General features: G+C 37.4%; 5 protein-coding genes across 7 annotated transcripts; 3 read left to right on the forward strand and 2 right to left on the reverse strand.

The window, feature by feature from the left end:
* Nucleotides 1-3,327: 3,327 nt before the first annotated feature.
* On the forward strand, nucleotides 3,328-74,476 carry LOC130914449 (lamin-A-like). 2 transcript variants are annotated; one of them, XM_057833638.1, is made up of 13 exons: nucleotides 3,328-3,593; nucleotides 14,714-15,075; nucleotides 42,105-42,261; nucleotides 45,417-45,542; nucleotides 45,611-45,781; nucleotides 45,857-45,982; nucleotides 48,205-48,425; nucleotides 55,565-55,850; nucleotides 56,107-56,214; nucleotides 57,892-58,011; nucleotides 62,776-62,832; nucleotides 65,612-65,785; nucleotides 70,848-74,476. In XM_057833638.1, the coding sequence occupies exons 2-13, from the start codon at nucleotides 14,741-14,743 to the stop codon at nucleotides 70,881-70,883; spliced, it is 1,917 nt and encodes a 638-aa protein (XP_057689621.1). In that variant the 5' UTR covers nucleotides 3,328-3,593; nucleotides 14,714-14,740; the 3' UTR covers nucleotides 70,884-74,476. The 2 variants fall into 2 exon arrangements, with proteins under 2 accessions (XP_057689621.1, XP_057689623.1); XM_057833640.1 differs by lacking the exon at nucleotides 3,328-3,593 and adding an exon at nucleotides 10,588-11,383.
* A 163-nt stretch (nucleotides 74,477-74,639) lies between these two features.
* pear1 (platelet endothelial aggregation receptor 1) lies at nucleotides 74,640-125,524 on the reverse strand. Of its 2 annotated transcripts, XM_057833636.1 has the most exons (23): nucleotides 125,493-125,524; nucleotides 116,135-116,236; nucleotides 112,015-112,116; nucleotides 111,625-111,725; nucleotides 108,323-108,415; nucleotides 97,482-97,728; nucleotides 97,309-97,411; nucleotides 97,087-97,223; nucleotides 95,228-95,440; nucleotides 93,612-93,786; nucleotides 93,397-93,517; nucleotides 93,167-93,330; nucleotides 92,904-93,006; nucleotides 90,599-90,751; nucleotides 90,403-90,534; nucleotides 87,918-88,049; nucleotides 87,724-87,840; nucleotides 86,345-86,560; nucleotides 84,018-84,118; nucleotides 83,831-83,960; nucleotides 80,336-80,398; nucleotides 78,291-78,506; nucleotides 74,641-77,369 (listed from the first exon to the last, which is right to left on the reverse strand). In XM_057833636.1, exons 1-23 carry the CDS (start codon nucleotides 125,519-125,521, stop codon nucleotides 77,212-77,214), a joined length of 3,108 nt encoding a protein of 1,035 aa, XP_057689619.1. In that variant the 5' UTR covers nucleotides 125,522-125,524; the 3' UTR covers nucleotides 74,641-77,211. The 2 variants fall into 2 exon arrangements, with proteins under 2 accessions (XP_057689620.1, XP_057689619.1); XM_057833637.1 differs by lacking the exon at nucleotides 80,336-80,398 and having other exon boundaries at nucleotides 74,640-77,369.
* A 38,665-nt stretch (nucleotides 125,525-164,189) lies between these two features.
* On the forward strand, nucleotides 164,190-177,797 carry gpatch4 (G patch domain containing 4). Its single transcript, XM_057835482.1, has 8 exons — nucleotides 164,190-164,269; nucleotides 164,468-164,546; nucleotides 166,969-167,042; nucleotides 167,228-167,320; nucleotides 172,373-172,498; nucleotides 172,568-172,668; nucleotides 173,307-173,357; nucleotides 177,214-177,797. The coding sequence occupies exons 2-8, from the start codon at nucleotides 164,468-164,470 to the stop codon at nucleotides 177,593-177,595; spliced, it is 906 nt and encodes a 301-aa protein (XP_057691465.1). The 5' UTR covers nucleotides 164,190-164,269; the 3' UTR covers nucleotides 177,596-177,797.
* Nucleotides 177,798-187,571: 9,774 nt separating this feature from the next.
* LOC130915274 (C-type lectin domain family 9 member A) lies at nucleotides 187,572-209,866 on the reverse strand. Its single transcript, XM_057835201.1, has 8 exons — nucleotides 209,722-209,866; nucleotides 204,163-204,225; nucleotides 203,991-204,071; nucleotides 199,622-199,732; nucleotides 199,379-199,561; nucleotides 194,176-194,345; nucleotides 188,532-188,653; nucleotides 187,572-188,460 (listed from the first exon to the last, which is right to left on the reverse strand). Exons 1-8 carry the CDS (start codon nucleotides 209,765-209,767, stop codon nucleotides 188,298-188,300), a joined length of 939 nt encoding a protein of 312 aa, XP_057691184.1. The 5' UTR covers nucleotides 209,768-209,866; the 3' UTR covers nucleotides 187,572-188,297.
* A 6,029-nt stretch (nucleotides 209,867-215,895) lies between these two features.
* Nucleotides 215,896-234,093, forward strand: LOC130915481 (tetraspanin-13-like). Its single transcript, XM_057835554.1, has 6 exons — nucleotides 215,896-216,062; nucleotides 224,027-224,194; nucleotides 227,487-227,567; nucleotides 227,633-227,746; nucleotides 233,703-233,822; nucleotides 233,923-234,093. The coding sequence occupies exons 1-6, from the start codon at nucleotides 216,000-216,002 to the stop codon at nucleotides 233,995-233,997; spliced, it is 621 nt and encodes a 206-aa protein (XP_057691537.1). The 5' UTR covers nucleotides 215,896-215,999; the 3' UTR covers nucleotides 233,998-234,093.
* The last annotated feature ends 7,474 nt before the right edge of the window (nucleotides 234,094-241,567 follow it).

Consider the following 241,567-nt stretch of genomic DNA (forward strand, 5'->3'; position numbering starts at 1 on the left):
GAATTGAGGCTGTAATTGCTGCAAAAGGCAGAGTTTTTGTTGATTTTTTTTTAAAGGTGTTTCCATTATGTTGTCCAACCCCTGTGTATATACTCGTATATATGGAGGAAAACACTCAGGTGGTGATATGGTGGCTGAGTGGTTAGCACAGTCTGCCTCACAGTTCTGAGATCAAGGGTTCAATCCTGGGCTTCGGCCTTCCTGTGTGGAGTTTGCATGTTCTCCCCGTCCCTGCGTGGGTTTTCTCCGGGAACTCCGGTTTCCTCCCACTTCCCCAAAACATCCATGATTGAAAAAACATCCATGATTGAACACTCTAAATTGAATGAATGAATGAAATTTAATTGTCATCATCATCGGTATCATTGACAATCATTGACAATTACAAAATGTGGTATGATTTGCCCGAAGGAACCGAAGAAGAAGACAAAGGCGGACGGGAGGATATTGTCCCTAGGTATGAGTGTGAGCGTGAATGGTTGTATGTCTCCTTGTGCCCTGCGATTGGCTGGCAACCAGTGCCTACTGCCCGTAGTTATGTTGCTAGGATAGGCCCCAGCACCTCCGCGACCCTCGTGAGGAAAAAGCGGAAAGGAAAATGAAGGAATGAACACTCAGGTGATTTGAAGTTCCGCTCTGAGACCCCGAAATTTCAAAATTGTCTGATATGCATGTGTGATACATCATTGGAAAACTCTAAAATCTCAATTTTCCGGGGGAGGAAACATTTTGAACAGAAGGGCATTAAAAAAAAATTTTTTTTTTTTGAACAGCAAAACCCTATCTGGAGGTGAGAGCGTAAAAGAGCAGAATTAAAGACGCCATGACTTTAATGAGATATTATCGCGTACTTACTAGAGGTGGGAATCTTTGGGCACCTAACGATTCGATTACGATTATGATTCAGAGGCTACGATTCCATTATGAATTGATTATTGATGACACCCCCCCTGCTATTAGCTGCTTTTACTGTTTTGTACATTAGTTACAAAAACTGTAAGAAAAAAAAAAAAGCCTCGCAGGCTTAAATAAACGACTATTTCAGTATCAAGTTAACAGTTAAAAACAATAAAAAATATACTCAAATCCCCATTCTGTATCAGCAGCTTTAAACTACATTCAATTCATTTAATGTTGTGAATCAAGCGTTAAAGTTGTTAAAATTGCTCCCGTTATTCCATAATTTCCCTTTTGTCTACTTTCGACATGTGAAAGTTTTAAAACTATTTGAAAGATAGATTCAAGTCAATATTTTACCGATTTAGGAGTATTTTAGCTAAAAAGTTAATTAGGTTCGTTTGGAAGGTTCGCTACAACTCCTTGCAGGGAAGTCTACTGCTTTAAGATGGCGGCCGTCTACTAACGCTCGCATCTAGCTTTCTGTCCATGTGCTGCTATCGCCATATAGTCCTATATAAATATGATATCTACCGTAACATTATGTGGACGTACTTTGTTGCAGCTGTCGGCAGCAGTCAGGTATGTTGTTGTTTTTTTATCTCGCGGCATGAGTTGAGCTAGAGCCGTGAGTTGAGGATTGGCATTATCCGAGGGGCCGGGTAATGACAAGCATGATGTCTAGCTACTCTCACGCCGTTCCTCATTGTGTCCCGAAGACCCCGCGGCGCGCTGAGTGTGTTTTACTTCCGCTTTACTTGACATATTTCAATAATCGGAATTTGGATGTTTGTGAATCGTTCTCGAATCTTCCACGGCCGAATCGCGAATAATCTAAGAATCGGAAATTTCGCACACCTCTAGTAGTTACCTTGTTTCGATCCAAAAACTCCATGTAGCATGTATCACTGAGTGTCAAGACACAGCTGTGAATGGCCACAGCTGGATTTTTGGGGGATTTTATGGGTGAAACATGGTCATATAACAAGGGACAGGGTGCAGAAATCACAGACATTAAGGAGTGGTAGAGATTTCCTTTTTTTATATATTTACGATTTCAAAACGTTTTTTTTAATTTTTCTTTGTTTGGATCGATTATCATCTAATATATTGGGGAAAATGCGACAGTAAAAAAAAAAAATACAATGATGCGATAGTTAGGAGGTAGACATTCTTGACATTCTAGACACTCTTTTTACAGAAACCATTTTTTTCATTGTGACGTCATTTGTTTAAAATTTGTTAGACATCAATTAATGATTCTAAGCTAAAAATGTCAGACATTTTGATTAGTAAACATAATTAATACCTTTGTTTTATGGCTGGGTTGAAACTAAAGGTGTGCTGTGCTTTCTGCGGGGAGATTATGTTTTCTTTATCAACTTCATATAAATTCAAATATTAGGGCTGTCAAAATTATCCCGTTAGCAGGTGGTAATTAATTTTTTAAATTAATCACGTTAAGATATTTGACGCAATTAACGCACATATCCCGCTCAAACAGATTAAAATGACAGCAGTGTAATGTCCGCTTGTTACTTGCTTTTGGGTTTTTGGCGCCCTCTGCTGGCGCTTGGGTCCACATGATTTTATGGGGTTCAGCACAATGAGTGAGCATGGTGTAATTATTGACATCAACAATGGTGAGCTACTAGTTTATTTTTTGATTGAAAATTTTACACATTTTTATAAAATGAAAACATTAAGAGGGGTTTTAAGATAAAATTTCTATAACTTGTACTAACATTTATCTTTTAAGAACAACAAGTCTTTCTATCCATGGATCGCTTTAAGAGAAGGTTAATAATGTTAATGCCATCTTGTTGATTTATTGTCTTAATAAACAAATACAGTACTTATGTACCGTATGTTGAATGTATATATCCGTCTTGTGTCTTATCTTTCTATTCCAACAATAATTTACAGAAATATATGGCATGTTTTATAGATGGTTTGAATTGCGATTAATTACAATTAATTAATTGTTAAGCTGTAATTAACTCGATTCAAAATTTTAATCATTTGACAGCCCTGAATTCAATATATTCCATGTGATTAAAATGAGGTAGTTAGGTGGCAGCAATGAGGGTCTTACCCATGGACCCAACTAGAGGATGTTATTATTAGGGCTGTCAAACGATTAAAATTTTTAATGTTCATGTTGTAATGTTAATGTTTTAAAGTTGCTCGTGTTTTATCTCTACCGTCCCTTGAAATTAATCTTATGATTTTTTTTTTTTTGCACTGGCTTTTTAAGAGTTGCATTGAGTTAGCATATAAAACAGAATTGAATTCCTTTAGTGAAATAATCAGGGAAATAGAATTTTTTTTGGATTTTTTATTTAATTTATATGAAGGAACGTTCCCGAAAGTCTATAAAACGAGCAGGTGTGTCCCTGATTGCCAATGACGTCCGCCAGGTGGCGCTGTGTAATTAAAGGCGAGCCCACTCAGTCACGCTAGTGTGCTATCTCTCGGCGTGTCCGATCTTTTTTTTCTTTTCTTTTTGCTGTCAGCGTTGCACTAAAGCAGCCATTTTTTGTCTTTCTGTCAGTCTCGGTCGGATTTGTCCCCGCCGTCGTGTTATGTGAGCGTGCAGACGGCGTGGGTGTTGTCCGCGTGCGTGGAAGCCATACGCGGCGTGTGTGCGTGTGTGGCGGCGACAACCGGCCCACGGAAGCTTCTAGAAAAGTCAGGTAAGGTTTGTCACTTTTGGACTGAAAGGAGTCGATGGGGGAATTTTCTAGTGTTGACAGCTGTTGAAATTAGCATTGTTTTTAGTTGGGGTGACGTCATGAACTCTGCGACCTCATGTGTGCGCACTTTTAGTGTCGAGGAGTTGTAAGGGGGCTGCTTCGTCGCTGAGGGGCGCTAGAACACAGGCAAATAAACTCACGGCAGAAGGAATAAACTCAATGAGAAGAATATGAATCGAAAAAGTCCAAAAGGTGATAAATTAAATTTTATTGAATTAAACTGATCTAATAAATGCATTAAAATTTTTGAATAAAACAAATCCATATAAATAAAGTTTTGACTAAACGCTAAGGTGATATATCATTTTACTTTAGAACTTTTTTTAATCTACTGACATTTATAAAGTGTTCTCAAAAAAAGTAAAGCAAAACCAAAGATTATAAACCCTATTTATTAAAAGAAATGCATTTAAAGTATTCAAAAAAAACCTTTTGAGAGACTATAACTAAATTTAACTGAGCGGCTCTGACAATGAATAAATGCTAAGGTGATTTTAAAAAAGTACTAAACTAAAACAATTTAATATCCATCAAAATCATTTTGATAAAATTGAATGAACAAAAAAGTCTAAAATAAAACCAAAGATATTAATTAGGTGAAATATGAAACGAAGAACTTAAACAATTACCAACAAAAGATGATAAATGAACTTTATTGAATTAAAAAAAAAAAACTGATTTATAATGGATGCATTAAAAGTGTTTAAATATTGTCCTTAATCCAGTATTTTTTTCAAAATTTAAATGCCTAGTTGATTTTAAGTCTCAAACTAAAATATTTATATTTTCTAAATAAAAGAATAAAAATACATAAATAAAATAAAATACAAAATGATTTCAAATCCACTGAAATGATTTTATAAAACTGAATTTCTTAAAAAATCTGAAGTAAAACAGATTAATTTTCCTGATCAAAAACTGTTATTTAAAAAAAAAAAAAAAAAAAAAAAGACGTTAATGTTTGTTATGAGTGACATTAACCTGATTATAATAAAAAAAAAAAGAAGTTTTTAAAAACATTTTTTTGGGGGGCCAAATAAATTGTCCTAAATGCATTAAAAATATTCACATCCACTGAAAGTAAAATATATTTAAGAAAAATTGTAACTGTAAAAAATGTAAAAAGAAAAAAAAAATTTAAATTAATCGATTTAAAAAAAAAAAAAAAAAAAATGTTGCTCACGAATAAATGAAATTCTAATGAAAAAATGAAACAAAAAAAAATTGTGTTTATTTTTTGGAAGTGACAATAACGGTATTAATAATTCAATCGAATGAAAAAAAGAATTGTCCTAAAATTAATCCAATGAAAGAATTCCACTACATTTACAAATATGACTACATGAATCCACCCAACGCTTTAATAAAATCTAAATTAACTCTAATACTAATCAGATAATCATTGCCAACCTCCCAGTTCAAATTGATTGGACATCTATCGCCGTCAATGGCATCCAATGGGCTAGTGATGACCATATAGTGAACTATCCCTGACTCGAGGTTTGGAGTGAATCAACTTTTGTTCCAAGTGCAAAAAAAAAAATAAAAGCCAAAACATAAGCGTTAAGTCAGGTTGTCAAACTGGAAAATGCTTTTTCGTTCACTCGTACTTCTTTAAACACACATTTCCTTTTCAAGCTGACATTCCTGCGAGTGTAAGTGAGTCACGGACCGGCGACACACCTTTGCCGTTGCGAGCCCGCCCGCCCGCTTGGAATGTTACAAGCCCGACTTGTGTTTGCATTTCGCCTTGTTTGACTTGTTACGTCGTGCTTACTCCACACTACAATCTCATGTTAAATGGAGAAAGTGTCAGAAATGATAGATAGTGATCACCTTTGCACTGTTTATATTCGGGATGGACCAATTGGAGTTTGGAACTAGCTGCAATCGGACAAAACCCATGAATAGAAGTATAAGTAAAAATCTCAAGGAGCTGAACCTGAAGTTGGACATTTGGAGTTCATTTCAAGACTAGTTCTAAATAAAAGTAAAAGGGGAGGAGAAAAAGAAATGGCCCCTGGCACCAGTTGGACCCATCATCACGAAATGTGGTAGACGTGTCAATCAAAGCCAGACACACCAAAGAGTCTCAAGGACCCATGCCTAAAATTGAATATTTTGGTTTGTAGCAACCGTTTCGGGTGAATTTTAAGGCTCATTAAAAAAATGGTAAAAGAAAAAAAATTGGCCCCTAACAACAGTTTGACCCATCATGTTGAAAACTTGATGGACATGTCCATCGTTACCAAACACACAAGAAAGTCTCAAAGACCCATGCCAAAAATGGAATAATATGGTTTGTTGCAGCCATCTTGGGTGAATTTTAAGGCTCAAATTTTGGAAAGTTAAGCACAAAAAAAAAACATGAGCCCCCGGCACCAGTTGGACCCATCATCTTGAAACTTGGTGTACATGTGCATCATTACCAGACACAAAAAAATGTGTCAAGGACCCATGCCCAAAATTGAATATTTTGGTTTGTAGCAGCCATTCTGTGTGAACTGTAAGACTCATACTAAAAAAAAAATTTTTTAAAAAGAAAATGAAAAAAATTAGCCCCTAGCACCATTTTGACCCATCATCATGAAACTTGGTGGACGTGTCCATCATTACCAGACATACAAAAAAAGTCTCAAGGACCCATGCCCAAAATTTACTATTATGTTTGTAGCAGCCATTTTGTGGAAATTGTAAGGCTGAAATTAAAAAAAGTACAAGGAAAAAAAATAGCCCCTAAGACCAGTTTGACCCATCATCTTGAAACTTGGTGGACATGTCCATCACTTCCGGACAAACAAAAAAGTCTCAGGGGCCGATGCCCAAAATTAAATATTTTGGTTAGTAGCAGCAGTTTTGTGTAAATTTTAAGGTTCATTCAAAAATAATGGTTAAAGAAAAAAAAAAAAGGCCCCTAACACCAGTTTGACCCATCATCTTGAAACTTGGTGGACATGTCCATCATTACCAGAGACACAAAAAAGTCTCAGGGACCCATGCCCAAAATTGAATGATATGGTTTGTAGCAGCCGTCTTTTGTGAATTTTAAGGCTCATACTAAAAAAAAATGATAAAAGAAAAAAAGTTAGCCCTGAGCACCAACTTGACACATCATCATGAAACTTGGTGTACATGTGCATCATTACCAGACACGCAAAAAAGTCTCAAGGACCCATGCCCAAAATTGAATATTTTGGTCTGTAGCAGCAGCCATTTTGTGTTAAAAAATGCTAAAAGGAAAAATTAGCCCATGCACCAGTTCGACCCATCATCATGAAACTTGGTGGACATGTCCATCATTACCAGACACAAAAAATAGCCTCAAGGACCCATGCCCAAAATGTAATATTTTGTTTGTAGCAGCCATTTTGTGTGAATTTTAAGGTTCATTCAAAAATAATGGTTAAAGAAAAAAAAAATTGGCCCCTAGCACCAGTTTGACCCATCATCATGAAACTTGGTGGACATGTCCATCATTACCAGACACACAATAAAGGTCTCAAGGACCCATGCCCAAAATTTAATATTTTGGTTTGTAGGAGCCAATATGTGTGAATTGTAAGGCTCACACTAAAAAAATAGAAAATGAAAAAAAAAATAGCCCCTAAGACCAGTTTGACCCATCATCTTGAAACTTGGTGGACATGTCCATCACTACCGGACAAACAAAAAAGTCTCAAGGGCCGATGCCCAAAATTAAATATTTTGGTTAGTAGCAGCCATTTTGTGTGAATTTTAAGGTTCATTCAAAAATAATGGTTAAAGAAAAAAGAATTGGCCCCTAGCACCAGTTTGACCCATCATCATGAAACTTGGTGGACATGTCCATTATTACCAGACAGACAAAAAAGGTCACAAGGACCCATGCCCAAAATTAAATATTTTGGTTAGTAGCAGCCATTTTGTGTGAATTTTAAGGTTCATTAAAAAATAATGGTTAAAGAAAAAAAATTGGCCCCTCGCACCAGTTTGACCCATCATCTTGAAACTTGGTGGACATGTCCATCATTACTAGACACACTAAAAAGTCTCAAGGACCCATGCCCAAAATTGAATAATATGGTTTGTAGCAGCCATTTTGGGTGAATTTTACGGCTCATACTAAAAAAAATGGTAAAAGAAAAAAAGTTAGCCCCTAGCACCAGTTTGACCCATCATCATGAAACTTGGTGGACATGTCCATTATTGCCAGACACACAAAAAGGTCACAAGGACCCATGCCCAAAATTAAATATTTTGGATAGTAGCAGCCATTTTGTGTGAATTTTAAGGTTCATTAAAAAATAATGGTTAAAGGAAAAAAATTGGCCCCTCGCACCAGTTTGACCCATCATCTTGAAACTTGGTGGACATGTCCATCATTACTAGACACACTAAAAAGTCTCAAGGACCCATGCCCAAAATTGAATAATATGGTTTGTAGCAGCCATTTTGGGTGAATTTTACGGCTCATACTAAAAAAAATGGTAAAAGAAAAAAATTAGCCCCTTGCACCATTTGACCCATCATCATGAAACTTGGTGGACGTGTCCATCATTACCAGACACACAAAAAAAGTCTCAAGGACCCATGCCCAAAATTTGATATTTTGTTTGAGGCAGCCATTTCGTGTGAATTGTAAGGCTGAAAAAAAAGTACAAGAAAAAAATTAGCCCCTAAGACTAGTTTGACTCATCATCTTGAAACTTGGTGGACATTTCCATCACTACCAGACAAACAAAAAAGTCTCAAGGGCCCATGCCCAAAATTGAATATTTTGGTTAGTAGCAGCCATTTTGTGTGAATTTTAAGCCTCATTGAAAAATAATGCTTAAAGAAAAAAAAATTGGCGCCTAGCGCCAGTTTGACCCATCATCTTGAAACTTGGTGGACATGTCCATCATTACCAGAGACACAAAAAAGTCTCAAGGACCCATGCCCAAAATTGAATATTTGGTTTATAGCAGCCATTTTGCATGAATTTTAAGGCTCGTACTAAAAAAAAAAAAAGCGGGTCAAATAAAAATATTAGCCCCTTGCACCAGTTCTACCCATCATCATGAAACTGTGGTCATGTCCTTAATTACTAGACACACAAAAAGTCTCAAGGACCCATACCTAAAATTGAATATTTTGGTTTTTATAGGCGATTTGGGTTGAATTTGAATGCTCATACTTTGGACAGACATGAAAAAACATGTTTGTTAACATGTGACTCGGTGGAAAACCAAACTAGGAGGAAAATTTTGGAGGCGGTTGTGTAAAATGGTGACTGCTGCTTTCCAGCAGGCCTGCCACCGCCTGACCAAAGCGGGATGCGTCGTCTTAGTCCGTTTTTAAACGCATGCACATTTCTACACGTTTCCTTCATGAACTCCACCCAGACAAGAAAAACTATAAAAGGAAATCCAGCATCTCCTCAATGAGATCTTTTGAAGATGTCACACGTAACTATGGATTTACAATGGGACTTTCGCAGATTACCGGATTTTGGTTTTCATTCTCGGGTTCGATGGACCACTGCAACCTCCTTTACGGGGAGACTGTTGATAGGAACTTCATCATGAACACGTGAGGTCTTTATTGTACTTTAAATTATAACAATTCAGATCAGATTGGTATAGAAATAATTAGTGCTGTAACCATTAATCGATTAACTCGAGTAATTTGATTGGGAAAAAAGCTTCAAATCAAATTTTGCTGCTTCGAGTGTTCTTTTAATTAGTGACATTGTTATTTGGGACTGGGACTTGCACTGCCACTGACAACAGTGAATATGCCATAACTCATCTAATATGGCTGAATCTAGCTGCTCCCTGTTAAGACCAACTTAAAGTATATTTTTGTTTGAGCTAATATGTTTGTTTATGCATTCGTTATTTAGTTTAGAAGTATATTCAGCAATTTTTGTGGGAATATGTGTTTGAACGTTTAACTAAGAGCTTTTTAAAAAAGAAAAAGTTGGCATTTTGTAGCATTTAAGCTACAGGACTTTTGCTTTTCAATTTAGCCAATTTTTCTTTTGTTGCACTTCAATCCTCATTTTTTTATACTGTTTGAGGCTAAGCGCAGGTATTTTAATTTCGTTTTAAATGCTTTTAATCTTTTTTAAAATGCGATCTTAGCAAGTCAATATAAATATTATTGCAAGCAACACTTGTTTGTTACGTTTTACATCTAAAATTTATTCTGCAAGCCATTAAATGTTTTTAATTCGATCACTTGATTATTTTGATTAAGTAACTAATCAATAGATTAATGGATTATTTAAATAATCGATAGCTGCAGCCCTATAAATAATTATTCTTTACTTTGTGGTAAAAGCGGCCTTAATACATATCCCTGAGGTACACCAACAAAAAAAATACATCCTAAATTTAAAAATACAAATTTAAGAATCAAAATATTTTATATACACACACCCATATATATATATATATATATATATATGTATATATTAGAGCTGTCAAGCGATTAAAATTTTAATTACAGCTTAAAAATTATAATTAATCCCAATTCAAACCATCTATAAAATATGCCATATTTTTCTGTAAATTATTGTTGGAATGGAAAGATAAGACACAAGATGGATATATACATTCAACATACGGTACATAAGTATTGTATTTGTTTATTGTAACAATAAATCAACAAGATGGCATTAACATTATTAACATTCTGTTAAAGCGATCCATGGATAGAAAGACTTGTAGTTCTTAAAAGATAAGTGTTAGTACAAGTTATATAAATTTTATATTAAAACCCCTCTTAATGTTTTCGTTTTAATAAAATTTGTAAAATTTTCAATCAAAAAATAAACTAGTAGCCCGCCAATGTTGATGTCAATAATTACGCAATGGCCCTGGGTGCTGAAGCCCATAAAATCAGTCGCACCCAAGCACCAGCAGAGGGCGACAAAACTCCCAAAAACACAAGTAACAAGTGGACATTGCACTTTGCTGTCATTTTAATCTGTTTGAGCGGGCATGGGCGTTAATTGCGTCAAATATTTTACCGTGATTAATTTAAAAAATTAATTATCGCCCGTTAACGCGATAATTTTGACAGCCTAAATAAATATATGAATATTTTTTTAAATAAAAAAAAATAGGAATTTACTGATATTTTATATGAATTTGATCTTTTTATGAATGTTTTTAGGATTGAGGAATTACTTATTTTTAGCAGTATTTTTTTCAATTAAATTTTCTATATAAGGTAGTTTTGTACTTTGATTGAAGGGCAACCTTTTCGGGGTGTACCCCGCCTTCTGGCCGTGATGAGCTGGGATAGGCTCTGGCACCCCCGCGACCCTCGTGAGGATAAGTGCTATGGAAGATGAATGAATGTTTATGTACGTTTGTTAAATGTAAATTCATTCGTCGTATTATTGTTTTTAATTTTTTTTAATATGAGTCTCTTCATACTGCAGATAGGTTCGCGTTAACGCTTACTCGTCAGTGTCATCATGTCTACTGAGGTCAGTGTGTCTATCTGTATTTGTGTGTGTGTGTGTTCTGTCAGATAAAGCTCAACAGCTGCACCGCAAATACACACACACACTGTAGGCCGACTCCTCCTAGTCGCCTCCCTCCTTCCCTCGTAACCCGGAAAGCCGTCCATGCACTTTTCCAGGCGTGGACACACGCACTCGCGTAAGCAGCAAGCGAGGCCTTTCGCTCTTGTGTTTTCTTTTCCTTCACGACGCAGTCGTCCGGCAAGCTTCTGCCTCCGTTTGCTAGACCTAAGAGGTAAGCTCTGTGCTTTTTTGTTGTTGTTTTTTTTGTATTGGTCTTTTCCAATAGGAATTTGGAAGTGTTCATGAGCAACTTTTAGATTGGGAAGTTGAAGAGCCTGAATGAGCACTTTGTGTGAGCGCTTTGAGCTAATCATGAGCACTTTTCCATGCTGAGTGAGCGTGGAGAGCGGGAGTGTGGGCGTGGGTGCACGTGTCGCTTAGGCGGGTTAGGAGGACGTTGGGCTCGGGTGGGTGGGTGGCAGGCAGGCAAACGTTTGGACACCCACTTTGCTTGCCACTGAGAGTAAAAAGTGCACAAGTGCCTCGATTTTTCTCTATTTTTTCTCCAATGGCAAAAATATATATGATATATATTAGGGCTGTCAGACGATTAAAATTTTTAATCGATTTAATCACAGCTTAAAAATTAATTAATCGTAATTAATCGCAATTCAAACCATCTCTAAAATATCCCATATTTTTCTGTAAATTATTGTTGGAATGGAAAGATAAGACAGGACGGATATATACATTCAACATAGTGTACATAAGTACTGTATTTGTTTATTATAACAATAAATCCACAAGATGGCATTAACATTATTAACATTCGTTCTGTGAAATGGATCCATGGATAGAAAGACTTGTAATTCTTAAAGGATAAATGTGACTTTGTATATTGTGACTAAATATTGCCATCTAGTGTATTTGTTGAGCTTTCAGTAAATGATACTGTAGCGATTTAACTTCTGCCCAAATGCATGATGGGTGCAACCATGCATTGCTTTGTTGAAACATGGTTGCAACCATGACTGTGTGTGGTTCCTGCAAATGCTATATCATCTCTGCGTTGTGTGCAATACATGGTGTTAAGAAAGATACTTTTACCATTCTTCCCCACGTCGATTCCCACTCTATTTATATTTATTGTGTGACAGATGTCAATTAAAAGCACGGCTACCCTGACTGCTTGTATCTACTCCACTCACTTGATGCTGTCTTTTGTCACTGTATATAAGTAAAACAGCGCCATTGTAGGCTGTTAGCAGTAATGCGTGAGTGGGTTGGTCCGCGCATGCGTTAATTGCATTGAATATTTTAACGTGATTAATTTAAAAAATTATCGCCCGTTAACGTGATAAATTTGACATCCCTATTTATATATACGGTAAAAAATGTATATGTATATAAATATACCTGTAAATTACGACTGCATTAACAATCCTATTAGCTCAAACCAAAGCTTGCAACCTTATGATGGTGTCATGTCATTCATAAGTCTTATGGCGCCACTGTCAAATAAAGTGTTACCAAATACCATAAGTAGCAATTAATGAAACAACTGGAACAGTAACTGAAGAAATAGTACAGAACATGAATTTTGATTCTTATTTACAACTGCACGGCTGCAATGCATATTAGGAGGCATGTTGGACAACAAAAGTGTTGACAGCAGGTGGCAGCAGAGGTTGACTGTCTCCCCCAAGGGAGCAATGATGGCCAAATGAAGCTTCTTGAAGCAAAGAAGCTTTGCAGCCAATTGGTTCATTTGTTCTTTTGACAGCTGTATGATGCCACTGTCAAATAAAGTGTTACCGGCTAATATCTTGTGGTGTAAATATCCCATAATACAGTGAGGCTTATAGTCCATTGTAGACAAATGTCATTTTTGTGTCAAATTTGGTGGGTGGCGGCTTATTGTCATGTGCGCTTTATAGTGCGAAAATTATGGTAGTTATTTTGTAGCACTACTTAAAAGGGTAAATTCCGACTTGCACTGAAATTCGGGTTACGTCGCTAGTAGAGGAATGGAACTCGTTCGTAACCCGGGGACAAATTTTATTTATTTATTTTTTTTTTTTTTAAAACATAAAATGCCAATTGAAAATTGCACGTAGGCCACACTTTTTTTTTCTCCAAAATGTCAATTTTTTAAACTTATTTAAAAAAAAAAAAAAATTGCTTTTTTTTTTTTTGTTTTGTTTTGTTTTGTTTTTTTGTTCATGGCAAAATACACATGAGCCACACGAATACTACACTATAACGTCAAATAGTGGGCCCCGAAATATTGTTCCGAGGGACTCGGTTGGCCCGCGAGTCGCAAGTTTAAGACCCTGCATTACTATTATTTTTTTAAATTGGCAATTTACAAGATGAACCATAGACTTCATTATATACTGACAGGACACGGGGCGCTGACACTGCTCCATGCCTTTGGGTAGGGGGCCTGCCCACACCTAGCATCAAGAGGAGTTATTCTCACACACACACGTAACATCTAACACTGGATTTATGTTGTAAAAGTGCCAAAGCTGTACCGCATACAAACAGGAAGTATTGTCTCAGGAGTGATTTGTTCGGGGATTCAAGCTAATATATTTTTCGTACCATGCGTGCATTTTGAAACGGGGAAAAAAAATCAATGAGAGAAATTGGCCGCTACAGCATTGGCGTCCTACATCGCAAATAAAATAAATGCCAACTGCGCGTTTTTTGCTTTTAATCAAAAATGGAGACTGTTTTACGTCCATATCTATAACGAATTCAGGGATTTAAGGATTTATTCATAAGAATTTTCATCGTAAAAAGCACTTTGTGGTGCTAAGGTGGCCGCCACATTGGCTAAAAGACTAGCATCACATTTGACATATTTACGGAAAATGAATGCTAACTGCTCGTTTTTGCTTTTAACCAAGAATCGAGACTGTTTTACATTCATATCTAAAAGAAATCAGAGTTTCAAGCATTTATTCACAAGAATTTTCTACGTAAAAAGCTCTTTATCTGTGTTTCCACTCGGTCAGATTTGACGGAGATAGGTCCCCTATTAATCGGGCCTGCGCCCCGTGTCCCGTCAATATATTATGAAGTCTATGAATAAAATACTTTTCTATCAGATTTCAGGAAATTGAACAAATAGACCAAAAGAAACAATTGCAGTATGACATTTTTTAACTCATTGACTGCAATAGACGTCATATACATTTTGACTACATATAATGTATATTTGTCAAGAAACAAATTCATGATGACTCTTCATATCCTTCATATGTTTAGTTATTTATTTTTTAATAATCATGTTGAACTGTGCCCGACGGGAAGGTTGCCTGTTCCTGTGCTAGCGAGTCAGGAAAGGCGTCCCGCCTTCCTCGCTGGAATAATAACCGTAGTAAAAAGTATGAATAACAGCCTCGTTCAATTAGACCCTGAGGCTTGTGGAAAGTTTTCACTTCACAAAAAAAAAAAAAGAAAAGAAAAAGTCTCCAATGTCCATGTAACACAAAGCGTTTGTCTACTCTTTCGCTACTTGGCAACTACCGTTTTAACGTGCCGTCCTTTGCAGCGATTCGAAGCCCTCGCCGCCATTGCCATGGAAATGCCAGGCCAGAGACGCAGCGGGCGCAGCGCCGCCTCGCCGACCCGCATCACCCGCCTTCAAGAGAAGGAGGACTTGTGCAACCTGAACGACCGCCTGGCCGTCTACATCGACAAGGTGCGCTCGCTGGAGTCCGAGAACGCCGGCCTGCGTCTGCGCATCACAGAGTCCGAGTCGCTGGTCAGCCGGGACCTCAGCGGCATCAAGGCGACCTACGAGGCCGAGCTGGCAGACGCTCGCAAGACCCTCGACCAGGTGGCCAAGGAGCGCGCCCGCTTGCAGCTGGAGCTCGGGAAAGTCAAGGAGGAGTACAAGGAGCTCAAAGCCAGGTAAGATTCCTTCTATTGGAGGTCTTTTTAAGTCATATAAAGTTCTTTGAAAATTCAGCCCCCGTAGACCGTTTCACTTACCAACATGGAATTTGGTAAGCAGGTCAATCGCAAGTATACGCACAAAAAAGTCTCAGGAAGGCATGCTCTAAAACGCACAGGAGGCAGCCATTTTGATATGAAGCGGACATCTTTTGATGGATTTATTGTGCCCTCAGTTTTTTGTTTTGTTTTTTAAAAATTCAGCCCCCGAAGACAATTTGACGTAGCAACATAAAATTTGGCAAGCATGCCAAGCACAAGTAGCCCCACAAAAAAGTCTCAGGAAGGCATGCTCTAAAACGCACAGGAGGCAGCCATTTTGATATGAAGCAGACATCTTTTGATGGCTTTATCATGCCCTCAGTTTTTTTTTGTTTTTGGAAAATTCAGCCCCGAAGACGGTTTGACGTAATGGCATGGAATTTGGTAGGCGTGTCAATCACAAGTAGACGCACAAAAAAGTCTCAGGAAGGCATGCCCTAAAAACACACAGGAAGTTAGCAACTTTTGGGTAAAGCGAGCATTGATTTAAGTTAAAAGTCAGATATTTTGGTTTGAAGCTGACATCGTTTAATGGGTTTATTGTGCCCTCAAAATTTGTTGAAAAATTCAGCCCCCGGAGACTATTTGACTTAGCAACGTAAAATTTTATAGGCGTGCCAATCACAAGTAGACCCACAAAAAAGTCACTGGAAGGCTTGCCCCAAAACGCACAGGAAGTTAGCCACTTTTGTTTGAAGCAGACATCATTTGATAGCTTTATCATGCCTTCAAAGCTTAATGTAAAATTCAGCCGCCAGAGACCATTAAACTTGGCAACAAGAAATTTGGTAGGTGTGTCAATCACAAATAGACCCACAAAAACGTCTCAGAAAGCCATGCCATAAAACGCACAGGAAGTCAGCCATTTTGGTATGAATCGCACATTGTTTGATGGCTTTATCGTGGCCTCAGTTGATTTGTTCTTATAAAAAAATCAGCCCCTAAAGACGGTTTGATGTAACAGCATGGAATTTGGTAGGAATGTCAGACAAAGATAGACCCACAAAAAAGTCTCAGGAAGGCTTGCCCAAAAATGCACAAAAAAAGATACCCAGTTTTGTTTGAAGCAGACATTGTTTGATGGCTTAATTGCACCCTCAGTTTTTTTATTTTTAAAACAATTAAGCCCCCAAAGACTGTTTGACATAACGGCATGGAATTTGGTAGGTGTGTCAATAACAAGTAAACCCACAAAAAAGTCTCAGGAAGGCATGCCCAAAAAAACACAGGACGTTAGCTACTTTTGGGTAAACCGAGCATTGATTCAAGTTGCAAGTCAGCTATTTTTGTCCGAAAATTTGATGGCTTTATCTTGCCTTCAAAGTTTAATGAAAAATTCAGTCCCCACAGACGTTTTAACTTAGCAGCAAGAAATTTGGTAGACATATCAATCGTAAGTAGACCCACAAAAAAGTCTCAGGAAGGCATGCCCAAAAATGCACAGGTAGTCAACCATTTTGGTTTGAATTGGACATTGTTTGATGGAATTATCAGGCCATCCAAGAATCTTCTACGATTCAGCCCCTGAAGAGGGTTTTACTTAGCAACATGAAGTGTTGTAGGTGTGTCAGTCAAAAGTACACCCACAAAAAAGTCTGATGAAGGCATACCCAAAAATGCTCAGGAAGTCAGCCATTTTGGTTTGAATTGGACATTGTTTGATGGAATTATCAGGCCCTCCCAGATTCTTTTAAAATTCAGCCCCTGAAGATGGTTTTACTTGGCAGCATGAAATTTGGTAGGCATGTCAATCACAAGTAAACCCACAAAAAAGTCTCAGGAAAGCATGCCCAAAAACGCACAGGAAGTTAGCTACTTTTGGGTGAAGCGAGCATTGATTCAAGTTGCAAGTCAGATCTTTTTATCCAAAGATTTGTTGGCTTTATCGTACCTTCAAAGTTTAATGTAAAATTCAGCCCCCAGAGACGGTTTAACTTAGCAACAAGAAATTTGGTAGTCGTGTCAATCAGAAGTAGACCCACAAAAAAGTCTCAGGAAGGCATACCCAAAAATGCAAAGGACGTTGGCCATTTTGGTTTGAATTGGACATTGTTTGATGAAATTATCAGCCCCTCCAAGATTCTTTTAAAATTCAGCCCCTGATGATGATTTCACTTAGCAACATGAAATTTGGTAGGTGTGTCAGTCAAAGGTAGACCCACAAAAAAGTCTCATAAAGGCATACCCAGAAATGCACAGGAAGTCAGCTATTTTGGTTTGAATTGGACATTGTTTGATGGAATTACGCATCAGGCCATCCAACATTCTTTTTAAATTCAGCCATTGAAGATGGTTTTACTTAGCAACATGAAATTTGGAAGGTGTGTCAGTCAAAGTAGACCCACAAAAAAGTCTCATGGAGGCATACCCAAAAATGCACAGGAAGTCAGCCATTTTGGGTTCAATTGGACAATGTTTGATGGAATTATCAGGCCCTCCCAGATTGTTTTAAAATTCAGCCCCTTAACATGGTTTTACTGAGCAACATGAAATTTGGTAGGTGTGTCAGTCAAAGGTAGACCCACAAAAAGTCTCATGAAGGCATACCCAAAAATGCACAGGAGGTCAGCCGTTTTGGTTTGAATTGGACATTGTTTGGTTGAATTATCAGGCCCTCCAAGATTCTTTTTAAATTCAGCCCCTGAAGATGGTTTTACTTAGCAAAGTGACATTTGGAAGGTGTGTCAATTGCAAGTAGACCCACAAAAAAGTCTGATGAAGGCATACCCAAAAATGCACAGGAAGTCAGCCGTTTTGGTTTGAATTGGACATTGTTTGATTGAATTACTGTATCAGGCCCTCCCACATTCTTTTAAAATTCAGCCCCTGAAGATGGTTTTACTTAGCAATATGAAATTTGGTAGGCAATTGCAAGTAGACCCACGAAAAATTCTCAAGAACTGATACTCAGAAACACATAGGAAATCAGGCAGGTTTGATGAAGTAATAGTGCCCAGTTTGTTGTACAATTGAGCCCACTAAGACAGTTTTACTTAGTAGTATTTGATTTGGTAGACTTGTCGAAAATAGTAGAGACCAAGTAGATCTTAGGTAGCCAAGCCCAAAACCCCAAAGGAAGTCGGCTATTTTTGTGTAAAGCGAGCACTGATTTATGCCAAAAATTCATCCCCCAAAGCAAGTTTTACTTGTAAGTTTTGAAATCTTTTTAAGGATCTACTCATGATCGACAAATTTGGTGTTCAGTCTTGCTGCCGCTATCTACATATGTAATAATGTTCAAGCTGATAAATATGTGGAGGCCTGCCAGCGGCGTGCACAAAGTCGTCAAACAAACGTCTCCTTAGTGTCTGATTGTGGCGTTGGCATCCCAGCAATGTCTCGGAGCACTTCAGACCTGTGTGGAAGGAAGGTGGAGGTCCTAACGGGAAACAGCGGCTAAACATAGTACAGCAGACTCTCACGTGCATTTTTAGCAGCTAGCGTGGTCTTTGTATACGGCCACCAAGTGATAGTTATCAGTCTTGTGATGGGCGGCGGCCTGGAATCGCCCCGTTTGTCCGGGCCGGGCCTCGGGCTGCTTTGTGTTCGGTCGTCATGGCAACCGGGAAGCCTCGGCAGTCCCTCGTGACTCCGCGCTGACTCACTGGGGCTGATCTGACTGGCCCGGTTTGGAATGAGTGAATTGGGAAGTGCGTGCGAGTTCCCGTGAATCGAAGGAGTTAATGTTGAACTAGTACACGGAACACGTGCGCAATTCGGATCCCTTCGGGCACGAGATCGAGCTGTCACAGACAAACGGTTCCTCATTGAACGTTGTTTAATATGGAAATAAAGGGGGAAGAGGTGGGCTTAATCTTTTACAACTCTGTGCATGATGGCAATTTTCTCTCTGTATAATTTTAATACACTCTGTTAATATTTTTAACAAATTTAAATAATGTCCTTTAAATTTGAATTTGATTCTGTAGATTTTTTTTTTTTTTTTGTACTCATGTTTTTTTACATGGACTTAAAGAAATTATTATTACATCATTGAAATTTAATTTAGTTTAATTTCTCTCATAAGAATAATTGAGAAATGTTTATTTACTACAGACATTTAAGCATTCTTATTGAATTTGATTAAAAATAGTTGCAGACAACTTGCTTTTAATTAACCATTAGAATTCTTTCAAATAAAAAAATGTAGACACAGTGTATATATATATATATATTTTTTTTTGACAATTTACTCAGGTCTGTTACATTGATCAATCATTAATCAAAATATAATTTAAATTTCAGTTAAAGAATTATTTTACAATATTTACTACATGTACTTTAAAATGAAAAATACTATTTTTATTGACTTTTTTTTTATTCATTACATTGACTTTTAAACAAAAAAATCAAATGTATTTTATTTAAAAATGTAAATATCATTTATTCATGTCTATAATGACGTATAATTGACTTTTAATCAAGATGTGTAATTTGAATGGTATTTAAGTTGAAATCAAATCAAATGATGATGATAATTAAAAAAAAAATCTTGCACAAAATCTGCTTGTTTACTATGATTTAAGGAAAATACTATGATTTAAATGGAATTTTTTTTTTTTTTTTTTTTTTTTTTTTTTTTAAGCATAGTCATACAGTAATTGTATATTTATTACATGTTAGGAAATATATACTAAGGCTTGACAAATTTGGGTTTGCATTATAAATGTGTTATTATGGCTGCATATTAATACTTTGACTGTAGTAGTACCAGCTGACTGACATTTTTTTGAAACTATAAACACGCCACCTTCTTGATAATGATATAAGTCAACTGATCTCCACACAAGGACTTACCTGCTCTGCCACGCCCGTTCTCGTCTAGGCGTCGGTTTTAGGGCGCGGCTGCACGTCAACAAGATTTAAGAACAAGCTGACAAGCTTGAGCACTTTCAGTCAATACTTCTGCTGTGAATCTCAATTATTTTCATTTTCTCACTAGTAGACATCCAATCCATTCAAATTTGGACATATAGCTCCATCAATGGCAGACAAATTTATTTTTATATATTGCAATGGTGTCTTAGGGCTGTCAAACGATTAAAATTTTTAATCGAGTTAATTACAGCTTACAAATTAATCGTAATTAATCGCAATTCAAACCATCTATAAAATATGCCATATTTTTCTGTAAATTATTGTTGGAATGGAAAGAAGACACAAGATGGATACATACATTCAACATACGGTACATACAGTAAGTACTGTATTTGTTAATTATAACAATAAATCAACAAGATGGCATTAACATTATTAACATTCTGTTGAAGCGATCCATGGATAGAAAGACTTGTAGTTCTTAACAGATAAATGTTAATACAAGTTATAGAAATTTTATATTAAAGCCCCTTTTAATGTTTTTGTTTTAATAAAATTTGTAAAATTTTCAATCAAAAAATAAACTAGTAGCCCGCCATTGTTGATGTCACACAATGCTCGTGGGTGCTGAAGCCCATAAAATCAGTCGCACCCAAGAGCCAGCAGAGGGCAGCAAAACTCCAAAAAACACAAGTAACAAGTTGGCATTGCACTGTGTTGTCATTTTAATCTGTTTGAGGGGGGCATGTGCATTATTTGCGTGAAATATTTTAACGTGATTAATTTAAAAAAATTAATTACCGCCCGTTTACGTGATAATTTTGACAGCCCTACTTAAAATCAATGAGGCTTGAACACTACATTAACCATTTCATGCATGAATTGTGTTTTTTTTTTTTTTTTTCTTATATATTTTTATCCATCCTCAAACTTGCGGCCCAGGGGACAAATGCAGACTATTTTGTTGCGGCTCCCATTTGTATTATTAGTGTTGTGTAGCATACCGTATTTTCCGCGCTATAAGGCGCACCTGAAAGACAGTACGCCTTATAATCCTTATATATAGGTCAATATTGTTTAATCATGGCATGACATTCCCTTTAGTGCAGCACCATCTAGTGGATATATGACGTAATCCCAACCACTACAACTACTACTACTACTACTACTGCTGCGTCTTATAATGCAATGTGCCCTATACTAGTATATAAAAAAAGTTTTAAAATAGGCCATTCATTGAAGGTACGCCTTATGCTAGTAGTACGGAAAATATGGTTTTTAGAATTAATTACAAATTAAAGTCATTGAAAGATCCATTTTGGGGAGAATAAAAAAAAACATCAATTTAAATAATAATTAAAAAATAATTTTGAGGAAAAAAAATTGCTGATTAAAAAAAGCCTTGAGTAATAAAAATATGAACTATTCAAAATGTAATTGAAAAAATAAAAACAACGAATTAGTACATTAAAAAATTCAAATAAGTGTGGCTCGTGTGTATTTTGCTGTGCAATTTTATTCATTTGTTTTGTGACTCTCTTGTGACGTCACATAACTTTAGCTGCCATTGACTGCAATAGACGTCCAATCCTTTGCCGTCAATCAGTGTTGTCAACACCAATATCCCTCCTCTTTTACGGACTACTACAATACACACTCTGTGACCTTGGTTGGCACTGAATGGGTTAAGCTAATGCTAACTTCTGAATAGATGTCCATTGTAGTGACCACTGTCCCTGAAAGGGTTAAATTAACCATCTTTTAATGCTTTGTGTAATTAGTTTGCTTGGTTCCAGCTCTTACTACTGGCGATATCACATGACTACTAGCTCATAGCAAACCCGGCGTGCTAAAAGATGAGCTACCTTCAGCAACCGTTGCTTGCTAGCTATTTCATCTCTCTGTAAGTTGTACTGTTCTTTTGTTTCATATACATGAGCACTGCGTTCCACATATATTTTGTTTGTGTACATCTATGCGAAAAACGCTGTGGAAAAACTTTTAGTAAACTGGATTTTTTGGATACCAAAACTTTCTCCAGGTACCACTGTACAAGGAAAAATGGAACATATTACACCAGTCATGAAGTCACTATATGTTGAGTTAAAGGATTGGACATCTATTGCCATCAGTGGCACTGAAACGTGATCACTGGCTTGCAGGATGAATGAGGTTTTTGTCCGCAGAGGTTGGCAGGATAGTTTACATTGTGTGTGCATGTGCGAGTTTATAGAAGTTTCCATGGAAGCTCTGCTAACGCCGCCTTCTGTGAGTCATTGTAAATCATTGTAAGATGGCGAGCGAATGAATAGTCCCGCTGGGTAAGAGCCATTTTGTGTGGCTTCTTATGTAAGAGCGTTTTTATTTGAACCATCTGAATGTTCGGAGGTTGGCGGAACTCGCAAAAACTCTGACAAGAGTAGACGAAATATTCGTGACTCATTCATTAGTTCTGTTGTTTGTTATAATGATAATTCTTACAGCAAAACTTTTTTTAGAACAATATACAAGCGTATAGGGCAACTGCTGAATTTGCACAAAAGAGCAACGAATGGAATTTTCTCATGGCGTGCTATGAAAGTGTTTTCAAAATGGAGGATTAACCCTTTATCATAGACTTCATGATGATATTGGCAGGGCCGATTAATAGGGGGCCTGTATTGTTGGCGTGGCCGTCAAAGCTGACCGAGTGGAATGACAAAGAGCTTTTTTCGTTGAAAATTCTTGTGAATAAATGCTTACATTTGAATTCTTTATAGATATGGACGTAAAACACTCTCCATTCCTGGTTAAAAGCTAAAAAACAACAACAAAAAACAGTGCCGTTAGCATTTATTTTACATAAATATGTCGAAATACGACGTGGCGGCCGCCTTATGTAAACAGAGCTTTTCCAGTGAAAATACTTGTGCATAATTGCTTAAATCCTTCAATTATTTATATGTATAGACGTGAAACGGTCATGATTCTTGGTTAAAAGCAATTAACCCAAAAAAAATAACAAAAACGTGCATTTAGCATTTATTTTGCGTAAATATGTCGAAGAATGATCCTAGTCTGTTTGTCAATGTGGCGGCCGCCTTGTGTAAACAGAGCTTTTCTGGCAAAAAAAATTGTGAATAAATGCTTAAATCCCTGAATTCTTTATAGATATGAACGTAAAACAGTCTCGATTCTTTGTTAAAAGAGCAAAAAACCGGGCAGTTAGCATTTATTTTACATAAATATGTCGAAGAATGATGCTAGTCTGTTAGTCAATGTAGTGGCCGCCTTATGTAAACAGCTTTTCCGGTGAAAATTCTTGTGAATAAATGCTTGAATCCCTGAATTCTTTATAGATATGGACGTAAAACAGTCTCGATTCTTGGTTAGAAGCAAAAAAAAAAAAAACTGTGCCGTTAGCATTTATTTTACAAACAGTAAATATGTCGAAATACGATGCTAGTCTGTTAGTCAATGTGGGGGCCGCCTTACAACAAAGAGCTTTATACGTTGAAAATTCTTGTGAATAAATGCTTACATTTGAATTCTTGATACGTTGATGTTAGTCAATGTAGTGGCCGCCTTATGTAAACAGCTTTTCCGGTGAAAATTCTTGTGAATAAATGCTTGAATCCCTGAATTCTTTATAGATATGGACGTAAAACAGTCTCAATTCTTGGTTAAAAGCAAAAAAAAAAAAAAAAAAAAGTGCTGTTAGCATTTATTTTACATAAATATGTCGAAATACGACGTGGCGGCCGCCTTATGTAAACACAGCTTTTCCAGTGAAAACACATGTGCATACATGCTTAAATCCTTGAATTGTTTATAGATATGGACGTAAAACAGTCTCGATTCTCGGTTAAAAGCAAATAAAAAAAGAAAACGTACAGTTAGCATTTATTTTACGTAAATATATCGAAGAATGATCCTAGTCTGTTTGTCAATGTGGTGGCCGCCTTGTGTAAACAGAGCTTTTCTGGCAAAAATTCTTGTGAATAAATGCTTAAATTCCTAAATTCTTTATAGATACGAACGTAAAACAGTCCAGATTCTTTGTTAAAAGAGCAGAAAACTGGGCAGTTAGCATTGATTTTACATAAATATGTTGAAGAATGATGCTAGTCTGTTAGTCAATGTAGTGGCCGCCTTATGTAAACAGCTTTTCTGGTGAAAATTCTTGTGAATAAGTGCTTGAATCCCTGAATTCTTTATAGAAATGGACGTAAAACAGTCTCGATTCTTGGTTAGAAGCAAAAAAAAAAAACCTTGCAGTTAGCATTTATTTTGCGTAAATACTGTATGTCGAAGTACGATGCTAGTATGTTAGTCAATGTGGTGGCAGCATACAACAAAGGGCTTTATACGTTGGAAATTCTTGTGAATAAATGCTTAAATCCCAAAATTCTTTATAGATATGAATGTAAAAAAAGTCTCGATTCTTACTTAAAAGAGCAAAAAAAACGGGCAGTTTGCATTTATTTTACGTAAATATGTTGAAGAATGATGTTAGTCTGTTAGACAATGTGGCCTTACAACAATTTTCTGTTGAAAATTCTTGTGAATAAATGCTTTAATCCCTGAATTCTTTATAAATCTGAACGTAAAACAGTCTCGATTCTTGGTTAAAAGCAAAGAAACCGTGCAGTTAGCATTTATTTTACGTCAATGTGTCGAACACGATGGTTGTCCGTTAGTCAGTGTGGCAGCAGCGTTAAAACAAAGAGCTTTTTACGTTGAAAATTTTTATGAATAAATGCTTAAATCCCCGAATTCTTGATAGATATGGACGTAAAACTGTCTCGATTCGTTGTTAAAAGAGCAAAATACCGGGCAGTTAGCATTTTTTTACATGAATGTCAAACACGATGCTAGTCCGTTAGTCAATGTGGCAGCAGCCTTAATACAGCTTTTTACATTGAATATTCTTGTTAATAAATGCTTAATTCCCCGAATTCTTTATGGATATGAACGCAAAACAATTTCGATTCTTTGTTAAAAGAGCAAAAAAATGGGCAGTTTGCATTTATTTTACGTAACTTGTATCGTGCCAAAGAATGATGCTAGCCTCTTAGACAATGTGGTGGCAGCCTTACAACAAAGAGCTTTTTACATTGAAAATGCTTGTGAGAAACCGAAAATTTTAATAATGACCTTGAATCCTCGAACAAATCACTCCTGTGACAATCCTTCCTGTTTGTACAGCTCGCGTACTTTTTCAACCTAAATCCGGCGTTCGATCGCTGCAAGTGACTGACTGCTAAAGATAAAGCGGAGTGTGGGATGGCCCCCTACTTTAAGGCGTGGTGCAGTGAAGGTGGAATCTGACCTGTCAATATCATTATGAAGTCTATGCCTTTATTGAACATTTTTGATAATTAAAAAAAACACACAAAAAAACAAACGAAAAGTTAACATATAAATGACATATTAAAATTTGGCCCGCGGGGTTGTTGTACCTGATAGACAAGTTGCTCATTAATACTGTACATCGTGTTAATACACCGTTTAAAGGACTTTAAAGACATATTTTCCAGTATTTCCAGTATCTTCTCCAGAGCTGTTTTGGCAGCCCCTTTTAATTTTCGTATTAGTCTTAGTCTTTTGGACGAAAATGCCTCTTAGTCTAGTTTTACTCGACAAAATCTAATACAAATTTTGCCTAGTTTTAGTCGACAGTTCGTCATAATGTTTTCGTCTGTGAAATTCAAAAGTTTTAGTCCAAAAATAAAGGTTTTAACTATTTCAAATGGACATAAAAAGACGAGCACATATTGTAGCTCTTTTGTAGCTTTACAAACGAAAATATTTTTAGTAGGGCTGTCAAACAATTAAAATTTTAAATCGAGTTAATTACAGCTTAAAAATTAATTGTAATTAATCGCATTTCAAACCATCCATAAAATATGCCATATTTTTCTGTAAATTATTGTTGTAATGGAAAGATAAGACACAAGACGGATATATACAGTACATTCAACATACGGTACATAAGTACTAGAGGTGGGAATCTTTGGGCACCTAACGATTCGATTACGATTCAGACGCTACGATTCGATTATAAATCGATTATTGATGGCATCCCCCCCACCCCCGGCTATTAGCTGCTTTTAATGTTTTGTACATTAGTTACAAAAACTGTTAAAAAAAAAAAAAAGCCTCGCAGGCTTAAATAAACTATTTCAGTATCAAGTTAACAGTTAAAAACAATAAATAAAATACTCAAGTCCCCATTCTGTATCAGCAGCTTTAAACTAAATTCAATAAATTTAATGTTGTGAATCAACCGTTAAAGTTGTTAAAAGTGCTCCCGTTATTCCATAATTTCCCTTTTGTCTACTTTCGACATGTGAAAGTTTTAAAACTATTTTAAAGATAGATTCAAGTCAATATTTTACCGATTTAGGAGTATTTTAGATAAAAAATTAATTTGGTTCACGACAACAGCCTTGCAGGGAAATCTACTGCTTTAAGATGGCGGCCGATTACTTACCCCGCGTCTAGCTTTCTGTACATGTGCTGCTAACGCCACCGAGTCTATTTTGCATTTAGTCCTATATAAATATGAACTCTACCGTACCGTTACGTAGACGTACTTTGTAGCAGCTGTTGGCAGCAGACAGGTATGTTGTTGTTGTTTTTTTTTTTTTGATCTCACGGCATTAGTTAGCTAGAGCCGTGAGTTGAGCATTGGCATTACCCGAGGGGCCAGGAAATAACAAGCATGATATTTAGCTACTCTTGCTCTGTTCCTCATTGCGTCCTGAAGACCGCGCAGCGCGCTGAGTGTATTTTACTTCCGCTTTACTTGACATATTTCAATAATTGGAATTTGGATGTTCACGGCCGAATCACGAATAATCTAAGAATAGGACATTCCGCAGACCTCTAATGAGTACTGTATTTGTTTATTATAACAATAAATAAACAAGATGGCATTAACATTATTAGCACGCTCTTAAAGCGATCCATGTATAGAAAGACTTGTAGTTCTTAAAAGATAAATATTAGGACAAGTTATAGAAATCTCATTTTAAAACCCCTCTTAATGTTTTCGTTTTATTAAAATTTGTAAAATTTTCAATCAAAAAATAAACTAGTAGCTCGCCATTGTTGATGTCAATAATTACACCATGCTCACTCAAGGTACTAACCCATAAAAGCAGTTGGACCCGAGCGCCAGCAGAGGGCGCCAAACAACAAAAAACAAGTAACAAGCGGACATTACACTGCTGTCATTTTATTGTGTTTGAGCGGGGGAGGTGCGTTAATTGCGTCAAATATTTTAACGTGATTAATTTAAAAAATTAATTACTTCCCGTTAATTTTGACAGCCCTAAAATAATATAAAATGGGCCGGTCTAAGGCATGAAATTCCCGGGCTGAAAATGAGTCCTACTCCAGCCCTGGGGGGGAACCGTAGGTTTTTTCCAAATTCTGTATACAACTTGTATCCCCCTTTCCATCCTGGAATTCTTTTATATGTAAATTATGTGATTTGGTCAAAAATTGTAGGACAAGTTTCGATTTTAATTTTATTTTATCTTCGATTTTTTTGTTTTTTTAATTATTTTTTTGTTCGAATATTCTGCGTTTATGGGCGAACGGAAAATTTTTCGGGATTGCTCGAAAAGGTCCTGTGTCGCGCGTAAATTCCGGTCGTTTTGATAGTTGAATGGTGGCGGTCGGTCAAATAGTTTTGTCTCCGTGGCGCGGCGAAGAAACGCCATTCAAAACAAAAAAAAGAATTTTACTATATGGGCCTTTGCGAGCTATAATGGCTAAAATATGACAAGAAAAATAAGTATTTTTGTCCAAAAGACTAAGACAAAAATGCTGCCAAAAACAACACTGCCTGATAAAAATATTTTTTATGACCAAGTTTAATGACGTGTAAAATCCTGATTTAATTCCACTTTGGACCTGACGGACAATTGCAGGAAAGCCTCGTTAAACACCCCAGTTTTTTTGTTTTCCTGTGTCGCAAAACCATTTATTCAAAAACATCTCCTACTGATGAAGAGAGGAAAAAGACAAAACTGTGTTAATGACAGCGTGCAACAAGTCAGGACTTGTGACTTGTTGGCGCACAAAGGCGCCTCTTTCTCTCTTAACACACTCGGCGTCCATGTTTGCATACAAATGCTAAAGTTGACAGAGTTTGACAGCCTAAACAAAAGGCGTCTTGTCACTTTTTCCACATTAGAGGCGGGACTTGACAACTGAACGTTGATTGGACTGAAAAATAAAGAAAAAATCTATAGCATATTTGGAGAACCCTTATTATTTTTGGGACTGGGACTAACTGGAAAATCCCCCCCACACGGACACGCACATGCTAACCAGATGTGTGTGTGTGTGTTTGCAAGATGAATAGCTGATAGCTCCGCCCCCCTTTCATCCAGTTGTAGTACCGTGCATGACAGCTGCTGGCGAAGAACAAAATGACTCTGTGCCGATTCGGTCCAGCTGTCTGAACATGAGGTGTCGGCTGCTTGGGTGCCTTTGACTCTTCACTAGTTTGGCTGCCATTGACAGCGATAGAAGTCCAAATCATTTGCAGCGGGAGGGGTGGCAGCCAGTGGATTGGCTGGCACTGAAACATGTCATCCCATTGTTAAAGTATATACAATGAACATTAATAACAATTGTTTATTAGATATCTCAAAAGGTGATACCTGAAAAGATGGATTAAAAAATTGTGAAAAGTAAATTCAAAGCACTCAGGACAGTTGGTAGTTTCATCTTTTTTCTTAGTAAATAAAATGCAAAATAAGAATAATATATTTTTTAATTTGTATTTTATTTTTTTTATTTATTTTTTATTTCTTATTGTCATATTTTCTTCAAATAAAAACAAGAAAAATCAAATACCAAGGGGCAGTAAATTAATCTTGGTAAAAGAAAATATGTGTGGGGGGGAAACACATTTTAAATAAAACTGATAAAAATCTAACGAGACAACCACATGTATTTTGACCATATTTGATTGAAAAAAAAACCAAAAAAAAACACACCAATGGCAGTAAATTAATCTTGGCAAGAAAATGTGTGTGTGTGTGTGTGGGGGGGGGACACAATCTATAAGTAAAAATCCGATGAGACAACTACATTTAGTTTTACCATATTTTATTTGAATACAAAAAAAAACACCAATGGCAGTAAATTCCATTTAATCCTTTTTGTTTTTGAATTAAAAAAATTTATAAATACAAAATAATTAAATAAAAAAAAAAAGACAGTATAAATCCAACGAGCCAACTACTGTACATTTAATTTTATCATATTTTATTTAAATAAAAACAAAAAACAATGGCAGTAAATTCCATTTGATCCTTTTTCTTTTTGAATTAAAAAAAATATAAATACAAAATCATTAAAAAAAAAAAACATAGTAAAAATCCAACAAGCCAACTACTGTACATTTAATTTTATCATATTTTATTTAAATACACACAAAAAAAACAATTGCAGTAAATTCCATTTAATCCTTTTTATTTTTGAATTAAAAAAAAAAAAAACACTTAAAAAAAATCCAAATGAGAAAAGTACATTTGATCATTTTATTTAAATACAAAAAAAGTGAAAAATTAAACACAAAGGGCAGTAAATGGTTATTCCAGGCAGACATGAATAAAAATTGACACACAAAAATAAAGAAACAATCAAGCAGTAAATTAAGTTTACTCTGTTATTATGATTATTATTTAGAAAATTTGATCATTAGTTTAAAAAAATAAAATTAAGGACTAAAAATAAAAAAACAACAGCAATAAATGTATCCCATTCCAAATGGATTGGACAACTAGCAAAGTAAATTCGGTTTTCTTAATAGATTGGTCACCAGCATGCAACTCTGACAATAGGTTACCGTACTGTACTCTATGTGTGTGTCCTTTGATGTCATGTTCTATTTAGAACATGAATAGTGTGTGGGAGTTATTCCCGTAGGCAAGACTGCCTGTTTATATCATCTAAGGCTGATTTGTGTAATGAGAGGGCCTCTGTATAAATAATGTGGAATGTAGCGTTTACATCCTTTTCCATCTAGCTGCAGAGGAAATAACTCGCTGGGGCCCCCTGGAAACTTGCACTTAAAAATACATTTTAAAAAAAACACAAAATTGCACAAAAAATTGAATTTAATAAAAACTGGGAAAACAAAACCCCCAAAAATTCCCCACAAAAAAACGAAAACCTAAAATCATGAATGGAAAAAAAAAAAAAAAAAACGGACTCCACCCCTCACAAAAAGCCCCCCAAAAATGAAAAACTGTTGATTAAAAAAAATAGGGAGAAAAAAAATCACAAAAATAATAAAAAAATATATATATATACAAAAAAGGGTTACATTCTTTTTTTTTTTTTTTTTTTTTTTTAAACCCAAAACCCGTGAATAAAATAAACACAAAAAGCAACCAAAAACCCCCACAAAAACGTGAAAACAACCCCCCCAAAAGTTTTTTTTTCAAATTCAGCTTGATAGAAATGTCAATAACTCTCTAAAGTTTTTTTTTTTTTTTTTTCATAGTATTTGACTCATTGGCTGTCATAGACAGTAATAGATGTCCAATTTATTTTAACCGGGAATGGCCAATGAACAAACACGACCTCCTCCAAAAATCACCCACTAGTGCACCCTGGAAAGTTGCCCAGAAAAATAACAATATCACAAAAAATTGCAAAAAAATAGAAAAGTTTTTGTCAAATTCTGCTCATTGGAGATGTCTATAACAATCTAAAGTACTTTTTTTCATAGTATTTTAACACATTGGCTGCTTTTGACTGTGCTAAAAGTGCATTTCATTTTGTCTTTGACCTGTCGAATACAAACCTCCTCCAAAAATCGCTCTCAGGAAACTTATGCAGAAAAATAAAAATACCACAAATAAAATTGTGAAAAACAGTGGGGAGAAAAAAAACCCTCCCAAAAATGTGAAAAACACAATAAACAAAATTTCTGTCAAATTCTGCAAATTGGAAACAATTCAAAGTTGGGCTGAAGCTACAGAACATTTTAGTAGTCGATTAATCTATCGAGTTAGTTCGAATAATCGAGTCATTGGATTAGGAACATTTAATGCGTTGCAGGATAAGTTTTAGGAGATGTAAAACAAAGGATTGCTAAGATTACACTTGCAAAAGAGCATTAAATGCGAACACAAAATAAAATTCCGGAGTTTCTTCAAACGATGCAGAATTGCACTTTCATTTAAAAATAAAAATACCTAAGCTTAGCCTCAAACGGTAGAAAAATAGATAAATAAATGAGGATAGTATGTCACTCACTCACTGTATGTACAACATAGCAATTAACTAACTTGCTTAGCAAAAGTCCACTATCTTAAATGCTATAAAATGCTAACTTTTTTGACAACACTCCTAACAAATCATTCAAACACATATTCCCACAAAAAAATGGCTGGATATACCTATAAACTAAATTACGAATGCATTAAAAAAAAAAAAAACATATTAGCTCCAAAAAAACTTACCTTAACAGGGAGCAGCTGGATTCAGCCTTGTTAAATTAGTTACGTCATATTCACTGTTCCCACTAGAGGGCAGTATATCCACCAGAATCAATAAAACAAAATGCAAACACTTTCAAAGCCATTACAATGCCACTCTAATTAAACGAATATTCAAAGTAGGGCCGCGGCTATCGATTATTTTAGTAGTCTTATTAATCGATTCGCTACTTAGTTTAAATAATCGAGTAATCAGATAAGGACCATAAAAAATTTAAAATACCTTGGCTGAGCCTCAAACGGTATAAAAAAAAATATATATATGAATGATGATCTAGGTACAACAAAAGAACAATTGGCTAACTTGCATAGCAAAAGTCCGCTAGCTTAAATCCTATAAATGCAAGCTTTTTTTTTTTTTTTTTTTTTTTTTTTTTTTTTTTTGGTGGTTCAAAAACATAATCCCACAAAAAATAGTTGAATATATCTATCTAACTAAATTACAAATGCATTAAAAAACATATTGGCTCAAACGAAAACTTAGCTTATGTTGGTCCTTAACAGGGAGCAGCTGGATTCAGCCATGACAAGTTAGCTACGTCATATTCACTGTTGCCACTAGGGGGCAGTGTATCCACCAGAATCAATGAAATGAAATGCAAACACTTTCAAAACCATTACAATGCAACTCTAATTAAACGAATATTCGAAGTAGGGCCGCAGCTATCGATTATTTTAGTAGTCGATTAATCGATAAACTAGTTAGTTCGAATAATCGAGAAATCAGATAAGGACCATAAAAAAATAATAAAATACGTTAGCTGAGTCTCAAACGGTATTTAAAAAAAAAAAAAATGAAAGCGGATCTAAGTACAACAAAAGAACAATTGGCTAACTTGCATAGCAAAAGACAGCTAGCTTAAATGCTATAAAATGCTAACTTTTTTTCCAACACTCTTGCCATGCAAGACCAGTTATTTCATATTCACTGTTGTCACTAGAGGGCACTGTATCCACCCAAATGAATACAAGTAAGTGCAACACTTTCAAAAGAACATTTGGCTAACTTGTATAGCAAAAGTCTGCTAGCTTAAATGCTAACATTTACAATGTTCTTAACAAATTGTTCAAACACACATTCCCACAAAAAAACTGCTAAATATTCCTATAAACTCGGGCTGTCAAAATTATCGCGTTAACGGGTGGTAATTAATTTTTTAAATTAATCACGTTAAAATATTTGACGCGATTAACGCTCATGCCCCACTCAGACAGATTTAAATGACGGTAGAGTGAAATGCCCACATGTTAATTGTGTTTTGTGGAGTTTTGCCGCCCTCTGCTGGTGCTTAGGTGCGACTGATTTTATAGGCTTCAGCACCCACGAGCATTGTGTAAGTAATTATTGACATCCACAATGGCGGGCTACTAGTTTATTTTTTTATTGAAAATTTTACTAATTTTATTAAAACGAAAACATTAAGAGGGGTTTTAATATGAAATTTCTATAACTTGTACTAACATTAATCTTTTAAGAACTAAAAGTCTTACTATCCATGGATCGCTTTAACAGAATGTTAATGCAATCTTGTTGATTTTTTGTTATAATAAACAAATACAGTCCGTATGTACCGTATGTTGAATGTATATATCCATCATGTCTTATCTTTCCATTCCAACAATAATTTACTGAAAAATATGGCATATTTTATAGATGGGTTAATTGCGATTAATTATGATTAATTTTTAAGCTGTAATTAACTCTATTAAAAATTTTAATCGTTTGACAGCCCTACTATAAACTAATCGAATGCATTAAAAAATATTAGTGCGAACAAAAACTTACCTTAAGTTGGTCTTACTAGGGAGCAGCTGGATTCAGCCCTGTTAAATTAGCTATGTCTTATTCACTGTTGCCACTAGAGGGCATTGTATCCACCAGAATCAAAACTAAATTAAACACTTTCAAAACAAACCGTTACAACGCCACTCTAAACGAATACTCGAAGAAGCAAAATTTGATCCGATGTTTTTTTTCTAATCGAGTTAATCGTTGCAACACTACTCTAAAGTAGTTTTCTTTCACAATATTTGACTCATTGGGGCCCATTGACAGCGCTAGACGTCCAATTCATTCATCACTACGAGGATCTTCATCCACTCCTCCCGTTCAAAATGAATTGTTTGTCTAGCGAAGTCAATGGCACTGAAAGATGATCATTCACAACCAGTCCTCCCCGCTTAACAGAATTGGACGGCTCTTCCTAGCAAAAGCAGTGAAGGAGTTAACATGCGCAGCACGTAGCATCAAACTGAAATGGTTTTCATCGTGAAAAAAATGTCCTTCCATTGCTTCTTCTGTGTAACCTGAGCTTTAAGAGGTCAGAAGAGGTGCATTGTGGGAGAGCATGAGCAGAAAGAGGGGAAAGAAGAAAGGAGGAGGAGGAGGAATGCGCTGGCTCTCCTCCCGTACTCGGCGATGACTCACAGGCGGCTATCTTTGTCTGTCGCGCCAGACGCAAAAAAAAAAAAAAAACACAACTTCCTGCTTCTCCTTTCGCCCGCTTCTACTAGTTTGCTTTCCCGTTGCCACGGCAACCTTGGCTTCGTCGCCAGGCCCGCTAGCAAACTAACACACAAGCACTAGGGGCAGTAAATTTGATCTTTTCTCTTGGTAACAAAAAAATACAAAATATGAGTCATAAAAATCCAACGTACCATCCCTACCATATCTTATCATTACCATAGTTTGTAATATGACGTTTTTAGAAATAAATCAACTAGATATTTTACTGTAAATCAAAAATTGGGGAGCTCAAACCGTTGATGTCATCACAGCATTGTGCTATTTTAAGCTAGCTTTGGTAAATGTCCTTCATTACCGTATTTGCATACCTTTCATGAATATCGCCCACTTACTGTTAGCATTTTGATGCACTCGAGTCTTGTGTTAGATGAATTTTTAATATGTGTAAAACAGTTTTACCCTGCACCATTTCTGGATTTGTTAACCCCAGATTGTACAGTGGTATGAAAAGATATCTGAATTTTTGGGAATTTCTCATATTTCTGCACAAAATCACCATCAAATGTGATCTGATCTTTGTCAAAATCCAACAGATGTAAAAACAGTGTCTTGCTTTAACGAAAACCACCTAAACATTTATAGGTTTTCATACGTTAATGAGGATAGCATTCAAACAATGACAGAAGGGGTGAAAAATAAGTACGTGAACCCTCTGCCAAAGGCAGACATGTCCAAAGTCCGGCCCGGGGGCCAAATGTGGCCCTTGGTCAAATTTCATACGGCCCCCAGACTCTGTCATAAAATCAATAACGTCTGGCCCGCACACAGACTTAATAAATTGGTCAGCAGTACTGCTACCAGCATATGAAGTAGCTTACACACTAGATGCTGCTCCTCATTTACCCACCAAAAGGCAGCAGCACTCTAAGCAATATTACCCCGGGTGACCCCTTTATTCCCAATTTTCTAAAATGGCGACAATCAACAAAAAAAAGAAAGTTGACTGCGACGGCCGACGCTTCAAGGATAGGTGGAAATTGGACTATTTCTTCATTAAAAGACGCAACAACTGTGTCTGCCTCATTTGCAAAGAGACAGTCGCTGTTTTTAAAGAGTTCATTATGAGGCGATATTACCAAACAAGACACGCTGACATGTATGACAAGATTACAGAGAAGATACGTTGCGAGAAATTCAAGCAACTTGAAGCTAGTTTAATTTTACAGCTGCAGTATTTCAAAAGAGCCCGAGAGTGGAATGAGAACGCCACAAAGGCTATTTGCGACATTGTTGAAATTATTAATTAAAAAAAAAATAATAAAGAAAATGTGACACACGGAATGGCTTGCTAAAATTTGCCTAAATATATTGTTGTACGTAAAGGACGTCAGCCAAAGTCGGCCCCCCACATTTTTACCACACCAATTCTGGCCCCCTTTGCAAAAAGTTTGGACACCCCTGGCCAAAGGAGACAGAAGGGGTGAAAAATAAGTACGTGAACCCTCTGCCAAAGGAGACTCAAAGAGCAATTGAAACTAATTTTTACCAAACATTTTAAGTCAGGTGTGTGCCCAATCACTGATGAGTGGTTAAAACTGCCCTGCTCACTATAAAACACACACCTGGAAAGAATTGTCTTGACGAGAAGCATTGTCTGATTTGTATCATGGCTCGGTCGAAAGAGCTGTCTAAAGACCTGCGATCAAGGATTGTTTATTTGTATAAAGCTGGGAAAGGATACAAAACCATCTCTAAAAGTTTGGATGTTCATCAGTCGACAGTCATAGAAATTGTCTACAAATAGAAAGCATTTGGCACTGTTGCTTCTCTCCGAAGGAGTGGCCACCCACTAAGAGTTCAGCACAGAATATTCAGAGAGGTAAAAAAAAAAAAAAGAACCCTAAAATGTCTGCTAAAGACTTACAGAAATCACTGGCACAATCCAATATCTACAGTGCTGCTCGAAAGTTTGTGAACCCCACAGCGATGGTCAGATTTTTTGTAAAAAAAACTAAAATAACCTTATTAAATGTTAAGTTATACCCAAATCCACAATACTGACATTCCAAATAATGGACTGAAACAAAAGAAATAGTTATATTGTCATTCTTTATTTAACAAAAGTGGTTGATTTAAGAAAAACTCAGATATCATGTGTGCAAAAGTATGTGAACCCCTTCAGTTAATAGGATATTGCACCTCCTTTTGCAGAGATTACCTCAACCAAACGGTTTCTGTAGTGACTAATCAGCCTCTCACATCTACTTTGGGGGATTTTTGCCCATTCTTCCTTGCAGAACGCAGTCAGTTGAGAGAGGTTTGATGGGCGTCTGGCATGAACTGCTCGCTTCAGGTCCCGCCACAGCATTTCAATGGGATTTAGGTCAGGCCAGTCCAGAACACGAATCTTCTTCTTTTTCAGCCATTCCTTGGTTGTATTGCTGGAATGCTTTGGATCATTATTATGTTGCATGATCCACCTTCTGCCAAGCTTTAACTTCAAAACAGATGGCGTCAGGTTATGTTCTAGGATTTGACAATATTCCTCAGAATTCATGATTCCCTGGACTATGTGGAGTTGTCCAGGTCCTGAGGATGAAAAGCAAGCCCAGATCTTGACATTCCCACCTCCATGCTTCACTGTTGGGAGAAGGTTCTTTTGGTGGTATGCAGTGTTGACTTTTCGCCAGACATGGCGGTTTTGGTTGTGACCAAACAGTTCAATTTTGCACCTACATCAGTTGATGAAAACTCTTTTTAATTTAGTCTCGACAACACAACTGTTAAAAAAACAAAAAAAAACTACTGAATTGATTGATTAGGAAATCAGGTTGAAATAATAGAAAATTCCAAAATGTTGAGGGGGTTCACAAACTTTTGAGCAGCACTGTATGTGCACACATCAACTATATTTAAAAGTATGGCCAAGAATGGTGTTCATGGGAGGATTCCACAAAGGAAGCCACTGCTGTCTAAAAAAAAAAAACAAAAAAAACAAACAAACATTGTTGCTCGTTTAAAGTTCGCAAAAAGGCACTTGGTTACTCCACAGCAGTTTTAGCTGATGAAACCAAAGTTGAATTGTTAGGGAGTAACACACAACGCCATGTGCTGAGGAAAAATGAACAGCTCACCAACACACCTCATCCCCACCGTGAAGCATGGTGGATGGTGCATTATGATTTGGGGCAGTTTTGCTACCTCAGGGCCTGGACAACTTGCAGTCATTAATGGAAGTATTAATTCAACATTTTTGCAGGAAAACCTGAGGCCGTCTGCCAGACAGTTGAAGCTAAAAAGAGGATGGATGTTCCAACTAGACAATGATCTAAAACACAGAATTAAATCAACATCAGAAGAACAAAATACACGTTCCGGAGTGGCCAAGTCAAAGTCCAGACTTGAACCCCATTTAGATGTTGTGGCATGACCAAAAGACAGCGATTCATGCCAGACATCCCAGTAATCTGACCGAACTACAGCAGTTTTGTAGAGAAGAATGGGCCAAGATTAGTCCTGATCGATGTGTCTGACTGATCTTCAGCTACAGAAAGCATCTGGTTGAATTTATTGCTGCCAAGGGGGGCACAAAATATTAAATGTGATGGTTCACTTACTTATTCTCCCCCTCCCTCCGTGCGATTTTTTGCATATTATCCTCATTAAAATATGAAAACCTATAAATGTTTGGGTGGTTTTAGTCAAAGCAGAAACTTTTTTTTTCATCTGTGTGATTTTGACAAAGATCAGAACACATTTGATGGTGACTTTATGCAGAAATTCCAAAAGGTTCAGATACTTTTTTTTTACCAGTCTCCATGGCAGTCCTTTGTCAAGGATAAAGTGTACTTTGTTTTGTCTTAATATTTTATTGATCTAAGAAGATGGTATAGATACTGTACATGTATATGGCGGAAAACACTCAGGTGACTTGAAGTCCCGCTCCGAGACCCCCAATTTGGCCAAATTTAAAAATTGTCCGATATGCATGTGTGATACATCATTGGAAAGCTTAAAATCTCAATTTTATGGGGGAAGAAAAATTTTGAACAGGAGGGCATTTTAAGAAAAAAGAAATTAATTAATAAACAGCAAATCCCTAACTGGAGGCGAGAGCACGCGAGAGCAGAATTAAAGACGCCACGATTTAACGAGATATTTTTCAGTATTTACCTCTTTTTGATCCAAAAACTCCATGTAGCATGTATCACCGAGTGTCAAGACAGCTGTGAATGGCCACAGCCAGATTTTTGGGAGATTTTATTAGTGAAACATGGTTATATACCAAGGGTCGCGATGTAGAAATCGCAGACAATAAGGAGTGGTTGAGATTTTTTTTTCATATAGTTACCCTTTTAAACGTTATTTTTCAGTTTTTCTTTGTTTGGATCGATTATTTATCTAACATATCGGGGGAAAATGCGAAAAAACAAAAAAAAAATACAATTAAGCGATAGTTATGAGGTAGAAATCCGTGACTTTTTACAGACGCCAAATTTTATCATTGTGACGTAATTTTTTAAAAAAGTTTAAAATATGCGAGTGAATAATTTTTTTAAGTCGTTTTCTTTTTTTAAACTGAATATTAGACATCAATTAATGATTCTAATTTACCTTCTTTTTATGGCTAGGTTGAAACAAAAGCGGTTGCGCCACGTCCGTAAACGGGGGTTTTCAGGGTAAAACTGACAAATTAAAAATAGTTCGGGGGCTTAATGCGCCATGAATCTGCTATGGCAGCATATTGACATATTGTTCTATCGAACACAACAGTTGTTTTGGCTTAAAATGCAGCAGTTTCATTTAAAAAGGAGTGCAAGAGCAGAAACTGCTTTTTCAGTCTTGTCTGTGTTTTCCGCCATATATATATTTTTTCTTTTTAAAAAAAAAAAAGTACAAATATGTATACCTGTGAAACAAACAATCAGAAATTCATTTTTCACACTAAACTAATTCTCCCCGTATCGCCATGAGCCAGAAATAAAACTGAGACGACTATAGAAACGAGTCACGCCTAATTCAATTTGCTCCGAGCGGATGCTCTTCATTGTCTTATTAGCGCGACTTCAACAAAGAGTCTGCATGTAGCCAGCTGCTATAGAAGCTAACCACGCTAACAGAGCTGGCACAAATCAACTCCATTCTACAAGAATTACAGATTCAATTACTGGCCTTGGTGTTTGATTTTTATTTCTTTGTTACATACAGTCATGTGAAAAATTATGACACTCCATTAAATATCCAGTTCTTTAATAGGAAATGTTCACATATCAATGTCTGATCTTTTTTCTTTATCTCTGAAAAAGAAAGTGATTTAATAGAAGGTAAACAACAAAAATGAACATTGTTTTACTCATTAAACCAAATATCTCAACAAAAACGCATATTCTAACCGAGGAAAAAGTTAGGACACCCTACCACCTAATAGCTAGTGTTAGCCCCTTTGGCTGAAATGACTTCAGTGAGACGCTTTTTGTTGCCATCTACCAGTCTTTGACAACGGTCTGAAGAAAGCTTGCACCGCTCAACACAGAGTACTTTTAACAGTGACTGACTGTTGAAGTGAGTGAAAACACCATGGTTAGATCAAATGAGCTGTCTGAGGCCTTCAGAAAGAAGATTGTAGACGCTTAAGAGTCTGGTAAAGGATTTCAGAAGAATATAAAATTAGCCTTTCCACTCTCTGGAAAATTGTCTGCAAGTGGAGGACATTCAAAACAACTACCGCCAACATGCCCAGGTCTGGCCGTACAAGCAAGTTCACCCCGAGAACAGACCGCATGATGCTAAAAGAAGTCTCCAAAATAGCCTAAAATGTCATCACGGGACATACAGCAGGCTATTGCTACTGTTGATGTGAAAGTGCATGCCTCTACAATCAGAGACTTCACAAGTTTAACCTTCATGGGAGGTGTGCAAGGAGGCTCTCCAAGAAGAAGATGAAGGCCAGACTGAAGTTAGCCAGAGTGAATGTAAACTAAGACCAGGACTTCTGGTATAATGTTCTTTGGACAGATTAAAATTGAATTAGTCGGACACTAGAACAGAGGACATGTTTGGCGTAAACCCAATTCAGCATTCCAGGAAAAGAACCTCATACTAACTGTGAAACATGGAGGTGGAAGTGTCATGGTTTGGGGATGCTTTGCTGCGGCAGGACCTGGCCAGCCCAACATTACAATGACCCAAACACACCAGTAAATCCACCAAGTGCTGGCTGAAATGGAGAGTCCTGAAATGGCCGAGTCAAAGCCCAGATCTTAATCTCATTGAGATGCTGTGGGGCAGTGTTGCGTTAGTAACTCAGTTACCTGAATGTAAAAGTAATTAGTTACTTGGCAAAGTAACTGGTGATAATTTTTTTTTTCTTCTTAAAAAAAAAAAAAATAAATAATAGGTCACCCAATGTGAAGTTTAAAGGGGTTTTGGGGCAATTGGCCCTAGCCCAATTCTTTACCCTAAACTTAACTAGACACTGGGGTATGCTGATATTGCGATAACTAGATAGTAACCTTTGCTATGTGTGGAAGTCATTTAATGTTCTGAATCAACCGTTAAAGTTGTTAAAATTGCTCCCGTTATTGCATTAGTTCCCTTCTGTCTACTTTCGACATGTGAAAATTTGAACTGTTTCATCCTTTAAAGATGGACTCAAGTCAAGATTTTGCCGATTTAGGAGCATTTTAGATTAAAGATTACTTAGGTTCGCTAGGACGGTTCTCTACAACTTTCCTAAGAGGTCTACTGCTTTAAGATGGCGGCTGTTTACAAACGCATCTAGTTCTTTAGATATGTTGCTAATGCCACTGTCTGTCATTTGCATCTACTTATACAATATGATTTCGACAGTAGCATTATGTGGGCGTAGTTTGTAGGTTATCGGCTACAGTCAGGTATTATTGGAGCCACCTAGCATCGCGTTTGCAACGGCGTCCCCACTCTTGCTCTGCTCTCGCGTCTCCGTGAGACCGTCTCTGATTTTTCTCGCGTCAACCAACATAGTAACGCAGAGTAACGCACGCCTTTCCCGCCTCAGTAACGGTAACGGCATTGCCAAGATGAGAAAAGTAATTGATGAGATTACTCACTGCTGAAAAAAATTACGCCGCTGGTAACGCCGTTATATTCTAACGCCATTATTAACAACACTGCTGTGGGGTGACTTGAAACCGGCTGTACATGCAGGAAATCCCTTAAACATCTCTCAGCTGAAAGTATTCTGCGTTGACGATTGAGGCAAATTTCCTTCAGACCGATGTCAAAGACTGGCAGATAGCTACAAAAAGCGTCTCACTGAAGTTATTTCAGCCAAAGGAGGTAACACTAGCTATTAGGTGGTAGGGTGTCCTAACTTTTTCCTCAGTTAGAATATGCATTTTTGTTGATATATTTGGTTTAATGAGTAAAACAATGTTCATTTTTGTTGTTTACCTGCAATTAAATCACTTTCTTTTCCAGGGATGAAGAAAAAAACAAGATCAGACATTATATGAGAACATTTCTTAATAAAGAAATGAATATTTAATGGGGTGTCCTAATTTTTTTACATGACTGTATATATTAGTAGTACGACGCTATGGTATTGTTTGCATCTTAGTTTTTGGGACAGTTTTAATTCAGGTTTGGTACGTGTTTTTTGCTTGTAAGGAGAACCATTTGTTCGCCCCTAAAAGCAAAAATTGGATTGTGCAGTAACAGTTTTAACACTACAGGTAGTCCCCGGTTTAAAAAATGAGTTTCGTTCCTGCGCTGGCGATGTAACCCGGATTTCTGCGCAAGTCTGCATCGACGGAGGTGCTGCGATTGACGTCATCACTCGAAATTAATATCTCAGTATCCTAATTTTTACTGCACAAACGAGCACAACTCTAGCACAAACGAATGGCACCATAGCGGTTCCGTTCCGCAGTACATTGGGGGACCTGTGTGATGTCATCACTACAAATTATAACCAATAATAGCAACAAAACCGTTGCAGCACAAACAAAAAAAATTACAAACAATTGACAACATTTTAATCAAAATGGGGGTCTGGTTGACCTCAGACTGACCTAGAAAAGAATTGTAAATTGGGTTAGTAATGATCCTGAGTCAATTTCCCAGGAGCGAACCTTATATTTTGTCCCATTTCTCTCTGCTACTGGCAGGAACAGCAAGAAGGAGTCTGACCTGGATGCGGCTTTGGTGCGCCTCCGTGACCTGGAGGCGCTGCTCAACTCCAAAGACGCAGCCCTCAGTACGGCCCTGAGCGAGAAGCGAAATCTCGAGGTCGAGATCAAGGAGCTCAAGGCTCAGTTGGCCAAGGTAAGTCGCAATCATGTCACTTCACTCAAAATAGCAGCTTCTCCATGTTTCCGGGTCAAATCGTAGAGCACCCCAACAGACAAAACGTGATTCAGAATATGAAAAAATCATTGCTTATTTAAATGTGATTGCCATCATTAGCATCACGAAAGAGCGACGAACGACGCAGAATTGCACTTTTATTCAAAAATAAATGAAAATACCTGATTTTAGCTTCAAACTGTGCATAAAAATAATCGTAAATGAAGATCTAAGTACTGTATAACACAAGAATAATTGGCTAACTTAAATAGCAAAAGTCCTCTTGCTTAAATGCTATAAAATGCTAACGTTTACAATGTTCTTAACAAATCGTTCAAACACATATTCCCACACACAAAAAAAAACTGCTAAATATGCCTATAAACTAAATTATGAATGCATTAAAAAAACATTAACTCAAACAAAAACTTTATGTTGGTCTTAACAGGGAGCAGCCGGATTCAGCCGTGTAAGATGAGTTATGTCACATTCACTGTTGCCACTCGAGGGCAGTGTATCGATCCAAATCAATAAAAGTAAATGCAACACTTTCAAAAGAACAATTAGCTAACTTGCATGGCAAAAATCCACTAGCTTGAATACTATAAAATGCTAACTTTGTTTTTTACAATGGTCTTTTAAAAAATCATTCAAATGCATATTCCTACAAAAAAACAAAAAAAAAACCCTAAATAAACCTTTAAACTAAATTATGAATGCACAAATAATCATATAAGCTCAAACAAAAACTTACAACCTTATGTTGGTCTTAACAGGGAACAGCTGGATTCGGCCATGTAGGACGAGTTATGTCATATTCACTGTTGTCACTAGAGGGGACTGTGTCCACCCAAATGAATAAAAGTAAATACAACACTTTCAAAAGAACAATTGGCTAACTTGCATAGCAAAAGTCGGCTAGCTTAAATGCTATAAAATGCTAAAGTTTACAATGTTCTTAACAGATTGTTCAAACACATATTCCCACAAAAAAAACAACTGCTAAATATACCTATAAAATAAATTAAAAAATGCATAAAATAACTTATTCGCTCAAACAAAAGCTTACCTTAAGTTGGTCTTAACAGGGAGCAGCTGGACATGTTGTCATATTCACAGTTGCCACTAGAGGGCAGTGTATCTACCCAAATCAATAAAACTATGCAAACACATTAAAAAAACCAATTACAACGTCATTGTAATTAAAGGAATCCTCGAAGAAGCAAAATTTGATTGTTTTTTTTTTCTAATCGATTTACTCTAGTTAATTGATTAATCGTTGAAGCACTAGTCTATTACAAGATTTAATTTAAAATAAAAAATATGAATTTGAAAAAATATATATCCAGATTAAAAATAGATAGATAAATAATAAAAATGAAATTTCACGCATAAATTATGGCACATGTTGAAATTTTTCAATTTTTCAAGCTTTATTACGTAAATGTGTCATTTATTAAAGAAAACATTTGGAAGGAAATTAAACTGTAGTACGGGGGGGGGGGGGGGGGGGGGAGCTGTGTGATGGCACCGTCTAGTGGCATGTTTAGGAAATGCTTGTTTTGCGTGAACCATGTGATAGCAAAACATATTTTGGGCACAAATCCATCCAAAAAAAAGGCGTAATAGTGAAATCAGTTCCTAATTGGTCTTCCTTTTCGGCTGCCTTAGGCCCGCGCACATAAAAAAAAAAAAAATATCCAGAAGATTGTCACCTCCCAGAATGAACTGTAGATTTCTGTTAGCATACTATACATCGTCGCCATAAGCGGATTTTAAGGGGGGCAGGGCGCCAGCCCCACCCCCTGGTGGCCGAAAAGTGCCATTGCATGTAATTGACTTTCCTATATTTATATATATATATATATATATAAAAGTTGTAAAGCAATAAAACTGCAACAAAAATGAATGAAATGAACAAAAAAATATATTTTTATAATGGGTCAAAATTATTTTTCGAACAAATCATATGACGAGCAACTTAGACGGTATTTTGCTTTGCATGTAATTTTCAACCCAAAAAATAAGGGAGGGCAATTTTATTTTTCAAATGTTTTTTTTCTTTGATTGAACTTAACTTACTCAACTTATTTTGGGGATTAAATGATTCAGACACAGATGTCCTACCCATAATATGGCCCAGAGACAAAAAGGATATCTTCAAACAAAGAAAACATTTTTAATGAAATGCAAATTTTTCAATCTCAAATATTTTTTCGCATTCAAAAACTTTTTCCGTGATTGAATTTTTTCTTATTTTGACTAAGTGATTTTTCTTTTTGAAAATAATATATATTTTAAGCAACTTATTTTTTTGATTAAATAATAGAGAAAAATGTCCTAGCCAAAATGTGCCCCAAACACAAATCAACATTGCTTCAATCAATAAAAAAAAAAAGAAAAAAATCAAAGAAAAATAACTTTCGCATGCATTTTTTTGTTTTTTGAGATGACTTTTTTTATTTTTTTTGATTGAAGCTTTTTTTTGGTTTAAAATATATTTTGATTGAAGCAATTTTGTTTTTTTGATTGAAGCGACTTTTTTTTTGGTTAAAATATATATTTTGATTGAAACAATTCTTCTTTTTTTTATTTTATTTTTATTGAAGCAACTATTTTTTTTGAAGACTCAAATCTACCTCCATATGGCTCCACCCAGGGGATACACTTTTTGACTGGGGTAACTACATTGGCACGACACCGGCAGGCGTACCATATTCAATGGATGACGATCTTGGCAAAAAGTATTGCCTAAGCAGTCTGATTTAGAATTCCCCTCAAGAATGATGAGAAACCAAAAACGCTCATTGTCAACTTATTATAAATATTCTTGTAAGTTAATTTTTTTGCTGACGCTGCATTTCGGAGTCATCATCATGTTGTGCCCCCTCTGCCCCAAAAGTCAAACTCCGTCTATGATCGGCGCACTATTTTGTTATTGCCGTGTGAGCGTTCCGTCATTTTGTCAACGGGTATTAGCTAGTTAGCGCTAGAACGATAGACATGATCATCAGTTGTGGTTGTGACATCACACCCATAATTGCTGAAAAAAAAAAAGTAGGCGTTCCTGCGCAACTTCAAGTAGATCGGACATCTATCGCCATTTTTAACCGCGCTCGTTCGCTCCCTCCCAGTTGGACGGCGCCCTGGCCGACGCCCGTCGCCAACTCCAGGACGAGATGCTCCGCCGCGTGGACGCCGAGAACCGCCTGCAGACGGTGAAGGAGGAGCTGGAGTTCCAGAAGAACATCTACAACGAGGTGCCGACTTTTCGCCGTCCTCTCTTTCACGCCTCCTCGCTTTCCCTGAGCAAATCGTTTTCTCGCAGGAAATCCGCGAGTCCAAGCGGCGTCACGAGTCGCGCATGGTGGAAATCGACAGCGGGCGGCAGCAGGAGTTTGAGAGCAAGCTGGCCGAGGCGCTGGCCGACCTGCGGGCTCAGCACGAGGAGCAGGTGGGGCTCTACAAGGCCGAGCTGGAGAAGACGTACAACTCCAAGGTAAACGGCGCCGCCCGCTGGCCGAGGTCGGAAACGAAATGAGGTGTTTAATCGGGTTTCGAATTTTGAAATCAGCTGGAGAACGCGCGTCAGTCGGCTGACAGGAACAGCCACTTGGTGGGCGCCGCGCACGAGGAGCTCCAGCAGACGCGCATCCGGGTGGAAGGCTTGTCGGCGCAACTCAGCCAGCTGCAGAAACAGGTGAAATGAATCAAAACTAGTATCGGTACCAATACGACACATTATCGGTATCGGGGAGTACAAAAGAAATGACCCTGCGCGATATATACTTTTTTAGCTAAGCTAGTTATGACTTCATTTGAATGTCAATGCATTGATTTGATGAGAACGTCGCCCCTACCAGCATGGCCGCCCTGAGGCAGTTTTGCTACGGGCAATTTGCATGCGTCTACCATGCATTGAAATGAGTTTCACTAGTAATGGACGAACGAACATTCATCCGCTGCCACCCCTCCCATTTCAAACGGATTGGACGTTTAGCGCTGTCAAACGCAGCCAATGAGTTCGCTATAAAAAAATTCTGCCATGTAGGACGAGTTATGTCATATTCACTGTTGTCATTAGAGGGCACTGTGTCCACCCAAATGAATAAAAGTAAATGCAACACTTTCAAAAGAACAATTGGCTATCTTACATAGCAAAAGTCCGCTAGCTTAAATGCTATAAAATGCTAAAGTTTACAATGTTCTTAACGGATTGTTCAAGCACATATTCCCACAAAAAACTGCTAAATATACCTATAAAATAGATTACAAAATGCATAAAAAACATTAGCTCAAACAAAAACTTACCTTAAGTTGGTCTTAACAGGAAGCAGCTGGACATGTTGTCATATTCTTTGTTGCCACTAGAGGGCAGTGTGTCCACCCAAATGAATAAAAGTAAATGCAACACTTTCAAAAGAACAATTGGCTAACTTACATAGCAAGAGTCCGCTAGCTTGAATGCTATAAAATGCTAAAGTTTACAATGTTGTTAACGGATTGTTCAAACACATATTCCCACAAAAAAAACTGCTAAATATACCTATAAAATGGATTACAAAATGCATAAAAAACTTATTGGCGCAAACAAAAACTTACCTTAAGTTGGTCTTAACAGGGAGCAGCTGGATATGTCATATTCACTGTTGCCTCTAGAGGGCAGTGTGTCCACCCAAATGAATAAAAGTAAATGCAACACTTCAAAAGAACAATTGGCTAACTTGCATAGCAAATGTCTGCTAGCTTAAATGCTATAAAATGCTAAAGTTTACAATGTTCTTAACGGATTGTTCAAACACATATTCCCACAAAAAACTGCTAAATATACTTATAAAATAAATTACAAAATGCATGTTGCCACTGTGTCCACCCAAATGAGTAAAAGTAAATCCAACACTTCAAAAGAAGAATTGGCTAACTTGCATAGCAAAAGTCCGCTAGCTTAAATGCTATAAAATGCTAAAGTTTACAATGTTCTTAACGGATTGTTCAAACACATATTCCCACAAAAAAACTGCTAAGTATACCTATAAAATAAATTACAAAATGCATAAAAAAACTTATTAGCTCAAACAAAAACTTACTTTAATTTGGTCTTAACAGGGAGCAGCTGGATAAGTTGTTATATTCACTGTTGCCACTAGAGGGCAGTGTGTCTACCCAAACCAATAAAACTATGCAAACACATTAAAAAAAAAAACATTACCAATGTCATTGTAATTAAAGGAATCCTGGAAGAAGCAATATTTGATTGTTTTTTTTTCTAATCGATTTACTATAGTAAATTGATTAATCGTTTCAGCACTAGTCTGTTACAAGATTTAAGTTAAAATAAAAAAATATGAATTTGAAAAAATAAAGAATATGAATTTGAAAAAATAGATATCCAGATTAAAAATGGATACAAAAATAAATAGTAAAAATGAAATTTCGTGCATAAATTATGTCACATGTTGAAATTTTTCAATTTTTACCCCCACCAGGATTAAGTTTTATTACATAAATGTGTCATTTATTAAAGAAAACATTTGGAAGGAAATTAAACTGTGGTACGGGGGGAAAAAAAAAAAGCTGTGTGATGGCACCGTCTAGTGGCATGTTTAGGAAATGCTTATTTTGTGTGAACTCAATGTGATGGCAAAGCATATTTTGGCCACAAATCCATCCAAAAAAAGGCTTAATAATGAAATCAGTACGAAATCGGCTGCCTTAGCCCCGCCCACAACAACAACAACAACAAAAAATATATATATATCCAGAAGATTGTCACCTCCCAGAATGAACTGCAGATTTCTGTAGTTTGCCAGGGCGCCGTCCTACTGGGAGGGAGCGAACGAGTGCGGTTAAAAATGGCGATAGATGTCCGATCTACTTGAAGTTGCGCAGGAGATATTTACGCTGGTGTTTTTTCTTGGCTAGCTGTCCTCGAGCGAGGCTAAAGTGCGCGAGATGGAGGAGATGCTGAGCCGGGAGCGCGACACCATGCGACGGCGGCTGGAGGAAAAGGACCGCGACATGGCCGCCATGCAGGCACGCCTGCAGCAGCAGCTGGACGAGTACCAGGAGCTCTTGGACATCAAGCTCACCCTGGACATGGAGATCAACGCCTACAGGAAGCTGCTGGAGGGCGAGGAGGAGAGGTCAGAATATTATATAATATAATATTATACTAGTCCTTCTCAAAAAAAATTAGCATATTGTGATAAAGGTCATTATTTTCTGTAATGTACTGTTAACCCTTTAAGGTCTGGGCCTATTTTGTCTGATTTTGCATGCCTTTGAAGTTGCCTTTATATTTCAAAGAAAGAATTGTTTACGATGGCCTGGTTTGGTCCCTTTTTTTGTGACACCTTGAACTTCATGTCCAAACTGTTGTTTCCTTCACTGACCAATTATAAATCATCATTTTGGGCCCAAAAAGACCAAAAATTCCAAAATCGTTTTGTAAAAATTTTTAATATTGATGTGCAATTGACAACCAAACATGCGTAACGAACCGTTTTGAAACTTTGTAATATTTATTCAACATGTTAGGATGAATATTCAACCCAAAAAATTTAGAATAAATAGTCTTATATTTGACAATTCAACATAAACAACAGGTATAGCCATAGGCGTTTTTTGCCTATATATATGCTCTAGTCAAAACAGGTTATATACAGCAGACCAAACAGTGAAGAACAGTGAAAAAATATATACCATCTAACACAAAAATTGTTTAGAGGCCATCTCTTAATGAGTTTAGGTATTGCGGCCCATCACCTGATGAAAACTACGTACACACAATCAAGCTTCTTGAAAACACATTTATATACACAAATTGAGAAGACTGATTGTGGGACAAAAAAAAAATATAACATTGGGGAAAAAAGTATTTTCAAAAATATTTACAATAAACAAGGTAAATTTTTTTCAGGCATGCCACTCCGAAAAGCAGTTTCGTCCTGGAATTAGACACAGGGCTGCATCACACAGCCCACACTTCCATGGGGTGTCGGTCCTCTTTCCACCCTTCCATTTTCATTTCACTTTACTTTCATTGTCACTATAAATGTACATGAAAAAAGTCAGTATTTATGAAAATAATAAAGTATAAAATAAAAATATATACAGCAATAAATAATAATGGAAATCTATATGTTTGACAATAGAAAGAATACCATAGCTGAATATGTGCTACATCCCTAATCTTCATATAGAAAGAATAACGCCACAAATTATAAATTTCTGCCTGGGATACACACAGTGCACGTACGACTTTGATCTGATATGCACATTTTATTATTATATACACAAACACACACTTATATTGCATCAAAATTAATTTTGTCTTGCAATATCAAAAGAAACTTTCAAAAAACTTTTTCAGCATTAAAAAAAAAAAAGTGAGTTGGCTTACCTCTGCTCGTCGATGGCGTCACCCACGTGTTCAAATCCGTCACTATCTTCACTCGAGGACTCTTCTGAAGAAGACGATGATGACGAATTTGGACCATCCTCTTCCTCAAGTTGATCAAAAAGCACAATTGCTTGCGCAAAACTTAGTTTTCCGTTCATTCTCAAAGTCACACAAAGTCGCTGCTCGATCCAAACGGGCGTCGCTCGCCACCTCGCTGCTTCAGAACACTCCTCCCTCTCATTCGGTGGAACCTCGCACGGCAGTTATATTTATTAAAAAAAAACGCATTTTGTGCTTCCACTGTGACTTCGAAAGGGTTCGTTTGATTTGTGTTTTTTTCATGGAGCTTCCGTTTTGAAAAAGGACAAGAAATGATGGAAATATAGACATAAACAAATGATCCATGCAGCGTTTTAATGTTTTTTTGAGAGGACAATAAAACTATAAAACTTAAATGACAATATCTCACGTTTTAGTTGGTCGATTGACTTCAAATAATAACGAGAGTAAACCGCAACTTCCGCACTTTAAAACGAGACCAACCAAAGGCATGTGGGTGACGTAATTAAAACGTGAGGGCGCTTCAAAGACGACGTGCGCTGAGGACGCGCCGGCGCGTCCTTCGACTCTCAAGGGTTAAACATTAGACTTTCATATATTTTAGATTCATTACACACAACTAACGTAGTTCAAGCCTTTTATTGTTTTAATTAGGGCTGCAACTATGGAATATTTTAGTAATCGAGTAATTGACTGAAAATTCTATCGAGTAATCGGATAATACATTTTTTTAGGCAAAGAGCAATTATAAATATACATGGGTAAAAAAGACATTTAATCCAATATTGAACCATTTTCAGTCAATTAATGTCTTTATTTTCAATGTACATTGTTGATAATGGCCAACAATTGCATCTCAGATGTGACTAGAAAAAAAAATTCACTGCTTTCACTCAAAAGATCTTAAAAAAAAAAAAAAAAAAAAAAAATCTTACCTAAAAATTAAACAATTTTTTTTTTTTAACGTTAACGTGTGGTAATTAATCACGTTAAAATATTTGACGCAATTAACGCACATGCCCCGCACAAACAGATTAAAATGACAGCACAGTGCCACTTGTTACTTGTGTTTTTTGGAATTTTGTAGCCCTCTGCTAGCGCTTGGGTGCGACTGATTTTATGGGTTTAAGCATTGTGTAATTATTGACATCAACAATGGCGGGCTACTAGTTTATTTTTTGATTGAAAATTTTACAAATTTTTTTAAAACAAAAACATTAAGAGGGGTTTTAATATAAAATGTCTATAACTTCTACTAACATTTATCTTTTAAGAACTACAAGTCTTTCTATCCATGGATCGCTTTAAGAGAATGTTAATAATGTTATTGCCATCTTGTTGATTTATTGTTATAATAAACAAATACAGTACCCATGTACCGTATGTTGAATGTATATATCCATCTTGTCTTATCTTTCCATTCCAACAATAATTAACAGAAAAATATGGCATATTTTATAGATGGTTTGAATTGTGATTAATTACGATTTATTAATTTTTAAGCTGTAATTAACTTGATTAAGAATTTTAATCTTTTGACAGCCCTAGCTTTCACTCAGAAGATCTTATAAAAAAAAAAAAAAAAAAAAAACATATTTCTTACCTTAAAATGTAATTACGCTTGATAACACACATCACTTGAAAGCTACGTGTTTTTCCCCACGTGTTTCAATTTAATTTCCATTTGTGTCAAGCTATTTTTAAGTTCTAGTTAAGTTTTAAGTTAGTCTAAACTGTAAGTACTGATAGGATTTTGAGTTTTTGCCATGTTCAAAATAAATGTATGATACCTGCTGTATTGGAGCACATTAGGGACCAGTGCTACTTGGTGTTTTATTCAACAGGGACTACTGAGCTAAAACTGACAGTTAGCTTTATTATGTTTTAATTTTACACCCTCATCACTCTACGGCGCTGTGTTTTTACAGATTAAATAAAGCCTGTATGTAAGACACGTAAGCCACGCATCAATAGTGGTCATAATGAATAGAAACCTAGCCCTCCGAAGGGCCAAAGTTACGTGAGCGAGTGACAGTAACGTTATATTTATTAGGGATGAGAAGTCTACTGCTTAAAGATGGCGGCTGTTTACTAACGCTGCCCAGACGCGGCCGAGTCTGTCATTTCGCAACTAGTCCTAAATGCGTGCGATATCTATTAGACGCATCGGACACTACCTGCTACCACACTAGCATCATGCGGGCGTAGTTTTTAGTAACTACGGCGTAGTTTGTAACGGCTGTCGGCTGCAGTAAGTTTTTTATTTTATTATTTTTTTTAATTGCTTCTTCCTCTACGTCAGCACGTTGTCCCGCATTAAAAGTAGTCCGGGCAAAACGTGATGCTTAGAGCTGGCAAAATTAAATGATTCCTCGAGGTGAATAAAATTACTCGTATCAGTTTTTAAACTCGAGTTTAGGGCTGCAGCCATCGATTATTTTAGTAGTCGATTAATCGATGAACTAGTTAGTTCGAATAATCGAGTAATCGGATAAGAAACATGAAAAATTAAAATACCTGAGCTGAGCTCAAAAAAATAAATAAACAAGGATCTATTTACAACAAAAGAACAATTGGCTAGCTTAAATGCTATAAAATGCTACGTTTTTTTTTTTTTTTTTTTTTTTTACAAAGCTCGTGACAAATGGTTCAGACACATATTCCTAATATTCCTACAAAAAACGGCTAAATATACCTATAAACTAAATGACAAATTCATTTAAAAAACATTAGCTCAAACAAAAACTTGCTTATGTTGGTCTTAACATGGAGCAGCTTGATTCAGCCATGTTAAAAGAGGCAGACTGGAGGGCAGTGTATCCACCCAAATCAATAAAACTAAATACAAACACTTTCAAAATTAACCATTACATTGCCACTTTAATTAAAACGAATACTCAAAGCAGCAAAATTTAATTCGAATATTTTTTTCTAATCGAATACTCGAGTTAATCGATTAATCGTTGCACAACTACTGGAGTTACTCGAGTTACTCGAGTATTCGTTTCAGCTCTCGTTTTAATATTGATGATTTGGGAAAAAAAGTCAAGAACAACCAGAAATCCCTATCTCAAAAACGTAGCATATCATGAAAAGGTACTCTAAAGAAGCTACTAACCTAATCATCTGAATCAACGAATTAACTCAAAACCTCTGCGAAAGATTCCTGAGGCTTTTAAAAACTCCCAGCCTGGTTCATTACTCAAAACCGCAATGATGGGCAAGACTGCCGACCTGACTGCTTTCCAGATGGCCATCATTGACACCCTCAAGCAAACCAACCAAAAAAACCAAAAATCCCTATCTCAAAAAATTAGCATATTTCATCCGACCAATACGAAAAAGTGTTTTTAATACAAAAAAAAAAAAATCAACCTTCAATTAATTATATCAGCTATGCACTCAATACTTGGTCGGGAATCCTTTGGCAGAAATGACTGCTTCAATACGGCATGGAGGCAATCAGCCTGTGGCACTGCTGAGGTGTTATGGATGCCTTGATAGCGGCCTTAAGCTCATCCACAGTGTTGGGTCTGGTGTCTCTCAACTTCCTCTTCACAATATCCCACGGATTCTCTATAGGGTTCAGGTCAGGAGAGTTGGCAGGGCACAGTAATGCCGTGGTCAGTAAACCATTTACCAGTGATTTTGGCACTGTGAGCAGGTGCTAGGTCGTGCTGAACAATGAAATCCTCTCCATAAAGCTTTTCAACAGATGGAAGCATGAAGTTCTCCAAAATCTTAAGATAACTAGCTGCATTCAAGTTCAAGTTCAGCTTTATTGTCAAAAATGCATGTACGGGGTACTTGACACTGGACTTGAAGCATTTTGGCATTTCCTTCTCCCCAGTTTTCCTCCAAACTCTGGCACCTTGATTTCCCAATGACACGCAAAATTTACTTTCATCTGAAAAAAGTACTTTGGACCACTGAGCAACAGTCCAGTGCTGCTCCTCTGTAGCCCAGGTCAGGCGCTTCTGCCATTTCCAGCGCACGCCTGTGCACGGTGGCTCTGGATGTTTCTACTCCAGACTCAGTCCACTGTTTCTGCAGGTCTGGAATCGGCCCTTCTCCACAATCTTTCTCAGGGTGCGGTCACCTCTTCTGATTGTGCAGCGTTTCCTGCCACACTTTTTCCTTCCCACTGAGGCGCCTTGATACAGCATTCTGGAAACTGCCTATTCCATCAGAAATTTCTTTCTGTGTCTTAGCCTCTTGCTTGAGGGTGTCAATGATGGCCTTCTGGACAGCAGTCAGGTCGGCAGTCTTGCCTATGATAGCGGTTTTGAGTAATGAACCAGGCTGGGAGTTTTTAAAAGCCTCAGGAATCTTTCGCAGAGGTTTTGCGTTAATTCGTTGATTCAGATGATTAGGTTAGAAGCTTCTTTAGAATACATTTTCATGATATGCTTATTTTTTGAGATAAGGATTTTTGGTTTTTCTTGATTTTTTTTCTTGATTTTTTTTTTTTTTTTTTTTTTTTTTTTTTTGCGCCAAAGTCATTAATATTAAAAAATAAAAGGCTTGAACTACTTCAGTTGTGTGTAATGAATCTAAACTATATGAAACTCTGTTTATCAATACATTACAGAAAATAATTAACTTTATCAAGATATGCTAATTTTTTTAGAAGGACTAGTACATTATACATTTAGCATTTAAAAAAAATATATCATTTAGCATTAAAAATCATTGTTTTTTTTTTGAAATGATATAAAAAAATCAAAATTTTCCAATAATTAAAAAAATATATTTTTGTAATATTGTAATTGTGATGTATTTCATTTAAAAAAGATGAAAACGGACATTTGACACATCCAAATTCTGCACTCAAAAAAAATATATAGCTCCTTTCCAATATATATAAAATAACTTTTTTCTACTACGTAAAACACATTTCAGTATTAAAAAATAAAAAATAACTTGTAGATAGAAATTGACATTCTATACATTCTGCATAAAAAACTTCATAGTTATTTTGAAATGTGTTTTTAAAAAAATACATCATTTCATTTACATGCAATATTCTATGTGCAATACTACTTACGTGCAATATTAATGTACAATATTCAATGCCTGGACTTTCAACTGCTGCTACTTCACTTCTATTCACACATATTCTATGTGCAATACTATTTCCATGCAATATTAACGTGCGATATTCCAATGCCTTCACTGGCAACTGCTGCTACTTCGATTATTTGCACTGCCTGAACATAGGATCTATGCATCCATGATTGAAATTTGACCTCAACGTATTTTCTAAGTGGGTGAACTTGCAAAATCACAAGGGCTACAAATACTTCACTGTTTATTTAAAAACTTTATTTTTTATTTTTTTTATAACGCAATAATTAGATTTTTTCCCCCCTGAAAGAAACCACATTGTTATTTAATTTAATTAATTTGTAATTGTGACATATTTCTTAAGAAAATAATTGTCATTTTCAAATAAGTCCATTTGTCAATAATAAACTAAAATAATTAAAAATCATCAGCGATCTGCAAAGTTCAAAATCATAGAGTAGATTTTTAAATTTTCAATTTATTATAGTTCCTTAAAAATGTAGTTTTACCTAACAAATCTATTTTCCTCCCCCCAAAAAAACCTAAATTTTAATCATTTTGCAGGGTATTTTCCCCCAAATTTTGACATATTTTCAAACAATATATTGTACACATACAAATCAAGTATTTTTAAATGAAAGTCCATTTTGAATTTTAAAAAAAACTCTCACAAGCTGATTCTTCCCTTCTTGTGAATCTTCTATAAAAAGTTTGATTGTAAACACAGAGAAGAACAGCGCCCTCTTCCCTCAGGTTGCAGCTGTCCCCGAGCCCCACGCCGGGCCGCATGGCGGTGACGCGCACGTCGGGCTCGTCGCACGGCCACTCACGGCTCCTCCTCACCTCCTCCTCGACCGGCCGCTCGTCCTCCAAAAAGCGGCGTCTGAACGACGACGAAAGCGATACGTCCAGCGTGACGGCGGGCGGCACCGTCACCAAGACGCGCGTGGTCCAGCACGCCGCCGCCAGTGGCCGCGTCACCGTGGACGAGGTGGACCAGGACGGCAAGTACGTCAGGCTCAGCAACAAGAGCGACGAGGTGAGCCAGGGGTGTCCAATTTATTTAACGTTCATGCAAAAATGACTTTTTCTATAGACAGCGGTCTCAAACTTGTGGCCCATGGGAAAAAAAAATTCAGTTTTGCCTGAACATATTTTGCAATGGGCTATTAAAAACTATCCATCCATTATCTTCCGCTTAATCCAGGGTCGGGTTGCGGGGTCAGCAGCTTTAGCAGCGTTGCCCAGATTTATGGCAGAGTAAATGTAACATGTTACTACCAATCTCTGCTCAGGACCAATCGCTGGCCGGCTGGCAGTTGAAAAGACAAGTGGGCAGCGGCACCCCCATCATCTACAAGTTCCCCCACAAGTTCACCCTCAAGGCTGGAGCCACAGTCACTGTAAGAGGCGCAAAAACATGTACAGTGGGGCAAATAAGTACTTAGTCAACCAACAATTGTGCAAGTTCTCCCACTTGAAAAGATTAGAGAGGCCTGTAATTGTCAACATGGGTAAACCTCAACCATGAGAAACAATGTGGAAAAAAAACCAACAGAAAATCACATTGTTTGATTTTTAAAGAATTTATTTGCAAATCATGGTGGAAAATAAGTATTTGGTCACCTACAAACAAGCAAGATTTCTGGCTGTCAAAGAGGTCTAACTTCTTCTAACGGGGTCTAACGAGGCTCCACTCGTTACCTGTATTAATGGCACCTGTTTTAACTCATTATCGGTAAAAAAGACACCTGTCCACAACCTCAGTCAGTCACACTCCAAACTCCACTATGGCCAAGACCAAAGAGCTGTCGAAGGACACCAGAGACAAAATCGTAGACCAGCACCAGGCGGGGAAGACTCAATCTGCAATAGGTAAAACGCTTGGTGTAAAGAAATCAACTGTGGGAGCAATTATTAGTAAAGGAAAGACATACTAGACCACTGATAATCTCCCTCGACTTGGGGCTCCATCAATATCTCACCCAGTGGCGTCAAAATGATAACAAGAACGGTGAGCAAAAATCCCAGAACCACACGGGGGGACCTAGTGAATGACCTACAGAGAGCTGGGACCACAGTAACAAAGGCTACTAGCAGTAAAACAATGCGCCGCCAAGGACTCAAATCCTGCTCTGCCAGACGTGTCCCCCTGCTGAAGAAAATACACGTCCAGGCCCGTCTGCGATTCGCTAGAGAGCATTTGGATGATCCAGAGGAGGACTGGGAGAATGTGTTACGTTCAGATGAAACCAAAATAGAGCTTTTTGGTAGAAACACAGGTTCTCGTGTTTGGAGGAGAAAGAATACTGAATTGCATCCGAAGAACACCATACCCACTGTGAAGCATAGCGGTGGAAATATCATGCTTTGGGGCTGTTTTTCTGCAAAGGGACCAGGACGACTGATCTGTGTAAAGGAAAGAATGAATGGGGCCATGTATCGAGAAATTTTGAGTGAAAATCTCTTTCCGTCAGCAAGGGAATTGAAGATGAGACGTGGCTGGGTCTTTCAGCATGACAATGATCCCAAACACACAGCCGGGGCAACAAAGGAGTGGCTTCGTAAGAAGCATTTCATGGTTCTGGAGTGGCCTAGCCAGTCTCCAGATCTCAACTCCATAGAAAATCTGTGGAGGGAGTTGAAAGTCCGTGTTGCTCAACAACAGCCCCCCAAAAAATCACTGCTCTAGAGGAGATCTGCATGGAGGAATGGGCCAAAATACCAGCAACAGTGTCTGAAAAGCTTGTGAAGAGTTAAAGAAAACGTTTGGCCTCCGTTATTGCCAACAAAGGCTACATAACAAAGTAGTGAGATGAACTTTTGGTATTGACCTAATACTTATTTTCCACCATGATTTGCAAATAAATTCTTTAAAAATCAAACAATGTGATTTTCTGTTTTTTTTTTTTCCACATTCTGTCTCTCATGGTTGAGGTTTACCCATGTTGACAATTACAGGCCTCTCTAATATTTTCAAGTGGGAGAACTTTTAGTGTTTGATTAAATACTTATTTGCCCCACTGTATATACTGTATATATATTTTTTCTCTGGCGTGTGAACTGTAACTTTTGTTAAGGTGTGGGCAGCGTCAGGTGGCGGAAGCCACACCCCCCCGACTGACCTAGTGTGGAAGGGTCAGGACTCGTGGGGAACCGGCGACCTCCTCAACACCGTCCTCATCAGTGCCGCCGGAGAGGTCAGAAAAGAAAAAATTCCGCCTCAATTTTTGCATTTTTCTTAATGTCCTTTTTTTTTCAGCGCGAGTCAATGGTACCATTAAAACATGCTAATAAAAAACAACATATGCACACATGAAAATCATGGATGACCCTTGCAATTAATAGTGTTGGCTATGTTTTCAGGATAAAGTTATTAATCCTTACCATTGCATGCCAATATTTGCGGTATGAACAGCAACATTTGTAATCCAGAAGATCTGCAGAGGAGCAGCGCGGAGTGATATCACATCAGCTTTTATCACCCCTGATTTTTTTATGTTGTAGCCAGTAACCAGTTTATATTGTTCCTCGTTCTTCAGAGGGAATTTGTGGAAACTTTGCCCATTTCTTCTGTCTGTTTCCACATCCTCAAAATGCACATTTCGCCATGTTGCTGGCTGTCGGTCAACTCGGCAGACTAATGCTGCATTCAAGGAAGGTGGGAAGTCAGAGTTTCCAACCTCTGATCTGGAAAACATCATTAGTACGTGTTTCCCGAAATTTCCAGGTTCGCGGTGAATCAGTAACAGGCACACTTTTGCTCAATAGACGATGCTTATTGATTAGAAAATGCAGAATAAATGAGATTCATTGATTACAATCCCACAAGAGCAAGCAACAAGTATCAAAAACAAGCATAACAAATGTCAACAATGACGCTAGATTTGAGTTTGTCAACCCCAGAATCCCCGCGCTAGGTTACAGCACAACCAAGTGTCCCCTAGCCAGGCATGAAAATCTCTTCACCTTTCGGCGAAATTCGCCGTTTTGAAGTCAAAAAGGGCGACCTATGTGAATTGCGTAGATCCGAGGAGAAATTCTTTTTGGGAGGAGGGGGGGGGGGTCGGGAGGTTTTATTTAATTATTATTATTATTATCATCATGTGATTAACTTAGTACGTAAACTGAGCACTTAAGAACACAGTCAGCAAATCCTTCTAGATGCTTCGCTGACGAAAACCAATCATCGGTCCAAGCTGCGTTCCATTATTCCAAACGCGCGCACTCCTTACTGTACATGGAGTGCTCGGAGAGCCTTTGGTTGCATTGCAAAGCTGCGGAAAAAAAAGCAGGCCTTATCCACACCGGGGCAGACCAGAGCGCAGCATACACACTTGCCTGTATTTGCCAGCAGATTGAATTTGGTGAGTAATGGTTTCAATCGTTTTCACATTTTGCGATATAAAAAAGTTACTGCCATTCGTTGCAGCTTGCGTTGAACACTGCCAGAGGTAGCCAAATCTCCCATGAAAAAAAATAGCTCCCGTTAAATTGGCGTAAAGCTTGTGTATTTAGCGGTAATATAAACGAAGAAACACACTGTTGAGTCAAATTAAGCGGCAAGGGGGCGCCTCACATCGCTCCCGTCGTCCGCCGGAGACGCGTTATTTTCGGCTTGGATTTGAGCTGACGGCCGGTGTCGGCACAACAGCGGCCCGACGAGTGGTGGGAATGAGTCCTTAAAGCTTTTCAGAAATACAGGGATCCCTCGTTTTTCGCGGTTAATGGGGACCAGAACCCGCCCCCATCTTTTTTGGGTGTGTGTTCAATGTATTCAGATTTTACATTGGGAAAAAAGATACATATATAAGACATGTTTTTTCACTTTTTTCACTAAAGTATCATTTATAAATGGTTTTCAAGGAGGCCCAAACGCAAAACAACATTACTTCAATGGAAAAATTTGTTTCAATCAAGAAAAATAGTTTTCAAATGCTTTTTTTGTCTCAAATTTATTTTGCAATCAAAAACAATTTTTTTTATTGAAGTGACTTTTTTGGGATTAAAAGTATAACTGTATTTTGATTGAAGCAACTTTGTTTTTGATAGAAGTAACTTTGTTTTTTGATTGAATAAGAAAAACATAAATCTACCTCCATCGTTATTGAGAGAGAAAGAAATTAAAGCTTTAAAACTAAAAGCCACCGGGGAGTCAGTTTTTTTTTTTTTTTTTTTTTTTAAATATTTATATTTCATTACATAGACATGCCTCGTAGGGAAAGGATATTGAGGGATAAAAAAAGGAGTTGGATGAGGCTGCTAAAGGCAGTGGATACCTCATCAGCTGGGTGAATAGCAGACCTGGTAAGAACAGGTTTGCAAGGATAGTCGGGTATTAAATACAATTATAAACACAATTACAATGTTATTTTTCTATAAGATTTTATGTCATTGCTTTATTAATCATTAGGTGCTAGAGTTGTTAAGTATGGATAATAATGAAATAATAGTTTTGAGAAAACTGTGCTGTTGGTGGCTCAGTGACCATCTGATGTGATGTGTTCTCAGATGAACAAGTTGAGGAAGGAAGTTTTGATGCAGAGGTTGAAGGAAGAAAAGAGGCAGACTGACTGAGTCACAGCCAGAAAGTGTGGATGACAGTTTTGATTTCTATTCACTGTTGCCCCCTCCCAATTAAAGTATGTCACAGTCGCAGCCAATTATTATCTAAAGCTGGTTAAAATTGAAGTTATGTTGTTTTAAGGTGTATTAAATACTTGTTCATGTGCCCCTTTTGATCTACGAGCACCCGCCCCTCCACCGGTCTCTGCACGGCCCTGCTGAAACACAGTGTGGGTCGACAGAGCTCAATATTTTGTTGGGGTGTACAGTGTACTGGAACATATTTCCTCCACACCCTTCTCACCTTTTTAACCCCTGACCCATTTTCATGCCTGCTAGCAATGAAAATCGCTTACCGTGACTAATGAGTGGGAAGCCAGCAACACTCCGGCAGAGCGGCAAAGGAAGTCCGCCAGGGGTCACGTACGGATCGCCTGGCTTTGTTCCTAAACAACGATGGCACCTGCCTCGATCTTTTGTTTCCTGGCTGTTACGTCAAAGCCGCATTCGGCTGTTTCCAGGCTACATTCGGAAATGTTTGTAATTTTCGATCTATTTTCTATAATTGCTCATGAATGTGATTTATTTTTTTGTTAACTTTAATAATATTTGTTATCTTGCCACATAACTGTTCTATTGATATCTCACCGCCCCTTAGTAATAAAATTCTCTTTAAAATGGCAAAACCCTAACTGGAGGTGAGAGCACACGAGAGCATAATTAAAGACTGCATGATTTTAACGAGATATTATCGCGTACTTACCTCTTTTCAATCCAAAAACTCAATGTAGCATGTATCACCGAACGTCAAGACATTGCTGTGAATGGCCACAGCTGGATTTTGGAGGGATTTCATGGGTGAAACATGGTCATATTATAACAAGGGTCACGATGCAGAAATCGCAGACATCAAGCAGTGCTCGAGATTTTCATTTTTATATATTAACCCTTTTAAATGTTTTTTTTTTGTTTTTTGTTTTTCAATGTTTGAATCGATTATTTAACATCTAACATGTCGGGGAAACTTTTTTTTTTTTCACTTCTGATTAAAGAATGTGGAGGCGAGATACTGAGAATAAAAGGCATCATATGCATAAAGTTAACATAAAAATGTTGGTATGTAACACAATTTATTATATTTAGCCATGAAGCCTAGGACCTAGGCTTTATGATTTAAGCATCTAATGTATCTAATACATCAATATCATCCCACAATAAACAAAAAGATAATGGACAGCATGCTAGTCAGTTAGCCTGCTGTGTCCATAATTCTCGCACTAGCGTTCGACTGCAATGTATGTCTTTTTGTGGCTTTCCGGTAACTGGAGGTGAGAGCATGAGAGAAAATGATTAAAGACAGCATGATTTTAACAAGATATTATCATGTTCTTGTTTCGATCCAAAAACTCCATGTAGCATGTATCACTGAGTGTCAAGGCATGGCTGTGAATGGCCACAGCTGGACTTTGTGGGGATTGTATGTGTAAAACAAGGTAATATAACAAGGGTCGCAATGCAGAATTCACAGACAACAAGGAGTTCAGATTCTTTTTCAAATATTTACCCTTTTGAATGTTTTTTTTTTTTCAATTTTTCTTTGAATCGATTATTTATCATCTAACATATCGGAGAAAATGCAACAGTAATAAAAATACAATCAAGCGATAGTTATGAGGTAGATATCCATGACTTTTTTACAGGCGCCATTTTTTTCATTGTGTTGTAATTTGTTTAAAAGTTTTTTTCTATTTTCAAATGAAACATTAGACATCAATTAATGATTCTAAGCTAAAAATGACAGGATAATATTTCTTTTTATGGCTAGCTTGAAACAAAAATGGTTGCGCGACGTCTGTAAACGGTTTCCAGGGTAAAACGAACAAATTAAAAATAGTTCAGGGGCTTCATGCGCCATGAATCTGCTATGGCAGCATATAGACATATTGTTCTATCAAACACAACAGTTTTTTTTGGCTTAGAATACAGCAGTTTATTTTCAAGAGGAGTGCAAGAACAGAAACTACTTTTTCAGTCTTGTCTGTGTTTTGAATTTACAGTATTTGACTATGTTGGATCTGTTCGTAGATCTGTATCTTTTTTTTTTTTTATTGGCATGCTATAATGGTGCCATTGACTCACGCTAGCTTAGCCACTCCTGAGCCCTGAAACTAACAAATAACCAAAGATTAAGCCTAATGTCAAAAATCCTTAACTTCCGCTTTAGTCTGGTCTTAATTTTTTTCCTCTTATAAAATACAACATTTCTGCCATTTTTGTCTGTTCTAAAAATTCCCCCTTTTTCCTTATAATGTGATTTATTTTTATTTTTATTTTTTTAAATAAAATTGACCATGAAGTATGAAACGACTAAAGGCTGCAATAACTTTTGTGTCCACCAGGAAATGGCGAGCAGAAAAGTGACGCGCACCCTCTTCCAAGAGGACGAAGACGACATGGTAAGGTTAATAGATGATAATAAACTCATAATTAAAAACTTTCACTGAAAATTGAATTTGTCACTGCGAAAGAGCAAATTTGCTGACGCCCTAACACGTCAAATGGATTGGACATCTATTGACGTCAGTGGCAGCCAATGAGTTAATTCGAACATTTATTTCATATTTTTTTTAAAAATATATATGTACAAATGTATTTCATTACCGTAATTTTCAGGCTATAAGCTGCTACTTTTTTCCCCTCATTTTGAATCCTGCGGTTTATAGTCCAGTGCGGCTAATTTGTTGATTTATTTGGGTTAATAGGTAACACTTTAGTTGACAGCAGCATAATAAGACCGTCATAATTGTGACATGACACTATCATGGGCATTACTGAATACTTATGACAGGTGTCATTCAGTGTCATCCGGAAAATTATGTCACCAACTCCCTTTATGTCCAGCTTGGATCTTTTACATCCATTCAAAAAAGATAATTTGCCATATGACACTAAAAGACATCTGTTATAAGCATTCATTATTGCTCATGACAGTGTCATGTAATAATTATGACAGTCTTATGACACCACTGTCATATAAGGTATTACCAAATAGCATAAAACTAGCAATTAATGAAACAACTGGAACAATAAGTAAAGAAATAATGAGCACAGAACATGAATTTTGATCGTTATTTACATCCGTAGTAGTGCAATGCATTCTAGGAAGCATGTTGGACGACAACAATGTTGACTGCAGGTGGCATCAGAGGTTTACTGTCTCCCCCAAGGGAGCAGGGATGGCCAAATGAAACTTCTTGAAGCAATAAAGTGGTTCATTTGGTCTTATGTCAGTCTTTTGATGCTGCTGTCTAATCAAGTGTTGACGGTTAATCTTTTCAGGTAAATGTTTTAATACAGTGAGGACCGCTGCGGCTTATAATCCAGTGCGGCTTATCTATGAACAAATGCCGTTATCGTGTCAAATTTGGTGGTTGGCGGCTTATAGTCCGAAAATTACGGTACTTGAACTCTTTGGCTGCCATAGAAAGCAATAATATCAAAATGTATGAATAAACTCACACCTCGGAAACTTTACTGCGAATTGAAATGAGTTTGTTGCGAGTAGACGTCCAATTTATTTGATGTAGGATGGGTGGCAGCGAAAGAGTGAATATTCACTCACTGCCACCTTCACACTTCAAATGGATTGGACATCTTCTGAAATCAATGGCAGCCAATCATTACACTTCATTTAAACAAAAAAAAGAAAAAAAGATATTTTAAAATATATGTATGTACATATACGTATATACTGTACTGTATATATACTGTGTATATATACAGTATATATATATATATATATATATATAAATTAGGGCTGTCAAAATTATCGCGTTAACGGCAGTAATTCATTTTTTAAATTAATCACGTTAAAATATTTGACGCAATTAACGCAAATGGCCCGCTCAGATTAAAATGACAGAAGTGTAATGTCTGCTTCTTACATTTATTTTTTGTTATTTGGCGCCCTCTGCTGGCGCTTGGGTCCAAATGATTTTATGGGTTTGGGGAGTGAGCATGGTGTAAAGACATCAACAATGGCGAGCTACTAGTTTATTTTTTGATTGAAAATTTTACAAATTTTAATAAAATGAAAACATTAAGAGGGGTTTTAATATAAAATTTATATAACTTGTGCTAACATTTATCTTTTAAGAACTACAAGCCTTTCTATCCATGGATCGCTTTAACATAACAGAATGTTGATATGTTAATGCCATCTGGTTGATTTATTGTTATAATAAACCAATACAATACTTATGTACCGTATGTTGAATGTATATATCCGTCCTGTGTCTTATCTTTCCATTCCAACAATAATTTACAAAAAATATGGCATATTTTATAGATGGTTTAAATTGCGATTAATTACGATTAATTTTTAAGCTGTAATTAACTCGACTAAAAATTTTAATCGTTTGACAGCCCTAATATAAATAAATAGCTTTATCTCTTTGGCTTCTATGGACGGCAATAAAGTAAAAATATATGAATAAACTTACACTTCAGAAACTTTCACTGCTAATTGAGAGGCGTTTGTCGCTAGTAGACGTCCAATTCATTTTAAGTGGGAGGCCTGACAGCGAATGATCAGCTGCCAGCCTTCCATTGGACGTCGACCAGTGACACTCATTTCAATTTAAGACAGAAGCATGAAAATTGCCCCTACCAACATGGCCTTAGAGTGGCAGCCATGTTGGTAGGGGCAAAGTCAATGTATTGACATTCAAGTGAAGTTATTACTAGCTTATTACTTGAAAACATTATTTTATCAATGTTAACCTTTTAAACATTGGCTTCCATTGACGTTAGATGTCCAATCCATTCGAAGAGGGAGGGGTGGCAGCGAATGAATGAATGTTCATTCACTGCTAACCCTCCCACTTAAAATTGGTTGGACGTCTAGTGATACTCATTTCAGTTGACTGCAAAAAGAACACCAATCGCCTCTACCAACATGGTCTCTCAGGGCTGCCATATTGGTAGAGGCGGCAATCCCTTCAAAGTCGATGATTTTACATTCAAATGAACGTCAAATCTTCTGCAATTTACTTTGTGACTGTCATTGACGGCGCTATACATCCAATCCATTTGAAGTGGAAGGGCTGGCCTTCCTCCCACTTCAAATGGATTGGACGTCAACGAGTGATAAACTCATTCAGAGGGATGAAAACAGCCACACGACGTCATCAATGGCACAGTCTTGCTCACGATGTTGCCCCGAACCTTCCGCAGGGAGCCCACAGCACCAGCGGCGAAAACGAGTACAACCTGCGCAGCCGCACGGTCATCTGCGACTCGTGCGGCCAGACGTCGGACCGCGGCTCCTCCCACGGCGGTCATGGCGGCGGCTTAGCCGAAGGCCTCGTGGGACATTCCTTTTTCATGCCTCAAGACCAGCCCAGACAGGTCACTCTCACACACACAAACAACACATTTTTGCATGCAGGTTTTGATTTTAGATGTTTGAAATGTCATATTTTATACATATTGAATATTACACATATTAAGACTATTCCCGCTGAAATTTTTTCACACAAGATGTCGAATTATTATTATTTTTTATAGGGCTTGTCAAAATTATCGCGTTAACGGGTGTTAATTAAATTTTTTAATTAATCACGTTAAAATATTTGATGCATTTAACACACATGCCCCGCTCAAACAGATTAAAATGACAGGAAAGTGTCATTTCCCCTCGTTACTTGTGTTTTTCCACCCTCTGCTGGCGCTTGGGTGCGACTGATTTTATGGGTTTTGGAACCATGAGCATTGTGTGATTATTAACATCAACAATGGCGAGCTACTAGTTTATTTTTTGATTGAAAATTTTACAAACTTTTTTAAAACGAAAACATTAAGAGGGGTTTTAATATAAAATTTCTATAACTTGTACTAACATTTACCTTTTAAGAACTACAAGTCTTTCTATCCATGGATCGCTTTAACAGAATATTAGTAATGTTAATGCCATCTTGTTGATTTATTGTTATAATAAACAAATACATTACTTATGTACAGTATGTTGAATGTATATATCCATCTTGTCTTATCTTTCCATTCCAACAATAATTTACAGAAAAATATGGCATATTTTATAGATGGTTTGAATTGCGATTAATTACGATTAATTAATTTTTAAGCTGTGATTAACTCGATTAAAAATTTTAATCGTTTGACAGCCCTAATGTTTTGTCTAAAGCTAAACGTGAGCAATTAGTAGTCATTAGCGCCCTCTGTAGGGATAGTGTGGAACTGCATGAGAAAAAATATGCTCTCCTTTTCCCAAAAGTCTTTAACAGGATAAGTTTTTTTCATTTCTTTTTAAGGTTTTCTTTAACTTTGGGGGGGAAAAAACCTATTTTATTTATGACTTCCATATCACTTCCTAATTTAAAACGAAATCAATTCAATTTTCAATTCAATTTTATTTGTATAGCCCTCAATCACAACAGGCAACATGATACACAATTAGAAATGAAGCAACAAAGATGAATAGATACAGTTCAAGTCCTGGGTATCCCCTATCCTTAAGACCCTCCATGCCGGCAAGGAAAAACTCCAGAGTCAATTGGGAGAAAAATGAGAAACCTTGGGGAGTACCACAGTCAGGAGAGATCCACTCCCAGGACGGATAGACAGGAACCCCAGAACTGCTAATGGGAATTAGCAAGCGAAGTTATAGTCTGTAAATATACAGTGGAGTAAAGGAGCAAGAACAGGTCCCTCTAGTCAGATGAGACGGGGGTAGCAGCGAGGACGTCTATCCAGCCAGGGGTCCGGACAGTCAGGAGGCTGCAGCTGAAAAATAGCGAATAGGGAAAGGGGACACCGGGTGACTAGTGATGAAGAGACTAGACAACTAGATATTAACATTGGAAAACAGAAATAAAGTAAGACAAGTGGTAGGTAGAGTAAGAAAAGGAGATAGAACTCAGCGGCTGTACTGCCCCCAGCATTATAGCTTCTAGTGCAGCTTAGACTAAACTGTGAGTCTACTCAGACTTCAACTAGCCTAACCATAAGCTTTGTCGAATAGGAACGTTTTTAATCTAATCTTAAATGTGCAGACTGTCTCGGCTTCTTTAATACTAGCTGGAAGCTGATTCCATAAAACAGGGGCTTGGTGGCTAAAGGCTCTAGCTCCGACAGTACTTTTAGAAACCCTGGGAACTACCAGTAGACCTGCATTCTGAGATCGGAGTGTTCTGTTGGGGCGGTATGGAACCAGAGCGTCGGGAGATAAGATGGCCCCAACCCATTAATGGTCTTAAATGTAAGAAGGAGTATTTTAAATTTAATTCTAAACTCGACTGGAAGCCAGTGAAGTGCCTGGAGCACAGGGGTGATGTGTTCTCTTCTATTGGTTCCTGTTAAAAGTCTTGCTGCTGCGTTTTGGACTAGCTGAAGACCTTTTAGAGAGCTTTTAGGACAAGCTGCAAGTAGGGAGTTACAGTAATCCAATCTCGATGTAACGAACGCGTGAATGAATTTTTCTGCATCGCTTTTAGATAAAATATTTCTAATTTTGGCGATGTTGCGCAGGTGAAAGAAAGCCGTTCTACAGGTTTGTTTAATGTGTGCTTTAAACGATAAGTCAGGGTCAAATAAAACTCCTAGGTTTTTAACTGTGGCGCTGGAGGCTACACTTACATTGTCCAGAGTGACTATCTGGGCAGCTAAAGAGTCTCTCACACTTTTCGGGCCTATTATAAGGACTTCTGTCTTTTCAAGGTTAAGTAGAAGATAGTTAGTGCTCATCCAGGTATTTATATCTCGGACGCAGGCGCTTAGTTTTTCTACTTGCCTGACCTGTTCAGGTTTAATTGATAAATACAGTTGTGTGTCGTCAGCGTAACAATGAAAGTTAATGCTATGTTTTCTGATGATATTACCTAGAGGAAGCATATACAGCGTAAACAAGATGGGCCCGAGGACCGATCCTTGTGGCACACCATAACTAACTCTAGAGTACGATGATGATTGCTGGTTTACACTGACAAACTATTAGATAAATATGATTTAAACCAGCAGAGGGCTGCTCCTCTAATGCCTATGTCACATTCTAATCTGGTCGATTGTGTCAAAGGCTGCACTCAGATCCAACAGAACCAGGATCGAGACTAATCCAACGTCAGCGGCAAGTAACAAGTCATTAGTTACTTTAACTAATGCGGTTTCAGTGCTATGATGAGCTCGAAAGCCAGACTGGAAATGTTCAAATAAAATCAACAGGAAGTGCCCCAAAAATGTCCCCAAATCAACCGGTAGTGACCCGATATCAATAGAAAGTAACCCTAAAATGCTCCAAATCAACAATATGTGACCTGATATTGACAGGAAGTGACCCCAAAGTGCCCAAAATCAACAGGAAGTGACCTGATATCAACAGGAAGTGACCGTGAAATGGCCCCAAATCAACCGGAATGACACGATATCAACCAGAAGTTGCCTGATATCAATAGGAAGTGAACGTGAAATGGCGCTAAATCAACAGGAAGTGGCCTGATAACAACAGGGAGTGACCCAGAAATAGCCCCAAATTGACCGGAAGTGACCTGATATAGGCAGGAAGTGATTGTAAAATAGCACCAAATCAAAAGGAAGTTACCAATATAAGCCAGAAGTTGTCCGATATTGACAGGAAGGGAACCCAAAATGCCCCAAATCAACAGGCTATGACCTGATATCAACAGGAAGTGAGCGTTAAATGTCCCCAAATCGACTGGAAGTGACCTGATATCAACAGAAAGTGACCCCAAAATGTCCCCAAATCGACAGGATGTGACAGTGAAATGGCCCCAAATCAACTGGAGTGACCCGATAGCAACCAGAAGTTGCCCGATATAGATAGGAAGTGAACATGAAATGGCCCCAAATCAACAGGAAGTGACCGAGAAATGTCCACAAATCGACCGGAAGTCACCAAATATCAACCCAAAGTGACCTGATATCAACAGAAAGCGATCGTCAAATAGCACCAAATCAACCGGAAGTGACCCAATACCAACCAGAAGTTGCCCAATTGCGACAGGAAGTGACCTCAAAATGCCCCAAATTAACCGGACGTGAGCTGATATCAACAGAAAGTGACTGTGAAAAGGCGCCAAATTGACCTGAAGTGACCTAATATCAACAGGAAGTGACCCGATATCAACCAGAAGTTGCCTGATATCGACAGAAAGTGACCGTGGAATGGCCCAAAATCGACAGGAAGTGACCTGATATCAACCAGAAGTTGCCTGATATCAACAGGAAGTGACCGTGAAATGGCCCCAAATCGACAGGAAGTGACCCGATATCAACCAGAAGTTTCCTGATATTGACAGGAAGTGACTTGATATCAACAGGAAGTGACCCAGAAATGCCCACAAATCGACCGAATGCGACCCGATATCAACCACAAATTGTCCGATATCGACAGGAAGTGACCGTAAAATGGCCCCAAATCGACAGGAAGTGACCCGATATCAACCAGAAGTTGCCTGACATTGACAGGAATTGACTTGATATCAACAGGAAGTGACCCAGAAATGCCCACAAATCGACCGGATGCGACCCGATATCAACCACAAATTGTCCGATATCGACAGGAAGTGACCCCGAAATTCCCCAAGTCAACAGGAAGTGACCGTGAAATGGCCCCAAATCAATAGAAAGTGACCTATTATCAACTGTAAGTGACACAGAAATGCCCCCGAATTGACCGGAAGTGTTCTGTTAACAGAAGGAAATGACCCGATACCAACAGAAATTGACCCCAAACTGACCGGAAATGACCCAATATCAATAGTGAGTTACACCGAAATACCACCAAAGAAAACGGGAAGTAACTTAAGTGTTTACCTACCACAACAAAGCTACCATCCCAATTTATCTTGAAATTGCATTCTGTAGTTTAAAAAAATGCATTTCTCTTTAGAAAATGTTATTAAAAAAAAAAAAAAAAAAAAAAAACATGTATATATATATATTTCTTTTTTAACAAAAACAATTGTGGGTTTTATTTTGAAATCCATACTTACGTAACAACCACCGAGACTGGATTTTAGTGTAAATTTTTTGTAAAACCTTCAACTTTGACACAAAATTTGGAAGAAAAAAAACTTTTTTCATACCATTTTTCTTTTCAAATATTTTTTCTTAGATGCAAGAAACCCCAAATTTTACAGTTACTATTTAGTTCTGCCTGTTTAATTTTGGTGCAATTCCACGTTTAACCACTACAGTAGAAGCTGTTTATTATTTTGAAATCCGTACTTCAGTAAATCAACAGACGGAATTTTACTTTGTGTAAAATTTATTGAAAAGCGTTGACACTAACTGCAAATTATTGACATGCTGAATTTTTACATAATTAAAATAATTAACGTACAATTTGTTGCACAATGCAGTTCTGCCTGTTTATTTCTAATGTAATTCCACTTTCAACCACTGGGTAGCAGCAACTGTTTTCTTTTCTCCCCTTTAGAATCGTGTCAACCCCGAGAACTGTGTTGTCATGTAAAGGCAGATTTGGCGCCACCTCCTGTCACCGCTTGGATGTTTTTGTTTTTTTTCCCGAACTTGCTTGTGTGTAATCCACTTCTGGTATGCTAGCCCTTGCTGCTAACGCTTAAGCGCACTTACTCGGGTTCACGTTGAACTCATTGCCAGCCATTGACGACGATAGACGTCAATGGCAGCCAATGAATTGATGCTGTCAAAGGTCAACACGCACTGATGGTGAGCCCTGTCCCCTATGCACGCAGACATATGCACATGAAAATGAGTCAAAAGTTTATCATTCATCAAGCAAAAAATTTGGGCTACAAGCCTTTCATGTTACAAAAATATGAAAAGTACAAAATTTCGAGGATTTGCTGAAAGTGAATGTTTTTGTTCTTTTTTCAAATCCCGGAACATTCCATACATGCTAGCATGCTAGCCTATGTCGTATTTCAACTTTTCAGGAAGGAGACAAAACAACTGCGTCGTTTCCGAACATTTTCAAACAAATGCACTCATTTATTTTTAAATTTTTCAGGAAAGCTTCATATTCGATAAAATACAAGAAAATAATGGGAAAATGAGAAAAGGTCAAGTGTTTTTCCTTTTTTTTCTATACACGCTAGATAGTATGGTAAAAAAAAATCGTATCAGTTGCCTAATATCGCAACTTTAGCATGACTGTTTGATTAAAAATGTCATGAATAGCTTTGCATGCGCTAACAATGCTAATTTTCATCAGCTTGTCCATTGTTAGCATAATATTATGAACTAAAATGCATTTAAAAACGGCAATAAATTGTCCTAATCATTAGGAAAAGGGTCAAATTTCACAAAATACAATAAAATTTTTAAAAAGTGACAGCCATTTTCTTTCATTTTCAGGGAACTTCCCATACATGCTAGCTAGTATTGTAGCTTTTGTCGTAATTCCAACTTTTTCGGAAACAAAAACAAAAACAATTAACAAAATTAATAATAATAATAATAATAATATTTAATTAAAAATGTCCTGATGCTTAATATCTTTGTATTCCATAACGTTGATGCTAATTTCATCAGCTTGTCCATTGTTAGCATAAATCATAACATGTGTTTATAAACTGCAATAAGTTAAAAAGGTTCAAAGACGACAAAATACAACAAAATAGCAAAAGGTAACTTTTTTTTTAATGGAACTTCGAATACATGCTAGCTAGACATGCTAACATGCTATTTCAACGTTTTGGGAAACAAGAAAAAAAACATTTAAATGGATTGCCTAATATCGTAACTTAATTGAAAATGTCCTGAATAGCTTGTATTCCATAATATCGATGCCAATTTTCATCAGCTTGTCAATTGCTAACATAAAATTTGTTTTAAAGCGGCTATAAATTGTCCTTTTTCAGAATTTTTTTCAGAAAAGGTTCAAAGACGACAAAATACAAGAATAATAAGTAACATTTTGGTTTTCTTTCATGGAACTTTCCATACATGCTAGCTGTACATGCTAACATGCGATTTAAACATTTTGGGAAACAAGGAAAAAAAACTTTGTATTCCATAATATTGATTCAAATTTTCATCAGCCTGTCGATTGCTAGCATAACATGGTATAAAATGCATTTAAAAGCGGCCATAAGTTGTGGAAAAGGTTCAAAGACGACAAAATGAAAAAAGGAGACATTTTTTTAAATAGGACTTCCAATACATGCTAGCCATACATGCTAACATGCTATTACAACTTTTTTTTTTTTTTTAACTATTTAAAAAATAATAAAAATCAAATGTATTGCCTAATATTGTAACTTAAACCAATTTAAAATGTCCTGAATAGCTTTGTAATCGCTAACATTGATGCTAATTATCATCTGCTTATTGTTGGCATAACATCATTAAATGAAATGTGTTTAAAGGTGCCAATAAATTGTCTTAAAACCGAAAAACTTCATATAGGACATAGGCTAACAATGTGCACTTACTTTTCTAAAAGTGCCGCTAAAGATTTATCCTTTGTTTTTAGCATTAGGCTAACTTGGACAATCCTCTGTTTTTCCCAATTTAGTTAAAGTATTTGTCTATTTCGCAGGATTGCAGATTATTAGTCATTGTGCTTTTGTGTACCTTTCAAACATGCTAGCATGTCGTATTTAAACTTTTTCGGATACATTAAAAAAAACCAATTAACAAAAAAAAACAACACATATTAGCCTGTTGTCATAACTTTCAAACTCGGTGTGACACTATTTGATTCAAAATGCATCGCGAACTATCCTTGAATTCGTTAACATTGATGCTAATTTCCATTGGCTTGTCCAAACGTTATTGGCAACAATTCAAGAATTGAAATGTTCAAACGCCGTAATGGTCTTTTTTTTTAACCATTTTTCAAAAAGGATTTAAATACGACAACCATGCTAGTAGGCTAACAAAACGTGCTTTGATTTCTTAAAGCGAAGCTAAAAGTTTGTGTTTTAGCAGCTGGCTATTGAACCATTTAGTTGCAGTCAAACGCTTGTCTAATTTCCCCGGATTGGAAATTATTTTCACCCATTTTTTTTTCTACTTTGGCCTAAGATATGAATTGATGTGTGTCTTTTTTTGTGCTTTATCATGCAACATTGTACTGTAATCCAGCCAATTGTTAGCCAAAGAAAGCCAAGCCTGGCGCTTATTAAAAAATACTTGATGTTTTTTTTTTTTGGTAGTATTTTGCTCCAAAAAGGTGCCTTCTTTCCAGTCATATCCAAAGATTTGTAATCGACACACGAATGCTTGCTGTTTTGAGATTTCCTGTCTTGATGAAAGCCATATTAGTCCATGCTGGAATATTTTTGTGCTTCTTTTCCAAATAAAATTGAGAAAAATATTCTTCCTTGTCTCATTCATGTATTACCTTTTATTGACAAATATACTGATTTCTTGTAGGCACTGTTTGCATTATTCTAACACACTATAATCAATCAGGAAATAGTATCTTTTCTCGTATTTACCGATCGACTGTTTTGTATTACTCTAACACACGCAATATAAAATAAATAGCACTTATACCATAGTTTAAGAAAAACAAGCAGAATATATTTGCTATAGGGCATAAGAGATATATGACGCCTTCTTAGGAGCAAGATTGACCCTGACAAGCCCACGTCTGCACCACCAACTCTCGCAATCAGTTCTTCCGGACAGTCCAGAACAAATGGCGGGACGTCCTGTCCCAACACAAGGAACACCGGAGATTGCCCGATATCCAACTGATAACATAACTGATAAGACTCCAAGAGCCCCTTTGACGCCGAGGTGGCAAAATCCACAAACCTCGTTGCCCTGACAACAGTAACTCCCGAATCCCCTGTCCAATCCACAAACAGACAATAATCCCAAACACACCCTTCTTCCTGCCCACGAACCACCTGACGAGAGCCTTCAACAAGGTTTAACTAAGCGTTGTCATTTTTCTCGGAAAACTTTTATTGAGGTGTGATATGGCGACTTTGGAGCGAGTCTGCCTCCTCGCCTGAGTCAGTTTTGTTTTGCCTTGCCATTTGATCGCTGTTGACCTGAATAAATTGTCAACTTGTTTTCAGTGAGCTTTCTTTTAACCTTTCAAAATGGAGCCAGTATGAAGAGTTTAGACTAAGGTGAATGAGCCGAGTTTGGCCTTTTGGCCGGGATGTTGAGGTCCCGCCAGCCCGTGTCTTGGAGCTGTGCCGGTCCGGCGGTTTAGCTTGCTTAGAATGTGAGCCATAAAAATCTTAATGAATTTGAATTTGATGATAAAATGATCATATTTTTATACATTTTTGCCTGATAATTCTGAATGAAGCCCTTTTTTTTTTTTGTCCAATGTGACATTTATTTTGCATGTGAAGAAAATGTGAAATGGCTTTTTTTTTTTTATTTACAAATATACAAAAAGTAAAGAAAAATGGTTACATCTTGAAAAAATGCAAACACGTACAACAAGACAAAAATATGGAACATTTGTAGTAAATTGACAGCGCAATTCGTTGGGAGTTGCATCTGGAAAAATGCAAATCTAGCTATAATATTTGGCACTGCAGAGCAAACGACAGTTACAAAGTCAGCACATTTACAAAATATTTTTTGTAAATATTTTACAGATGGTAGCTACTTTCTTAAAATAGTGCAGTACATTTTTTTTTCTAATATATAAACAAAGCTATTATTAAAAAATTATTGCATTACTTTTTATCTTTTTAACTTGACATCTACATTTTTGTAGTCCAAATATGAAATAGAAACGCACATTACCCCGGTTATACTTTTCTAAACATAAAATAACGTTGACCCTCACACTTTTATTGTAACATTTTTGAAGTGTAGGTTTAGCTTTTGAAACATTTTTTAAACCTTTGAAGAAAATTTAAACATTTAAATAAAAATGGAAAATCCCCCAAAAATTGGCAATTCTGAAAGTACAAAACACTCATTTAAAAAAATCTGACTGGCAGAAAGTAAACTATTTAAAATAAAAACAAACATATATATAGATACATTCAGAATTTTAAAAAAATGTTGATTTAAATGAAAAGCGTGTCACTGTACTCGTTTAATAAAGTAACTTTTCATAAAACTGCTTTGAAAATATTATTTTCTTGTCATTTTTATTCTACAGCGCCCCTAAAGGGACATCGACAGAAATAAAATTAAACTATCTGGTGCGCACCAGATTGTTTCTAGTAGTGGGCACAAGAAAAAATCTGGTGAACATTAGCATTATTTAGCATTTAAGCAAGCGGACTTTTGCAATGCAAGTTAGCCAATTTTTGTAAACATTAGCATTAAGATTAAGATTGCAGACTTTTGCTAGCCTACGCAGGTTAGCCAATTGCAACAATGCAACAATTGGCTAACTAGCATAGCAAAGTCCGCTAGTTTAATTGCTAAATAATGCTAATCTTTACCAGATAGTTTCTGGTGCGCATCAGATTGCTTAAATTTATTTTTATTTCTGACGATGGCGCCGTAGAATAACGTAATGTTTTTTTTTTTTAAATTAAGCCAATTTAACTCATAGTCAGCAATCCGATTAGACTATGGAGGCTGGCAGCGATCGCTTTTTGTACTAAAGTGCGTCATTTCAAAACTAACGGTGTATTAGGGCCAAACAAAAAAAATAAAGCACTACGAAATTGGTCATTATATTACTTGACGTAAACTATGGATGCAGTACGGTAAATGTAGCTAAATTAGCTGCTTTGTACTTTACGTACCGCTACGTTTAAATCCGCAATATTGAAAGCATCTCTTATTTTAGAATGTCTTTCGTAATGAGGCAATAATCCTTCATCTTTCAGCTCAACTGTATCATAGTAGGATTTATACTAATACTTGGTCAGAGCTCCAAGATATGTGAAGTACATAGCAGCTAAATTAGCTGCACTGTATCAATACATGTTACGACTTTAAACCTGTAACACGACTTTTTTCTTTTTCCATTACTACGACTCTAATCTCGTAATAATACATTTTTTCACGTACTAGTACTACAACCACAACTTTTTTTTTTTATTCTCGTAATATTACGATGTTATTACTTGCTAAATACGTTTTTCTTGCACTAATACTACATCTTTAACGTTGTACTAATGCAACTTTTCTTCTCCCAAAACTACTTTATTCTTGTATTAAGACTTTAATACTTATTACTTACTTTCTTGTACGTAAACTTGTAATGTTACTTTATCCTATTGCTTTTCTCGTACTAATACTACAACTTTAACCGTGTGCTAAAACTATTCTTGTAATACTTTTTTTTAATTAATAATAATAATTAATGTATTACTTTTTCGTAATAATACTTTAATCTTGTACTAAAACTATATAACTTTATTGTCATATTACTTTATCTTTGTACTTTATATTCTCGTACCAATACTAGAACTTTAAGCTTGTACTAATACTTTTTTTTTCTACTAAAACTACTATTACTAAACTATATTCTAGTGATATTACTTTATACTCATACTATTACTACGACTTAAGCTTGTAATCCTATGACTTTTTTTTCCCCTAGTTAAATTTAATTAAAACTACATACTAGTACGAGGTATAACTTTTTTGTTCTTGTACTATTATAATGACTTTATTCTCGTACTAACACTACGACTTTAATTTCGTAGTCTTATATTTTTTCTTTGTTTGCCGCTAATACTCCGTAGTACAAAACTGAAGAAAATCAAACAAACAAAAATACCCAAAAGCCATGCTTCAAACCCTGGCGAAGTCCGTCCATCAAGTCTTAATTTTTTGGGAGCGCCTCGGCGTGGGCGGCGTCACCTTAAACGCCATCGCAGTCCAACAGAGGGCGTACGGCTTGCTTTGGTAGCTCTCAAGGGCGGCGGTCAGTGTGGCGAGGCGTCGGGCGTAGGTAGGGGAGGAGGAGAGGGGGGCCGGCGCAGGGGCGGTAGGTCGTAGTGGCCCGGGATGTGGCTGTTGACTGGCAGGTCGTAGTGGCCGTGGGAGTCCTCTTGTGGGGCGTGGCCTACTGAATGTTGACGCTCTGCAAACAATACCACACCTTGACTCAATAAATAAATCATAACACTCTGTGCTGTTCTATTTATTGTTTCGATTGTAATATTTCTTTAGAATTTTGTTTTAACATTTTTTAAAATTGAAAGTGTATTAATTTTCATCTTATGAATTCAAAAATAACATTGTACAATTGGTCCTGGGTTTTATTTGTTAAAATAAAAAGAATTGAAAATTAAAAATTAACATAAAAAATTGATTTTTTTTTTACCTTGTAAAAAATTTCAAAAATGAATCAGTGCTTAGTTTTCACGTTTGAAAAATTTCTAATCTTTAAAAAAGTTTTTGATTAATCTGAATTTAATATATTTTTCATCAAAAAAAGCATTTACATTGTAAAATATGAGCTTTAAACAAACGTACGGAGTCCCTGAAGAGACATCGAAAGAAAGAAATTTAAGCAATCTGGTGCACACCAGAAACAATGTGGTAAACATTATCATTGTATAGCATTTAAGCTAGCAGACTTTTGCTATGCAAGTTAGCCAATTGTTCTTTGAAGTAAGCGCAACTAAATCCTGTTTTATCACTTTTAGTGCTCCGAAACAGCATAGCATGAGCAATATTTAGTATAATATATATTCTATATATATATATATATATATATATATATATATCTTATCTAGCATAACAAGAAACAATCTGGTTTGCACCAGATTGCTTAAACTTTATTTCTCTCGATGTCCCTTTAGTGGCTCTGTACAAATGATATCAAAACTTTTTCTAATTCGTTTCTCGATAAAATGTATAGTTTAAGCATTTTTAGTATGAAATATTAGCAAAATATACATTTCTTTGTTTTCAGAATAAAGAAAATCCCAGATCTTTCAGGAATTTTTAACAAAAAAAAAAATTAGTTTTAGGAAGTGTTGCTTTTTGTGTGACTGACGTCTTCGTAGTGAGGCGGTGTTAAAGGGCGGAGGCGGCGGTGGCGGAGCGCCCTGGGTGTAGGCCCGCTCCCGAGGTCGGGGGACGGCCGACTTCATCTCCATGTAGCTGCTCTCCGGGGGGCCGAAGGGGGGGCCCGGTAAGTCCTTGATGGTGGCGTAGGGGTTCTCGCTGTTGAGGGAACCGCTGCTGCCCGCCAACGCCAACTCATTCACTTCTGCGGAAACGCAAACAAGTCACATTTAAAAAAAAAAAAAAAATTCTATTGCCGTTATAGTCAGAATGAATGCTTTCAAAATTGAAGTTTGCAAATTGAATGTCAAAATGTGATAACTGTCATGTAAAAAAGTAATGCTTTTATGTAAAAACGTGAGTTGTAGAAACGTGATAATTATCATGTAAAAATGTGATATGTGGGAACAATATTATGTAAAAATGTATGTAAAAATGTGATACTACGATGTCAAAATGTACTAATTTAGTGACATGTGAAAATGTGATAATTATCATGTAAAAACGTGATGTTTCATTTAAAAATGTGATACTATCATTTAAAAATGAGATAATTATCATGTAAAAACGTGCTAATGTGAAAACGTAAAAATGTGATAATTATGCAAAAAACGTGATAACTATCATATAAAAACATACGATAATGTAAAAATGTGAACATGACAACTATGACAAAAAGTGATATCGTGAAAACGTGCTAATGTAACATGTAAAAACATGTATCGTTTAAATGATACTATCATGTAAAAAATGTGACATGTAGAAACGTGAAAATTATCATGTAAAAATGTGATATGTGGGAACATTATTATGTAAAAATGTACTAATGTAGAGACGTGAAAATGTGATAATTATTATGTAAAGACGTGATGTTTCATTTAAAAACGAGATAATTATGTAAAAATGTGATAGTTATCACGTTTTTGCATAATTATCATATAAAAACATACTATAACGTAAAAATATATTATGTGAACATGACAATTATGACAAAAAGTGATATCGTGAAAACATGCTAATGTAACATGTAAAAACAGGATATGTATCGTTTAAATGATACTATCATGTAAAAAATGTGACATGCAGAAACGTGAAAACTATGTAAAAATGTGATCCTACCATGTGAAAATGTGATAATTATCATGTAAAGATGTGATGTTTCATTTTAAAATGAGAATTCTCATGTAAAAACATGATATGTGAAAACGTGCTAATGTAAAAACAGGTAAAAATGTGATAATCATACAAAAACATACTCTAATGTAAAAATGTAAGTGAACATGACAATTATGACAAAAAGTGATATCGTGAAAACGTGCTAATGGAACATGTAAAAACATGTAATGTACCGTTTAAATGATACTATCCTGTAAAAAGCGTGACATGTATAAACGTGATAATTATCACGTAAAAATGTGATATGTGGGAACATTATTTAAAAACGTACTAATGTAAAGACATGAGAATGTGATAATTATGTAAAGACGTGATGTTTCATTTAAAAGTTGATACTATCATGTGAAAATGAGATAATTATGTAAAAAGTAATAATTATGTAGTATGTGAGAACGTGCTAATGTAAAAACACTAAAAAATAAGATAATTGTCATGTAAAAATATGTAAAAATGTGCTAATGTAAAAATGTGATAATTATGTAAAAACGTGATACTATCTTGTAAAAATCTGATATGTAAGAACATAATTATTATGTAAACAATTATGTAACAACATGATAAAATGTGCTAAAGTAATAACATATGTAAAAATTTGACAATTGCCATGTAAAAACGTGATAAGTATCGTTTGAAAAAGTGATACAATCATGTGAAAATGTGATATGTGAAAACATAATTATCATGTAAAAACTGTCTTTTTTTGAACATCTATAATATTATATATTATTATATAAAATCTACATTATTTGGCCTTTTTTGTCCTATTTCATTTTTCAGTACCACTGTATACCTCTAGAGAGCGTCTCAGTGTGCCATGCATTGGAAGAGCTTGTAAAGAAAAAGATGAGCGCGACTAACCTTTGTTGAAATATTTTCCGAGGCTGGCGCTGTAGCTGTAGCTGCGATCAATCCCGAACGCTCCTGCCAACAATTCGTTTTATTAGCCATACAAAAAAAAAAAAAGAAGACACTTTTATTATTTGGTGTTCAACGAGTCTTTTCGAATCTGCTCGGAGGAAATAAAACTTGTTTTATAGCCAATCAAAAGAAGACTTGGCAGCTCAAAAAGATAGCCGTTGATTCATGTCCGGCACACGAATGCAATCCATCAAAATCGAGATTTCAAGGCATTAAACAAACAAAAAAGCTTGTCAGCAATTTTATTTTTATATTTTTACATGAGTATTGCCTTTTTGTGAAGTCCAAATAGTAACTACTGTATAATAAAGCCCATGCAAGGCCGGCCCAGCCTATCTGCAGGCTATGCAGCTGCTTTGGGCCCCTGATCACTAGGGGGCCCCCTATCTGGCAACCTCCTTTTATACGTTGTTGATAGAGCATTGTGAATAATGTGGCGCGTATTGCTGTTTATCTATGCAAACATCCATTTTCTTATTAAAATTTGGCAACCTGGGGAGTGACGTTGAACCTGCTTTGCGATGATTGGTGCTCAAACTTGCTTGGAAAATGGAAAGAATTTAGCCTTCTGGAGCAGAGAAACAAAGAAGAAGAAACTCGGAGAAGAAAAGAAACAACAGTATCAAGGTAATAGAACATGTTGTTGTTGTTGTTGTTGTGCAAGGCACTCCGACTTGAACGTTGTTGTCAGATGAGCTTGTCAATATGTCGTACTGGTAATTGCCATTAGCCGCAGGGCGAAAGCCTGGAGCGGATCAAGTAAAGCCGAGCAAGTTGTCACCTGTCGGCAACGACAAATGTATGGCGTCCGCCGATTGTAGTAAAAAGAAATATTGGCATAATATGCATTTGATATGGCGGGCCAAAAATATGGGCCCCTTGGCATTATTTTGCTTAGGGCCGCCAAATGGCCTGGGCCCTGGCCCTGAGTCCATGTTTTCATGTTACAACTTAAGATGTGAACCATGCATGAAACTTAACATATCACATTTTACTGTGATAAATTCAACATTTTTGATGTGATAAATCTATTAATGAAATATATATATATATATATATTAGGGCTGTCAAAATTATCGCGTTAACGCGCGGTAATTAATTTTTTAAATTAATCACGTTAAAATATTTGACGCAATTAACGCACATGTCCGGCTCAGACAGTATTCTGCCTTTTGGTAAGTTTTACAGCAAGGTTTTTTGTGCTGTCTAACAGCGAACTCTTGTGGTCGCTTTGCGACATGGTTTATTGCTTTCTTGCCAGTTCAATATGGCTGCACGACGTCTCGGGCTGACGCCTACATTGTAATGTTGTGCTTATATGATCCTTGGACAAGATTTGTCCGTAAGTATGGTTGTTGTAAAGAATGTACATATTATGTTAGTAAGCGAAATGTTCTATTTTTTTGTATGAGACGCTTTTTGTTTATGTTTAGTGAACCTGTATAGCGTGCTAAGCTAACGTTGTTGCTAATGCAATGCTTGTGTACTTTTTTTTTGTAGTTTTACGACGGTCTAAAGAGGACAATGGTTTGAGGCCATTTTATTAATAAATCAGATGAAAAAAGGAAGAAGTCTGATTATTAAGGCGTCGTTCACTAGCTGTCTAGCTTTGGAAAAAGTACACGCTTCGGAGTGAGGACAGCATAGACAGATTTAAAGGACAGTAGAGTGAAATGCCCACTACAGTCCTTATGTACCGTATGTTGAATGTATAAATCCATCTTGTGTCTTATCTTTCCATTCCAACAAATTATTTTACAGAATATATATATATATATATAATTTACAGAAAAATATGGCATATTTTATAGATGGTTTGAATTGCGATTAATTGCGATTAATTTCGATTAATTAATTTTTAAGCTGTAATTAACTCGTTTAAAAATTTTAATCGTTTGACAGCCCTAATATATATATTAAATACGTGATTAACTTCAACTAAAAAAAAATTGCAGGTAAAATGCTTTTAAAAAAGAATATTAATTTAAAAAAACACCTGGATATCGCTAGCCCAAAAATGGTATCGGTGCAACACTACAAAAAAAAACCAAAAAAAAAACTGTACCAACAGTTTAGTTATCTGTACCCACATATTACTAAAATTTTGTTATCTGTACCCACAGATTACTAACCCCCCATGCCCCCACCCCCCAAAAAATCAACTAAAGGTAAAGAAACTACGAAGACAAAAAAAACTTTTTCACAAGAAAAAACTTTTTCATAGCTAATGCGTACCCACAGATTACTAAACCATACGTTTAGTAATCTGTACCCACAAATATTACCAGCCTCAAGCCCCCCGCCCCGCACAAAAAATCAACTAAAGGTAAAGAAAAAAGTACGGTGCCCCCCCCCCCCCCCCAGGTGCCAGTGTAGAAAAAAAACATACCTAATGTGTACCCACAGATTACTAAACTGTATCGACAGTTTAGCAATCTGTACCCACAAATTACACAAATTTAGTCATCTGTCCCCACATATTACCCCCCCCCCAACAAAATCAACTAAAGGTAAAGAATGAACTACGGTGCCCCCCCACTAAGTGCCAGTGTAGAAAACAACATAGCTAATGTGTACTCACAGATCAGTTTAGTAATCTGTACCCACATATTACAAAAATTTAGTCATCTATACCCACAGATTACTAACCCCCCACCCCCCCCAAAAAATCAACTAAAGGTAAAGAAACTACGAAGACAAAAACGCAAACTACGCAAGAAAAAACTTTTTTACAGCTAATGTGTACCCACAGATTACTAAACCATACGTTTAGTAATCTGTACCCACAAATATTACTAGCCCCAAGCCCCCCACAAAAAAAGAAATCAACTAAAGGTAAAGAATAAAACTACGGTGCCCCCCCCCCAGTGCCAGTGTAGAAAAAAACAACAACAGTTTAGTAATCACATTACTAAACTGTACCAACAGTTTAGTAATCTGTACCCACATATTACTAAACGTTTAGTAATCTGTACCCACATATTAGTAAAATTTAGTCATCTGTACCCAGAGATTACTAACCTATTAAAAAAAAAACTAAAGGTAAAGAATAAACTACGGAGCCCCCTGGGTGCCAGGGTAGATTTTTTTTATTTTTTATTGCTAATCTGTACCCACAGATTACTAAATTGTACCCACAGTTGGGTAATCTGGACCCACAGATCTACAATATCAACTACTCACCGCCTTCAAGTCAGTATTTCGTAGATGCACCTTCAATCTGCCATCACACCAGTGAGTGTGTGAATATGTCACAATTAGTCTTGTACCTCTGCCCACTGTGGGTACAGATTACTAAAGTGTGGGTATGGATTACCCATGAAAAACATTTTTTTTTCTCCCCTGACAACCGGGAGGCTCGTCTAACTCCAAGGAAAAATGTCAAAAATTAAAAGAAAAAACAGAGACCAGAAAAAATAGTTTTTCCTCTCTCACCTGCTTCCTTATTGCGAGCGTGCTGATGTTTCCAGTCGGCAGGCAGCGTGGCGTTGCTCTCCACGCCGAACAGACCGCGTCGCTCGCGCTCACAGTTTTTCATGCTGCAGAACAGCTGCTTGTTGGTGTTCTGAAACAAAATGACAACAGTTTAGTAAGGGGGAAAAAGGAGCAGAGCCAAGCTCACCTTGTGGTTATTGGGAAGGTGAGGCAGTGGAGGACGGTTGTCCCGCAGTGTATGGTAGCTCGGGTTGGAGTAGTAGTGCTGGTAACCAGGGGGAGACGTGTCTGGAAACAGCAACAAACTCAGAAATCCACTTTTTGGGAGGTTTTTAAATTCTCCGTTGCTTGGAACGTGTTTTTCTTTTCGGAATTAATTATACTATATATATATATAAATATTTTAAATTTACCGGATAATCCCGCCCTTCATATATACATTTCTTCCCATACTGTACATGCATACAACACATATAAAACGACATAAATTTTATTATAAAAATCTAACAAAATTCAGGGATGTTTAAAAAAAGCAAATTAATCATACATAACGTGTTAAAGTCACACCCTTCATATACAGTTGTTTACAGTAACCCCCCCCCCACAAATATATACATTCTTATATGTAAAATGACATAAAATGTTTTAAAAAATCAACATTTAAAAAAAGTTATTTTTCTTTTATTAACTTATTATTTATTTATTATACAATTATATTTAAACAAATGTTTTTTCAACAAAATTTTGTTAAGAATTTCTTTTAAATAAAGTCTGATTTTTAAAAAGTATATTTAAAAAAATATGTTCCAGGTTTTGGTGACAGATTTAGACATATTACTACAGTCCATCATTTTTTTTTTTTTTTGGGGGGGGCAGCAGCATCTTTAGTTTTTGATAAGATAGAATATTAAAAAAATGTGTTTTTCACTATTGTTTGTTACCATGATATTTTAAAAAAATATATTTAAAAAAAAAAGGAAAATAAAAATAATAAAAAAAGAAATACAGTACATCTTTGTTTTTGCTGTTTTGGGGACATTATTGTAAAAAATTTTACAATCCATATTTTTTGGGGGGCAGAATAAAAAAAAAGGTCAGAAAATGCAGTTTTTCCATTCAAAATGACTTAAAAAATAATAAAATAAAAACAATAAATATGCTATAGAATACGTGTGTTTACTTTTTTTTTTTTTTTTTTAATTTAAAAAAATGTTAAGAAAATGCTTGCAGTATTCAAGTCAGAATTCCCTGAAAAAAAAAAAAAAATCTTTCTTTGGAGGGGGGGGTTAGATTTAAATTTAAAATTTAGATTTTGCTCCTTTCTAGATGATTATATACTCAGTATATACATACATATAGTATGTATTTTTTTAGGGCTGTCAAAATTATCGCGTTAACGCGCGGTAATTAATTTTTTAAAATTAATCACGTTAAAATATTTGACGCAATTAACGCACATGTCCCGCTCAGAAAGTATTCTGCCTTTTGGTAAATTGTCCAGCAAGGCTTTTTGTGCTGTCCAACAGCGAACTCTTGTGGTCGCTTTCCGACATGGTTTATTGTTTTCTTGCCAGTTCATTATGGCTGCACGACGTCTCGGCCTGATAATGTTGTGCTTATATGATCCTTGGACAAGATTTGTCCGTAAGTACGGTTTTTGTAAAGAATGTACATATTATGTTAGTTAGCGAAATGTTATATTTTTTGTATGAGACGCTTTTTGTTTATGTTTAGTGAACCTGTATAGCGTGCTAAGCTAACGTTGTTGCTAATGCAATGCTTGTGTACTTTTATTTTGTAGTTTTACGACGGTCTAAAGAGGACAATGGTTTGAGGCCATTTTATTAATAAATCAGATGAAAAAGGAAGAAGTCTAATTATTAAGGCGTCGTTCACTAGCTGTCTAGATTTGGAAAAAGTAGACGCTTCGGAGTGAGGACAGCATAGACAGATTTAAATGACAGTAGAGTGAAATGCCCACTACAGTCCTTATGTACCGTATGTTGAATGTATATATCCATCTTGTGTCTTATCTTTCCATTCCAACAATTTATTTTACAGAATATATATATAATTTACAGAAAAATATGGCATATTTTATAGATGGTTTGAATTGCGATTAATTGCGATTAATTACGATTAATTAATTTTTAAGCTGTAATTAACTCGATTAAAATTTTTAATCGTTTGACAGCCCTAATTTTTTAAATATACATAACATTTAAAAAAATGAAAATTAATAAAATATGTTTTTTTTAATTGTTCAGGAAATGTTGTTTTCCAGTAAAACTTCCTTTTTTAAAAATAAATTTTAAAAGTACTTTTTTTTTTGTTTTTAAAGCAAAAGTATATTTTTCATGCTGGTTAACAATGACTGACCTATCAATTTATTCTTCTCCTCACGTTACTCCTTTTTAGTAAGAATATTTGAAGATTTTAGAAAATCTTTTCAGGTGATGTATACAGTATTTTTTTTTTTTTTTTTAAAGGCAAAAATGATAGTGAAATGTTTACCCGGCACGGCGTAGTCGGAGTTGACGGTGCGTCCGGCGGAGAAGGAGACGGCTGGCGCGTTGTTGTGCTTGAGCTTCTGCTGGCGTCGGTAAAGAAGCAGCAGCGCCAGCAGCAGTGCCACCAGGAGGACCAGCGCCACCACGCCGCTGATGGCCGCCCAGGACTCGCGCTCGCCCGGGGGCAGAGGCACCATCACGCTGCCCGGCTCTGACCGCTCTGACCAAACCAGCAAAAGAAAAAAAGAAAAAATTCAATGCCGATTCAACACTTCAGTTTTGATCTTTTGACTTTTTCAACTTCATCTCATTTGAGGAATAAAATATTTACAAAAAATAGAATGAAATTCCAGGATGACAAAAAACAAAACAATTAAATACCTGAAGAGAAAATACAATTCAGGGGTAAAAAAACTGACTAAATTTAGATCTGAATTCATGATTTTTTATATTTTGTATAACACTCTATGTAATTAAATTCCAGGATGAAAACAACTGAAGGTAAAAATACAATTCAGGGAAAAAGAAAAACTGGCCAAATTTGGACTAAAATTCAAGATTAAAAAAAATCTTTAAACAATAATATATATACAGTATATTGTAAATATATATAGAAACAGAATAAAATTCCAGGATGAATACCAGAGGGGAAAAAACACACAATTTAAAGCAAAAAAAAAAAAAAAAAAACTGACCTAATTTACTCATTAAAACAAGGTTTTTTTTTGTTTTTTGTTTTTTTGGAGGGGTGTGTGTGTGAATTAAATAATTTAATAAATAATAATAAAAAATAATAATAAAAAGACAGTTAAAAACATTAATTAGAAATATAAAATATTATATTTATTACAATTAAAAATATACAATTTTAAAAAATATAAAATTTTAACAATAATATTAAAAATCATTTTCAATAAAATTGAAATGTTTTAATTGACCATGTTACATTTTTACTAAAACAATTAAAAGATTTTAAAAATGTATATCAAAAACAATATAATAACAAAATGCAGGAAAAATGACCCAAAAAAACAATTTTATATTTTTATATAAATTTTTAAAAATACTCAAACAAGAATGAAACAAATACAAATGTTTAAAAATCCTTACACAAATTGATCGGGAAAAAAAATTACTACCAAAAAAAAACAAATAATAATTATTAGTAAGGATTTAAAAAAAAAAAAAAAAAAAAAAAAACGCCACCCCAAGAAGGCAATTCTACATATTTGATTCAAATCATTTTAATTACTCAAAATTTTTAAACTACAGTATATGTCTGTCCTGACATGTACGTTGTAAATTCATTGATTTGTAACATTGAAAGAGCTCTGCATTCTCTCCAGGTTTGGAATAACGCTACATAACAATAACTGGGTGTACCTTGTTGACAATCGGCATTGTCACACAGGCATTCTCCTGTGACGCGGTCGCACACGCCGTTAGCGGGACACGAGCAAGTCTGCGTGCAGAAGGAGCCGAAACGTCCCGCGCTGCAAGCTAAAAGCCAAGAAAAATGTATTGTTTTTTCAAAGAATTGACTACATTGGCCATAAAATTGAAGAGCGGGAGCTGACGTATGGAGCAGTCGCTAGCCGTCCATCCGGCGAGACACTGGCACTGGCCGTCGCGGTGGTCGCACGTAGCGTTGTTGGCGCAGCGCGGGCACACTTCACCGCAGCCCTTTCCGTAGTAACCCGAAGGGCAAACTGCAACAAAAAAATGTCAATAATTACCGTATATACTAGGGTTGTTCCGGTCATGTTTTTTTGCTCCCGATCCGATCCCGATCGTTTTAGTTTGAGTATCTGCTGATCCCGATATTTCCCAATCCGATTGCTTTTTTTTCACTCCCGATTCAATTCCAATCATTCCCGATATTTTTTCCCGATCATATACATTTTGGCAATGCATTAAGAAAAAAATGAATAAAACTTGGACGAATATATACATTCAACATACAGTACATAAGTACTGTATTTGTTTATTGTGACAATAAATCCTCAAGATGGCATTTACATTATTAACATTCTTTCTGTGAGAGGGATCCACGGATAGAAAGACTTGTAACTTTGTATATTGTGACTAAATATTGCCATCTAGTGTATTTGTTAAGCTTTCAGTAAATGATACTGTAGCCATGCCCAAATGCATGATGGGAAGTGGAACCATGACTGTGCGTAGTGCTACCAATTGATATATCTTCTCTATGTTGGGAAATAATTAGTGGTGGGACTCGATTAAAATTTTTAATCGAGTTAATTACAGGGTCTGTAATTAATTAATTGAAATTAATCGCATTCTAATTGAAAACCATATATTGACAAAACAAATCGTGTTCTCAATAAAAAAGCCTTTTTGATCTTAACAACAAATTTATTACTGTTAATATGTAATGTCATCAGTATACAATTGGTCAAAGTGCTAATACAGCTATTCAGGTTTAAAGTGTTTCAGGCACCCGGATTATTTATGTTCTTTGAAAACATTTTTCTTTAGATAGTTACTGTTTTTTAACTGTATACATAACTACTTTTCAGTAGTTACAAGATAAAACTATGAGGCATAAAATATTGCCAAATATTTTCTTTCAAATAGTGAAATGTAAACACTGATAATTAAACTGCAAGAAAATAACAAAGTGCAACACTTCAACATTAAGTTATTCAACAATCCGTACCAATTGTTGTGACTTTTCGTTCAATCTCCCAGGACTCAGCTACCGAAAAAAAACTGGTCTGCACAGATTACTGTTTAGCGTCTGTCGTTGGCTTTTTGCACAGTCAGGACGAAAGACGCCAAATGCCATTCATTGTTGACGACTTGTATTGTATGTGCGGTCACTCCGTAATAGTTAGAATTGCTCAAGAAAGTCCAGTGGTCCCGTGTCAAACCAACATACTCGACAGACTTCAATCGGTCTTCTTTGGTCTGCTTTTCGTCATCGAATAGCAGCTTGCACAAGCGCCGGCCGAGGCAGCCCGCCGGGTGCAACCGTGACCGCCAAGCCGACCGCGCCGGGACCCTTGCCGCCGCTGCGCCCTGGTTAAAGGGCGGGCGGGAAGAGGGGGACGAGGAAGGCCCGCGGCCGCGTCGGCAGCTTGCACAAAACAATGCTCTTGTCCATTGTCCCATCAGGATGCGTTTTATAAGGGAAAACTAGCCCCTAACTGTCCAAATAAAATGTCGCCTCCCATCACTGCTGCTGTTAGCGTTTGTTTGTGTGCGTCAGATTTACCGGTGTACCAGAAACACATGATTAGGAAGCTTCCGCATGCGGACAAATGGAACTGAAACAATTAATTGCGTTAAAATTTTTAACGCGTTAAAAGCTTTATAATTAATTAATCGAAATTAATGCGTTAAAGTCCCAGCCTTAGAAATAATATAAGGTGTTAAGAAAAAAATCACTTGCGTCCTTGCTTCCCCACATTGATATTTCTAATCGTAGGGAGAGGGATTGTAAGGCTTTAGCCAATTAGAAAAAGGCTCCAAAGACTGCCAAAACTCACTCTACTTATTTTACACTGCCTTTTATCTCTCTATATAGATAAAACGGCGCCATTACAGATTGAGCGTGACAATGCGTGGGTGGGTCGTGCAGCGCATGCATTAATTGCGTTGAATATTTTAACGTGATACATTTTTTAAAAAATTCATTACCGCCGTTATCGGGATAAATTTGATAACCCTACCTTAAGCCTAAACTAAAGATTCTGGATGAGTGTAACATATTATGTTTGTAACGTTAAATACAATTAGAAAACAATTTAATTAAAAAGTATATGCAGTATATATTAAAAAAAAGGCATGGCCAATATTTTTTTGCCGATTCCGATACTTTGAAAATGACGTGATCGGACCCGATCGATCGGGGGATATCTCTAGTATATACTCATGTATAAGTCGCACCTCTTATTTGTGGTTTTAAAAAAGTATCACACAGATTGGACGTCTATTTATCGTTAATAGGACTGAAACATGATCATTCACTGCCAGCCCTACTATTTCAAACGGACTGGAGTGGTCTTTTTTGCCGACTACAAAAAATATCGCGCCCACCTTGGTGGCAGTCGTCGCCGGTGTAGCCCGGGAGACAGTCGCACTCCCCGGTCACGTGGTGGCAACGATACGACTGGCCGCAGGACGGGCAAGACAGGCCGCACTGCTCGCCGAAAGTCCCCGGCCTGCATTCTGAGGAGGCGGAAAAGGCGGGTCGGTCGTGGACTCGCGCGGCCGTCGGACGTCGGCGACTCACTGTTCTGACAGGTGACTCCCCAGAACCCCGGGCGGCACACGCACGCCCCCGTTTCCCGCAGGCAGGTGTCGCTGTTGGGGCAATGCTTGAAGCACGTCTGGTTGCAGTGGCGCCCCCACAGACCCTCCGAGCACGGTTCGCTGCAGCGCGGGCCTGGTAGGTTACAAGAACAGGAAGTTCCACCGAAATGAACAGGAAGTTGCCCCAAAATAAATAGAGTGTTCCCCCAAAACAAAATAAAATGCACTAAAATGAACAGGAAGCCTCTCCTCTAATTAAAAAAAGACCTACACATATTCAGATTTTGTATGCAAAATATTTCAGATGTTAAAATACAAATTAATTTACAAAAATTGAAAAGTAAGAGTATTCCAAATATTTATGTTAAAAATGTTTGTTTTACATTTACACTCATTTAAATCAGATGGGCTGGCACTCACTCACTCACTCACTCACTCACTCACTCACTCACTCACTCACTCACTCACTCACTCACTCACTCACTCACTCACTCACTCACTCACTCGTTAATTTTGGGGCATTTCCTGCTGATTTTAGGTAACTTCCTATTGATTTTAAGTCATTTTCTGTTTATTTTGGGACACATCTGTAAATTTGATCACTCACTCAGTCACTCACTCGCTCGTGATTTTTGGGGCACAATCTGTTGAGTTTGAGTCACTTTCTGTTTATTTGGGGATACTTTATTAGTCGTTTCCTGTTGATTTTGTCTCTCACTGGTTCACTGTCTCACTCACTCACTCACTCACTCACTCACTCACTCACTCACTCGTATTATTTGTGGCAATACCTATTGAGTTTGAGTCACTTTGGGTCACTTCCTGTTAATTTAGTCTCTCACTTAATCACTCACTCACTCACTCACTCACTCACTCACTCACTCACTCACTCACTCACTCACTCACTCACTCACTCACTTGTTAATTTTGAGGCACTTCCTGCTGATTTTGGGTGATTTTAAGTCATTTTCTGTTTATTTTGGGACACTTCTGGGAATTTAATCACTCACTCACTCGTGAATTTTGGGGCACAATCTATTGAGTTTGAGTAATTTCCTGTTTATTTTGGGATACTTTATTGATTACTTCCTGTTGATTTTGTCTCTCACTAACTCACTCACTCATTCATTAATCTTGGGGCCCTTCCTGCCGATTTTGGGTGACTTCCTATTGATTTTTTTGTCGCGTTCTGTTTATTTTGGGACACTTATTGGTCACTTCTAGTTAATTTTGTCTCTCATTCATTCAATGCCTCACTCACTCAGTCATTTATTAATCTTGGAGCACTTCCTGCTGATTTTGGGTGACTTCCTGTTGATTTTAAGTCACTTTCTGTTTATTTTGGACACTTCTGTGAATTTTATCACTCACTCGCTCATTGATTGTTCTGCACTATCTATTGAGTTTGAATCACTTTCTGTTTATTTTAGAACACTTATTGGTCGCTTCCTGTTAATTTTTCTCTCACTCGTTCACTCACTTGCTCGTTAATTTTGGGGCACTTCCTGTTGATTTGGGTGACTTCCTATTGATTTTGAGTCACTTTCAGTTTATTTTGGGCCACTTCTGTGAATTTTATCACTCGCTCACTCACTCACTCACTTGTAAATTTTGGGGTACTACCTATTAAGTTTGAGTCAGTTTTTGTTTATTTTGGGACACTGTTGGTCACTTCCTTTTAATTTTGTTCCTCATTCGTTTACTCCCTCATTCATTCACGCACTCACTCATTAATTTTGGGGCCCTTCCTGCTGATTTTGGGTGACTTCCTATTGATATTAATTCACTTTCTGTTTATTTTGGGACACTTCTATTACCTTATTAACTCACTCACTCGTTAACTTTAGGGCACTACTTAATATTATTTACATGCACTTTACTATGTACAATACTTACTAAATGCAATACTCAATGCCTTCACTTTCAACTCCCTATTAACACATATTCTATGTGCAATACTTATTCAAGTGCAATATTAATCTGCAATATTCAATGCCTTCACTGTCAACTGCTGCTACTTCAAAAAATTTGCTGCTAATTGACTTTAATTATTTGCACTGCCTGAACATAGAACTACCTCGTACATGTTTAATATTTATCTAGATTTTATACTTTATGCTTGCAAGTCAGTTTCGAGATTTTTTTTTTACTTGTCCTGCACTGTAAAGGGAGATGCTTCACAATTTCATTGTACAACCTTATAATGACAAAAGGGACAAGGGCTATTCTATTCTATTCTATTCTTATTGGTCACTTCCTGTTAATTTTGTAAGTCGCACACTTACCCGACCAGCCTGGCATGCAGCGGCACTCTCCCGTGGTCGCATGGCAGCCGTCGGCGTGGACGCAGTCGCATCTCTTCAGGCAGCCCGGACCGAACGAGCCCATCTGCGGGAACCCCGAGCGAGTTGCGCTTAGCAAACATTCAAGTAAAGCCACACTGGCCTCTGCTGGTTTTGGAGGGGCACTGCACCTCCTGCCCCACTGATGCATAGGCACGGGAGACTTTGCCTTTTCTTATCTAATGATGAAAACTGTTCACGCTCACCGGGCACGACTGGTCGCAGCGCACTCCCCGCCAGCCGGCGGCGCAGACGCAGGACCCGTCGGCGGGATGGCACTTTGCGCCGTTGGCGCACTGACACGTGCCGTTACAGCCGCGGCCCCACGTTCCTTCAGCGCACGGGACCGAGCAATCGGGTCCCCGCCAGCCTGAAACAACACAAAAAATGAATTTTGATTGGCGAAATGATAGGCGCACGTGCAGAGAAACCTCACCTTCTTTGCAGAAACAGACACCGTCAACCGGCGAGCAATCCACAAAGTTCTTGCAGGAGCATTCCAGTGAGCAGTTCTTGCCGTAAGTGCCGCTTTTGCACGGTGTTTCGCAGTGAACACCCTAGAATTTTTTTTATAAAGACGAGTTATTCTCAAAGCTGTACAAGGGCTCCCTCTAGCGGATGACTGAAATTTTGAGATTTTTAAAGCCCGACCGTGTATCCGGGGGCACACTGACAGAGTCCGGTGGCGCCGTGGCAGACGCCGCCGTTGACGCAGAGGCATGGCTCCAGGCAGCCGTGGCCGTAGAAACCGTGGGCACAGGTCTCGTTGCAGTGAAGCCCCGCCCAGCCCGCCTGGCACGTACACTCGCCCTTCATCGGGTGGCAGCTGCGCACACACACATAAACCACAGGCAGTCAGTCGCGAGAACAGTTGTCGCGTCATCCATTGGCTGTTTTACGGATTAAAAAAAAAAAAAAAAAAAAAAAAAATTCATATTGCATTATTGCATTTAAGATTAAAATATTTTTCATAATTATGTTATCATTATGAATTTTTTTATTATGATAAACATATCTGTAATTTTTTTTAAGGTCTAATTTCAAATAAAAATATACAAATAAAAAATAAAAATAAAAAAGTAAATTATTGTGTACTGTTTTTCTGAGGTAAAAAAAAAAAAAAAAGTTTGAATTTGATTTCATTTTATTTTTAATTGTTACCAAACTTAAATACTCTCCTGGGTTAATCATACATTTTTTTATTTAATGTATTTTAGTAGGAGGATTTAAAATTACATATTTCTATTGTATTAGTATTAATTTAACAATAAAATAGTGTTCATCGGAGTGAAGAAACTAGTTTTTAAATTAAAAGTTTATTTAAAAATATTTTTTTTAATTTAATCAATTTATTGTATTTTTGTCTGATATTTTTACTTTCATTATTTTTATTATTATTATTTTTGAGTATTTTTTAAAATTAATTTTATTTCATTTTTTTTACAGTTAATTACCAGATATGCATATTTCTTGGTATTTAAAAAAAATCCTTTTTTTTCCGACAGAAATTAAATAAATGTATTATATACATATGCATTATTATTATTGTATTAAATTTAATACCTCATGTATTCTAGTTTTTTAATAGTTTTTAAGTCGATTTGATCAATTAATTGTATTTTTTTTAATTATATTTTTACTTTCTGTATTGATTTTTATTTTATTATTATTTATCATTTATTTTTTGATTACTTTTACTGTTAATTACCAGATATACATATTTCCTGGTTTTAAAAAAAAATGTACGTAAATGTATTCTATCTATCCATCCATCCATATATCTTGGTATTTTTAAAAAATCCCCTTTTTTCCGACAGAAATTAAATAAATGTATTATATACATATGCATTATTATTATTGTATTAAATTTAAGACCTCACGTATTCTAGTTTTTTCATAGTTTTTAAGTCGATTTGATCAATAGTTTTTTGTTTTTTTAAAAAATATTTTTACTTTTTGTATTAATTTTTATTTTATTATTATTTGTAATTTATTTTTTGATTACTTTTACTATTAATTACCAGATATACATATTTCCTGCTTTAAAAAAAAAAAGTATGTAATGTAAATGTGTAAATGTATTCCATCTATCCATCCATCCATCCATATATATATATATTATTGTACAAATTTTAAGACTTCAAAGGTAAAAAAATAAACATGAACAAAAGAAACGGCACATTTTGAAACTCTTGTTCTAAATAGGAAACCTGAAAGGAGAATATACAGTATAGTAGTCATATACATCGGTTGAACCATGGGCTCACCTGAGCGTGTTGGAGCTGTGGCAGAGGCAGGCGCGCTCACAGTGCATGCCGTATTTCCCGCGTGGGCACATCCTATTCTTGCAGCTGGGCCCGCTGAAGCCCGGTTCGCACAGGCAACCACCGTCGATGTTGTAGCAACGGGCGCCGTTGGCGCAGTCGCACACGCCTTGGCAGTCTTCGCCGTAAGAGCCGACCGCGCACTCCTCGTTACACCTGAGCCACCAACAACAGAGCAAGAAATATGTTTGTAATATGAAACAAAGCATATGATTGACATTTTGGGGTCACGAGGTCAAGGGTCATAGATGTAAGCAAAGGAATTTCACGATAACTCAGAATCAAAAATGTATTGGGATTATACTCAAACCAGGAGGAGATGTTTGTAATTTGCGCCCGAAGAGGTCATTCAATTTTGGGGTCATGAGGTCAAAGGTCACAGAGGTTAGATTTTTTTTTTTGCCATGAATCAAGAACAAATAAAGGTATTATTATCAAATGTCCAGGATACATTCGTAATATTAAACGGAAGACTTGTTTACATTTTTGGGGTCATTAGGTCAGATGTCTTAGAGGTCAGAAAAGGAATTTCATGATAACTCGAACTCAAAAATGTATGAAGGGATTATACTCAAAACAGGAGGAAATGTTTGTAATGTGTGACAGAAGAGGTCATTCAATTTTGAGATCATGAGGTCAAAGAGGTCAGATTTTTTTTTAATTTGGCTATAAATCATGAACAAATAAAGGTATTATCAAACATGCAGGATAGTGATATGTGACGGAAGAGGTCATTCAATTTTGGGGTCATGAGGTCAAAGGTCAGAGAATTCAGATGTTTTTTTTTTGCCATAAATCAAGAACAAATAAAGGTATTATTGTCAAACTTGAAGGATTTGTTTGACATATGAAACTGAAGATGCGTTTACATTTTGGGGCCTTTAGGTAACAGGTCATGGAGGTCAGAAAATGAATTTCATGATAACTAACTAAAAAATGTATGAAGGGATTATAATCAAGGTGAGAGAAGATGTTTGTAATTTGAGACGGAAGAGGTCATTCAATTTTGGGATCATGTGGTCAAAGGTCACAGAGGTCAGATTTCTTTTGGCCATAAATCAAGGACAAGTAAAGGCATTATTATCAAACCTGCAGGATATGATTGTAACATGAAATGGAAGATTTGTTTACATTATGGGATCATGAAGTCAAAGGTCACAGAGGTCAGAATTTTGGGGGGGGGGCATAAATTGAGAAAGAATAAAGGGATTATTATCAAACTTGCAGGATATGTTTGTAATATGAAATAGAAGATGTGTTTACATTTTGAGGTCATGAGGTCAAAGGTCACATTGGTTGGAAAAGAAATTTTGCAAAAACTCAAAACAAATAAAGGGAGGGATTATTATGAAACTTGCAGGATATGCTTGTAATATAAAACTGAATAGGTGATTCATATTTTTTGATAATTGAAAACAAATATATTTTTTTAAATGATAAAATTCTCTAAAATGAACAAGAAATGAGCCAAAATGTCGCAAAATATCTAGCAAGTGTCCCAAAATCAACAGGTACTGACATATAAATACCCTAAACCTCCAGGGAAGTGACCCAAAATTGACTCATAGCTGGCCATTGACAATTATAGACGTCCAATTCATTGAAACTAGAAGGAGTGGCTACATTCATGTACCTTTTTATACATATTTATCTTATCCAAAACAGCATATACCAATTTTTACGGGAATCTCAAAGGATTGATTCTCGATCCCAGACTCCGCCTCGTAACAAGTGACCTCTGTAACAACTTATCTCCGTTACGGGCTGTGATTGGTTGACTTGAGCTTCTTAAAACTCATCACCTGGCGCCAGTGAAGCCATGCGCACATTTGCATTGCCCAGTCTCGGGGTGACATTTTCCACGATTGTGGCAAACGCACTCCTCGGCGCAGTTGGGCCCGTAGCGGCCCTCGAGACAGCGCTCCGTACATACCGAACCCTTTAAAAAAATAAAAAATAAAAAAAAAGTACGATTAAAATATTTCAGTCTTGTTTCTATCTTTTTGTTAACACGTCTTTCTTACCGTCCATCCAGGAGGGCAAGCGCAGACGCCTTTGCCCCGGCAGATGCCGCCATTTTGACAAGGACACCTTGCCGGGCATTTTCTTGAACATGACTTCTCGCAACTAAATAAATCAATAGATCAATGAAATTCAAAAATTTTAAAAATCAAATGGTCCCAAGGAGCGTACTCACAAGGTTCCGGTGAATCCGTCTCGACAGAAGCACTCGCCGCTAGCCGGGTCGCAAGATCCGCCAACCCCGCAGCGGCACTTCTGCAGGCAGCCCGTCCCAAAGGTTCCGGCGGGACACGGCTCCTCGCAGCGGCGGCCCGTAAAACCGGGCGGACACCGGCACGTGCCTTTGACCGGGTCGCACTGCGCGCCGTTCTGGCACTGGCAACGCTGGCCGCAGCCCGGTCCCCAGCGCTGGTTCTCGCAAGCTGAAAAACATACAACAAAAATAAATAACATGGATGTTATACATAGTATGTACTGTATGTTGTGTGCCATTCCATTATGACTGGGAAGACTATTTTGTTGAGGTAAAATGTTTGTTTTTTTAAGAACAGATCCTAAAATTGTATTAATTGTATTTTAAAGTAATTAAATAATTTAATGGACAGAACATCACTTGCTTCTATGATATCTGGCGCCATCTAGTGTTGTGAATGGGGAGAGTAGCTGAGATCTGTCATGACAGAACATCGCTTCAATGATATCTGAGGCCATCTAGCGTCCTGAATGGGTATAATGTTTAGACCGCGAATATAAGACGACCCCCTCTTTTTCAGTGTTATTTCAATGCAAAAAACACCGTCTAATATTCGGGCCAATACGGTAATACCAGATATGTTGTTTTTACTCACTTCCTCGTAAGTCCAATGGTCCCACAGTAGTAGGGCTTATTTTGGCCGATATCCGCGGTAAACGGGAACCTTTTGAAACCCAAAAAGGCTCACATGCCTCTCCCTTGTGCAGCTAAAAAAGCCTGCAGCCGTTTGGCTGGCGTGATGCGAAAAATAAACAAATTAATTGGCAAAATCAGCTGAATCTGGAGTCCATCTGCAAGCTATGAAGCAATGACGTATTGTGAGACGCTGACCCAGGTGACGTCACATTCGCATTCGTCCTAAACCCGAGACTGAAGCCGGAAGTCACTCATTTTCATGGCGCGGGATTCAAAAATTTAATATATAAAACGATCGCTTCCACACACATTTAAGCGGTCCATTTCATTCAGGAGCATAAAACACCATGTGAAATTTGAATTAAACATGCTTTTTGGTGTCATACGCACTTTAAATCACGCACTTTAAGTTTTTTGGAAAATGTTGCTGTTTTTCACTGTTTTTTTGTCTAAAACAATGAAAATGTTTCACTGCCGTTGATGGTGACGGACGTCCAATCCATTTGTACGGGGAGGTCTGGCAACGATCGTTCAATTACTGCCAGACCTCCCTGTCCAAACTGATTCTGAAAAATCTAACGAGTCACCTTCCAGTCAGAGAGGCTGCAATTTACAGTAACACTTAAGACTTGACGATGACGTCACGGATAAAAAATGATGACTGTCAAAAAAGCGGTACTGTATTTTCACCGCAAATAAATGAAGAACAGAACACTCGCACCATTTGTGGGGTTTTTTCCACCCCTCCCCCGCCCCCAACTCCTGTCATCCAAAAATCGGGGGGTGTCGTCTTACCCACCCACAAAATCGTCCGCTTTCACACAGAGTTCGGGTTTCTCAGAAAGTTCTATCGCTCGTTGACGTTGACCCCCGTTATTTTAAAAACATGAACGCTCATTTTTTTCATAGAGGGTCCCGACGGAGTTCCGAGCAGATCCAAATTTGGCCCGTGTTTACGATGTCGTCGGATCGGCGGAGGGGGGGGATTCGGCTCTGTCGTGTTGAGTAATGAGAAATTCAGATGGTGGAGAGCATTGTGTTTACACAGGCCCTCTGCTGCAGATTTACCGACGGGGCTCCGCTCGCTGGAAAATAACATGAAGGCAGGCGTGCAATTTACGCGCTGACTCTCGCAAACGGCAATAAAGTTCATCCCGACCTTGCTCCCAACGCTCCTAAAATTCATCAAAACAAAATAATGCTACTAAAAAGCAGGAGCGCGTATGGTAGGGTGACCAAACGTCCTCTTTTGCCCGGACAAGTTCTACTTTCACGTAGTATCCTCGTCGTCCAGGCGGGTTTTATAAATACAGTGCCTTGCAAAAGTATTCGGCCCCCTTGAATCTTGCAACCTTTCGCCACATTTCAGGCTTCAAACATAAAGATATGAAATGTAATTTTTTTGTCAAGAATCAACAACAAGTGGGACACAATCGTGAAGTGAAACAACATTTATTGGATAATTTAAACTTTTTTTAACAAATAAAAAACTGAAAAGTGGGGCGTGCAATATTATTCGGCCCCTTTACTTTCAGTGCAGCAAACTCACTCCAGAAGTTCAATGAGGATCTCTGAATGATCCAACGTTGTCCTAAATGACCGATGATGATAAATAGAATCCACCTGTGTGTAATCAAGTCTCCGTATAAATGCACCTGCTCTGTGATAGTCTCAGGGTTCTGTTTAAAGTGCAGAGAGCATTATGAAAACCAAGGAACACACCAGGCAGGTCCGAGATACTGTTGTGGAGAAGTTTAAAGACGGATTTGGATACAAAAAGATTTCCCAAGCTTTAAACATCTCAAGGAGCACTGTGCAAGCCATCATATTGAAATGGAAGGAGCATCAGACCACTGCAAATCTACCAAGACCCGGCCGTCCTTCCAAACTTTCTTCTCAAACAAGGAGAAAACTGATCAGAGATGCAGCCAAGAGGCCCATGATCACTCTGGATGAACTGCAGAGATCTACAGCTGAGGTGGGAGAGTCTGTCCATAGGACAACAATCAGTCGTACACTGCACAAATCTGGCCTTTATGGAAGAGTGGCAAGAAGAAAGCCATTTCTCAAAGATATCCATAAAAAGTCTCGTTTAAAGTTTGCCACAAGCCACCTGGGAGACACACCAAACATGTGGAAGAAGGTGCTCTGGTCAGATGAAACCAAAATTGAACTTTTTGGCCACAATGCAAAACGATATGTTTGGCGTAAAAGCAACACAGCTCATCACCCTGAACACACCACCCCCACTGTCAAACATGGTGGTGGCAGCATCATGGTTTGGGCCTGCTTTTCTTCAGCAGGGACAGGGAAGATGGTTAAAATTGACGGGAAGATGGATGCAGCCAAATACAAGAACATTCTGGAAGAAAACCTGTCGGTATCTGCACAAGACCTGAGACTGGGACGGCGATTTATCTTTCAACAGGACTGATCCAAAACATAAAGCCAAATCTACAATGGAATGGTTCAAAAATAAACGTATCCAGGTGTTAGAATGGCCAAGTCAAAGTCCAGACCTGAATCCAATGGAGAATCTGTGGAAAAAGCTGAAGACACTCTCCATCCAACCTCACTGAGCTCGAGCTGTTTTGCAAGGAAGAATGGGCAAGAATGTCAGTCTCTCGATGTGCAAAACTGATAGAAACATACCCCAAGCGACTTGCGGCTGTAATTGGAGCAAAAGGTGGCGCTACAAAGTATTAACGCAAGGGGGCCGAATAATATTGCACGCCCCACTTTTCAGTTTTTTATGTGTTTAAAAAGTTTAAATTATCCAATAAATTTTGTTCCACTTCACGATTGTGTCCCACTTGTTGTTGATTCTTGACAAAAAATTAAAATTTTATATCTTTATGTTTGAAGCCTGAAATGTGGCGAAAGGTTGCAAGGTTCAAGGGGGCCGAATACTTTTGCAAGGCACTGTACATAAAAATGTCTGGTTTTTATGATTTTTCACAGGACCAATTTGAAGAGAATCCCTCCGGCCGCTGGGTGGCAGCAGTTGACATGGCTCCTACTCGAAGGGAGGGAAGGAGTCGTTCTTCTTGTTTTTGTTGGAAGTTTACCCCTATCATGAGGCATTACCGCCAACTACTGGGTTGACAATTTGGCCACAACGCCTGCCCAGTTGTTAAGTTTTTAACGATAAATACGTAAATAATGGCAACTGTTGACTTCTGTCGGAGCTTTGACTGTAAAATCCCATTTAGTGTCGCATCGTTGCACTGCCGATGATTGTAAACTTTTCTAGCAAAGTTTGATTTTTGCCCCAGCTAGCTATCAGTAAGCTACCATGCTAGGCATTATGGGAAACATAGTTTTGAACTGCTACGTTTGGAAACATGCTGGTTGAATAGTTTGTCAGCTTACTTCGGTTATTGTTTGTGTGCAATCTAGAACATTAAATGAGAATATCAATTGAATGGGAATAACAATTTGTCAAGGACAATTGTTGTGATAGTAATTTATAAAAATGTTTAGTTGGCTCATAGCCTACTGTGTGTATGTGTATTGACTGGACTACATTTTCATGGGTCTGCATTTTATATATATATATATATATAATTTATATATATAATATTTTAGTCATTATTATTTATTTTTTTATTTTCAAACTGCATTTTCCCATCCAGACTGAGGGGGCACACTTTAAATATATTAAAGTGATATAGACATCTTTGAGTGAACTTTGAGTAAAATTCAAGTATCTTGAGGTTGGGCTGAGTGTCCTCTTTTTTGGAAATCAAAATATGGTCACCCTAGCGTATGGTAAAACCCACTCGATTCCCAAACGGAATCCTACAGAAAGCCTCGTCTGCTCAACAAGTGTTGTTTTTTGGCAGCCTCATCTCGGTTTTTGCACGAAAAATATTTAATCGTCTTAGTCATATTTTAGTCTTTTCAAAATGGATTAGTTTTCATCTAGTTTTCCTCAACAAATGCTCAAAACGTTTTCGTCCTTATCGTTTTCACACACGATGACGTTAACTAAAATATTTCATTGACAGACTTTTTTTTTTGGTGACGATAACGAGCCAAAATGTGCCTTGAGAGACCAAAAAGGAACAAAACGAATGCCACTTTTAATCTGATGGGACAAGAACAAGACTAAACTGTCCCGCATATACTTAGCACGCATGCTAGAGAACATAACATGCTTAAAAACACACTTATGCAGTTAGATATGACTGATTTTTATTGCTAAAAATGAACCTTCATGTACAATATATTTGCTTTTACCAAAACCTTACTACATGTCACTAACGGAATCCCTCAGGGATCAATGATAGCACCCATGGTAAAACAAAATATGCCAAAAAAAAACTTATGCAGTAAGATATGACTGATTTTTTTGCTAAAACAAAATATGCCTAAAAACAAAAAACAAACCTGGATATACAATATATTTACTTTTACAAAAATCGTGGTATGTGCAGCTAACAGTGTCTCTCAGAGATCAATGTTAGCACCCATGCTAGAATATAATATGCCTAAAAACATTCTTACGCCGTTAGGTACGTCTGATTTTTAGTTAAAAGTCATCCTATATGTACAAAATATTTCCTTTTACCAAAACCTTACTACGTGTAGCTAACGGAATCCCTCGGGGATCAATTTTAGCACTAATGCTAAAATATCATATGCCTAAAAACACACTTATGCAGTTAGATATTTCTGACTTTTTTTGTTTTTGTTTTTTTTATTGTTGTTGCTAAAAACGAACCCATATGCACAATATATTTGCTTTTACCAAAACTTTACTACATGTAAGTAACAGTGTCTCTCAGAGATCAGTGTTAGCACCCATGCTAGGATATACATAATATGCCTAAAAACATACATACGCCGTTCAGGACAACTTTTTTTTTTTTTTACTAAAAATGAACCAATATGTACAATATATATCCCTCAGGGATAATGTTAGCACCCATGCTAAAACATAAAATGCCTAAAAACACACTTACGCCATTAGATACAACTGCTTTTTTACTAAAAATGAAACAACATGCATAATATATTTGCTTTTTCCAAAACCATACTACATGTAGCTAACGACACCCCTCAGGGATCAATGTTAGCACCTATGCTAGAACATAACACACCGAGAAACACACTTACATAGTCAGAGTTGACTTATTTTTGCTAAAAAAAAAAAAAAAAAGTACATACTGCATATGTACAATATATTTGCTTTTACCAAAACAGGGCTACGTGTAGCCAACGGTGTACCTCATGGATCTATGTTAGCACCCATGCTAGTACATAATATGCCTAAAAACCCACTTATGCAGTAAGATATGACTGTTTTTTTGTTTTGTTTTGTTTTTTTGCTAAAATTGAACCTACGTGTACAATATATTTGCTTTTCCCAAAACCGTGCTATGTGTAGCTAACAGCATCCCTCAGGGATCAATGTTAACACTAACGCCAGAACATGATATGCCTAAAAACACACTTCTGCAGCTAGATAGATAGATATATATATATATTTTTTTTTTTGTTAAAAACGAACCTACATTTACAATATATTTGCATTTTCTAAAACCATGCTTTGTGTAGCTAACGTTGTCCCTCAGGGATCAAGGTTAGCGCCCATGCTAGACGATAACACTCCTAAAAACACATACAGTTAGATAAGACTTATTTCTGCAAAAAAGGAACATATATGTACAATATATTTGCTTTTACCAAAACCGTGCTACGTGTAGCTAACTGTGTGCCTCATGGATCAATGTTAGCACCCATGCTAGAATATAATAAGCCTAAAAACACACTTACGCTATTAGATAACACAGATTTTTTTTTTGCGAAAGACGAACCTACATGTACAATATATCCGCATTTTCCAAAACCGAGCTATGTGTAGCTAACGGTGTACCTCATGGATCAATGTTAGCACCCATGCTGGAACATAACACTCCTAAAAACACACTTACATAGTTAGATATGACTTTTTTTGCTAAATTTTGCTAAAAAGACAACATACATGTACAATACATTTGCTTTTACCAAAACCATGCTTCATGTAGCTAACGGTGTACCTCATGGATCAATATTAGTACCCATGCAAGAACATAATATCCATGCAAACCATTTATGCAGACATTTTTCTCTGGTTTTGACGACGTCAGAAGCTTTGACAGATTGATCTTTAAACCCCGAAATGAAAATAAAAAAAGTCCCAACCATTAATAGCTTACACAAGATTCATCATTTTTCCACCAACGTTGCTAACCCGATCCACATTTTCCCGTAATCTCTCTAGCACAAACATCCAAACCACATATTTTGAGGGACGGGACTTCAAAAAGCTACGCTCGCGTCGTTCCCAATGAGATTCAAACTCACTGGCTGCCATTGACGGTGACAGACGTCCAATCAAGTGGGGTTCAATTGTGCTTTTGCTGTGGATTTGAATGAGTTTATCACTAGTAGACGTCCAATCCGTTTGAACTGGGAGGCTGGCAGCGAATGAAGGGTACGGAGAGAGTGTAAGGCGAGCTGGAGAAAGTGCAAGAAGGCATGTGGGCTCATTTTTTCCGTTTCCTGGCCGTCCAGGCGCAGCGACTGCTACCCGTTAAAGCTAATTCGCGGGGAAAAACAATAATAGTGAGGCGTACTTTTGACCCAAATGAAGCAGGCAGTGGAAAGATGGGCGCCTGCCGAGCGCCGGCCAATGAGATGCAGATCTGCTTTCACTCTTGATTAAAGAAAAACAACTGGGCTGTGTTTTGGTGACGCGCAGAGCGAAAAAATGTGTGGATCAGAGGCGGACGTACTGTTTGTACGTCACAAACGTTGAAAGGCCAATTTGGATAAAGTTCACGAATTTGAAATACTATGTATTTATTGTTTTTCTCTCAAAATAATTATTTATTGAAAATGTATAGTACATTGCTCTCCACTTCAATTTTTAGGTTATTATACAGCCCTGCATTTGTAAATGTAAAATTAAATTTTTTGTATTTATAGATGAATATAATTTTACATTATTATTCTATTGCATGTTGCTATAATAAATATATTGCTGTTATTTGATTGTCATTTGTCCTATTATATAATTATCATTGTATTACATTCTAAATCTTATTTAAAATAAATATATTATTATGTTCTATTATTGTATTTTATTTTTTGTTATAATTTTTAGAATTATTATAATATAATATGATCTATTAATATATATTTTATTTGTATTATATTATTTTAATATTTTCTATTTTTACATTTGATTTATAATAAATATACACTCTAATTATTATTATTATTAATATTTACATTTCATCTATAATTATTAGGTTTAGATTAAGGGGTATTATAAATCATTAGTTTATTATTGCTTTTATTTATTCATAACTATTATGTATTTTAATCAATTTTTGGGGGTTTGGGTTTTATTTTTAAACGTTTTGTTGTATTATTTTATTCTATTTTCTTTGTATTTAATTGTTTTTATTGCATGATATTTTATTGTACTATTTTTAAAATATATATATTATTATAAATATTACAATACGTTAATTTCTAAATATGTTGTTGTTGTTTTTTTGTTTTCGATCAGGAGATATCATTCATTATTAATTTAAAATAAATGTATATTATTATGTATTGCAAACATATTATGTTCTATTATTATATTTTATTATGTATTGTTACTTTTTAAATGATTACGAATGAATTAATATTATAAATTAAGATATATTTTATTTGTAAGATATTATTTTAATATTCTATCTTCTTTTTTTTTACATTTGACTTAATAATAAATATACATTTCAATTATTATTATTATTATTAGTATTTATATTTCATCTATAAATATTAGGTTGAGATCAGGGGATATTATTAATCATTAATTTATATATTTTTTAATTAATTGGTAATTAGGGATTAGGTATTTAAAAAGTTTTTGTTGTATTATTTTATTATATTTTGTTTGTATTTCCTTTTTTATTGCATTATATTTTATTGTACTATTGTTTTTTTATTATAAATATTAATTTATAAATGTGTTATTGTTTTTTTGTTGTTTTTTTTTTGGTCAGGGGATATCATTCATCATTAATTTGCATTTTAATTGATTTATAATTATTATTTTTAATTTCTAACATTAATATATAGAATAGAATATAATAGAATAGAATAGAATAGAATAGCATAGAATAGAATAGAATATTTGTCGCAGCAACTCCCTTTCAGTGGATTGCACAATGCACATATTATTCTCCATTGGCGTCCCTCAGGGCTCCCTGTTTGGTCCATAAATAATATTTCTAACATTAATATAGAATAGAATAGACTTTATTTGTCGCAGCAACTCCCTTTCAGTTCCTTGCACAATGCACATATTATTCTCCTTTGGTGTCCCTCAGGGATCCCTGTTTAGTCCCATTTTGGAACATCAATATACCAGAGAGGCCATCATTAATACAGACCCAAAAACACCAGGATAGATGTCAACAGTTTCTTTGCTAAAGCCATCTCAACCCTGAACTGCCATATGTTATACAACATCATCCACTGTCCAATATTCATTTACATGCAAAAAGTGCAATTCTTACTTATAGAGATGTCCCGATCGATCGGCATCCCGATCGATTGGGTCCGATCATGTCATTTTCAAAGTATCGGAATCGGCAAAAAAAAATCGGACATGCCTTTTTTTACTATATATATTTTTTTAATTAAATCATTTTCTAATTGTATTTAACGTTACAGACATAATATGTTACACTCATCCAGAGTCTTTAGTTTAGGCTTAAGGTAGGGTTATCAAATTTATCCCGTTAACGGCAGTAATTAATTTTTTTTTTAATTATCACGTTTAACGCAATTAATGCATGCGCTGCACGACCCACTCACGCATTGTCGCGTTCAATCTGTAATGGCACCATTTTACCTATATATAGAGCTAAAAGGCAGCGTAAAATGAGTAGAGTGAATTTTGGCAGCCTTTGGAGCCTTTTTTTAATTGGCTAAAGCCTTATAATCCCTCTCCCTATGATTAGAAATATCACGGGAAACAATGTGGGGAAGAAAGGTAGTAATTGATCTTTTTCTTAACACCCTATGTTATTTCCCAACGCAGAGAAGATATATCAATTGGTACCACCACGCACAGTCATGGTTGCACTTCCCATCATGCATTTGGGCAGAACAGTTGAATGGCTACAGTATTATTTACTGAAAGCTCAACAAAGACACTAGATGGCAATATTTAGTCACAATATACAAAGTCACATTTATCCTTTAAGAATTACAAGTCTTTCTATCCGTGGATCCCTCTCACAGAAAGAATGTTAATAATGTAAATGCCATCTTGAGGATTTATTGTCATAATAAACAAATACAGTACTTATGTACTGTATGTTGAATGTATATATTCATCCGAGTTTTATTCATTTTTTTCTTAATGCATTGCCAAATATATATGATCGGGAAAAATTATCAGGAATGATTGGAATTAAATCGGGAGCGAAAAAAAAAGCATTTGGATCGGGAAAAATCGGGATCGGCAGATACTCAAACTAAAACGATCGGGATCTGATCGGGAGCAAAAAAACATGATCGGAACAACCCTACTTACTTACGTGCAATATTAATGTGCAACATTCAATGCCTTCTCTGTCAAACTACTGCTACTTGACTTTGATTATTTGCACTGCCTGAACATAGGACTCATACACATTTTATATTTATATATTATTTAGATTCATACTTGCAAGTTACTTTGAGATTTGAACTAATGAAAATAAAGGGCTTTTCTATTCTATTCTAGTTCTTGATTATTTTTTTTTTTCTTTCCGGAAAGAGACTGTAGCTATAACTACCGTATTGTATTTTTTTCCCAGTACATCATATTAAAAATAAACTAGTTTTAGCAGCAGTCTCCAAATTTTGGGCCTGCATTTTGGGGGTCAAACTGTATAAATAATTTTCTATATGCATAATATTCATGAAGCGCATGTAAGAGAAAAACTACTTGTCTACAGACTTTCCATTGGAATGACGCCGAGTCCTCTGAATGGCCCCGAGCCACCGCGGGGACATCATTCCTCGTTGTGTCTAATGTCGAATGTTTGCGTGTGCTGTCAGTCATATTTGTCTTTTTTACTTTTCCATACCGCTAGAGCAGTCGTCTCCTCGCCAGCCCCCCTCGCACTGACAACGGTCCGGAGCCACGCAGCGGCCGTGGACGCACTCCTTGGTGCAGCGAGCTGTGGACACACACAAAAAAAGATAATGGCATGTTTATTGAAGGGGAAAAGGAAGTTTCCTTGTTTGGAAAGAAAGGCACCGTTAGATGTCTTGACCAGAGATACTACAATTACAGCAGGCGTGTTACAGAGTATGAAAGGCTTCCTGTGAGGCAAGGTACTACTTTTTCTGCCCGTGTTTGATCACGCGTGGTTTGACTTTATTTAGAAAAGTCAGCACGGGGGCAACGTGCGCTATCATTACGCGCGGAGATAAAAATAGGAATCGTACTTTAAAACGGACTCGGCTATTTGTGGTATTTTCAGAATGGAATCTGTGATGGGGAAAGTAGAAAACATTAGGATTGTTAAGAGCAGTGTTAGCATTATAATAGTAGTTAGAGTTGTTATGTAGTAAACATATACTGTAGCTGTAGCTGTGTTATAATTGGATAATAGTAGTAGTAGTTGTTGTCTTTGAATTATATTGGACAGAGCCCTCCTAGTGCCAAGGTAGAATCAAGTATTTTTCATTGGTAATCTGTACCCACAGTTTACTAACCTACGGGTAGAGATTAGTAAACTGTGGGTACCCAAGTCATCTGTGCCCACAGTTTAGTAATCTGTACCCACAGTTTAGTAATCTATGGGTGGAAATGAGCAAACTATGGGTACCCATTTCTAATCAGTGTCCACAGTTTAGTAGTCTATAACCACAGTTTATTCATCTGCACCCACAGTTTCGTAATCTTTACCACAGTTTAGTAATCTTCGTGCAGAAAATAATAAAATATGGGTACTCATTTCTAATCTGTGCCCAGAGTTTAGTAGTCTGTAAGCACAGTTCAGTAAACTGTGCCCACTGTTTAATAATCTGTGGCCACAGTTTAGTAATCTATGGGTATAAATAAGTAAACTATGGGTACCCATTTCTAATCTGTGCCCACAGATTAGTAGAATGTAACCACAGTTTAGTAATCTGTGGCCACAGTTTAGTAATCTATGGGTAGAAATTTGTAAACTATGGGTACCCATTTCTAAACTGTGCCCATAGTTTAGTAATCGATGGGTAGAAATTAGTAAACCAATTGTACAGAGTTTTAATATGTGCCCACAGTTTAGCAATCTGTAACCAAGGTTTACTAATCTGTGCCCTCAATTCAGTCATTTGTTTCCACAGTGTACTAATCTATGGGTAGGAATGGGTAAACTAAGTGTACCCATTACTAATTTGTGCCCACTGTTTAGTAATGTACGGGTAGAGATTGGTAAAAGTGGGTACCTATTACTAATCTGTGTCCACAGTTTTTTAATCTGTAGCAACAATTTGGTCATCTGTGGGCGCATATTAGTAAAAGTGGGTACCTATTACTAATCTGTGCCCACAGTTTATTAATCTGTAGCCACACTTTAGTAATCTGAGGGTGCAAATTAGTAATCTGTGGGGACCCATTACTAATCTGTGCCCACAGGTTAGTATACTGTGGATGCAGATCAGTAAACTGTGGGCACACATTACTAATTTGTGCCCACAGTTTAGTGATCTGTAGCTTCAATTTACAAATCTGTACCCAGTTTAGTAATTTGTTGGTGCAGATTAGTAAACTGTAGGTACAGTTTACTAATTAATAATTAGGACAAACAAAAAGACGCATTTGGAAAAAAAAAAAAAGAAATAATAAAATGTTTAAAATGATAAATAAATAAAATTGGTTAATAATCGAATCGACGTGTGTGTGTGGTGGGGAGTATTTCTTTTTTTTTTGTTTATAATTTTTTTTTTATGCTTTTGATTTTATCAAGAATATACATTTTCTCTTCTGTTGGAATACAAAATCCACCCCCCAAAAAAATTGTACCAAAAAGTAAAAAAGATTTAAAAAAAAAAAAAAATACAATTAAAAAAAATATATATATATCATTTTGAATCCTGCGGCTTATAGTCCAGTGCGGCTTATTTGTTGACTTATTTGGGTTAACAGGTAACACTTTATTTGACAGCGGCATCATAAGACTGTCATAAGAACATCATAATTATGACATGACACTATCATGGGCATTACTGAATGCTTATGACAGATGTCAATATGTGTCATGTGGCATATTATTTCACTAACTCCATTTATGTCCAACTCAGATCTTTTACGGCCATTCAAAAGTGAGATAATTTGCTGGATGACACTAACCGACCTCTATTATAAGCATTCATTAATGCTTATGACATTGTCATGTAATAATTATGACTGTCATATGACAGTATTATGGTACCACTATCCAAGAAAATGTTACCAAATACCATAACTAGCAATTAATGAAACAACTGTAACAGTAACTGAAGAAATAATAATAATAATAAAAACAGAACATGATTGTTATTTACATCTCTAACACCGCAATGCATGCTAGGAGGAATGTTGGATGACAACAGTGTTGAAAGCAGGAGGCAGCAGATGTTGACTGTCTCCCCCAAGGGAGCAGTGATGGCCAAATGAAGCATTTAGAAACAATAAGGCTTTGCACCCAATTGGTTCAAAGCTTAATGGTGGTTCATTTGGTCTGATGACAGTCTTATGTTGCCATTGTCAAACGAAGTTATACCAGTTAATATCTTTTGGTGTAAATATCCCATAATACAATGAGGACAACTGCAGCTTATAGTCCTGTGCGGCTTATCTATGAACAAATGCCGTTTTCATGTAAAATTTGGTGGGTGGGGGCTTATAGTCAGGTGCGCCTTATAGTCCAGAAATTACGGTATATACACTGTATATATATAAATGTTTAAGAAATTTACAGACAGACAGATACATAGATATAAAGCATAGGCAGTGTTTAAGAGGGACTTGGGGTTGGGGGTACCCATAAAGGTAAATCCTAACCTGTAAAGGTGCAAAGGGGGAGTGGCTGGGCGGGGGGAGGGTCAAACTGAAAGCTAAGATAATGTGCGGACCTGTAATATAGTGTTAAAATATCTCTGTAACCACCCCTACTCTGGAGGGGCCCACAAAAATTTTTCCATTGGCACCTGCCCCCCACCCATCCACACACACACTACATGATCGGCCGTTTATGCAGGGGGCCAAGAATAATTGGCAACTAGCAACTCCAACCCCCTCCCCCATCGGATGGCCCACTCAGGGGGCCCGTTTTCACTCATCGCACCCGGACCCTGTTCACATTTGTTCCGCCACTGTTATAAATAATAAATAGATAATATTATTTAGACTTACGAACACATTTGTCACGGCTCTCGTAGTATCCCGGGCAGCACTGATAGCGTTTGCGGTAGTCCGTCTTGACGGCCTGCCTGTAGGCCGTCTTGTAGGTGATCCTACAGAAAGTACGGCCGAACATAAACAGGAAATGATGTCATTCACAAGCACTGACTTTCATTTACAATCTAGGCTCTTAATATTTGTTTCAAGAAATTGTAGTATTCCCATTCACTTCTTTTCGGAGTACCTAATGTGACGTTAGATTTTTCATCCAATCGGATTTCAGACAGTATGCGTTGCCGTGTCGCTATAATCTGCTTTAAAAGTGGCCCAAATGTTTTTACCTTCCCTTTGACTTGAAAGCAGACATTTGAGATATGAGCGCTCTATGCTTTGTATTTTTACCTGTGTCTGGGGCATCTGTAGTTAGTCCGAGGGTCCGAGCATGGCTCGTCGGTCACGCGGTCGTAAGGGTGCGAGTACGATTCCTTGACGGAGGTAGTGAAGCTAAACAGCAAAACACAATGGGTCAGAAATCACTTTATGGCGCCATTGACAGCGATAGATGTCCAGTTCATTTTGACTGGGAGTGGGGTATGATTGTAAAAATGAATAAATAAAATTTAAAAAATTAAGAAATAATAGGTCAAAAAAAAAAAAAAAGACTAACACTCACCCATGCATTAAAACTTATTTCAGAAGTGTACACTTGCACAGTTTTAGCAGTTTTAACCCTTTCTAAACCGGATGTCTCCCCGTTAATAGCAGTGAATTGGTTGAATTTGCTTAACCCCCCCCCCCCCCCCCCCACACACACACACACACACACACACACACAAAATTAAATGGACAGAGTATTATGGCCACAAAAAAAGAAAGAAAAAAATAGGTCTATGAGAGTAAAGTCGGAATATTGCGAGAATAAATTACATTACAAGAACAAAGTCCTACCAGGAAAAATTTGCTCAATTTGCTTACGTAACAAAGAAAAAAAAACTAAGTAATATGTTTACAAAGAGAAAGAAAAAAAAATAGGACTATGAGAAAAAAAAGTTGTAATATTACGAGATTAAATTCCGATGTCCAACCTATTCGAGTAAAAGTAATCTAATTACGCCTTGAGTTGATCAAATACTCATACAAACCACCTAAAATCTATGAAATCTACTGTGGTACTTCTTAAAACTAATCTAAATACTTTTGATGTACTCAAATGCTTCATAAGATGGCGTCCATACTCTTAAATCTACTGAAATACTTCCTTAAAGTAAACTTAATACTCTTACTTGCACTTACAGTAGATACTTATTAAGAATGAAAAATACTCATAAATCAACTCAAGTCCTTCCTTAATGTAATCTTAATACTTTTACTTGTACTTAAATACTAAAAAAAAAAAAAAATTGTAATAAAAAATAAAAAACCCTCAGAAATCTAGAAATACTTCCTTAAACTAATCTAAATACTCCCTTATGTACCAAAATGCTCCATAGAATGGCCTACATACTCCTAAATCTACTGAAATACTTCCTGGAAGTAATCTTATTACTCATACTCGTACTTAAATATTTACTAAGAATGAAAAATATTCACAAATCCATTGAAATACTTCCAAAAACCAATCTAAATATTCCTTGATGTACTCAAATGTGCCATAAAAGGGCCTACATACACTTAAATCTGTTGAAATACTTCCCAAAGTAATCTTAATACTTTTACTTGTACTTAAAGACTAAGAATTAGGAAAAAAAAAAAAAAAAAACACAAATCTAAAAATACTTCCTAAAATTAATCCAAATACTCTCTTATGTACTAAAATGCTCCGTAAAATGGCCTACATACTCTTAAATCTACTGAAATACTTTATAAAAGTAATCTTACTACTCTTAAGTCGGAGTAGACTCAAAGTTTAGTCTAAGCTGCACTAGAAGCTATAAAGCTGGGGGAAGTACAGCCACTGAGTTCTTTCTTTTTCTCACTTTACCTACCACTTATCTTACTTTATTTCTATTTTACAATGTTAATATCTAGTGGTTTAGTCTCTTCATCACTAGTCACCCAGTGTCCCCTTTCCCCCCTCCCCTCTGGGGAGGGGCTATTTTTCAGCTGTAGCCTCCTGACTGTCCGGACCCCAAGCTGGATGGACGTCCTCGTGGCTACCCCTGTCTCATCTGGCTAGATGGACCCCTTCTTGTTCCTTTACTCCACTGCATCTTTACGGACTGTAACTTCGCCTGCTAATTCCCATTAGCGGTCCTGGGGTTCCTGTCTATCCGTCCTGGGAGTGGATCTCTCCTGACTGTGGTACTCCCCAGGTTTCTCATTTTTCTCCCGAAGACTGGAGTTTTTGGAGTTTTTCCTTGCCGACATGGAGGGTCTAAGGATGGGGGATACCCAGGACTTGAATTTATTTATTCATCTTTGTTGCTTCATTTGCTGTTTCTGATTGTGTATCATATTGCCTCTGCAAAGCCCTTTGAGACATCATTGTTGTGATCTAGGGCTATACAAATAAAACTGAATTGAACTGAATCTTACCCGTACTAATATACTTACTAAGAATGAAAAATGCTCACAAATCAACTGAAATACTTTCTAAAAGTAATCTAAATGATCTCTAATATACTCAAATGCTTTATAGAATGACCTACATGCTGAAATACTTCCTAAAAGTAATCTTATTACTCATACTCGTACTTAATTTTTAATAATTTTTAATATTTACTAAGAATGAAAAATACTCACAAATCCACTGAAATACTTCCAAAAACCAATCTAAATATTCCTTGATGTACTCAAATGTGCCGTAAAATGGCCTACATACACTTAAATCTATTGAAATACTTCCCAAAGTAATCTTAATACTTTTAGTTGTACTTAAAGACTAAGAATTAAAAAAACAAACAAACAAAAAAAACTCAAAAATCCAGAAATACTTCCTAAAACTAATCTAAATACTCTCTTATGTACTAAAATGCTCCATAGAATGGCCTACATACTCTTAAATCTACTAAAATACTTCCTGAAAGTAATCTTAATACTCATACTTGTACTTAAATACTTACTAAGAATGAAAAATACTCACAAATCAACTGAAATACTTCCATAACAATTCTAAATATTCCTTGATGTACTCAAATGTGCCATAAAATGGCCTACATGCACTTAAATCTACTGAAATACTTCCCAAAGTAATCTTAATACTCTTACTTGTACTTAAATACTGACTAAGAATGAAAAATACTCATGTATCCACTGAAATACTTCCTAAAAGTAATGTAAATATTCCTTGACGTACTCAAATGCTCTGTAAAATGGCCTACATACTCTTAAATCTACTGAAATACTTTATAAAAGTAATCTTACTGCTCTTACTCGCACTAATATACTTACTAAGAATGAAAAATGCTCACAAATCAACTGAAATACTTCAAAAAAGTAATCTAAATATTCCTTGGTGTATTCAAATCTGCCATAAAATGGCCTAAATACTCTTAAAACTAATGACATACTTCCTAAAACTAACCTTAATGCTTGTACTTAATTAGTTACTAAAAATGAAAAATAATCATGTAAATATCTACTGAAATACTTCCTAAAAGTAATCTAAATACTCCTTGATTTACTCAAATGCTTTATAAAATGGCCTACGTACTCTTAAATTGAATGAAATACTTCCGAAAACTAACCTTAATACTCTTACTTGTACTTAAAAACTTACTAAGAATGAAAAATACTCACAAATGAACTGAAATACTTCCTAAAAGCGATCTAAATACTTCTTGATATACTCAACTGCCCCATAAAATGGTCTACTTACTTTTAAGGAAACTGAAACACTTCCTAAAGTCTTCTAAATACTCCTTAATTTACACAAATACCTCATTAAACAGCCTATAGACTCTTAAATCGACTGAAATACTTCCTAAAAGTACCCTGAAAACTCTTACTTGTACTTTAATACTAGCGAAGAATGAAAAAGACTTAAACTTATCTAAATAGACGCAATAAAATGGCTTATTTACTCAAATTTACTAAAGTACTTCCTAAAAGTACACTGAAAAAACTAAACATTGGCTCAATTAAAAAAATATTGGCTAATCTAGCACAGCTAAAATTTTACTACTAATACAATGTAAATAAATGTGTTTACAAATAAATTAATTTGAGTGTAATCTGAAAATTCTTAATACAGTATTACGAAATTAAATTATTGCTTATGTTAAAAAACTATAACGGATTGGACGTCTAGCGCAGTCAATGGCAGCCTATGAGTCCATTCAACATGAAAGTGTGGACGATTCAATTGGGAGTGACAAAAACAAATATTTTGAATATGTTCTCTCACAAATACAGAACATGTCTTGGCTTGGAATTCTCCAAAAAAGGAAGTAAAATGCCCGAGCAGATGATTTAAGACTGGGTGAAGCGCTGACCCGACCAGACACGTCATATGAGAAAGTCATTTTTTATGATTTGACGGGACGGTAGCGTCTTGTGTTAGTTTTAGCCGAACGGGCCTCACCTCTCCCACAGGCTGCAAACGTTGGGGTCCCGCGGGTTGAGCGAGCGCACCAGGCCCAGTGGGAAGCACAGGAAGAGGAGGACGTCCATGGGACGCATGGTCCTGCAAGAATAAATGATTTCAAAATGATATGCCATACAACTCTTTTAAAAAATGGTCACAAATGGGTTAATATAACATGTATGGATGTCAACTAATAAAAAATAATATTACTTATAATATATTTTTAGATACAGTATATTTTATCATAAATACCCCTTGATACATCTATCACATTTCATTCTGATCAGTCTTTGAATAACATGTGCCGATTACTGCTTCCAAGGTATACCATGGGATGAAAACGTCAAGGTTTCAAAACCGCAAAAATTTTCCGTCATACCGTCCCTACGTCATTAGCAATGTTTTTATAGCCCAAAAATGCATGGAGAAATCCCTTGCTTAAGCTGCAGTCTGAATCTGAAAAGTTACAGATGGCCACGGCCTACAGGAGGAGGGCCAACCGACATGTAAAACATGTTTGCCGAGGAGGCAATACCTCCAACATGAGTTCGCATTTATACAAAATTAAAGGTTAGTAAACACTGTGATGAACGTTTCCCACCAGCTACGAGAGTTAACTCCAGTGTGTTTAGTGTGTCTAGCGGTGGTAAAACATGGTGTTTTTTTCTTTCTGGCAACTGTGTTGAGAAAGAGAGTGTGTGCATAATGTAAACATGATACGAGTCATACGCACTTTATGAAAAATAGTTCAATTATTTTTGTTCTGTAGGGAATAACGTTGAGCTGTGACTGTGGGTTTAGGCTCACTTACAGGACTGCATTTATTTTAGATTTATTTATTTATTTATATTAGGGCTGTCAAATTTTTCACGTTAACGGGCGGTAATTAATTTTTTTAATTAGTCACGTTAAAATATTTGGCGCAATTAACGCACATGCCCCACTCAACCAGATTAAAATGACAGCACATTGCAATGTCACTTGTTACTTGTGTATTTTGGAGTTTTGTCGCCCTCTGCTGGTGCTTTGGTGTGACTGATTTTATGGGCTTAAGCACCCATGAGCATTGTGTAATTATTGACATCAACAATGGCGGGCTATTAGTTTATTTTTTTGATTGAAAATTTTACTAATTTTATTAAAACGAAAACTTTAAGAGGGGTTTTAATATAAAATTTCTATAACTTGTGCTAACATTTATCTTTTCAGAACTACAAGTCTTTCTATCCAACGGATCGCTTTAACAGAATGTTAATAATGTTAATGCCATCTTGTTGATTTGTTGTTATAATAAACAAATACAGTACTTATGTACTGTATGTTGAATGTATATATCCATCTTGTGTCTTATCTTTCCATTCCAACAACAATTTACAGAAAAATATGGCATACTTTATAGATGGTTTGAATTGCGATTATTAGGATTAATTATGATTAATTCATTTCTATGCTGTAATTAACTCGATTAAAAATTTTAATCATTTGACAGCCCTAATATATACTGTGTATATATATATATATATATATTTTTTTTTTTTGTTGTTGTTGTTTTGTTTAAACATTATACTTATGTTCCAATTTGCTAATATGTTTGTAAAAATAAAAATCCCGCTCAATGGAAAAAAGTTTTTTATTAACCTAGATATCTCAAAGTAACAAATTTCAGAGCTGTAATTGCAATACCATGAAACTGTGATAGTTTGGTTTAAGGTTATCATACCGTCAGAATATCATACCGGCTCTCCTCACCAAGAGGAAAGTAAAAGATGAAAAGGCAAAAAAATAAAATTAGACGTAGTAGAAGAACAGTAGAGAAAAAGTTGAAAAAGAAGTAGAAAAATTGAAAAAAGCAGAAGAAAAACGGAAAAAGTAGAAGTAGAGAAAGAAAAAAAGCTGAAGTAGAAAAAAGATGAAGAAAAAGCAAAATTAAGTTCTAGTAGTCGTAGTAAAAGTGGAAAAAGAAAATGAAGTGAGAAATTATGTTGTAGAAAAAGAAGTATTTGTAGAAAAAAAGGTAGAGGTAGAAAAAGAAGTACAAGGAGAATTTGGGGTGAAAGAACCAGCAGGAAAAGTAGAAGAAAAAGAAAATAAAGTAACTCAAAACTGCAATTTCTGGAGAAATTACTATGGGGCTTTGCCGTGGAGAGATGCAGATCTTAGCCCCGCCCAGGTTGATTTAGGGACATTTCGGGGACAATATTTGTGGACACAGGTTTTTTGCCATTAAAACTGAATGGGAAATTTGGACGTCCATGGACGTCAATGGCATCGACTCACAGTACATATGACTCAAAGGAATCCAAATATATTGGCATCAATAGAATCAACATACATGGCCATCAATGGCATCAATGCAATGTAAATTCCATTGGAAATGAATGGGAAATTTGGACGTCCATGGCCGTCAATGGCATCGACTTCAATATGCATCAGAGGAATCGGGGACATTTGGGGGACACGTCCTGTTGATATCTAGTCATTTCCTGTTGATTTGGGGACATTAGTTTTTTTGCGGTTGAAAAAGAATGGGAAATTTGGACGTCAATGGACGTCAATGGCATTGACTTACATATGCGTCAATGAAATCAAAGTACATCGGCATCAATAGAATCAACAAACATGGCCGTCAATGACATCAATGCGATGTAAATACCAATGGATATGAATGGGAAATTTGGACGTCCATGGCCGTCAATGGCATCGACTTCCATATGCGTGAAAGGAATCGGGGACATTTGGGGGACATGTCTTAGTGACATCTGGTCATTTCCTTTTGATTTTGGGACATTAGTTTTTTTGCCGTTGAAAATGAATGGGAAATTTGGACACCCATGGCCGTCAATGGCATTGACTTACATATGGGTCAATGGAATCAAAGTACATCGACATCAATAGAATCGACATACATGGCCATCAATGGCATTAACCAAAGTAAATGTCATTGGAAATGAATAGGAAATTTGGACATCCATGGCCGTCAATGGCATCGACTTCCATAAGCGTCAAAGGAATCGGGGACATTTGGGGGACACGTCCTGTTGATATCTAGTCATTTCCTGTTGATTTGGGGATATTGGTTTTTTTTGCCATTGAAAATGAATGGGAAATTTGACGTCCATGACCGTCAATGGCATCAACTTCCATATGCGTCAATGGAATTGGGGACATTTGGGGGACACGTCCTATTGATATCTGGTCATTTCCTCTTTATTTAGGGACATTGTTTTTTTGCCATTGAAAATGAATGGGAAATTCGGACATCCATGGCCGTCAATGGCAGCAAAATTTGTAGGACTCGATTCGTTTTGGTTTTTTTTTTTTTTTTTTCAAAAAATCGGCGCAAAATTGCCGTTTACAGCGGGGGGGGGGGTGATTTTTCGGGGTCGTTCGAAAACTTCGGTAGTTTTACTATCTGGGCCTTTGCTATAGTAAAAGCCCCATATAGTAAGAATGATGTAGAAAAGGAAGTAGAAGATGAATAATTAGTAGAGTAGTAATAGAAAAGAGGAAGTAGAAATTGAAAAAAGTCGAAGGAATAGTAGACGAAAAAGAAAAAAGGAAAAAAGAAACAAGTAATTGAAAAGTAGAAAAAGATGTAAAAGAAAAACTACAAGATGTAGAGCTAGAAGAAAAAGGGAGTACTACTACTAGTAGTAGAAATAGAAAAAGTACTAGAAGAAAAAGAAAAGAAAATGAAGTTGTTGTTTTTTTCAACTTTACACTGGGTCGCTTCGACGTGTTTAATTGAGTGATTTAGACGAAAACGGTCCCGCAAATTGTCATGCGACGATCTACAATAGCAGATAGAGACGAGCGGAGGGAGGCGACCTCTATCCATCGGGAGCTCGCTCATCTCATCTCGCGGCGTTCTGCCGATTCTCCAGCCGCATCTGGATTTGATCAGGCGTCGAGAGGCGGCACGGGGACCCCGTAAGGCTCTCAAGGAGCGAGAGGGAGACTTACCCCCCTGCCCCCACCACCTTTTCTCATTCCCGAAAACATAAGTCAGGCTTTCTGGGGGGAAAAAACGGGTACGTCACCCCCCGAGTGACGGCGCCTTGGCAACATCATGTCCAACTGATAAGTGATTTCTAATCACTTTTAAATGAGTTTCACCTTTGGCTACTTCACCATTCATTCATTTCTCTGCAATTGTATTTGTTTATTTCAAATATCGAATGCTGTATTTTCCTCTATGGCCTATTTTAAAACTGTTTTCATATATAGGCTGAACCGCATTATAAGGCGCAGTAGCAGCGGTGGTTGGGTTATGCATCACCTAGATGAAGCCACCCTGATTAACTAATATTGATCCATATGTAAAGCGCATTGGATTATAAGGTGCATTGTCGTCTTTTGAGAAAATTGAAAGGTTTTAGGTGCGCCTTGTAGTGTGGAAAAATAAATATATTTCAATACTTCTTTTCAGTATTTACTTGTCAGTATTTTACTCCAAGATCTATTTCAATATAATATGTATTTATGAAGTACATATATTTCTATTCTTTTTTTTATGTTTAAATTTTTTTTTTTTTTTTTTTTTTTTACAAATATTATTATTATTTATTTCAATTAGGGACAATTTAAATGTGTAAGGACTCATTTAGTTACTCCTTGTTTTATATGTATTCCTTTTTTTTCAGGTTTTCTTCAATGATTCACATCAGTTCTTGTTTTATAATTTAAAAATATATCTTCTTACATGTTTATATATTTTTAATATTATAAAAAGACATATATATTAATTTCAATTTATATTATATATGTATATTTTTTAATGTATTTATTTCAACATTTTTTAATTTTCCATTGACCTGATTTATTTGATGTTTTACTGTTATTTGTTTGAATTTTTCTTTTCTGTAAAATTCAAAATACATATGGACTTTTTTTGTGAAATGTTTATTCAGTCGTTATTTTATATTTATTGTTTTTGTCCATTTCAGTTTTTCATCATGTATTCACATCAGTTTTTATTTTTAATTTATTTATTTTTTGTATAAATTTATATATTTATTTTTAATATTTTATATTTTTTTTATTTATTATATTATTAATTTTATATATTCAAAATATATTTTTCAATTTATTAAGTAATTATATATTTCAACATTTTTTAATTTCCCTTTGCCCAACTATATTTGATTTATTGTTGTTATTTGTTTATTTCATTTTTTTTCTGTAAAATTTAAAATGTATAAGGACTTTTTTGGAAACATTCATTTAGTCAGTAATTTACATTTATTCTTGCTTACCCATTTCAGTTTTTATTCATTTATTCACATCAGTTTTTATTTTTTAATCTACAAATATTTTTTATATGTTTTATATATGTACTTTAAATATTTTGAAATTAGACATCTATTGATTTCAGTGATGTATATTTATTTATTTATTTATTTATTTGTCTCAACATTTTTGAATTTCCATTTGCTCTGATCTATTAATGAATGTATTTATTTCAACATTTTTTAAATTTCCCTTTGACCTGATTTATTTGATGAATTACTGTTATTTATTTATTTGAATATTTTTTTCAGTAAAATTTAAAATACATATGGACTTTTTTTGTGAAACATTTATTCAGTCATTATTTTATATTTATTGTTTTTGTCCATTTCAGTTTTTCATCATGTATTCACATGTTTTTATTTTTTAATTTAAATTTTTAATAATAAATTTATATATTCATTTTTAATATTTTAAAAATAGATATCCATTGATTTCAATTTTTATATATACAAAATATATTTTTTAATTTATCAAGTAATGTATATATTTCAACATTTTTAAATTTCCCTTTGCCCAAATATATTTGATTTATTGTTGTTATTTGTTTATTTCTTTTTCTTTTTTTTTTTTTTTTTCAGTAAAATTTAAAATGTATAAGGACTTTTTTGGAAACATTTATTTAGTCAGTAATTTACATTTATTCTTGTTTACCCATTTCATTTTTTATTCATTTATTAACATCAGTTTTTATTTTTTAATCTACAAATATTTTTTATATGTTCATATATATATATATTTTAAATATTTTGAAATTAGACATCTATTGATTTCAGTGATGTATATTTATTTATTTATTCATTTATTTATTTATTTCAACATTTTTTAATTTCCATTTGCTGATTTATTTCATTTATTATTGATATTTATTTCAATATTTTTTTACAGTATTTATTCTGTCAGAATTTTTTTAAATTTATTTTTTCATTATTTATTTTTTAAATTTTTGTATTGACCTTTGTATTTATTTAAATTTTAGATTATTTACGTCAACATTTGTTTATTTTGATTTTCAGTCTAATCAGTCTAATAAAAAAAAAAAAAAAGCTGACGTATTTTTAATGTCTTGGTTTTGTTCAAAATGTTTAATTTTTAATTTCAGCATTATTTAAACTTGTATTAGGAGGTACTTCAATGTTTATTGATAAAGATTTGAATTCTTGTTTATATATTTTAATATGAAACAATTTAATTTCTTTTTTTAAATTGACATATATTCATTTTGTCATTTTTTTGTATTATTTTTTCCATTGCAGTTTTGAATTCATTTATTCACATCAGTTTTAATGTATTAATTTCAAATAATATTTATATACTAATTTCCATTCTTATGTTTTCTTTTATTTATCTATTATTCCAACATTATTTAATTTCCCTTTGCCCTCCATAGTTTCACACTCACATAATAACGTGATGACATCTGCAGCATGCATCATCATTGGCAAAAATAAACTCCCATAGGCCCCGCCCCTCCCTCACACGACCTCTGAAACGACCGTTTCTAATCTCATCGGTCCAGCATCGCTAACTTGCTAACGCTCATATTTTGAGTCTCATCATGCGGTCCATTTGATGCCTCTGCACGCCGTAAACACTCGGACTGATTGATGGAGGAGTCGATTCTCTCCCGGTCGACAAAAGGAGAATTTTACGAGAGGAGCCATATGGCTCCTATTAGAAGGGAGTCGTTAATTTTTCATTAGCTTCTCCTCTTAATTGCGCTTCATTAGAAAAAGGCGCCAAACCGCATGCTACATTCTTGAATGCTAACAAAACAAACACTTGGAAGGGAGTGTTGTTTTGGAGTTTTTGGGGTTTAGGAGGACAAGCTGAGCTCCAGGTGGTGTTGTCATCACACGCCAAAAAGCCAGCCGACCTTGATTTTTCTTGGAAAATCATCTTTTTTCCTTGGCCGGCGACGAGCGGCGACCGTTTTTCCAATCACTCTGCCGAGCTGACGCGGCTAACGCGAGCGCCCTTCTGTTTTATATCGCGGTAGGACAGTCGGCGGCGACGCTTTGGCGCTATTGACGACGAGAAACGTCCGATCCGTTTGAGTAAAAGTCTTTTAAATATACTTTAGCTTTATCAAGTACTAAAAAGTACTAAATCAAAAATCTAATTACTCCTTGATGTATTCAAATGCTCCATAAAATGGCCTACATATTCTTAAATCTACTGAAATACTTCTTAAAAGTAATTTGAATACTCCTTCATGTACTCAAATGCTCCATAAAATGGCCTACATACTCTTAAATCTACAGAAATACTTCTTAAAAGTAATTTAAATACTCCTTCATGTACTCAAATGCTTTATAAAATGGTCTACATACTCTTAAACCTACTGAAATACTTCCCAAAAGGTATATTAATACTCTTACTTGTACTTAAATACTTACTAAGAAAGAAAATTACTCCAGAATCTACTGAAAAACTTCCTAAAAGTATTCTAATTACTCCTTGATGTGCTCAAATGCTCCATAAAATGGCCTACTTACATTTAAGTCGATGAAATACTTCCTAAAAGTGATCTAATTACTCCTTGGTGTACTCAAATGCTCCATAAAATGGCCTACAAAATTCTTAAGTAAACGGAAATACTTCCTAAAAGTAATATTAATACTCTTACTTGTACTTAAACACTTAGTAAGAATGAAAAATACTCTAATCAACTGAAATACTTCCTAAAAGTAATCTAAATACTCCTTGATGTACTCAAATGCTCCATAAAATGGTCTACATACTCTTAAATCTACAAAAATACTTCCCAAAAGTTATATTAATACTCTTATTTGTACTTAAATACTTACTAAGAAATAAAAATACTCCAAAATCTACTGAAAAACTTTCTAAAAGTATTCTAATTACTCCTTGATGTACTCAAATGCTCGATAAAATGGTCTACGTACACTTAAGTCGATGAAATACTTCCAAAAAGTATCTAATTACTCCTTGATGTACTCAAATGCTCCATAAAATGGCCTACATAATCTTAAGTAAAGGAAATACTTCCTAAAAGTAATCTTAATACTCTTAGGTGTACTTAAATACTTCGTAAGAATGAAAAATACTCTAATCAACTGAAATACTTCCTAAAAGTACCCTTGATACTTTTACAGTGGTATAAAAAAAGCATCAGAACCTTTTGGAATTTCTCACATTTCTGCATAAAATCACCACCAAATGTGATTTGATCTTTGTCAAAATCACACAGATGAAAAAACAGTGTCTGATTTAACAGAAACCACCAAACATTTATAGCTTTTCATTAGGGCTGTCAAAATTATCGCGTTAACGGGCGGTAATTAATTTATTAAATTAATCACGTTAAAATGTTTGACGCAATTAACGCAAATGCCCCGCTCAAACGGACTAAAATGACAGTACAGTGTAATGTCTGCTGGTTACTTGTTTTTTTGGTGTGTGGCGCCCTCTGCTGGCGTTTGGGTGCAACTGATTTTATGGGTTAGTACCATGAGTGAGCATGGTATAATTATTGACATCAACAATGGCGAGCTACTAGTTTATTTTTTGATTGAAAATTTTACAAAAATTTTAATAAAACGAAAACATAAAGAGGGGTTTTAATATAAAATTTATCATTAAACATTTATCTTTTATGAACTGCAAGTCTTTCTATCCATGGATCGCCATGAATGTTAATAATGTTAATGCCATCTTGTTGATTTATTGTTATAATAAACAAATAAAGTACTTATGTACCGTATGTTGAATGTATATATCCGTCTTGTGTCTTATCTTTCCATTCCAACAATAATTTACAGAAAAATATGGCATATTTTATAGATGGTTTGAATTGTGATTAATTACGATTGATAAATTTTTAAGCGGTTATTAACTCGATTAAAACATTTTATCGTTTGACAGCCCTACTTTTCATATTTTAATGAGGATAGCATGCAGACAATGACAGTAAGTAAGTGAACTCTCTGCCTATGGAGACATAAAGACCAATTGAAACCAATTTTCACCAAACATTTGTCAGGTGAGTGCCCAATCACTGATGAGTGGTTTAAAGCTGCCCTGCCCACTATAAAACACATACCTGGTAAGAAATGTCTTGATGAGAAGCATGGTCTGATGTGCATCAAAGCTTGGTCTAAAGAGCTGTCTGAAGACCTGCGATCAAGTATTATTGATTTATATAAAGCTGGAAAAGGATACAAAACCATCTCTAAAGGTCTGGATGTTCATCAATCGACAGTCAGAGAAGTTGTCTACAAATGGAGAGAGTTTGGCACTGTTGCTTCTCTCCCAAGCAGAGGCCGTCCACCAAAGATGACGCTAAGAGTTCAGCGCAGAATACTCAGAGAGGTACAAAAGAACCCTAGAGTGTCTGCTAAAGACACTACAGAAATCAATGGCACAGTCCAATATCTCTGTGCACACATCAACCATATGTAAAACTATGGCCAAGAATGGTGTTCATGGGAGGACTCAACGGAGGAAGCTAATGCTGTCTAAAAAAAACATTGTTGTTCGCTTAATGTTCGCAAAAAGGCACTTGGACACTCCATAAAATTTTGGGCAAAATATTGAGCATCATGATTTGGGGCTGTTTTGCTACCTCAGGGCCTGGACAACTTGCAATCATTAATGGAATAATGAATTCAAATATTTTGCAGGAAAACCTAAGGCCGTTTGTCAGAGAGTTGAAGCTAAAAAGAGGATGGATGCTGCAACAAGACAATGATCCAAAACACAGAAGTAAATCAATTTCAGAATGGTTTCAGAAGAACAAAAAAACACGTTCTGGAGTGGCCAAGTCAAAGTCCAGACTTGAACCCCATTGAGATGCTGTGACATGACCTAAAGACAGTGATTCATGCCAGACATCCCAGGAATCTGACTGAACTACAGCAGTTTTGTAGAGAAAAATGGTCCTGATCGATGTGCCCAACTGATCTGCAGCTACAGAAAGCGTCTGGTTGAAGTTAAAGCTGCCAAAGAGGGGGCTACAAAATATTAAATGTGATGGTTCACTTACTCATTTTTCCCCCTTTTGTCATTGCTTGCATACTATCCTCATTAAAATAAGAAAAGTTATAAATGTTTGGGTGGTTTTAGTTAAAGCAGACACTGTTTTTTCATCTGTGTGATTTTGACAAAGCTCAGAACCCATTTGATGGTGATTTTATGCAGAAATGTAAGAAATTCCAAAAGGTTCAGATACTTTTTCATACCACTGTACTTGTAATTACTTACTAAGAATGAAAAATACTTATAAATCTACTGAAATGCTTCCTAAAACTAATACAATTACTCCTTGATGTATACAAATGCTCCATAAAATGGCCCATATATACTCAAATCTAATGAATTACTTTCTAAAAGTGATGTGAAAACTCTTACTTACTTACTAAGACTGAAAAATAACTGTAAATCTACTGAAATACTTCCTAACCGTAATCTAAATACTCCTTGAATTACTCTAGCATTCCATACAACGATCTGAATACTCCTTAAATCTACTGAAATACTTCTAGAACATATTCTGAATCTTCCTAGATGTACTCAAATGCTTCTAAATTAATCGGCTGCCACTGAAGGTGAAAGACGTCCGATTCCATGTTCAAAAGCATCGGACGTCTATCGCCGTCAGTGGCAAATGGGTTCCTTGGTTTACATGATTTATATCCATTAGCGCGAGAGATTCTAGTCAATGCTTGCCTTGCTGGAAAATAGCGGAATGTGAAGCTGTCAAGGCTGATGGAAGCGAACATGGCGGCTACACGTGTCTTCCGAGAGCAACATGAAAGCGACACATGTTTGTTGGGAGCGACACGCTCCCAAGTGTGCATCAATGAACAGCATCGCACCGCTCGCAAATCGTTGTCACGTTATATTTCTTATTATACTAATTTTGTATGGAAAAAATATTCAAAATTTATCTACTCTTACAATTTTCATCATATTCACATGATTCATACATCAAAAATTTCCCGAAGTTCAGAGGCACAAAATTTGTGGATGTACAGTTTGGCCAAAAACAGTTTGGCCAAAATTTGCCAAAAACATACCCATTCATTCCTAATGGGCAAAATTTCCCATTCATTTCCAATGGCCCTATTCGCCCACCATTTATTTCAATGGCACAAACACTTCCATTCACTCCTATTGATTTCCAGACCTGCAAAAATCTACAATGGCACACCCAAAAATCAACAGCAAATGAATAGGAAGAGACCCGACATCAAATGGAAATATCCCCCCTAGTACCTCCAAATCAACACGAAGAGAACCCAAAATGACCCCATATCAACAGGAAGTCACCCAATATTAACAGGAAGTGGCCCCCAAATGCCCCAAAATCAACAGGAAGTTACTTCATATCAACAGGAAGTAACCCAGAAATGCCTCAAAATCAACAAGAAATTACCCCAGATCAACAGGAAGTAACCCAATATGAAAAGGAAGTGTCCCCAAAAGACCTAAAAAGCAACGGGAAGTTATTCGATATCAACAGAAAGTGACCCTAAAATGACCCCAGATCAACAGAAAGTAACACAGTATGAACAGGAAGTGGCCACAAAATGTCCCCAGATCAATAGGAAGTGACCCAATATGAACAGGAAGTGACCCCAAAATGACCCCAGATCAACACAAAGTAACCTAATATAAACAGGAAGTGACCCCAAAACGGACCCCAAATCAACAGGAAGTGACCCAATATTAACAAGAAGTGACCCCGAAATGCCTGAAAAACAACAGGACGATACCCGATATCAACAGAAACTGACCCAATATGAACTGGATGTGAACACAAAATGCCCCCAAATCAACAGGAAGTGACCCAATATGAATAGAAAGTGAAACCAAATGCCCCCAAATCAACAGGAAGTTACCCAATATCAACATGAAGTATTCCAATATGAACAGGAAGAGACCCCAAAATACCCCAAAATCAAAAGGAAGTTACCCAATAGCAACAGGAAGTAACCCAATAATGTACAGGAAGCGACCCTGAAATGCCTGAAAATCAACAGGAAGTGACCCCAAATTGCCCCCAACCCAACAGGAAGACACCCAATATCAACAGGAAGTAACCCACTATGGACACAAAGTGACCTTGGAATGCCTGAACATCAACAGGAAGTAACCTGATATGAACAGGAAGTGGCCCCAAAATCAAGAGGAAGTGACCCGATCCCATTAGGAAGTTACCCGATATCAACAGGAAGTAATACAATATCAACAGGAAGTGACCTAAATGAACAAGAAGTGACTCCAAACTATTTGAAAATCAACAGGAAGTGACCCCAACTTGCCCCCAACTCAACAGGAAGATACCCAATATCAACAGGAAGTAACCCACTATGAACAGGAAGTTACTCCGAAATGCCTGAAAATCAACTGGAAGTTACCTGATACAACAGGAAGTGAGCCCAAAATGCCCCGACTCAACAGGAAGTAACCCCAAAATCAACAGGAAGTTACCTGATATCAACAGGAAGTGACCCTGAAATGTCTGAAAAAAGTGACCCAATATGAACAGGATGTGACCCAATAATGACCCAAAATCAACAGGAAGTGGCCCCAAAATCAAGAGGAAGTTACCCGATCCCATTAGGAAGTTACCAGATATCAACAGGAAGTAATACAATTTCAACAAGAAGTGACCTAAAATGAACAAGAAGTGACTCCAAACTGTTTGAAAATCAACAGGAAGTGACCCCAACCCACCCCCAACTCAACAGGAAGATACCCAATATCAACAGGAAGTTACCCGACATCAAAAGGAAGTGGCTCAAAAAATGCCTGAAAATCAACTGGAAGTTACCTGATATCAACAGAAAGTGAGCCCAAAATGCCCCAACTCAACAGGAAGTGACCCCAAAATGAACAGGAAGTTACCTGATATCAACAGGAAGTGACCCCGAAATGCCTGAAAATTAACAGAAAGTGATCCAATATGAACAGGATGTGACCCAATAATGACCCAAAATCAACAGGAAGTTACCCGACATCAAAAGGAAGTGGCCCAAAAAAATTCCTGAAAATCAACTGGAAGTTACCTGATATCAACAGGAAGTGAGCCCAAAATGCCCCAACTCAACAGGTAGTGACCCGAAAATCAACAGGAAGTTACCTGATATCAACAGAAAGTGACCCCGAAATGCCTGAAAATTAACAGAAAGTGACCCAATATGAACAGGATATGACCCAACAATGACCCAAAATCAACAGGAAGTTACCCGACATCAAAAGGAAGTGGCCCAAAAAATGCCTGAAAATCAACTGGAAGTTACCTGATATCAACAGGAAGTGAGCCCAAAATGCCCCAACTCAACAGGAAGTGACCCCAAAATCAACAGGAAGTTACCTGATATCAACAGGAAGTGACCCCGAAATGCCTTAAAATTAACAGAAAGCGACCCAATATGAACAGGATGTGACCCAATAATGACCCAAAATCAACAGGAAGTTCTTCTGAGCTAAACTAAAACTGACTTCTTAAGGGCTAAGGACACTTTTGCAGGTCTTCTATTTAGTTATTATTTTTCTAAATACATATTTATTTTATTTTGATTAATTCCTTCACTGATGGATGTGTGAATGTGAATTTGGCCTTTATATGCCCAAGTAGTAAATATTTTCTCTCTGCTGTGAACTCAACTAATGCCTTTCTAATGACTGTTTTGCTTTGTGACAGCTTGAAAAGGCAACAGTGGTTAGTTTCTGTTATTCATTACGCATCTTAACCAAGCAGATCAAATCCATATTTTTTCGATTAAGCTTGCGGTTTGTCCCACAATAAGCCTGTTCATATTTTCAAAAGAATTAGTCAGCGTGATTCATGTAGCCTAATGAATATTTCAGGGTACCTAAAGTTGATCCCTGCGGGACGCCCAAATTGAACTCGCCACCGTATCGCGTTACAACAAACATTGCCAGAGCGGCGTTTGATTGATGTAAATAAGCTGCTGATTGACATGATAGGAAAGAAATTTTGGATGCTTTTAAGAGCATCTGACTTGATTTAGTTTTCCCTTGTAAAACATTTATTATTTATTAAACTCCTGTTTCAGTTTTTGGTTTGTGAAAATGGACTTGGAACATTTGCCGCGAACTGTTTTAGTAACAAATGATGTAAAATATAAATTCTAATGCCAGGGCCGGCCCAGGCCATTTGGGGGCCCTAAGCAAAAAAATGCAAAGGGAAGGGGCCCATATTTTTGGCCCACCATTTCGTCACAGTGTACTGTGAAACCCATACATGCAATCTAACCCATACGTCCATATTTTGTATATTAATCCGATTTTGTTGCACTGCATACTTCAAACTTCTTAGCCCAAATGATTGTCAGTACTTACAGTCGATAGCGCCAAACCTTTTTCTAACAAAGAAGTTAAGGAAGAACTTTTATTTTTTTTAAGCTTGTAATTAGAGATGTCCCGATCCCGATCGATCGGGTCTGATCACATCATTTGCAAAGTATCGGCTTCGGCAAAAAAATATCGGCCATGCCTTTTTTTAATATATATACTGTATATTTTTTAATTAAATTGTTTTCTAATTGTATTTAACGTTACAAACATAATATGTTACACTCATCCAGAGTCTTAGTTTAGGCTTAAGGTAGGGTTATCAAATTTATCCCGATACCAGCGGTAATTAATTTTTTAAAAAATGTATCACGTTAAAATATTTAACGCAATTAATGCATGCGCTGCACGACCCACTCTCGCATTGTCGCGCTCAATTTGTAAGGGCGCCGTTTTACCTGTATAGCGAGATAAAAGGCCGCGTATAATGAATAGAGTGAATTTTGGCAGCCTTTGGAGCCTTTTTTTAACTGGCTAAAGCCTTACAATCCCTCTCCCTACGATTAGAAATATCATGGGAAGCAATGTGGGGAAGCAAGGTAGCAATTGATCTTTGTCTTAACACCTTAAGTTAGTCCCCAATGCAGAGAAGATATATCGATTGGTAGCACTACGCACTGTAACGGCTCCACTTCCCGTCATGCTTTTGGCCATGGCTACAGTATCCTTTACTGAAAGCTCAACAAATACACTACATGGCAATATTTAGTCACGATATACAACGTCACAAGTCTTTCTATCCGTGGATCCCTCTCACAGAAAGAATGTTAATAATGTAAATGCCATCTTGAGGATTTATTGTCATAATAAACAAATACAGTACTTATGTACTGTATGTTGAACGTATATATTCGTCCGAGTTTTATTCATTTTTTTCTTAATGCATTGCCAAAATGTATATGATCGGGAAAAATTATCGGCAATGATTGGAATTGAATCGGGAGCAAAAAAAAAGGATCGGGAAATATCGGGATCGGCAGATACTCAAACTAAAACGATCCGATCGGATTGGGAGCAAAAAAACATGATCGGAACAACCCTACTTGTAATCAAGTATCAAAACTCAAAAAAGTCAAATAAAGCAAACTGCAGTAAACAAAATAGAATATAAATTAAACCATTGCCAGATTGGGGGCCCCTTAGTTGTCAGGGGCCCTAAGCAGCTGCATAGTCTGCGTATAGGCTGGGCCGGCCCTGCTAATGCTGATGTACAGAATATATCAAGTATGTCTGCATTTGTTTTTGAGGTAAATTAAATGTTCAAGTTAAATTCAGGTATGTCAGGGTTCATGTTGGCACTTTCAGCATGAATTTCAACTAAAGTCTGGACGAACCCCCGAAAGAAACGGGGTCACCTCTCGGCCCACTTGCGAGGGAAAACAGGAAACGCCGCGTGACTCGTCCCTTCCTGCGCTTTTTCTCGCTCACGTTTCAGCACTCCCTTGGTTTTGGTCAGGGGCCCTAAGCAGCTGCATAGTCTGCGTATAGGCTGGGCCGGCCCTGCTAATGCTGATGTCGAGCCGCTCTGACAAGAAAGTGAAATATTGTCCTCTTCCTACTTGAAGCCGTTTCATGCTCGTGCTGTTGTAGAATTGACGACGCGAAAAATGCATTTGATGTTGTGTTTCCGTGGCGACCGCGCGGACAACACGCGGCCAGCCGTACGAAACGGCTTCCAGGTGCAACTTTACGGGTGTTCAAATCTACTCTAGAAACAACATTCTCTCTCACTTCAGAAAAGAAGGATTGTCATGCTTTGTGCTAAAATGGGAACATTGAAATTAGAGGCGGGGCCTAAAATCGCCAGTGTAAGTTAATTGGACGTCTATCGTTGTCAACCTTTTGAGTTAAAATCATGGAAATAAAATGACTCAACTAGAATGCTGTTGGATTAATAACTCCCAGGAGTTGGAGTTGAGCACCTTCCATGTGACACATCCACCATGAAGCCATAATCCTTCTCATCTGGAGGCAAGAGCCCCTTTAAAACCGCAGCGTTGGTCGAGCGAGGGGGCTTAAATGTGAAAGCGGGATAAACACGCTCGCCCACGTGTTTACAGTAAAGAGCCCCGAACGTCCTCGCGCCGCCGGAGCCGAACCCCTGCGTTGGAAAATATGGCTAAGCGAGCAGGACGGAAAGATAGACAGAGGACCATGAGGGCCAACATTAGCTCAAGAAATATATCATTAACTTATTCACTGATAGCTCAGGTTACAGGGTATGTGTTGTGGTAGTTAGTAAAAGATGGAAATTGATATTGACGGCGGTAGTCAGCTAATCCATTTGGAAGTGGGAGGTGACAGTCAATGAGTTAACAAATTGGAGGAATACATAAGTACATAAAATTGTGTGAATGAAAAAAATCTTATATACTTGAAAAACAGTTAAAAATGGGAAAATCCTGAAGTAAAATATTCATGAAAAGAAAAGATTTTTTTTTTTTAATTAATTACTAATTTAAAAAAATAATAACACAAATAAAAAAAAAGTATTAATAAAATTGAATTGAATTGAATAATTAAGAGGGGAAAAAAGACCATTTCCCCCCCCAAAAAATTAAAAAGACCGGAACAAACGCAATTTTAAATATTCATAAAAAGACGAAATAAAAAAATATATATGAAAAACTACATATCTTTTTAAATATCTACCCAAAAAATTCATATATAAAAAACAGGAATTTAATATTATTAAATTTATTTAAATAAATAATAAATAAATAAATTTATAAAATATATATAAATTTATAATAATATATATAAATAAATAAATTTAAATAAATGTATTAACATAAATAATATTAATACAAAAAAAAGAATACATGTAGTAGTACATTTGTTAATAATATAAACAAATATTATTTAGAAATTAATCAATATTCAGATAAAATTTATTAATAGATTCCTTCTTAATTTTTTTATATTTAGAAAAAAAATATATTTTACATATTTTGTATTTTAATTCATTTTTTATACATATTTATTTTGAATTTTTTAATTAAGATTTCCCCATTTTTAATTGTATTTTTCAATCAAAATATAAATACATTATATACATATTATTTGTGTCTTACATATTGCCATATAAATACAATTATTATTAGTTATTTTTATATTTGCCCCCAAAAAACAGTGTTTAAAATAAATAAAATGCACAATTTTAAAAATTGATTTTTTTTTTTTTTTTTTTTTTTTTTTTTTTTTATGAATGGGATGAAAACTGAGATCAATAAGGAACAAATGCAAATTCATTTTTTTTTAAAAAGTATTAAAAATGCTTCATGAAAATAAGAAAAGCAGGAATTTATTAATATTAAATTAATCTATTAATATAAATAATATTAATTCAAAAAAATTGAATATATTTTTTAGTATATTTCTTAACAATACAAATATAAATATGATTAAAAAAACAAATATTAATAAATTCATGAACAAATTTATCAATACATTCCTAATTTAATTTTTTATAGTTGGATTTTTTTTTTCTTTTTGCATTTAAATTGATTTTCTATCATTTCTTTTCTTATTATGATTTTTTAAATTAGGATTTTCCAATGTTTTAAATTGTGTTGTATTGTATTGTATTTATTTTTTAAAGAAAAAAATAATTAATTAGTAATTTATAATAATAATAATAATAATAATACAAATAATAAAAAAAATAAAATAACTAAAACAGGAAAAAATACAATTTGTCAAAATAAAATAATAAATTAATGAAATGGCCCAAGTGCAATTTCAAATATTAAAAAAAAAAAAAATGTTTTTCTTGAATTAAAAAGAACTAATCAAAATTTTAACATGAGAAACGACATTGAAATTAAATTTAAAATTTATTGTTTTTTTAATTATTAAAATTAAACTTGTTTGGGAAGAATAAATTGTTTATGTTTTCCTCTATTTATGCGTTTTCTTTTGTTTTTAAATCTTTTTTTTTTTGCATTTTTCCATATATTTCAGCTACAGTATAAATTTGTACAGTATATATCAAGTATGTCTGCATTTGTTTTGGAGGTAAATTAAATGTTCAAGTTAAATTCAAGTATGTCGGGGTTCATGTTGGTACAAAATTGAACTTTGAGCATAAATTTCAACTAAAGTCTGGACGAACCCCCGAAAGAAACGGGGTCACCTCTAGGCCCACTTGCGAGGGAAAACAGGAAACGCCACGTGACTCGTCCCTTCCTGTGCTTTTTCACGCTCACGTTTCAGCACTCCCTTGGTTTTCAGCCACCTTTTTTTGGGCTCTGACGACGTTTCAGAATTGCACAATTGCTGGATGAAATCATAAGACCACGACTTGGCATTCAGCTTTCATCTCTGAGATTTTTCACAACTTTTCCCAGATTTTTTACAAGAATGATGTAAGCGCCTTCTCCGGAGAACGGAGCTCGCAACGATAAGGTTGTCACGGTAACGCTGGTGTTGTGGATCAACTGAGGACATCAACAAGAACAAAACTTGTAGTTCACTCCCAAAGATAGGAAAGGACCAAATGCAAAATTTAAAAAAAAGAAATAAATAAAATGCACAATTTTAAAAAGGATTTTAATGAAAAATAAGACTATGAAGGATCAAGTGCAAATATATATATATTTTTTAGAATAAAACATATTTAAAATGAAAATTAATTAATTAATTAATAATTATCATCATAAAATTATTTTTTAATAATTATTGAAAAGATTTAAAATTGGAAAAAAGTTTGTTTTTTTTCCAAACTCAAATAACTAAATACAATTACTAATATAACTATCAATAAAAATAATTAAATGTTTTAAAAAATAAGAAACGACGGAACAAATTTTATTTTTATAAAAGGTCAATTTTTTTTTAAAGTTTTAACATAAGAAATGAAAATTGATGTAAAAAATTTAAATTAATTGATTTTTTAAAGTATTCAAATTAATCGTTTTAGAATAGAATTGTTTTTTTAATAATATAAAAACTCATCCAAATTGTAACCTCCGAAATGAAATCGAAATGAAATAAAATTTTAAATTAATTGATTTTTTTTAATTATTAAACGTTTTAATTAAAATTAATAGAAAAAATAATAAAAATACATTAAATATATTAAAAATAATCCCTCCCAAAAATTTCACGCAAATAAAATAAAAATGAATAAAAATGAGAAATATATAGTAATAACATAAAATAAGAAAACCAGGAAATGAATAAAACTACATCAAAAAATGAAAAAATTAATTAAAATAGCAAAGGAAAAAAATATCAAAAACCTTTAAATTGTTTTCAAATTAAAATTTAAAAAAAAATTTTTTAAAGAATAAAATATAAAATTATAGCATAAGAAATGAAATTAAAATTTAATTGTAATATAAAATTCATTTATTTTTTTTAAATTATAAAAATAAAACTTTTTAATTAAGATGAAGGATAAAAAAATACATTAAATGCATACAAATACATTTTCAAAAAATTGTCCCCAAAAAAATTAATTAAAAAAAAAAAGAATAACTAAATTAAAAAATGTAAAAAAAATAAATAAAATAGGAAAGAAAAAAAGAATATCAAAAATCCTTAAAAAAATATTCAAAAATGTTTTAATCAAAATTTTTAAAAAAAAAAGGTTTTTAAAGAATAAAAAACTCATCAAAATTTTAACATGATATATTTAATTTTAATTTTAAATTAATTGATTTTTTTTTTCATTATTAAAGCAAAACTTTAATTAAAGAATAAATCCTAAAACAATTAAAAAAAAAAAACTGACACAATACAGGAAATTAATCAAACTAAATTTAAAAACAAAATGCTAAATAAACAAAATAACAAAAATATTTTTTTTTAAATCTTAAAGACTTAAACATTAATCAAAATTTAATATTTCAATTAACTAAAATAAAAATTTTAATAAAACTTCAAAAAAAAAACAACAACAAAAAAAACAACAATAGAGTCAAATAAAATCATCCAACGGGAACCCTTGGACGCCTCAATCTCTGTCACTCAATTTCCTGTTTGACTTCTGCAACTCAATCCCTACATTCAACAGCGAGCACTTTTCTATTCCCGCAAACTGTTTTAATTACAAAATGACACGCTTCTCCCCTTTCACGCAAAAAAAAAAAATCATTTCCTCGCCGTAATGACTTCTACGACCGCACGCGCCATAAATTGGCCTCGCTCCGAAAGGAAATGAAAAAAAGACGACAAAGCAAAATAAATCACGGCGCCGTCGCACTTCACATTTTGCAGATGTGCGGGAGTGTGACAAACGCCGAAGCCGTCGGACCGAATGGCGGAAAAGCCAAAATGGAGGACTGGGAAAGCTGCGGCTTGTAATTACACGTGGCGTAATTGGCCGCGGATCATAATCCGCGCTCAAACACTTGGACTGAAGGAAACCCAAAACCAAAAAACACAGCTTTGCTGTACAAACACCGGCGACGGCGGAAAAACCTCCGCGTCCGCAAACGTCACGTCCAACTCGGGCGCCGAACGACAGCGATGACCACTCGGCTCCATGTTTTATTTCGTGAGTGTGTCAAAAAATGACTGCACTCATGTCATTTTACATAGGAAGCCAATTTGGCACCGGTGTTTTACCATTTCTGAGTGATGAAACATTCACCCCTACCCAGTCCAAATGAATTGGACATCTAGCACCGTCAATGGCAGTCAAATTAGTTGCTTCTGATAGGAAAAGTCACCCTGCCTTTCCAACAGGGCCGCCATGTTGCTACTACAGCTTGTTGGCATATCGGTTTTCCACCATACTGCATTCGTGACGCCTCCGAACATCGAAACGAAACATCAACAGGTATAAAGGCATGCTCATGCAGCAGACATCTTGGTAGGGGCAACATTACCAATTACCGACATTGGATTGGACGTCTTGCTCAGTCAATGGCAGTCAGATGAGTTGAATATCTTTATTCTTCTATAGTTAGCTGACATTGACAGGAATAGTCACCTTTAAAAACATGGCCGCCACATAGTCAAGTGGCATATTCGTGTCGCCTCCAAACAATGACAGAAAACAACAAGTATAAAGGTGAGCCCATGAGGTGACCATCTTGGTAGGGGCAAAACAACCTCACAAAACCACACAAACAAGTAGAAATTAAAATGAAGTCGCAGTACATCGAAGTACATCTTGTTGGTGTATTCGTGTTGCCTACAAACGACAACACAAAACACCTACATGAATAAAGAACAGCCCATGCGACAGACATCTTGGTAGAGGCAAAATTACCATCAAACACAACAAGTAGGACATTGAAATTAGCTTGTAAACAACAACGGGTATGAATAAAAGTGAGCCCATTAGGCGACCATCTTGGTAGGAGCAACATTACCATCAAACACAAAAAGTAGACATTGAAATAAACCCTGTAAACAAAAACGAGTATAAAGGCAAGCCAATGCAGCGGCCATCTTGGTAGGAGCAACATTACAAACACAACTAGAAGACATTGAAATCTTGTTAGTGTATTCAGGTTGCCAACACTAAACTCCAACAGATATAAAAGCGAGCCCAAATGGCAGCCATTTGGTAGGGGCGACATCACCAAACACAACCAATAGACATTGAAATGTTGGTGTATTCGGGTTGCCTCTGAACGACGACACTCAACACAAACAGGTATAAAGATGTGGCGGCCATCTTGGTATAGGGTAACTTTACCAAACACAACGAGAAGACATTGGAATGTTGTTGGTGTATTCAGGTTGCCTCTGAACGACGACACTAAACACCAACAGGTATAAAGGCGACCCCATGTGGCAGCCATCTTGGTAGGGGAAACATTACCAAACACAACAAGTAGACACTGAAATCTTGTTGGTGTATTCGGGTTGCCTCCCAACCACGACACTAAACATGCAGCCCATGCAGCGGCCATGTTGGTACGGGCGACGTTACCGAACACAGCAAGTAGACATTTAAATGAAGTTGCTACTACATCTTGTTGGTTGTCGTCTTGCCTGCAAACGACGACACAGAGCACACAAAGAAGAGCCCACGCGGCAGCTATCTTGGTAGGGGCAGCATTACCATCAAACCCAATAAATAGACACTGAAATGAACTTGTAATTTGCTCCGTTTTCAACCAGTAGTCTTCATTTCGATTGCTGCCAACATTCCCTGTCCGAATGGATTGGACGTCTAGCACTGTCAATGGCAGTCAAATGAGTTCAATAGACCCTACACACGTGACGTCACAGCCACGCCCCCGCGCCACGTTGTCCGTATACTCGTCATGTTAATGCATTAGCGCTTCGTAAATTCCTCCTATTATGGCGTGTTTTTCTGCTCGTTAACATTAATAATCAAAATGGTGAAGTCGTGTGTGGCGGTCGGTTGCAAAAACAGAGAAGATAGATGGAGAGACTTGGAAGTTTTACCGTATTCCGAGAGACCCGAAGAGGAGACCGAGATTGACTGCTGCAATTCGACGAGAAAACTGGGCTCCAAACGACTACCACAGATTATGTAGTAGTCATTTTATATCTGGTAAGATGCATTTAATATATATTTAGAGGGTTTTGGGCTGACAACCACAATTAAGATCATTGCTAGGCTAATCGCCAACAACATACACTCAGACGTTGTGAATGAACTACCTGAAAATATATAATTATAAGGGGATAATCAGACAGTTGTCATACAATTAATTTACAATTTCACTATTGAGGTCAAAAGCCAAAAAATAAATTCAACTAGGGACAATCTGGAGTAGTGCTATCGCACTTCATATTTATTACATATTATATATGTATGTAGTGAGAGTGCTATCGCTAAACCATATAAACATTAAAAGCCTTAGCTCCATTGACAAATGACATGAAATACATTAGACTTGACAGTGGATGTTAGCAAGAACAAAAGATTTTGAATTGAAAATTTCGTAACTCACCTTCCGAGCACAAGATTCCTGCCGAATTTTCGTGTACGAGGACCTGTTTCACCCAACCAGCAACGTAGCATTTATAAGCCTCCAAGCTCTTAAAGTTTTTCAAACTTTCGTGAGAATAGGCTGATTTTGTGTGGACAAGATAGTTGTAAATATCAGGGTCAGGCAGAGACGGCGAAGGCAGTGGGTCAAAAAACATCGATTTAGGCATCAAATACGGATCTGGCGAATGGATAAACTGAAGCTTTTCCACGTAACGCCGTTTATGCAACGCATCCAATGAGTTTACAGCGTCAGATAACACAGGGGCTTCCATGAATTGCGCTATAACTTGCTCGACTAATTGAAAACAATGAGAATAGTTCTAAAAAATAGGTACAATATGGCGGCCGGAAACAGCGACACGCCCATTTTGTGACGTAGGTGAGTAGGGTCTATATCTGTCTTCTTTTATAGTTAGCTGCCATGAATAGGCAGCTAATTAACTAACACAGCACGTAATCAAGTGGCATAGTCATGACGCCTCCGAACGACGACACAAAATACCAAGACGTGCCCGTGCGGCAAACATCTTTATAGGGAAAACTAGCATCAAACACCACGAGCGGACATAGAAATTAATTTGTAACATCCTCTGTTTCCAACCAATTGTAATCATTTTTATTGCTGCTTGCCCTCCCAGTCAAAAAGGATTGGACATCTAGCGGTGTCAATGCCAGTCAAATGAGTTAAATATCTCTATTCCTTTATACTTAGTAACCCTTCCCAACATGGTGGCCACGTAGGCAAGTTGCTACTATATCTTGTTAATGTGTTCGTGAAGCCACCGAATGACGACACGAAACAACAATAGGTATAAAGACGTGCCCGTGTTGCGGCCATCTTGGTTGGGGTAACTTTACCATCAATCACAACAAGTAGACATTGAAATTAAGTTGCCACTACATCTTGCTGGTGTATTTGTGACGCATCAGAACCACAACGTGAAACGACAACAGCTATAATGGTGTGCCCATGCGGCGGCCATATTGGTAGGGGCAACATTATCATCAATCACATAAAGTAGACATTGAAATGAAGTTGGTACTACATCTTATTGGCGCATTCGTGACGCCTCAGAACAACGACACGAAACAACAACAGCTATAAAGGTGTGCCCATGAGGCAGCCATTTTGGTAGGGGCAACATTACCATCAATCACAATAAGTAGACATTGAAATTAAGTTGCCATTACATCTTGTTGGTGTATTTGTAACGCATCAGAACCACAATGTGAAACAACAACAGCTATAACGGTGTGCCCATGCGGCGGCCATCTTGGTAGGGGCAACATTATCATCAATCACAACAAGTAGACATTGAAATGAAGTTGCTACTACATCTTGTTGGCGTATTTGCGATGTCTCGGAACAACGACACGAAACAACTACAGCTACAAAGGTGTGCCCATTAGGCGGCCGCCTTGGTAGGGGCAACATTACCCTCAATCACAAGAAGTAGACATTGAAATTAGGGGTGTGACAAAATATCTGATATATCGTGATACTTTGTATCCCAAAAGGTTATCGATATGCTCCTGCCAAGAATTGAGATATCGTTTTAAAAAGGTGTCTACTGAGGGAATTTTGATGTCTTCTTCAGGCAATCATCTTTGTAAATCTCACTGGAACAGCACCAAACAAAAGTTCCAGCATCATCATCTTTTCCAATGCAGATTCTTGACGCTTGACACCTTGTCCAATGCAGATTCTTGACAAGGTGATGATGCTGGAACTTTTGTTTGGTGCTGTTCCAGTGAGGCCTTAAATGGCCCAAAATTACCTAATTGCCTGGCATTGACTGCCACTGACAGCCATAGACGTTCAATCCGTTTGAAGTGGGAGGGATGGCAGCGAATGAACATTCGTTCATTCGCTGCCATCCCTCCCAGTTCAAATGATTGGACGTCTACTACTGATAACCTTATTCCAATTCACACTAGAAGCTTGTTTTTCTGATAGTTTTTTGGAGAATACCCTAGAATGATTTCCTGACCAATGTATCGATAATCGTTGTATCGCCATATCGTCAGCTCATCGTTATCGTGAGCTTTGTGTCGCAAATCGTATCGTATCGTGAGGTACCAAGAGGTTCCCACTCCTAAATGAAATTAAGTTGCTACTACATCTTGTTGGCGTATTTGTGACGCCTCGGAATGACGACACGAAACAACAACAGCTATGAAGGCGTGCCCATGAGGCAGCCATCTTGGTAGGGGCGCCATTAACATCAATCAGAACAAGTACACATTGAAATTAGGTTGCTACTACATCTTGTTAGCGTATTCGTGACGCCTCTGAACGATGATGCGAAATAACAACAGCTATACAGACGTGCCCATGCGGCGACCATCTTGGTAGGGGCAACTCTACCATCAAACACAATGAGTTGACATTAAAATGCAACTTTTAACTTGGCATTTTCAACCGTCATCATTTCGATCACCCTTAACCCTCACAGTCTAAACGGAATCCATGAGTGAAATATTTCTACAAGTTGGCCAACATAAGAAGAGTGTCTGTCTCTTCGGGCTGAATTTGACCCGCTGAGTCGGAGGTCATTAAAACAACAAGGCGACCGCGACCTTCGGTGACCTCGGCAGAGACAGAGCAACTCATCTGAAAGGATGCCGCCATGTTTACGACGCCGCTTCCTGACTTTCTGACTGTCCGTTTTGGATTTATGACGTTGTTGTTCATTGTTACCCCGCCTTGCAAAAGCCCGCTCACCGTCTATGTTAAATAACGCCACACGCATTGCTTAGCTGTCATGTCGCACTCGCGGACAAAAATTTAAGTCTAACAACTTTTTTGATTTTATCTAGTGGCTTGAAGATGACGAATATGAAGAAGAACTGAAGAAAAACAGACCGAGTTCCTTCGGTTCACGTGCGCACTCTGCCAAGCATGACATCAGGCAAACTGGGGACTGATTTGTTTTTCGCATGAAAAAAAGGCAAGTCAGCACTAACTTGCCGCCCCCCCCCAATCTAAAAACTACTTCGCCGTTGTCGTTTTCTTTGGGGCCTTTCAATTTCTGGCTTTTTCAAGTGTCGGGTTGCAGCCAGTTTTAATGAGCGCGTGCACAAGCGCACCCCAGGGCCAACATAAGCAAGTCCAGGAAAGACCCTGACCGCAGTACAAGGAGTGTGCAGTGGGGGAGGGGGCCGTCTTATGTAAGGCCCCCCACCCGGTTGAAAAAAGTGGAAAATGGAACAGCAACACACTTGAAAAACGTGACAAAAGAAAGATGGAAAAGTAGTCAAGATGCCATTCCGAAGTAACTGTGGCTACGTTTGAACTTTTCCACCAGAGGGAGCAACTCGACTAAAGCGTTATCCTGTCATACTAGCAAACAAGAAATTTAAAATCACATTGGAACGGAATATATTTCAAGTTTTAACATGGGGAATTTAGCTTTGATTAATTTAGTTGGTTTTAGAATTATGACGCGTTCATCGACTTTACAGTTGAACTTTTCCACTAGGGGGAGCTACTTGACGGAAGTGTAATGCTGTCATACCAGCAAACAAGAAATTCAAAATCATATTGGGAGGGAATATACGTATTTCAATTCTAACATGGTGAATTTTGCTTTAAAACAGGATAAGTTAATTTAGTTTGTTTTAAAATGACGCTTTCAACTTTACATTTGAGCGTTTCCACTAGGGGGAGCTACTCAAGGGACGCGTAGCTGAGAATCACTAACGTTCCCCTTGAGATGATTGGTCCAGCGGGGGACATAATTCAATATTATGTGATTCCCATTAGCAACGGGTCGTTTTAGTATATGGTAGGTTACAGTTCTCAATTTTGTGGCACTGTAAATCCACAAATTGGAAAAAATTCTGGCCAAGGTTAGTGAATATTAGTAGTAGACCTCTCTGACTACTCCAATGCTCAAACCTAAGCATTTTTGTTGTACCAATATTTTTTAAAAATGAATTAAAACTCATACATGTATTTGTTGATCAGGTTACAGTTCTCACTTTTTTGGTACTGTAAATCCACAATTTTGAATTGGTTCTGGCCAAGATTGGTGAATATTAGTAGCAGAACTCTCTGACTGCTCCTATACTCAAAACAATGCATTTTTGCTGTACCAATATTTAGAAAAATGAATTAAAAATTATACAAGTATACTTTAATCATGTTACAGTTTTCACTTTTGTAGTCGATTAATCGATGGATTAGTTTGTTCGAATAATCAAGTAATCGGATAAGGGACATGAAAAATTAAAACACCTGAGCTGAGCCTCAAACATTTTTTTTTTTTTAATGAGGATCTGTGTACAACAAAAGAACAATTGGCTAACTTAAATGCTCGCTTAAATGCTATGAAATGCTAACGTTTTTTTTTTTTTTTTCAATGCTCTTAACAAGTGGTTCAGACATATATTCCCACATAAAACAGCTAAATATAGCTACAAACTAAATTAAGAATGCATTAAAAAAACATTCGCTCAAACAATAACTTAGCTTATGTTGGTCTTAACAGGGAGCAGTTGAATTCAGCCATGTGAAAAGAGGCAGACCAGAGGGCATTGTATCCACCCTCATCAGTAAAATGAAATGCAAACACTTTTAAAATCAACCATTACAATGCCACTTCAATTAAACGAATACTCGAAGCAACAAAATTTACTTCGAATATTTTTTTCTAATCGAATACTCGAGTTAATCGATTAATTGTTGTAGCACAACTTTTTTTTTTTTTTAATTAATAATTTCAACAATTTTGCAACTAGCCTTTGTGGCGTTCTCTTTCGACTCTCAGGCTCTTGCGAAATACTGCTGCTGTGAAATTAAACTAGCTTCAAGTTGCTTCAATTCCTCGCTACGTATCTACCCTGCAATCTTGTCGTACATGTCAGCGTGTCTTGTTTGGTAATATCGCCTCATACTGAACTCTTTAAAAACAGCGACTGTCTCTTTGCAAATGAGGCAGACACAGTCGTTGCGTATTTTAGTGACGAAATAGTCCAGTTTCCACCTACCCTTGAAGCGCCAGCCATTGCAGTCAACTTTTCTTGTTGTTGATTGTCGCCATTTTAGAAAATTGGGAGTAAAGGGTCACTTGTGGTAATGTTGCTTAGAGTGCTGCTCCCTTTTAGTGGGTAAAAGAGGAGCAGCATTTAGTGTGTAAGCTACTTCATATGCTTATAGCAGTACTGCTGACCAATTTATTACCGTAATTTTCGGACTATAAGCCGCTACTTTTTTCTTTCATTTTGAATCCTGCGGCTTATAGTCCAGGGTGGCTTATTTGTTGATTTGGGGTGGGGGGGGCTTAATAGGCAACACATGCCTCCTAGCATGCATTGGTGCACTATTGATGTAAATAACAATCAAAATTCATGTTCTGTGCTAATTATTTATTCAGTTACTGTTCCAGTTGTTTCATTAATTGCTTGTTATGGTATTTGGTAACATTTTATTTGACAGCAGCGTCATAAGACAGTCATAATTATGACATGACACTATCATGGGCATTAGTGAATGCTTACGACAGATGACATTCAGTGTCATCTGACAAATTATGTTACTAACTCCATTTATGTTCAGCTCGGATCTTTTACATCCATTCAAAAGTGAGATCATTTGCCGAATAACACTAAATGACATCTGTTATAAGCATTCATTAATGCCCATAACAGTGTCATGTCATAATGACAGTCTCATGGCGCCACTGTCAAAGTGTTACCAAATAACATAACTAGCAATAATGAAACTACTGGAACAATAACTGAATAAATAATTAGCACAGAACATGAAATTTGATTGTTATTTACATCTGGTGCGCTGCAATGCATGCTAGGAGGCATGTTGGACAACAACAGTGTTGACAGCAGGTTGCAGAAGAGATTGACTGTCTCCCCCAAGGGAGCAGTGATGGCCAATTCTTGAAGCAATGAAGCTTAGCAGCCAATTGGTTCAAAGCTTCATGGTGTTTCATTTGGTCTTCTGACCGTCGTATGACGCCGCAGTCTAATGAAGTGTTACTGGTCGATATCTTATGGTGTAAATATCCCATAATACAGAAGGACAGCTGCGGCCTATAGTCCAGTGCAGCTTATCTATGAACAAATGCTGTTTTTGTGTCACGTTTGGTGGGTTGCGGCTTATAGTCAGGTGTGCCTTATAGTGCGAAAATTACGGTAAGTCTGTGTGCGGGCCAGACGTTATTGATTTTATGACAGAGGCTGGGGGCCGGATGAAATCTGACCACGGGCCGCATTTGGCCCCCGGGCCGGACTTTGGCCATGTCTGATGTAAACGATCCAGCATACGGGTGTACTGTCATTGTGCTTGCCTTGGATGGAGAAAACGCGCAAACATGACAAATTTGGACCAAAACGGCTGTTTTTTGGATGAGAAATAGTAAAGATGACCCTCAGCACCCCCTGCAGTGAGTTTGCCTGGTACACCAGACTCACCGCTGTTCCAGCTATTGAGTCTGGCCACCATTCACGCGGATACAATTTCCAGGGCGGAGCAAGCCACAGCAAACAGACAGCGGAGTGGACCGATCAGCGACGGGCAGACGTGACGTTAGTAAAATGACGAGGGCAGGACGAGGGACTTGCGCGCGGAAGTAAACATACGAAGAGAGCGGAGTTTATTCAACATGGCTAGCGCGAGACAGACTGTTGTCAATGACTCGTGTCGTGTTTTTTGGTCATTTAAAACTGATTTTACCATGGATTGGAACATATTCTCGGCTCTCCTGTTCACCATCTGTGTTGTTGAGGAGACGACTTGCGACGCGCAAGAGTGACGTTGCTCGTTAAGAACACGTCACGCAAATAAACGAATGTGATTTCTCGATTGATTTTGTACCTGCTCGAGAGGCCGTTAATGGGCTGGTTCCCAGACCTTTCTCTCAGTGTTTGAAAAATACAGGGAGAACAGTCTGGCAGAGCCAGGCAAGTGTCACGTTCTGCTCCTGGTCAGATTTTGTGTTGTTGCAGAGCCGGCTGTGGGGGTGTTCCCGACGTCGCACCTGCAGTTCATCAACAACAGTATAAAGACGCAGGCGATCCACTGGAAGGACGCCGAGATATTTTTCCTTGCTGGTCGCCATTCGCCATCCTTGTCATTCGAGTAGCTTGTTATTTTTGTAATTACGCCCCTGCCGTGGGTTTTGGTCACCTGTCGCTTTAGTTTTGTATGCCTCTACCTTGTGCAGGTATGTGAGTGTATTTAAGTTGTTTTATTGGCTCTCTGCCTACCACCTTGGTTTATCTTCGCGTTTGTATACTGATCCCCGTCGACCTCCTGTCACGGACCCATTTTGTTGTTTCCTCTTTTTACCGCGATCGTGTGTGTTTTGGTTTGTATTTAATAAACCCTTGTACGCTTCCCTCAGTCGTTGGTTGTCTGTTGTGAGTCCAATCTTGTTTTCGCGTTCGCAAATCCTGACAGCAAGCAGTGAGTGACTTTCAGCACCCCTGGTTTACTGTATGATTTCTGTCCAAAATAACAACAAATGCTGTTTTTTTTTTCTTCATCATTGTACCGGTACAGGTACTTGTGTTGCTGGCCGATCACGTCATTTTCAAAGTACTGCAATCGGCAAAAAAATATCGGACATGCCTTTTAATATATATATATATATATATATTTTTTTTTTTTTTTTTTTTTAATTAAATCCTTTTCTAATTGTATTTAACGTTACAGACATAATATGTTACACTCATCCAGAGTCTTTAGTTTGGGCTTGAGATAGGGTTATCAATAAAGATGCACCGATACCGATACTAGTATCGGCAGGGGGCGCCGATCTGGCCCGAAATGGTGGTATCGGTATCGGCGAGTACCAACAAAGACGGCGCCGATACCATTTACCGGTCCCTTATTATAACATTTGACCACAGCCTTTTTCTCCTCCTGGCGCTCACTACACTCTGTCTCTGTGTTGTGTGATGACACGTGAACACCAAGCAGCTATCGCTATTGGCCTGCTCCAGACCAATGAGAGCGGGCCAATAGCCACTCCTGACCAATCAAAAGGGGGCTTTTTCATATGGACGAAAAACAAACCGGGAAATATGGCGGCGGTCGGGAAATATTTCCAAATAGAAATCAGTTTCAATACCTCGAACTTGATAAAACATTTGAAGACGAAACGTGAACGAACACAACCAGTTTGAGCCTGCAAGAGCAGGACTGCTATCCAGAGGAAGAAGGCCGCTGGACCGGAGCGACAATCTCTGGTCAGTTCACTTCGTCTACTTTACTTTAATTGTCTTTTACTGAAAGAAATGCCGCAGTAATTTGGGAAGTGTTTCCAAAGTATTGTTGCCACTTTTCAGAAATAGAAATAAGGGACTCCCACCTCCCGAAAAAAGGAGAGACGGGATGCTGTGGTCAATTATTATTACTTATAATTGTTAGCGTCCGCAAATGCGAAAACAAGGTTGAACCTCGAAGCAGACAACAAGCGGGGGATACATAAAAGGGTTTAATGATTGCATACAAAAAATAACATGCGATCGCGGGACAGTAGAAATAACAAAAGGAGTCCGTGACAGCAGGTCGACTGACAAACTAAGACGATAGGCAGCGGTTACAAACGAGAGCAGCACACTAACAGAAAAACCCAATGCAGGGGCGTAACAAGCAAATGTAGCGAGATTATTGTGCCAGATGTCAAATAGCGATCAGCAAGGCAAATATCTCGGCAGCTTTCTCTGAGATCACCCGTGCTTAAATGCTGCGTTGACGAGCCTGCATTGGATTCAAGTGCCACGCCCCCATGCCCAGCAACAAAACACAATCTAACCAGCAGCAGAATGTGACAATAATTTCATGAAAGTTGCACTGTTTGGACTTTGAGAGGTTTAAAAAAGTTTATTCAGTTCATTCAGAGTTTATTATTATGAATTTATTTTTACTTTCTTACTGTTGGGCTAGTATTATACATGTTTTATTAATTTCACAAATTTAGCACTATTTTGGCCTTTGAGAGCCAATGGTTTATTCAACTATTGTCTACTAGGGTTTAGTGTACTTTTTCCTATTTTGCAAAGGTAAGCAACAGCCTGACAAAGCCTTGATAGCAATGATTTCACATCCAATTATGTAGCTCTTTGGAAAAAAAAAAAAAAATTAAGAAAAAAAAATATATATATATTTATATAAACGGGGTGGTATCGGTATGGTATCGGTATCGGCCGATACTGCACAGCCAGGTATCGGTATCGGGGCCAAAAAATGGTATCGGTGCAACACTAGTTATCAATTTTATCCCAATAACGGCAGTCATTAATTTAAAAAAAAATTTATCACGTCAAAATATTTAACGCAATTAATGCATGCGCTGCACGACCCACTCACGCATTGTCGCGCTCAATCTGTAATGGCGCCGTCTTACCTATATAGAGAGATAAAAGGCAGCGTATAATGAGTATAGTGAATTTTGGCAGCCTTTGGAGCCTTTTTTTTAATTGGTTAAAGCCTTACAATCCCTCTCCCTACGATTAGAAACATCATGCGAAGGAATGTGGGGAAGCAAGGTAGCAATTGATCTTTTTCTTAACACCTTATGTTATTTCCAAACGCAAAGAAGATATATCAATTGGTAGCACTGCGCACAGTCATGGTTCCACTTCCCATCATGCATTTGGGCATGGCTACAGTATCATTTACTGAAAGCTCAACAAATACACTAGATGGCAATATTTAGTCACAATATACAAAGTCACAAGTCTTTCTATCCGTGGATCCCTCTCACAGAAAGAATGTTAATAATGTAAATGCCATCTTGAGGATTTATTGTCATAATAAACAAATACAGTACCTATGTACTGTATGTTGAATGTATATATTCGTCTGAGTTTTATTCATTTTTTTCTTAATGCATTGCCAAAATGTATATGATCGGGAAAAATTATCGGGAATGATTGGAATTGAATCTGGAGCAAAAAAAAAAGCAATTGGATCGGGAAATATCGGGATCGGCAGATACTCAAACTAAAACGATCGGATCGGGAGCAAAAAAACATGATCGGAACAACCCTACGTTTCTAATGCTGAATAATTTTTCATAATATGAAGCGAAAAAGCCTCAAAAAACTTTTATTATGAATTTTTCGTGCACCGGAGCTTTCGTATCATGAGGTACCACATAATTGACATCTTTTTTCTTGATAGTTTTTCATTTCCTAACCAGATTTGAGCAATACAGTAGGCACTCATTGTTCAAATGCTGTCAAGCACTTGTGAGAAAAATGCTGATGTCAAGCTTTTGACGGAAAATAAAGATTTTGAAACGCTCCTCTTGACTCACTCCCTCGTTTCTCTTTTATTAATTCAAGAAAACACGTGTGAATATCGCTGCTGTCAATATTTCATCTCCCTCAAGGGATTAATAAAATATCCAGCTATTTGTCCATCTGTCTTTCAGTTGATTTATAAAGACTTTTCTTTAATCTTTTAAACTGGGAAGTCTGGCTACGAATGCTTATCTTTAAGTGCCATTGACGGTGCTAGACGTCCAATCCCTTTTGACTGGTTTGACAGTTTAACCCAGACATGTCCAAAGTCCGGCCCGGGGGCCAAATGCGGCTCGTAGTCAAATTTCATCTGGCCCCCAGCCTCTGTCATGCAATCAATAACATCTGGCCCGCACACAGACTTAATAAATTGGTCAGTAGTACTGCAACCAGCATATGAAGTAGCTTACACACGAAATGCTGCTCCTCATTTGCCCACTAAAAGGCAGCAGCACTTTAACCCTTTATTGCCAAATATATCACATTTGATACACCTAAAATTTCATGATTTTCAGACTAATTTAGAATTTTGACATTTCTTTTTGGGAAAAAAAATGATGGATGGAAGTCAACACATGCATCTGCAGGTTCCATAACAAAAAAACATGATTTAGCATGGGTTATAGATATTAGAGCGCTTATTACACATAATCATTTTGACTTTTCTTTTCACAAATTTGAAAAAAAAGTTTCATTAGGACCTTATTTTTCAAATATTGGGATTCTCTGATAACTGCTTCATGTTGCAGGTATTTAAGGGCTAAGCAACATTACTCCATGTGACCCTCTGCTTCCAATTTTCTAAAATGGCGACAATCAACAACAAAAAAAGTTGACTGTGACGGCCGACGATTCAAGGATAGGTGAAAATTGGACTATTTCTTTACTAAAATACCCAACAACTGTGTCCTACCTCATTTGCAAAGAGACTGTCGCTGTTTTTAAAGATTTAAATGTGAGGCGATATTACCAAACAAGACACGCTGACATGTACGACAAGATTATAGGGAAGATACGCAGCGAGAAATTGAAGCAACTTGAAGCTAGTTTAATTTCACAGCAGCAGTATTTTGTGAGAGTCGAAAGAGAACGCCGCAAAGGCTAGTTGCGAGATTGTTGAAATTATTCATTAAAAAAATAATAATGCAAATGTGACAAATGGCTTGCTAAATTTTGCTTAAATATATTGTTCTACGTTAAGGACGTCAGCCAAGGTCGGCCCCCCACATATTTTACCACGCCAAATCTGGCCCCCTTTGCAAAAAGTTTGGACACCCCTGTTTTATCCCCTTGAACTGAATTTACATTTAACAAATATACATAAAGCATTGGAGGAAATATAAGAACAAAAGAGTAGTATGATTACAAATAAACTAAATACAGACGATTGAATGTAGGGATGCAGCTATCGTTTATTTAGGTATTGGATTAATCTAGGGCTGCACCTATCGATGATATTAGTAGTCAATTATTCGATGAGCTCGTTAGTTCGAATAATCGAGTAATCGGATAAGGAACATGAAAAATTAAAATACCTTAGCTTAACCTCAAACGGTATAAAAAAATAAGGATTCATGTACAACAAAAGAACAATGGCTAACTTACATAGCAAAAGTCCGCTAGCTTAAATGCTATAAAACGCTGAGTTTTTTTGTTGTGTTTTTACTTTACAATGTTCTTAACAAATGGTTCGGACACGTTTTCCCACAAAAAATGGCTAAATATACCTATAAACTAAATTACGAATGCATTAAAAAAACATTAGCTCATACAAAAACTTGTTGGTATTGTTGTTGGTCTTAACATGGAACAGCTGGATTCAGCCATTGAAATGAGGCAGACTAGAGGGCAGTGTATCCACCCAAATCAATAAAACTAAAGGCAAACACTTTCAAAATAAACCATTACAACGCCACTTTAATTAAACGAATACTCGAAGCAGCAAAATTTAATTCGAATCTTTTTTTCTAATCGAGTACTCGAGTTAATCGATTAATCGTTGCAGCACTAGATTAATCTATCAATTAGTGAGTTCGAATAATCAAGTAATCAGGTTACGAACATTTAATGCGTTGCAGAATATATTTTAGGATATGTAAAACAAGTGTTTATGCTTAAATATACTATATAAATAAAATAATGATAAATAAATAATAATAATAATAAATAATTTAAAAATAAAGAAATGAGGATCTAAGTGCAACAAAAGTACAATTGGCTAACTTGCATAGCAAAAGTCGGCTAGCTTAAATGCTATATAATGTTAACGTTTTTTGTTTTTTTTCAATGCTCTTGACAATACGTTCAAACATCCTATTCTCACCAAAAACTGCAAAAATATACTTCTAAAATAAATAACAAATGCATTAGCAAACATATCAGCTCAAACAAAAACATAAGTTGGTCTTAACAGGGAGCAGCTGGATTCAGCCATGTTAGACGAGTAATGGCATATTCACTGTTGCCAGGAGAGGGCAGTGAATCCACCCAAATCAATAAAACTACAGTGGTATGAAAAAGAATATGAACCTTTTGGAATTTGTCACATTTCTGCAAAAAAATCTAAATCAAACGTGATCTGATCTTTGTCAAAATCACACAGATGTAAAACAGTGTCTGCTTTAATTAAAATCACCCAAACATTTATAGCTTATATATTTTACTACGGATAGTACACAAACAATGACAGAAGGGGGGGAAATAAGCAATTGAACCATCACATTTAATATTTTGTGACCCCGCCCTTCAACCAGACGCTTCCTGTAGCTGCAGTTCAGTCTGGCACATTGATCAGGACCAATCGTGGCCCATTCTTCTTTACAAAACTGCTGTAGTTCAGTCAGATTCCTGGGATGTCTGGCATAAATCGCTGTCTATAGGTCATGTCACAGCATCTCAATGGGGTTCAAGTCTGGACTCTGACTTGGCCACTCCAGAACGTGTATTTTGTTCCTCTGAAACCATTTTGAAGTTGATTTACTTCTGCGTTTTGGAGCATTGCCTTGTTGTAGCATCCATCCTCTTTTTAGCTTCAACTGTCTGACAGACGTCCTCAGGTTTTTCTGAAAAGCATCCTGATAAACTTTTAAATTCATTCTTCCATTAATGAGTTGTCCAGGCCCTAAGGCAGCAAAACAGCCCCAAATCATAATACTCCCTCCATCAGGCTTCACGGTGGGGATGAGGTGTTGATGTTGGTGAGCTGTTGGTGTCTTTAGCAAACACTCTCGGGTTCTTTTTTACCTCTCTGAGTATTCTGCACTGAATTCTTGGCATCACCTTTGGTGGACAGCCACTCCTTGAGAGAGAAGCAACAGTGCCAAACTCTTTCCATTTATAGACGACTTCTCTGACTGTCGATTGATGAACACCCAGATTTTGAGTGATGGTTTTGTATCCTTTCCCAGGTTTACACAAATCAACTATCCTGGATCAAGGTCTTCAGACAGCTCTCTTGACCGAGCCATGATGCACATCAGACAATACTTCTCATCAAGAGAACTCTTACCAGGTGTGTGTTTTATAGTGGGCAGGGCAGCTTTAAACCACTCATCAGTGATTGGGCACACACCTGATGTAAATTTTTGGGTAAAAATTGGGTTTAATTGCTTTTTAAGTCTCCTTAGGTAGAGCGTTCACTTACTTATTTTTACCCCTTCTGTCATTGCTTGCATGCTATCCCCATCAAAATATGACAACCTATAAATATTTGGGTGGTTTTAGTTAAAGCAGACAGTGTCTTACAATCTGTGTAAATTCGACAAAGATCAGATGACATTTGATGGTGATTTTATGCAGAAATGTGAGAAATTCCAAAAGTTCAGATACTTTTTATACCTCTGTACATGCAACACTTTCAAAACAAACAATTACAATTACACTCTAATTAAACGAATCCTCGAAGCAACCATATTTGATATGAAGCTTTTTTTCTAATCGAATTACTCGAGTTAATCGATTTTTTGTTGCAGCACTAATTGAATCGAAACAATACAGCTAAAATTGAGAAAATCCTAAAGTAAAAAAAAAAAAGGTTAAAAGTAAATATGTAAAAATTAATCATATAAATTGTATTAAAAAGTAAATAGGGAGGAGTAATTCATTAAATAACTTTATATTTTTATATATTGTTTTAATATTTTCAAATAATTATTTATTCTAATGTTCTATTTGTTTATTTCAATTTGAATTATCTATATTTTTTTTAAAACAACAACAAAAATACATACGTAAATAAATAATTTACCCCAAATAACATGGAATAAAGAATTAACAACTAAAATGAAATACATACAATGACAATAAAGACCATTCTATTGTATATTATATTGTATATTATATTCTAAATACATATATATAATATATTAGGACTGTCAAAATTATCGCGTTAACGGGCGTTAATTAATTTTTTTTAATTAATCACGTTAAAATATTTGACGCAATTAACGCACATGCCCCGCTCAAACAGATTAAAATGACAGCAGTGTAATGTCCTCTTGTTACTTGTTTTTTGGTGTTTGGCGCCCTCTGCTGGCACTTGGGTTCAAATGATATTATGGGTTTTACCACAATGCGTGTGCATGGTGTAATTATTGACATCAACAATGGCAAGCTACAAGCTTATTTTTTGATTGAAAATTTTACAAATTTTAATAAAAAGAAAACATTAAGAGGGTTTTTAATATAATATTTCTATAACTTGTACTAACATTTATCTTTTAAGAACTACAAGTCTTTCTATCCATGGATCGCTTTAACATAATGTTAATGCCATCTTGTTGATTTATTGTTATAATAAACAAATACAGTACTTATGTACCGTATGTTGAATGTATATATCCGTCTTGTGTCGTATCTTTCCATTCCAACAAGAATTTAAAGAAAAATATGGCATATTTTATAGATGATTTGAATTGCGATTAATTACGACTAATTCATTTTTAAGCAGTAATTAACTCGATTTAAAAAATGTAATCGTTTGACAGCCCTAATATATATATAGGACAAACACAAAAATATATCATTTTTTAAAGGAGAAATACTCGCCCCAAAAAAAAAAAAAAAACATCTCACAAAACAAAACAAAAATAATAGTAAAATTTCCCCAAAACATTTTTTACCCCTCCAAAAAACTGACAAAAAAAGAAATTAATGTTTTAAAAAAAAACAACAACAACAAATCCACCCCAAATAAAAACAAACATGCTCACTCGCTGCCACCCTCCCACTTCAAACGGATTGGACATCAACAAGTGGGAAACTCATTCTAATTGCCAGAAGTAGCATAATTTGACACCACATGATTGGACGCCTATCATCCTCAAATACACTTTAAGAGTACTTAATGATAAACAATACCTTAATCAATAACTTTTTCATCACTAACAATTAAAAACCCAAAACGTTTTTTCTGCTGTACTCACCTTCCCGGTGGTCCCGTCCGCGTGTCCAAAGACCTCCCGGAAAAACTAACGCGACATCAAACGGCTCTTTTGATTAACAACTGACATAAAACGTTGACCGGCGGCTCGCGTAGAAACCTCGTTGCGTCCGAGAGCTGACTTTGTGAGCAAACTGGAGTTGTGTGGCATCCCAAAAAAAAAAGAAAAAAAGGGAAAGGGGGGAGGGTCGGCCAGACCACGCAAAGTGGAAAAACTGTCACACATGGAGGAGGGAGGAGGGATGAGGGGACATGCTTCACATCGCCTCATTCGCCTAGGTGGATTAAGTCGTTGGATGCCATTGACAGTAAGCGACGTCCAATCTATGTGGCTATTTGGACGGGTGATGTTTCATTTCTGTAGAGTTTTCTAGCCTGAATTTGATGAATTTTGTATATTCATAGACTTCATAATGCATTGACGGGACACGGGGCCAATAAATAGAGGGCCTGCATTGTTGGCGAGGCCGTCAAAGCTGACCGAGTGGAATTACAGACAAAGAGCTTTTTTTGTTGAAAATTCTTGTGAATAAATGCTTAAATCCCTGAATTCTTCATAGATATGGACGTAAAACAGTCTCGATTCTTGGTTAAAAGCAAAAAAATCCGTGCAGTTACCGTTTATTTTGCGTAAATATGTCGAAGTACAATGCTAGTCTCTTAGTGAATTTAGCTAGCGGCCGCCTGATGTAAACAGAGCTTTTCCGCTGAAAATTCTTGTGAATAAATGCTTAAATCCCTGAATTCTTCATAAATATGGACGTAAAACAGTCTCGATTCTTGGTTAAAAGCAAAAAAATGGGCAGTCAGCGTTTATTTTACGTAAGTATGTCGAAGTACAATGCTAGTCTCTTAGTGAATTTAGCTAGCGGCCGCCTGATGTAAACAGAGCTTTTCCGCTGAAAATTCTTGTGAATAAATGCTTAAATCCCTGAATTCTTCATAGATATGGTCTCGATTCTTGGTTAACAGCCAAAAAAACTGCAGTTAGCATTTATTTTACGTAAATATTGCGAACTATGATGCCTAAAACAAAACAACGCAATGTAGCATAGCAAGTCATCACTCAGTCATTGATTTTTCTTGTGAAATAAAAGGGCAATTCTGCATTGTTTGAACAAACCAAATGTTATTATTGTAACGGTTCGTTTTGTAAGTGTTGCATATAGTTTATTGATTTGGGTGGATACACTGCCATCTACTGGCAACACTGAATATGCTATATTCAACTCATCTAACATGGTTGAATCCAGCTGCTCCCTGTTAAGACCAACATAAGGTATGTTTTTATTTGAGCTAATATGTTTGTTAATGCATTTGTTATTTAGTTTAGAAGTTTTTCGTGGGACTATGTTTGAACAATTTGTAAAGAGCATTGCAAAAAAAAAAAAAAAGTTAGCATTGTATAGCATTTAAGCTGGCAGGCTTTTGCTATGCAAGTTAGCCAGTTGTTCTTTTGATGCACTTAGATCCTCATTTATTTATTTTAGGACTGTCAAACGATTAAAATCGAGTTAATTATAGCTTAAAAATTAATTAATTTATTTATTTACTTATTTATTTATTTACAGCCCCAAAACATCACTGCTCTAGAGGAGATCTGCATGGAGGAATGGGCCAAAATACCAGCAACAGTGTGTGAAAAGCTTGTGAAGAGTTACAGAAAACGTTTGGCCTCCGTTATTGCCAACAAAGGGTACATAACAAAGTATTGAGATGAACTTTTGGTATTTACCAAATACTTATTTTCCACCATGATTTGCAAATAAATTCTTTAAAAATCAAACAATGTGATTTTCTGTTTTTTTCCCACATTCTGTCTCTCATGATTGAGGTTTACCCATGTTGACAATTACAGGCCTCTCTAATATTTTCAAGTGGGAGAACTTGCACAATTAGTGGTTGACTAAATACTTATTTTCCCCACTGTAAATGGAGTTAGTGACATAATTTGCCAGATGACACTTAATAACATCTGTCATAAGCATTCAGTAAGTCTTATGACGCCGCTGTCAAATAAAGTGTTAACTTTTAACACAAATAAGCCGCACTGGACTATAAGCCGCAGGATTCAAAATGAAAGAAAAAAGTAGCGGCTTATAGTCTCAAAATTACAGTCGTAATTAAAAGCTGGTCAACCTGGACACATCTCCCAAAGCAGTCCGAGGTGCTCCCCAGAAGATATGCCTCAGGAAGCGTTCTTGAATGCATTCGATTTCTGCATAAAATCACCATCAAATGTGATCAGATCTTTGTCAAAATCACACAGATGAAAACACAGTGTCAGCTTTAACCAAAACAACCCAAACATTTATAGATTTTCATGGTTTTAATGAGGATAGCATGCAAATGACGAAAGAAGGTGGAAAAATGAATAAGTGAACCCTCTACCTGAGGAGACTTAAAGAGCAATTGAAACCAATGTTTACCAATTTATGTCAAGGGTGTGCCCAATCAGTGATGAGTGGTTTAAAGCTGCCCTGCCCACTATAAAAGGCACACCTGGTAAGAATTGTCTTGTTGAGAAGGACTGTTTAATGTGCCTCATGGCTAGGTACCTGTATGAAGACGTTCAAGGATTGTTGATTTGTATAAAGCTGGTAGAGGATACAAAACCATCTCCAAAAGTCTGGATGTTCATCAATCGACAGTCAGAGAAGTTATCTACAAATGGATAGAGTTTGGCATTGTTGCTTCTCTCCCAAGGAGTGGCCGTCCACCAAAGATGACGCCAAGATTTCAGCGCAGAATACTCAGAGAGGTAAAAAACAACCCTAGAATGTCTGCTTAAGACATAGAACTCACTGGCACAGTCCAAAATCTCCGTGCACACATCAACTGTATGTAAATCTATGGGAGGACTCCACGGAGGAAGCCACTGATGAAAAAAAAACAACATTGTTGCTCGTTTAATGTTTGCAAAAAGGCACTTGGACACTCCACAGAAGTTTTGGCAAAATATTTTGTGGACTGATGAAATCAAAGTTGAATTATTTGGGAGTAACACACAATGTCATATGTGGAGGAAAAATGGAACAGCTCATCAACACCTCATCCCCACCATGAAGCATCATGATTTGGGGCTGTTTTGCTGCCTCAGGGACTGGAGAACTTGCAATCATTAATGGAAGAATTATTTCAAAACTTTTGCAGGAAAACCTGAGGTCGTCTGTCAGACAGTTGAAGCGAAAAAGAGGATGGATGCTGCAACGAGACAATGATCCAAAACACAGAAGTAAATCAACTTCAGAATGGTTTCAGAAAACAAAATACGTGTTCTGAAGTGGCAAGTCAAAGTCCAGACTTGAACCCCATTGAAATGCTGTGGCATGACCTAAAGACAGCAATTCGAGCCAGACATCCCAAAAGTCTGACTGAACTACAGCAGTTTTGTAGAGAAGAATGGGCCAAGACTAGTTCTGATCGATGTGCCAGACTGATCTGCAGCTAGGGGAAGCGTCTGGTTGAAGTTATTGCTGCCAAAAGGGGGGGCCACAAAATATTAAATGTGATGGTTCACTTACTTACTTTCCCCCCTTTGTCATTTGTCATTGTTTGCATACTATCTAGGGGTGCACGATATCCATTTTTTGAAACCGATACCGATATCGATAACTTCCTGCTCCTCAAAGCCGATACCGATACGATAATCGGTAATATATATAGAGCTGGGAATCTTTGGGCACCTAACGATTCGATTACGATTACGATTCAGAGGCTCCGATTCGATTATAAAACGATTATTGATGCACCTCCCTCCTTTTTTTTTTTTTTTTTTTTTTTTTTTTTTAATGTTTTGTACATTAGTTCCAAAATTGTTCAAAAATACTCTCAGGCTAAACCAAACTACAATTTCAGTATCAAGTTAACATATAACAGTAAACAAATATACAAAAATAACTAAATAAAAAAATTCCAGTCCCCATTCTGTATCAGCAACTTTAAACTACATTCAATTAATTTAATGTTGTGAATCAACCGTTAAAGTTGTTAAAATGGCGTACCGCAAGCAACACGTCACTTCCGCTCATTAATATTCATGACATTAGCTACTGTTGCTAAGTAAGGACAAGCCAGCGTTTGTCCCTAATAGGAAATGAATGGAAATCGTGTACGAAGGAGATGTTTACAGCACTAAACCTACCAATTCTCTCCGAAAATGATGTGCCTGGTGCCAAATTGATGTGGAAGAACATAAAAATGTTCAGTTAAAGAGATGGCTTTAGTGTCGAAGGCTGAAAAAGACGAAAAAAAATGAGCCGAACTTAGCATAGCTTTAGCTTTTTTATCGACGCGACTGACAATGACATTCTCCTGTTTCAACAAGCTATCCTTTACCATCAGCCCTGTCTTTCTTATATATCCTCTGGTTGTCCTACGTCTTTTACCGTTCTTGGGGGTGATTTAATTTGCGTTGTGTAGCGATCGAAAATGCTACTCAGTGATAGCCAACGAACACTTTTAATTTTTTCATTGATAACACATCTTAATCCTATAATTTATTTACACTTCCCCCTTACTAAAGTTGTTTTTATATATATATAACAGAAACGGTAACAGTGGCAGTCAGATACCATTGTATTTCTTTTCAGGTCATTCATTGTCAGACAGAAGCAGTACGGCACAACGTTACGCTAAAAAAATAAGTTCAAAATATAAAAATGGCTCTTTGTCCTCTGAAAGACCATGCCAACCCAGCATAATGTTTACTGCATATGAAACGTGAATGGATTCGCTGAGCTGGTGTTAAAGTCCGCGCAAGTTGATTCGGTCTTCACATTTTTTCCTCCCGAGTTTTTGGTTTCCGGAAACGTATGAAGAAACATCCTTCATGTGTCGTAATGTCTAGAGTCGTTTCTACAAGTTCCAAAAAAGCAATGCGTGATCGGCATGTTCGTTTTTGAAAGATTACCGGAGAAAAGTAGCACTTTTTGCGTTGGGTCTATGCGAGGGCGGGTCTATAATGTCCCACTTCGGCTTTACTTCCGCTTTACGATGCGACGTCATGGTCTAAAAATAGCCTGCATGCGGTATGCCATTGCTCCCGTTATTCCATAATTTCCCTTTTGTCTACTTTCGACATGTGAAAGTTTTAAAACTATTTTAAAGATAGCTTCAAGTCAATGTTTTACCGATTTAGGAGTATTTTAGATAAAAAGTTAATTCGGTCCGCTTGGAAGGTTCGCTACAACAGCCTTGCAGGGAAGTGTACTGCTTTAAGATGGCGGCCGTTTACTAACGCCCGTATCTAGCTTTCTGTAGATGTGCTGCTAACGCTACCGAATCTAAAATGCATCTAGTCCTATATAAATGATATCTACCGTAACATTATGTGGATGTACTTTGTAGCAGCTTTTCGGCAGCAGTCAGGGATGTTGTTGTGTTTTTTTTATCTCGCGGCATGAGTTGAGCTAGAGCCGTGAGTTGAGCATTGGCATTACCCGAGGGGCCGGGTAATGACAAGCATGATGTTTAGCTACTGTAGCTCCGTTCGTCATTGCGTCCCGAAGACCGTGTTGCACTTCCGCTTTACTTGGCATATTTCAATAATCGGAATTTGGATGTTTGTGAATCGTTCTCGAATCTTCCACGGCCGAATCGCGAATAATCTAAGAATCGGAAATTTTGCACACCTCTAAATATATATATAAATGTTCATGTATATTCACCTGAGTTTTTGAACACCTGTAGGTCAAAAATACTAGTGGTTGATTCAGCTTAGATTTGCCTTTGATCGAACCAGAATTTTCATGATGACATGAACATTATTATAATGAACAAAACAAAGACAATAACAAAACTTTGCATACTGTTAAAACAGAAGTGGAAACAAACGCACAAATCCCAATCCGACACCGTGCCAAAAATATTATGAATAGGGCCGATAATATATTATGTTATCGGATTTATTGGGATGACGTCATAATTCCTATTATCGGACCGATAATTATTGGATCGATAATTATCGTGCACCCCTAATACTATCCTCATTAAAATATGAAAACTGATAAATGTGTGAGTGGTTTTAGTTAAAGCAGACACTGTTTTTTCATCTGTGTGATTTTGACAAAGATCACATCACATTTGATGGTTATTTAATGCAGAAATGTGAGAAATTCCAAAACGTTCAGGTACTTTTTCATACCACTGTACCTCACATAGGGTGCCATAAATGCATTCAATCATGATATAAAGTTAACAAACGCATTGTCAATTACCTCAATATCAATTAAATCCTCTCCGGGACAGCAGCGTATTAAGACAAAAATCTTACCTTGTTTTGGCGCCACACCATCTGCCCCCGAGAGGGTTGAATTCCAGAATTCTGTGTCGTCATCTCCCGTTTGTTGAGAGAATAAAAGAACCTGTAAAAAGAAAAAAAAAATCGACTTTTTTTCCCTCAAGCTCTAAAAAGGTTATCGTACAGTATAGTGACAACAGTTCATATAGACTTCACTGTACTGAGAAAAAAACATACCAGTTTAAAAAATATCACATTGTAAGCAGTTACTCACAATGTTACTCATTAGTTGAGTATTCTTTTCACTGAATACTTGAGTCAATTTTTTTTTCACAAGAGCAATAAATGCATTTAAAACTAAATTAAAAATACCTGAGCTTAGCCTCAAAAGGTATTTTAAAAATAAACAAAGGAGGCTCTTAACACAACAAAAGAACAATTGGCTAACTGGCATAGCAAAGGTCCGCTGGTTTAAATGCTATAAAATGTTAACGTTTTTTTTTTTTACAATGCTCTTAACAAAACATTCAAACACAAATTCCCACAAACAACTGCTAAATATACTTCTAAACCAAAACAAGAATAAATAAACAAATATTAGCGCAAACAAAAACATACCTTTTGTTGGTCTTAACAGGGAGCAGCTGGATTCAGCCATGTTAAATGAGTTATGTCATATTCACTGTTGCCACTAAAGGGCAGTGTCTCCACCCACATCAATAAAACGAAATGCACCACTTTCGAAACAAACCATTAAAACGTAACTCTGATAGCGTACCATGCGAATGCAATTTTTAGACCATGTCGTTGCATCGTAATGCGGAAGTGGGACATTATAGAACGCCCTCACTTACAAACCATTATATTTCTGCTAGTTTCCTCTGGTAATCTTTCAAAAATGAACATGCCGATCAAGCACTGCTGATATGGAACTTGTAGAAAAGACTCTAGACATTACGACATATGAAGGATGTTTTCCCGAAACCAAAAACTCGGAGGAATAATGTGAAGAATGGATCAACTTGCGCGGACATCCAAAAGACCAAGCTTAACTTTTTGATCAATATCCACCAACCCGAGTCTTAAATGAATTGGACACCTATTGCCGTCAATTAACCAGTGATTTAAGTGAGTGCTTGTGTGCGTGCATGAGTCACACACTTACATGACTGTCATCTCCAGTGAGAGTAGCATCACACACGCAAGCACGCAGGCCCGCTGGACAACAGCTGTCCGTCTTGGAGCGACATGACGACCTTGACAAGCAGCTGCTGTGCTGCTTTTTTTGTTTTGTTTTTGCAGCTTGTCATCTCCCCCTCCAGATAAAGACGTCATGCCAAATATAGAAAACTGGAAGAATGAGAGCAATGTTCCCACAGTGAGACTTTTGAAGAGAGCACTCAGAACAGAATTTAAGGCCAATTTAGGGGGAAATTTCAAAGCCGGCCTTGGGGAAAAAAAAAAAAAAATTAAAAGAAGAAAAGTTAAAAACACATCAAAATATCAGAAAATTTCTTAGACACACATTCACACAAGGAAAAGTTAAAGTATAATCAATTAAAAACCTACATGATGAAGTTTAATCATTTTTTAAAATCACTTCATTACAATTAATACATTTAAGACTTTTCAAGAACCCGTGGGAACCCGTAATCAAAATTCAGAATCATTTAAGAAGTTAATGATCTCCAAAAAACAACCTACGAAGAAATATTATGCTGTTGTTTTTGAAAATACTCGATATTAATGGTTTATTGGCGTCGTACAAGATGTTGCCAAGCTAATGATGCTACTGGTATTGTCATTATGAGGCTGAGGTAACCGTAGTTTAACGTGTTTGGTGACATTTGCCGCCATCTAGCGTATATTATTAAATATGTGCTTAAAACGCTTTTAATGCACAAAATCTTGAATAAAACTTTAGATGTCAACTTCGTCAAATAAAAACGCTTTAAGACAAATGAGCGAAATATTGTGTCATTTTCGACGAAAATGCCAACGTGGACAAAACATTCTAGAAAAATATACATGAATATACATGATTAAAACTTTAAACAGGCGTTAATTCAAATAATTAGGTATCAATTAATATGTTTTTATGTAAGTGAGAAAGTTTACCTACCATTTTTGTCATGACATGAACTTTCTGAGTGACAATTCATTTTTGGCGAAATTACCGCGTGGGAGGATTTCATGTGAACATAAAGTGCCGACGAGGAGCTAACTTTTAAAAAATTTATAGACTTTATCCTTAAAGTAAGTGGACAAAATTACAAATTTGTCTACTCAGATAAACCTTTTGAGGTAACCTACATATCTTTGAACGAGAATGAAACATTATGGTTGTTCCAAATGCGATGAAAATGCTTAGGGAAAGTGCTTTAAAAAAAAATCAAAATAAATAAATAAATATACCAAGCTTGACCGTTTATTTTCTATTATACGTTTTGTATTACAGTTACAAAATTCATAATATTTATTCATTAGGTATAAAAATTAATTTAAAACAAATTTTTATCGTGCGTTTGCGCGAGAAAAGCAGGAAGAAATAAACGTGACGTACTTCCGGTGTCATGGCAGCCTCTGATTGAAGCCGCGTGTCCAACTTCTCTCAAGGTTTCCACTTTTTTATCATCTATTACGAAGTGAAATGCGGCGATCTAAGTTTGTCGATTAAACCCGACACTACGTTTTGGTTAAACATCGCAGTGAAAACTTTACTGATGTGTTAATATCACGAGACGTTCACGTTTGTTTGGGTATTCTCCCGGTCTTGACGGTGAAAACTAAGTAACTAAACTTCCCCACATTTAGATGACGGACGTCGTGCAAGAAAAGGGCCACGGCTTGAGGTTTGCCGAGCAGCAACTGAAGCGTCATGGCTGGAAGCATGGTGAGTTTTTAGCACCATTGGCTGCCATTGACAGCTATAGACGAACCAGAGCTGCTTTACAGCTGATTTCACATTGAGCGTACAGTCATTTTGCCATATTACGACTTAAACCAGTCAAACTAAGGAAACACATCAACAGCGTTGGCTGTAACGTCAATGCAAAATGCCATTTTAGTTGTATCATTGTTGAAATTGTATTTTTAATGTTCCTATTTATGATGGTTTTTACCAATTCACTGCTATTGACAGTGATTGTAAATCCATTTAAATCGGGCTGGCTGCTATTGAATGATGTTTCACCACTGACGGTGATAGAAGTCCAATCCATTAGGACTGGATCTGATCCCAATCCAAATGGATTGCACGTCTGTCCACCGTCAACGAGTTAAACTACGAAAGATGTCATGGAGTAGTGTCCTCTAAAAGTTTTTTTCATACTGTTCCAACTTTTTGTGTGGGTATTTTACTCCCTCCTCCTCCTTTCATCATTTGTTGACTTTATTTCTTAAAAAAGAAAAAAATGACCATGTCTCATGATTGTCTGACTTTACATATTTTTTAGCGTGTAATATTACTATATACGAGGGGCATTCAAAAAGTAATACACTCAAGTGCATTGCTCGTACAGTATTTTACCATACTTGTTTATATTATAAACATGATAGGACACACCTTTGTGGGATTGTTATATGAGTTTTTCTTATTTTCAGATTTTTAAAGCTTAAACTAGCTTCCAAAATGGCTGCCCCTCTTAAAGCTCGTCAGAAACAGAGCTGTAATTGAATTCCTTGTTGCAGAGGGAGAAACCCCTCTGATGATTCACAACCCGCTGGAAAATGTCTACAAGGATCATACCATAGGCTATAGTACTGTAAAAAGATGGGTAGGGGTTGGTAAAGCCAGCATAGCCGATAAGCCCCATAGTGGTCGCCCATCCACCTCTGTCAATCTTGACAGCAAAACTTGTGCTGATGAGTTGGTTTAAGCTTTAAAAATCAGAAAATAAAAACACATATACGGTAACAATCGCAAAAAGTCCTATCATTTTTGTGCCAAATAAGCAAGGCAAGGCAAATTTATTTATATAGCACAATTCAACACAAGGCAACTCAAAGTGCTTTACATCACACGAAGATCATAAAAATCACATTTAAATCAACACAACGTAAAAACCAAGACAAAACATCACATTTAATCACAGAATAAAAATAAATAAATAAAATAAAAATAAAAACTACTACTAATAATTGAAATCAGCAATGGAGAGAAGCACAAGAGGAATAGAAAGCAGGTAGATTGAAATATATAGACAGTTATGGATATGCAGTGCTAAACAAAAGCGTTTTTAGCCCTGATTTAAAAGAGCTAACAGTTTGAGCATATTTAAGACGTTCGGGTAACTTGTTGCAGAGGTGAGGAGCATAATAACTAAATGCTGCCTCACCCTGCTTGGTTCTTGTTCTTGGAATATGCAGAAGACCCGTTCCAGACGACCTTAGGGGGTCTAGATGTCTCATAGGAATCTAACAAGTCAAGCATGTATTTTGGTCCAAGGCCATTAAGTGTTTTGTAGTATTTTATAGTCTATCCTTTGACTCACTGGAAGCCAGTGTAGCGATTTCAAAACCGGTGTAATGTGGTCCAGCTTCCTTGTATTTGTGAGGACTCTGGCTGCAGCATTCTGTACTAGCAGCAGCTTCCTGACTGATTTTTTATCAAGACCTGTAAGTAAACCGTTGCAATAGTCCAGTCTGCTGAAAATGAATGCATGCATAAGTTTTTCCATGTCTTGTTGAGTCAGAAGCCCCTTAATTCTGGTTATATTTTAGGTGGTAATAAGCGGATTTAGTGACGGACTTTAGATGGCTATCAAATTTTAGGTCTGAGTCAATAATTACGCCAAGGTTTCTGACTTGATTTGTAGCTGTAAGTGACATTGTGCTAAGTTGGCTGCTTATCTTTGACCTTTCCTTTTTTTGGCCCAAAAATGATCACCTCTGTCTTCTCCACATTTAACTGGAGAAATACATAAACAAAATTGGTAAAATCCTGTAAGAGCAATGCACTTGAGTGCATTATTTTTTGAATGTCCCTTGTAGTTTTTTCTTGTAATATTTTGATTATTGGAAATTGTATCTTTTCCTTGTTAATACATTGCTTAAAAAATGGACAAAATTTTAATCGTTTTCCATATACAGTATCATAATTTTAAAATTGGGACTTCGAGTTTTGTTGTAAATCCATTGCTAACAAATGTACACATTAATTTGTAATATTTAGAAGTTACCAAGCATTGCATTAAAATTGGATTGGATATTTACCACCATTATTGGCACTGAAACAGCAACGTTCGATGCTAGCCATCCCAGTTAAAATACATTAGGCGTCTATCGGTCAGTTTTAACACGCTTCTGTTTGTTAGGCAAAGGACTGGGTCGGGACGAAAACGGCATATCCGAAGCCATCAAGGTCAAAGTCAAATGCAACAAAGGCGGGGTAAGAATTGTTTTCGTGGTGCGTTTTTGTGCAGTCCAGTTGGCTAAAAATGAGTACATGGATACATTTTTCCATGTCTTGTTTGGACAAAAGCCCTTCATTCACAGGCAAAATTAGGGATTACTTTTAGACGGGTGTCCCAGTTTAGCTCTTAGTCAATAACAAGTAAAAATTGTGCTTGTCAGGTGGGCCACAAAGAAGGAGAGCAGTTCACATTCCAGTGGTGGGATCACGTCTTCAATAAAGCCTCGTCCAGCCTGCAAGTGGAAACTCATCAGGTCTGTGTTCACTTTTGTCTCTTGGCCATTAGGTCTGACAGTCTATCGAACAGGCGATATACCGCGATACTTTGTAGCCCAAAAGGTTTTTAATATGCTCCCGCCAAAAATAGATATATTTCTTTAAAAAAAGGTGTCACTGCTTAAAAGAAGCCAAAAGGTTGCTACCAAAATCTTCTATTTGAATAATGTCTACGTTAGCTGACTGCCATTGACGGCGCTAGACATCCAATGAACTCATTTGCTCCCAAAAACGTATAAATACGTTCTATTTTTAATTGTTTCAGTTCACGTTTTTTTCCCATAAGAGACATCTCTGGGTTCTGATTCAACTAAGCTCCAAAACACAAAGTTGAAAATCCATTTTAAAGCAATAAAACTGGCCACTAGAGGGCAGTAGCGCATTTGGTAAGACCCGCAACCGGATTCAATGTCAACGAGCAGCAGGGTGTCCCAGGCCCCCTATATAAAATGACATATTAACAGATTCGGACTCGCCTAATAAACAGAAAAACAAGCTTCTGCTGTAAATTGGAATGAGTTTATCACTAGTAGACGTCCAATTCATTTGAACTGGGAGGGTGGCAGCGAATGAACGAATGTCCCTCCCACTTCAAACGCATTGAACATCTATGGCCGTCACTGGCAGCCAGTGCCAGGCAATGAGGTCATTTTGGGCCATTTAAGGGTATTTACCTGTTGATTTTCAGTTACTTCCTGTTGATTTTGGGGTATTTTATGGGTCACTTCCTGTTTATTTTACGTTACAAAACAGGAAGTGACCTGGGAATCACCCAAATGAATAGGCAGTGACTCAAACTCAACAGGAAATGACCTGTAAATGCCCTAAAATGAACAGCAAGTGACCAGTAAATGCCCCGAAAATCGGACCGAATGACTGTGAATGGTCTGGTTTGGAATGAACCAACGTTCTCAGTCGGATTGGGTGTCGAGCGCCGGCAAGGCAGCCTTAGAGTAAACTGAGACACTATTATGGTGGAAGATTTTGGGTGCAATTGTTGGTTCTAGGGCTACAGCTATCGATTATATTAGTACTCGATTAATCGATGAACTAGTTAGTTCGAATAATCGAGTAATTGGATAAGAAACAATTTTAAAAGGAAAAATTAAAATACCTGGGATGAGCCTCAAGCAATATAAAAAATAAATGAGGCTCTACCGTATGTACAACAATTGGCTAACTTACATAGCAAAAGTCCGTTAGTTGAAATGCTATAAAATACTAACGTTTTTTTTTTAACAATGCTCCTAGCAAATGGTTCAAAAATGGTAAATTACGAATGCATTAAAAAACATTAGCCCAAACAAAAACTTAGCTTACGTTGGTCTTAACAGGGAGCAGTTGGATTCAGCCATGTAAAATGAGGCAGACCACAGGGGCAGTGTTTCCACCCTAATCTATAAAACTAAATGTAAACACTTTCAAAATAAACCATTACAACGCCACTTTAATTTAATGAATACCCGAAGCAATAAAATTGTAATTTTGAATATTTTTTTCTTATCGAATACTCGAGTTAATCAATTAATCGTTGCAGAACTAGTTGGTTCCTTTTTTTTTTTTTTTTTTTTAATAGACATTGACACCTTTTTAAAACGATATCTCAATTCTTGCAGGAGCATATCGATAACCTTTTGGGATGCAAAGTATCACGATATATCACCATTTCGATATTTTGTCACACCCCTAAAATGTTACTTTGCTATCAAAAGCTCTATTTGTCTTGTTTGTAATTTTGTAAAAGGAAAACATTATTCTGATGTTTGGGATGTAACTAAAGCATAAAATTGCTGTGTTAAATTCTGTTTGAAATGTATACTTTCACAAAAAGCTCAATTTCTGTGTTTTTTCATCAGAAATTGGAATATTGCTCAAACTAAGCTATTATTTAATGCTGATTTCTAAAGAATGGAAAAAGATATGAACTTTTTTTCCTGCTGAAAGAAGAGAGTCTAATCTTTTGGTGGGTTCCATGATTATATAGCAATAGAACAGAATTGTCTGTGGGCCTTGCAAAATCGGTCAAAATCCAGTAAAACGGCCAAGAGCGAAGGGCCTTGCTCCGGTGAAAATGGCTGGGAGTGAATGAGTTAATTTTGATGGGATTGGACTTGTTCACAGACAGTCTTTTGTGGGGATTTACAGGTCACTTCTTGTTCATTTTAGGGCTTTTAGAGGTCCTGTTGATTTTGAGTCACTTCATTTTCAGTGGCCCAAAATCGACAGGAAATGACAGTGAGAAATTATTACTCATTGCCTGGCATTGGATGCCACTGAAGGCTATAGACCCTACTCACGTGACGTCACAGCCACGCCCCCGCGCCATGTTGTCCGTATACCCGTCATGTTAATGCATTAGCGCTTCGTAAATTCCTTCTATTATGGCGTGTTTTTCTGCTCGTTAATATTAATAATCAAAATGGTGAAGTCGTGTGTGGCGGTCGGTTGCAAAAACAGAGAAGATAGACGGAGAGACTTGAAGTTTTACCGTATTCCGAGAGACCCGAAGAGGAGACCGAGATTGACTGCTGCAATTTGACGAGAAAACTGAGCTCCAAACGACTACCACAGATTATGTAGTAGTCATTTTATATCTGGTAAAATGCATTTAATATATATTTAGAGGGTTTTGGGCTGGCAACCACAATTAAGATCATTGCTAGGCTAATCACCGACAACATACACTCAGACGTTGTGAATGAACTACCTGAAAATATATAGTTATAAGGGGATAATCAGACAGTTGTCATACAATTAATTTACAATTTCACTATTGAGGTCAAAAGCCAAAAAATAAATTCAATTAGGGACAATCTGGAGTAGTGCTATCGCACTTCATATTTATTACATATTATATATGTATGTAGTGAGAGTGCTATCGCTAAACCACATAAACATTAAAAGCCCTAGCTCCATTGACAAATGACATGAAATACATTAGACTTGACAGTGGATGTTAGCAAGAACAAAAGATTTTGAATTGAAAATTTCGTAACTCACCTTCCGAGCACAAGATTCCTGCCGAATTTTCGTGTACGAGGACCTGTTTCACCCAACCAGCAACGTAGCATTTATAAGCCTCCAAGCTCTTAAAGTTTTTCAAACTTTCGTGAGAATAGACCCTACCCACGTGGCGTCACAATTCCGCTCTCCTGAATGGTACCGCCCACTTGTCCGTCAAAACATAGTGTTAACCTGTTACGGCTACGTACATTTCTCCTATTCACTGCGTGTTTTTCTGCTCCTTAACATTAATAATCAAAATGGTGAAGGCGTGTGTGGCTGTTGGTTGCACTAACAGAGAAGATGGAAGGAGAGACTTGAAGTTTTACCGTATTCCGAGGGATCCAAAGAGGAGAGCGAAATGGACGGCTGCAATTCGACGTGAAAACTGGGCACCAAAAAAATCACCACAGACTATGTAGTAGTCATTTTATATCCGGTAAGATGCATTTAAGATATACTTAGAGGGTTTTGGGCTGACAAATAACCACAATTAAGATCATTGCGAGGCTAATCGCCGACAACATACGACGTAGTACGACATAGTTTCAAATTCAAGATGTTTGTGACTTCCCTTTCTTCCACCATCGTTATTTTTTGAATAATATTTAGCTGGTACCAAGTGAAAGAAACTGGCCTCGTCTACGGAGCTGACAAATAACCACAATTAAGATCATTGCGAGGCTAATCGCCGACAACATACGACGTAGTACGACATAGTTTCAAATTCAAGATGTTTGTGACTTCCCTTTCTTCCACCATCGTTATTTTTTGAATAATATTTAGCTGGTACCAAGTGAAAGAAACTGGCCTCGTCTACGGGGCTGACAAATAACCACAATTAAGATCATTGCTAGGCTAAAACATACACGTATGTATGTAGTGAGAGTGCTATCGCTAAACCATATAAACATTAAAAGCCTTAACTCCATTGACAAACGACATGAAATACATTAGACTTGACAGTGGATGTTAGCAATAACAAAAGATTTTGAATTGAAAATTTCGTAACTCACCTTTCCAAGCACAAGATAGATTCCTGCCGAACGAGGACCTGTTTCACCCAACCAGCAACGAAGTATTTAAAAGCCTCCAAGCTCTTGAAGTTTTTCAAATTTTCGTGGGAATAGGCTGATTTTGTGTGGACAAGATAATTGTAAATATCAGCGTAGCAGATGTCAGGCAGACAGGGCGAAGACAGTGGGTCGAAAAACATCGATTTGGGCATCAAATATGGATCTGGCGACTGTATAGAACGAAGCTTTTCCACATAACGCCTTTTATGCAACACATCCAGTGAGTTTACGGCATCAGAAAGCACCGGGTCTTCCATGAAATGCATTTTATATTCCTCGATCAATTGAAAACAATGCTAATACAGAGACAAAATGACGGACAAGTGGGCGGAACCACACAGCGAGCACGTGGTTTTATGACGTCGGTGGGTAGGGTATATAGGCTGATTTTGTGTGGACAAGATAGTTGTATATATCAGGATAGCAGATGTCAGGCGAAGCCAGCAGGTCGAAAAACATCGATTTAGGCATCAAATACGGATCTGGCGAATGGATAAACTGAAGCTTTTCCACGTAACGCCTTTTATGCAACGCATCCAATGAGTTTACAGCGTCAGATAACACCGGGGCTTCCATGAATTGCTCTATAACTTGCTCGACTAATTGAAAACAATGAGAATAGATCTAAAAAAATAGGTACAATATGGCGGCCGGAAACAGCAACACGCCCATTTTGTGACGTAGGTGAGTAGGGTCTATTGACATAGAACATTCGATCATTCACTGCCATCCCTCCCGCTTCAAATGGATTGGATGTCTACTAGTGATAATCATTTCAAATCCAAGCAGAAGGATGAAAATGATTACCGTAGTTGTTTTGTAGAGTATCGTAGAATGATTTCCTGGATCGATCGTATTGTGAGCTAACCAGAGGTTCCTTTTAGCCATTATGAATAAATGGGAAACCATTTAATGGAAATGGAAACCCTTTTGCTTTTTTGTTTGATCCAGGACGGCATTTCGCTGAAGAAGACGCCCGAAGACGGGGAAGACGATGACGACCGCAGTGGGATTTCTAACAAGAAACCACGGAAAGCTGCCCTAGCCAAAGCGAAACTTTACGGATGCTTCGTCAAGGTGAAAGATAGCTATTTAACCCCCGCGAGTTGTAGAGATGCGCTGACCCGACGCGTTTGTCGCATCCAGTCGGCCACTTTGCTGTCCGGTCACGAGCGCCCGGAACCAACAAGCGACAGCAGCTCAGACCAGGAAGATGATCAGAAACTGGATTTGTCCTCCGTAACTAAGTGAGAACACATTCTAACATTAGATTTTTTTCGGTGGATTTTTAAAAAATTATTATTACCCGTATTGGCCCGAATATAAGACGGTGTTTTTTTTGCATTGAAATAAGATTGAAAAAAAAGGGGGTCGTGTTATTTTCGCGCTCTACACATTATACCCATTCACGACGCTAGATGGCGCCAGATATCATTGAAGCGGTGTTCTGTCGTGACCGATCTCGGCTACTAGTATAACCAGTTTGCATTATTTTATTGCAATGTTTTTCCTTATTCAGATTTGTTTCAAGACTACAGTTACAGTTAGACTTTACTTTGATGGTTAATGCAGTTATTGCAATTTTGTTGTTTTATCACAATAGATTGGTTTATTTACATTTCAAAAACCAGAAGTCATTCATTTACTAATGTGATTCCACTTAAGTTTACATATTTAAATGTTCAGATATTAAGATTTGAATGAGGCAAAATAACATGCATGTACTGTAATTATTTTCTGTATAAAAATTAATTTGTTGTTCAAAAATTCTTTTTTCAAACTTGAGTCTTGAAAAAGAGGGGGTTGTCTTATAATCAGGGCCGTCTTAAATTCGAGCCAATACAGTATTATTATTATTTTGAACTCATTTTGTGATTTCTTCCAGGATTTCTGACTCTGACCTGATGAAGGCTTGCGGTGGACGCACTGCCCACAAGTCAGTACCTTCAAATGAACACACTGCAAGTATTTTAGGAGCTCAGTTATGTTTTTTTTGTTTGGGGGGTTTTTTTGGGTAGGAAAGGGGCCGGGGCCCTACGGAGGCCCCCGCGCAACATTTCCACTTGCCTGCAGGACTATCACACGTCTGATGGGATTCACGCATAACTAGTTGCATTTAGACACACTCAAGTAGAGAAATTGTCGGTGCCAGGGTTAGCGATCAGGCAGCATAGAATAGGATGTCAACATATCCAAACATGTCATTCACATAATACTGTGTTTCACACCTCACATTGCTGATTTGTATATGCTCCACCCAGCCTAATCACATCTCTTTCTGACTCACCCCACCCCCCTCTTTCTCCTCGGACCTCATCCCCCCCCTATTTTGTGTCTACCAGTGTAGTTTTTGGCAGCCCTTTTAATTTTCATCATAGTCTGTCTTTTGGATCATATTTTTGTGATCTCAAATTGTTTCTTCGTCTAGTTTTAGGCGACGTTTACTAAAAATGTAAAATTAACACATTTTATTCCTAAAATAAAGGTTTTTAACTGTTTTGTACGTTGACAAGCGAGCACAGATTGTAGCGTCTACAAGGACAATGCCAACACTCTCAACAGGAAAACGGTTCATTCTTCTCAATTATACACACCTGTACGCCACGAATTGTGTGGGCGGGGGAAGTTGTCCAATACCCCTTTCCCACTGAAACTAGTGGGTCAACACGCGTTTTTCCAAGCCGATGCATCCCACTAGCAATTGGCATTTGGCACCTTTCCCATTGGCGAAAAAAGCCGTCTTTTTTTTTTTTTTTTTTTCTTCTTCACCCATCTAACCCCTACCCCTCCTCAGCCGTGCGTAAGGTGCGTGACGTCACCACGCTAAGATATGCTTTGACAAGTGCGACAGAATTCATTCAGTTCAAGGAAGTTAACAATGCAAAGCAACATGGAAGCCTCCTTTCCGTTTGTGTTCTCTGTTTTCATGCTTTTTACTGCCCGCAAAATGGTCGAAATGCAGCAAAGGATCAACACTGTGCTTGTGCTGAGGCAACGTAGGCGACGTAAATTTTGGTTTGAAATTGAAAGGAGTCGTGTACGTCACAGAAGGAGGAGAAGAGCCTTTGTTTCATCTGTTATGGCTATTGCTCACGCTGCTACACCGACTGTTCGCCGTATGTGGATCCGGGCTAGAGCACATGGTTTTTGTTTTTTGTTATGACGCATCACGTACTAGCCTACATCACCACGTAAATTAGGGTGTTGACTGTTGACCCTGGGTTTTGCTTTCACACTGCATGGCGATCAGAGCCGAGGTGATTTTAACGCGGGTTGATTGACACGGGTCGAGGTGGTTCACTGCACCTTTCCCACTGCCACCAAAAGCTGATTGTTAGCGGGTTGACATGGGTTTTTTGGCCAGTGGGAAAGGGGTACAAGAGTTGACGAAGATGCTTGCCGTTAGCATTAGCCTAATGCTAAAACAAACACAAATGCTATGCTAATGCTATGAGTTACATTTAGTGTGTGATGATCATTCAACACAGACCTTTAAAGGCTAAAGCAGTGCTTCTCAATTATTTCCTGTTACGCCAAAATCCCCCCCCCCCCCGAAGACGTAAACGTTCCGCGCGCCCCCAACTTTGCCACCACTGTTAATACACTGTAGTAACATTTGTCTATAAAATTCTTATAATTATATAAGTACACCTCACCTCATTGTGTCCTTTTTAATATTAAAGTAGAAAATAAAAATAAAGTGTAAAAAAATAAATAGAAAATAAAAACAAAGTGTAAAAAAAAAACACATCCATACTATAAAAATAGACTTAAGATTTTTGAGAATTTTTTGACCATTTGATACTGAAAAAAAATTTCTGAATAAAATCAATAATCATTAATTCAAATTAATTAGCAACATGAACTGAAGATGACAATATGTCAAGGAATTGTACTGGAAAAAAAACAAGAATTAATACAACAAAAACAACAGTGTCAATGGACAGAGAGACAGTTTTTATTTTTGCTGCAGGCAGTATCTGCTCCATTGCTGTGGTGTTGGGTTATTTTGCATTGAGCAACTTGGTATGCCATCTTATGGGATGCTGACAGTGCTCGCTGGTTTAATGATGTAACACTGACAAAGCAGGACAATTGTTGGCAATATTCGGCACGTTTTCGCTGAAAAAAAAAAAAAAAAAGAATTCCTGCTGTCCGCTGCGAACATTTTTAGACAAAATAATCAGATTGGTCTTTACTCGTCTCCCATTGTACTAAAAGTCAAAGCCAAATGCTGAATAAGCTTCATCATATTTCTTCGTCTTAGCTTTTCATATCTCCATTGCTATTTGCTGTGTGGTCTTGTTTGGTTCAAAAATACTGCGCACATGCTGAAAATGAGAGCGCACTGCCACCCACTCAGTGGACGCGCAATTAAACTTTATTCTAGTAAAAAGTATGTTCCCCAAGGTCACATGTGCCACCCCCAGCATCGCTCTGCGCCCGCCCCACTATTTGAGAAGTACTGGGCTAAAGCAACATTGAGTCTTCTCCCTGGCCAACAAAACTAATCTTACCATGTGTGCAAGCCTGCATGGAGACTAGAGACGACACACTGGTGAGTCGGGGTGAGGGGGGGGGGGGCGCAGCACGTCACGAGTGACACAACCAGTCACTGCTGCAATGCAAGCTACCTCGACATATGATGTCACACATTGTGAACATGTGACGGAAACTGGCGGATTTTCGTCTCGTCAGATGAAAACTGGCATTCGGCGAGTTGTTTTAGTCTCCCAAAACACATTTTGAGCTCGTTATCATCTCGTCACCGTGATGAAAAAAGTGTTCATTTTTGTTATCGTTGTCGAAAACAACACTAATGTTCACAGGAGATGCAATTACCTAACAATAGCATTACTATATTCATAGGTAGTGTAGGTGTTTATTGTATTTCTTTTTGTTTGTTGTTCTTCTGTCTCTTCTATTTTCCTTTCGGTCCCCTCATAATCCCTTCCTGCTTGCCGTTTTCACCTAATAACCGAAACACAATGAATAACCATGATGGAGTATATCACACTCCCATGTGTTACATTAAAACTGCTCAGACCATATAAATAAATTACGGCTGTCAAACGATTAACATTTTTAATCGAGTTAATCACAGCTTAAAAATTGTAATTAATCGGAATTCCGACCATCTATAGAATATGCCATATTTTTCTGTAAATTATTGTTGGAATGGAAATAAGACACAAAACGGATATATACATTCAACATACTGTACATAAGTACTGTATTATAACAATAAATCAACAAGATGCTATTAACATTATTAACATTCTGTTAAAGCGATCCATGGATAGAAAGACTTGTAGTTCTTAAAAGATAAATGTTAGTACAAGTTATAGAAATTTGATATTAAAACCCCTCAATGTTTTCGTTTTAATAAAATTTGTAAAATGTTCAAACAAAAAATAAACTAGTAGCTCGCCATTGTTCAGCACCACCAATTCTCATGGTGCTGAAAACCATAAAATCAGTCGCACCCAAGCACCAGCAGAGGGTGACAAAACTCCAAAAAACACAAGTAACAAGTGCACATGACACTGTACTGTCATTTTAATCTGTTTGAGCGGGGCATGTGCGTTAATTGCGTCAAATATTTTAACGTGATTAATTTCCGCCCGTTAACGCGATAATTTTGACAGCCCTAAAATAATTTTTTTTAAAAACTTTAAACACAATCTTTTTTACCTGATTCCGATCTTCTGAATATGACGCGATTAGGCCCGATTTCCAATCACGTAATCGGATTGGGGACCTCCCTAATTTTTTTTGTTCGTTTGTTTAAGGGGAGCCAGACACGGCTTGAATATGAGCGCCAAGCTGGCCCGGCTGGAGCAGCAGGAGGCTGAATTCATGGCCAAATACGCCAACAAGACTGAAGACGAGCGTAAAAGCAAGACGAAGAAGACTGAAAACGTCCCCGACATTTCTCAACCCGCCGACCTCTACGTAAAGAAAAAGAAAAGGAGCCGTGACGGGGAAGCTGAACACAAACGCAAAAAGGAGAAGAAAAATGGTGGCGAAACGGTAGAAGAGCAGAACGACTACGTGGAATCGGAGGTGATTGTTTCTGAAAAAGTCAAGAGGAAAAGAGACTCCAAAATTGGTGAGAACGCAGAAAAAACGTCAAAGAAAAAGAAGAAAAAGTCACTCTCGTGTAGCGACTGAAGACTTTGTGTCATGACTGACTCATTAGATAATCGACCAATCACCAAAAAAAATTGAAATATGAATTTCATGTGCAAATGATTGACCTCGGAAGTGATTTTAACAGTGAATGACAAAGCGAAAAAATGGCCAAACCTAATTTTGACTTTTTTTTTCAAGCTGGAAAATAAAAGATTTTAAAATGTGCATTCATTATCACAAGTTAAAGGTCATACTTGATTTTTAAAATTTACTTTAATATCATAGTTGAGCATCGATGGGAATCGGTTCTAACACTCAGATTCTCCCGGAATCGTTTGAATTTTTAAATTTCGATTCCATGTTTCGATGCCATGACCGCCGAGCGGAAAAAAATGGCTTTAGTTCAAAGACTGATTTTTAAAAAATCGAGAAGTTAGACTAATATAAACCACGCAATTTTTTGGGACCATCCCTTTTTTTTTTTTTACCCTGCCTCTTAAAAGAATCTGAATCGAGAATTGTTCGGAACTGGAATCGAAACGTGGAATCGGAACCGGAATCGTTCAACTTCAAACGATGGCCAACCCTAATCATAAATGTAAGGCGCCCCGTAAGGGACATCGACAGAAACAAAATAAATTGAAGCAATTTGGTGCGTGTACCAGAAACTATCTGGTATACATTAGCATGATTTAGCATTTAAGCTAGCAGACTTTTGCTATGCAAGTTAACCAGTTTTTGTGAACATTAGCATTTAAGCTAGCGGACTTTTGCTATGCAAGTTAACCAGTTTTTGTAAACATTAGCATTGTATAGCATTTAAGCTAGCTGTCATTTGCTATGCAAGTGTTGAGTTAATTATCGAGGGTTGATTGAATATTTGCTTGATTGATCGAATATTTGCTTGTGCTCATATATACCTAATACATACATAATACATATTGCCATATTTTTTCTTATTTGATACAACCAGTAAATGATTATTGCTTGCTATACTAGGTATAATGTTTAAGTGTTACAAAGTGTTAAAAAGGGTCGGGGTGACAACTGCCTTGCTTCATGGCCGCAACATTGCGTAACTAGACCTTCTAGGACATCTTCAGCATCTTACGTCTGGACTTTCGAGGACAATCTTCCAGTCGAGGACATCTTCCATGGCCGCAGCGTTGCATAACTGAAGTGTCTGGGTCATTCGGACCACTTGCTTACACACGTGTATTTAGTTAGTTCCACCTACATGCTCACACATAGCCAACCAAAATGACATGGGTGTCTCCAGCTTGCTTTCCCCCTCCCTTTAGGGCGGCACCCTTCTGTGTCAGGACAAACCCCTAATAAGAGAGAGCAAGGTTTTTTTTGGTTTTTTTTTAGATCAGTTTTGGTGACTATACAGTGTTATCTAGCATTTTTCTGTCTAGTCCCTCCTTGCTCTCCTTGGCCAAGAAAACTGAGTGTCTTCTCTCCTTATTTTTGGGTAATTTCACGAATGTCTACCTAAGGATCTATTTTTGAACTTGACAGCAAGTTAGCCAATTTTTGTAAACATAAGCATTGTATAGACCCTACCCACGTGACTTCACAACTCCTTCCTCCTGACTGGTGCCGCCCAATTGCCCGTCAACACATCATGTTTACCTGTTACGGCCAGTGGCGCCTCCAGAAATTTTTCATAGGGGTGGCCAGATGGGGCCACTTAAAATCTTGGGGTGGCCAAAACTAAAAGCCATAATTTCAGGTTTTCATTATATTGTCGCAGTAAAAAGGTCAGGGGAAAACTTAAGACTTAAGGACACGGCTACTATTATACTTTGGTGTATAGTGTAATATTTGATGTTACTAATGATTTAATGTGCCTAGTCCATTACTGCCCAGTCAACATTTTGAGTTCCACAACAATTCTGTTTTATTGTGTTATGTATATATTAGGCATAAGATGTACATTTAACTAGGGCTGTCAAATGATTAAAATTTTTAATCGAGTTAATCACAGCTTAAAAATTAATCGTAATTAATTGCAATTCAAACCATCTCTAAAATATGCCATATTTTTCTGTAAATTATTGTTGGAATGGAAAGATAAGACAAGACGGATATATACATTCAACATCCTGTACATACAGTGCCTTGCAAAAGTATTCGGCCCCCTTGAACCTTGCAACCTTTCGCCACATTTCAGGCTTCAAACATAAAGATATAAAATTTAAAATTTTTTGTCAAGAATCAACAAGTGGGACACAATCGTGAAGTGGAACAAAATTTATTGGATAATTTAAACTTTTTTAACAAATAAAAAACTGAAAAGTGGGGCGTGCAATATTATTCGGCCCCCTTGCGTTAATACTTTGTAGCGCCACCTTTTGCTCCGATTACAGCTGCAAGTCGCTTGGGGTATGTTTCTATCAGTTTTGCACATCGAGAGACTGACATTCTTGCCCATTCTTCCTTGCAAAACAGCTCCAGCTCAGTGAGGTTGGATGGATGGAGAGTGTTTGTGAACAGCAGTCTTCAGCTCTTTCCACAGATTCTCCATTGGATTCAGGTCTGGACTTTGACTTGGCCATTCTAACACCTGGATACGTTTATTTTTGAACCATTCCATTGTAGATTTGGCTTTATGTTTTGGAGCATTGTCCTGTTGGAAGATAAATCTCCGTCCCAGTCTCAGGTCTTGTGCAGATACCAACAGGTTTTCTTCCAGAATGTTCCTGTAGTTGGCTGCATCCATCTTCCCGTCAATTTTAACCATCTTCCCTGTCCCTGCTGAAGAAAAGCAAACCCAAACCATGATGCTGCCATCACCATGTTTGACAGTGGGGATGGTGTGTTCAGGGTGAGGAGCTGTGTTGCTTTTACGCCAAACATATCGTTTTGCATTGTGGCCAAAAAGTTCAATTTTGGTTTCATCTGACCAGAGCACCTTCTTCCACATGTTTGGTGTGTCTCCCAGGTGGCTTGTGGCAAACTTTAAACGAGACTTTTTATGGATATCTTTGAGAAATGGCTTTCTTCTTGCCACTCTTCCATAAAGGCCAGATTTGTGCAGTGTACGACTGATTGTTGTCCTATGGACAGACTCTCCCACCTCAGCTGTAGATCTCTGCAGTTCATCCAGAGTGATCGTGGGCCTCTTGGCTGCATCTCTGATCAGTTTTCTCCTTGTTTGAGAAGAAAGTTTGGAAGGACGGCCGGGTCTTGGTAGAGTTGCAGTGGTCTGATGCTCCTTCCATTTCAATATGATGGCTTGCACGGTGCTCCTTGAGATGTTTAAAGCTTGGGAAATCTTTTTGTATCCAAATCCGGCTTTAAACTTCTCCACAACAGTATCTCGGACCTACCTGGTGTGTTCCTTGGTTTCATAATGCTCTCTGCACTTTAAACATAACCCTGAGACTATCACAGAGCAGGTGCATTTATACGGAGACTTGATTACACACAAGTGGATTATCAAATTGTCATCATCGGTCATTTAGGACAACATTGGATCATTCAGAGATCCTCACTGAACTTCTGGAGTGAGTTTGCTGCACTGAAAGTAAAGGGGCCGAATAATATTGCACGCCCCACTTTTCAGTTTTTTATTTGTTAAAAAAATTTAAATTATCCAATAAATGTTGTTCCACTTCACGATTGTGTCCCACTTGTTGTTGATTCTTGACAAAAAAATTAAATTTCATATCTTTATGTCTGAAGCCTGAAATGTGGCGAAAGGTTGCAAGATTCAAGGGGGCCGAATACTTTTGCAAGGCACTGTAAGTACTGTATTTGTTTATTGCAACGATAAATCCACAAAATGGCATTAACTTTATTAACATTCTTTCTGTGAAAGGGATCCACGGATAGAAAGACTGGCTAAATGTGAGTTTGTATATTGTGACTAAATATTGCCATCTAATGTATTTGTTGAACTTTCAGTAAATGATACTGTAGTGGCTTAACTGTTCTGCCCAAATGCATAATGGGAAGTGGTGCAACCATGACTGTGTGTGGTGGCTGGAAATGCTTTATCTTCTCTGAAAAATATCAATTCCAATCATTTTTCCCCACGTCGCTTCCCACAGTATTTATAGGTGCTGTGGGAGAGATGAAAAAGCTTTTGCCAATTAAAAGCACGGCCCAAATGAATGCTTGTATCTACTCCACTCTGCCTCTTATCTCTGTATATAAGTAAAACGGCGCCATTGTAGGCTGTTTGCTGCAATGCGTGAATGAGTCGTACAGCGAATGCATTAATTGCGATATTTTCACGTCATTAATTTAAAAAAATTAATCACCGCCCGTAACATGATAAATTTGACAGCCCTACATTTAACAAAACAAAATAAATGCATTCATTTGGGATGAAATGCATAACTGATGCTACAACAATCTAACGATAAACTGGCAAGCGGGGTGGCCAGTGGGGTGGCCAACCAATTTATAGGGGTGGCCGTGGCCACCCCCTGGGGGCGCCACTGGTTACGGCTACGTACATTCCTCCTATTTACGACGTGTTTTTCTGCTCGTTAACATTAATAATCAAAATGGTGAAGGCATGTGTGGCGGTCGGTTGCAATAACAGAGAAGATAGACGGAGAAGACTGAGAGACTTGAAGTTCTACCGGATTCCGAGAGACCCGGAGAGAAGAGAGCGAGATGGGCTGCTGCAATTCGACGAGAAAACTGGGCTCCAAACGATTACCACAGATTATGTAGTAGTCATTTTATATCTGGTAAGATGCATTTAATATATATTTAGAGGGTTTTGGGCCGACAACCACAATTAAGATCATTGCTAGGCTAATCGCCGACAACATACAGTTTCAAATTCAAGATGCTTATCTGTTCCACTATCATTATTTTTTGAACAATATTTAGCTGGTAACAAGTGAAAGAAGCTGGCCCCGTCTACGGATCATCGGTTAAACGGGTATCCAAACTTTTTGCACGGGGGGCCAGATTTGGGGGGCTGCCTGGGCTGATTTATGTAGAACAAAAAATTTTAGCAAGCCCTTCTGTGTGTCACATTTGCTTTATTATTAGTTTTTTAAATTCATAATTTCAACAATCTCGCCTTTGTGGCGTTCTCTTTCGACCCTCGGGCTCTTGCGAAATACTGCTGCTGTGAAATTAAATTAGCTTCAAGTTGCTATAATTTCTCGCTGTGTGTCTTCCCTGTAATGTACATGTCAGCGTGTCTTGTTTGGTAATATTGCGTTACATCGAACTCTTTGAAAACAGCGACTGTCTCTTTGCAAATGAGGCAGACACAGTTGTTGCGTATTTTATTGAAAAAATAGTCCAATATCCACCTATCCTTGAAACGTCGGCCATCGCAGTCAACTTTTTTTTTTTTTATTGTCGCCATTTTAGAAAATTGGAAGTAAAGAGTTACACGGGGTAATGTTGCTTAGAGTGCTGCTCTTAAAGTTTTCTAAATTTCGTGAGAATAGGCTGAGTTTCTGTGGACAAGATAGTTGTAGATATCAGGGTAGCAGATGTCAGGCAGAGACGGCGAAGACAGCGGGTCGAACAATATCGATTTAGGCATCAAATATGGATCTGGCGAATGGATAGACTGAAACTTTTCCACATAAAACCTTTTATGCAACGCATCCAATGTGTTTACAGCGTCTGAAAGCACCGGGGCTTCCATGAATTGCACGACAAATTGAAACCATTGAGAATACGGATAAACAATGACTGACAATATGGCGGCCGGATACAGCGAGACGTTGGTGAGTAGGGTCTATAGCATTTAAGCTAGCTGTCGTTTGCTATGCAAGTTAGCCAATTGTTGTAAACATTAGCATTGGATATCATTTAAGCTAGTGGACTTTTGCTATGCAAGTTAGGCTATTGTTGTAAACGGCATTATGTAGCATTTAAGCTAGCGAATGTTTGCTGTGCCAAGTTAGCCAGTTGTTGCGAAGTAAAAGTCCATTAGCTTAAATGCTATATAATGCCAATGTTTACCAGATAGTTTCTGGTACGCGCATCAGATTGATTAAATTTGTTTTCTGTCAATGTCACTTTAGGGCCTCCGTATAAATTCATTTGCACAGGAGTCCTCTTAAAATGTTGTTGAAAATATATTTTTAATGGAATAAAGTCCATTTTAATAATTTGGGAGCTGCCATATTTATGAATCATTTATTTATGAAAAAAAGTGGGGAAAAAACTTTTTAAATTATCAATTTTAAATGTTAATTTTTTTTTTTATGTATAAAAGCGGAAATACACTCTTGTTATGCCCCAGTAACACTCTGAAATTCATGCTCAATAAACGAGTAGGAATAGATATTTTGTTTTACAAATGTTTAAAATATTTACTATTTTCGATTGTATAAAAAGGTTTACTACTTTGTTAACACATTGGCTTCCATTGATGATGCTAGATTTCCAATTCCTTTTAACTGGAAGGAGCGAATGGAACGTTCACCCCTCCCAGTCAAAACAAATTGGACGTCTAGCGCCCTCAATGGCACTGAAAAATGAGCAGTCCCAGCCAGTTTAAATAAATTGACCGTCTATCCTTGTCAATGGTAGGCAATGAGTCCATCTTGACTCACTTCTTTGCTAATTTGAATCAATTCCTGTTGATTTTTTTTTTTTTTACATGTTGTGTAGTAGAAAGTATTTAGCAAGCGCTTATTGTGCAACTGTGGAAGAATTGACAATGTAAGCGTGTGCGTTTTAGTTCCTGAGACATGAAGTTGCAAAATTTGCCTTTGCGCCATTGGCTTTTGTTTCACAAAATGTCAATTCACTAGAAAACACTCTGACGGGCAGAGAACTCAAAGTGGTATTTGGTATATGTCCAAATGGCTTTAGGCATATGTATTTTTTTTGACATATCGCATTTTTTGGTCATATGGCAAAATGGCTTTTGGCATACGGTATTTTTTGTAATATGGCAAAAGCTTTTACAGCGCATTGACATTCAAATGGCACCCAAGTACGGCGATGCCATTGACAGCTTTGCACGTCCAAATTTCCCATTTTCAATGGTAGAAAAGCATTGTAATGGTAAGTGTATGGCAAAAAACACAACCACACTCTTTTCTGCCATTGAAAATGACTGGGAAATTTCGACGTGCATGGCTGTCAATGACATGGATGCGCATGGCCTACAAAAAATGGCATATGCCAAAAGCCATTTTGCCATATGCCTAAAAAATTACAGACCCCAAAAAATGCTTATGCCTAAAGCTATATTGCTACATACAAAAAAAACACATGCCAAAACAAATGCCATATGCCAAAAGCCATTTTGCCATATGACCAAAAAATGCCATATACCAAAAGTTTCTTTTGCCATATGCCCAAAAAATGCCATATACAAAAAATGTCATATGCCGAAAGCTATTTTGCCATACGCCAAAACAAATGACATATGGCAAAATGCCCCAAAAATGCTATATTTGAAAAAAGCCATGTCCCAAAAGCTATTTTGCCATATACCAAAAAATTCCATATGCTAAAAGCCATTTTGCCATATGACCAAAAAATGCCATATACCAAAAAAATATGCTAAAAGTGTGTTGCCAAATGCACAAAAAGTGCCATCTGCCAAAAGCTATTTTGCCATACGCCAAAAAAATGCCAAAAGCTATTTTGCTACATGCCCAAAAAAATGCCATACGCCAAAATAAATGCCCAAAAATGGTATATGCCTAAAGCTATTTTGGCATATACCCAAAAAAAATGCCATATGCCAAAAGCTATTTTGCTACACGCCAAAACAAATGCTAAAAGCAATTTTGCCATAAGCCCAAAAAATGCCATATACCAAAAGCTATTTTGCCATATACCAAAAAATTCCAAATGCTAAAAGCCATTTTGCCATATGACCAAAAAAATGCCATATACCAAAAAAATATGCCAAAAGTGTTTTGCCAAATGCACAAAAAGTGCCATCTGCCAAAAGCTATTTTGCCATACGCCAAAAAAATGCTAAAAGCAATTTTGCCATAAGCCCAAAAAATGCCATATACAAAAAAATGCCATATACCAAAAGCTATTTTGCCACACGCCAAAACGAATGCAATATGCCAAAAGCTATTTTGTCATATGCCAAAAAATACCATATGCCAAAAACAAATGCCATATGCCAAAAGCCATTTTTATGTATACAAAAAAAAAACTGCTGTAAGCCAAAAGCCATTTGTGAAATAACACTTTTTGTCCTCGCTCTCTCTCAAAGTATGCCAAATAATGCCCCCAAAATCGACAAGAAGTGACCTGGAAATGCCCCAAAATCAAAAGTATGTGACCTGGAAATGCTCCAAAATAAACAGAAAATAATCCAAAATGTTCCGGAAGTGACCCCAGAATCACCTTAAATCATCTGTAAATTCCCCAAAACCACCCTGACATGAAATCAATAGGAAGTGATATGGAAATGCTCTAAAATCAACAGGAATAGGTAAGGAAACTGCCAATCTACAGTTCCTGAAGTTCTTGAGTCATTTCCTGCACATTGTGCAGCATTTCTGGGTGTCTTCGTTTACATTTTGAATCATATCCTGTCGATTTTACTGTATTTCCGGGTCACTTCCTGCAGATTTTGAGGCTTTTCCGAGTCACTTTGTGAACATTTTGGGGCATTTATGGATCACTTCCTTTACATTTTGGATCATTTTCTGTTGTTCTCACAGTATTTCCGGGTCACTTCCAGTTAATTATTCACTTGCTGTCGAGTTTGGGGCTGTCCGGGTCACTTCCTGCACATTTTGGGGCATTTCCTAATCACTTCCTACACATTTTGGGAGAGACAGCGAGAACAAAAATTGGTATTAGCCATGTGGCAAAACGGATTTTGCCATGTGGTTTGTTTTGTTTTTTTTTGCTAAGTGTCAAAATTGATTTTGACATGTGGCATTTTTTTGGTATGTGGCGAAATGGAATTTGGTTTGTGGCATTTTTTTTTTTAGTATGTGGTATTTTGGGGGTGTATGGCAGTTTTGTAGGCCATGCACATCCATGCCATTGACGGCTACACACGTCCAAATTTTCCATTCATATTAGATAGCAGAAAAACAAGTGCAGATGTGATTTTTAAACACAGCATTACAGCGCATTGACATTCAACTGGCAAGCAAGTCAGGCTATGCCATTGACGGCTATGTAGGTCCAAATTTTCCATTCATGTTAAATGGCAGAAAAACAAAAAAATGGTTGTGATTTTCTTTCCCCACAAATAATGCCACAAACCAAAATTCATTTTGCTACATACCAAAGAAATGCCACGTCAAAATATATTTTGCACATTGCAAAAAAAAAAATGCCACTTGGCAAAATTACTATTGCTACATGTCAATAAAAAAGACAAATGGCAAAAAAAAATGACACATGGCAAAATCAATTTTGCCACATGGCAAAAAAATGCTACATGGCAAAAAAAAAAAAAAAAAAGCCAAATGCCAAAAAAATGCCACATGGCAAATACCACTTTTGGTTCTGGGCCCTACTGCATTTTGGGGCATTTTCTAGTCATTTCTTACATATTTTGGATAATTTCCTGTTGATTTTGGGGGTTTTATGAGCCTCTTCATTCAAAACTATTTTGACATACGCCAATTTGCCAAAACAAATGCCATATGCCCCAAAAATGCTACATGCCAAAAGCTATTTTGCCATATACCAAAAAAATGCCATATGCCAAAACAAATGCCATATGCCAAAAGCCATTTTGCCATATGACCAAAAAATGCTATATACCAAAAAAAAAATGCCAAAAACATTTTGCCAAATGCACAAAAAATACCATATGCCAAAAGCAATTTTGCCATATGCCAAAACAAATGCCGTATGCCAAAAGCAATTTTGCCATATGCCCAAAAAAATGCCATATTTAAAAAATGCCATATCCCAAAAGCTATTCTGCCTTACACCAAATAAATGCCATATGCCAAAAACAATTTTGCCATATGCTCAAAAAATGCCGTATACAAAAAAACGCAATATGCCGAAAGCTATTTTGCCATATGCCAAAAAAAATGCCATATGCCGAAAGCCATTTTTACGTATACCAAAAAAAAACTGCTGTGTGCAGCCATTTTGCCATATGTGAAATAAAACTTTTCGTTCTCGCGCTCTCTCAAAGTATGTCAAAGAATGCCACCAAAATCTGCAGGAAGTGACCTGGAAATGCCCCCAAAATCAAAAGTACGTAACCTCTAAAATCAACAAGAAACAATCCAAAATGTTTGGGAAGTAAACCCAAAATCACCATAAATCATCATTTTGGGGCATTTCCGGGTAACTTTCCTGTGAATTAATCACACTCTGTAGATTTTGGAACTTTTCCAAGTCACTTTCTGCACATTTTGGTGCAATTTTGGGTCTTTTCCTGCATATTTTGGATCATTTCCTGTTGATTTTACGGCATTTCCGAGTCACTTCCTGCACATTTTGGGGCCTTTTTAGTCACTTCCTGTTGATACCCCCCTCCCCTTCCCCCTCCTGAAATAAACAGGAATGTTATTGTCAAATTTTGGTGGCTCCGTATGTCTTCGTTAAAAACTTTATGCAAGTTTTTTCCCCCCGGTGTTTTCAGATTTTTTTTTTTTTATCCGAAAAAACATTTGAACTGGATAAAAATAATAAATATCAAATTTCAAAGTTGCACCGGTGTGAATCGGTCCAAGTGCGCCCAAAAGTGGACGGCCCTGTGTCCGTTTTTTATCGTGACGTTCTCCGCCAGCCCTTCCCGGTTCAAATAAAATGGACGTCTGTCACCGTCGATGGCGGCGACCTCTCGTTAGCCGAGTTCCGAAACGAGGAACGCCTCTGTTTGGCAGATGTATCTGTTCTTCATTGAGCAGTCGGCTCTGCTCCAGTTGTGCAGCGACGTCGACGTTTTTTTCTTCGAAGTCAAAGCGCAACGGTTGCTGCGGTAGTAGTAGGTTTCATCTCTCCAGAAGCTGAACGCAAAGAGACGGGACGGGGTTACACGTCCGCCCACCCACAGTGCTTTCGGGGTCGGCGAACTCACGTCTGATTGAGGGCGCGTCCGTCGCTCCACTCCCACTTGTCCGTGATGATGTCCTTTGTCAGACCCATCCAGTAGCCGTGCTTGTCGTCGTTGTAGTACATCGTCTCGTTTGTGACGAATTCCTAAATTTGACCACAAAACATGACAGGAACTTGGTTAACTCCCGAGTTTTCCAAAGTTAAAGTTGCTTTTTTTTTGGTTTTGAACATTGAACAGTGCGGGATTAGCGAAGCGGCTAATTCCTGGATTTCTACAAACTACCTGAGTCACTATGGCATTTTGGGGTCACTTTCTGTTGGTTTATGGTCACTTTCTTGTTACTTGCATATCCCTGTCTATTGATTTTTGTCACTTCCTGTACATTTTAGGGTATTTATGAATAATTTCCTGTTCATCATTCATACAGTGCCTTGCAAAAGTATTCGGCCCCCTTGAATCTTACAACCTTTCGCCACATTTCAGGCTTCAAACAAAGATATGAAATTGAATTTTTTTGTCAAGAATCAACAACAAGTGGGACACAATCGTAAAGTGGAACAACATTTATTGGATAATTTCAACTTTTTTTAACAAATAAAAAACTGAAAAGTGGGGCGTGCAATATTATTCGGCCCCTTTACTTTCAGTGCAGCAAACTCACTCCAGAAGTATGTGATAGTCTCAGGGTTCTGTTTAAAGTGCAGAGAGCATTATGAAAACCAAGGAACACACCAGGCAGGTCCGAGATACTGTTGTGGAGAAGTTTAAAGCCGGATTTGGATACAAAAAGATTTCCCAAGCTTTAAACATCTCAAGGAGCACTGTGCAAGCCATCATATTGAAATGGAAGGAGCATCAGACCACTGCAAATCTACCAAGACCCGGCCGTCCTTCCAAACTTTCTTCTCATACAAGGAGAAAACTGATCAGAGATGCAGCCAAGAGGCCCATGATCACTCTGGATGAACTGCAGAGATCTACAGCTGAGGTGGGAGAGTCTGTCCATAGGACAACAATCAGTCGTACACTGCACAAATCTGGCCTTTATGGAAGAGTGGCAAGAAGAAAGCCATTTCTCAAAGATATCCATAAAAAGTCTGGTTTAAAGTTTGCCACAAGCCACCTGGGAGACACACCAAACATGTGGAAGAAGGTGCTCTGGTCAGATGAAACCAGTGACGTGCGGTCAGGGGAGGCAGGTGAGGCAGAGCCTCACCTGTCATCATGACAAAAAAATAATTATAGCATCAAATTTATATTAATATTTGTCCATTGCTCTTAATGTATGACTCATTTCAAACATTTTTTATAGTCAAAATCACTGAATTTGCCCATTTCCTGTTCAAATAACGAAATGAAACGAGAGGTGCGGCAGCAACGAGTAAAGCCTCACCTCTGATTGCGCAATCCATAACAAACTGGGTTGATACATGGAATTGGAGCGTGCTGGTTGCCGTACATCTGCATGTCGCCATTATAATGTTTCCAGATACGTTTATTTGACCTGATTTTCCACAGTCTGACTAATGTCTTTAACCCTTAAAGTTTAATGTTTGTTAGCGACATATTTAGTTTTGCTGATGGGAAATAAAACCGCAGTGAAAAGGCACAGGTTGCGGCAGATAGTACGCTGCCGCACAGAAAGGGGGCGAACGTGAGCCAACAGGTAATGGCGCCAGGCGAGTCAAGTGCACTGCGGCGAGCCGTTTTGTATTGTTTACTACGTCGACATCGGACTCCCAAAATGGAAGAGGATTATATATCCAAACTTAAAAAATTCTCAAAACTGGACTTTCAGTCAAAAGTGGACCTGATTAACAGAGGAAGACCAACGCCGGAGCTAAAAGGTTTGCTTCAAACTACGGGACAGTCTAAGATAACTCGCTCTTTTCAAACGGAGTGGTACACCCGAAAAGACTGGCTGTGTGGCTGTCCTTCGAAAAACCGCCTTTACTGCTTCCCATGCCTGGACTAACATGGGATATTGTGACATGAAAAATTTACCACGAAGTCTCAGCAAACATGAGAGATCGTACACTCACATTCAAAGCCAGACTGCTTTAAAATTTTTTGGAAGCTCAAAGATCGATTTGGCTTTGAACGAACAGCGGCGGCTCAACGTTAGCACCCACAAATCTAAGGTAAAGGAGAACCGTGAGATTTTGAAAGACCTCATTAATGCAACCTGCTTCTTAGCTAAGCAGGAGTTAGCATTTCGTGGTAACGATGAGAGGGCAAGCTCTACTAATCGTGGCAATTATGTCGAACTTTTGTACGCTTTTGCTGAGAAAGATGAGAGGTTAGCTAGACATTTGGACACATCCACTGTGTTTTCTGGCTTGTGAAATAGAATACAGAATGATCTAATTGAAGCAATCGGTGATGTGATACAGTCGGAATAGGACCGATTCAGGACAACTTTCCTCCCTGGCGATCATCTCCATTGAGGCGGAGAGACTTTTAAAACTAAAGGAAAATAAGGAGGACTTTTACAACAAAGTAACTGAGGTTTTTGTGGCGAAGGGCAGGCGCATGGACTTTATCTACAAATAAAGGTAAGACCACAGTTTTCATTTCAATCTTAATATTTTAAAACTAAATTTTGGCCTTAAATATAATATACTTTTTCTTTTCATGCTTTTTGTTGAGCAATCTGTATTAAATTGATTTAAGTATCAGATTCAAGTTTTAAAAACAACTGAATATTTCACAAAAGGTCAAAATTGAAATCTGTGGTTTTGTACACCACTCTGTACTCATTTATGTTGTATGAACTAAAGACTTGCGATGGAAATTCCAACACATGGAGAGTGTAGCGCAAATGCACGTTATTTTCTACCTTTATGTATCTGTAATATGTACCGTGTGTGTGTGTTTCGTGAAGAATGCTGATGAGATATGAAATAACCAGTAGTTAATTGAATAAGCTACCCTTTTTGGTTTATATATTTGTAAATCTGACACTTAAGGAGTCAGTGCCTCACCAACCACGAACCTCACCGCACGTCACTGGATGAAACCAAAATTGAACTTTTTGGCCACAATGCAAAACGATATGTTTGGCGTAAAAGCAACACAGCTCATTGCCCTGAACACACCATCCCCACTGTCAAACATGGTGGTGGCAGCATCATGGTTTGGGCCTGCTTTTCTTTAGCAGGGACAGGGAAGATGGTTAAAATTGACGGGAAGATGGATGCAGCCAAATACAGGAACATTCTGGAAGAAAAATTGTCGGTATCTGCACAAGACCTGAGACAGGGATGGAGATTTATCTTCCAACAGGACAATGATCCAAAACATAAAGCCAAATCTACAATGGAATGGTTCAAAAATAAACGTATCCAGGTGTTAGAATGGCCAAGTCAAAGTCCAGACCTGAATCCAATCGAGAATCTGTGGAAAGAGCGGAAGACTGCTGTTCACAAACCCTCTCCATCCAACCTCACTGAGCTCGAGCTGTTTTGCAAGGAAGAATGGGCAAGAATGTCAGTCTCTCGATGTGCAAAACTGATAGAAACATACCCCAAGTAACTTGCAGCTGTAATTTGGAGCAAAAGGTTGCGCCACAAATTATCAACGCAAGGGGGCCGAATAATATTGCACGCCCCACTTTTCAGTTTTTTATTTGTTAAAAAAGTTTAAATTATCCAATAAATTTTGTTCCACTTCACGATTGTGTCCCACTTGTTGTTGATTCTTGACAAAAAATTAAAATGTTATATCTTACATACATAAAAGGGTTTAATGATTGCATACAAAAAATAACATGCGATCGCGGGACAGTAGAAATAACAAAAGGAGTCCGTGACAGCAGGTCGAATGACAAACTAAGACGATAGGCAGCGGTTACAAACGAGAGCAGCACACTAACAGAAAAACCCAATGCAGGGGCATAACAAGCAAATGTAGCGAGATTATTGTGCCAGATATCAAATAGCGATCAGCAAGGCAAATATCTCGGCAGCCTTCTCTGAGATCACCCGTGCCTAAATGCTGCGTTGACGAGCCTGCATTGGATTCAAGTGCCACGCCCCCACGCCCAGCAACAAAACACAATCTAACCAGCAGCAGAATGTGACAATAATTTCATGAAAGTTGCACTGTTTGGACTTTGAGAGGTTTAAAAAAGTTTATTCAGTTCATTCAGAGTTTATTATTATGAATTTATTTTTACTTTCTTACTGTTGGGCTAGTATTATACATGTTTTATTAATTTCACAAATTTAGCACTATTTTGGCCTTTGAGAGCGGAAGGTTTATTCAACTATTGTCTACTAGGGTTTAGTGTACTTTTTCCTATTTTGCAAAGGTAAGCAACAGCCTGACAAAGCCTTGATAGCAATGATTTAACATCCAATTATGTAGCTCTTTGGGGAAAAAAAAAAAAAAATTAAGAAAAAAAAATATATATATATATATATATATATATAATCGGGGTGGTATCGGTATGGTATCGGCTGATACTGCACAGCCAGGTATCGGTATCGGGGCCAAAAATGGTATCGGTGCAACACTAATTGCGTCAAATATTTTAACGTGATTAATTTAAAAAATTAATTACCGCCCGTTAACGCGATTATTTTGACAGCCCTATTTATAATATAAAGTAACTAACATTAGTGCAGTCATGGATTACAGTAAGCAGGCCAGTGCTGTGTTTCCATATATATTTTTATTATATTATGTATGTACACGAGATATATATATATGTATATATATATATATATATCCCCCCCCAAGTGGGACCTTCCATGATCCTAATACATTTAATAATAATAAAATATTATATAATTCCATTTTATATATATATATATATATATATTTTTTTTAATCTATTTATTATTATTATTAAATAAAAATGCATGTTGATACGACGCACATAAAGGCAATTTTTTTTTAAATCGTTAGAAAGTTGTATGGACTTACAATCCGCTAGCTTGTTGTTTCCTGTTGTCATGTTGTCACCCTCCATATTTTCCTTGAAATAATTTCAGGCTCTGGCTAGTCTGGTCCGCTTTTTTGGCTTTATGCCGCTTTCACCGTGTTACCAATTCTGCCCTTCTTGGTAATTGGCGGTGTTTTCAACTGCTCGCCGCAGTGAGGAGTGAACCGGCGATTCACTTGATTCGTTGTCATCCTTCATCCTCCACTGCATCAGTCCCTTTTTTTTCACCTCTTTTATCAACACCATCGTCGTTTTGGGGCTTTTTTGAAGAAACTTCGGACACTCAGTTGCCTTGACATTTTTCCGAGTAAGGCCAACGACGTCACGCATCAAGAGAGACAATAGCTAATTAATATGCTCACTCGCCACCCTGTGGTCTGGGGTGTGAATTGCAACCTGTCAAAATGTTTAAACCGTCACCGTTTTAAAAAACCGGTCAACGACGGAAAATATTCAGTTAACGCGACCCCTGACAGACACGTACAAATACTGATACACTCATACTGATTCTTCCTGTACATTTTGGGCCACTTCCGACTTGAACACTTTAGAACATTTGAATTTTGTAAATTCCCACCAACATTGCCCAACACGCGATTGCTAAATACTTGCTTTGAATCTAAAGCAATTGACGGCATTTGCAGGGACATGTACTAGATTAGAGCTCCCTGTCGTTGATGATGACGACACGTGATAGCAGTTAGCGTGAAAGTTGACCTGTTCTTCCTGGCTTTGGATGGTCAGCAGCCTGGCGTTCCTGCGGCAGCAATCATTCGCGCTTTCCTCCTGCGTCTTCCAGTGGGCGTGATAGGGCAAATGCAGGAAGAGGTAACACTTGGAGCGGAAGAGCAGCCAGCCTAGCGGGCACGGCTTACACAGGCTTAATACTACAAAGGAAAAATAACACTTAGCCAACTTCACATTTGGAATTGTTCTCAAAAATTGACCATCATGCCACAGTTACCATTGATGGGGCTATAGACATCCAACTTATTTTGGCTTGGCGAGACAAAATGAATTTTATGGGCATCTCTAAGAGCAGGGGTCCCCATCTGCCGGGCCGCGGACCGGTACCAGTCCGTGGGACATTTGCTACCAGGCCGCACAGAAATAATAATTTATTAACGACCGCATTCTGGCCGAATCAACCCTGTGCCCCTGCTTAACACACCAATATCCCTGTCTAGTCTAGATATAATACTACAGGATAGATTACACAATGTCATAGAAATCCATTGATTGGACTGCTAGCAGTACATCTTGTTTTGTGTATATAATACAGCTATGTGTGCTTGTCCTCTGTAATAACGTATTACTAGGCCGCGGGCGCGGCACATTTGTTCCCGGAAATAATTAGCCCCCACACGAGCGAAGATGACTGGAAAACAGACGTCTTTGGAGATATTTATTACGGCAAAAAGGGCACCTGACAAGCCAGAAGATGAACCTACAACCTCGAAGACCCACGAACTGCGAAGGAGTGGATTCGTGACCCGTTTGTGAATAAACCGAGTAGTGCTGCAACGATTAATCGATTAACTCGAGTATTCGGTTAGAAAAAAATATTCGAATTAAATTGTGTTGCTTCGAGTAGTCGTTTAATTAAAGTGGCGTTGTAATGGTTTGTTTTGAAAGTGTTTGCATTTAGTTTTATTGATGAGGGTGGATACACTGCCCTCTGGTCTGCCTCTTTTCACATGGCTGAATCCAACTGCTCCCTGTTAAGACCAAAGTTTTTGTTTGAGCTAATGTTTTTTAATATATTCTTAATTTTAGTTAATAGGTATATATAGCCGGTTTTTGTGGGAATATATGTCTGAACCATTTGTAAAAAAAAAAAAAGAAAAAAAAAACTAGCATTTAAGCTAGCGGACTTTTTCTGTGCAAGTTAGCCAATTGTTCTTTTTTGTTGTACATACATCCTCATTTAAAAAAAAAAAAAAAAAGGATATCGTTTGAGGCTCAGCTCAGGTATTTTAAATGTTCATGTTCCTTATTCGATTACTCAATTACCGTAATTTCTGGACTATAAGGCGCACCTGACTATAAGCCGCCACCTACCAAATTTGACATGAAAATGGCATTTGTTCATAGATAAGCCATACTGGACTATAAGCCGCAGTTGTCCTCATTGTATTATGGGATATTTCCACCAAAAGATATTAACTGGTAACACTTCATTTGACAATGGCATCATAAGACTGTCATGAGACCAAATGAACCTCCATTATGCTTTGAACCAATGGGTGCAAAGCCTTATTGTTTCTAAAAGCTTCATTTGGCCATCACTGCTCCCTTGGGGGGGACAGTCAACCTCTGCTGCCACCTGCTTTCAACACTGCTGTCATCCAACATTCCTCCTAGCATGCATTGCGGTGCTACAGATGTAAATAGCAATCAAAATTCATGTTCAGTGCTAATTATTTCTACAGTTACTGTTCCAGTTGTTTCATTAATTGCTAGTTATGGTATTTGGTAACATTTTCTAGGATAGTGGTGCCATAATACTGTCATATGACAGTCATAATTATTACATGACAAGGTCATAAGCATTAATGAATGCTTATAATAGAGGTAGGTTAGTGTCATCCAGCAAATGATCTCACTTTTGAATGGCCTTAAAAGATCTGAGCTGGACATAAATGGAGTTAGTGAAATAATATGCCACATGACACATATTGACATCTGTCATAAGCATTCAGTAATGCCCATGATAGTGTCATGTCATAATTATGATGTTCTTATGACGGTCTTATGAAGCCGCTGTCAAAAAAAAGTGTTACCGATTAACCCAAATAAAGCAACAAATAAGCCGCACTGGACTATAAGCCGCAGATTCAAAATGAGGGGGAAAAAAGTAGCGGCTTATAGTCCGAAAATTAGGGTAATCGAACTAACTAGTCCATCGATTAATCGACTATTAAAATATTCGATAGCTGCAGCCCCTAAAACCGAGTGATTCGAGCATGTCTGCAACAGGAGGATCAGCCTAGAAAGATTGCAAATGACGGCGACCTTAAACGTACATATGAGACAAGAACTCTACCGAGGTTCTGGATTAAAGTAATTCCGAAATATCCTGACATTGCTACGAGAGCATTGAAAACCTTGCCACAATTTCCAACATCTTATCTTTGTGAAGCGGGCTTCTTAATTAATGCTTAACGACAAGGCAAAGTCGTTAATGGTGAGAGAGCGGTGTGCAGTTGTGTGCAGCTAACATGGCATGATGTATCTGAGGAGAACTTTTCTACATGTCCTTTCATGATCAAACGTAAGTTAATATTCTTTTCTTTAAAGAAAGTTTGTAGTGTTTACTTTGGAATCGCCATATTTGTGGCCATGTTTAACGTTACGCGCATGTGCAGAACCGCATCGTTGCAATTTTTGATGGGTTGCAAAATTAGTCAGAGCACCGGTCCGTGAAAAAAAGACCCAAATAATACCTGTCCATGGTGCAAAAAAGGTTGGGGACCCCTGTCTAAGAGTACAACAACAAATTTTTGGGCATCTAGAAAAAGACTCATTTTGGGTGTCTAGATCAATGAGAAGATACATTTTGGACATCTAGAAGATGGAGAAGACGATTCATTTTATGGCATCCAGAAGATGTAGAAGAAGAAGAATTTTGGGCATCTAGTTGAGATGCAGAAGGATACTAATTTTGGGCATTCAGAAGGAGGCTAATTTTGGACATCTAGAAGAAGACGACGTATTTTGAACATCAATAAGAAGACTCATTCTAGGCACCTAGAAGAATATGACGGCTAATTATGGACATTTAGAAGAGATGAAGACTCATTTTGGGCATCTAGAATCAGAAGACGATTAATTTTAGGCATCAAGAAATAGTAGGCTAATTCTGGACATCTAGAAGAAGACGACATCTAATAAAGATGACTGACTCTGGGCATCAAGAAGAAGACGACGACTCATTTTGGGCATCTAGAAGAGGTGTAGAAGGCTAATTTTGGACATCTAGAAAAAGATGACTGATTTTGGACATCTGGAGATGTAGAAGAAAACTAATCTAGAAGAAAGACGACAGCTAATTTTGGACATCAAGAATAATAATTCTATCTGGGCATCTTGAAGAAGAATAATTTATGGGCATCGAGAAGAGATGAAGAACACTCATTTTGGGCATCAAGAAGAAGACGACGACGCCAAGAAGAAGGCTAATTGTGGACATCTAGAAGAAGACAAAGTCTAAAGAAAATGGCTAATTCTGGGCATCAAAAAGAAAACGGCGGGCGACTCATTTTGGGCATCTAGAAGAAAAGGAAGACTCAATCTATCTGGGCATCTAGAGGAGATGTAGAAGACTCATTTTGGGCATCTAGAATCAGAAGACGATGACTAATTTTGGGCATCAAGGATAAGGCAACAGCGACTCATTTTGGGCATCTAGAGGAGGCGTAGAAGGCTAATTTTGGACATCTAGAAGAAGGAAAAGACGATTCATTTAGGGCATCCAGAAAATGTAGAAGACTAATTTTGGGCATCTAGAAGAGATGCAGAAGAATACTAATTTTGGGCATTAAGAAGGAGGCTAGAAGAAGACTGCTAATTTTGGACATCTACAAGAAGATGACAACCAATTTTGGACATTAAGAAGTAGAATTCTATCTGGGCATCTTAAAGAAGAAGAATTTTGGGCATCTAGAATGAGAAGATGACTCATTTTGGGCATCACGAAGAAGATGACGACGTCTAATTTTTGGCGCCAAGAAGAAGGCTAATTGTGGACATCTAGAAGAAGACGGCGACTCATTTTGGGCATCTAGACTCAGTAGACAAAGACTAATTTTGGTCATTAAGGAGAAGAAATCGAGCATCTAGAATCTGAAGACAATTTTGGGCATCAAAAATATGGCTAACTTTGGACATCAAAAAGAAGAAGATTGCAACAAATTTTTGGCATCTAGAGATGTAAAAGAAGATGACTAATGTTGGATATCAAGAAGAAGATGGCAACTCGTTATGGGCATCTAGAAGAAGACATTCTATTCCATCCTCAGTGTCCTTGAGTTGTTTGAGGGTGCTTGAAATTAAATGCATTATTATTATTATTATCTGGGCATCTGGAAGAAGAAGAATAATTTTGGGCATCTAAAATCAGAAGACAACAACGACTAATTTTGGACATCTAGAAGAAGGCTAATTTTGAAAATTTGGAAGAAGACATCTAAAGAAGACTAATTTTGGGCATCTAGAGATGTAGAACATGATGACTAATTTGGGACATTTAGAAGAAGAGGCAGATGATCTAGGAGAAGACTAATTTTGGACATCTAGAAGATGATGACCAATTGTATCTGCGAATCTAAGAGATTCAGAAGACTCATTTTGGGCATCTAAAAGTAGAAGATGACAATGACTAATTTCATCATTTTCCCCATTCACCTACTGTATCTGACTGTGTATCAAATTGACTTTGTAAAGCCCAACCTTTTGATAGGGCTATACAAATAATATTGAATTGAAATGAATTAATTTGAGGCATCAAGAAGAAGAAGGCTAATTTTGGACACCTAGAAGAAGTCTCAAGACGACGACTAATTTTGGGCATCTAGATACATAGAAGAAAATGACTCATTTTGGACATCTCGAAGAAGATTACTAATTCGATCTGGGCATCTAGGAGAATCAGATGACTACCGTAATTTTAGGCAGAACAGAGAATTAGAACAGAACTAATTTGGGGCATCCATAGCAGAAGACAAGGAAAAAGAGGGCTATTTTTGTAACTAATTTCGATCATCTAGAAGAGGGAGAAGACTAATTTTGGGCGTTCATTCGCCCTCTCACAAATGGATTGGATGTCTAGCGCCGTCAATGGCACTGGAAGATGAACATTCCTGAAGACAACATCAATTGTTGTCAATGGTTAATGAATCCAAATGAGGTTGCACATCACCTTTCTGCGGGCAGTGGCTGGCCACGTGGAAGACCTTCAGGCGGAAGACTGCCTCCAGCGTCCGGTTGAGCTGTTCCCGCTCGGCGGCGAGCGTCCGCCGTAGCTCCCCCAGCTCCAGCGCCGTCAGGTTCTGCGCCGTCAAGTTGGCGCTATCGGACCGCCGCTCGGCCACCGAGCTGTTCACTGCAGGGCAGGGGCGCAGTTGATCGTCGAAATGTACGTCAAAACCAAACTTTTACTAACCGTGCAGGGTGAGCGCCACGACGACGGACATGAGGAGCACGCAAAGGACGCCCAGAGCGGCCGTCGCCAGGGTGTGGGGCGTGCGGGATTTCAACACTTTCGACACATTTCCTAAAAAGAGCGCAACAACAACAAAAATGACTTAAAAAGAAACTATATGGGATTTTTAGAGGTAATTTTTTGGGTCTTTTCCAAAGACCGTTATTCTGTTTTGTTTTTTATTTTGAATGGGATTTCTTCGACGCGCCGCACAGCCCAAACCGATTGGCACCATACGAATATCAAAACGACTGGAATTTTCACGCGACCCAGGGAATTTTTCTCACGACCACAAACAATTTTCCGTTCGCCCGAAAAACGCCGATTCTTGAAAAAAAAATTTTTTTTTTTGAATGGAATCTAGTCCTACGATCAAAAATTCCGGAACGGTGAGGAGCATAAAAGTTGTATACACAATTTGGAAAAAAATTACCCAGAAATTTGCCAAAAACTTTCCCATTCATTTTTAATGGGATGCAATGTTCAAACAAATTTCCCATTCACTTCCAATGGAATTTCCAATGGAATTTACATTGCATTGATGCCATTGACAGCCATGTATGATGCTAATGTACATGGATTCCACTGACACATATTGTCAAGTTCTAAAAATAAATGCTTAGGTAGACATTTGTAAAATTACCCAAAAATAAGGAGAGAAGACACTCAGTTTTCTTGGCCAAGGAGAGCAAGGAGGGACTAGACAGTGAAATGCTAGATTACGCTGTTTAGCCACCAAAATTGATCTAAAACTAAACTCCTTGCTCTTTCTTTTATTAGGGGCTTGTCCTAACACAGAAAGGTGCCGCCCTAAAGGGAGGGGGAAAGCGAGCTGGAGACACCCATGTGGTTTTGATTGGCTATGTGTGAGCATGTAGGCGGAACTAACTAAATACACGTGTCTAAGCAAAGACATTTAGGTAAAGTGGTCAGAAGGACCCAGACACTTCAGTTATGCAACGCTGCGGCCATGGAAGATGTCCTCGAATGGAAGATGTCCTCGAAACTCTAGACGTAAGATGCTGAAGATGTCCCAGAAGGTCTAGTTACGCAATGTTGCGGCCATGAAGCAAGGCAGTTGTCACACCGACCCTCTTTAACACTTTGTAACACTTTAAACCTATTATAGCAAGCAATAATCATTTACTGGTTATATCAATAAAAAATATGTATTAGGTATATATGAGCACAAGCAAATATTCAACCAACCCTCGATAATTAACTCAACACATATGTAAGTCGATGCCAATGATGACCATGGATGCGCAAATTTCTTATTCATTTCCAATGGCATTTACATTGCATTGAAGCCAATTTAGACAGATGCCATTTACGGCCATGTATGTTAATTTTACTGATGCCAACGTACTTGGATTCCATTGACGCATATGCAAGTCGCCATTTACGGCCATGGACGTCCAAATTTCACATTCATTTTCAATGGCAAAAAAGCAAATGTCCCCAAATCAACAGGAAATGACGAAAGATCAATAGGACGTGTCCCCTGAATGTCCTCAAATGACCTGATATGACTAGGACACGCCCCCAAAATGTCCCCAAATGACCTGATATGACTAGGACACGCCCCCCAAATGTCCCCAAATGACCTGATATGACCAGGACACGCCCCCCAAATCTCCCCAAATTACCTAATATGATCAGGACACGCCCCCCAAATGACCTGATATGGCCAGGACATGCCCCCCAAATGACCTGATATGGCCAGGACATGCCCCCCAAATATCCCCAAATGACCTGACATGTCCCCAAAACATCCCCAAATCAACAGGAAGTTACCTGATATTGTCCCCGAAATGTCCCCAAACCGACCTGGGCGGGGCTAAGGTCTGTATCTCCACACAGCAAAGACCCAGAGTATTTTCTCCAAAAATTGCAGTTTCTAGTTTAAAATACTTTTCTACTCCATGCATGCTCCCTCTACCAATGCTGATCCTGATGAGTACACATGGCGATGTATCGTGATACTTTGAATCCCAAAAGGTTATCGATATACCCCAGCCAAGAATCGATGTTTCGTTTTAAAAAGATACGGACAAATAAATACATATACAGTACATTCACACACATGAGTTAATATTTAAATTAAGAACCAGGAAATTCATTGCCGGCTCAGTTTTCTTTTGAACTCTGCAGAATGGGGTGAAAAACACAAGGAACAAAATTGACTGCATTGTAAACAGAAGCCAAACAAACTCTAAAACTCCAATACTTAGTTGCTTGCAATTCACTATTAAGCTATTAGGTGCATACCACCACCTACTGTACGAGACTAGTGGTTTTTATTGGTCAATATCGTGTTCACCTGCCTAATCTTGCACGTACTCGTGTTGCTGCCCCTAGTGCTCAGTTACGGTATAGTTGCACAAGGCTTATCGAATGCGCCCGAGGCATGAAAACAAATCTATCAATTCACAATGAGAAAAAACAAAAGTAACGAGTAACAAAGGCAACAATTTGAAAAGTAGTTGAGTAAAAAGTACAGATACCTGCTATAAAAGTAAAAAGTACCACTTCATATTTGTACTCAATTAAAGTACAGCTACACAAAAATGTACTTGAGTAACATAGTACTTTTACTTCATTACATTCCACCACTGGAAACCAGAGCTTTGCAGCCAGTCTTTCTGATTTTCAGGGCATTTACAGGTCACTTTCTGTTCATTTATGGGCATTTACAGGTCAATTCCTGTTGAGTTTGAATCACTGGCTATTGATTTGGGGAGATTCCCGGGTCACTTCCTGTTCTTTAACCCAAAATTAACAAGAAGTGACCCGGAAATGCCTCGAAATCAACAGCAAATGACCTCAATCGCCCCCAAAATTAAACTCATTCGTTGCTCGAGCACACTAAATGTAACTCATAGCATTAGCATTGCGGTCGATACTTTGTAGCCCAAAGGTCATTGATATGCTCCCATCAAGAATTGATATATAATTTTTAGGGCTGTCAAATGATTAAAATTTTTAATCGAGTTAATTACAGCTTAAAAATTAATTAATCGCAATTAATCGCAATTCAAACCATCTATAAAATATGCCATATTTTTCTGTAAATTATACATATATTCTGTAAAATAAATTGTTGGAATGGAAAGATAAGACACAAGATGGATATACACATTCAACATACGGTACATAAAGACTGTAGTGGGCATTTCACTCTACTGTCATTTAAATCTGTCTATGCTGTCCTCACTCCGAAGCGTCTACTTTTTCCAAAGCTAGACAGCTAGTGAACGACGCCTTAAAAATTAGACTTCTTCCTTTTTCATCTGATTTATTAATAAAATGGCCTCAAACCATTGTCCTCTTTAGACCGTCGTAAAACTACAAAATAAAAGTACACAAGCATTGCATTAGCAACAATGTTAGCTTAGCACGCTATACAGGTTCACTAAACATACACAAAAAGCGTCTCATACAAAAAATATAACATTTCGCTTACTAACATAATATGTACATTCTTTACAACAACCATACTTACGGACAAATCTTGTCCAAGGATCATATAAGCACAACATTACAACGTAGGCGTCAGCCCGAGACGTCGTGCAGCCATATTGAACTGGCAAGAAAGCAATAAACCATGTCGCAAAGCGACCACAAGAGTTCGCTGTTAGACAGCACAAAAAACCTTGCTGTAAAACTTACCAAAAGGCAGAATACTGTCTGAGCGGGACATGTGCGTTAATTGCGTCAAATATTTTAACGTGATTAATTTTAAAAAATTAATTACCGCGCGTTAACGCGATAATTTTGACAGCCCTAATAATTTTGAAAAGGTTTCACTGTAAAAAAAACCAAAAAAAAACTAACAGGTTGCTACCAAAATCTTCCATATAGTGTTTACGTCACTTTCTGTTTATTTGCAAATGGCCTGAATTGCCCCAAAATTAAACTCATTGGTTGCTTGCGCACACTAAATGTAACTCATAGCATTAGCATAGTGGTGATGATATATCAAAAAGGTGCTATATCGCGATACTTTGTAGCCCAAAAGGTTATCAATATGCTCCCACCAAGAATCGATATATCATTTTAAACAGGTTTCACTGTTTAAAAGAAAGAGAAACCAACAGGTTGCTACCAAAATCTTCCATTAAATAAAATAGTGTTTACATCACTTTCTTTTTATTAGAGCATTTACAGGTCACTTCCTGTTGAGCTTGAGTCACTGCCTAGTCATTCCCAGCTCACTTCCTGTTCTTTAACCCAAACTCAACAGGAAGTGACCAAGAAATGCCCCCGAGCCCTGTTCACACATTTTACTGCCACTTTTTTTTAATTATCTTTTTTTAAATTTACGAACCTTGTAAGATGTGCGGCATGTCGGCTGGCGACTCCTTGTTCCTCACGTCATCGTAGATGTCCTCCACCTCACCCTGCTTCTCTGCAAATGTATAAATAGCACTTTTTTTTTTTTTTTTTTGGCGCAGGGCACCAAGAGTGTCAATGTCAGCGTTGCGGAAACTGGAGAAAACCTGGGGTCCACGTGACCTGCTCGCTCCTCACGTCTTCATAGATAACACCTTCGCTTGGCGAGTCTGCAAAGGAAAACCTGTGATTTGGTTTGAAGCGTTTTTTGATATAACCTTTTTTTATTTTATTTTTTTACTCATCAGCTGCCAATGACGGTACTAAACATCCAATCCATTTTTTGGGGGAGATGCTCGTGGCATCGTTAGGCCTATTTTAGGGTGGCTTCAAAATATTTGTTTAAATCAATAATCATATAACTTGTCAGTATTAACTTAACCAAAGTTCTAGCATCATCACCTTGTCCAATGCAGATTCTTGACTCTTGACACCTTGTCCATTTGAGTGCGCCATACTTTTTTTAATGGTTGAGGCCAGGGGTCGCGTTAACCGAATATTTTCCGTCGTTGACCGTTTTTTTAAACCGGTGACGGAAAAAACTGAAGTCCATCCGTCATTTTGACAGGTTGCAATTCACACCCCAGACCACAGGGTGGCGAGTGAGCATATTAATTAGCTATTGTCTCTCTTGATGCATGACGTCGTTGGCCTTACTCGGAAAAATGTCAAGGCAACTGAGCGTCCGAACTACGGCTACGGTCTTACAGGTCTTAATGCACGAATCCGATTTTTTGTGTTTTTCCGACTCGAGTGAGGCATTAACTTGACGGTCTGAACGTGACAAGTCGCATAGAACGGGACCATTTCAAATCCGATCTGGGTCACTTTCGTATGTGGTCTAAATCCGATCTGGGCCACATTTTTCCAGACTGTCGCGGCGGTCTGTATTGTCCAGTCCCGCAAATCGGATTTAATGCAGCAATTACGTCATCAAAAAGCGAGACGGTACGGTAGCTACGGTAGCGATGCAGCAGTACGTTATTAGCCTTGAACACGGCTTTTTGGGAAGGGTCGGACTTGACAACCGTCATAAAAAAATCAAAATAGGTTTGAGGATAAGCCTGAGAATGATCGGTTTTCTCCCTGCTCCATATAAGCAATATTTCAACATTGCTTACACGGCCGAGAGTCAGGGCAAACTGCCCGTATGTGTGTGTGACATGCACGAACAGTGCGTGCATGCTATCGATCCATATACTTTGAATATACAGTGCCTTGCAAAAGTATTCAGCCCCCTTGAACCTTGCAACCTTTCGCCACATTTCAGGCTTCAAACATAAAGATATAACATTTTAATTTTTGTCAAGAATCAACAACAAGTGGGACACAATCGTGAAGTGGAACAACATTTATTGGATAATTTCAACTTTTTTAACAAATAAAAAAACTGAAAAGTGGGGCGTGCAATATTATTCGGCCCCCTTGCGTTAATATTTTGTAGCGCCACCTTTTGCTCCAATTAAAGCTGCAGGTTGCTTGGGGTATGTTTCTATCAGTTTTGCACATCGAGAGACTGACATTCTTGCCCATTCTTCCTTGCAAAACAGCTCGAGCTCAGTGAGGTTGGATGGAGAGTGTTTGTGAACAGCAGTCTTCAGCTCTTTCCACAGATTCTCCATTGGATTCAGGTCTGGACTTTGACTTGGCCATTCTAACACCTGGATACGTTTATTTTTGAACCATTCCATTGTAGATTTGGCTTTATGGTTTGGATCATTGTCCTGTTGGAAGATAAATCTCCGTCCCAGTCTCAGGTCTTGTGCGGATACCAACAGGTTTTCTTCCAGAATGTTCCTGTATTTGGCTGCATCCATCTTCCCGTCAATTTTAACCATCTTCCCTGTCCCTGCTGAAGAAAAGCAGGCCCAAACCATGATGCTGCCACCACCATGTTTGACAGTGGGGATGGTGTGTTCAGGGTGATGAGCTGTGTTGCTTTTACGCCAAACATATCGTTTTGCATTGTGGCCAGAAAGTTCAATTTTGGTTTCATCTGACCAGAGCACCTTCTTCCACATGTTTGGTTTGGCTTGTGGCAAACTTTAAACGAGACTTTTTATGGATATCTTTGAGAAATGGCTTTCTTCTTGCCACTCTTCCATAAAGGCCAGATTTGTGCAGTGTACGACTGATTGTTGTCCTATGGACCACCTCAGCTTTAGATCTCTGCAGTTCATCCAGAGTGATCATGGGCCTCTTGGCTGCATCTCTGATCAGTTTTCTCCTTGTTTGAGAAGAAAGTTTGAAAGGACGGCCGCCTCTTGGTAGATTTGCAGTGGTCTGATGCTCCTTCCATTTCAATATGATGGTTTGCACAGTGCTCCTTGAGATGTTTAAAGCTTGGGAAATCTTTTTGTATCCAAATCCGGCTTGAAACTTCTCCACAACAGTATCTCGGACCTGCCTGGTGTGTTCATAATGCTCTCTGCACTTTAAACAGAACCCTGAGACTATCACAGAGCAGGTGCATTTATACGGAGACTTGATTACACACAGGTGGATTCTATTTATCATCATCGGTCATTTAGGACAACATTGGATCATTCAGAGATCCTCACTGAACTTCTGGAGTGAGTTTGCTGTACTGAAAGTAAAGGGGCCGAATAATATTGCACGCCCCACTTTTCAGTTTTTTATTTGTTCAAAAAGTTTAAATTATCCAATAAATGTTGTTCCACTTCACGATTGTGTCCCACTTGTTGTTGATTCTTGACAAAAAAATTCAATTTCATATCTTTATGTTTGAAGCCTGAAATGTGGCGAAAGGTTGCAAGATTCAGGGGGGCCCAATACTTTTGCAAGGCACTGTAAGCCTAAACGGGGATTATATATGCCTGTTATTTGTGTCCTCTTTTAACAGCAACAAGCCTATGGCTACGTTCATACTACAGGTCTTAATGCACGAATCCGATTTTTTGTCATATCTGGATTTTTGGCGTGCCCGTTCAGACTTCGTTTGTCCATTGAGACCATTCAAGTATTACGCATGCGCACTAATTCGCAGTCCGACATGCGCTGAGCAAGACGACCCGCATGCGCAGAAGCATCAAAACAAATGACCATACAATCACACATGCTGGCTGTCATCCGTCATTCCAGGGATATCATATTTTGCTTATTAAAAAGAGGACACAAATAACAGGCATAAATAATCCCTGTACAGGTTTATATTCAAAGTATATGGATCGATAGCATGCACGCACTGTTCGTGCATGTCACACACACATACGAGCAGTTTGCCCCGACTCTCGGCCGTGTAAGCAATGTTGAAATATTGCTTGTATGGAGCAGAGAGAAAACCGATCATTCTCAGGCTTATCCTCAACCCCCTTTTTTTTTTTTTTTTAATGACTTGTCAAGTCCGACCCTTCCTAAAAAGCCGTGTTCAAGGCAAGCTAGGCGCTAATAACGCACAGCTGCTTGATGTGTGATGGCGCAGTGTGGATTCTCTGTTAAGCTTGTTCGGACAGAATATTAATTAAAGATGAATGAAAACTAAATACTATTGAATATGTCATTATTAACATTTTAAAAATTTAAGTGACGGGTAAAAATAGATTATGACCGGATTTTTATGACCCTGTCAGTCAAAATGACAGACAATGAAAAAGTCTAGCGCAACCTCTGTTTGAGGCCCACCTCTTAGTTTTCAAATTTATCCCTCCATAGATTTTTTTATTTTTCATTTATTTATTTTTTTTATTTAGTGACGAGTTTCTCACTTCAAAAGCTCAGTGGCGCCACCGGGGGGGGGCCAGGGGTGGCCACGGCCACCCCTATAAATTGGTTGGCCACCCCGCTTGCCAGTATATCGTTAGATTGTTGTTGCATCAGTTATGCATTTCATCCCAAATTATTGCATTTATATTGTTTTGTCAAATGCAGGGCTATCAAATTCATCACATTAACGGGCAGTAATTAATCTGTTTTTAATTAATCACGAGAAAATATTTATCGCAATTAACTAGTAATTAGCAACTAGTAATTAAGTAACTAGTAATCAGTACGACTCATTCACACATTGCCGCAAACAGCCAACAATGGCGTCGTTTTAGTTCTATACAGAGATAAGAGGCAGTGTTAAGTGAGTGGAGTAGATAAAAGCGTTCATTGGGGCCGTGCTTTTAATTGGCAAAAGCTTTGTCATTTCTCCCACAGCAACTATAAATATTGTGGGAAGCGACGTGGGGAAGAATGACAGGAGTCGATCTTTTTCTTAACACCCTGTAGTGTACTCAACGCAGAGAAGATATACCATTTGCAGCCACCACACACAGTCATGGTTGCACCACTTCCCGTCATGCATTTGGGCAGAACAGTTAAGTCGCTACAGTATCATTTACTGAAACCTCAACAAATACACTAGATGGCAATATTTAGTCACAATTTACAAACTCGCATTTATCCTTTAAGAATTACAAGTCTTTCCATCCATGGATCCCTTTCACAGAAAGAATGTTAATAATGTTAATTGTGGATTTATTGTTGTGATAAACAAATACAGTAGTTATGTACAGTATGTTGAATGTAGATATCCATCTTGTCTTATCTTTCCATTCCAACAATAATTTACTGAAAAATATGGCATATTTTAGAGATGGTTTGAATTGCAATTAGTTAGGATTAATTCATTTTTAAGCTGTGATTAACTCGATTAAAAATTTTAATTGTTTGGCAGCCCTAGTTAAATGTACACCTTATGCCTAATATATACATAACACAATAAAACAGAATTGTTGTGGAACTCAAAATGTTGACTGGACAGTTACGGACTATGCACATGAAATCATCAGTAACATCAAATATTACACAATACACCGAAGTATATCAGTAGCCGTGTCCTTAAGTCTTTCTGATAGTTTTCCCCTGACCTTTTTACTGCAATAATATAATGAAAACCAGAAATTATTAGCTTTTAGTTTTGGCCACCCCAAGATTTTAAGTGGCCCCATCTGGCCACCCCTATGAAAAATTTCTGGAGGCGCCACTGCAAAAGCTAATGGTTCTCTTGACCTTTTTCTCAAAATCATTGGAGGGTCGTAGTACTCTCCTTGCTTTTTGTGGAACATTTCTTATTTTTATCATTCAGCCAGTCAGACATTTTACATTCATTACTGTAAATATTAGCACAAATTGAATATAATCAGTCAATATACTTCACACAATTATACAAAATACGCGCTACACTTCCACATGACGTCAGTGCTAGGATTTTCTTTCCTAAAATTTACGGAATCCACATGCGTTGCCTGTCTGTTTGTGGTAAAACCTGAAAGGGAAACATAACTGAAAAGAAAGTGTGGCTGGCTTGACCACGGAAATCAAAAACGCGCCTCACTTCACACCGCAATGAGAAGACACATCGTCCAATCGGCAGCTTTAAATATGTATATATTTTCTAAAATTTCTTCCCATGAAAAAAGTCTTAATTGGATCTTGCTCAGATTGACATTAATAATATACTCGTAGCGGACATATGGAACAATCGATCTGCTGTTCCAGACCACAAAGAGTCAACTCATCCTTAAAATAATCTGCGATTACTCGTCGATCAAAATTCTGGTGTGTGGTAAACCTTGTGTGTAAATTATAGTTCAAATAAAATGTGTGTGGAGAAAAAAAACACATTACAACTGTATTAATCATGCAAATGAACGACTCACGGTTGGAGTTGAACTTGACTGTCACGTAATTAAGTTCTTCTGCCATAGTTGATTAAAAAATAGGACCAAAAGGTTGGTGTTGACTCGAGAGACAAGTGTAAATGAAACTCAAGTGTGAGTAAGAACGTCGCGCACTTCTTCTTCTTTTCATCTTCTGCTTTTTTTGATGTGATGCAAACGACGGGGAGTTTATGATTTCGTGTTCCGGTCCGATTGGCAAGATTTGCCATGATCAATAAGTGAGGAACCAAAAAAAAAAAAAATAAGTATCATAATTCTTGCATGAAAGGCTTGCTAAAAAGTCCTTTTTTGGGGCTGTCATGTGAGTTTTGGCCACTAGACGTCACCATTATGCAATATTTTCAATATATTTTTTATTGAACAATACAAAAACTACAAATCAACCAGTTAACATGACGTAAAATGTAAGCGCATCAGTTAAAATTTGACCTTAGTATATTGAGACATTGACAAAAAACATATATACTGTATATTTATACATGTTATTTGTTAAATATATCTGAATGAGCTTCTTACTTTTCTTTTTTTTTGTTAATATATTAAGAGACTTGAAATTCATTTCAACTTCAATCAAGAATAACTTAAAATTTAGGGTCAACTCTAAACATTGAGATTTGTGGATATGAAATTTCCCCAACCAATTTGTAATTATTTAAATTTAACCAGAGGCAAGGGTGAAAGTGGCTAGAACTTCCTGACAGAACTCACTGACATAAAGGTTGCCACAGAGCCAGATTTTTTTTTTTTTTTTTTTTGGGGGGGGGGGGGGGGGCACAACAGAAACAACAAAGAAGAAATAAAAGGTTAAAAGGGTAAATACTAAGTATACTGTAATTTTCGGACTATAAGCTGCTACTTTTTTCTTTCATTTTGAATGCTGCAGTTTATAGTCCAGTGCGGCTTATTTGTTGATTTGGGGGGGGGGCTTAATAGGCAACACATGCCTCCTAGCATGCATTGCAGCACTATAGATGTAAATAACAATCAAAATTCATGTTCTGTGCTAATTATTTATTCAGTTACTGTTCCAGTTGTTTCATTAATTGCTTGTTATGGTATTTGGTAACATTTTATTTGACAGCAGCGTCATAAGACAGTCATAATTATGACATGACACTATCATGGGCATTACTGAATGCTTACAACAGATGTCATTAATTGTCATCTGACAAATTATGTTACTAACTCCATTTATGTTCAGCTCGGATCTATTACATCCATTCAAAAGTGAGATAATTTGCCAAATAACACTAAATGACATCTGTTATAAGCATTCATTAATGCCCATGACAGTGTCATGTCATAATGACAGTCTCATGGCGCCACTGTCAAAGTGTTACCAAATAACATAACTAGCAATAATGAAACAACTGGAACAATAACTGAATAAATAATTAGCACAGAACATGAATTTTATTGTTATTTACATCTGTTGCGCTGCAATTCATGCTAGGAGACATGTTGGACAACAACAGTGTTGACAGCAGGTTGCAGAAGAGATTGACTGTCTCCCCCAAGGGAGCAGTGATGGCCAAATCTTGAAGCAATGAAGCTTAGCAGCCAATTGGTTCAAAGCTTCATGGTGTTTCATTTGGTCTTCTGACCGTCGTATGATGCCGCAGTCTAATGAAGTGTTACTGGTTGATATCTTATGGTGTAAATATCCCATAATACAGTAAGGACAGCTGCGGCCTATAGACCCTACCCACGTGACGTCACAACTCCTTCCTCCTGACTGGTGCCGCCCAATTGTCCGTCAACACATCATGTTTACCTGTTACGGCTACGTACATTCCTCCTATTTACGACGTGTTTTTCTGCTCGTTAACATTAATAATCAAAATGGTGAAGGCGTGTGTGGCGGTCGGTTGCAATAACAGAGAAGATAGACGGAGAAGACGGAGAGACTTGAAGTTCTACCGGATTCCGAGAGACCCGGAGAGAAGAGAGCGAGATGGGCTGCTGCAATTCGACGAGAAAACTGGGCTCCAAACGATTACCAAAGATTATGTAGTAGTCATTTTATATCTGGTAAGATGCATTTAATATATATTCAGAGGGTTTTGGGCTGACAACCACAATTAAGATCATTGCTAGGCTAATCGCCGACAACATACACGTATGTATGTAGTGAGAGTGCTATCGCTAAACCATATAAACATTAAAAGCCCTAACTCCATTGACAAACGACATGAAATACATTAGACTTGACAGTGGATGTTAGCAATAACAAAAGATTTTGAATTGAAAATTTCGTAACTCACCTTTCCAAGCACAAGATAGATTCCTGCCGAATTTTCGTGGACGAGGACCTGTTTCACCCAACCGGCAACCAAGTATTTATAAGCCTCCAAGCTCTTAAAGTTTTTCAAACTTTCGTGAGAATAGGCTGATTTAGTGTGAACAAGATAGTTGTACAGTTCAGGGTAGCTAGCAGATGTCAGGCAAATACGGCGGAGACAGTGGGTCGAAAAACATCGATTTAGGCATCAAATATGGATCTGGCAAATGGATAAACTGAAGCTTTTCCACATAACGCCTTTTATGCAACGCATCAAGTGAGTTTACGGCATCCGAAAGCACCGGGTCTTCCATGAAATGCATTATAAATTGCTCGATCAATTGAGACCATTGATAATACAGACACAAAATGACGGACAAGTGGGCGGAACCATACAGCGAGCACGTGATTTTGTGACGTCGATGGGTAGGGTCTATAGTCCAGTGCAGCTTATCTATGAACAAATGCTGTTTTTGTGTCACATTTGGTGGGTTGCGGCTTATAGTCAGGTGCGCCTTATAGTGCGAAAATTACGGTATGTATAAAAAAAACAAAAAACATTTTGACCACTCATTTATGTCTGCGATTTTTGCATCATGACCCTTGTGACATTACCATGTTTAACCCATAAAATCCCCCAAAAATTCGGCTGTCACATCTGTGTCCTGACAATCAATGATGCATGCGACATGGGGTTTTTGAATAGAAACAAGGTGAGTATGAGATAATATCTCTTTAAAATCATGGCGTCTTTAATTATGCTCTCGCGTGCTCTCACCTTCAGTAAGGGGGTTTTGCTGTTTGATTTTTTTTTTTTAAAGGCAAGACAAGGCAAATTTATTTATGTGCCCTTAAATAGCTCTCCTGTTCAAAAAATTTTCTTCCCCCAGAAAATTCTGATTTTAAGCTTTCCAATGATGTATCACACATGCATATCAGGCAATTTTGTTTTTTGGCCAAATTGGGGGTCTCAGAGTGGAACTTCAAGTCACCTCAGTGTTTTCTGCATACAGTGTATCACAAAAGTGAGTACACTCCTCGCATTTCTGCAGATATTTAAGTTAATGGTGTTATATTGCGCTTTTCCACCTTTCAAGGAGCTCAAAGTATATCCTTTCATGGGACAACACTGACAAAATGACACTTTGACACAAATAAAAGTAGTCTGCGTGCAGCTTATATAATAGAGTACATTTATTCATTTATTCAACATATAGCCATTAATCTCTGAACCCCTGTCAACAAGAGTACACCCCTTAGAACATACTTACATCCCTAAATGTCCAAATTGAGTACTGCTTGTCATTTTCCATCCAAAATGTGATGTGACTCGTTACAGGAGTGCTGTCAGTATTGCTGCAGAGATTGTAGAGGTGGGGGGTCAGCCTGTTAGTGCTCAGATCATACGCTGCACAAGAAAGCCTGCACGTCTCATCAGACCATAGGACATGGTTCCAGTAATCCATGTGCTTTGTTGACATGACTTCAGCAAACTATTTGCAGGCTTTGTTGTGTACCGTCTTCAAAAGAGGCTTCCTTCTGGGGTGACAGCCATGCACACCAATTTGATATATGGTCTGAGGACTAACAGGCTGACCCCCCCCCCCCCCCCACACCTCTTCAAACTCTGCAGCAATGCTGATAGCACTCCTGTAACAAGTCACATGACAAGCAGTACTCAATTTGGACATTTAGGGCTGTACGTAGTTTCTAAGGGGTGTACTCACTTTAGTTGCCAGGGGTTTAGATATTAATGGCTATATTTTGAGGGGAAAATGAATTATATAAGCTGCACACAGACTACTTTTCATTGTGTCAAAATGTCATTTTGTCAGTGTTGTCCCATGAAAAGATATACTCATTTAAATATCTGCAGAAATGTGAGGGGTGTACTTACTTTTGTGATACGCTGTATGTACCGTATATACATATGGCGGAAAACACTCAGGTGACTTGAAGTTCTGCTCTGACAACTCCAATTTGGCCAACTTTCAAAATTGTCCGATATGCATGTGTGATACATCATTGGAAAGCTTAAAATTTCAATTTTCAGGGGGAAGAAAATTTTTGAACAGGAGGGCATTAAAAAAAAAAAAAAAAAAAACCTATCTGGAGGCGAGAACACACGAGAGCAGAATTACAGACGCCATGACTTTAACGAGATATTATCGTGTCCTTATCTTGTTTTGATCCAAAAATTCCACGTAGCATGTATCACTGAGTGTCAAGACACAGCTGTGAATGGCCAAAGCTGGATTTTTGGGGTATTTTATGTGTGAAACATGGCAATATAACAAGGGTCGCGATGCAAAAATCGCAGACATCAAGGAGTGGTCAAGATTTTTTTTTTCCATATATCTTCCCTTCTAAACGTTTTTTTTTTTTTTTTTTCAAATTGTCTTTGTTTGGATCGATTATTTAGCATCTATCTTGTCGGAGAAAATGCAACAGTAACAAAAAAAATACAATTAAGCGACAGTTATGAGGTAGATATCTGTGACTTTTTTACAGACGCCATTTTTTTCATTGTGACATAATTTGTTTAAAAGTTAAAAATTATTGAGTGAATAATTTTTTTGTCTTTTTTTTTTTTTAAAACGAAATATGCGACACCAATCAATGATTTTAAGCTAAATATGACAGACATTTTGAATAATAAATATAATTAATTACCTTTGTTTTATGATTGGGTTGAAACAAAAGCGGTTGCGCGACGTCTGTAAACGGGTGTTTTCAGGGTAAAAAGGACAAATTAAAAATTGTTCGGGGGCTTCATGCGCCATAAATCTGCTTTGGCAGCATATAGACATATTGTTCTATCGAACACAACAGTTGTTTTGGCTTAAAATACAGCAGTTTCTTTTAAAGAGGAGTGCAAGAGCAGAAACTGCTTTTTCAGTCTTTTCTGTGTTTTCTGCCATATACATTTATTTATATATATATAATATATATGAATATAAAATTAAGTCAATGTTTACATTATCTTCAATTTGAACGTACGTTAAATTCTACTTAAGTTGTAAAATTCAAATAAAATTTAGGAGTTGGAGGTTGGGGTTACTGCATGGTGTTTTTGTTAACTGTTATTTTGCACATCATTGGAAAAAATACAATTTTGAATGAAAATCAGTTTCTCATGTATGCCTTGTTGCAGCAAGTGTAATGCAGTAGCCTAATGCATGTGTAAAACCTGTTGTTTTATTGTGTGTTATAGGTATAATGAGCAAAAGCGTTTTTTTTTTTTTTTTTTGCATTCCCCCCCCCCCCCCCCCCCCACAAAAAAAAAAAAAAAATGTCGCCACTTTCACTCCTGTGTAAATATCCCATAATACAGTGAGGACAGCTGCGGCTTATAATCGGGTTTGTTTTATCAATGAATAAATGCCGTTTCTGTGTCAATTTTGGTGGGTGCGGCTTAATAAACCTACAAACATGAACAAAAAACAATAATGATACAAAGTACAATATACTAGGGATTAAAAAAAATAAAATAAAAACAAATCTGGAACACAAGTACAATGTTTTTTGAGCCTTTGGATTTTTTGACTCTGCTATAGATTCAATATTTCTTTTTTAAATGCAAGAAAAAAGAGGTTGTGATTTGGAAAACTTGCATTTATGAATGAAAATTTGTACCAAAAACAAGAAAATTAATGAAATAATATTCTTCCTAATAGGCTTACAAACCAGAAAAAAAATTCCAAACGAAGCTCAAAGGCAGATCAAGTATTTTCAAAAATATAGGACCGATATCTTCGCAAAATTTCCAAGCGTCTCTTACTGAAAAATTACGTCATTAAAAAAAAAAAAAAAGAAGAAGAAGAAGTAGGAGCGAGTTTGACAAGGTAAATAACGCCAAAGCGGAAGTGCAATATTGTGCCCACGTCACAAGGCAAACACCTGAACACCATTACAGGAATTAAAAAAAAACTCGAAGGCACTGCAAGTGAAAGAAGAAAGGAAAGTAGACGCAGAAATGCTTTGCGGGGGATTTGTTTGCACTCGAAACTCCCTTTGCGCACTCAATATACTTTATGTGGTGAGTCCGCTTTTACTTTGAAATGCCAAATTCATATTATTTACGTATTCAAATGATTTTTCATGTCATTTTCCTATCGGGAGTTACGCGTGATTTATTGACGTTTTGCTCACGTTTAAGTTGACTCGTGGCTTTAAAGCTACGTTGAATTTTCATTTTAAACTGTTATAAAAACGACCGAGCAAAAAAGGAAAAGAAAATAAAAAGGTGGTCAAATATGTTTTACACGGATGTAAAGCATTTTTGTATAGTTAGCCTACTAGCATAGTCTTTTGTAGTATGCATGTTGTTATTGAATTTGGCTCATCAAATGTTGCAACATATTTTAGGAAAGTGTTTTTCAAAATTTTTTCAGTGAAATAGATTTGCCCCAAAATGTTCAGTGACCTGTTAGTACCTTAAAAAAACATTTGGGTAACTTGTTCAACTCGCCATTGACAGTGATGGAAGTCCAATTTGTTTAAACTGGACTGTGAATGCTCACGTTTCAGCGCCATCGTTGGTGCTAGTCAAAATGGATTGGACGTCCAGCGTCGTCAATGGCACACAATGAGTTAAAAAAAAAGAAGAAGTGGTATTTCTCCGGCCAACATGCACTCTAGCTCCTAACTATGTTTATCACTAGTAGATGTCCAATCCATTTGAAGCGGGAGTGTGGCAGCGAATGAATGTTCATTGGACGTCTAGCGCCATCAATGGTGCCCACTATGTAACTAGCAAATGCTTTGACATTGATAAAATAATCATTCAATGAAATGAGCTATTTATGGCTATATTTAATGTGAATGCATTGACTTTAATGGGAATGTTGCCCCTACCAACATGGCTGCCACTTTGAGGCAAATTGGCTAGGGGTGATGAGAGCTCTTTTCATGCTTCTGCTGTCAATAGACCCTACTCACCGACGTCACAGAATGACATGTCGCTGTATCCGGCCGCCATATTGTCCGTCTCTGTTTAGCCCTATTCTCAATGGTTTCAATTAGTCGTTCAGTTTATAGAGCAATTCATGGAAGCCCCGGTGCTTTCAGACGCTGTAAACTCATTGGATGCGTTGCATAAAAGGTGTTATGTGGAAAAGCTTCAGTCTATCCATTCGCCAGATCCATATTTGATGCCTAAATCGATATTTTTCCACCCGCTGTCTTCGCCCTCTCTGCCTGACATCTGCTACCCTGATATCTACAACTATCTTTTCCACAGAAACTCGGCCTATTCTCACGAAACTTTGAAAAACACTAAGAGCAGCACTCTAAGCGACATTACCCTGTGTGATTTCTAAAATGGCGACAATCACAACAACAAAAAGTTGACTGCGATGGCCGACGCTTCAACGATAGGTGGATATTGGACTATTTCTTCAGTAAAACAGGCAACAACTGTGTCTGCCTCATTTGCAAAGAGACAGTCGCTGTTTTCAAAGAGTTCCATGTGATGCGATAATAACAAGACACGCTGACATGTACGACAACAATACAGGGAAGATACGCAGCGAGAAATTATAGCAACTTGAAGCTAGTTTCATTTCACAGCAGCAGTATTTCGCAAGAGCCCGAGTGTCGAAAGAGAACGCCACAAAGACGAGACTGTTGAAGTTATGAATTAAAAAAAAAAAATAAAGCAAATGTGACACACAGAAGGGCTTGCTAAAATTTGTTTAAATATATTGTTCTATGTAAATCAGCCAAGGTAGCCCCCCGCATTTTTACCACACCAAATCTGGCCCCCTTTGCAAAAGGTTTGGACACACCTGTTTAACTGATGATCCGTAGACGAGGCCAGCTTCTCTCACTTGGTACCAGCTAAATATTATTTTAAAAAATGATGGTAGAAGAAATAAGCATCTTGAATTTGAAACTGTATGTTGTCGGCGATTAGCTTCGCAATGATCTTAATTGTGGTTGTCAGCCCAAAACCCTCTAAATATATATTAAATGCATCTTACCAGATATAAAATGACTACTACATAATCCGTGGTAATCGTTTGGAGCCCAGTTTTCTCGTCGAATCTCGCTCTCCTTTCCGGGTCTCTCGGAATACGGTAGAACTTCAAGTCTCTCAGTCTATCTTCTCTGTTTTTGCAACCGACCGCCACACACGGCTTCGCCATTTTGATTATTAATGTTAACGAGCAGAAAAACACGCCATAATAGGAGGCGTGGTTGTGACGTCATGTGAGTAGGGTCTATAGCGTACATCACAAATGCTATTCTTAGACCGTGACGTCGCCATCGTAACGCGGAAGTGGGACATTACAGACACTCACTCGCATACACTCCATCTTATTTCTGCTCGTTTTCTCCAGCAACCTTTCAAAAAAGAACATGCTGATCAAACACTGCCGCTATGAAACTTGTAGAAACGACTCTAGACATTACGACATATGAAGGATGTTTCGTAGGTTTCCTGAAACCTAAAACTCGGAGGGAAAATGTGAAGATTTGCACGGAGATCCAAAAGAGCCGTTTAATGCTAGCAAGGTGAAGCCATTCACATTTTATATGCAGTAAACGTTTTGTTGGGTTGGCATGGTCGCTTAGAGGAGGTAAGCCATTTTGAGATTTTTACTTATTTTTAGGGCTGTCAAACAATTCAAAATTTTAATCGAGTTAATTACAGCTTAAAAATTAATTAATCGCAATTCAAACCATCTATAGAATATGCCATATTTTTCTGTAAATTATTGTTGGAATGAAAAGATAAGACACAAGACGGATATATACATTCAACATATGGTACATAAGTACTGTGTTTGTTTATCATAACAATAAATCAACAAAATGCCATTAACATTACTAACATCCTCTTAAAGCGATCCAGGGATAGAAAAACGTGTAGTTCTTAAAAGATAAATGTTAGTACAAGTTAGATTTTTTTTTTTTTTAATAAAACTCCTCTTAATGTTTTCGTTTTATTAAAATTTGTAAAATTTTCAATCAAAAAATAAACTAGTAGCTCCCCATTGTTGATGTCATTACACCATGCCGACTCCCCAAACCCATAAAATCATTTGGACCCAAGCGCCACCAGAGGGCGCCAAACAACAAAAAACAAGTAACAAGCGGACATTACACTGCTGTCATTTTAATCTGAGCGGGGCATGTGCATCAATTGCGTCAAATATTTTAACGTGATTAATTTTAAAAAATTACCGCCCGTTAACGCGATAATTTTGACAGCCCTACTTATTGTTTAGCGTGGCGTTCTGCCGTGCTGCTTCTGTCCGACTATGAATGACCTGAAACAAGTTAAAATGGTATCTGATTGCCACTGCTATTACCTTTTCTGTTGTAAATAAAACTACTTTAGTAAGGGGGAAGTGTAAATTAATTATTGAATTAAGATTTGTTATCAATGAAAGAATTAAAAGTGTTCCTCAGAGGGGTTTCTCCCTTAGTGACGGGATCTGTCGTTCACTTGAGTAAACGAATCCATTCCGGATCGTTCAGTAAAAAGATTCGTTCAAACGAATCGTTCAACGAATCGTTCGCCCCCCTCATCTCCCTCCCCGTCCAAATGAATCGTTCGGTTACTGAACGGGAAGTGACGTTGCCGAACGAATCACCAAAGACGAGAGGCAAAGACCGCTTCGCAGTATAACTGAACGGGAAGTGACATTCTTGGTCCCTCCCTCTCTTGCACATTGACCACTCGTCGTAGTTTCAGTAATGAGTGACAGGCAATATCATTCTGCTTTCACAGACAGCCTCGTCTCCCTCCCACCCGCTGCTGCAAAAGCGAGGGAGAACTTCCGCGTCGTCTGTCCTAGTTCTATGGGCTCAAAATCATGGCTCGTGCTTGCATTTCGATTTAGGACACTGTTAAACATTTTCCTTTTGTGGGAGGAGTGGGGGTTTGGGGTCGGGGGCGCACGGACTTTCTTTAGCATGTTCTCGATCACATATACAATGCTGCTGCTAGCCTGCTACCAGCCAACGCAGCATGCTTGCTGTCACGAAAATAAAAATAAATCGAAAGTTTAATTTCTAAATGGAACGACCAACACATCATATTTACCTCTCACTCTGTTGTATTTTTGTTTTCATGCTCATCACTATTATTTTTAGTCACTATTGTTAAAACTATAAGTGTAAATAGCTAGTTTTCGAATGTGCTGCTCTGAAATAAAGACAATACTGCATTTTGATATTTGACAGTTTAATTGCAAATCAGTATTAAGATGATCGTACTGAATTTTTGCACTGGTATTAATAAATAAAATAATCCGGTCAGCTCCCCTGTCGTCCCCGCATCTCAGATCGTCAAATGCTGACGAGAAATGGTTGTTTGCTCTTTACAATGTCGCCTTTCTACCCTTATTAGTCTGTTAAGAAAAATGTAGACATATTGCGACATCTCCCGTGTCCGCGTGCGTTGTTTTGGGGCGCTTGAGTAGTGCATGATGGACGGATTGACATAATTTGTCAAACCAACCAACACCTGACACGGGGGAAAAAAATAAAACACTCGGGAAAAAATGACATGTATATACAGTTTCATTGCAAATCAGTATTATGGTGATCGTATTGACGTTTTGCACTGGTATTAATAAATAAAATAATCCGGTCAGCTCCCCTGTCGTCCCCGCATCTCAGATTGTCAAATGCTGACGAGAAATAATTGTTTGCTCTTTACGATATCGCCTTTCTACTCTCATTAGTCTGTTAAGAAAAATGTAGACATATTGCGACATCTCCCGTGTCCATGTGCGTTGTTGTGGGGCGCTTGAGTAGCACATGATGGACGGATTGACATAATTTGTCAAACCAACCAACACCTGACACGGGGAAAAAAAAATAAAACACTTGGAAAAAATGGACATGTATATACCGTTTCATTGCAAATCAGTATTATGGTGATCATACTATTCTTTTTTTTTCTGTGCACATATGAGGTAAATATCGCTGCCATGAAGCCTCCATATAGTGACAGTTCTTTGCCCCCTTCATTGCCGTCACGCGACCGCAGCTCAGCTTTTGCTTGCCTCGTAGCTACCCGTGTTTTAAATTACTGTAAATTTGTTAGTATGTCGTAATAGGTAGTCCCGAGTCTGTTGAGAAAAGTAGTACACTAAACCATGCTCGCTAGATTTGTGTGGTGTTTTTGTCTTTTTGAGCTGCATTTGATAGGCTCCACGTTAACAAATATGTGACAAAGTCCTTTCCTTTCATTTTTTGATTCGTTCACCGCATAGTCATTACTGGAAAGTCACGTTAGCAGCAAGCTAGGTCAGGAACCGGAGGACCGAGTCACTGAACGGGAAGTGACAAAACTCAGTCTTGCCCCCTTGCCTGCACGCTGGCTGCTTATTGGCCACACGTGGAAGTGAGTGACATACGCCCTGATTCTGTTTCCGGTCCCTCCCCTGCCCGCGATGAGGCTGGCGTCTGATTGGTCGTGTGCGATGTCAGAAGACGCTGCCGCTTGCTCAACGCCATCCCACGCAGTGAACAAGCACCAACTTCATAGAACGAATCAGTGCAGATGGTGATTAGTTCGGTCTCGTTCACCCAAACAATTCGTTCAAAAAGAACGAATCGTTCGCGACCGATACAACACTATTCTCCCTCTGCAACAACGAATTCGATTACAGCCAGGCCCGGAGTGACTAATCGGGAGCTTCTGGACGATTCCAGAAGGGCCGGCTGGCCAGATGGGCCGGTCCGGGTTTTATTAAAAAAAAAAAAAAAAAATTACACTGTTATCATTTTTTTTGTTTGGTATTTATTTATGACAGTGTCACTGAGTATAACTTACATTCTGTTACCGCTGTCCCTGTGGGCAGTCTTAAAAAAAAAAAAAAAAAAAAAAAAAAACTATTATTTTTTTTCCCAGACTCATCCTCACGTGTGCAGACGAAAAATACAGCATGCAGCTCCGCCCCCTAATTGTAGTCTGTATTGAGCCAAATTAGCTGCTATCTCGGTGCTTGGATGGATAAAAAGAGCAAGGGTGGCGCTGAAAATTAAGAATTAAAAAGAGAAAAGCACTCGTGAAAGAATCGGCAAAATGCGCGAAAATAGCTAATTTTTTTCATGCAACGACCTTGCGGCCTCAAACTACAGAGGATTACAACGAAAGTGGTAAGGCCGGATGGCGAATAAAATGCAACTTGCACCGTGTGATACGACAATATGTAATTGTGGAAACGTTGGCTTCTTGTAGCACCTCACAAGGGATATGTAGCAGCAAGCATTAGCCATAATGAACACACCACAGGTGCAGAGCTGGAAGGTAGGATTGCCATGTCGTTCAGCGAGTGAACATTAGAATGAATATATTCAATTACGTGGCGTTTTTAAAGTGGAAATGGAAAATGGATAATAGTATCATTAGAAGTTGTTACAATGTGCAATACGTATTCTTTATTTTTCATATTGTTATGTTGCTATGTTTGTTTTGTCTGTAAACACTCATTTTCTTAATATTTGATGTTGCAGAAAAGGTCTTATTTATTCATTTATTTTAGGGCTGTCAAAATTAATGCGTTAACGGGCGGTAATTAATTTTTTAAATGAATCACGTTAAAATATTTGACGCAATTAACGCACATGCCCTGCTCAGACAGATTTAAATGACAGTACAATGACATGCCCACTTGTTAATTGTGTTTTATGGAGTTTTGCCGCCCTCCGCTGGCGCTTGGGTGCGACTGATTTTATAGGCTTCAGCACCCATGAGCATTGTGTAAGTAATTATTGACATCAACAATGGCGGGCTACTAGTTTATTTTTTGATTGAAAATTTTACAAATTTTAATAAAACGAAAACATTAAGAGGGGTTTTAATATAAAATTTCTATAACTTGTACTAACATTTATCTTTTAAGAACTACAAGTCTTTCTATCCATGGATCGCTTTAAGAGAATGTTAATAATGTTAATGCCATCTTGTTGATTTATTGTTATAATAAACAAATACAGTCCTTATGTACCTTATGTTGAATGTATATATCCATCTTGTGTCTTATCTTTCCATACCAACAATAATTTACAGAAAACAATGGCATATTTTATAGATGGTTTGAATTGCGATTAATTACGATTAATTTTCAAGCTGTAATTAACTCGATCAAAAATTTTAATCGTTTGACAGGCCTAATTTATTTTCCAAATGTATCATTTAATATAGTTTTTTTTTTTAATCCATTTTTAAATTTGTTCAAAATATGTTGTGTTGCACTTGTTAAAATAAAGCCACCTTGTTAAACAACCATTACCTGCACTGAATTGGAATACACAGAATTACAGTACACGGCTTTAGAGAACACTGAACTTAACACGTCTATGCATAATGACATAATTTTAAATGAGTGGGCCGGTCTGAGGCATGAAATTCCAGGGCCGAAAATGAGTTCCACTCCGGCCCTGATTACAGCTCTTGGTTTCTGATTAGGTTCGAGAGGGGCAGCCATTTTGGAAGCTAGTTTAAGCTCTAAAAATCTGGAAATAAGAAAAACACGTATAACAATCACAAAAAGGTGTGTCCTATCGTGTTTGTGCCAAATATAAACAAGATTGGTAAAATCCTGTATGAGCAATGCACTTGAGTGCATTACTTTTTGAATGCCCCTGGTAGTTAGGACTTTATTTGAATGTTAATGCATTGACTGTAAAGGGAACATGGCCCATACCAACATGGCCGCTGCCCTGAGGTACGCCATGTTAGTAGAGGTGATGATTAGAGGTCTTTTCATGCTTCTGCCTTGAATTCAAATGTTTGTCACAAGGTGCAATCCATTTGAAGTTTGGGTGCCAGTTGTTCATTCCCACTTCCAATGGATTGGACGTCTGGTGCTATCCATGGCAGCCAACGAGTAAACAATGCCAAAAATATCCTCCATTAGTATCAACAGTAGTGCAAATGAAATTCCTGGTGCTAAAACAGATAAATGAGCATCGAAACTTGGTCTATGGAAGAGACTTGGGACGATGTGTATTTTCCTGTTGTTTTTTTTGGGTTAGTTGGTGAGTTTGCTGCTGGTGGGCGCGGCGGCGTGGGGGAAATGGTTCGGCCTGGTGTCCAGTATCGGAGTGGTGGCCGGCGTCATCGGCGTGGGCGTCTTCCTCCTCCTGGTGGCCTGGGTGGGGCTCTGCGGCGCCCTGAAACACCACCAGGTGCTGCTCTTCTTCGTATCCTTCCGCCAAATCTGGCCCGCCAAAAGTCGACTGCTATGTTTCTCGCCAACACAAAATTGAAAAAAATTCTGTAGTCCTTGTTGATGGATTGAGGACTACAGAAATCAGATGATATTATTATTAATGCATTATGAAAATCATATATATATATATATATATATTAATGAAAATCACTACTTTTTAAAAATTAAACTATATAAAAAATCTTTTTGTTAATTATTTTCTTTTTATTATTAAAAACAACATAGATTTAAAAACAAGTCTTTTTTTTTTTTTTTTTTTTTTTTTTTTAAAGAAAATTTTAAAAATAGAATATTTTGGAGTTTTCTGTAAATTTGTTTTACTTTTCCCCCAATATATATCCGGGGGGATAAGTATTTAGTCAACCACCAATTGTGCAAGTTCTCCCACTTGAAAATATTAGAGAGGCCTGTAATTGTCAACATGGGTAAATCTCAACCATGAGAGACAGAATGTGGGGGGAAAAAAACTCAGAAAATCACATTGTTTGATTTTTAAAGAATTTATTTGCAAATCATGGTGAACAATAAGTATTTGGTCAATACCAAAAGTTCATCTCAATACTTTGTCATGTACCCTTTGTTGGCAATAATGGAGGCCAAGCGTTTTCTGTAACTCTTCACAAGCTTTTCACACACTGTTGCTGGTATTTTGGCCTATTCCTCCATGCAGATCTCCTTTAAAGCAGTTATGTTTTGGGGCTGTCGTTGGGCAACATGGACTTTCAACTGCCTCCACACATTTTCTATGGGGTTGAGATCTGGAGACTGGCTTGGCCACTCCAGGACCTTGAAATGCTTCTTACGAAGCCACTCCTTTGTTGCCCTGGCTGTGTGTTTTGGGTCATTGTCATGCTGAAAGACCCAGCCACGTCTCATCTTCAATGCCCTTGCTGACGGAAGGAGATTTTCACTCAAAATCTCTCGATACACGGCCCCATTCATTCTTTCCTTTGCACAGATCAATCATCCTGATCCCTTTGCAGAAAAACAGCCCCAAAGCATGATGTTTCCACCCCCATGCTTCACAGTGGGTATGGTGTTTCTCGGATGCAATTCAGTATTCCTTCTCCTCCAAACACAAGAACCTGTGTTTCTACCAAAACGTTCTATTTTGGTTTCATCAGACCATAACACAATTTCCCAGTCCTCTTCTGGATCATCCAAATGCTCTGTAGCAAACCGCAGACGGGCCTGGACGTGTACTGGCTTCAGCAGGGGAACACGTCTGGCAGTGCAGGATATGAGTCCCTGGCAGCGCATTGTGTTACTGATACTAGCCTTTGTTGCTGTGGTCCCAGCTCTCTGTAGGTCATTCACTAGGTCCCCCCGTGTGGGTCTGGGATTTTTGCTCACCATTCTTATCATTTTGATGCCACGGAGTGAGATCTTGCATGGAGCCCCATATCGAGGGAGATTATCAGTGGTCTTGTATGTCGTCCATTTTCTAATAATTGCTCCCACAGTTGATTTCTTCACACCAAGCCAAGAGTGAAGAGTTACAGAAAACGTTTGGCCTCCGTTATTGCCAACAAAGGGTACATAACAAAGTATTGAGATGAACTTTTGGTATTGACCAAATACTTATTTTCCACTCTAATTTGGAAATTCTTTCAAATTTAAACGATGTGATTTTGTTTTTGTTTTTTTCCACATTCTGTCTCTCATGGTTGAGGTTTACCCATGTTGACAATTCCAGGCCTCTCTAATCTTGTCAAGTAGGAGAACTTGCACAATTGGTGGTTGACTAAATACTTATTTGCCCCACTGTATTTGGTCACCTACAAACAAGCAAGATTTCTGGCTGTTAAAGAAGTCTAACTTCTTCTAACGAGGCTCCACTCGTTACCTGTATTAATGGCACCTGTTTTAACTCATTATCGGTATAAAAGACACCTGTCCACAATCCCAGTCAGTCACACTACAAACTCCACTATGGCCAAGACCAAAGAGCTGTCGAAGGACACCAAAATTGTACACCTGCACCAGGCTGGGAAGACTGAATCTGCTATAGGTCAAACGCTTGGTGTAAAGAAATAAACTGTCGGAGCAATTATTAGAAAATGGAAGACATTCAAGGTTTACCCATGTTGACAATTACAGGCCTCTCTAATATTTTCAAGTGGGAGAACTAGCACAATTAGTGGTTGACTACTTATTTGCCCCACTGTAACTAAAAATGTAAAGTAAAAATAACTAAATAATAATGGAAAATAACCATGAGAAATAAGAGAACATTTACTCTTTCAATAAAAAATTAAAAATATGCATAGAAAAACCTAAAACTACGGAAGCGTATTGCATTCACATGAAGAAAAAAAAATTGGGGGGGGGGGGCTGTTTTTTTTTTTTTTTTTTTTTTTGAGAATTTTTTTCAACTCCGTTTTTCTGAGTAATTTGGGTATCGTTTTTTGAATTTATTTTACACAACTTTTTTTGTTTTTTTGATTAATCTATTTTTGGATTTGTTTTTAGAATTTTTTTACTTTTTCAAATTTTTTAGAGGCTGTTTTTTTTTTTCTTTCTCCTGTTTTCATAAATTTTTCTCCTGTTTTTCAAAAAAAAATCTTGAGCTTGGCTACCAAGGAAAAAAATATTCAAAATTCAAGCACTCGTGAGTGTTTAAGATTTCGCACTAACTGCATCCTGCAAGTTCAATACTGGAAGACACCTCGCGTGACACCTTCAAATGGCCATTTTTCGAAAAAATATTTTTTTCCTATTCTCGGCTAATGCTAATGACAACCAAGAAAAAAATTCATTAAAAAAAACAACCCCAAAAATAAGTTACTCAGAAAAACAAAGTTCGGGAAAACTAATTTAAAAAAAAAAAAAAAAAAAAAAAAAAAAAGACCTCCAAAATAAATTACTCAGAAAAACGAAGAGTTAATAAAAAATTAATTAAAAAAACTACCCCCCCAATTTTTTATTTTTCATGTAAATGCAACACGCTTCTGTATAAAAGGGATTTCTTTACATTCAAAAGAGTTGAGGAAATTGTTACTTTTTCCTCAATAAATAAAAAGAAATCTATAAGAGAAGTCACATTTTTAAATAAAAATGAACTTTTTTAAAATCGTTTTTCTGTAATGATATGATAAACACATACTAAATATTTGCTTTTAAGAGGCTCAAATAAGATAATGTACTTTTTTTCCTCGAAACAGTTTATTAACTATCAAAACGGTTATCTTGGATTTGATAATAATGGATTGTTGGCAGCCCAAAGTGTCAATCAGGCACTGGCTTCCTTAACCCGTCGTCAGTACATGATCGTCCTCTTCCTGGTCTTCGTGGTGCAGCTGTCCGTGTCGTGCGCCTGTTTGGCGCTTAACGAAGAACAGCGGGTAAGATCCTTCCTTGGATATCGGCCTTCTCGCCTGCCTTCTGAACCTAACTCTTTGGCTTCCAGAATCACCTCCTGGAGGCGGGCTGGAACAAGTCGGAGGCCATGCAAATGGATGTGGAGAAGACGCTCAACTGTTGCGGCTTCGCTCAAGCGGATTACAACCGAACCTGCGCCGCCGTAAGGGAGCTTCAACTGCTTTCTCGGCCATTGACTGCGCCGGACGTCCAATTCGTTTCCACTGGGAGGAAAATGAGTTGGACGTTAAAATGAAGATCACTAAGAAACTACAAAAATAGTCTTCTAGATGCCCTAAATACGTTGCTGTTATCGTTGTCTTCTTTTGGATGCTCACAAAGAGTCGTCTACTTATAGAGGCCCAAAATTGGTTTTCTTCTAGATGATCAAAATTAGTTGTCGTCTACCTCATGATGCCCAAAATGAGTCGTCGTCTACTTTTAGATGCCCAAAATTTGTTGTTGTCTTGTTCCGTTTGCACAAAATGAGTCGTCTACTTCAAGATGCCCACAATGAGTTGTCGTCTTTGTCGTTGTAGGCTAGATGCCCAAAATTTGTTTTCCTTCTAGATGCCCAAAATTTGGCATCATCTACTCCTAGAATCTCAGAATTTGTTGTTGTCGTCTTCTTCTAGATGCCCAAAATTTGTTCTTCTAATGCCAAAAATTTGGCGGCATCTACTCCTAGAGGCCCAAAATCCGTTGTTGTCTTGCCCAAAATTCGTTGTCCTTTTTCCTGTAGATGCCCAAAATGAGTCATCTACTTCAAGATGCCCAAAATTTGTTTTCTAGATGCCCAAAATGAGTCATCGTCTTCATCTGTTTGCACAAAATGAGTCGTCATCTACTACTTGGAAAATGCCCACAATGAGTTGTCGTCTTCGTCGTCGTAGTCTAGATGCCCAAAATTTGTTTTCCTTCTAGATGCCCAAAATTTGGCGTCATCTACTCCTAGAATCTCAGAATTTGTTGTTGTCGTCTTCTAGATGCCCAAAATGAGTCTACTTCAAAATGCCCAATTTTGTTTTCAAGATGCCCAAAATTTGGCGGCATCTACCCCTAGAAGCCCAAAATCCATTGTTGTCGTCGTCTTCTAGATGCCCAAATTTCGTTGTCCTTCTTCCTGTAGATGCCCAAAATGAGTCGTCTACTTCAAGATGCCCAAAATTTGTTTTCTCGATGCCCAAAATGAGTCATCGTCTTCATCTGTTTGCACAAAATGAGTCATCTACTACTTGGAAAATGCCCACAATGAGTTGTCGTCTTCGTCGTCGTAGTCTAGATGCCCAAAATTTGTTTTCCTTCTAGATGCCCAAAATTTGGCATCATCTACTCCTAGGATCTCAAAATTCGTTGTTGTCTTCTTCTTCTAGATGCCCAAAATGAGTCGTCTACTTCAAGATGCCCAAAATTTGTTTTTACTAGATGCCCAAAATTTGGCGGCATCTCCTCCTAGAAGCTCAAAATCCGTTGTTGTCTTCTTCTTCTAGATGCCCAAAATGAGTCGTCTACTTCAAGATGCCCAAAATTTGTTTTCCTAGATGCCCAAAATTTGGCGGCATCTACTCCTAGAAGCTCAAAATCCGTTGTTGTTGTCTTCTTCTAGATGCCCAAAATTCGTTGTCCTTTTTCCTGTAGATGCCCAAAATGAGTCTACTTCAAGATGCCCAAAATTTGTTTTCTAGATGCCCAAAATGAGTCACCTGTTTTGCTAGTACTTGGAAGATGCCCACAATGAATTGTCATCGTTGTCGTCTTCTAATTGCACAAAATTCATTGTTGTCCTTTTTCCTGTAGATGCCCAAAATGAGTTGTTGTCCGTCTCAACATGCCCAAAATTTGTTTTCTTCCAGATGCCCAAAATGAGTTGTCATCGTCTACTTTTAGAGGGCCAAAACGAGTTGTCTACTTTTAGTGGCTCAAAATGAGTCGTCGTCTACTTCAGGATGCCCCAAATTTTTCTTCTAGATGCACAAAATGAGTTGTCATCGTCGTCGTCTTCTAGATGCCCAAAATTCGTTGTCGTCCTTTTTCCTCTAGAGGCCCAAAATTCGTTTTCTAGATGCCCAAAATTTGTTGTCATTGTCTACTTCTAGATGCCCAAAACGAGGCATCGTCTACTTCTAGATGCCCAAAATTTGTTGTCATCCGTTTTTCCTGTAGATGCCCGATCTTCTAGATGTCCAAAATGAGCTGTCGTCTACTCGTCGTCTGGATGCCCATAATGAGTTGTTTTCTAGATGCCCATAATGAGTTGTTTTCTAGATGCCCAAAATTCATTGTTGTCTTTTTTCCTCTGGCCAAAATTCGTCGTTGTCTTCAAGATGCCCTAAATAAGTTGTCGTCCACTTCTCGATGCTCAAAATTGGTTCTTTTTTCTGGAGATGCCCAAAATTGGTTGTCGTTTTCTTCTTCTAGATGCCCAAAATAAGTCATCGTCCTTTTTCCTGTAGATGCCCAAAATTCTTTGTCGTCATTGTCTACTTCTTGGGGCCCAAAATCAGTCATTTTACCGGTGCCCAAAAATACTACTATGACTTCTGAATGCCCGAAATTCGTTGTCTTCTTCTGATTGCCCAAAATGAGTTGTCGTCTACTTCTAGATGCCCAAAATTTGTCCTCTTCTAGAGGTCCAAAATGAGTTGTCGTCAACCTCAAGATGTCCAAAACACGTATGTCTACTTCCAGAAACCCAAAATGAGTCACTTCTAGATGCTCAAAATTCGTTGTCGTCTTCTAGATGCCCAAAATGAGTCGTCGTCTAATTCTAGATGCCCATTGACATTGTCGTCTACTTCTAAATACCAAAAATTCATTGTCGTTGTCTTCTAGATGCCAAAAATTCATTGCCGTCCTTTTTCCTGTAGATGCCCAAAATTCGTTTTCTAGATGCCCAAAATTTGTTGTCATTTTTAAGATTCCCTAAATTTGTTGTTGTCGTCGTAGTCTTTTAGATGCCCAAAATGAGTCGTGGTCTACTTCTGGATGCCCACAGTTAGTTGTTGTCGTCTTTTAGATGCCCAATATTTGTTGTCCTTTTTCCTGGAGATGCCCAAAATGAATCGTCATCTACCGCTACATGCCCAAAATAAGTAGTTTTCTTCTAGATGCTCAAAATTTGTTGTCGTACCTTTTTCCTGCAGATGACCAAAACTCGTTAGCGGTGTCGTCATCTACTTCTAAAAGCCTAAAATGAGTCATTTTATCGATGCCCAAAATGAGTCTTCGTCTACTTCTAAAAGCCATTCCAAAAGTCATTTTATCGATGCTCAAAATTCGTAGTCGTCCTTTTATCTGGAGATGCTCAAAGTTAGCTGTCGTTTTCTTCTTCTAGATGCCCAAAATAAGTCGTTGTCTACTTCTAGAGGCCCAAAATGACTCATTTTATCGATGCCCTTAATAAGTCTACTTCTAGATGCCCACAATAAGTTGTCATCATCGTCTACTACTAGATGTCCAAATTTCATTTTCTTCTTCTAGGTGCCCAAAATTCGTTGGCGTCGTCGTCTACTTCTAAAAGCCTAAAATGAGTCATTTTATCGATGCCCAAAATGAGTCGTTTACTTCCTGAAGCCCAAAATGAGTCATCTACTTCTAGATGCTCAAAATTCGTAGTCGTCCTTTTATCTGGAGATGCTCAAAGTTAGCTGTCGTTTTCTTCTTCTAGATGCACAAAATAAGTCGTTGTCTACTTCTAGACGCCCAAAATTTGTTGTCCTTTTTCCTGTAGATGCCCAAAATGAGTTGCCGTCTACCTCAAGATGCCCCAAATTCGTTTTCTTCTTCTTGATGCCCAAAATTTGGCGGGATCTACTCCTAGAAGCCCAAAATCCGTTGTTCTCGTCTTCTTCTAGATGCCCAAAATTTGTTTTCCTCTTTCCTGTAGATGCCCAAAATGAGTTGCCGTCTACCTCAAGATGCCCCAAATTCGTTTTCTTCTTCTTGATGCCCAAAATATGGCGGGATCTACTCCTAGAAGCCCAAAATCCGTTGTTGTCGTCTTCTTCTAGATGCCCAAAATGCGTCGTTGTCTAGTTGGAGATGCTCAAAATCCGTTGTCGTCCTTTTTCCTGAAGATGCCCAAAATTGGCTGTCATTTCCTTCTTCTAGATGCCCAAAATGAGTCTTCGTCCTTTTACTGTAGATGCCCAAAATTTTGTTGTCATCGTCTTCTTCTAGAAGTTGTCTACTTATAGAAGCCCAAAATGACTCATTTTATCAATGGCCAAAATTCTGTGTCTTCTGATTGCCTAAAATGAGTCGTTGTCTACCTAAAGATTCCCAAAACTCGTTGTCATCGTCTTCTTTCAGGAACCCAAAATGAGTCATCAACATCTGGATGCCAAGAATTTGTCTTTTTTTCCTGTTGATGCCCAAAATTAGTTGTATTTTTCTTTTACTAGATGCCCAAAAAGATTTTTTTTTTCCCCCTTCTGTTTACATTTTCATTTGCCCCCTCCCCCGCAGTCGAAATCACTAGACGTCGAATCCATTTAGACTGGGAGGGTGGGACGAATGAATATTCCTCCCAGTCCAAATACATTGGAGTTTTCACGCCGTCAACGTCAGCAGACGCAATGTGCTCGAAGTACAGAATTTTGTACTTCATGTCACTTCAGTATTGGACAATAAAAAAATAATATATATATATTTTTTTTACGAATGTAATTATAAAAAACGTAAATGTTTGTGATGATGAATTAATGATCATTTTATAATCATATATTTGTAAGTAAATATATTTTTCCCCCTATTAATGAAAAATTGATTTTAAAAATACTTTCACTTTTGGCTGTAAAGGGATCAGTGAAGTGAGCATTTTGTTGACGTGCGCAAGCCCAGAAGCGTTGCCAGGGATTTTGGGCCCCACCACCAGTGCCGGGGGAGACATGCACATTTAGAGTATCAACTATGTAATTTCCTGCATTCTGGTGAATCTTTACACTCTAATTTGTGCAGTTTCTGCATTAATTTAGGATGAAAATATGTAAACATACAGCGTATCGAGCAATAATGAATAGACTGATATCATTTATAAGAAATGTACTTAAGGCCATCTTTTACAATCTAAATATAAAAAATATTCTCAAAGCAAATACCATTATGAATGACTTGAATAAATGTTTTAACTATACTACAGTATACATTAGAGTACACACTGTACAACAGTTTTCGTATGAAGAGATTGCTAAGGGTTTGCCTGTTGTACTGATTAAATGTAGGCTAAAAGTGGAGCAAACACTAGCTAGCAAACAATTACAGTATTTCATTACGGAGTAGGTTTAGCCCCATCTGGAAACTCTCCACTAGATCTCCACTATAGGCTACAGCTCTGAAGTGAGGTCCCTTGTTAACAAACTAAATTCAATTGATGACAAACTGGATTCAAGCCAATTTAAAAAAAAAAAAAAAAAATTCCACACCAACTTTCAACATCTGAGGGATACCAAAAAATGCCGTCATTATTTGGAATTCATGTTTTTGAATAGGTGAATGTCGCTCACAGAGGCCAGGAAAATCCCGTATTTCTTAGAGTGAGCTGGGACCTCGCTTCGGATCTTTATAGTAGACATCGCGAGGTTCCAGATGTGGCTGGAGTGGGCTAAGATAACTGGTTAATTTTTAGCACTACACTGACACAAGACACCAACCTTCCTTTTTCAAGTACTTTGTCACATCCTGTTGGCCTTTTCTACCCCTCTCCTGTTTTGCTTTCTTTTCTTTCCTCTTTTGATAACCCGATTTTTGTTTTGAAACCATTTCTGCAGTACCGCACACTCAGTCATTGACTGGTGTAAATGCGCACCGCTGCTCCCGGTCTGATCGAAGGAAGGGCGGACGAAATTTAATGAAAATACGGGGGATGTGGTGGGGGACCTGGAAATACATATGCTCTCTGGGTGTTTTTTGCCAAAAAACAAAACAAGAAAAATTAACCCTTTGTTTTATTCCTATTGACATTATAATGATTAATATTTAGATTTGCAAACGGTTACCTAACATTCTAATTTTCTTTGTGGGGCCCCCTCAGGGCATGGGCCCTTAGAATCAATATCAATTTTCACCCCCATATGGCGCCCCTGCGCAAGCCAATGTTGTTTTTGCTATGCACGTTTCAGAGTTGCTTCAATCAGAAGCCGCCTTTGACGTGCGCCACGTGCTCTGAAATCATCGAAAAGTACGCCGGCCAAGTGCTGCGCTTTGTGGGCGGGATCGGACTCTTCTTCAGCTTCACTGAGGTTCGACATTTTTCCTCCTTTCAGTTCGTTACCAAATATACAAAACAAACAATCAAATAAGCTTGTCTTGATTTAAATGATCAAAAAATGATGTGTGCAGATACTTGGCGTTTGGTTGGCCCGTCACTACAGAAACATGAAAGACCCTCGATCCACTCCCGGAGCTTTTCTGTGATTGACGTCTATCGCCGTCATTCCTTCATGTTGGTGTTCTCTCAGGTGACTTCTCAGCAATAAACTTGTCTCCTTTCACATCGGGCTACCCTCGTCTCTTTCCATTTTTGCTGAATTGACATTGAACAACAATACAAAAACTGTCGGAACAACAGAGGTGGGTAGAGTAGCCAAAACGTTTACTCAAGTAAGAGTAAAAGTAGTCGTCCAAAAAAATATACTTGTGTAAAAAAAAAAGTATTTGGTGAATAGAATACTCAAGTAATGAGAAACATTGGGAGTAACTGCTTATATTTTTGTTACTTTTTTTAAACAATGGTATGTTTCTCTGAGCACAAAGTTATCTATATGGAATGTTATTCTAATTGAATGAATGAATGAAATGTTTATCGTCATCGGTATCATTGACAGTTAAAAAATGTGGAATAATTTGGCCAAAGAAAGAATCTCTGACGGTCACAAAATATGGAATAATTTGCCCGAAGAGACCGATGACAGACAAAGGCAGACGGGAAATAGCATATGCTTATCAATACCCGTCCCCCTACAGCCCGGGACGCACAGTCAAGCACGGTAGAGTTGCATACATCACATTACATGAGCTTTTATTTTCCGTTTTTTATTTGTTTTTGTTTTTGTCCTTTTTCACTTACCGTAAATTTCGCACTATAAGGCACACCTGACTATAAGCCGCCACCCACCAAATGTGACACAAAAACAGCATTTGTTCATAGACAAGCCACACTGGACTATAAACCGCAGCTGTCCTCACTATATTATTGGATATTTATACCAAAAGACACTAACTGGTAACACCTTATTTGACAGCGACATCATAAGACAAGTTAACAAATATACATAAAGCATTAAAAGAATACTAAGACCAAATGAACCACCATGAAGCATTGCTTCAAGAAGCTTCATTTGGCCATGACTGTTCCTTTGGGGGAGACAGTGAACCTCTGCTGCCACCTGCTGTCAATACTGTTGTTGTCCAGCATGCCTCCTAGCATGCATTGCAGCGCTACAGATGTAAATTAACAATCTAAATACATGTTCTGTGCTAGTTATTTCTTCAGTTACTGTTCCAGTTGTTTCACTAATTGCTTGTTTAGGTATTTGGTAACATTTTATTTGACAGTAGCACCATAAGACTGTCATTTGACAATCATAATTATGACATGATAATGTCATTAGCATTAATGAATGCTCATAACAGATGTCATTTAGCGTTATCCCGCAAATGATCTCCCTTTTGAATGGATGTAAAAGATCCGAGCTGGACATAAATGGAGTTAGTGACATAATTTGCCGGAAGACACATAATGACATCTGTCATAAGCCTTCACTAATGCTCATGATAGTGTCATGTCATAGTTATGACGGTCTTATGACAGTCTATGATGCCGCTGTCAAATAAAGTTTTACCTATTAACTCAAATAAATCAACAAATACGCTGCACTGGACTATAAGCCTCAGGATTCGTACTGTTGGAAAAAAGTAGCGGCTTATAGTCATAAAATTACAGTATATATCTTCCCAAAAGTCATTGATTGCAATGGCACTACGCGCTTAGCGTCCAGTCAAGCAGCTCCGTTTCAGCGAATGTTAAAAGCACACGGCGGGCACGTTGCACTTGCAGATTAGTGATCGAAGTTTGCAGCAGGGCGTATCTTCAGGGTGTACAATGTTATGTCTTAGTCTCTGTCCCTGACATTCAATCATCTTTTTGTTGTGGGAACATTTTGTTGTGGATGTGTGTGTGCCAGTGGAGTTATGTGTCATTTTGGTTCGAGTAGCGATTTAGAATGGTTTCCTTGTACATCTTATTGAAGTAACTAAATGATTCTATACTCGTAAGCGCTGCATCACATGTATTCCATAGGCGAGCCCCAATGTTCGCAATCGAGAAAGATTTTAAGGTTGTCCTAATTGTCCGATAGGAAAACAATCTGATTCCTCTTAGGTCGTAATTTGATTCCCTCAGTCGAAATCGAGCTTGTAGGTTAGGCGGGAGACAGTTTACGTGGGCCTTGTACATCATTTGAACAGTTTTGAAGTTAATCGGGTCATAAAATTTTAATAGCTTGGATTTGATGTAGAGCTCATTTGTGTGTGTTCTGAACGGTGCGTTGTGAATGATCCGAATTGCTTTTTTTTTTTTTTGAAGGATAAAAAGAGGATAAAGTTGAATAGTGTGTGTGTGTGTGTGTCCCCAAATTTCCGAACAGTAACTGAGGTGCGGCAAGACAAGTGCACTGTAAAGAGTTTGGAGAGCCCTCTCATCTAGCATATTTTGTAGGGTTGTTCCGATCATGTTTTTTTTTGCTCCCGATCTGATCCTGATGGTTTTAGTTTGAGTATCTGCCGATCCCGATATTTCCCGATCCGATTGCTTTTATTTTGCTCCCGATTCAATTCCAATCATTCCCGATTATTTTTCCCGATCATATACATTTCGGCAATGCATTAAGAAAAAAATGAATAAAACTTGAACGAATATATACATTCAACATACAGTACATAAGTACTATATTTGTTTATTATGACAATAAGAGGGATCCACGGATAGAAAGACTTGTGACTTTGTATATTGTGATTAAATATTGCCATCTAGTGTATTTGTTGAGCTTTCAGTAAATGATACTGTAGGCATGGCCAAATGCTTGATGGGAAGTGGAACCATGACTGTGGTTGGTAGTGCTACCAATTGATATATCTTCTCTGCGTTGGGAAATAACTTAAGGTGTTAAGAAAAAGATCAATTGCTACCTTGCTTCCCCACATTGCTTCCCATGATATTTCTAATGGTAGGGAGAGGGATTGTAAGGCTTTAGCCAATTAAAAAAAAAAAGGTTCCAAAGGCTGCCAAAATTTATTCTAATCACTATACGCTGCCTTTTTATCTCTCTATATAGGTAAAACGGCGCCATTACAGATTGAGTGCGACAATGCGTGAGTGAGTCGTGCAGCGCATGGATTAATTGCGTTAAATATTTTAACGTGATACATTTAAAAAAAAAATTAATTACCGCCGTTATCGGGATAAATTTGATAACCCTACCTTAAGCCTAAACTAAAGACTCTGGATGAGTGTAACATATTATGTTTGTAACGTTAAATACATTTAGAAAACGATTTAATTAAAAAATATAATTAAAAAAAGGCATAGCCAATATTTTTTTGCCGATTCCGATACTTTGAAAATGACGTGATCGGACCCGATCGATCGGGACATCAGTAATATTTTGGGCTCTAAAGAGACTGGAAACGCTCCTAGCAAGCTTATCGCGCAGCCGCTCCACACGGGCCTTCCATGTTAGTAAGTCGTCTAGTACTACACCTAAGACTTTGTTCTGCCGTACTCTTTGTATCATAACATCATTTGTATGTTTAAGTGCTCCTTGAGACGTTTCCTGCCAAATAGCATGTATTTAGTTTTTTCGAGATTCAGAGATAATTGATTTGCCTCGAACCATTGTTGCAATTTTGCTAGTTCCGCATTTATTTGCGACTTGCATGGCTTAATCTTTGAGACAAGCATATGCTACTGGCAGGATCAGCCAGGTTTATTTCATATTTCACGCGGTGTTTTATGCTCCTGAATGAGATGGACCGCTTGGATGTTTGTTGAAGCGATTGTTTTATATACTCCATTTTTGAATCCCGCGTCATGAAAATGAGTGACTTCCGGCTCCAATCTCGGGTTTAGGACGAAAGCGAATGTGACGTCACCCGGGTCAGCATCTCACAATACAGCATTGCTTTATAGCAGATGGACTGCGGATCCAGTTGATTTTGCAGATTGTTTATTTTTCGCATCACGCCAGCCAAATGTGCTACAGGGTTTTGTTGCTGCACCAGGGAGAGATGTGTGAGCCTTTTTGGGTTTCAAAAACCCCCACCCCGAGATTGGCCAAAACAGGTCCAACAACTGTGGGACGATTGGACTTACCTGGAAGTGTGTAAACATCGTATTTTGTAATATGTCAAATACTGGGATCATGGCACATGTTTTAATACGGCATTTTCTGGCTGATTGTCCACCGGCCAACGACTGGCAGCATGTCACACACACCGTCGCCGGGAGATCACTATACACGGTTTATTGCCCTCTTGGTGTGCCCGGTGTTCTGTCAAATTTTCAATCCCATCAGAAATTGCAAAATTGTGTTAAAAATGGCCACGAATACAACGATTACAAAGTAAAAACTACAAACTTTCTTTAAAGTGCGTGTGCGTTTATTTCATAAAAATCTTGCATTGAGGAGGAGGGCGCTGTGACGTGTACGGTAGAAGGCGTCCTCTTCACTATACAGCGTACTGTTGTGTATGAGGACTAAGGATTCAACTGATTTTGCGGATTATTACGTTTATTTTTCGCATCATGCCAGCCAAATAGTTGCAGAAAAATCTTGCTTTATGAGGGAGAGGTGTGTGCGCCTTTTTGGAGTTTCAAAAGGTTCCCATTCACCGTGGATATTGGCCAAAACAAGCCCTACTACTGTGGGACCATTGGACGAGGAAGTGAGTAAACATCTTGTTTTGTATTATGTCAAATACAGTGTTGTTAATCTTACTGAAAAAAAAGTAATTAATTATAGTTGCAAATTACTTCTCCCAAAAAGTAATTGTATTAGTAACTCAATTACCTAAATGTAAGAGTAATTAGTTACTTGGCAAAGTAATTGGTGATAATTACTTTAAAAAAAAAAAGGCCACACTATGTGGTTTTTTGTGAAGGTTTTAGGTACAATTGGCCCGAGCCCAATTCTTCACCCTAATTTACCCCTTACCCTGAATCAACTGTTAAAAGTTGTTAAAATTGCTCCCATTATTGCATTAGTTCCCTTCTCTCTACTTTCGACATATGACAGTTTTAAAACTGTTTCATCATTTAAACATATTCAAGTCAAGATTTTGCCGATTTAGAAGTATTTTAGATAAAAAGTTACTTAGGTTCGCTAGGTTCTCTACAACAGAGCCGTCCTAAAAAGTCTACTGCTTTAAGATGGCGGCTGTTTATTAACGCATCTAGTGCCTTGTCTGTCATTTTGCATCTAGTTATATCTATATACAGTATATGTGATATCTACCATGTCTAACATATCTACCATAACATGCGGGCGTAGTTTGTCGGCGATCGGCTACAACATGTATTATTGGAGCTACCTAGCATCGCGTTTGCTCGGCGTCACAACTTTCTTGCCTCCTCCCCGCTCCTGCTCTGCTCTGTCGTCTCGGTGAGTCCGTCTCCCTCAGACTTTTCGACCAATATAGTAACGCATGCCTTTCCGTCCTCAGTAACTGTAATGGCGTTGCCAAGATGAGAAAAGTAATTAATTAGATTACCCACTACTGAAAAAAATAACGCCGTTAGTAACGCCGTTATATTGTAACGCCGTTATTAACAACACTGACAATAACGCATAGTAACGCATGCCTTTCCGTCCCTAGTAACGGTAACAGCGTTGCCAAGATGTAAATAGTAATTTAGATTACCCACTACTGAAAAAAATAACACCGTTAGTAACGCCGTTATATTGTAACGCCGTTATTAACAACACTGGTCAAATACGAATACAGCGATTACAAAGTAAACACTACAAACTTTATTTAAATAAGGGACTACTTAGGTTTGGTCATTGATAGGCATATAAAAAGCTCTCCTCATGCACATTAGCCGCACGTTAGCTGCACAACAACTGCAGCCGCCCTCCTCCGGGGAACGAACCGTAAATTGCTGTCCGCCGGGCGGTTTGCCGATCCGCGAAGACAATCGACAACCCAGTTGTCATGTCAAATAATTATGTTAGTTATGTGTGATTTTCCGCTTGGAAGACTTTGAAACATCACTCGGTTCGGGTTAGCATGTCGGCTAGCTGTCACGCCTTCTGGTTTGTTTACATTCTCCGAAGCCGGGGAAGGGAAATGACATATGTCCGATTTAGGTGTCATAAAATATCGTTTGGGAGGTGCGACAGTAAAGGTGAAGTCGACAGTTTTGACCATTATGGAGTCATTTTGCCATGTCGTCTGGAATAAATGCATTTAAATTATTTCATATTCCATTTAGCACAAGACTGTTATTTGTCATGACCATGCCATTTATTTAGTTATTGGGGAAAAATACTTGGATGAAAATATTATCATGTAAGAATATTGGAGTAGAGAGACAGAAACAAAGACATTTTGCGGCTCTCTTCGTCACGTTTTCCTCGTTCAGAATAATTTCCCCTCAATGGGCTGAATAGTAAAACCGATGAGCCCAGTCTACCGCTGACGTCATCCACCTGTTGGGGACGCTAAAGCCCTATAATGGTAGGCGTGGCTAACCGGCAGATTAAAAGACTCATTTCTCGTCATCTGCGCTTTGCTAAATTGTTGTATATAGTCGAATAGTCTCAAAATATGATTCAAATTCACATAATAATGCTATTTAAGACTTTTTGTTCTCCTGTCGTATGCTCTTTAAATAAAGGACCATTTACTAACATTTGATCATGGACAGACATGTAGAAAAGCTCTCCTCAGACACATCCTGCCATGTTGGCTGCAAAACAACTGCAAGCCGCTCTGTCTTCGCCATGTAGTAAAATAATGCTTTATGCCATATTCGCGTTGACCATGTGGCAGCTACGCTACGGCCAGTTTGTCCAGCGGTACTCTCCAGCTGCTTCCCCGGGGAGCTCTCCTGTCCGTAGCAGGGCGACGAGCTGTAACTTGCTTGCCGCCGGGCGAGTCGCTGATCGGCGAAGACGATCGGCAACCCTGCTGCAGTGTGATATGAACCAGGCTAGTTTTGTGTGACAAAATCTATTCCTACTTTACTACAACCCCTAGCAAAAAGTATGGAATCGCCAGTCTCGAACGAGCACTCAGACATTTTATCATGTAGAACAAACTCTGATAAAAAGCTTGAAAAATAATGAATTATTTCAAAAGTGCAACTCTTTAGCATTCAGAAACAATAAAAGAAATGAATTCAAAACATTGTGGTGGTCAGTGAATGTTACTTTTATAGAGCAAGTGCAGGGTAATATATATGGACTCACTCCATTCTGAGGAAAAAAAATATGAAATCATGAGAAACAAAGAAATAACAAAACAAATCTCTAGTATTTAGTAGCACCACCTCTGGCTTTTATGACAGCTTGCAGTCTTTGAGGCATGGACTTGATGGGTATTCGTCACCAATTTGGTGCCAACTCTCTCTGGTTGCCGATGCCAGATCATCCTTGCAGGTCAGAGCCATTTTTTTCAATTTCCATCACAGGTTTTCAATAGGGTTGAGATCTGGGCTATTTGCAGGCCATGACTGGATGAGTCTTTCTCCAAGGAATGCTTGAACAGTTTTAGCTCTGGCATGATGCATTGTCATCTTGGAAAATGACATATTTTCCATTGAAGATAAGAAAGCGGTCTAAAATTTCAATGTAAACTTGCGCATTTATTGAAGATTTAACCACAGTGCCTTCGCCTGACATGCAGCCCCATATCTTCAAGAATCTGCATTGGACAAGGTGATCATGCTGGAACTTTGTTTGGTGCCGTTACAGTGAGATTTACA

This window comes from Corythoichthys intestinalis, chromosome 4 (genome assembly GCF_030265065.1).
Source record: "Corythoichthys intestinalis isolate RoL2023-P3 chromosome 4, ASM3026506v1, whole genome shotgun sequence".
NCBI classification, from domain to species: domain Eukaryota; kingdom Metazoa; phylum Chordata; class Actinopteri; order Syngnathiformes; family Syngnathidae; genus Corythoichthys; species Corythoichthys intestinalis.

What these genes read in the sequence shown, in the direction of transcription:
- LOC130914449 (XM_057833638.1), top strand. Translation starts at nt 14,741, where the DNA reads ATGGAAATGCCAGGCCAGAGACGCAGCGGGCGCAGCGCCGCCTCGCCG. An exon ending in TCAGCCAGCTGCAGAAACAG is followed by an intron (nt 45,983 to 48,204) that starts GTGAAATGAATC and finishes TTTCTTGGCTAG; the next exon opens with CTGTCCTCGAGCGAGGCTAA. An exon ending in TCATCAGTGCCGCCGGAGAG is followed by an intron (nt 58,012 to 62,775) that starts GTCAGAAAAGAA and finishes TGTGTCCACCAG; the next exon opens with GAAATGGCGAGCAGAAAAGT.
- pear1 (XM_057833636.1), bottom strand. Translation starts at nt 125,521, where the DNA reads ATGCTTCTCATCAAGACATTTCTTACCAG. An exon ending in GAGCCGTGACAAATGTGTTC is followed by an intron (nt 108,416 to 111,624) that starts GTAAGTCTAAAT and finishes GTGTGTCCACAG; the next exon opens with CTCGCTGCACCAAGGAGTGC. An exon ending in GACGGATTCACCGGAACCTT is followed by an intron (nt 97,412 to 97,481) that starts GTGAGTACGCTC and finishes TGATTTATTTAG; the next exon opens with TTGCGAGAAGTCATGTTCAA.
- gpatch4 (XM_057835482.1), top strand. Translation starts at nt 164,468, where the DNA reads ATGACGGACGTCGTGCAAGAAAAGGGCCACGGCTTGAGGTTTGCCGAG. An exon ending in GCGTCATGGCTGGAAGCATG is followed by an intron (nt 164,547 to 166,968) that starts GTGAGTTTTTAG and finishes TCTGTTTGTTAG; the next exon opens with GCAAAGGACTGGGTCGGGAC. An exon ending in TCAAATGCAACAAAGGCGGG is followed by an intron (nt 167,043 to 167,227) that starts GTAAGAATTGTT and finishes TGTGCTTGTCAG; the next exon opens with GTGGGCCACAAAGAAGGAGA.
- LOC130915274 (XM_057835201.1), bottom strand. Translation starts at nt 209,767, where the DNA reads ATGGCAGAAGAACTTAATTACGTGACAGTCAAGTTCAACTCCAACC. An exon ending in TCCAAAGCCAGGAAGAACAG is followed by an intron (nt 188,654 to 194,175) that starts GTCAACTTTCAC and finishes GGTCAAATTTAG; the next exon opens with GAATTCGTCACAAACGAGAC. An exon ending in GGACGCGCCCTCAATCAGAC is followed by an intron (nt 188,461 to 188,531) that starts GTGAGTTCGCCG and finishes CTTTGCGTTCAG; the next exon opens with CTTCTGGAGAGATGAAACCT.
- LOC130915481 (XM_057835554.1), top strand. Translation starts at nt 216,000, where the DNA reads ATGCTTTGCGGGGGATTTGTTTGCACTCGAAACTCCCTTTGCGCACTC. An exon ending in CACTCAATATACTTTATGTG is followed by an intron (nt 216,063 to 224,026) that starts GTGAGTCCGCTT and finishes TTTTTGGGTTAG; the next exon opens with TTGGTGAGTTTGCTGCTGGT. An exon ending in CGCTTAACGAAGAACAGCGG is followed by an intron (nt 227,568 to 227,632) that starts GTAAGATCCTTC and finishes TTTGGCTTCCAG; the next exon opens with AATCACCTCCTGGAGGCGGG.